At 45.1% G+C, this 288,358-nt stretch overlaps 6 protein-coding genes and 1 non-coding gene across 21 annotated transcripts; 3 read left to right on the forward strand and 4 right to left on the reverse strand.

Moving 5' to 3' along the window:
* Positions 1-6,659: 6,659 nt before the first annotated feature.
* Positions 6,660-135,447, reverse strand: SCN11A (sodium voltage-gated channel alpha subunit 11). Its single transcript, XM_068556870.1, has 29 exons — positions 134,380-135,447; positions 131,499-131,614; positions 84,177-84,311; positions 76,357-76,667; positions 72,746-72,864; positions 71,628-71,729; positions 68,397-68,525; positions 66,859-66,962; positions 62,968-63,135; positions 62,116-62,179; positions 54,794-54,935; positions 53,949-54,146; positions 52,843-53,016; positions 50,070-50,199; positions 48,805-49,043; positions 44,879-45,064; positions 42,240-42,608; positions 40,159-40,590; positions 37,508-37,627; positions 36,629-36,743; positions 34,301-34,455; positions 30,841-31,014; positions 26,243-26,344; positions 25,494-25,763; positions 24,744-24,797; positions 22,035-22,176; positions 16,075-16,175; positions 11,449-11,719; positions 6,660-8,487 (listed from the first exon to the last, which is right to left on the reverse strand). Exons 4-29 carry the CDS (start codon positions 76,621-76,623, stop codon positions 7,460-7,462), a joined length of 5,355 nt encoding a protein of 1,784 aa, XP_068412971.1. The 5' UTR covers positions 76,624-76,667; positions 84,177-84,311; positions 131,499-131,614; positions 134,380-135,447; the 3' UTR covers positions 6,660-7,459.
* Positions 87,455-87,574, forward strand: LOC137774340 (U5 spliceosomal RNA). Its single transcript, XR_011075862.1, has one exon. It is a non-coding gene; the product is annotated as a U5 spliceosomal RNA (small nuclear RNA).
* A 169-nt stretch (positions 135,448-135,616) lies between the features above and the next one.
* WDR48 (WD repeat domain 48) lies at positions 135,617-180,112 on the forward strand. Its single transcript, XM_068556857.1, has 19 exons — positions 135,617-135,680; positions 148,150-148,290; positions 150,233-150,311; positions 151,045-151,127; positions 151,247-151,376; positions 153,295-153,383; positions 153,765-153,866; positions 158,162-158,386; positions 160,059-160,133; positions 161,065-161,167; positions 161,983-162,080; positions 166,709-166,816; positions 167,127-167,223; positions 169,329-169,424; positions 171,973-172,078; positions 172,976-173,063; positions 175,815-175,891; positions 177,292-177,484; positions 178,077-180,112. Exons 1-19 carry the CDS (start codon positions 135,633-135,635, stop codon positions 178,170-178,172), a joined length of 2,034 nt encoding a protein of 677 aa, XP_068412958.1. The 5' UTR covers positions 135,617-135,632; the 3' UTR covers positions 178,173-180,112.
* On the reverse strand, positions 180,106-191,268 carry GORASP1 (golgi reassembly stacking protein 1). 7 transcript variants are annotated; one of them, XM_068556865.1, is made up of 10 exons: positions 191,118-191,254; positions 190,359-190,417; positions 186,965-187,045; positions 186,255-186,529; positions 184,693-184,779; positions 184,429-184,559; positions 183,969-184,191; positions 183,081-183,231; positions 182,472-182,624; positions 180,106-182,218 (listed from the first exon to the last, which is right to left on the reverse strand). In XM_068556865.1, the coding sequence occupies exons 4-10, from the start codon at positions 186,381-186,383 to the stop codon at positions 181,971-181,973; spliced, it is 1,122 nt and encodes a 373-aa protein (XP_068412966.1). In that variant the 5' UTR covers positions 186,384-186,529; positions 186,965-187,045; positions 190,359-190,417; positions 191,118-191,254; the 3' UTR covers positions 180,106-181,970. The 7 variants fall into 7 exon arrangements, with proteins under 7 accessions (XP_068412966.1, XP_068412967.1, XP_068412962.1 ...); XM_068556866.1 differs by having other exon boundaries at positions 186,255-186,458; positions 186,965-187,050; XM_068556861.1 differs by lacking the exon at positions 191,118-191,254 and adding an exon at positions 190,770-191,077.
* Positions 190,926-226,434, forward strand: TTC21A (tetratricopeptide repeat domain 21A). Of its 8 annotated transcripts, none has more exons than XR_011075592.1 (30): positions 190,926-191,482; positions 192,793-192,922; positions 193,710-193,820; positions 194,488-194,654; positions 196,364-196,486; positions 198,338-198,495; positions 201,332-201,416; positions 203,312-203,410; positions 204,371-204,563; positions 208,086-208,183; positions 208,342-208,542; positions 209,215-209,344; positions 211,249-211,406; positions 211,615-211,830; positions 212,646-212,884; positions 213,688-213,973; positions 214,308-214,446; positions 214,631-214,734; positions 215,939-216,127; positions 217,293-217,403; positions 218,056-218,137; positions 218,913-219,063; positions 219,291-219,452; positions 219,610-219,790; positions 219,875-220,099; positions 220,587-220,707; positions 220,876-220,943; positions 221,029-221,127; positions 221,898-221,991; positions 225,723-226,434. XR_011075592.1 is itself a non-coding variant. In XM_068556854.1 (30 exons), the coding sequence occupies exons 1-29, from the start codon at positions 191,303-191,305 to the stop codon at positions 221,104-221,106; spliced, it is 4,083 nt and encodes a 1,360-aa protein (XP_068412955.1). In that variant the 5' UTR covers positions 190,926-191,302; the 3' UTR covers positions 221,107-221,127; positions 221,898-222,205. The 8 variants fall into 8 exon arrangements, 6 of the variants coding, with proteins under 6 accessions (XP_068412955.1, XP_068412954.1, XP_068412952.1 ...); XR_011075593.1 differs by lacking the exon at positions 225,723-226,434 and adding an exon at positions 222,429-222,538; XM_068556854.1 differs by lacking the exon at positions 225,723-226,434 and having other exon boundaries at positions 213,688-213,760; positions 213,863-213,973; positions 221,898-222,205.
* CSRNP1 (cysteine and serine rich nuclear protein 1) lies at positions 223,972-236,118 on the reverse strand. 2 transcript variants are annotated; one of them, XM_068556859.1, is made up of 5 exons: positions 235,963-236,118; positions 229,306-229,557; positions 227,048-227,307; positions 226,229-226,543; positions 223,972-226,133 (listed from the first exon to the last, which is right to left on the reverse strand). In XM_068556859.1, the coding sequence occupies exons 2-5, from the start codon at positions 229,517-229,519 to the stop codon at positions 225,153-225,155; spliced, it is 1,770 nt and encodes a 589-aa protein (XP_068412960.1). In that variant the 5' UTR covers positions 229,520-229,557; positions 235,963-236,118; the 3' UTR covers positions 223,972-225,152. The 2 variants fall into 2 exon arrangements, with proteins under 2 accessions (XP_068412960.1, XP_068412961.1); XM_068556860.1 differs by lacking the exon at positions 235,963-236,118 and adding an exon at positions 230,415-232,484.
* Positions 236,119-254,120: 18,002 nt separating this feature from the next.
* On the reverse strand, positions 254,121-262,593 carry XIRP1 (xin actin binding repeat containing 1). The gene is made up of 2 exons (XM_068558093.1): positions 262,536-262,593; positions 254,121-259,666 (listed from the first exon to the last, which is right to left on the reverse strand). Exon 2 carries the CDS (start codon positions 259,660-259,662, stop codon positions 254,131-254,133), a length of 5,532 nt encoding a protein of 1,843 aa, XP_068414194.1. The 5' UTR covers positions 259,663-259,666; positions 262,536-262,593; the 3' UTR covers positions 254,121-254,130.
* Positions 262,594-288,358: the final 25,765 nt, after the last annotated feature.

Here is a 288,358-nt window from a genome sequence, read left to right on the forward strand (position 1 = left end):
AGCTACAGGCCCCAGTGGCTCTGAGAAAAGAGCCACTGAGCTGTGGGGCTCAGCAGAGCATTCTTAAGTGTAATTGACTTTAGGCATTAAACTTTTACCGGAATGAGCTCACAAGGTCTGTAGGGAGAAGGAAAGTGCCTGGCATTTCCTGCCTCTTGGGGCAGCGTCTGGGGTGCAAAAAAGCCCATCTTCCAGGCTGCAGGATGGAGCCCTCCCCGGGGAGGCAGAAGAAGGGTGAGGCCCTGGGAGAGACTGCAGGTCAGGATACTGAGTGTTCAGTGGCCACCTGGCTCTCACTAATTCTGGGGGGTGGGGAACGGGGGCTAAGACCACCCACTCAAAGGCGTGACGGCCCTCGAGCAGTCACGCCTATGCAATGAGTGACTACTGCAGGGGTGGGGAGAAGGGACAGAGGACTCAGTCCCTGCTCATAGGGAGCACCCCCCAACCCCTGGCCATGTCCACTCATCTTTTTGTCCTTAAACCTGCCCTACTATCAATCATGGACCTGGTATAAATCACAACCAATCTCTGGGCATCAGTTTTCTTATCTGTATAATGAGGAGCTATACAAGATGATGTCTTGAAATGTTTTGAGCTTTGTCTTTCCCTAATGAAGGAGTTATCCCAATTCTTATCCCAAGGTTTCTTTCCAAATATTGAGGCAGCCACTCTACACATCCAGGCAAGGTATCACCTTTGTTTGATGTGTCTCCCCAGCAGCCTCTCCCTTCAGATTTAGTGCTAAAATAAGAGCTCCAGAGGCATACTGAGACTTCCATTTAGATTCAAAAAACTCAAGGGCTTTTTTTTTAAACAGGCTTATTGAAGTATAATTGACATACCACAAACTGCAAATATTTGAAGAGTACAATTTGGTAAATTTTGGCATATATATATATATATATATTTGGCCATACCACATGGCATGCAGGATCTTAGTTCCCCAACCAGGGATCGAACCCGTGCCCCCTGCATTGGAAGCATGGAGTCTTAACCACTGGACCACCAGGGTAGTCCCTAGACATATATTATTCACTTGTAAAACTTGATGGTTTTACAAGTGAAAACCACCACGATCAAGATATTAAACAAATCCACCATCCCCCAATGTTTCTTCATGCCCCTTTATCTTTCCTTTTTACCAACGCTTCCCCTATCCCCAGGTTACCATTGATTTACTTTCTGTCACTATAGTTTAGTTTACATTTTCTTCTTTCAAAAGGAAAAGGCAACCTACAGAATGGAAGAAAATATTTGCAAAGCATGTATCAGATAAGGTGATAATATCCAAAATATGTAAAGAACTCATACAACTTAATAGGAAAAACACAAACAACCCAATTAAGAAATGGACAAAGGACCTGAGTAGACAGTTTTCCAAAGAAGGCATACGTATGACCAACAGGTACCTGAAAAGGTGCTCAACATCACTAATCATCAGGGGAATGCAAATCAAAACCAAAATGAGATATCATCTCACACCTATTTGAATGACTATTGTAAAAAAGACAAGACATAACAAGTGTTGCTGAGGGTATGGAGCAAAGAGAACCCTTGTACACTGTTGGTGGGAAGGTAAAATGGTACAGCTAATATGGAAAACTATATGGAGGTTCCTCAAAAAATTCAAAACAGACAACCATGTGATCCAGCAAACCCTCTACTGAATATATATCCAAAGGAAGTGAAATCACAATCTCGAAGAGATGTCTTCACTCCAGTGTTCACTGCAGCATTATTCACAATTGCCAAAGCAAGGAAACAACCTAAATGTCCATAAATGGATGAATAAAGAAAATGTCCTGTATATATGTACAATGGAATATCATTTAGCCATGAAAAAGGAAATCCTGCCATTTGCAATAACATGAATGAACCTGGAGGACATTATGCTAAGTGAAATAAGCCAGACACAGAAAGATAAATGCTGCATGATCTCACTTATATGTGGAATCTAAAAAAGTCAAACTCCTAGAACCAGAGAGTATAACAGTGGTTACCAGGAGCTGGGGGTAGGCGGTGGGGAGGGAAAATTAGGGAAATGTTTGTCAAGGGGTACAACCTTTCAGTTATAAGATGAATAAGTTCTGTGGAGTCTAACACACACTAGAGTGACTGTAGTTAATGATATTGTATTGCATACTAGAAATTTGCTAAGAGAGTAGATCTTAAGTTTTCTCAGTACACCAAAAGGAAAAAAAGGGTAACTATGTGAGGTGATCGATGTGAGAATTAACTTGACCGTGGGAAACATTTCACAGTGTATATGTATTTCAAACCATCATGCTGTACACCTTAAATATATACAATTTTCATTTGTCAATTACACCTCAATAAAGCTGGGAAAAAAAAAAAACGAGTATAAGCCATCATTGTGTTTTGGGTCCAAAAGTGATATTAAAATATAGAAAGAGCTTAGAGTATGGGATGGAGGTAAGGGGACTTGAAGCTGTAATGGCACAGAGGATACAATGCTTTTAGTTAGACTGTATGCTCGTTCAGGGTGGCTTGGGTTGGGGGACTGATGGAGATTAAGGAAAACTAAATCAGCACCCTCACCGTCACCTCTTGATACCACCACTGTCTGACTAGCACACTTGGAAGTCTACGTTAATAGAGATATATTGTCCAAAGGGAGGGGATAGTCCCTCTCTTGCCCCCTGGGTGCCAGGTGCTAGAGGAGATAGATTAACCAGAGTTTGCCTAGAGAAGGAGGGAGAAAATGATAAAAGGATTGAAACTACATCAAAGTATTAGAGAACGGAGTACATAGACAGAATTGAGGCTGTTAAATTTAGAGAGGAAGCATAGCACCTCCCACGCAGAGGATGTTTCCACAATGTAAGAACTTTGAAGACATGCACTGTCTCCAGAGGAGAAGAAATGGATGGTAAAAGATCCATGGACATAACCAGAAAAACTCTGTACCCTCCCTTCAACTTCAATCACACCATTTCTGTGTGGTACAGTGGTGATATAGCTTAAGCACTGGAGCCAGACTGCTTGGGTTTGAATCCTGTCAGGGCCACTTATTGGTTACGTAGCCTTGAACAAGCTTCTTATTTACTCTACATGCCTCAGTTTTCTCATCAGAATAATGAAGATTAAAAATAGTTTATCCTTACTAGAGCTGTTGTGAAGATTAAACAAGGTAATACTAGAAAGTGGCTACTAAGTCCAGAATAAGTGCTCAACAAATGTTTTTTTATAGCACTTGTCTTCTCACCGCCTCTTTGATGACTCCTGGGCAGTGAGGGACAGGATTGCCCACTGAATGACCCTGGAGGTTCCATCTGTGTTGTCAGGCAGCAACCATCTGGGACCAGTGGCTCCCTCTCCTTGAGCAGGAGGAGCTGTACAGGATTACAGCCTCTCTAAGGGCACTGGGCGCTAGTAGCTGACATTCCAAGAGAGCTCTCCTGAACAGCTGGCTCCTGAGTCTGGATTATTTATAAGGCAAGCTCTCATGCTTGCTCCATGAAAGGGTAGGGATCCCTTCCTGGAACACCACCGCGCTGTGCCCTGGCTTCTTGAACGCTTCTTGGTGGAAGGGATGAAAAGGTGGGATCACGTATCTCATCTTGTTGGCTATGACTTTCTTGTGAAGCCTGCTCTGTGCCCACGATGTGTGTCATGGTGTTACCTTCACCTGCCTCCCCACACCCTTCTCTGAACTGTCTCACTCCTCACCTTTATTCTCTGAGAGCATGGCCCCCAGGGCGAGTCCTCTGGTATGCTCACCCCTCCACGATTTAGTCTGCTCCCGGGGTTTCAAATGTCACCCTTGTGCCGAGGACTCTTGTCCAGGCCATGTCCTCAAGTTCCAGGCCTGGCTGAACATTGTCACTTGGACCTGGCATCTTAAACCTTCAAAATGTTCAAAACTGAACTGATTTTTAGATTTTCTTCTTCCTTCATGAAAACAAACAAAAATAAATGAAAAAAACCTTAACCCTCCTAGGCTCATTAATTTGGTAACTTGTGCTGCCATTTATCTTGTCACCCTGGCCCAAAATCTTAAGGTTCCTCCCTAGACACCTCCCCCATGGACAGGCATTAGGCACAGGTATCCGAGTCACACCGCATTGCCCCCTGCCTTCGTCCTCACTCGGTGCCTCTTCCACACCAGGATCGGCATTCTGATCTCCTTCTCCTCCATTCCACCTGAATACTCTGTCCAGTTAATTTCCTCCCCGGCTCAAACACCGTCAATGCCTCCTTATTACCTAAATATGTTAGAACCCTTCGCTCTGGCATCCGAGGCTCTCCACAGAACTGTCCATTTCTAGATTCAGTTGCTGCTGCTCCACTGTCCACACTCTGAGCCCAGTCAATTGAGGAGCTCGTGCTTCCTTCCACTTTTTACACTCCTTCCACTCCACGGTGCTGCCTATACTGTCTCCTCCCCTTCAAACACCCTCCCGAACCACCTCCACCCGTCACAATCCCACACACTACCCAGCTCATCTCAGATGCCCCCCTCTCTCTTTCGAAGCCTTCCTGTGAGCCTGTCTCCACTCACACTCTGAGAGCAGAGCTGTGTCCTGGTTCGTGCACTTGTTATTTTGCGTTGTATTATCATCACACAAACACCTGTCTAATTCTCCTCCCAATTAGCATATAGACTCTTGAGGTCAAGAGCCATTGGTTAGAAGCAGTTTGCACAAAGTGGTATTGCATTGGCCCTCCGGACTTGTCTATTGACTGAAATGAGCAGGGGTTGATTTGCCTGGAGAAAAGAAGGCTCAGAAGACAGGGGACTGGCTTCATGGGCCTGTAGGGCTGTCTACCGTGGACATTCAGCACGGCCCCAGGAGGACAGAGCTCAGACCAACATCTCTGCCTCTTGGGGGTATCCTGGCTCCTTGCACAGTGAGAGCTATCTCTGGGGAGTGTGAGCTCTCTAGCACCCATCCAAGGTAATTCAACACTTCCTTGCTTTGGCTCTCTTCTCCCCCTTTAGCACTCTGGCTATTTGAGCTCTAGGCTCATACAGAGAGATGCTGTGCAGCTTTCAGAAAAGAACACGTTGGGCATTTGCTGCCATCTAGTGAAGGAAGCATGGCTCAGCCTCTTGCAGAAGCCAGAGGGAGGGATCCTGTGCTCTCCCCAGGAGCTGGCTCCAGGAATCCAGCACTGGCGAAAGGGGACCATGTTGGGGTGAACAGGTGTGTGTGAGAAGAGCAGAAGCTATTGCACAGAACAGATTATATTCAAGCCCGTAAACTGTAATCTGGAATAGACAAGACCATGTCCTTCCAGATCCTCCCTTACCTCCAGCCAGGGGATATCCCTAGTGGAATCAGGGCCAGCCATCTTTTCCAGAAAACTTGGTAGGGATCCGTAAAACACCCAGAGTTCATAATCGGAGGCATCTTTTAGGGAAGACACAGGTAATCCCCAGGGCCTCAAGCAGAACTGGCCATGGCTTTGGAACTGGTGATTTCCACAAGGCTCCTGCAGCCCTATATGGGAGCCCTGTGGCCCTGTCTCAAAAGTGCCCTTGTTCTGGCCACTCCCCTGTCTCAGCATGGCACAGAGGCTCAGGCTCCACCTGCTGAGTGACAGCACACTCACCGGGCTATTGTGAGGTACGGATGAGATTATGCGTGGCAAACACTTAGCCAGTGCCTGACACACAGCAAATGCTAAGTAAAAATTAGATATTGATAATAATTAGATAATGATATTACTACTTTTTGCCAATGCTCCAGAGCACAAGGCTGCCTACAAAACTCAGGCCCTGGACACGAATACATTGAGTCATGGTTAGATCTTGTGCACATTGTAAATAAGCACCCCCTCCGTGCACCACAGCATCTGGCATTGGCCTTACCTCCACTGGACAGTGAGGGGCAGAGCAGAGGCTCAGGCCTCAGACTCCAGGCTGCTGACAGACACATCAGCTCCTCCAGTCTGTCTGAGATACAGGATTCCAGTACTATTTCTGCAGGGTTCTCCTCCAAGCCTAGATTATCACAGTGTAGTTCTTTGCCCCCAGTCCAGCTAACGTCTTGTTTGGCCTCTGGGCATCTCCAGTTTTTAGGAAGGTCCTGGGCTACTCCCGGGGCCAGGCCCTTCTGATCGACCTGGTTGTTCTCTGGGCTGTGTTTGATGCAGACATTCAGCCAGAACTGAATGTAGGGCTCATCAAATGCCTGAGGTCACCGGCTAACCAGTATGTCTTATGGCTCCCCTGCCCTGGGGTCCAGGTGTTGTTAAGGGGTTGCTCTCTCCATCCAAGTTGCGCATTGCAGATATTTTAACCAGAGGCAAGTGAGACTGTCTTACTGGTTCCAGCCAGTGGTGTGCTGAGCCAGCTTTGGGCAGCTCACGAGAACTGATTGTGGATGTCTCTTCCCAACTCTATGTTCAGAAACATGTTGGTAGCTTGAAATCAGTCATGATGGGAGTATTCACCACAGAAATCAGTAAATGCTACAAATCATGGCTTTTTTTTCCTGAAGAGCAATTGTTATACACTTTTCAGCATACCACTGGCTCCGGCCTTTAATTCCAAGCAAAGTACCACATTTAAACCACTACTCACACAACCACCAAACAAGAGGATTTTTAGTGTACTGTCTGAATGAAATGCAAACTGAAAGTCTCATTTATTTATTTTTTCCCCGAAAATATATAACAGATTGCAGCTGGTGAAAGATACGGTGGTAACTGACAAGTCATGATCATGCTTTTAGGTTTGAAATAAACCCCAAAAGTTTAATGCTGGTTAAAAAAAAATCTGCAACAAATGTTTATTGGCAGGTTTTGAATTTTCACTTAGCATGCAGAAGAGTTACGTGTGATAAGCCATATATTTTATTGGGGAAAACATCAAACAAAGGTATTGGATACTGTACTTAAGAACATTTGGAAAAACACAATTTAAAATTTTAATGTTTTCTGTTTCTTATTCTTTTCTTTTGATATAATTTGAACTGTGCTTCAATCCTCACATTAGTGTCCCCTACAGCAGTGGTCCCCAACCTTTCTGGCATCAGGGACCAATTTTGCGGAAGACAGTTTTTCCACAGACTGGGTTGCGGAGGGGTGGCTCGGGCGGAACGCGAGTGACGTGGAGCGGCAGATGAAATCTTGGTGGCTCGCCCTCCGCTCACCTCCTGCTGTGCGGACCAGTTTCTGACAGGCCACGGACGGGTAGCGCGGTCCGCAGCCCGGGGGTTGGGGACCCCTGCTCTACAGCCCATTCTAGTGTCTTTTTCTGTGTTAAAACAGTACCGATGGTTACAGTTGGGCAGCCTTATCTTATATCTCTATAAGAACCATTTGAAGTGAACTCAGAAACACCATTTCTTTTAGCCCGAAAAAGAAAAATGGAATGGCTAGTTCAGTGAGTCCACTGCTTGTTCGCACACTGAGCTGTGGACCCCTTGGAGCTCAGAGGCTGGAGGCAAGGCTCTGAGGCTGTGAGGTAGGGGTGGAGGTGAGGGGCTCAGTCATAGTGGACCTTGCCCTCGGCCACCCCAGAGCTGGACAAGTCTCCATTGCAGAGTGTCTGGAGGGGTGAATGAGGCCTGTCTTCCAAGGTACACTTGGTCTTCATCATGTACTTTCGAAAGGCCTTTTGAATAACAGCAGCACATCTTTCCTCTTCCTTCCTCTTGGTGGTGGTGACTATGGGTTCATATAACTTCTTGAAAGGGTTGGCTTCCATGAACTTCTCCTCCATCACTGCTTTCATGCTATCCAGACCACTGGACTCACCAAGTACCCTAGCGGTGAAAGCGAACAGAATATCCAGGCAATGAAGGCGATCTCCGCTCACCATGGGCAAGTCCATGACTAAAAATTGGTATTTATTTGGCTTTGCCACACGCAGAGGCTCAGGAAGGGCATCGGCAAAGTCAGAAAGAGCAGAATATCTGATAAACTGTGTTGCTTCCGGGTCAAACTTTTCCCAGACTTCGTAGAATATTTCAAAGTCGTCTTCACTCAAAGGGTCCTCGCTTTCTTCAGTGGCTATATTGAAGTTTTCTAAAATCACAGCAATATACATGTTGACCACGATGAGAAAGGAGATGATGATATAACTGACGAAGTAGGTTATGGCTATGGCAGAGAGGTGACAGTTCTCTAACTTGGGGTTACATGAGTCTTTTGATTGCAACATGGGGCTGAGGAGGGCATCCCAGCCTGCTGACGTGGTTATCTGGAAGAGGCAGAGCATGCTGCCTTTGAAAGTTTTGAAGTTGAATATGTCATCAATTCCAGACTCTTCCTTCACTTTGCAAAAACAATTCATACCAAAAATGGCATAAATAAACATAACCAGAAAGAGTAGAAGACCAATATTGAATAGAGAGGGAAGAGACATCATCAGCGCGAAAAGGAGAGTTCTGATTCCTCGTGCTGCCCGAACAAGTCTCAGGATTCGGCCAATCCGAGCCAAGCGGACAATTCTGAAGAGTGTTGGAGGGAAAGGAATGTGTGCCTGGGTTTTCAAGGCAGAAACCATTGTACCTTAAGAGAAGGAGAAGGGTCAATCAATTTCCAGCAGGCAGAGTGACATAGCCTCTCTCTCCTGCCTTGAATCTGAGTGGGACCACCTTTTTATCATTACTTCTTAATTTATGTACAAAATTAAGATTTTTTTACCTATATCAGGGAAAATATATATCTGTGCCTTAAGCTGGAGAATAATTTCCAAGGTTCGTACAGTTTTAGATGGGACTTTAGATGGGATAGGACATCTAAAATACTGAAGACCCCCAAGGAAAAGAAATAAAATGCTGTTTATGACAGGTTATTTTGTTAGCTATCGTATGAACTTGAAGTACATTATCTATGTTGGGCATTTAAAGTTATTCATGGGGTAACAAATATAAGTTTTCCATATTTATTGTATATATAGAATGGAAAACAAACTACGGATGGAGTTATTTAGATTAGAATGCAAGGAGAAATTTCTGCTACTGAAGGTCAGCTTGAGCCTAAGCTATCGGTGGAAGTTGTACGACCCCAGCCCCAAAACTTCTTAAACAAACAGGTTCTTATTATAGAGGAATTTGAACACAGCCTGCTACAGGTGAGGACAGGGCTAGAGAAAGAGGGTGGTGTTGGGATGTTCATTTTTGGGCTAAAGCTGCCATGGATCTTTCATCTTTGTCAGTATGCTCATTCCAAGTTCTTCTGGAAGATCTAATTCAAAAAGCTGAAGGGACTAAATTGGAGACAGTTTCTCTGATGTTGTAGATACACCAGAAATGGCATCTCAAGCAAAGGTTTCTGCAGACTGCTAAATATTTGGCCTAAAATGTCGCCCTGTTTTCTCATTGCCTGCTCTGTAATCAAGTGATACGAGAATTTAAAACAACTCACATTTTGGCCCAAATATTATAGAATGGCTGGAACATGCTTGCCTTGTATAGACATGGCCTTGTTCTTGCTCTGGGGCTCCTCTAAGGTCATTAGGGGTGATGGGTGGCCAACACTACCTGCCATCACCTAATGACTAAAGAGAACTAGTTGGTGATATACTTCACTGACTGCCTAATTGTATCAAGGAAGTTTAATTCATATGCTAATTAGGCAGGCAACTCTGGTGAGATGTGAAATTGACTACAAACCAATTCAGCAGCAATTGGAGGAGGTCCCTCCTTTAAGGCCCACCTCCTCCGTGAATATTTCTTTGAGTAATCAAGCCCACAGTAATCTGTCTTTTCTCTGAGCTCAGTTCTTTTGTGTACCATGTGATTTGGGGTTCAATCAATTACTCTTTTTCTGATCCCTTAAGGTGGTAGGTCTTAATACCTCAATTGGATTGTAACCCCCATAGAGAGAATCACTTTGACTCACACTCATTTTGTATTTCTCTAAAAGCTCAGGAGAGAGCGTGAGAAAATGCAGAGGCTAAGGATTGGATGGCAGATCAACTGGCAAAAGCACAGAATATGCTGCCCACATTGGTGAGTAGGACTTGGCTCAATGTGTGGATCTTCTCATCCATTGGAACAAGTTGCTATACAGTGCTATGCAGTGTAGCTGCAATCGCTTAGCAGTTGTTCATAGGACAGAAGTCAGAGATATTTCCATGAACTCTACAGTGCCTGGCACTGCCTGGAAGAAGGTCAGTAAAGAGTGAAATGAATGAGCTGCTCTCTGCATATTGGAGGAAAAGTGCTCACAGGGCTGCCCCAGACTCATCCTATCATCATTTTCTAACTTTACTGCTGCTGTCGATTTCATCAGGAAATGACTAATAATGCTTGGAATTGACTAATAATGTTAACAGTCTGTGTAACCGTAACCATGTGGAAAGATCTATTACTAAACCTTATCTACATGAACTTTATGGCTTAGAAACCAGAACAGACTATGAACTGTACCATTCATTTTCTTGGTCTCTGAAACATCTGCATTGCTGCTGTGGTGATAGGAACCAAAATATTTTGATCCAGCATATCTGCTTAATGCATCCTTTCTGAGATAGCACAAAAACTTCCACTTGTGAAATCAGTTTTCAGTGTCTTCATTGCTCTTTGAACTATGAGAAGAGCCCCTGGGCAGTTTCACACAATTATAAAAAGTCAAATTATCAGTTTAGTTAAATGCAGACTTCAAAAACCCAGAGTAAAATCTTATAGCTTAGTCATGAAGAATTTAATTTCAAAGTTGATGTATGTGTGTGTGTGAGTGTGTGTGTGTGTGTGTGTGTGTGTGTATGTTTTATAAAAAGGTATATGGCAATAACCCTCTTTTTTCCCTATTCTTCTTCCATAAATCTTATAGTTAATTTCTGCCTGCGGTTAAGAAAAATATGCTGATTACAGAGTGAGGCTGGTTGGTGAATGGGATCCGAGCATTGAGACAAGTGTAGTTTCCACTGTGGTTTAAGTTAACATGAGATACAGAATAAAGATAAAGCATTACTTGTCCTTATGACACACTCTTGCAAGCACCATCTAGGCTGGGCCATGGAGGCCCTGTATAAGGAGGAGGTAAGGGAAGGCCTGGCAATGTCACGGGGGCACAGTAATTGTGATCTGACATCAACATGGATTTTGAACTAGGGAAAAACATGGAAGCTAAATGCCAAATCCTTAAAACAAGAAATGCTCTTTAGTTGCACAAAAAAGGTAGAACTTTGACTCAACTCCCTGGATAAAGCAGGTAGCCCCACAAAAACTTTTAAGTCATCTTAATTTTGTCTATCTCCGTTGAATAAATTATCCACATAATTATTTAACTCTATTTCAATTGTGTAGATAGTCAAGGGAATGGAAATTACTCTGTATCTCCTAGCAACTCCCCAAAGAGAATGGCATTAGTTCATCTGTCTATTTTTTCAGAAATCACATTAAGCTTAATTTTCTGCTTTGTGGATACTCTGGACATAATTCCAAATTCTTCCAAACTTATAAGATTTATAAGTTTACTTCTGGCTCTTAGATTAAAGTCCCTCTGGCGGCCAATTTTACTTACTGACAATAGAAATGACCACGATCACACAATCAAATAAATTCCAGCCACTGATGAAGTAGTATTGCCTCAAAGCAAAGATTTTGATGAGACACTCAATTGTAAAGACGACCACAAAGGCCAGGTTGAGACGCTCAAGGAAGAGTTCCATGGCTTTGGACTGGCCATATGATTCAGCCATCATGCTAACCATGTTGAGGAAAATGAGGATGATGATGATGATGTCAAAGACCTGGTGTGTAACTAGGTCAAAAACAAGACCCTGGCATTTGTTCTGAGGAAAACAAACAAACAAAAGGAATCATAGATCATTTTGAGTTGTAGGAATGAAATCACATACATTAAGAGGCACATACAGCAGCATTTGTCCTCTCTTACAATTAAAGCAGTTTCTTGGAAAATGCACAGACCTTTTTTAAAGGGCAAGAAATTCTTCTATAGATATTTTTTCATTTAATTTCATTCAATTTAATTAGATAACTGATTTTAAGTTGTAGGCTTATAGCTTTAATTCCATTTTGAAACCAAATAAGTAAATTAATTAAATTTTTAGTAACAACATAACTTTGATGTGGTGGATGATTTGTTTTTGCTGAAATAAAATAGCTCATGTTGGATTTAATCATTTAAAAAATGAAGTTCGGTCTCTATATTTCACCTGCTTCTGTATTTTGACTTCAATAATACTAATGCAGAGAATACTTGCTCACATAATTATGTTGGACAAAAGAGAGTTAACATCTCCAAGGCTCCATTTGTCAGTTCAGAATAATCAGACCTTATACTTAACCAAAACTCTGTATTCAAGCAATTCTTGAATGCCAATTTTCTAATTCTTGTTCACTTAAAGATAAGGCTAGATAAATGGGATTCTGATCCAATGATTACTAAAAATGGAAACAGAAAAACTGATTATTTCACATTATTACTGATGGTGAACTTGCATATTGGTTTGTACATGGATGGCCTGCTCCTAAGTAAGAATGTGCTGATTGCTCTGGTACAGGTTCGAACTCAAGTTTGCACGTCTAATCTACCATGTGCAGTGAAATGACTCAATTATTCCACTATTTTCTTTAATTTAACATCTATAACGCACCACTTTGTTCTTAAGTGGAAACTGTTCTTAAACACAAACTCAGACACTGATATTGTATGGCATACTTGGCTATACACTGGTTGTTTTACATTATATGTATATATTAGATTATTTCATATTACATATCATCTAATCAAAGTATACATATAGTATTCTATTTGGAAACCTCATAGACCCCCTAAGAATTCATCTTTATAACCCCAGGCATCTGTTAAGGTAATCCAGGCAAGAGATGATGTTGGTCTGTGGTGGTAACAGTGGAGAAAGACATGAGCATTTAGGTTTAAGAACTAATATGGAAGTAGAAGTAGCAGGAGTCAGAGAATGTTTGAATGGAGTAGGTTATGGGAAAGTTAAGGCTGAGGCTATAATTTCTGCTTGGTGGAGCATTCAATCAACCAGAGGACAGGGGATGAGGAGTTCTGGGGGGAGATGATGAATGTGTCCTGAGCACATGGAGTTTGAGGTGCCAGTGGGGCATCCAAGGGACATGGGCAGGTAGAGGTATGGGTCTGGAGCTCAGGCAGAGAGCTGGAATGCAGATGTGGAGTACAACAGCACCAGTACTGATACGAACTAAAACCAAGAGAATGAATGATATCACTCATGGAGAGCAAGGGCAATGAGAAGAAAGAGGGTCGGGACAGCAGTGGTAGGATACTACCCGTAAGTTGGTGTCTTTCAAACTCTGCTCCACGAGCCCTAAAGCTTTTATCAAGGAGTCTGGAGAAGAAACTTGAAAGTCAAGTGCATTTCCTATGTGAGAACGCATCCGGGAAGTCAGAAAGGACCTGGAGAAAAGATACTTTTAAGGGTGCTCTCCAGGGAAGCAGAACGAGGGCTGAGAATAAATGTAAGGAATGGTAAGCATTGGCCTTACAGTTCAACTCTAATATTTAGAAAATGGAGATTAAAAGTATAAGCTACCAAGCGTGGTAGATATTCAAAACACATTCTATGTCATTTTAAGATGTACAGGGACTCCTATACCTCAGGATAATTTTTAACCCCAGTAATGAAGCTACCTTGTGGGGGTGCCTCAGGTAGAATCAGAAATGATTCCAGATTTCTTGCTCTTACTGATAGAAAGAATATCCATCAATTCTCAGGTTAAAACAGCTGTATTTTCCCCTCTATGCAATTGCTACTCCTTTGTTCCAAAGGCCGAAAGATAATATGTAGACTTTAGAGATTAAAAAAAAAATCTGTGGGGCTTCCCTGGTGGCGCAGTGGTTAAGAATCCGCCTGCCAATGCAGGAGACACGGGTTCGAGCCCTGGTCCGGAAGATCCCAGATGCTACGGGGCAACTAATCCCGTGTGCCACAACTACTGAGCCGGCGCTCTAGAGCCCGCGAGCCACAACTACTGAAGCCCGTGTGCCACAACTACTGAAGCCTGCGCACCTAGAGCCCGTGCTCCACAACAAGAGAAGCCACCGCAATGAGAAGCTTGCACACTACAACGAAGAGTAGCCCCTGCTCGTCGCAACCAGAGAAAAGCCCGCGTGCAGCAAGGAAGACCCAAAAGCAGCCATAAATAAATAAATAAATAAATAAATAAATAAATAAAATTAAATTAAATTAAATTAAATTAAAAAAAAAATCTGTGGGGAGGTAAAGTTGTGAGTTAAGGGCTAACAGCTGATTTGAAGTCTTAGCTCAAACTCAGGGACACCAGGGGATATGCTTTTGGGTTTATCTCATGCAAAACTGCTCTCCGGAATACAGAGGTTAAGATAAATGTTCGGCATTAACTGGTGAGTTGTACTTGGTTGTCGGAATCACTCATTGTGAAATCTTGATTGGTGAGCCATGCAGGAAGGGCTTTGGGATAGCACCTACTCCCCGATAAGCCATGCAACAAACAAGTTATAAAAGATAGTTAAGGAATGGAGGTGGCAGCTTCCCTTTGTTAAAGCAGTCCGTGCCCACTTCAAGCTCATCTCTTGCATCCTAGCATGTCCAGTGCAGTGGAGAGGCTTAGAAGCTGCATCCATGCCACTGCAACTTCTGTTCGGCTGTGTGCTGCACTGCTGGCTTCATATCCTTCATGAAATAAACTGGTAAGTATGTGTCTCATGAGTCTTTTAGTTAATTCCAAATCTGGGACCAACTGGTACTGAGTCAGTTGTTGCATAGCGTGCACATGTAAATAAAAATTGTCTGTCTTTTTTGTTGGCTCAAGTTCAAATAAGAACTTCAAAGTGAAATTAGTACTAGAAAGTGAGTTTGGTACTTAAAAGCTAGATCTGACTTAGGTAAAATGAAGTTCCACATACTGTCGTCAGATGATAATTTCCCAAATATATTGATAGTTTTATCATTAACCCTTTTGTAAAAATTCTTCATTGTATAAATTCTAAATACTTGGTCCTGACATTTGTAGACATTTTTAGTGCAACACAAATGTTTAATCCTAGTGGGATGGATTTTGTGTGTGCCCGAAAACATGTTCCTTTATTCAACAAATAATTACTGAGAACACACTTTACTCTGTTCTGATTGCTGGGAATAGCAGGAAATTAAACATACCTTTGATAATTTGTGGTCTCACGTTTGAATGAAAATCTCCAAATCCTCTACATGTATCAGATATCAAGCCCCTCTTCCATACTGCTTTCCCAGACTTTTCGGCCCCACTGATCCTCCCTGTCTTGAAAGCCTTCAAACTCACTTGTCAGAGCTACCAACTGTGCCTGTTGTATTACTTTAAAATCTAATGTTCTCAAATTCCAGCTCCTCAATTAGACTGTAAGCACAGAGCAGTCCTGTTAGCATCTCGTAAAGCAGGATTCAGCAAAATATGGCCCACAGGCCAAATATGGCCCATCACTTGTTTTAGTGTAGCCTGTGAGCTCAGAATAGGTTTTACTCAGGATGACTTTTGGGATAAAAACGCAAAAGAATAAAATTTTGACACACGAAAATTATATGAAATTCAAATGTTGGTGTTTATAAATCAAGTTAGACTGGAACACAGCCAAGCACATTTGTTCTATATCGCCGATGGCTGCTTTTGTGCTACAATATCAAAGCTGAGTAGTAGCAGCAGAGACCACATGGCCTGCAAAGCTTAAAATATTTACTGTCTGACCTTTCACAGAAAAAGTGTGCATGCTCCTGATATAGAAAGTTTATCATAAATACTTGTGAAGTGGAAGTGAGTATGCATGACCTCAACTTCACACCAGAAAAAGTTGGTAAAAGATATTATAAATACATTTTCAATTGGCCAAGAGTAAATTAAAACTAACTGCTAAATTCACATCATTGCAATGAGTATATACTAAGCAGCTATTGTGTGCTCACTAAAAGGTAAATTAAAGTTGTTGCCCAAGCCCTTACTATTGAATTTGAATGTCTAATCTTCCGAAGGACTTGAGCCATACATCAGTGTACCTGGGTTCATACTGACTTCTTAGGTAAAGTCTATAAACGTAAAAATTAAAGGAGAATGGCACTGCAGATATCTGAGTTCCTCATAACCACTTAATGCATCTATGTGTTTAGAATCAATCAAGTGCTCTCACCAGAGGCCTTGGGATGGGCCTTTGAGGTTTTTTGGATCCTAATTTTTTCATTGCATTATAGTATTTCTTCTGTTCTTCTGTCAGAAAGATGTCTTGGCCACCTAAGTATATGGAGAAGATGAGAGCTGATTATCATTAATGGATTTTTGGAAACAAGTTCTGAATTTTCAGAAATAGTTTTAAAGTATATTACATTTCTATCAACAATTCCTAAAATTCCAATGGGAAGCAGAAAGAGACTCTGAGGGAGGGCTGAAAGGAAATAGGGTTTAAATTAAGGAAGAAGGGAAAAATGTTACTTTTATCAGTTACATTTCTTTTTTTATAATATAAACAAAGATTACAAATTCTTTGCAAACATCCACAGAATCTTTACAAAAACTGAATATATTTCAAGTTGTGTAAATCAAACCACAATGAAACAAAAATAGAAATTAGTAACAAAAATTTAAACAAAAAATCCTACAAAGTGACAATTAAAATTCTCCTAAATATGTGAATGCATATATCACTACTAATAAAATTTCAAAAAAATCTGTCCAGAGCCATTCTCAGAAAAAAAAAAAAAAATTAGAGAGCTTTAAATGTTTTTACTACTGAGGAAGAAAGAACAGAAAAATGAAGTAGGATTTTCATTTCTGGAAATTGGAGTTTGGGGAGTGGTAAAACATCCAGAAATGTGGGATAAAATGGAACAGAATTCCTTTAAAAGACACAGCTGACATAAAAAGAAACAAAATTCAGTTATCTGTAGTGAGGTGGATGGACCTAGAGTCTGTCATACAGAGTGAAGTAAGTCAGAAAGAGAAAAACAAATATTGTATGCTAACACATATATATATGGAATCTAAAAAAACACAAAAAACCGGTTCTGAAGAACCGAGGGGCAGGACAGAAATAAAGACACAGACAAAGAGAATGGACTTGAGGACACGGGGAGGGGGAAGGGTAAGCTGGGACGAAGTGAGAGAGTAGCACTGACATATATACACTACCAAATGTAAAACAGATAGCTAGTGGGAAGCAGCCACATAGCACTGGGAGATCAGCTCCGCTTTGTGACCACCTAGAGGGGTGGGATAGGGAGGGTGCGAGGGAGACGCAAGAGGGAGGGGATATGGGTATAGATGTATACGTACAGCTGATTCACTTTGTTATACAGCAGAAACTAACACAAAATGTAAAGCAATTATACTCCAATAAAGATGTTAAAAAAAAAAAAGACATAGCTGAACCTGCACAAAAGTAAGGAACATCTCTATCATCTGAAAATCAAGAGAGATCAAAAAGAAAGAGTAGTAAATTAGTCCTGAAGCCATGGCTGGCCTAACAGCATTTGCTAATCTCTGTAGGAACAAGAATCTTGGGATTTAATAACTACAAGGGGGTCATGGGGAGAAGGCAGTGGGATTAAGCCAAGGACCCTGTGTGAATCTGGAACTCTCCAAGTGCTGCCATTAAAGGGTGAAGAAGAAAACCAAACCTGTCTGTTGGCAATGGAAGACAACCAGAACACTGTCTCAGTCTGTACTATGGGTAAAAACCCAGTCTTCTCTGATAATTTGTGACTCCAAGCCTGCCTTGATGAGGGTGTGGGGTTTGAATTTACACCACCAGTATGGACCAAAAATATACAGCCCTAGGACAGTCTTTTCAACAAATGGTGCTAGGAAAACTGGATATCAACATGCAAAAGAATGAAGCTGAATCAGTGCCTAACATCATATAAAAAAATTAACTCAAAATGGATCAAAGACATAAATGTAAGATCTAGAACAATAAAACTCTCAGAAGAAAACATAGAACAAAAGCTTCATAACACTGGATTTGACAGTGATCTCTTGGATATGACACAGAAGGCAAAAGGAAAAATAGACAAATTGGACTTCATAATAACTTAAAAATTTTGTGCATCCAAGACACTATCAATGAAGTAAAAAGGCAACCCACACAATGGGGAAAATATTTGCAAATCATGTATCTGATAAGAAATTAATATCCAGAATATATAGAGGACACCGAAAATGTAACAACAGAAGGACAAACAACCTGATTCAAAAACAAGTAAAGGGCTTGAACAGACATTTCTTTAAAGAAGATATATGAATGGCCAATAAGCACATGAAAAAAATGTTCAGTGTCACTAATCATTAGGGAAACGCAAATCAAAACCAAAACGAGATACCACCTCACATCCATTAGAATGGCTACTATCGAAAAAACAGAAACAAGTACTGGTGAGGATGTAGAGAAATTAGAACCTTTGTATACTGTACATATTACCATATGATCCAGCAATTCCACTTCTAGGTATAGACCTAAAAGAATCAAAAGCAGGGTCTCAAAGAGATATTTGCACACCTATGTTCATAAGAGCTTTATTCACAATAGCTAAAATGTGGAAGCAACCCAACTGTCCATCAACAGATGGATGAAAGAGCAAAACATGGTATATACATAGCCTTAAATAGGAAGGAAATTCTGCAATATGCTACAACATGCATGAACCTTAAGGACATTATGCTTAATGAAGTAAGCCAGTCACAAAAAGACAAACACTATACGATTCCACTTACATGAGATACTGAGAATAGTCAAAATCACGGAGACAGAAAGTAGAATGGTAGCCACCAGGGGCTGGGGGCGAGCATGGGGAGTTATTGTTTAATGCATGTAGAGTTTCAGTTTTACAAGATGAAGAGTTACAGAGATGGATGGTGATGACGGTTGCACAACATTATGAATGTAATTAATACCACTGAATGTACACTAAAAATGGATAAGATGATAAATTTTATGTTATGAGTGTTTTGCACAGTAAAAAAAAAAAAAAAAATTGAAAAAAAGAAACAGCCCTAGAAGTTAACCAGGTTTTTTCAGGATGACTGGCAGACACAAGTGTCTTCAATAATCTTATGCATCATGATAGTATTAATACTATTATTATGAGTCTGTCCTATGTGTGTGTTGTGAGATAAATAAAATGAGTAGTTATGGAAAATTTTAAGGTATCATATTTTGTATCCATGAGAACCAGTTTTCTCAGTGTGGAAAAGAGGAGATATAGATGTACTGGTTAAGTGAAAACCTTGTAGTCCTGAATTTGAATGATGAGTATTCATACTTCCACATATATATTTCCTTGTAGTCCTAAATTTGAAGTAGCTCTGTCCACTGAAAAAGTCTCAAAATAATCACAATAAGCATTCCAGACTGTCTTGAAACACCACCTCCCAGCACTCCTTCGAGAAATGGCTGATTCCAGATCTGGGCCAGGAAGGGTACAAACAAGGCCTAGAACATATTGTCATTCCAGAGAGCAAGGAACTCATCCAATGGGAGGACCTTATTTGAATCTTAATTTGAAAAGAAACAAACTTTAATATCAATCAGTCAATCAATGAAAGAATGGATACATATTTTAAGAAAATAAAAGACTGGAGGAAATTTGAACACTGACTGGGTTTTTGACGAGTTTAAAGAACTCATATTAAACTTTTTAGATTTGATAATGGAATTGTAGTTATGTTTAAAAAGAGATATGTTCTGAAATATCGGTGAATGAAATAATATGATATCTGTGATTTGCTCTATAAAAAATCTGGTGGAAGGATTGGGTAAGGGCATAGATGGCATAAGGATGTTCTTAAATCAATAAATGTTGTGCCGGGTGATGGATATTTTAGGTTCACTCTACTATACTCTTGTGCATGTTTGAAATTTTCTGAAATAAAAAGTAAAACAAAACAGAATAAAAATGCTTTGGACTGATCAAAACAGTGATTTCAAATGTAAGCTTAAATCTAAAATCACAAGGCCTGACATTCAAATTGTAGGTATTGATTGCAATCAAGCTGCATATTACAGAGGTGACACCACATAGTACACTCCTGAATAACAGCAGCCATATAGTTGCCTGGGACTGTGAATGATTCTCCCAGCAGACACTAAGAAAGCTCAACAGTATCAGGATACATTTTGGATGAATTAAAAAAGTTCAACAGAAAAATAAAAGAGAGCCACAGAACAATTAGGAAAACCAAAGGTGAATATTTAGTTACCTGATTTTAGGATTGAGAAATGCCTTCAGTATATAAATGCAAGAAAAGAAGCCAAAAAGGACAAGATTGAGAGTTTGACTTCATAAATATGCTAAATGTCTACAAGTTAAAACTGTCATTACAAAAATGTAAGAAGCACGTCACAAATTGGAGTTACTATATAAAAACATAAGAAAAAGATGATAATGTCAATTTTAAGAAGAGACAAAGACAGTAAACAGATAACTCAAGGAAGAAATACTTATGGCCATCAACCTGTGAAAAAGTATATAACTTCATAAATGGTCAAATGAATGAATGTAAAACTATGAGATAACACTTTTACCCATCGTGCTGGAAAAGATAATTAAAAATTACAAATGTCAGAATGATTAGAACAGAGTAAACAGGCATCTTCATATCTTGCAAAAGGATGGGACCCAGCACAGCATTTCTGAAAGGTAATTTGACAATATATCTTTAATGCCTTAAATTCTAGGAACTTATCCTGAGGAAATAATCAGAGATACACAGAGAGAATTTTAAGAATGTTCATGATTATTTTAGAGGAGCAAGAAATTTGGAAATGACCCCTAAATGTCCTTAAAAAGGGGAGTGATTAGAACAAATTATGATCTATCCATAATATGGGATGAAATTCAGCCCTGAAAATTCTTATAACAAAGATGATCTCATGACATGAACTCATAACTAATGGAGAGGATAGTTAAAAATATTATGCAATCTCAACGGTGTAAAAGAAATACTTATTTAGTTAAAAAGTAACAGGAAAAGATGGTACCAAAATGATGAGGCTTAATCTAAAATGGTTATTATTTGGCGGTCATCTTATGGGTGATTTAAATATTCTTTTTCTCTTCCTTTTTTTCCACATTTACTACAATGCTCCTATAGATTGTAGAATCAGAAAAATAAATATCTGTTGTTACAATGCATGGGGAAAAAAACTCCCTAAAAAAGTCTGCCTCTTCCCCAACCATCTTCTTTCCAAGTAAGTTCAGTAAATCTGCTGAGATTTGGGTGTTGAGAGGCAAGACACAAGTTTACTGAAAAAGGAGCGTTTACAGATTTTCCTGTACTTACAATGGTGTTACATCCTGATAAACCCGTTGTAAGCTGAAAATATTGTAAGTTGAAATGCATTTAATACACTTAACCTACTGAACATCATAGCTTAGCCTTGCCTACCTTAAACATGTTCAGAACACTTACTTTAGCTTATAGTTGGGCAAAATCATGTAACACAAACCCTATTTTATAATAAAGTGTTGAATACCTCATGTAATTTATTGAATACTGTACTGAAAGTGAAAAACAGAATGGTTGTATAGGTACAGAATGTTGTAAGTATATATCGATTGTTTACCCTCAATGAGTGCGTGGCTGACTGGGAGCTGTGGCTGCTGTTACCCAGTGTCACAAGAGAGTATTGTACTGCATATCTCTAGCCCAGGAAAAGATCACAATTCAAAATCTGAAGTAAAGTTTCTACTCAATGCGTATCACTTTTGCATCATCATAAAGCTAAAGACGTGTAAATTGAACCATCCTAAGTCGGGAATCGTTTGTACTCTTTTTATCCTGGATAACGAGGTACGCTTGAAAGGTTACTAAAATATGACATAAATACTAATCCTGGCAATTATTTTTCTATTAGAGTTCAACAATGTCCTTTGTTTAAGAGGGTAGAGTGGAGAATAAAAACAATGATTTAATAAAAGCCAGCTGTTTTAGTTCCTTTTCAGCCATATCCTCAAGACTCTTCTCCAGGAGGCTCCCTCTTTGTTCTCATGCAGATGATAAAGGCTACTTTGCACAACAATTTAGAACAGATTTATGCTCCACTCAAGCTCTTTGGAGAAGAGAGGTAAAAATACCAAATCAGGACAACCCCCATACTTATCTTTTTCTGCTGTTGGTTGAAGTTGTCAATAATAACACCAATAAAGAGATTCAGAGTGAAGAATGAGCCAAAGATGATAAAAACTACGAAGTAAACATACATTAATGAGTTCTCCTCAAACCTTGGCTGTTGTCCTTCCTGTTAGGGATTTTTTAAACGAGAGAAGAAAACAATTACTGGAGAAAAACACGAGCCATCTTAACTGCCTGGTAGCAGCAGCATTAACCACTCAGCCTCCTCCAGTCAGCCGTGGCCCTGCAGGGAGCCCCTCTCTCCTCTTTCAGCTTCCCCCAGCGCAGCTTGAGTGGTACCATACAGTGGGGAGGGGGTGTGGTGGAGGATTAGGCTTTTTATTCTAAGCAATGGAGAATCAATAAAGGGTTGTGAGGGAGGAAGGTGGCATGATCATATGTGCCCTTTGAAAATGTCTCTAGGATGTCCATATGGACACATAATTGGAGGGAGCCAGATTGGAGATATCCACCAGAGAAGGGACATGTTCACTTCAGGAGACTGACTACCAACCCTTGTTGAAAGGCTATATCCTTCAAACAGAGCTCACTACTGTATTTAGTCTGTGCTTGCATCCTGTCACTCTTGATTTCCTAGTGCCTGGCATAGCTTGTGACATGTAAGCTCTCCACACACACTGAACGAGTGGATGAATGATCAAGCTCTAGAATGGACAAGAATGGACTATAATCAAGCTCCCCTAGCTTAAGGCATGACCAAAAGTGTCCAAGATCTTCACATGGTCATTGGTTTTATTCATTTTGGGGATAGGCGGCAGGAGCATCTCTGTTTTCTTTTCCCTGATCACATTCAAAGATAGAGATGAATGTTGATAGCTCTGTTATGTGTTGAATGTACTCATGACACTTGTTTTTCAAAACCCACCATACAGACTAGTGTATTAGAGGTAAATATTTGAAACAATTATTTTTCTCTTTTGCCTTGAAGAGTACCTGACCTTAGTGCCAGTTGGCTGGAAGCATCTACTTGTTTGAATTAAGGATAGGCATTAGTCTAGAAACAATGTAATGGAAAGAAGAATTAATATTCAGTATCTGACATTGAAAACAAGATTATGCAGCAGGCTAATCATCTTGCAAAGGGAGGTTCAGACAGAAAGAGGAACAGAGAAAGGATCACCTCACTTGTACCCAGGGAATTGTCAGAAAGAGAAACAGAGAAAGAGAGAACATCAGAGCTGTGAGATGTGTGTCCTGATTTTCCCTTCTTTGGGTTTGGAGAGGGGGCTTGGGGCCCAGTAAATCGAGGGGAACATGGAGAGCAAAGAATGTGTGTTCTGGTTCAACTTTGGTATTTTTCAAAGAGAAAACTACAGCTGGGAAGGCCTGGGATACGTTGGGCAGGCAGGATGACTTAAGAGACTGGAGTAGCATAATTGGGCAGACAGCAGTCTCTTGAACCTTCTTTAGTTCTTGTGGCTTGGACGTGGGGTTGACAGCCATATGCCTGCCATTGTGGGCTTCATAGTAAGGGATGGGAGTAGACTGCTGAGCCAGGAGACCATATGAAGGATATGGCAGAGAGTCAGTGTTTGAGGCTAGGAGGAGTTGAAGGAGGAGAAAGGCCCATGGTTTCACCAGTTGCAGCTTCAATATTTGAGAACAGTAGCATGCTCTGTGACTACACAGACAAAGGCCATTATACTAGCACACACCAGTTAGGATATCCCAGGACCACATCAGGACAGGCACACCTCCACACACCTCCACCCACCCATCATTCACTCAAGGAACATATATAAGAAACATACTTCTTCTATCATACATAAGATCTCCTCCCTATCCCCTAGCTCCACCTCAAGGCAGATGGATGTCTAAGGTAAACTGAGGTGAAGTTCATATCTTCATACAGACAAAAAAATAAGCACATTAATATTTTTAAATATTTCCTTTGTTATAAATTGCCTCTACTACTACTATAACACTATTCATATCACCTCTACTGCTACTACCAGCTGTACTGAACATCTACTATGTGCCAGGCATCAACTCTGTATACTCTCAAACAATAACACATATGTGTGTGATGGTAGGAAAAAATAAACAATGCTGATTCCATTCTTGATTCAACCATTTGCTCTCGCTATGACTTTAGGCAACACTCTTCCTTTCTATTCCTCAATTTTCCCAACTGGGACGTAGAAATGGACTAGATTGCTGAGTACTCTTCTAACCTTAGGAATCCATGATCACTTTTTATTTAACTATAATTTGACAGTTGGCAATTACTAGAAATCCCCTTATTCTCTGGGGAACCTGGAGCCATTGGAGGGTCTCTTGCTCAGACCTAGTCCAATCTTAAGGTTCTCTCTCCCACAGTCAAGAGAAGGTACCCTTTGAAATTTGGCTTCTGCCTTTCCACTCACTTGAAGAAGAGGTGAGAGAGGAAAATCAAGGCATCCTGTGATTCTGTTGCTTCTGGCTCCACCTCCTACATGAGTGGTCAGTATGGAGAAAGAGGACTTGACTTTGTAGCATGCTAGGATGTAATACTCATAGGAGGATGAATAAGAATCCTTTTAATCCCTGTTTCATAGTGTTTGTCCTAATGAAAACAAGGCAAAGAATCCTGGCCACTGGAATTATGATGCAGGAAGTTCTGGGCTGTCCATGTAGTCATGATATTCCTGATTTGATCCTAGCACTCTAGAACATGGTAGAACACAAGCTCACCCCTCTGGAATCAACAGCTGCATACATAATATCCATCCAGCCCTTAAATGTTGCCTGCAATGAAAGCAGAGAAACATGAACGTAATTATAGACTTGCCATCAACAGACAAGTGCCATACAAAAGCCAGCAAGTCCAGTGGGCACATGTACATAAGACGATGTCCCACCCTTCCAGGACAGAATGTCCACATAAAAGAACAGCAGAAGGAAATTCAAGGATAGATGTCTTGGATTTTTTTTTTTCTTCATTTTCACAAGACAAAAAGTTTAAAAACAAGAGAAAATTTCTGCCTTAAAAATTGCTAAAGAAGCTATGAACCAATTGCTGCAAAGAGCCTGATTAAGGCTCTTTCCTGATTCCACATCTGTTTGCACTATCTGTCCAAAACCTTGCAACCACGATTTGACCTGGGACTGACTTCCCACAGGGAACTGTTACTAATGGAGTGGCTTAGCATCTGAGGCTCTACGTCTCTCTGGCTGGAGCTCAGGAGAGCAAGGCACCATTTAGGACAGACTGAGAGGTCCAGACCCTTATGGGACATCGCCTGGAGGTTGAGGCTCAGTAGAAAATAAGGTTGGAGATGCTCGGTGGGGAACAATTCCAGAAGGCATTAGCTCCCATGTGAGAAATTGGGATTTGATTCTCTTATCTCAATATAGTCACTGTATTTTTATTAGCTGAGAAATGGTTTATGATTATTTTAAGGTTTCTTTCCCCAGAGTGAAAAATAAACCCACAGTGCTTACCACTTGCAGCAGCGCGAGGTAAGCCATTCCCACATTGTCAAAGTTGACTTTCAGGGTGAACCAGGAGAAATTTCCACTTTCACATTGACTCCGGTTTGCAACAATGTTGTAATTTATAACTGAGTTTCCATCTGTCACATTAACACATCTTCCAAATTTTCCAGAAAACAAACTTACGCCCAGGATACAAAATATGAGCCAGAAAATGAGGCAGACAAGCAAAACGTTCAGAATGGCAGGTATGGCACCTATGAGAGCATTAACTACCACCTTAAGGAAGCAAAACAGAAGAAAAATATAATAGACGTGTGAGACTCAACAAGCTCTTGATCTTCCCAGGATGAGTCTAACGTGTGGGGCTGGATTTCTTGGAGCTCCGTCTTTACATTCCAGCCCCGAACCCCCACCCCACGGCAAGCCCTGCTCTCAGCTCCATACATAATGGGTCCTTTCTGTTGCCACAGGATCACTTGAGAAGTGTCCTTTGATGATGGTGTTACAGACTTATGGGACACCTACCCTAGGATTGAAGAGAAGCCAGAGCCCATCTCGGCTGTCACAGAAGCACTTTTAGGTGAAGACTATATCTTAGACTTTTCTCCATCTCTGAAATTCTAAGCAGTGGGCTGGATGGGAAGGAGCCCAGGAAAAGCTTGGCAATTTAAGGGAAGCCCAGCCCAAGAAGAGCAGTTGGCTTCTCTGCCTTTCCCTGCTGGCTGACTTTCCTCCCATCCATCTGAAGAACATACCTTCATTCCTTCAAACTGGGACAGCGCTCGCAGAGGCCTCAGCGCTCGCAGAATCCGGAAGGACTTCAAGACCTTTAAGTCGATGAGACTGGTCACAGAGACCTGGTGGGAAAAGAAGCCACAGGTAGTACACCTGACTTGGTGCCCAGAGAACCCAGTGGGGATTAAGAGCTGTCTTTCTGAGAGGCAAACTCATTGTGCCCACAGTGGATTATCCAGACACAGAAACCAGCCAGACCCTGCTGGAAGGGGAGGGCAGGTGAGAGGCTATTTTCCTCCTTGCCTGGCAAAGCTACAGCCCATATGGGTGAGAACAATGCATTTACATGATTTGTTTGATGAAAGACAAAGAAAAGCTGAGACATTGTTGTGAATTAAAGGAAACCAAAGAGACATGACAATGATAAGTCATGTGAGATCCTGAGTTTGATCCTGGATTGCGGTGGGGGTAAAGGTGATGGTGTGTGGGTAGGGTGAATTAGCCATAAAGAACCTTGTGACAACTGAGAAAATTTGAAAATGGATGTGGGTTTTAGTATTGGATCATGTTAAATTCCTAACCTTGATAACTGTATTGTGACTGTGTGAGATAATATCCTTGTTCTTAGGAAATACACACTGAAATGTTGAGGGCTAATGGAGTGTGATGCCTGCAACTTAATCTCAAGCAGTTTAGGGGGAAAAAAATAGAAAAAATGATAAGGCAGATGGGCTGCAATGTTAATAATTGGTGAATCTGGGGGAAGAGTATAAGGGATTCTTTACACTACTTCTTGCAATTTTTCCATATGTTTGAAATGATATCAAAATCAAGTTATGAAGAAATAATTCTTTGTTTGCTAATATTTCCCTTCATTCAAATAGCTCCCTTTTGGAGAATTAAATTCAATTTTCTCTCCTAACATACTTCTTCCCAATGGGACAGGACTGAGGATTGGAAAACTCCGTAAATACACTAACTTAAAACTCAACAAACATGCTGAGCTTAAGTTGAAGGCCACTATTTGCAGATCTTCAGCCATTCTTATTGATTATGCAGACCCTTCAGAGGCTCAGCTTAGAAGGGGAGTGGCTCAGCATGACAGGAAGTGAATCTCATTGTAAAAGTAAAATATTTGCAAATTGAGAGAAATTGAGTGAATATGACAGAATAACCAGATTTTAAAATTTGTAATCAACTTTAAAAAATCACCACCAATTCAAAATGTGTTTATTTATAATGGTTTTTTCAAGTAGGTTTTTTTGTTCTTTTGTTTGTGACAGCATTGCCTGTTGGGAGACCTATTTAATCAGCTCTTCCACAAATACACCTACTTTGTTCCTAACCAGAGGGAAAAGGATGGCAAAGCTTAGCAGTTCTGGTTTTACTAAATGACTGTTACCATGGGTGGGGAAGATGTTCCTAGAGGGGCATTGTACACCCTTTCGCCTGGAACCTCACCCCCAGTCTCTGTTCCACCAATTGGGAGACATTGATGAGACACACAATCGTAAGAACATCCACATTCTTTCCCACTCTATGGCATTCTTCCAGGGGGGAAGTCTTCACTAGTTTTATTTTATTTCTACCTAATTTGCATTTATCACTCTGCACTATGTTTTTGAGATTCCTATCATGTTGATATATATTCTCATGGTTTGCTCCTTTTAACTGTTATGAAATATTACAGCATATAAATATTCATATTTTATTAACTCATTCCCTCTTGGTGAATATCTAAATTATTTCCATTTCTTTGCTACTATGAACAATAGCAAACTGGACAGACATGTGCATTTTTCCTGGGTACATACACAAGAGTTTTCCTTAAATGTATAACTAGAAGTGGTATTTCTGGGTTTGTAAATTGGGCTCATTTGTAATTTTACTTAATAGTGCAAAACTTTCCACAAACTGACTGTACGATAGTTAGCAGTGACTAGAAATTCCATTTTCCTAAATCTTTCTCATATTAGATATTATCCAACTTAAAAACTTTTGTCTATCTGATGAGTAAAAAGAAGTGTCTCATTTTAATATGCACTTCTGTGCTAACTGGTGATATGACTAGTGTGTATTTCTTTATACATTTATTAGCAACTTGAGCTCCTTCTGTGAACTGCCTATTTTCATCCTTCTCCCATTCTTACACGGGGTTGTCGTTTTCTTGTTGATCTGTAGGGAGTATTTACATACTGTAGACAATAACTATCTGTTATGTATAAGGCAAATACTGTCTCCAGGGTCTAGCCTGTCTTTAACTATAATTACAGCATTGTTGAACAAAAAAAAAAAAAAGAAAGTTTTACGTTTTGAAATAGTAAAACTTATGTCTATATGTATGTATGATTTGTGGTTGTGTTTACATTTTCCTACTCCAAAATTATAAAGATCATTTTATATAATCTTGAGTAACAAGCAACATAAAAGGATTATTCACACACACTCTCTCTCATTTAATCCGCACGACAATGCCCTGAATTAGGCAGTGTTGTACATCACTACCATGTTACAGATAAGGAAGCCTGAAGCTCAGAGGATCAGCAACTTGTTTCAGGTGGAATTGGGTCTGTATGACGCTAAGGCTGATAATAGTAATAGTGGACCATACTTATTGAGTGCTTTCTCTGGGATTTATAGAGATATATATTTACAGGATTATTTCTTTTCTTGCTCTACTCATTTTTGTTCCATTCATTTCGTTGTCAACTTTATGTTTGTCTCATTAAATAAGTTTGTGAGCCTCCCCGCTTTTTCTGTTCTTTGTAACAATTTGAACAAGGTTGGGGTTAACTGCTCGCCTTAGTCAGTTCAGGCTGCTATAACAGAATACCATACAATAGCCTGGATGTATAAACAACAGAAATTTCTCACAGTCTGGAGGCTGGGAAGTACAAGATTAAGATGCTGGCAGTCAGTGTCTGGTTGAGGGCCTATTTCCTGGTTCATAGACAGCCATCTTCTCCCTGTCTTCACATGGCAGAAGGAGTGAGAAAACCCTGTGGGGTCTCTTTTATAACATCACTAATCCCATTCATGAGGGTTCAGGAATAAATGTCCTTATGTCCTAGTCACCTCCCAAACACCAAAACACTGGAGATTAGGTTTCAACATACAAATTTGGGGCAGGGGTGGGACACAAACATTCAGTCTATAGCCACTGCTCCTTGGAAGTTTGCTAAACTTGTTTTCAAAACCACCTGGGCCTAATATCCTTTTTGAAAGTGTGGTATTCAACTACTGTTTTGATATTTTAAATGGCTATTGTTAGATTTATGTTTTCAATTTTGTATCTGGTCAAATTAGGGCAATTTAGCATCTACACTCTCATTTTTATCCATATGAAAATTTATGTCAACACTTCAAGCACTTTGCTTGAGGTTACACAGAAAGAGAGTAAACAAAGAAGATTTAGAATCAGTCTCCTAAGTTTAGGCCAGTAAACCACAGGTCCTAGATCAGAAATACCAATAATCTGTCCATTGTCTTATGCATTTTTCACTATAATCTAATAAGATAATGGGTGTACAGTGGTTAGCACTCTGGAAACTGATAGGGATCCACATGATGATCATGGGGTTGCTTGTGTTGGAGCTCCAATGGCACTGATGCTTTTCTGAAATTCCTGAACCACACGGCTTATTTGTGCCCACCAACAAAATTATGGCTCTCCAGTGTGGTGTGCTGACCACACGGCTTATGCTATGTATTTGTCGTACCTACTTCCTTAAATAGCAGGGACAAAGTCTAACTAATTAGGTCATGGTAGCAAGGATATAGATAGATGTTAAAATCAAGGGCTTTGGAGTGAGGCTTACTAGGTTTGAGTCTCACCTCCATCACTTCTAGCTGGGCAACCTTGAACATGTTTCTTAGCCTCTCTACGACTTAGTTTACTCCTTTGTATCTGGGAAAAATAACAGTAACTACCACATGGAAAGGCTGCGATAACTAAAAGATAGAATGCATATGAGGTATATGGCAAAGTACTGCTTTCTCTGGTACAGAGAAAGCAGTCGAAAAATGTGATCTACTATTACTACTACTGGCCTTAGCATCATACAGACCAAGGTGTGAATTCCAATTTCACCTGAAACAAATTGCTAACCCTCTGAGCTTCAGGTTTCCTTGTCTCTAACATGGTAGGTGATATATAGGTCTGCTTAACTCGGAACACTGTTGTTCAGATTAAATGAAAAAATGTATGTGAATAATCCTCTTTGTTGCTTGACAATCAAGACGGAGACCAGTCTAATCTGCTCGCTGCTGACCTGCTTTGAGAAGTCTTGAAAAGAAATGAAAAGTTGGAAGGAGAAGTAAAAGTAGAGAATATGCAAAGTTATTCTAGATTTACATCAGACATAAGCAGTGCTTATGGAGAGAAGTGAATGAGTACTATCATGGAAAGGGTTGAGGTGGTGAGCGTATGAGATGCAGCATATGAGGAATGGGAACGAGGAAAGGCTGGACTGCTGATGGATGAATGTGAAGAAAATATTTTGGAGAGGCACTCATATAAGGCACACAGGAAAAGCAGCTCCCATGTGATCCCCTCCTCCACTCCTACCCACCCCGCCTCAATCCCCACCTGCATGAGACACAGAGATGGTAAACTTACAATCACAATGATGAAATCGAGCCAGCACCAGGCACTGGTGAAGTACTTCCTAAATCCAAAGGCCACCCATTTCAGACCCATCTCCAAGATAAAAATGTATGTGAAAATACTGTCAGTACAATTAAGTATTGCTTGGATTTTGGGTTGTGTACCAAGGTAAATATCTTCAAATACCTGAAATGATAAAGCACATCCAAAGGCCAAGTTGAACTCTCTGCTGACTGTACTTTTTATTTTTCTTCCTTATTTGAATAAACTAGTACCTCTCTTGGTGACAAGGTTTTGCTCAAAAGGTATTAAGGCTGAACTTTTCCAATAGAAACAATTCCTTGAGTAAGTAAAACCAGAAGAAGGAAAATCCTATTTCTAGATTTCTGTTGCCACTATAGTTCCCCAGGCTCTCATCACTGGCTCCTGGAATATTTACCAAAAAAATCTTCACCACACTATTTCCTGGTCTTCCTAATCCTTTCAACTCTTGCCAACAATATCTTGCCAACTTTTCCAGAAACTCCCAATGGCATACACCATCTCTCTCATCCCCCTAGTTACCTGGGTGGCTCTATTCAGTGGCTCTTTGTTGCTTACAGCATCAAGTCCAAACACCTTAGCCCACACTCTGGATCCTGCCAACCCTGAGGCTCGTCATCTTCCACCACAAACAGCATTATCCGTTTACCCCAGTGTTCCCTACATATGTGATCATTTTGTATGTGAACCATGATTTGCAAAAGTTTGGGAAGCACTGGGCTAGAGCTCCCAATGTAAGTTACTTTGAATATTAAACTTCATTAAGTGTAATTTATGAAAATTAGATATCCAAGCTTTTGGAGAGACCTTTTTCCATGCTACATCCAAACATTTCCTTCACCTGAAGTATGTGTGCGTGTGACTCTTCAGGGTCTATATTACTAGGGTATAAGCTGTCCTTTTGGTCTTTACAGTGTTACTGAGGATGAAAGAAAAGAGAGAAGAGGCACTAAACCTGCCAACTCATTTGGCAGGCAATGCCAAATGAAGGCAAGAAAGAAATCAGCCCTGCTGTCAGGGACGAAGGTAATCTCACAGTCCCACAACCCTAGGGAAAAAGAATAAAGAATAAAACAGTCTCATTTCCAACCCCCAAGTGGGCTTTTGACAGAAGAAGGCCCTTCATCTCCTCCTCTGCCCCACTGGCTCCTGGTCAGCCTTTAAGATCTCAGCTTAGCTTATATCTTCTATAGGAAACTGTCCTTCTTCCACAGGAATAGGTTAGGTGCCATCCTACATGGCTCTATGTCACCCACTGCTTCTCTGAGTGTATCACTATGGCCCTGGTCTATAATTGCCTGGACTCCATCTGTCTTCCCTACTAGCCTCCAAGCTCCTGAAGGTCAGGGATTGTCTGTTTGCCTCTTGAGGAGAGACAAATCTGAATGGTGTTGGAAGCTCATTTCCTCTCTCATTTTGGAAACTTAGCAACAAGCTGGCTCAGCAGGTCTGAGTTTGCCCAATGGAAGAGCAGGCTGATATCAGCAACTGAGCTTTGGAAGCTCCCATAATATAACTAGGCCATTTCCTAATCCAGGAAGCTCCCATTATTAAGTAGTTGCCCAAATCAGAGCTTCTCAAACTCTAATGAGCCCCAAATCACCTAGGTTCTGATTCAGCAGGTCTGGGGTGGGCCCAAGACTCTGCATTTTTAATAAGCTGCCAGGTGATAAGAGGCTGCTGGTTCATATACTACATACGGTGGTGAGGGACTAGATGTTTCTTGTCTCCATTTCTCTATAAATATGTGTAGTGAAACAGGGCCTGGGTCCCTCTCCTGGAACCCTCTGCATTGTGTGCTCAGTATCACTCTGCCTAGGCTATGCTTGCCTCATCTGAAGGCAGATGAGAACTAAGAGGATTGTGTGCCCTCTGCTACTTTTCTGATTATAAGTTTTCTCACACAGTGCATGGGGTATGTGTCTGTGACCTTGTGACAACACCACTGCTTTGCTACTGACTAACACAGGGCATGGCAAACAACAATGACCATTTGTGGAATAAATGCAAGAACCCTATCTTTTGGAAGTGTAGACAGCTGGTGAGATGTAATCACCAGAAGATTACAGGGAACCCTACAGGGTGAGCGATAAAAATTAATCAAGGGAGTTCTCTGGGATGGTCTTAGGGAAATTTTCTTTTTTGTTTCAGGGATAATTTATATTACAGTAAGCAGGTAAATGGGGATGTCTGTTGATCACAGGCTCTGGTGGGCCCCCATGTGTGCTCTTCTCCTTTCACCTAGAGATTACACAGGTGTAAAAGCACTAACCAGGAAGGCAGGGGTGTAGGAACAAGACATGTCCTTGTCCCTCCTAGCAACTTGTGAAATGTTCTGTGACTCTAAATCCATAAGGGATAGCTCAGTACTCCATTCCACTTGACATGACAAATAATAAGAGAATTTAGTTTTATATTATGGCCATTTTAAGAGGAGACACAGAACATAATGGGAGGGAGAGAGAGAAACATGTAGGTGATAAGAGAGAACATACTGTTGCCCAAGGTGGGTATATACGTGCAGAGGAGGAAAGATGGACTACAAGGTGAGAAGAGAGAGCAGAAAGGAGTTTATGACTATATGGCTAGGGAGGCTGATGGATTCAGTTATTTCCAAACCTCACTGGAAATCACACCATACCTCAATTTAGAAGGATCTGTCATACACATAAAGTGGTATCTCTTTGTCTCTCCTCTCAAGGGATCATGAGTGGTGAAAAATACCAAGGCAACTTATATCCTAATCTGGTCCCTGTTGACTTCTCCTCCTAATGTTTTACCTTTTAGAAAGCAGCACTATGGTCTTCAGGAAAAAAGAGAATAGGAGCATTGCCGTCTAGAGGAGGAAACGTGTAGGATACAGTGAAAATGTCTAGAAATCCTCCAGGAATGATGGACAGACTTGGAGTCAAGGGCAAGACTCCAATAGCCACTTTAAAGTGCCTATTTGGGGACTTCCCTGACAGTCCAGTGGTTAAGACTACACACTTCCATTGCAGGGGGCATGGGTTCAATCCGTGGTAGGGGAACTAAGTTCCTGCATGCTGTGTGGTGCAGCCAATATAGAAGGAAGGAAGGAAGGAAAGAAAGAAAGGAAGGAAGAAAGGAAGGAAGAAGGAAGGAAGGAAGGAAGGAAGGAAGGAAGGAAGGAAGGAAGGAAGGAAGGAAGGAAGGAAGGAAGAAAGAAAGAGAAAGTGCCAATTTGGGTCATCCTTCCCACAGGTAAAGCATCTTTGGCTTGGGGATTTCCCGGTTGTAGCATTCCTCCAGAACTTGTTGTGCAAAACCCTGTCCCCTAAGGGGATACAACAGCAGAGATCCCACTTCTTCTTGGTCTCCCCACATTCACAACCCCGTGAGGGGCCAAGTCAGAATGAAGCCACCCAGCTGCCTTGATCCCCAATGTCCCCACAAGACCATGATAATTTACCAGTGCCCCACTGCTCAGCAGAATCACAAAGATAATAAAGCTCTCAAACCAGCTGTGTTTCACTATTTGGTAGCAGGTTTTCCGCAGTTTCCACCAAATGATCCAGGGGGACTTTCTCTTGTCCACAGTACAGCATGGAGAGCAGCAATCCAGGCCTGCAAGGAATTAGCATCACTATCATTAGTGTCTATAATACATGTGCATTAATAGCCCAACTCTTCACCCCTCCTTGTACACACCATGTGACTCTGCAAATCCTCCAACTAAAGAGGTGGAGTCTTTTTCCAACCCCTTGAATCTGGGTTTAGCCATGTGACAACATTTGGCCAACAAAGCAGAATAGGAGTCATAATGTGCCAGTTCTGACTCAGTGAGAAATTCAACAAAGATACAGAACTATAGGAAATATAAAAAAGAACCAATCAGAACTGAAGAATACAATAACTAAAATGAAAAATGCACTGGAGGGAATTAACAGATTAGAGGATGCAGAAGAATGAAATCAGTGATCCGGAAGACAGGGTAGTGGAAATCACCCAATCAGAACAGCAAAAAGAAGAATTTTTTTAAATGTGAAGAGTTTAAGGGATCCTTGAGACAACATCAAGCATACTAACATTAGCATTATAGGGGCCTCAGAAGGAGAAAAGGGACAAAAGACTTATTTGAAGAAATAATAGCTGAAAACTTCCCTAACCTGGGGAAGGAAACAGGCATCCAAGTTTGGAGATTGGGAGCACAGAGATTCCCAAACAAGATGAACCCAAAGAGATCCATGCCAAGATACATTATAATTAAAATGTCAAAAATTAAAGATAAAGAGAGACTCTTAAAAGCAGCAAGAGAAAAAGAACTAGCTTTATACAAGAGAACCTCCATAATACTATCAGATGATTTTTCAGCAGAAACTTTACAGAGCAAAGGGACTGGCACAATATATTCAAATTTTTGACATTTTAATTATAATGTGTCTTGGTGTGGATTGTATTATTATTGTATTATTCAATTCTTTCCTACATTTTCTAAGTCTTCGTTGAAGTTCTTACTGGGATGAAGTTCATTTTCCTCCCTAGTTTGGTCAGAATTCTTATGATCATCTCTTTGAATTCTTTATCAGGTAAATTACTTACCTCTGTTTCTTTAGGGTTTTTCCTGGGGTTTTATTTTGTTCTTTCATTTGGAATACATTCCTCTATCTCCTCATTATGACTTTCAGTTTTTGTTTCTATGAACTAGGTGAAACAGCTACCTATCTTGGTCTCAAAGGAGTGGACTCGTGTGTGAGTATCCCCTGTGTAGATGGCTTGCACCTGGCAGCTTTAGCAGGGCAACTGGGGCTGGAGCTTGCCAGGGGCAATCTCTGGGGAGCACTCCTCCTAAGGCCACCCAGGCGGGGCAGCTGGGGGGCAGCTGGGGTTAGAGCAGGCTTGGGCTGGAGTCAGTCCCTGCGGAGTGCTGAGGCAAAGGCTGCCTTGGTGGGGTAGCTAGAGCTGGAGTGAGTGAGGGCCAGGGGGAGTTCTAGGGGTGACTCAAACAAAGGCGCTCTCTGGTGCCTCTGACCCCACAGAGGGCTCCAGTACTTCCCTGCTCATTTGGCAGAAGCTCTAGGGTTAGTACATGGATTTCCTTCCAGTATAGTCTAGATGCCCTTTAAACTGCTGTTTTCTTGCTGCGTCCCAAGGTGGGTGAGTCTGTGCTCTGGCCCAGCAGCAATATTACTTCCTACTGTAGGTCACTAAGTTGGGGGTGGGATTCCCATGGATACCATGTCTCCGTCTTTCCTACCCGTTTCTATGTGGTCTTTCTATGTGCAGTAGCTGTTCAATCAACCCTCAGGTCTTTTTCAGGAGGAACTGCTCTATAAGTAGGTGTAGAGTTGGTGTGTCCATGGAAGGAGGTGAGCTCAGGGTCTTCCTACGCCACCATCTTGGACCCCTGCTCCCAGAGAAAAATCTTGAGAGATGAGTTGAGGGCCTGGCAAGGGCTCTAGTCAACCCCAGACTTATGGTCAAGTTCTCTTGGTCTATGACCTCTAGTACATCCTGACAATTGATGTACTGGGAACTCTACCAAGTGGCAAAAATACTGGCCCAGTGGGCTTTCTAGGAAAGTTTTCTAGATTTTCTACCCTGGTAGTTGGGCTGTACAAGTTGACCCCACCTAAATCAAGAATTTCCTGAAATGGTCCCAAGAATCCAGGGAAGACTCTTCACTTTTGTCTCCAGTAGAAGTAGAAAGAAGGCATCTATCAAAACCATAGATCTTCAAAGAATTACAGAATCCCATCGAAATATTCCATGAACTGAATGTAGGAATACTGCCACTTACCTTTGGGCAAACATCTCTCTGGTTCCTTTTTGGGAACCATTTCAAGTACCCGCCTAAAGGGATCCTGTGGACCAGTGGTGCTACATTCTGAGAGCACACTCGTAGCATCAGACTTCTGTACATCAGAACAAAGGAAAGGGGGAATCACTTTCCAACACCCTCTGTCACCATGGTTAATACCTAATACCTTATTTTATGACTTTTTATGCATGAAACTAGCTAGGCAAAGGTATGAGGGGTGTCTAGAAAGTATACCTCTTGTTGCGTTCTTTCCTAAATGTTCTGACCAGCCCTGACTTCAGGAAAGAATTCTCTAACTGCTCTCCATTGGCTGATGAAAGATAAGGCACATGAAGACACAGTACCTCAACCTTTTCCTCCCTCCAAATCTTACCTCTGATCTGCTGACTAACTCCAAATATGGAAGCCAGGTGATGAGAAGGATGCTACTTTACTGAGACTGAAATTGTCAGCTACCTCAACTCCCAGAATAATAGGCCTAGAACAGTGGTTCTCGTTGATTTTACCCTCCAGGAGACATTTTGGCAATGTCATTGATTTTACCCTTTAGGAGACATTTTGGCAATGTCTAAAGACATTTTTTATTTTTACAATGGGGGGATGCTATGGGCATCTAGTGGGTAGAGGCCAGAGTACTGCTGAACACCCTACAATACACAGAATAGTCCACATAACACAGAATTATCCTGTCCCAAATGTCATAGTGGAGAGGTTGAGAAACCCTGGCCTAGACATTTGCTTAAGATCTAATTCTGGCGGTTTGCTTTGTACTAATCTTGATATTTTTCCACAGTGGCTATCTTGGAGGAGGTGTATGGATGAGCCATGTTTCTTCTGGGAACACCCTGGGAAAATTACCTTTCGGGGATTCTGTATCGACAGATAAGGATCATCTTCAGAGAATATGTCCATTTCCACACTCTGAGCTCCTGGACTGGTGGGCTCCTTGGTCTTCTGATGGAGTTCACTGGCCTGACACTGAGAAACCCCAAGTAGAATTAATATTCCTCCTGGACATCTCACTTGAGATGAAACAAGTTTGAATTCTATTTGGTTTTCTGTTTGTCATGAAAATTATTACATTATTAACCTTTTCCGTTTTACTTTTGAAAACTGATCCTGGAAAAACTCAACATAAAATAATTCTGGAACACTACTATAGGAAACAGATAACAAAACTTACTCATAAGTAATATAATCAAAACAATACGGTTTGGATACAAAATTCACCAAATAATTAAGAGGTGAAACTTACTGTAGCCTTTCAATTCAATGGCAAAATAATAAATTGTTTAATAAATGGTACTGGCATAATTAGTTATCCCTGAAAAAATATTACAATGTCAGAATATAGTAAAAATTAAAATCCATAATCATTTGATGTTCTGATGTAAAAATAGATGAATAAAAATATTAGAAGAATAACTTGGAAAATAATTTTTTACTCTGTTTGGTACAGAGGGTTGGCTTAGCAAAATAGGTAACTGAAAGGCATAAAGAAAATATGAAAATATATCACAACATAAAAATAAAAAATAAATTTTGTCCTATGACCTGCAGCTAAATCCAAGAAGGATATGCAAAGTCACACCTTAAGTGAAGGTTTCATCCTAAAATCTATGTGAGGGTTCCTGTGAATCTGACACTGTAAGGTCATGATTTAAGAACACTTCTCCCCTTTGAACATATACACACAATAAACAGGTACACATTATCTATGGACCAGACACAGAACAAAAATATAAAGTAATAACAATTTAAAGCATGTAGCAGGTAATGGTGAATAAAAGGGCCCCGTGTGAGGAAGGAAACCACAGTTATGTCCAAAGCTTGAAACTGTGGGCTGGGTTGAAGTTCTTGCACTTAAGAGAGAAAGTCAAAAGAAGCTGTGGTTTTGTGACCACCTAGAGGGGTGGGATAGGGAGGGTGGGAGAGAGGGAGACACAAGAGGGAAGAGATATGGGGATATATGTATATATATAGCTGATTCACTTTGTTATAAAGCAGAAACTAACACACCATTGTAAAGTAATTATACTCCAATAAAGATGTTAAAAATAAATAAATAAATAAATAAAAGAAGCTGTGGCCAATGTTTGGGATTACAATTATACAAAGCTGCATACCTAGAGAGGAAGGAGGAAGCACAGCCTCAGAAACAAGACCTGGGCAAAGGGAGCCACTGGTTCAGTGACTGGATCTGCAAAATGCCCAGTATCACTATTAGACAAGAATCCCAAGTTGGCAATACAAGACTTAGTTCTGAAATGGATCCCCTAGGAGGGTCAATTAAAGATACCACAGAACTTAGACTGCAAAGAGAGGGACAGATCCTCCCACAAAGATGAGCTTTCAAATTCACACTCCAAAATGTATGAGGAGACAAACATAAAACCAGTAGCCCTCAAAAATTAGCTACAGGGAGGTGAATTTACTTGAGAAAAAAAAAGAAATTAGTATAGTAATCTGAAAGCATCATTAAAATTAACAAGTTTAGAATTTAATTAAAAAAAGATATACAGAATTTCGCTTCCTGGATGGTAAAGTAAGAAGCTCTGCAGACATGCTCCACAGAAAAATTAACATAAGTGGTGGAAAATATTCATAAAAAAATCATTTCAGTTTCTGGAAATTGTCCTAAGGGCATACAGCAAATGAAGAAATATTTACTAAAAAAATCTACACATTTCAGTAATAACAGCAGGAGTCTATGTCACTTGAGCCATGCATGACCTGCTCTCTTCCTTCCCACCCCCAGCTCAGTTTGACAGAAGCTCCACTCTAGGCAGATGTGACCAAGAAGATGGGGCTCCCTTTACCCTCAGCTCCCAATCAAGAGATATGTATCTCACCAGAAGGTGCAGGTCACCAACTTTTCTCATCTCCTCCAACTCTGAGTTGAAGAGGCTAAATTTCTGGTGAATGTGGCCAAGACATTGGATTTCCTTTTTCAATTCAGTTTCTACTCATAGGACAGAGACTCTATTCCAGGTTCAAAAGCTTGAGAATACTGGGGCCCTGATCACCCTTACTCCAGCTAGTTTGCAGGGCAGAGGTTCCATGCAGGAAGAGGGAGGCTGAGAGATGAGAGACTACTGTCCCTCCGAGTACTAGGGGTAGCAGCTATGGCTAAGTGATCCTTCCCAGGGTGGCAGGCAATTCATAAGAAACAAAATCTCTTTTTGTGCTATTCACTTCACCTTCCACACTCCCTTTCTCACCTTTCAGCCAATTCAAACTCTATACTTCTTCTTTTAGGGCTCAACCAAAGGCACTTGATTCCCCTGTTGCCCCAGCCCACTCTGATCGTGCTCCCGTCTGAACTCCTCTGACACCTCCCACCTGTGCCACATGTGCAGGACCATGATTAGAACCAGCCCCGGATGTGCAGCCGCCACATTTTATACCCTTATCATCTCTGCATAGTGCTCAGAACAGGGCAGGCAACCAGTGCCCCATGGCAACTCTAGCTTTGTACAACCTCTAAGTTAATGTGTGAACCTTCATACCTGTTTTCCAGCCTCAGGTTGTGTGACAGGCTGTGCCTTATCTTCACCAGGGGATTCAGCATCATCTTCTTCCTCTGCTAGTGGGGCCAACCAAGTCCGATCATGCCCGACACTCAAGGTCTTTGGTGCGGAAGTCAGTACACCAAACTCCTCCCAGGTCTCTGGGCCCTTTCTCATCTCTGTGACCAGGGGAATGACACCTTTGCTCTCTGCCTCAGGGCCTTCTGTCACCTCTTTTTGCTTTGGTAAATGTTGTCTCCTGCACCACTTGGTACAAAAATGCTCAAGAGTATATATCACAAAACAAAAAGCCCGGCAGAACCGGTCCAGGGCTAACTGGACTTTGGTTTTCCTGACTTCTCCTTCCAAGTGTCCATCTCTCTCCTCATTGCTGAAGGAATTGAGCAGCAAGGCAATAAAGAGGTTGAGTACCTGGGAAGGGGCAAAGGGAGGGGGGACATAAGGAGAATGAAAAATTTAGCAAAGGAAAGAATACAGTAGGTTTCCACAACAACTTTTCCCCAAGACCCAAAACAAAATCAAATGAGAGTTCTATGTCCTTCTGCCTCCCAAGAAAGTTCATCTATAAAATAAATAAAAGGAGAGAAGACTGAGGAAGTAATAGGGACATCAAGATAAGACAAAAGAAAAATTGAAGTTAAAGGGTGCAGACAGCCATATCCAGTCTGTCTGTGTGTAAGCAGCACGTATTGTAGACCCTGGCCAGTGTAAGGCTGAATGGTGAAACCATGTGGCAAAATCAAAAGTGGATATTCCTTGGGGATCAGCCAGAATCATGAAGTTGGACTTTTTCTAGAATTGCCCCCAGGGATATGGGTCTGATGTCTAAGACTGCTGTGCTATGAGGTCCTCTCCTGTCTGCACAATTTGAGAGATGGTATACTTGTGCAGGCTTTTTTAAATCTCTTTTGTTGTGGCTCTCGCCAGCTCAAACATATACAGCTCTCTGGGAGAAGTGTCTTGTGGGTGTTAACGGGTCTAGTCACTCTTCCTCAGCTTCACCAGGAGAATTCCCAAGTCTGGATCTTTGCTCAAGCTCTCCTCTGTTTGCTAAGTCCTCTTTACCTCTTAAGTGCCCTTCTCAAGTACTGTGTCTCCCACAAAGCCTTTCTTAGTGCTCCCTTCCCACTCCCTTGGGTGATACCCTGCCCTTCTGATCTTTCATATGTCTTACTGTCTATCAACATCACTTATTAGGTATTTAGGATAGTTAATTTTATTTCTATGTGGATTATTAATTATATTTGCATGAAAGCCCCAACTCAATTCTGAAGATCTTATGCTCAGGTATCCCTGTCTGTCTCCTGTCTCTTCATACCCTCACTGGTGTACACCTAATTAGCCTCTCCATAAACAGCCATGTTTCCAGCTGCAAGTAACAGACTCAGGGCAGCTTACACAATAAGAAAATGTCACATGACAAGATATTTGAAACGTTTTAAACAGGGGACCAATCATGACCCGACAATAGGTTGGTTCCACCTTCCCTCTATCTTCCTCAGTGCTTACTTTGTCTTAGTTTAGTTCTTCTCATGGTTGCATCATGTTTGCAGTTCTACCAAGAGTCACGGTCATAAAAGGTCCAGAGGAAGTAAAAGGACCACTTTTTTTCCTCATCCCTCCTTCCTCCCCTCCTCCTTCTCCTCTCCCCTCCTCCTTCTCTCCCCCTTCCTCCTCCTCCTCCTCTTCCTCCTCCTCCTTCTTCTTCTTTTAAACAACAAGAAACCTTCCTCAGTGGACATCTCTTTACATCTATTGAACAAATTAAGTCAAAAACCCCTACCTCGGCCAATCAATGGCGATTTGAATAACCACCTGGAGTAGGATAGACATTGGGACATCTTTATGAGCACTATGTGACAAGGTTTTCTTTCATGCTTACCGTACTGTCTTCAAACAAAATTCAAATGCACATTTTAAAATATTATATAACATTACATTTATAATACTATACTTAGAGTAACAATTTTCACTAGTGAAGTGTTACAAAAGAAACCAATGCATTTGTTTAGTCCATGTATTTAATACAATGACAACAACAACAAAACTAAGACACTCACCACGAGTTTTCCTATCACCATGATCAACAGAAACACAATAATGCACAGTGCTTGGTTAGCTTCTTGCATACATTCCCACATGTTTTCGATCCATTCCCCACAGAGGATGCGGAATACCACCAGAAAGGAGTGGTAGAAATCCCCCATGTGCCAGCGTCGTAAACATGGGACTGCAGGATCATGGGACTTTGAATTACTCTTTATGCAATTGAATTTAGAGCCAAAAAGCTGCATGCCAACTACTGAGAAAATAAAGACCACAATGGCCAAGACCACAGTCAGGTTTCCAAGGGCTCCAACGGAATGGCCAATTATCTTAAGCAGTGTGTTTAAAGTTGGCCAGGATTTGGCTAACTTGAAGACCCTCAGCTGTAAAAACAGACAATAAACAAAAATGGAAGAAAAGCCAGTTAAGAACAAATTCCATCTGCTCAGCTATAATTTAAATGACATGTTCCCAAACCACAGCATTTACAACTTTCAAAAATCTTTTCAAAGCCAGATCCATCCTAAACATGGTCACCAACTCCATGTCCCAATCTAATATTCACCTGTATCTACTTTTTGTTTTAAAAATGGAATATTTTGGTCTAATATTTTAAATGATAAAGACTTTGGGATCATGATGGTGGAATTGAGCATACATGTTTATTAAATATAATGAATGTATTGGAACCCTATATAATATACCAAGGGTCAAAAACTCTGGCCCCAGGGCCCATCCATCCCATTGCCTGCTTTTATATGGCCTGAGAGGTAAGAATGTTTTTTACATCTTTAAATGGTTGGAAATAATTTTTTAAAATATTTCATTACACATGAAAATTGCATGAAGTTCAAATTTCCATGTCCATAAATAACGTTTTATTGGAACACAGCCACGCACATGCGTTCTCTACTGTCTACAGCTACTTTCGTGCTACGATAGCAAAAGCTGAGTGGTTTCGACAGAGACCATATGGCCTGTAAGGCTGAAAATATTTACCATCTGGCCTTTTACAGATAAAGTTTGCTAACTCCTGTATTATATATTTGAGGTCACAAGTTTGAATCTAAACTTCATAACGATGACAAGAGTAACATGATGTTTTGTACCTAGGAGAGAAAAGGCAATCAGCCAGTCAAGACACACTCTCTTTTTCCACGAGAAATTTTCTCCATGGAAACTTACAGACCTTATAGGAGACAACAACCTTAGAAACAACACAGCAACTAGTTTCATAGATTATTTCTTATACTAACTTTCAATGTAAACCAGTGGTTTCACTCCAAAGTACAATCCTGTTAAGTATCAACTGTTTGCGGGGTGGGGAGATACTGCAGGTCAGTAAGACTTATATCACAAGAGAAGGACCACCACTGTCTACTTAGAGGGGAGCTGAGGGCATCTCAGGGAGAAACTGTGGTTCTGTTCTTATCCACAGGCAATGCCACAGAGCTCCTTGCCTCACAGCATGGCTGTAATAAGCCTAAACAATAGTAAAGCAAATGTAATTTTGCTCACCCAAGCACCAATAAAACTTTAGGGAGCAGCCTAATAACGTCTGACTTTAAGCAGTGTGATTTTCTAACATATGCCAAGTATAAAATGTATGCTTAAGTAACTGAATCAAATGTCTTATTCTACAGGCTTAGAAATCCTATCCATGCCAAAAAAAAAGTAAATCTCTGAAAAGGGACAAGAGGTCACCTTTTGTGGTTTCCCTATTCCCCTCCCACATGTGATTTCTCTGTGATTTCTGTCCATACCTCTTGTGGGGTCTCTCACACTCCACTTTGCCTCATGGTCATTTCTGGGCCTGTCTTGTATCTTCCCTAGACTGCAAACTCCTTGAAGGCAGTGCTTTCCTCACCTTTGAGCCTTCCCTCATGTACCTATCAGGTGCTCGGCAAAGGTTGCCAGGATGCCTCCAATGGTTCGTGGATGGAGGGCAAAGACTACAGAAAAGGAATGTGGTACTGGCAGCAATGAGGAGGGACCCTGTGAGATAACACCTGCAGGCAGCACCCGACCCCCGTCATGGGCTCTGTAGTCTACACCCCCTTGGTGAGCCCAGCTGTGAGGATGCCTGGCTCAGAGCTCTGTGGGGGAAGAGATCATTGGAGGGGTTGTACACGAAGCAAGGAGCAGAGTCCTGATACCAGAAGACACAATTTTGAATCTGGCTGCCTGAAGGATCATCTTGTGGAGAGAGAGGGAGGAAAGTAGGGGTTCACCTGAGAGAAGACCCCTTGGGACTCACAAAGGTATTAAAGACCTGGGTGGGAGGGGGAGTGCAGTTTTGGTTCTCAGGTTAAGGTAAGATGGTAAAGTTTAATCCAAACTAGATACTGAACTCACTCAAGACTCTTCAATCCTGTCAGATAAGTTATTCAGTATGGGACTTCCCTGGTGGAGCAGTGGATAAGACTCCATGCTCCCAATGCAGGGGGCCCAGGTTCAATCCCTGGTCAAGGAACTAGATCCCACACATACATGCCACAACTAAGGAGCCCGCCTGCTGCAACTAAGGAGCCCGCCTGCCACAACTAAGACCTGGTGCAACCAAATAAATAAATAAATAAACAGCGAGCTGGTTAAACTGGATTATCATCCTGACAGCCTCTTAAAAAAAAAAGAAGGAAAGAAAGTGCCTTACCACTCTTAAGGAACGAAGTGACATACAACTTTGTTTTCCTGGACACATACTATTTATTATCACCTCTGCAAAGCTCAGAAGAGCAACAATGCTGTCAAAAATGTTCCAGCCTCGACGAAAGTAGTGGTAGGGATCCAGCGCAATGATTTTTAGGCACATTTCAGCCATGAAAATGCCAGTGAAAACCTACAGCGAGACAAAGAAAAATGAGAAAAGGAAGCTACCTCTTCTTGGAGATACACTTTTAAGAACGGTCCAAGGGAATTACAGAGGTTACAAAGAAATAAAATGTATTCTCATGCTTGATACAATATGCCCTGCAATCCACAAAAAAGAAACGTTTACCACTGTAGTATGAACCTCACTCTACCTTTGCCCCTCTCTCTGCCCTCCTCCACGGCCTCCACTCCAGTGTCACCAAGCTAAGAGACATCAGGATGGAGAATAAATGTTATTTTCCATTCTGTTAAAAATTAAAGCAAAGTTGGCTTCTTGGTAGATGGCAGAGTAATACGAAGTGTCAAGCAATTCCTCCTCTGAATTCTCTTTAAGATACTAATAACTCCGAAGTGGGGGGAGTACACAACAGCTCTGAAAACTAAAGATAAATATCATTCATAAACCAGAATGCAGGAGGAGTTCACCTAACCATTCAATCTCAACACCTTGATCAGAAAAAAAAAAAAAAAATTAAATTAAAAGGGTCCAGAGCAGAGAACTGAAAAACACTACCAGGCACAGAAAAATGTCTTTGAGCAACCTGATATAGAGGATAAACCCTAGATTGGTTATGGTTGAAAGGAAGATTAGCAAGTCAGAATATAATCCTAAAGACTCACTAGAATGCAGGGCGCATCATTCCACAACAAAATATCAAAGAATTAAAAGGAGGGGCAAGAGCTTAAAAAGCACTAAACTATGTCTTTTCCAAGGGAAAAATAATTCTCTGTCTTTAACAATTAGATAAATACAGGCTTAAGAAATTTGCAAAATGTAGCATAGTAGCCAAATTCAAAACTAAATCTATCTTCTATTCTTTGCAGAAGATAAAGCAAAGCATTCCTTCATAGCCAATAGCACTTTCTCTATCACACACATACACACATTAAATAGAAATGAGAAAAACAATAGTATGAAAATAATACAGTAATATGAAAAGGGTTAAAGTCTTTTAAAATGTCCATTTTAAAACGGACAGGGGTCCCCAACCTCCGGGCCGCAGACCAGTACCGGTCTGTGGCCTGTTAGGAACCAGGCAGGAGGTGAGCGGCAGGCGAGCCAGCGAAGCTTCATCTGCCGCTCCCCATCGCTCGCACTACCACCTGAACCATCTCCCCCCTCCACAGTCCGTGGAAAAACTGTCTTCCACGAAACCGGTCCCTGGTGCCAAAAAGGTTGGGGACCGTTGTGTTATAAGACTCTCCTCTTTAGTTCTGGAAACAACAAAAACAACCCCTAAATGATCAAATTTCCTTCTTAAAAAGTAACAGGTGATCTATTTTTATAAATAAGTCATTGACTTACTATTTATAAAATACATCCCTAAAATAAAATGACACGAGTTAAAATAAAAGGATAGGCATAAATAAACACAGAATAGGCAAATAAAAAGAAATCAAGGGTGGCAAAGAAAAATCAAAGCTTATACCTATCTTTTCCCTTTAAACATTGCTGCCTATCCCTGCCCAGTGCCATAACCAGCGCCTAAAAGCAGGCAGTGTTGCGCGTTCCAGTTAATTGTGCTGGACTGATCTCCATCCCCTTTTGACCCACTCTTCCTCCTCCCGTCTCCTTCAAGTTTTAGGTGTCTGAGCCCAACAGCATCCCTAGATGCTTTGAGACCATTGGTTTTGCAATCCAATTCAATTGCTATTTATGACTTCTTGGGAGCTCAATGTACTAGCTTGATTCAAGCAATTCTGAAGACTAGAGAGTCCATTTCTAAGTCTAGTCCACAGAACTCCACAGGCCAGCTTAATCCTGGTCCACCCATCAGACGGGAGAGGTCTGAATGTGCTCTTTCAAGCTCAGGGCTCCAAGGTCTCCCCGCACCGCCATCATGGGCGCACAAGAGATGAGGTGGCTGCCCCTTTTTTTGCATGTCTAGGGAATGGGGCACATGGAATAGATGCACAGGCTACATAACCAGCTCTGCATGTTTCCCTTCAATTTTCAGGACCCAGGGTCCAGCTGCTGCCTGTGTTCTCAGACACCAGCAATGTCCCTCTGCTCCTTCTGCCTCTGGGAGAGAGTGAAGAAAAATGTCACTTAATTTGCCAGCTTCCAACTGTAAAATGCAACTTCACCTCAGCACGCCGGATGCCTGGTCAGTGGCAAATGTGAGAGGCGGGCTTTGGCTATTTCCCACAGTTGGACCAGCAGATGAAGTGATGGACAGACCACCTTTGCAATTGGGAAGCCCTGTCCAGGCGGATGACTCTGGGTTCTTTGAGTATTCTCTGGAATTTATCCAATAACTCCATCTACCAGGAGATGCTGAAAGATGGGTTCTGCTAACTCTGTGAAGGTAGGGACTGTGGCCCTGAGGGCACAGCATTCTGCCTCCAAGTGAAACTAAACCATCAGGCCATTCGGGGACACCTCAACAGGAGAGAGCTAAACACCCTGGCCTGGAGCCCAGAAGATGCCAGCCTGTTAGAAGGTATTCTGTGTGTTAGCTTTATTGTGCAACATGGAATCTAATCTGACCTATGCACACCCACAGGGCACTTCTTCCCAAAGGCAGTATGGGAAAAGGAACTTAAATGCAGACTGTCTGTAAGGAGATCCACCCTGCTCTTATACTGCAGTTCCCTGCTCTTCCTGCACATGGGATGTGGAACCAAGGGTGACAGGCACCTGTCTACAGTTCTACACCATCCTAAACCTGATGCATGGAAGCAGCTCTGTGGACCAACTCCTGATTCAATACGTACTGTGGGTTCTTGTCAAAGTGGAAAAAAAAGGAAAATTTAAAAATACCTACATACATACATACTGCCTGGAAATACTCTGCAATGCTAAAAATGATCATCTTTGCTAGTAAGACCATAGGAAATGAGTTTCTTCTTTGTATTTCCCTTCTTTGTATTTTTATTTATTTTTAAAATTAAAAAAATATGCATTGCTTTTGAAATTAGAAAAATAACATAAAACTGTAAGAAGAAAAGGCTAGACATTCTGGTAAGATTTTTAGCTAATTAACTCATTAGCAAATTAGGGTAGAACATTCACTAGGTACTTACTTATTATTTCTGATATTTGGGAAACTAATTTTCCCTTGGGCCTTCTGCAGGAGCTATGAATTAAAGTGAACAGTTCTTGAAAAATCTGCTCCCCTATCTTAATGTTCCCAATTTAACTGAGAATAGCTTCATCCAATAACAAACACACTGAAGCAGGCTCAAGTCTGGAACCCCACGCCCACCCCACCCCACAAGCCTCTCACACCTACTCCTGGGAAAGAACCTCCTACAGCTTCCAGGCTCTGACTCACCTTTCCAGGGAAAATAACACTTAGTAACGGCAGTCACACTGTTTTGTGACAAATGATGTCATCAATATCACTGGGGACCATGGTACTCATTACCATGGGTCTCTGGATATGGTTAATGTTTTCTTGATTATCCAAAATAGTTGACCTTTTAAGATGTCTACTTGCTTCTGCCTTACCACTGAATGACTCTTTAGTCATCCATTAGATGACTAAAGAAACACCTCAACGTACTAGAGGGCGAACAGGGGCCCATGGAAAATTACTGAAATGGGTAAAAATAAAATCCTAACGGTCATCTTTTCCCTCTTACTCCACCTAAGAGGACCAAAGACCTATGTTAGGTTAGGCCACTCACAAAATGTTTAGACTTTGAAAGAGTTATAATTCAAAGTTTGAAATATGTTTTATATTTTTAAAAGCCTAGAGTTACCAAATTCCCTGTGTACAACATATTCTCAAAACTCTGGTCCATTTTGTAATGCTCCATGGCCAAGAAGAGAGTGTTGATTATGATGCAGATGGTGATGGCCAGCTCAGTAAAGGGGTCAGTCATCATGGTTCTCAGGGCCTTCTTAATGCACAGCCACCGGGGGCTACAGTCCCACACGAGGTATTTGGATGCCAGGTTTTCCCCACATGGGAGGCAAGGTTCCTGTGATTTTTCTTGTTCTGGAGAAGGAGAATTGAAAGAGCACTTGAGGAGTTAGATCTGAGCCAGTCTGGCTGTTCTTTGCCTGTGTGCATTCCTTCCTCCCTCTTCCCTAGCATCTCCTGTGCTACAACATGATCAGTCAAGAAGGGTACTGACGCATAGTTAGGAAGGTTTCCCACACTCAACTTCCATGTGATATAGTCAAGTACTTGAAGTCTTTATACTTACATTGAGCATCTGGGAGCAGGGCTGCACTGTGAGAGATACAGATGGGGAAGTCAACACTGACTGGCTATGAAACCATGAGAGAGACAGACACAAGCCCAAGTTATGTTCACTCAAGGAAGACCATGGTGACGGCTGTACCAGAGCACAGGAAGCTACCAGGGCTCAGGGGAAGGGGAGATATTCAGGCAGGGGCATCTATAAGCACTGAAACAAAAGGCATGCTATCAGTTGGTTGAATTCAGGCCAGAAAGCAGCTGCATCCTGATTTCCACACAATTTCAAGGCCTCATGAGATGACGCAATAGGCTCAAAAGTGCTAAGAACCCATTTAATCCCATTCTTGCTGGGACTTGAGTCCTGCCCTTGAACACGAACCCCTCAGTTTGGTCCCTGTTGCCTCCTGTTAATCAGGTCCATCAGATGGTTCCAGCCTGCATACGCAAGTCTTCTTCTATTATTCATGCCAGATTCCTATTCTAACTTCAATGACAACTGTAACCTCCTGGAAACTTCTATGTCTTCTCTTCTTTGGCTGGCTATCATTGTCACTGAAACTTCCTGTGACTGCCTGGCCTGAACGAGAAGTCCTGTTGATGCACTTGGTCCCACCACTACCCAAGTGGCAGCTCAGGGTGGGCCCACAAGGAAGGCCTGCTTCTTCCAAGCCATTTTGCTCACATGCTCCAAAGAAGCATGGGGAGTCACTCTGCAGGAAGTACAGTGGGTTGCAGAGGGCTTCTGGGGGGCTAGAGAGAGGGAGAAGGGAAGGACATCATTGAAGTTAGGCTCCCCCTTGGTCTTGGAACAGAACTTACCGTGCATGGTGATGGTAAGGATGCTCACAGCGCTCAGTGCTCTCTGCCTTTGGAAGGGGTCTCCGTGCTCATCACAGTGGTCCACTGACAGATTCTGGGACAGTCGTTTGGTTTGTTCAAGTAGGTGTGGCTGTAAGAGAAGGCATGGTGGACCATCTAAGGGAAGGGGCGACCTCTCCTCAAAACCTGACAAACTTTGTTTCAATGCTACGTGCAGCGAAGATGCTCAACTCACTTCAACTTCATGGCATGCCAAAGGTGCAGTTTTCTTAATTCACATTTAATAGATAAGAGAAATATGGTTTGAACATTCATATTTCTTATGTATGCCCATTTCTAGAGTCTAGAGTCGTACCTACAGAAACATTTCTTTCTCCGTGTTTTATTCATTGTCGACAAAGAGCAAAAAATATTTTACAAAAACTAATGCACAATGGTTCAGGGTATGAAAGCAGTAAAAAGTGCGATTTAGAAACAATGTTTGTGAGCGGCAGAAGTGGTGTATAAATTTAGAAAGGTGGATTGAGGCCACATAGTGAAGTGCCTTGAGTGGCTGCCTAAATAGATTTTGAAATAGTCAGTAACTAAAAAGAACAGTCGAAATAAATATCACAAAATCCATATACTAAACTTCAAGCACTCAGGCTATGTCTAAGAGCTTACTGATTCTCACCTTATCTACAACTCTAAAGTATCTAGAGATTAAAGGACATAAACCTTCAGCTATCCAGAAAACTCAGGTATCCGTAATTACTTATTCCCCCAAAGTTCTGACCAACCATGGCCCCAGAGGGAACTATCCCTTTCTGAAAAGCTATTCTAAAGGGAGCCTGTAGTCTTTCTATAGCTATTTCCTATTCTAGCTAAAGGGAAAAGACACTTTATGTTAGGTGTCTGGGTCCTTGTCTATTGCTTTGTGAAATGAGGAAAAACTTGCAAAATATTAAAAAATATATGCAGTCTCTTGAATATGCTGTGATCTGACAGCAAAGAAGCCTCTAAATCATGAGATCTTGCCCTGTCACTCCATCAGAGAACTGCTCAGAGCAGTGGGTGAGGTCCGTGCATCTACTTCTACAAAGGCCCTTGAACTCCCTTTCCCCACCCCAGGCTCAGGCACACACACCCACCTCCTGCCTGCTTCATCCTCCCCCTACCTCAGTAAAGAGGCTCTAGCTATTATTCCCTGGCCTGTATCACCAACATCTTCCTCTCTTCTGACTTCTCTTCTCCAGAATTAAAACATGTTCAAACATCCCCCACCTTAAATGATAAGAATAAGCTTTCTTTTTCTACAGTACATTCTCTCATAGCTTCTTTTCTGCATATCTTACTGCCTACTCAGTAGCCTGACTGGAATGCCCCATAGGCACCTCAAAATTGGCACATGCAAAACTTGCTATCTTCCTCGCCCCCAGAACATGCTCTTTGCCCATCTCAGTAGATTACCCACCAACAAGTCGGCTACCCAAGCCATAAACCCCACCCTCTACATCTAGTCAATTGCCAAATCTTTTCCTCTGCAGATCACTGTAACCTGTTCATCTCTCTTCATCCTCACTGCCCTAACCATAGTTTAAGCCATTGTCACCTCTTACTTAGATCACTGCAACAACTTCTTAATTGGCTGCCTCCAGTCTCGCACTCCTCCAGTCCCCTCTCTTCAATGCATCCAGGATTTCCACAATGTAAATCTAGTCATATCACTCTTCTGCTTAAAACCTTTCCATACTGCTTACCACTTGCTCTCAGTGTAAAGAATGAACTCCTTAGCTTGGCTTCAAGGCCTTTTATGATGGTCCATATCTTACCACTAGAGCCTCTTGCCACCGCCCCCCCCAACCTCATCTCACACACACATACGCGTGCACCCACACACACTTGCACATTTTCTACTGGGTCATATTCTGCTCTCCTTTGCTTCCAGGCCTATGCATGTGCTGTCCTCTCTATGTGTAGTGCTTCCTTCTTCCTTTTACCCGGTTAATTCATCCTTTCAGCTTACACACTGCTTCCTCTGGGAACTCTTTTCTGATCCACTGCTCTTTTCCCAGCCCCCACCAAGTCTGGGGTTGGTTGTCTGAAGCAGACGCTATTGTTGGCCCCATCCATATGTCCTCAGGCTTCCTTTGGCAACCCAAACACTTTTGCCCTAACACACAGCAAGTCAGAAATACAGAAAAATTATTGTTTCCTGACCCCAGAAGTCTTGAACCAATGATGGACCAAAGCTGGTGTATAAATACTCTAGTGCCCTCACTCCAGGGAGATTAAACTGGCTTAATAATGCACATTAATTGGCCACCTTCTCTTCCATGTATCACTTCTCCCCTCCCCTCTTAGTGCTTCCTAAGATCACTTCCCAAATAATCTACTTGCACTCTAACGTCTCAGGGTTGGCCTTGCAGGGAACAAACATTGCCCCTAAGACAATGCTCCTGCTCTGCTCTCCCTCAGTGATCATCATGTCGGTCATCACACTGAACAGTAACTGCCTCCTTGTCAGTGTGCCTTCATCATTACTTGCCTGTGTTATATATCCCATGTATCCCCAGTGCCTACCCCAGTGCCAAATAAACACTGTCAACATTTTAAATAGACATCAGTAAATAAATGGATAATTGAATAGACACATGGATGCAGGGAAGTATGTGCAAATGGATGAATGGATAAATGACTGAGTGAATGAATGAGTCCTTTCAATTAGATTGACAACTTGACCTGTCCCCCTGAACAGTGCTAAAGTATCATCAATCCCTTGGCCAAAACTTGCCTTTTTTGAAGAATCTTCATCAGAATCTAATCCTGGAACCTGGTCTTTCCCAGACTTTCTCAAAAAGAAGGATTTTCTTTTCTTATTACCAAATAGCTTTCTCTTCTTTGGGGAAAAAGACGATGTTTCAAGGGAATTAAGTGAGCTTCTGTCAATACCCATGGCAACCAGAGCCTTAGAAAGTGAAAAAAAGCAATTAATGAACAGATCACACTCCCCACAGAACACTGTAAATGACTTCGACCTCAGTAAGCATTCTCTCCTTTCTTCTGGTAGCACTGGACCATTTTGATTGCTCATTGCCCAACTGTAATATGCTAGCTTTGTCATTGTTTATGTGGGATGCTAGCTTTGTCATTGTTTATGTGGGGAACATGTCCTGTTTGTCCACGAGACTGCAGCCCTCGAAGGCAGGGTTGACTCTTAGATATCTCTGTGTAACTAACCCTTAGCACAGTGCCCTGTATGTGCTAAGCATTCAGTAAATGTTTGTGCTTAAAGTTGCAGATATCAAGCACTTAAGATGGGCTTCCTCCTGATAAATCTCTGTGGAGGATGAGAAAAAGCATAAAACATGGCCCTGCTCTGAAATCTTAGAATCGAATCTTAGAATCTTAGAGCTGAAAAAATGTAAAGATGCCAGGGAAACAATAAGAATGGCCTGTAAATATAACAAGAATTATAAGAAAGGATCATGACTGTCATCTCTACAGCCACCATGATTGATTTCCCAGACTCTCGCAAGCAAAGTCCCTGGACAAGAACATCTCCAGCTTCCCACAGGAAAGCCTGGAGCAGAGCCTTAATTTACATATACACACATTTTATCCCCTAGACAGCAATTTGGGATCTATCTTTGAAGGCTCAGGTTTCAGAAGGTCAAAGATCATCAAAACCAAGGGTTCCCTTCCTCAAGAGCCCTGCGCCTGGACATCTTAGTGGGAGACTGTAGCAGAGCCAGCTGCAAGGGGCTTAAAAATTCTCAGAAAAGCACCAGTTGGGAAAGCACTGAGACTAGGCCTTATACAGAAACCTTAAGTGTCAGACCCCACAGCCTCTGGGGTCCTCCCAAGCAGACCCCACTGTCTGACACCACGTGCCCCTACCTCCTTCTCCTCCTTTAACAGCTGCTGGGCTTCCTGGAACATCTTCTCCTTGGCTTCTGTCTCAGCAGCTACATTCTTGTTCTGTTCCTCATAAGCCATGGTGACAACAGCCAGGGTTAAGTTAATCAAGTAGAAAGAGCCCAGGAAGATGACCACCACAAAGAAGAAGACTGAGTAGAGCCCTGAGGTGCGCAAAGTCTGCAAGGGACACAGCACATGCTGGCGACTGAATCCTTCCTCCACAGAGGGGTGACTTGACCTCGAGTGGAGATTACACAGTAGCAATTGGTCTCTCCCCAGCCCTGGCTGGCTCAGCTACCTGCAGCATCATCTTCTGCCTCCCGCATCACCTAGAGCTCCTGATGCCCTATCTCTCAGCAAGGAAATGCCATCTGTACATTCACACAGAAGTCATAGTGACTTTACTGTGACTTTCTCAAGGGTATTTGCATTTTTTAAATTAAAAAGGCAAGAGAGAGAGCAATGCTGCATGAAAGCTGAAGCACTAGTGGTGGAACTTCAGTCAGTGGGGAATCTGGAGAGGGGTGATATTTCTAGGAAGAGGAGTTTTTTGTACTCTTCTTCCAAATATCACATTTATAGTCTTTTTTTTTTTGATGTTTCTAATGGAATTTCTAAAACACAATTTAACAGTACAACTGTTAAGGATAAGAAATAGATGACAAGGGTGAAGGAGAGATGGTAGGTTATAAATAAATGATGAAGAGATAGATAAGTGATGGAAAGGGAGAGAGGAGGCAGGGAGGCAGAGGGGCAGGGAAGAGAGGGGGAGAGAGAGAGAGAGAGAGAGGTAAATAGAGAGAGAGAATGAATAAATAGATAACCTGTTGATAAAGCTTCTCCCAGGAATCTTGGGTCATAAGCCGGAACACGGCAAGAAAAGACCAGCCAAAGTTGTCAAAATTCGTGTAATTATAGTCAGGATTTTTATTGGTATGTTTGCATTCAAATTGTTCAGAACAAGCCCTAGATATTGGAAACAAAGGAACAGAGAAAGAATTACATACCCTGCAGCCCACCTCCCCTCGACACCCTGCCCAGGGCACTGATTATTCCAAGAACCATGGGCTCACACTCAAAAGTCCTAGGTGAAGAGAATATTTATAGAGTTGACCATCCTCCATCTTCCAAGCCTCCCAGTCTATATCTAAACATGGGCACTCATAGACTCTCTTCAAATGGATTGATTAGGAAGTTCGTATCGGCAGTTTTTCATTGAAAAATTAAGTGCAGTGACATAGTGAACACTTTAGAGTAGAAAAAGGACATACAATGAATATGATGTCTCCCTCTCTCCCAACTCAGTCCCACTTCCTAGAGGCACTGTTAAAGTTACTTTAGTAAGTTTTCAGAAGTCCTCTATGAATATAAAAGCACATATGTATCAATATACATTTTCTATAATATATGAATGGGAGCATTCTTTGAACACTCTCTCGTACTTTGCTTTTTTCATGGAATGGTATTGATTGGAGGTCTTTTCCACCAGCATACAAGGAAATATCTCATTTCTTTTCATGTCCTACAGTTCTGGGATTTATATAAGTGCTAAATATTTAGCTAATGCTAAATATTTAGATATCAATTGTTATCAGTCCTCTATTCTTACAAACATTTGGGTTTTACTTTAAAAACAGTAGATATCTTGCATATAGGTCTTTGTCCACATCACCAAAAACACATCGTTGAGTGCATCTGTCGAATATACTATGAGTATGTACTTTCTTAATTTGTAATAAATATAGTATTTTTATCAAAGTAACACATGCATGTGGTTTAAAAAAAGTCACATGGCACCAAAAGGCTTGTAATGAAAACCATTCCATCATTCTTCATCTGTCATTTATACACCCCAAATTCAACAACTTTTAGCTCTTTTAGGTCCGTATCTCTAAATATAGTGCTTTTACTGGGAGGAGATCAAGGTGGCGGAGTAGGAGGATGCTGCGCTCACCTCCCCCAATGAATACATCAAAAATACATCTACATGGGACTTCCCTGGTGGCGCAGTGGTTAAGAGTCCGCTTGCCAATGCAGGGGACATGGGTTCGAACCCTGGTCCAGGAAGATCACACATGCCGTGGAGCAACTAAGCCCATGTGTCACAACTACTGAGCCTGCACTCTAGAGCCCGTGAGCCACAACTACTGAGCCTGAGTGCCACAACTACTGAAGCCTGCACGCCTAGAGCCCATGCTCCACAACAAGAGAAGCCACCAAAATGAGAAGCCCATGCACCACAACAAAGAGTAGCTCCCGCTCGCCACAACTAGAGAAAGCCCGCGCATAGCAACGAAGACCCAATGCAGCCAGAAATAAATAAATAAATAAATAAATAAATAAATTTATATTAAAAAAAATACATCTACATGTGGAGCAATTCTCCGTGAAAACAAACTGGACACTGGCGGTAAACTGGACACAAGACTGTAAAGAAAGATCCACACAGAGTCAGGCAGGAAGGGAGGAGAAGCAATCAGGTTGGGACTCCCTAGTCAGGGGCACAGAAGAGAGGGATATCATGGGCTTGGAGATCCTCCCTGGGGAGTGAGGGGTTCGAATCACATATTGGGCACCCCAGCCCTGGGGTCCAACACCAGGAAGACAAGTTCCCTTAGCTGGTTTGAAAACCAGTGGGACTTACAGGAGGGCTGTAACAAACTGAGACTCTGCTCACGAAGAACATATGCCCACACTTGCTTAATCTCAGGAATAAGGTGGATGCCAGCTCTCACCACTTCTATTTAACATAACATTGGAAGTCCTAGCCACAGCAATCAGCCAAGAAAAAAAAACCAAAAGGCATCCAAATTGGAAGGGAAGAAGTAAAACTATCACTACTTGCAAATGACATGATACTATAGATAGAAAACTAAAGTCTCCATCAAAAAAACTATTTGAGCTAATAAATGCATTCAGTAAAATTTCAGGATACAAGATTAATATTCAGAAATCTGTTGCTTTTTATATACTAATAATAAACTATCAGAAAGAGAAAGCAAGAAAACAATCCCATTTAAAATAACGTTAAAAAGAATAAGATACCTAGGAATAAACTTAACCAAGGAGGTAAAAGACCTATACTCTGAAAACTATAAAACACTGATGAAGGAAACTGAAAATGATATAAAGAAATGGAAAGATATACCGTGTTCATGGACTGGAAGAATTAATGTTGTTAAAATGTCCATCCTACCGCAAAGCAATCTGCAGATTTAATGCAATCCCTATCAAAATAACCATGACATTTTTCATAGAACTAGAACAAATAATCCTAAAATTTATATGGAACCACAAAAGACCCTGAAGAGCAAAAGCAATCTTGAGAAAAAAGAACAAAGCTGGGAATATCATGTTCCCTGACTTCAGACTACACTACAAAGCTACAGTAACCAAAACAGCATGGTATTGGCACCAAAATAAACACAGATCAATGGAATAGAATATAGAGACCAGAAATAAATTTGCATACTTATGGTCAATTAATCTACAATAAAGGAGGCAAGAATATACAATGGGAAAAGGACAGTCTCTTCAATAAATGTGGTGGGAAAACTGGACAGCTACATGGAAAAGAATGAAATTAAAACATTTCCTCAAACCATATACAAAAATAAACTCAAAACAGATTAAAGACCTAAATGTAAGACCGGAAACCATAAAACTCCTAGAAGAAAACATAGGCAGAACACTCTTTGACATAAATCATAGTGATATTTTTTTGATCTTTCTTCTAAGGCATAGGAAGCAAAAGCAAAAATAAACAAATGGACCTAATTAATCTTAAAAAGTTTTGCACAGCAAAGGAAATCACTGACAAAATGAAAAGACAACCTACTAGATGAGTGAAAATATTTGCAAATGATATGACTGATAAGGGGTTAATATCCAAAATATATAAACTGCTCACACAGCTCTATCAAAAAAACAAACAACCTGATTAAAAAATGGCAGAAGACCTGAATAGACATTTTTCAAAGAAGACATACAGATGGCTAACAGGCACATGGAAAGATGCAGAACATTTTTGTAACTGTTAGAGAAATGCAAATCAAAACCACAATGAGATACTACCTCAAACCTGTCAGAATGGCTATGATCAAAAAGTCTACAAATATCAAATGTTGGCAGGAAGATGGAGAAACAGGAAGACTTGTACACTGTTGGTGGGAATGTAAATTAGTGCAGCCACTGTGGGAAACAATATGGGGTTCCTCAAAAAATTAAAAATAGAATTACCATATGATCCAGCAATTCCACTGCTGGGTATATAGCTGAAGAAAATGAAAACACTAATTCAAAAAGACACATGCACCCTAATGTTCATAGGAGCATTATTTACAATAGCCAAGATATGGATGCAACCTAAGTGTTCACCAACAGATGAATGGATAAAAAAGATGTGGTATAAAAAAGAATGAAATAATGTCATTTGCAGCAACATGGATGGACCTAGAGATTATCATACTAAGTGAAATAAGTCAGACAGAGAAAGACAAATATCGTATGACATCATTTATGTGGAATCTAAAAAAATGATACAAATGAACTTATTTACAAAACAGCAACAGACTCACAGACTTAGAAAACAAACTTATGACTACCAAAGGGGAAAAGGTTGGGGGGGAGGGATAAGTTAGGAGGTTGGGATTAACATATACACACTACTGTACACAAAATAGATATTCAACAAGGACCTACTGTAGAGCACAGGGAACTATACTCAATACTCTTTAATAACCTATATGGGAAAAGAATCTGAAAAAGATTAGATGTATGAATATGTATAACTAAATCATTTTGCTTTACACCTGAAACTAACACAACATTGTGAATCAACTATACTCCTATATAAAAAATTAAAAAGATGTGGTGTATATATATACAATGGAATATTACTCAGCCATAAAAAAAGAATGAAATTTTGCCATTTGCAACAATGTGGATGGACCTGGAGGGTGTTACACTTAGCGAAATAAGTCAAACAGAGAAAGGCGTATACTGAATGTTATCACTTATGCATGGACTCTAAAAAATGAAACGAATGAATATAACCAAACAGAAACAGAATTAAATATATAGAGAATAAACTAGTGGTTTCCAGTAGGGAAGGGGGGATGGGAAAAATAGAGGTAGGGGATTAAGAGATACAAACTACTATGTATAAAATAAATAGGCTATAAGGATATATTACACAGCACAGGAATACAGCCAATATTTTACAGTAACTTTAAATAGAGTACAATTTATGAAAATACTGAATCACCATATTGTATACCTGAAACTAATATGATATTGAAATTCAACTATACTATAATTTTTTAAAATGCTTATACTGATATTTGATTTATCAGCTTTAGTCTTTGTTGACTAGCTTTCTGCTGTGGTAGATAAGGCTTTTCCAACATCCCACCCCACTTCACCACTACTTATATCACTCTTCGTGGAAAATATCATGGCCTGTGTCATTGGGTCTCCTGGGTCAGATACATTTTTTCTTGGCTCTTTGTGTTGCTCTTTCTAAGTTTTACTCCCTCATTTTTCTGGACCAAACCTCAAGTAGCTTTTTAGGAAGACTGGGTGATCTTTGCACATATGGGTATATCTTTACTCTGCCTTCACAGTGGAGTTACAGTTTGACCAGAAATAGAATTTGGGGTTGAAAATAGTTTTTCTTCAGAAACATAAAATCACTGCTCAGCTATTATCTCTATGTTGTTGTTGAGGATTCTGATACTGTTCCTTTGTGGGTAACCTTTTTCTCTTTGGTTTTCAGATCTTTTTCCCCAAAGGTTCTGAAATGCCATGATAATGCACCTGACATGGTCCTTTTTCATTCATTGTGTTGGCTACTTTATGGGCCACTGAGGGATTTGCATCTTTAATCCCAGGGAAATTCTCTGTATTATCTTTGCTAATTTCCTCCCTTTTGCTTTTTCTGTGCTCTATTTCTGGAATTCCTACTTAGTCAAAAGCTGAAACTTCTGGATTGATATTTATTCTCATATTTTCTGTCTCTTTTGTTGCTTTATCTTTTAATTCTATATTGATTTTTTCTATTCTCCCCTTTGTACTTCTCACCACTATCCTACACGTGCACTTGCACACACATATACATGCCACACCCCTCTTCAATCCACAAGTCTTGTTCTTTCTGTCTCCTAAATGTCTTTGGGATTCATCCATCCATTTCTCTTCATCTCCACTGAACAGCTTCGTGACTCTCATCTGTATTAACACAGCCTCCTAAGTGGCTGCCTCATCTACTCTATCCACCCATTCTCCATGTAGCAGACATAAGTGAGTTTTAATAGTATCTAATCTGATCAGGTCTTGTTTCCTTTGTGATTGAGGTCAAAATCCTCAGCAGTGATGGCCTACCAGGTCCTGCATGGTTGGCTCCTGTCTCCTGCCCCTCTGCCTAACAAGCTGCTGGGCTTCTTACTATCCCCGCATGTCCTCATGTCCTGAGGCTTTCATTCTTGCTATTTGTACCGTCAGGAATCGTTTGCTCTATCTCCTCATCCACCAGAACTTGCCACTCATGCTTCAGATCCATGTTGTAGTCGCCACTCAGTCAGTCCTCAGAGGAGGCAGTGAGTAAAGGCTGAAAACCAGGCCTGGGCCCTGAACAGAGGCCTGTCTGGGAAGGTGACCTCAGATCTGCCATCTCCTTGGAAACTACCACGTTATGATCAGTGTCGAAGGTCATGTACTAGGAGTTCGCTTACTGTAAAACTCCTGAGCTTTGAGACTATACCTTGACTGAGAGAGTTGTGACTGGCACACAGTTGGAAACCAAGGCTTCTGCATCTGTATGTTTAGATGGCCCACCCCACCTTGGATTTTGCTTATAGTAACCATACCTGCCCTGCATGGGTGATGGATCAAAGAAGCACTGTTGTGACAGCTGTTGGGCTCCTCATTGAATGAAAACACTGTGGGTGCAGTATGTCCTGCCGAGGATCATTCTAGAGAGCTCAATAAACCTTGTGTTAAAACCTAGTAAGTCTGTGAGTTTGACCTAATCAGAACCTGTGACCACCACGAGAAGACTTCCTTAATTTTACAGGCAGGGTTACATCTCTGTTATCTCTCTCAGTATCTACAGGTCTCTCTTATAACATTCATCACACTTTCAAGAATTTACTGTACATCTCTCTTGCCTGAAAGATGTCAATTTCAAGAGGGCAGCACTCCTTTGTTTGTACTTGGATTCCTAGGGCCTAACACAGAGCTTGGCACACTGTTGGCCCTTGATACCTATTTGTTATTGAGAGATGAATGTAGTCTATTTCATCAAAGTGCCTAGCATATTATCTTAATTTGAAATACACTCAATAAACCTTCACTGAATGAATCTCTCACCACAGAGAGTACTAATATCCTGGAAGAAGGAACAGTATCCCCAAAGGGTCAGAGGGCTACTAGCTGTTGAAGTGAATGTGTATGAACACACATACAACAGTGTGTGCAACTAGAGGCAGTGGGGGTCACAGATCAACAAACAGAAGACATGTGCTGAGATGTCTTCCATCAGGGCCATGTCATTGAACAGGAAATAGGTCTAGATGGGGCTTTCAGTCACAACATCCTTTCTTACCTTTGATAGTCTTGAATATCCGCTCCATAATGTCAAAATATCCCTGTGTTTTCAGTAGGTTTCTCATCAGATACAAATTCAATATAATTTGGGAGAAAGAACTGCTCTAAACACTTGGAAATAATTTTTAATTTAGTAATGCACATCTAAACTTGCTTAGAGGGACTTCCCTGGTGGCGCAGTGGATAAGACTCTGCGCCCCCAGTGCAGGGGTCTCGGGTTCATTCTCTGGTCGGGGAACCAGATCCCACATGCATGACACAACTAAGATTTCACATGCCACAACTAAGGAGCCCACGTGCTGCAACTAACGAGCTGGAGAGCCGCAACTAAGGAGCCCGCCTGCTGCAACTAAGACCCAGCACAACCAAACAAATAAATTAATAAATATTTTAAAAAACCAAAATAAAATAAAATAAACTTGCTTAGACACATGAAATAGTAGTGTTAGAGAACTACCACCACTGCTTCTACAAGTCATTAGATAAAGACTGTCTGCCACATCACTTCAAAAAGATAGAATGAAGAGTATAAACATCTTACCCGCTCTCCATCCATGTGCCACATATTCTGAATTCAGTGGAATCTTTCTTTTCAAAGCAATAGTCTGAGAAGGAAATAATTATAAATTCAGGTTTGAAAAAACAACATTGAAAGGAAAACGAATAGCAAATATGCCAGATTATGCTTGAAACAGATGGTTCAGAATCCTCCAAAATGATCAAAGTGATCAAAGTGATCTCGATGAAATGATCCAGAGAGGAACTAGAGCCTAAGCTCTCAGGAAGATGCAAGAGAAAAAGAGGGAAAAGGAGAAGGAAGGAGAAATAAGAGGAGGAAGCAGTAACACCACCACCACTTTGCCTCTCAGTACATAGAACTGAACAAGAGACCACCCCTAGGAGAAGCTGGACACAGGGTCAGCCCATGAGAAGCTCATAAACCAAGACAGTCATGGAGAAAGTGTGGCCACATAAAATTCAGGACACATGAAATTGATATAGGGTTGACCTCAGAGTGGAGAGGGTGCAACATAAAAGGAGCAATATCATTGAAGAAAATACTTGGGTGGGGGGAGGCATTGTGGGAAGTTGCTGGTCTCCTTTGGCCAAAGCCAGGCACTCTGAAGACTTCTGCAAAACGTGACAAGGAAGTGGGCAGAGATGGAAGATGACACCACTCCTATAGATGTGGCTTCAGGATTTTCCTTCTTCATGGAAACCCAAAGAATGAGGCAGTTCTCTAAGAAATGCATCTGCCCACTTGAGAACCCTAGAGGGACAAGTCATCCCTTGATCCTAAGACACTCTGTAATGCAGATCAGTAGACAGTATGAGTGGGGATAAATAAAAGTTAACCATGCACAAACCAAGGAGTGAAAGGTGGGGTGTTTACCTTTATAGTCAGAGTCACAGTCTTTCCTCACACATTTCTGGTTCAGATTTCCCATGAAGAGCTGCTGACCTACCAGGGCGAAGATGCTGAGGCAAAAGAGAGTCAGGATCATCACATCGACAAGCCTCTTCACAGAGCGCAGCAAGGCCCCAACAATGACCTTCAGACCTGAGGAAGAGGACAGATGTGGGGAGAAGCCCCCCACTCACACACACACACCAGACACAGGCAAGGAACAGAGAGGGAGCAACAAGGCCTCGAAAGTTGTCTGATTGCAGGCTGGTATCAGAAACTGGCCTGACCTAGGATTCTGAGGCCATAACTCTGTGCCTTAGAAGCTATGGGTCATCAGAGTGGTCCACTGGTCTAGGACTCGGCCTCTTTATCCTACTCTACAGATGCCACAGGGTTGCTCTGAAGGGCAAGTGAGAAGACTTTGAGCAGAAACATGCCACAGAGACACAAGACTGACAGTTGTGCAGGCACCTCCACGGCTGGGGGTCACAGGCAGCATTAAGGCCAAAGTGAGGCCTCCTGAGAGAAGGAGCAGAGCTGTATTTAACATTTGGTAGCTACTACCTACTATAAGGTACACGAGGTGCCATGAGATATAGCTAAATTGGGGGGTCAGGGAGCTGGAAGAAGGAGCTTTGTCTGGACCCAAATAATAAGGATGTCTTAGGAAAAGAAACTCAGATTACTACTTATAATAAGGGTTTTTAAAAATTCATTCAAGAAATATATTTACCAAGCACCCACTATGTCCATGGTACACTGTCAGGCTGCCAAAGTTACAAAATAAAAAGGACATAGTCCTGTAGTCTGTCGGCAAATGTTTAAAATCAGCTCTTTGCGGGGAGGGGAGGAGACAGAGAAAGTCTTCATTTGCAGCATTTACAGATGTCCTTGTTTGCTGAATTCTGGAGTGTAGATCCCTCTTCTCCCTCCATACACCCCTCTCCCACAGCTGCTTTCAAGCTACCAACATGACGTTCCTGGATGCAGAGTTGGAAAAGGATGTGCACAGTCTGCTGGGGAGTCGGAACAAGTCAGTCCCAGCACAACACTGAGTCACAGGCTCTGCTCTCAACACAGCTGGAGCGATAAACCAGCAGATGGCATCTGTAATGTGTGGGATGACACTAAGTGACAAAGTTTCAGTTGATCAGCATAAACCATGAATGGTAGACTTGAGAACACAAAGCAGCATCTGACGGGAGGCCAAGCCCACAGCAGATGACCTTCCACCAAGGGTGAGGCCACATGAGGAGGAGACTTCAGGCCAAGCTGGGACATCCGCTGGATTCACCAGTGCACTCATGTTCATGCCAAGATCACGCTTCCCCTGCATGGTCGGGGCCACCAAACACGAAAATACTCTAACCTCATCTACGCCTGATTTTTCATCTGTAACAAGAGGCTCGAGTCTTCTCCAAAGCAAGATGATTTGGATGAAAGATAGCTGTGATTCCTGAATTATTTCTACATAGTCCCATAAAAGATTGTATCTCATACTCTTCCTTCCAAAAAGCATCCAGGGATCTCATGTGTTTCATGAGTCAAAATGGAGAGTATGTTCACCTGCTTAGAGACGAGGAAGGGAACATGAAAGCTGCTAAGTGTCTCCCTGAATGTATATTTTACCCACGCGAAATACGAGGGACTCAGCTCAGGCAGAAAGCCCCCAAATCCACCTGGGAAACGAAGGTCCACCTTGCAAAAGAGGAAGAGAAAGAGTGACATGTTCTACATAAAGTGTCCTCTGACTGCCAGCTGCTTTATCACTATGCAGTTGTTCTTCTGGAGTTTCCAAAAATAACCCACTGCCTCTGTATGAAAAAGATCCAAATTGCCTGGAGTTTTGATAGAAGAGACTAGAAGAAGAAGGGAAGAAGAAGGGGGGAAGGAAGGAGTCCAGAGGGAGAATATTTTTTAATAAAGTTTTTTTTGTAAAGGAAAGAGAGGAAAGGGGAAGGAGAAGAGAAGACTGTGCCATAATAAACTCATTTTTGATAAACTGGAATTCATATTTACAACCCCGTCCTTGGCTTCATCCTGATCCACAGGGCTCCTTCCTTGCCTGGCTTCCAAGAGACCACTTTTGCTCTCTTTCCTCCTTTACTGGTGGCTCTTGCTCATCTCCTTTGCTGGTTTCTCTTCTCTCCCTTCCCCTTTAAGGTCTCAGTGCCTGGGACTCAGTCCTTTGTCCTCTTCTACTTTCCATCTATGCTCATTTTCTTGGTAATCTCATCAGATTCCATGGCTCTAAATAACATCTATAGGCTCATAATCTCCAAAATGATATCTGCAGCCCTGGAACTCCAGCCTCATATATCTAATTGCCTACTTGGTACTTTGATTTGGATGTCTCACAGCCATCTCAAACAGAACACATGCAAAGCTGATTCCTAACCTGACCCCCAAGGCCTGCTTCCCTCACAGCCTTCCTTTTCTCATTCAGTGATGATTCCATCTTTCCAGTCACTCAGACAAAAAACCTTGACTCATCCTTTACTCTTCTTTTGCTCATATCATGTATACAATCAACCTGTCAGGAAGTCCTCTTGTTTCTACCTTCAAATTTATACAGAATCTGACCACCATTCACCAACTCCTCTTCCACCGCCTGATCTGAGAGCACCACCACCTCTCGCTTGGATTATGGCAGTGGCCCCCTGTGTCAGTCTGGGCCCTCTGAGAAGCAGACACTTTGAGACCGGATTGCAAGAGATTTCTTGGGGAAATGCTTGTGAGGAGTAATCTGGAGGGAGGGAGTGGAGGGACAGAGAGAGCCTCAGACTGTGGCACAGGGCTGACACCTGGGAAAGGAGAGCAGGAAGGAAGCAGGATAGACAGGAAGTGCCTCAGACTGCAGTGCTGCTGTGAGACAGTCTCACCCTGGTTGCTGAGGAGCCCCTGAGCCAAAGTCCCCCATAGAGGAGTCCCAAACCCTTCAGGGGTGGGCCTGCACTAGCGGCCCCCACATGCAGGGAAAGCGTGATCTTGGCATGAACATGAATGCAGTGGTGAATCCAGAGAGGGGCCAGCTGGGACCATTAGTCAACTGCACTCCCTGCAGCAGGAGATCTGAGCAGCACATTTCCATGGTGACCAACATGCCTCCTATCTGGTCTTCCTGCTTCTACCTTTGCTCCCGCACATTCTGTTCCCCACACAACAGCCAGAGTAATCCTTTTAAAGCCTGGGTCAGGTCATGACTCCTCTGCTCAAAGCCCCTGCATGGCTCCCATTTCTCTCAGAGCAAAGCCCAAGTCTTCCCGGTACTTAGGTGCCTCCCCTTCACCTCTGTGGTCCCTCCTCCACCACCTGGCCCCTCATTCTGTCTGCTCCAGCCCCACCCACGTCTTTTATAGTCCTCGGTCTGTGGACTGGCTGCTTCCTATGCTCAGAATACTCTTTCCCATATATCTGCTTGTGAAACTCCCTCACCATCTTCAAATCTGCCCACATCTCACCTTCTCAATGACACCTATCCTGACCACCCCACTAAAAATTGCAACCTGCTTCCCTGACCCCCCGTGACTTCCAAGAGCCACCACATTGCCTACTTTTCCATTTTATTTCTCCATGGCATATGTCACTTTCCAGCACACTATATAGTTTACTTATTTATTATAGTTACTGCTTAAGTCTGTCTCCCAACCCCCCACCTAGAATGTAAACTCCATGAGGGCAGGGACCTTTGTCTGTTTGCTCATTGGTACATCGCAAGCAGCTAGCACAGTGGACATTAGGTGCTCAATATATATTTGTTGAATGATCAAATAAATGAATAAAGCAGAGTTTGTTAGTTTGTGGTTTACATGACACAGAGAAATTTTAACTATTCTCTTCTGCTAAGAGCCAGTGTTGAAAGTTAGAGTGACTTACCTGAAATTACTGAAATTGCTTTCAAAGCTCTGAACACTCGGAAGGTACGCAGGGATGACAGACTGATGCTGCTGCCCTTGATATATGGTGAATATGATACAAACCTACAAGACAAAGCACAAGGAAAGTCCAGGCTTGTTCAGGCATGCGTCTGCCCTGCACATCTCCACAAAGGTCACAAGTAAGCACAGCCTGAGGTGTGTGTCCACCAGAATGAAATCTGCAACCTCCCCTTCCAATCCCACCTTCATGTCAGGACCTGGCAATACCACTGTCTATTGCTATGGACCCTATGGACCACAGATTGCACAGGAGGCTGCTCTCAGCTAATCTTTACACTTGGACATAGATGAGGATTCCTTGAAATAGTCACTGCAGTTGTGGCTACATCCATGGATAACAGAAATCAACTTAAACATTTATTGACTTGCTACCAAGTTCCAGGCCCCAGTACACTTCCCTAAGGTCTCACCATGTGGCCAAGCCCAGAAGGAACCTAGGCAGTCTGGTTCCAGAGCCCACATACTACACCATCTCTCAATAACCAGGAGCACCTGACCATTTACCTTCAAATGTAAAACTCTGAAATTAATAGTAACTACCTCAAAGGGCTTTCGTGAATATTAGATAGAAAAATATATGCAAAGTGCTTAAGACAATGGCTGGCACAAATTAAATAAGGTTGGGTTTATCATTATTGTGCTGGCAATAGGCCATTGCTCCTCTTGCTTTTTATTTTGCTGACTCATGAATTTGGAATCTCATCATTCGATGCCAAATTGATGTCCTCTCCTTCAGGAAGAACTTCAGCTCTCACCTCATGCCATATACAATAACTAACTCAAACTTAATGGACCACAAACTTAATTAAACATAAGAGCCAAAACAATAACACTTCTAGGAGAAAACATGAGAGAAACTCTTTGTGACCTTTCAGTAGACAAAGATGTTCTAGACCCCTTTATTCCTCCTCCATGCTCTAACAGCTGGAATCATGCACAGCTCCTATGCTAGCACTCACTGTAGCAGGTTATAATGGTCATTAAATGCCTCACTTCCCCTCTGACCTGTGAGCTCCAACAGGGTGAGAACCATGCATGATATATTTTTTTTCATTATCACAAGCCCTATATCTGGCACAGAGACTGGCCCCATAACAGGTCAGTGTTTGGTGAATAAATGGCTGAAAAAGTAAGACCATGAGTGTTGGCCTAGAAATGGATTTGTGGGGAATTCCCTGGAGGTCCAATGGTTAGCACTTGGTGCTTTCATGGCCATGAGCCTGGGTTCAATCCCTGGTTGGGGAACTAAGATCCCACAAGCCTCGAGGTGCGGCCAGAAATGGATTTTTGTGTGTGAAGGCCTCTGGTCAGCTGGCTACATGGTGCAGTTCAGTGTCAACCAACACTGCACTCAGAGTACTAGGCTTTACTTGGCTGCACTCAGCCAGTCATGTGGATCTACACAGGGCCCTGCTGGAAGCCAAGGGGCTTCTTTCCCACCCCTAGTCTCTTTGGTAAAAATCTCAACATTCTTACGCTGTTGCAATGACAATGGAGTCCAGCCAGTTCCACGGATCTCGAAGGAAAGAAAACTCATCCAGAATAAAACCTCTTGCCAATATTTTAACTAATGCTTCAAATATATAAATCCCAGTGAAGACATACCTACAAAGCAAATCATTCAGAACAAGAAGAAGTATGATAAGCTATGTGAAAAACAGAGAGTCCATCTGTCTGATCTGAACTTCATGAGGTCTGATTCCATTTTAATGTGACATTTAACATTCTTGTCTTAGCAAATCAAAGTTCAGAAAGGTAAGGTCCTCAAGCAAGTTCTGGTATTTGGGATTTGTGAGAAAGAGGCCCATGGATAAAGTTGTAAAGCTGCTTTTAAACACCTAGCTTCACAGCCATATTCTTGAGAGAAGCTTCAGCCAACATGGACAGTCTTTTCAACAAATGGTGTTGGGAAAGCACAATATCCACATGCAAAAGAATGAAGCTGGACCCTTACCTTATACCATGTACAAAAATTAATTCAAAATGGATTAGAGCTAAATGTAAGACCTGAAACTAGGGACTTCCCTGGTGGTGCAGTGGTTAAGAATCAGCCTGCCAATGCAGGGGACACCAGTTCGAGCCCTGGTCCGGGAAGATCCCACATGCCACAGAGCAACTAAGCCCATGCGCCACAACCAATGAGCCTGCACTCTAGAGCCAGCGAGCCACAACTACTGACCCCACATGCCACAACTACTGAAGCCCACGTGCCTAGAGCCCCTGCTCAACAACAAGAGAAGCCACTGCAATGAGAGGCCGTGCATCGCAACGAAGAGTAGCCCCCGTTTGCTGCAACTAGAGAAAGCCCGCGCGCAGCAACGAAGACCCAACGCAGCCATAAGTAAATTAATTAATTAATTAATTAATTAATTAAAATGTTGTGAATATTAAAAAAAGACCTGAAACTATAAGACTCCTAGAAGAAAATATCTGCAAATCATATATCTGATGAGGTTAATATTTGGAATATATGAAGAACTCCTACAAACTCAACAATAAAAAATTAAATAATCCACTTAAAAATGGCCAAATGACTTGAATAGACATTTTTCCAAAGATTACATACAAATTGCCAACAAGCATATGAAAAGACATATGAAAAGATGTTCAGTATCACTAATCATCAGAGAAATGCAAATCAAAACCACAATGAGCTATCACCTCGTACTCATTAGGCTGGCTACTTTTTAAGAAAAGCAGAAAATAACAAGTGTTGGTGAGGATGTGGCAAGATTAAAACCCTTGTGCACTAGTGGTGGGATTGTAAAATGGTGCAACCACCATGGAAAAAAATATGGAGATTCTTCAAAAGATTAAAAATAGAATTACCATATGATCCAGCAATCCCACTTCTGGGTACATATACAAAAGAACTGAAAGCAGAGTCTTGAAGAGATATTTGCACAGCCATGTTCATAGCAGCACTATTCACAATAGCCAAGATGTAGAAGCAACCCAAATGTCCATCGACAGATGAATAGATTAATAAAATGTGGTATATACATGCAATGGAATATTATTGAGCCTAGGAAAGGAAAGAAATCCTGTCACATGTGACAACATGGATAAACCTTGAGGTCATATACTAAGGGAAATAAACTAGTTTAAAAAGACAAATATGGTATGATTCCACTTACAGGAAGCACCTAGAGTAATCAAATACACAGAGACATAAAGTATAATGGTGGTTTCCAGGGGAGTGGAGGGGAGGGCAGAATGGGGAGTTACTGTTTAATGAGTACAGAGTTTCAGTTTTGCAAGATTAAAAGAGTTGTGGAGATGGAGAGTGGTAATGGTTGCACGTCTGTGCGAATGTACTTAATACCACTGATCTGTACACCTAAAAGTGATTAAGATGGCAAATGTGATGTAATGTGTATTTTATCACAATTTTTTAAAAAACTATTTCCATTTTATTCCTTTCGTCCTTCATCATGTTCTGTCTTCTAATTTATTTCCCTTCTTCCCCTTCCTCCTCCTCCAAAAGACAATACTCTAACTCTCGTTATAATCCCAATAAAAATATGCTTGGTTGGCGCACGCACGCACACGCACGCACGCACGCACACACACACACACACACGCTGGTCCCACATCTGGGACAGAAACAATCATTTCGAACAATCTGCTGGTTCAGAGTAAAAGAAGTGGACCTTTTCTGGTAGAATGTCCAACCATTGTTAGCCCTCAAAGCTAAAGAACTAAGGTCTTGGGAACTCGAAGAATCCCAAAGCAGCTAAGTCCAAGAGCAGAAATGGTCATGAGGCTGCCTTGGGCAAGAGCTACTTCTGCTTCAGCTTTTTTCTAAACTGCTCACCTTTTAGGTGACAAATAAACACAGAAGATTAATTAATGTCTGCCCTGAAATGCCATCTTTTAAACTCAGGTATAATTTATAAAATTATAGGTATTTTGAAAAAAGGCTGTAATTACAGATGTGTGGGGTTCTGCAAGTCTTCATCTAGATCTCAAGCAAATGAGACAGCCACCTCTGACTGTTATTTCTGCCTAGCCATTTAGCCTTCCACCTCCCACCCTGCCATTCTCTCTTTTCCAGCAGAAGCCTGCCAGTGGTGGGACATGTGGACCAAAATGACATCTGCTGTGGAGTACAGCCATGCCCACCAGCTGGAAGCAGGGCTTGAGATCTCCACGATAGGGAGACCTCAACCCACCACGCAAATCAGGCCCTCTGGGGTGTGTCACTATCAGTTCAACCATAGTTAGGGTGTCCAGTCAGGGCCATGGTTGTCTAGCTAGTAAACCCATTTCTAAGACTCTATTCTAAGAAAATAATGATTTTTTAAAGTAGCTTTATACCAAAAGATGCTTGTTGCAATGCTATTTATAGTAGTAAAATACGAGAGTAGTTAAGTAAATTATGGTATAGTCACCTGATGAAATATTGTATAGGCATCAAAATGGGCTCCTGTTAAGCCTACATAAGGACAAAGAAGACCACTTAAAACTAGACATAAAATTTGTATGTGTGCTGTTTATTACAAATGTAAGTTTAAAAGACCTTTAAAGACAATTGTAAGTGGACATATACAAAAATGAAACTGACTCTGCCAGCATTTGTGTTGGGGATCTGGGATTATGGGTGACTTTTTCTTCTCTCCATAGCTAAAATCTGAGGTAATCATAATTCTTTTAGGTTTATTTGCTTAAAAAAATAGGACAAATGCGTGCAGGACAAACACTTACTCAGCACTCTCAGTATCTATGTTAATGCTGTCCTTCCCACGAGTCATGGCCATGAACACGCAGTTGATGATGACGGTGCAGATGATGAACATGCTGAACAATGTGACCAGGGCCGTTAAGGCAGCTACACTGCAGGATGGCATGTGTCATTAGTTATTGTAGTTGAGGCTGCGGGGGTCCCTGCAGGGCCCCTTTTCTGCAGGAGCATCTGTCCTCTAACTGTGAGCGTTGGCTGAGAACAACCCACAGCTGTCCCCTCCCTTGAAGAACTGTCCTCAGCCTGAATGGCAGCCTCCTCACCTTAGAGGGCTACACTCCCTTTCCACATGTCTGACCGACAGATTTACAAAAACCCGGCCTCTGGCTTTCAGGCGGGGCAGCTCTGCGATAGATTCATGCTCTGGAGATCCCCGTGGCTCCGGCTGATGCCTGATGTGGGCTCAGCTGAGACCCTGTCCTTGCTTGGCTCCTCCTTTTGCTCCATGCTGTTTCCCTTTTTCCTTTTCCAGAGAGCACTCCCCCACTAAATCACTTAAATAAGAATCCCATCTCAGGCTCTGCTTCTAGGGAACCCAACAAATAGATATTCCTTCCCGTTTTCCTGAGTACTTCCGTCTACCAACCCACGTCTTTTTCACACCCCCCTTCCCCCCATCTAAAACTGCCTGGTGTCTCCTCACCCCCTGAAAATCTGGACTTTTAACACTAGAAAGTGTTTCTAAAAAAGCTTTAAACACTGTAGTTCTAGCACAACTCACTTATCAGCTAAACACAGTGCACAGGTTGCCAGTTTACCCTTTATTTGGGTCTCAACTTAGATGTTCCTTTCTTCAGGAGGCCATTCTTGATGCCTCCAAAGTACAACAGAGCCTCTCCACACTCCCACTTCCAGACTGCCCATCTCACTAAGAAATTGCCTGCCTTTTGACCTGTCTCCTCTGAGGCCACAGGATCCCAGACAGGTGCCAGTCCCAGCACAGCCCTGCCATACAGCAGGGCCACTCACCCAGTATTTGTTAAAAGAATGAGCTATTTCCACTCAACAAACATGTGAACCCCTAGGGCTTGTGCACACTTCACATGACCTGGACTTGGTAAAAGAAGCAACAAAAGGATATGAATGGACTGAAATTCTAATGGCTAAACTTCTGATTGAATTGAAAGGCCCAAAAATGAACAAGGCACGTTTGGCACTGAAGCGGTAGATTGTTCTCTTTTTGTTCAACACCATAAATGTCTGCAAAAAAAAACAAACACAATAGAATTACATGCAGTGACCAAACAATATTTATCATGAGTTCATTCAGAGAAAATTCGGTGGAACCACAGGTTGAGGCATGGCTTGTCTTATTATGGTGACTGTAGCTTCTGATTGGAGACCTGTCTTCTGAAGCCAGAGGTACTTTCTGACCAGCCTACACTGTCACTCTGGGAGCCAAGAGATCTCCCCATGTGGCTTGGGTCTCACTCAGAGTCCCAAGACTCTGATCTATTGAAAGTCAGCCCTCACTCCCAAAATAACTGTTGAGCTGTGGACTGTTCACCCAGTGAAATACTCTGGAAGCCCCAGAAATGGAGCGCATGGGCCCTGCAAATAAAGAAAAAAGGGGTGAAGAGTAATAACTGGCTCAAACAAAACCCTCTGTATTGTACTCCATGGTATATATTTATGGAGACAAGAACTAGAAGAGAACTTGAAGAGACAGAAATAGAATTGAGCATTCACACTCGGCAGATTATTTTAAATTATTTTGATTACTAATGAAAACTTTGTTGGCACAACATTGTAAATCCACTATACTTCAATAAAAGATAATATTAAATTAAAAAAAAACTTTGTAATGAATCTTAGAATAGTCAGGTACCTAGAGAGTTTATATTGTTATGCCTGAGCTGTCTTACATGAAATAGTCTGCCACTCACTTCTAACCTTGAGGATTTTCAATAAAAAAATCATCACGGTTCCCAGACTTGCTCTCCCATTCCCCCCCACTCCCTGGACATAGGCAAATCTGCCTGAGGTTCTCGACTGGCAGGGGAGGCCCTACAGAAGGCAATGGAAATGTGTGTGGGTGTTTTTGGTTATCTGTCACAATCACTGGAGGCTCTACTGGCCTGTAGTGGGTACGTCCTGGGATGCCAAATCCAGGACAGACACACCAAATGGTGCACTGTTCAGTTGGGCCCCACTGAAAAACACCAAACCTGCACCCGTTTCCTCCTTGCATGTCTTCCTGGGCTCTGGGCCTGAAGCTGTACCTGGACAACAACCAATGACTCACAGGCTTCTAACATCAACCCTCAGACCTCCCCCTTTCCATTTAACTGTCATCTGGCTGTCCCTTTATGTGTCCTGAAGGCTGTTATAAAAGCCTTCATAGAACTAGGGTCATTCCTGTCTCCTGTGTCATTGCTCCTTTCAGATTTGCAGAAAAGTACTACTTGACATGTAATCCAGCTTATTCTCAAACAGGAAAGACAGGTCTTGTCACCCAGGCCCAGAAACAGTGGGGTAGCTGCCGCCTTGGTTGAGATACCAGAATTTCAGCCACTGCCAAACATCAACTTCCTTCACTGAGTTGCTGGAACTTACTTGTCTGCTGGCCATCTGGCTGCAGGGAAAATGTGGACTAGGATATTTTCTGTTTCCTCCATAACAAAATGAAATGGGCCACAGGGTTCTTTAAAAGCTATGAGCCCAGGGGTCTAAGACTCACTTTGGGGATTCTGTGCCCTTTCTTTGGACAGAAAGACGATTTTAGGGCAGAGAGCAAACCTCTTCCTAAGGTGGGTCACCCAGATTAATAGGTGGCATGATATGGCTCTACTTCTATGCCCTTTGATTTTTTTTTTGAATTTTATTTAATTTATTATTTTATATAGCAGGTTCTTATTAGTTATCCATTTTATGCCCTTTGATTTTGATATTTTATTAATGCCTCCTCTGACTGCTTTAAATATTTCAACTAATGGTGTATTTAACTACACTCGCCAGGGTTTTAATGATTTAAAGCTGTCTACTTGCTGACACATCTCCACCCTTTTCCCTGTAGCTCTTCAAAAATGGAAGCTTTGAAAGAGAGGAACTGACCTGCGACTACAGAAAGAGCCCTTGGGTTTGAGTCCCAGCTCCACCACTAACTGGCTGTTTGACCTGGTGTAAGCCACTTCCCCATCAAGGTTTTGTCTCCTTATCTGTAAGGTGAAGTGCTAATGACACCACACATAGCTCACATGACTGCTGAGAGCACTGACGTGTTAGGTCATGGGTGTGCAGAGCTCTGAACAAGTATCATGTCTCTTGATTTAAAGGGAGGACCCAGGCTGAGAAGAGATGGTCCGAGAACATCCACCCCAGCTGGATCAGAGCCTGTCCTCCCAGGACTGTCCGCAAAACACCAAGCTGCTGCCTACCTCCTGGATCTCCTACCCAGCCTAGAGGCAGAAGGAGGCCTCCAGGAGTTATCTCACCTCCAACTACTCTGCCTCCAAGAAGCCCCTGGAATTCTGGGGCATTAGGAGAAGGAGAAATATTGGAGTGTTTTTGCTCCTTCACCTCTTTTCCCCTTTTTTGTCCTTCCCACTCATACCCAGCTTTCTTCCATCACACAGTCCCCATTCGGCCTGGTAACCCCAAGTCTGTCCAATTCAAGGACATACAAACCAGGCAATCTTTCTTTGGAGAGGTCAGTTTCTCATGGGTGCCAGAAAAGGATGCTCTCAGCATCCCATATTTTCCAGGACTTTCCCCAAACTCCCCAGCCTCCTTCCTCCCTGTCTTCAGTCTGGCAAAGTGGGTTTTCCATTCTCTGCTGGATCACACAGTGAGATGATGATGGCCAGGTCTTCTGAGTCTTTCCTGAAAGGGGATGGTCTGTAGAGGACTTTCCTCACTGCCCCAGGCTTTCAAACAGCCATCAGAAGAGCCTGAGCTCACGTTTCCTCATCTAGGAACCCCTTTGAGGAACTTTTACTAGAATTTCCCTACATCTAGGTAGATAAAACAGCAAGCCTATCACATATTGGCATGGAGTTTACATGTAATCTGCATGTGCCTACTTGATTACAATATTCTTAAACTTCATTTATTGAGCTCCTCTTATGTGCCAAGTATCGGCCTAGGGCTTTGACCTTCATAAATCTCATTTAATAGCCTAAAAAGCCTATTGCCTAAGAGTTTTTCAAGGTAAACTCTAGTTTCTGAAACGGACATTCATGGACAGTGATATTAATTCTTCATACCAGTATAATGCCTTACAGTTTATAATGTTTTACAGTTTATAAAGGCTCCATAGCATGCCTATGTTGTAATGTAGGAAGAGCAGGCATTATTCCCGTTTTACTGATTAGAAAAGTGAGAATTAGTGAAGTGATTTACCCAAAGTTATAAATCCAATTACTTGAAATGGCCTATACCCAACTTTTCTGACTGCTAGTCCAGTCCTCTTTCCTGACACCATTTTATGTTTTCTCTGCTCTCCTTTTATCCTTCTGCTGCTCCTCATCTTCATTCATCTTCTTTTCCAAGACATGCATTATTACAGAGAGAAAATTAGTACTGAAAGCCATTCTCAGGACTGTGAAAGCAATGACAGGGAGTGACAGCAAAGGAGAAGTGGGGTCTGGCCTCTTTATACCCCAAGATCAATATTTGGAGATCCATGCAATGCCAATTACACCTGGTGGTTAGAACATGGTTAGAACACCCCAGCCTCCCCACAGAGGGTACCTTATGATTTCTGTAGAATGGGTCCAAGTCTTCCAGGGGCTTCCCTATCAGCTCATGGGGAATGTCACCATAGAGCATGGGCAACTTTCTGGACACCTTTAGGTCAAGCTGAGGTCGAGGCTGGGGTTCTGCTGCTGTCTGGTCTTTGGACTTTTTTTTCTCCTTTTGGATGGCGATCCGCTTCTTGATTGCAGCCAAAGAGTCAGGAGTGAAGGCGCGGAAATTCCTCGCATCTGGGAAGATCACCGGGTAGCACCTGTCATCCATCTTCACCCTCGGGGCACAGACAAGCAGCAGATCCTCAGAGAGCTCTGGGAGGTAGAAAATTACACTGTCTGCCCTGAGATTCCACTCTCCAAGGACCATATCATGGGGTCTACAAGAGTTGAGACTGAGGTGAGGGGGTTTGGGAACTCATTAGCTGTGAAGAAGGTCAGAAGAGGTGACCACTATTGTGGATATAAAAAGAATTTTGGGGCTTCCCTGGTGGCGCAGTGGTTGAGAATCTGCCTGCCAATGCAGGGGACACGGGTTCGAGCCCTGGTCTGGGAAGATCCCACATGCCACGGAGCAGCTAAGCCTGTGAGCCACAATTACTGAGCTTGCGCGTCTGGAGCCTGTGCTCCGCAACAAGAGAGGCCGCGATAGTGAGAGGCCCGCGCACCGTGATGAAGAGTGGCCCCCGCTTGCCACAACTAGAGAAAGCGCTCACACAGAAATGAAGACCCAACACAGCCATAAATAAATAAAAATAAATAAATTAAAAAAAAAAAAAAAGAATTTTGGGCATAGGCGAGACCAAAGCAGGTCATCATTCCTGGAGGACCTGGAAATAGGTGGGAAGCTGAGTTCAAGATCAATAAGCAGAAGAAGCTCAGTCTCTAAAAATGAGACCCAAGCATCAAGGAAGACAGTAAGACTGAACCAGCTGAACTACTGAAATGGGACCTGCAGATGGTAGACAAGTGGCCACAGTGTGAACAGGAGAGGAAGGAATAGGGAATCAAATGGGCCATAGTTGGGGGTTGTAAAATCAAAACTATGAGTGCATGAGTCTTTCTTCACCTTTGGTTGGCAAAGTTCTTGAAATGTGACGGGATGGAAACAAAAGAGCCATAAACACAGGCATGAACATTTACACTAACATCTATGATCCTTTGCCAGCTCCCTAACTTCTGAGACCCAGACCTGGCAGAAGTGAGACCCCAAGAAAGCAAAAAGGATTTGCCAAAGCTAATAGGTCACTCTATCATGGGATAATAGCTCTCCCAGCCCCTATCCCTGACAGCCCTTTCTACAAGGACTTTCTCTACAGCCTCAGGCTTAAAACTAGACTCTGAGAAAAAGCAGTAGTGGTTAAGTTGAATGCATTTATTCCCCATGCCAGGCATCTTCTTCCTTTCTAATTTACTGAATGCCAATCTAGGATTGACTCCCACACCACTCCAAGGAATTACAATGGGGAACTCAACATAGGACTGGTTTATTCATTCAACAACCATGTGCTCAGAGCCTGTTCCGGGCACAGTGCTAGGCACTAATGGTGAAAAAACCTCAGTCTCTCCTCCAGGCCCTACAGTTACACTGCCTGCTGTAGTGGAGAAGACAGATAAAAGACATGAAACTACAGGAGAGTAAGACAAATGCTACTATAGGAAAGAAATAGAGGGTGCTATGTCTGTTCATAGGATAAGCATCTAAGCAGTTTTGCAGAATCAGGGATGGCTTACCGAAGCTTTAATGTCTCAGCTGAGACCTGAAGGAGATGTAAGTCTCAGAGAAGAAAAAAAGGGACATTAGAGTGTTGCAGGGGGAGGAAAGAGCATGTACGAGGACACTTGGTTGAAAAAGAACATGGTGTCTATCAACAGGTTTTGTTTGCCCAGAATGGAGATTGTGTGGAGTGGAATGGTCAGTCAGCACTGGAGAGCATGTGGGGGCCTGTAATCCTTAGTAAAGATCATGGACTTCACCCTGAGGGTAGCGGAGTGTTACTAAAGGGTGGGTTATTACTATTATTATTATTTCAGAGGAGTAACACTATCATTTTTTTAATATCCCTCTTACTGGTGAGAATGGATAGGCTTGGGATAGGGGAATGAAGGAGTTGGGAAGGCCAGAATAGGAGAAATGAGCTTGGAAACTGTTGCAACAGGTCATAACCACTGAGGATGACCTAATGGAGTGGATGGATTTGAGAGTCACTTAAAAAATAGCCTTGACAAGTGATTCATGGGAAGAGAGGGATTTAAGGGCAAGGAAGGAGTCAAGGCTCCTGGCTTCGGCAAGTGAGTCAACAGTGCCAGTCGCTCAGATAGAGAGCACTAGGGAAGGAGAAAGCTTTGGGGGAACAGATTCAGATTAAAACACATGGAGTTGAAGCCACTGATGGGACCTGCAAGTGGAGAGAACCAGGAAGCACTTGAATACAGAGAAATCACAGCTTACACGTGTTAGCCTCTGAAAAAAAGCACATAAGAAAAAAACAAAAACAAAAAACATAGTCAAAACTTCCTTTGCAAATCCCTTAGGGAGGTACCATATTGAAGAGGCATCCCAACTCACTGGTCAACAAATTCAATAGAACCTCTTTCTTCAGTGAAGAAAGTAGTTGGATTCTGTTTAAAGGCCATGATAAGGGCAACATATGTGTCTTTAAACACACTAAGGGTAATGCAGTACTCACAAAGTGTGAGCCATATGTCAACAGAAACCAAATATGGGACCGTAGATTCAGTGCATTCTGTCCTGCATTCATTCAGGGTCAAGCTCTTTATGGACACTCCTGGATAATGGAATTGGCCGTACTATTTAAATTACTCTCTCTCCTCTCCTCTCCCCTCCGTTCCTCTTCCCTTCTATTTCTTCCCTCACCTCTCTCTCATAAACATATGTAACTGAATTTGTATAAATGAAGTGAGCATATAATGAGACTCTGCTGAATTTGGCTCTAGAGCTCATAAAAGACATTTAAGACAAGCATGAAGTCTTTTGCAGTAAACAGCATATGAATGCTAGTTGATCCTACAAAATGGATGAGCCAGGAAAGACCCTGGATGGCCAAAACTGGACCTTATGCTAAGTTGCAGCAAGAAATCCAGTGGAGGGCTGCTGCCGTAATAATGAGACTATTAAAGAAGAAACTGGACATTCTGGCCCTGCTGTTCTGAACCTGGGTTATTTTGACTGGGTCCTTGAGGAAAAGAGACTTAATAAAAATAAATAACACAAAATAAAACTGACAACCCCTGAAACTGCACACGTCAAAATCTGTTATAGATGGGGACTTCCCTGGTGGTCCAGTGGTTAAGACTCTGCCTTCCAATGCAGGGGACACGGGTTTGATCCCTGGTTGGGGAACTAAGCCGCGGGGCACCTAAGCCTGCACACTGCAACTACTGAGCCCATGAGCTCTGGAGCCCGAGTGCCACAACTAGAGAGAAGCCCATGTGGCCGCAACGAAGAGCCCGCATGCTGCAAAGAAAGATCCCGCATGCTACAACTAAGACCCGACACAGCCAAAAAAATTAAAATAAAATAAAAACTGGTTTATTAATAGGTAAAAAAGAAAGGTAATTAGAAATTCCATGGAAACAAAATGTTCTTCAGAAAGTCACATTTTACATATGAAGCCAACTAAATGATCTGAGCAGCCGACAGAATATAAGAACAGGAAAAAAAGAGAGTCCACTTGACCTTGACACTTAGAACGTTCTCCTTCATGCAGCAGAAGGTCAGTGACATCAGAGTCCATCCCCTTCTTTATGGGTCCAAATATAGTACTTGGTTTTAGAGACTAGTAGCTACAAAACCTTTATATCATAAAGGTTATATATTAGTTTTTGATTTTTAACAATCTGATACATAAAGCAAAATTAATTATAATTACAGAAAAGACTTCAAATGTTATCAATGTTATAAAATTTTGTTGCAAGCTGGAGTTGGAGAGAAAAGGTGAGGGGAAGCTCAGAGGCACCAATTTCCTCATCCTAAACACGTGGAGAATTAAGACGTTCTATGGAAGGTCAACGGATCAAGCAATACAAGTATAAATATATCCCTTAAAATTACACAAGTAATCAAGTGCAAAACCAAATTAGAAACATAAGGAACAAAAACTGGAAGAAATCATGAGAAAGGCAGAAGGATTACTGTCAATAAGCTAAATCCCTCATCGCACATAGGGGCAATTCAATAATTTTTACTTGGGCTTCCCTGGTGGCGCAGTGGTTAAGAATCTGCCTGCTAATGCAGGGGACGCGGGTTCGAGCCCTGGTCTGGGAAGATCCCACTTGCCGCGGAGCAGCTGGGCCCGTGAGCCACAATTACTGAGCCTGTGTGTCTGGAGCCTGTGCTCTGCAAAAAGAGAGACCGCGATAGTGAGAGGCCCCCGCACAGCGATGAGGAGTGGCCCCCACTTGCCACAACTAGAGAAAGCCCTCGCACAGAAACGAAGACCCAACATAGCCATAACTTAAAAATAAATAAATAAATAAAAATTTTTAAAAAAAACAACAAAAAAAAACCCCAACCTCAATTAAATTAAAAATAATAATAATAATAATAATAATTTTTACTTAAACTTGATAAATCAAGAAATAGGAGAATAAGAGAATTATTTAGAGTTAAGTGAGATAATGACCGGAAGACTGAAAAACTGAAATGGTTAACAGTGCGATTGGATATATAGGTGAAGGTGGAGACATTTTATTTTTCATGTTATATCCTTCCCAACATTTTTTCTTCCTGAGATATTTGAATTATATGCATGTATGTTACTCCCATAGGATTGTGAAAGGATTGTAAAAATCCTTCAAGGGCTCAAAACATCCTCTAATTCAAAATAGAGAGTCAAAATAGAGAATCAAAATAGAGAGTCAATATCAGGTATGAAGACAGGCTCTAAATCTCCTTGAGTCAGAAAGGAAGCAAGCTTAATCTCAATTTGCAGTCCTAAACCAGGAGGCCAGCAACATGTGAATTATGACTTGACGCAAGGCAATCATGAGAGACAGGGAGGCCTGTGAGGAGGCTCTGCCAGACCTCCATCAGGTGATGGGCTAGACTGGCAAGGAAGGTGGGAAGCCATCTGTCAGGGCCTCTGAGGACCAGCCTGTGTTCAGCAGGCTCACGGGCCCACTCCCACTAAATAGAAAGTAAACAAACTCTCATCTAGGAAAGAGAGCCAAAGCCTCACTTCCTTAAGCAGAGGCCCTAAATTCTTTGGGAATTCACTTTCTGTTAAGATTAGGTAGCTCTGGACCTTAATTCAAATCTATAGCTTTATAGAGGTATTTAGATCTGAACTCCAATCATTCATTCACTCATGTGCTGGGTGCTAGAAATGCAAAGTGATATAAAACACCATCCCAGCCTCAAGGGTCTTACAATGGTGTGGGGAATCAGGTAAGTTAAGGACAAAGGATGAAACCACACACTGAGTGCGGCTACACTAGAGGAAGCACCGGGTGCTGTGGGAGCCCAGAGGAGGGCATGGTTACAAAGACTGGAAGTCATGGAGCTGAAAGGAAAGAGGGAAGAGTATGCACATGTGAAAGCACTGAGGGTGGCAAAGGGCTTTTGTTTCTTATTTATGACTTTACCTATAATTACAAAAGCTACATAACCTTACTGTGCTGGCCATCTTCAGTTTGCCCTACAGGTCTCTCCCCATCCTTCCCCACCCTGCTCAGTGCCCATGAAGCTGATCCACATGGACCCCTCACTGGGGTCCCTTGAACTCTGGCTTCTGGTTGAGTTTGGCCAATGGGAGGCACCAGCAAGAGACCCAGAAAATAGGGGAGAATGAGGTTGGAGACTTCTTTCCCAACTCTCTCCCTGATGGCAGCACGCACCACAGCTCCTATCAGATGGCCCATCCACACAGCTTCTCCTCCAGTTCTACAGCACCTCCCCCTGCCCCTTCAGATGCAGGGTGTAATGGCTCCCCACTCTCAGCACACCTGAGAACGGCACTGTCACTTGTTTCTGTTACTGTAACTCTGCCTGAACTTTTGTAAAATGTCCCTTCAATAAAACATCCTCAAAATGCCCAGTTTGAATGTGCCATCTGTTTCCTGCCAGGGCTTGGGCTGATAGAATCATCCATTAAATAAAATTTAGAAAACAAGACAAGGAAATGATCACTCACCAAAGCCACCTAACACATGCAAATTTTAACATTTTGGTGTATTTCTTTTCCGCAGTCTTTCTGTGAATATATTTACATAGCTGTCATTATGATGTGTATGCAATTTTACCCTATGAACTTTTCAATTAACATGATATCACAAACATTTTCACAATGATAGATGGCATTTAAGGATGTCTACCTTGTTCCAGGCAAAATTATTATCTCATTTTATCCTCAGAGCAACCTCATGAGATAAATATTATCCTTGGGGGATTTCTAAAAGTAAATATTCATCTGCAATTAAGGTGAATTCTTCTCCTAAGAGGCAGAGATTTTAACCTTACATCTTCCTTTGACTAGTGTTTCTCTCTAATTTTCTCTCCAGGTAAGGAGTCAAACTGGACAACCTGACCCTCACACTTTACCCTAACCAGTAAGGGGAAGTCACAAAAGGATTGCAGCTGCACAACCAGAACCTTTTGGCATGGATCTGGTCCACACAGCCTAAAATGCCAAAGGTCCACACTGAGGTTAATAAGAGTTCTGAGCCATAGGCTAAGCACTGTCAAACACTTTAAATGGATTACCTCTCATAATTTCCCAAGAGAGCTACAGGGTAGATATTATTATATCGTCCACATTTTACAGAAGAAAACATTAGGGCTTAGAGAAATGGAGACACTTGCCTATGATCCCGTAAGTGCTGGAGAATCTCAGTCCCAAACAGTCACCACCATGCAATTCCACCTACGTGCCTAGTTCTTCATACTCAAACTAAGACACCCCTTCCTGAGAGAAGGGAGTCAGGAGGAGAAAGCCACACAGCTTCCAGCTGGGCTGCACTGGGTCGACGGCACCCTCACTGTGTGTGACATTCTTCCCTGGACATCAGCCTCACCACCACCGCCCCATTCACGTCACTCCCACAGGCATTCCACTGGCCCCACCATGACACCCTCCCACTCATCCAAGCCAGACAACCCAATGGTGGATATATCCTACAGGATGCCCCTTCATCCATTTTGGGTAGTGGTCTGCATAACAAGTTCCTAACTTTGGTGATTCATAAGCTATGTACGTTAATGTGGATTACAAGAATATATATATATACTCTTCCTCCTTCATAGATCCCATAAGAAAATCAGAAAGAAAGGGAACTTGAACAGACTTTAACACAATTTGATCTCAGTCCAAAGCCAATCCCAAGATTAAGTTGCTAGCTCTTCAGCAAAAAACAAAAACAAAACAAAAAAACAAACAAACAAAACCCCTCATGTACATCAATTTCTGATTAAGTTAATTGGCCACAGGGAATTCAGAAAATATTTGGAGGATTTGCACCATAGCCTCAGATGGAGACAAGACTTGAGCACATCATTTCTAGAAAAGTCCAATTCCTGACACAAAGTCCAGGGTTGCAAGCACCTACCAGGCCAGCCAGCCAGCCATCTCCTGTCCCCATGCCCTCATGCCCTCTCAGAGCATTTGAAAGGAGAAGAACCACCTGATGGACCCCATCACCTGAGCCATGTATCCTATACCTGGTCTCTGCCTCTGATTTGAGCAGGAAAAGGTTACAAAAGGTCTGTACTCTGTCCTGATGAAAAAAACAGAGCAAGTTCCATAGTGGCAGGTCCAGCCCTGAAAGGACAGAAGAACAGGGCTGCCCCCAGCCCAGAGGACTTACCTGCCTCCTGGTAAGGTGGCTCCAGGCAGCAGCCCCTGTGGTAACTCTTGAAGCTTTCTGCAGAGCAAGTCTCTCGCAGAGTCCGAGCTTCTGCTCCTGGCAATTGAAGCCCTTCTGGGAGGGGCAGCTCCAAAGCTGGGTGGAGAGCATAGAGGAAGGGAAATGGGAAGAGAGCCAAAGTGATTTTAAAGAATCGTGTAGGAAACCCTGTAACCGGAGAGTGACTGAGATGGTACTTACATTTATACTTTGGAAGCATCTGCCTTTAATCAGTGCTTAATCTAACTCTGAAGAAAGCATCATTAATAAAGAAACAGGTTGTTTTTTTCTTTGGCCTCATCCAAGTGGGTGAGAAAATACAGACAAGTCTATCTGAAAAGCCATGCTGTTTCTGCATTCAGCTTAGCCTGCAGGCCAACTAACTTGGGGGCTCTAAGGTCTCATCCCCGAGGACCTACCAAGGTCCACAACGTGAAACTGTTCACAAGACACCCATTCAGCTCCTCCTTCTTTCTCTTCTCTTGTGCCATCAACACTGGGGTTCAGACCTATGAAAATACATGCTTGCTTATATGTTTGTCATAAGGGACACCAAGAAGACCCCTTGGCCACCAAAGCAACCCCACAATGGACCTGTCACCAAACCCAAACTCTCCCATGTAGGCTTCTGTTTTGTTAATTCTTGGGGAAAAATGAAATCTTGCTGGGCAGTGTCATACCATAAGCTATTTTCAGCCATTGTCACCTTACAGAGGCCGGCTGACAGCCAACTGAGGTAAAGGATACAAGATGTGTGTTTATAAGGAAGCATGAAGTAGGAAGTAGGTGTTGAAAGGAGTGCTGGATTGGAATCACAGGCAGATTTGGGTCCTGCCAGAAGGGGCATTGAATACTGGTCAAAAGAACTGGGCTCTACCACTCTAAGCTGTGTGATATTGGATGGATCACTCCATTTCTCTGAGCCCTAATTTTCTCCCTATAAAATGGGATAATCTTCCAAATCTCCTTAGCCTTAGGAAGCAAATGTGATAATAGCTGTGAAAACACTTTGCAAACACTAGATTAAGTATCTTAATTTAAGAGAGAAAAGGCCTGGTTGCTTTTCTACCTCTACTGACTCAACACCTAGACCCCATGGAGAGGATGAAATCACAGACATGGGATGGGATTAGTACCAGGCCTGGCACAGTGTATATGATCCAACTTTTTAAGGCAGTGATCAGAAATTCTAAACCCTTGTCTGATTTTAGGGTGACTCTCAGAATAAGAGAAGATCAAAGAATAAGAGAAGTGCTTAGAGTTAATTAGCATTTTTTTACGTGGATAAAAACGTGTGCATTTGAAGAGGTAAAGGAGGCCTCAAAATCCATTATTTTAAGAGGCTCTGGCCTTTTTTAATATAAACTCTTTGCAAATATTATTTTCCTAAGCTATTAAGTCAGATTCAGACTTCCCACTCTGAAGTTTCAAAGAATCTTTCTAGCTCCATCTTCAAGGAAGTAAAAATGATTCCAAATGTAAAGACTTAAGTGACTAAGAGTAACACAAACACAGGCCGCCTGAGCACTATGGGGCTTGCATTCAGGACTTCCCCCAGATTCACGTCTCCTGTGGAGAACTTAGGGAAGGCAAACATGCGTTTGAAAAATGGAGCAGAGCACCTGTGCTGGGACTTCATAATATAAGATGCCAATGCCAGAGCACCCGCATTTGCATCCCTCGAGCCATATAGCATCATCACCTCCCTCAAGTGCTAGCAGGCAGCAAGACGTTGCCAGTCTCAGTCCCACCATCTGATAAGCTGATCAGTTTCAGCATCAGTGGTCAAGGTGGTGCAGCAGCCATGCCTTCCATCTGTTGATTTAGCAAAGATGACACTGAATCTCCACTATTGCAGAGCACCTGGAAATACTAAAATAAGACCTGGGCCCTTGAGCAGCCTACAGTTTCTTATGAGAAAGAAACCTGTCCAAAGAACTATAAAACAAGAAAGGCAGCATCAAGGGGCTGCAAGCAAGATGCAAACAGAGGCCTTCACAGCATAGAGCAGAGAGCAACTCATTCCAGGAAGGCTTCCAAGAAGAGATGGGATTTGAGCTGAGGCTCAGAAAATGAGTAAGAACTCAATATGTGAGAAAGTAGGGATGGGCTTTCCAGGAAAAGCATGAGCCAGGACACACAGGCCTGGAAGGATAGGACGTGTAGAGAATCTCAAGTGATTCCATGGGGACAGAAGAGGAGGAGGCTAAGATGAAGGGATGTTTTGCATGGCCTTGCATACCACTTGGATACTGCTGAGTTTGAACTTGAACTTGTATTGAGTCACAGGCATGGCACTGGCACTGTCTTAGGCTTCTGATTATTTTATGAATAACCACCAAGTCCTGTTTCCCTAATATGCACCACTGCTGTAATCACACTGACAATAAGACATCCATGCAAATGAACAGATGTTAATGAATGATGCTGAGGGTGTGATGTACACCACAGCAGAAGGTGAGAGCAGCCAAAGGGAACAGGACATTTTGTGGGGAACCTTGGAATGAGCAAACCAAGGAGAACTAGCTGTGACTGATTCTGAGGACAGAGCTCTGAGGAAGTCCAGAATCCATTTCCTAGCATGCACTTGCCTTTAGGATCCTAAGGGAGGTTCCTAGATAGTTCCTTACAGAAAACATGCTTGTTGAGGACACAGTTTCATGACCTTGTTCACTGCTATGGCCCCATGCTTATAAGAGTACATATTTAATAAGTGTTTAATAATTATTTATGAATGAATAAAAGAACTGCTAACCTCACAGTCCTTTCTGAAACCCAATGCAGGCTCCTCAATCCTATCTGTCTGGTTCTGGGAAGGAAGCCCTGGCGTGTCCTGCTCTGTAAGATCTTGCTCTTCACTTCCATCCTTCATTTCCAGACGTACAAGCCCTTCTAACCTCTAACTGGACTGTCACAATGGCCTTCCCAACGGACAGTCTGCCCCAGCCCCTTCCTGGTAGACTGTCCCACGCACTGACCACTCCTCCCCCAGCCACATCCCTCTTCTCTGTTCCCTGCCTCGCTCAGGGTATTGCTAAAGCTGCCTTCCTCTTGCCTTTCTTCTTGCTCCTTCCCCCAATCCCTCCATCCCTCAATTCCTGCTGCTTCCACGAAGGTTTCAAGACCACGCTATCCCTCTGTGAGTTTCCTCTACATGGTTAACCATCAATATTCCAACAGCGCAGTACATCACATACCTTTGTGATCAGCTCCACACCATTGCAAAACTATTTTAATCTATACTCGTACTTCTCTTCATAATCAAATGAATATTTTGCCTTTTACTAAAGATTCATGTGGAGAGGGACAAGCATGACTGTTGCTTCCATTTTTTGAGGGCTTGTGGGAATAAGCAAGCCTGATATTTCTGTGTATAAAAATAGACCTAGCGAGGGACTTTCCTGCTGGCCCAGTTTGTAAGGCTTGGTGCTCCCAATGCAGGAGGCCGGGGTTCATTCCCTGGTCAGGGAACTAGATCCCACGTGCATGCCGCAACTGGGAGTTCACATGCCACAACTAAGGAGCCCTCCTGCCACAACTAAGGAGCCCATGTGCCACAACTAAGACCCAGTGCAACCAAATAAATAAATATTAAAACAAACGAACAAATGAAATTATTCTACATACTACCTTTGTGTTTTGGTTTAGGTTCCTCCAAAAGCATTAGACAAGTACTTCAGTGAAAGAGTTTGTTTGGGAGGTAAATCACAGAAAACAGGAGTGAGGGAGAGAAGAATGGAAGGCTAAGAAGGAGGAGAAGCCAACAAAGGGTGTGCACTTCAGATGATTACAGATATGGCAGACTGGGGCTCAACCTCTCTGGGGAGCTTCTGAGGAGCTATTCAGAATTTATTTGAGAATTAGGAGGCTGGGCATTTGTCCTCTGGCTTACATCCCCTATTGGCTGAGGGTTGTCCACAGGGGCATTGTGGTAATCAGCCTCTAAAATAGCCCCAGTGACCCTTACCTCTGATAACAGTATTCATGTTCTTGTGTGGTCCTACCCCAAATTGAACAGGTATAACCAACATGATATTGCAGAAGTGACAGTGTGTAATTTCTGAGGCTTGGTCACAAAAGGCAACGTGGCTTCTCCCTGCTCTCTTGGATTGCCCCTCTGGAGGGAGCTAGCCACCATGCTGTGAGGACACTCAATCAGCCCTGTGGAGATTCCACGTGGGGAGGAACGGAGGCCTCTTGCCAAGAGCTGGCACCAACTTATCAGCCATGAGAGTAAGCCATCTTGGAAGCAGATCCTCCAATCTCAGTTGGGGTTAACTTCTCTCCAACCTCCAAATCTCTGGGCTATGCTTGCTCATGGGCTGAGAGAGCTCCCATGGCTTTGGAGACAGCACTGAGACAGAAAAGCCAAGAGAAGCAAGACAGACCCTTGAGGTGGGATGCTGTTAGTACACAAGAGCTGTCCACCACAGCTTTAGCTGAAATCAGAGGTAGTCTGACGGAATGTGGCAGGAGTACCGAAAGCACCTGCTATGCTCGGAAATTTCCTAAAAGATGGTTCCTGTGTATTTTTCTTTCCCCTCCACAGGGTTTGCCAAATGGTTACATACATGTAGGTTGTGAGCAAGGCTTCAAAGCCCAGCTCATGAGATCTCCTGTAACACAACAGCAAAAACTGCTCCATCCTCTAACTCCTACCATTCACTTCTTGTACCTATATTTAGCGCTTAGTTCACTGCTTCCATTTTCTGATATGTATTTTTCAGGATTCTTTTGGTTGCAAGTAAGAAAATCCTAACCCTAGTATACAGTATAAGCAAAAAAGATTTTATTGGCAGAGAACAGGAGTGTCATACAGAATCCAAGGGAAGAGAAGCTGCTGACTCTCATGGAACAGAACCAAAGATTGAAGACCTGTAGGACATTCAGGAAGTTCTGCCTCTCCTCATCTCTTGGTTCTGTTGCTGTTCCCCAGCCTCTTTGTTCTCCTGTCTTACTGTACACTGGCTTTCTCTGGTCCTAGCTGACCTGACAGAAAATGGCCACTCTCAACCACTGCGTTTACATGCTGACCTTTTTCATTCTCAAAATTCCCGGGGAAGGGGCTGAGTGACCTCACCTGGCTCGGGGGCTGACTCTAAACCAATAAACAGAGGGTCAGGAAGCTAGAGGTCAGGCAGCTCCCAATGCCAACCTGGGGGTGGATCTGGGAGGAGAACTCCTAAAGAACCCCCAAATGGGGACAGCACCAACATCATAATGTTTTAATGATTAAATAAGGCAATATGAATGAACTTCCTTTTGTACTCTTAAATGTTATACAAAGGTACAACTCTATTGTTATTTGAGAACCAGTGTAGTGTAGAGAGGAAACACATACACACACACACACAACTTTGAATTGAACACCTGGTCTTGAATCCCATCTTGTTCTGCCACCTAATAGCTGTGCGATCAATCTCTTTGTAAAATTTCTCTGAGCCTCAGTTTCTTCATCCATAAACACCTGGATGTACAGTGATAACACCTACTTGTACAAAGGATTCATGAGATTTAAATGACCAGGGGGTAACACTTTGTAAGGTACAAGCTAAAATAAATGTTTGTGGCTGAGGTAAGAGAAAGCGTTTATATACGTGATCTTCCACTATCTACCATGTCCCTGCCCCTCACAGGGATACAAATACACACACACTTCAAATTCTTTATACCCACTACAGCCCTGACCACATTTAAGCTCCAGGAGGTAGTAGCTATAGAGGATTGCTGACTTAATTGTGCAGGAGGGAGGGGGGAAGAGGTGGTGGGAAGGAGGGAGGGAAGGAACAAGGCAGACAGATAGGCATGCTGCCAGCCTGGGGCTGGGATAGGTGGCCAAGTCTATATGGAAGCCCAGTGAGGGACTGGCTGGAAGTCAAAAAGGATATAATTAACTTAAGAATTGCAATAAACTTGTAGCCACACTTAATAGGTTTCAAATATTTTCTCAATTTACCCTGGCTTCATTCTTCTCGGTTTGGTCTTGGGCTTCTTAGGGAGGAAGGGAAGAGGTAAAGCCAAGGAAAGTCTTAAAGGGGCAGCACCACCAAGCTTGTAAAAGGGAAGAACGGGTCTAGGCTTTCAGCAAAAGCTCAGTGGCCTGTGTGACATCAGATATCTGCACACTCAGTCCTTGGGGAATACAGAGGAAGGGAGTTGAGCTGCAGCAACAGGAAGAAACACATCTGACCTGACTGTGAAGCTGCCTTCCTGACCACCCCCCCTTCCTATCCTTCCTTCCCGCCCCCCGCCCCCCGCCCCCTTCCCACCATCCCTAGGAGGCTGAAGGTGGTCCAGGGGCTGCAGTCAGTGTTCGAGATGACATTTCAGCTTTCTTTTTCTGCTCTTTCCTGACTAGGCAGAAAGAGGATGTTGGTATTTCTAGAGCAAATTTAAAGGCATCTGGAAATGAATGTACATAGAAGAGAGACAATATCTGCTAACTGAGGTTTAAGTTCAGAAATAGAATGACTGAGTGTCACAGGAGAAATCGGAAGACCTTCCTCCTCAGTTCACCACGTGGCCTCGGGTTAATTGTTTCATGTCAAAACCTAAACTGGATGAGACTCGGTTCTCTCTCTAAAATCCTGAGCACAGAACCTCCCCGGCTACTTCTGTATAAGGTGGCCCAACCAAAACCCCCAGGCATGCTTGACCCTGTGGCCATCTGTTGCCATTAAAAGAATGTGTCCCTTTATTGTCACACAGATGTTAGCTGCCTGTCCCTCTGCTGTCACCTGTATCCAATCATGCTGCCCCTCACTTCTGGCCCTGGAGGATCTCTCTTGGCTTTCCCCAACCCCACTGGACCCTCAGTTCTTTCTATTCACCTAAATTTCCTAACAACTTTCCTCTCAGGAATGAGGCAAATTTCTTTTGATGCCTTGAGCATAACAGTTTCAAAGATGCCCCCTCTATTTTTTTACATGCATGCCCCTGGGGTCTTACCCTCCATCTCAAGCAATTTCTCTGAGTATTTCTTTCAAATAAATAATATGCTCTTCCCAAAAGACATCTGAGTAAAGAAGTAGGTCTCCACATCATTGGATTGCCATAATTTGGAATTAAAGGTAATGTTGTCTTATTTTACTTGCTCTCAACTTATATTTAATTTCAGAAATTAAAATGAAATCTTAGTTAATGGTTTTTTTTTTCCCCTGAGGCCTCATTTTTAAGACATTTTAGCCAAGAGACACCCTGAAGTGAGCACATGAATACAGGCTCCTAGATGCCTGGAGAGTCAGACCATGGGGTCCCTGCACATTGTCTCCCTCCTCAGCTCACTCTCCGGGATGATCTGTGCCCTGGGCAGCCCAGTCTGTTAGCGCCTTGGCTCCTTGGAAGGCCAGTGAGACCCCCTCCCCCAGCATGGTGTTTCCTTCTGAGAAGGGAACAGTGCACTGGGCTGTGGGCACACCCTGACTATGGGCCCCTCAATGTGCCGCCAGAGCCCCGGGACCTTGCTTAAGAGGACGGACCTGTGTGGGCGCTCCTTCAGCTCCTCGGAAGGTCCAGGCTTCCCTGTCTCCCCATGCTTAGGCCCATCCTCCACCATCAGGGAGCCCAACAGGCCTGAGGTAGGGACAGATCTGCTATCAGGGCCTCTTCAGGGGCCCAGGGTCTCATAGCCTCAGTGACTCAAAGCTATGGCCCCTGCTGCCCCAGTTCAGTTATTACCACCCCAGCACCAAATCCAGAAACATAACTGTCTGATGAGAGTCCCTGAGAGCCAAGGTGTGCATTCACACATACCTGATCACACACACACACACACACACACACACACACACACACACACACAGAGCCCACCAGAATACAGCTGTGAAAGTAAATAAACTAAGAAAACCTAAAACTGCACTGGGGCCACTGCCTGACTTCCTCTGTAAGGTCGGGCTCTCCACACCCCAGAAACCATGGGGTTAAGAAAAGGAGGCTCATAGGCCAGCTGATCCCATAGATGAGACAAACTAGCAAGCAGGCAGACAAAAGGCTCCCTTAATCAGCAATAGCCTGGTTAAGGTTCACTTCCCTGACTTTACCTCACCTGCCCTCACGCCAGATTTGCCCAAATCCACACTTGTGCTCCCACTAGGCCCCTGCGTGGGCTGCCCTCTCCTCTACTTCCTCCCCAAATCCACACCAACATTCAGAACTGGTTTCAGTCCTTTCCTCCAGGGAGCTTTCCTCACAGCAAGGCCGAACTTTTCTGACACTGACAAATACTGTCCCCTCCTTCCTCCTCTGACCGCTTCATGTTGGATGAGCCTCATCCCTCCAGTTAGGTTGAAAGCTGGTCCAGAGCAAAGACTGTATCCTTTTCCCTTGCATTTCTCAGCACGCAGCCGGGAGTTCATGCTCATAAACTAACACTCAAGTTCCCTATTAAATGGGACAAGGATGCTAGATGAGAGGTGGCTCAGCTGCTTCTAGAAAGACACTAGTGCTTCAAAGCTCAAGGAGGGCAGGAGGAGGGAGGGAGGGAGGGAGGGAAGGCATGCATTAAAAGCTTATGGAATACACAAAAGAGCTGAGCATCAGAACAAAGACTCATTTAAAAGGGCAAAGGAAACACTAGATGGCTGTTAATGGTGAACTGAATATGATAAATTATTACTTAAATCACTTGGTTTCACTCCTTGTTGTTATGCACAGTTAATTGGAGGGAACAAAATGCTGGGCCTCCCTGAATGGGGAGGGGAGGTGGGAGCAGTCTCAGGCTTGTAGCTTCCCCAGGACCACAGAGCCATCATGCAGAGATGACAAATACTGGGCCAACCTCCCTCCCCAGCCGACCGTGGTGGCTGGGTCCCATTACCCACAATCTGGTGCTCCTTTAGCTGGAGCTGGTGGCAGCCAGGTAGCCTAAGAGAGACAGAATCAGAGGGCTGGGTTGAGTGGCAGGTTCTGAACACTAACCCTGCCCCTGCTGGGCCCCACTCAGACGTCTCGCACCCTGAATAAAGCCAGGTGGCCTCAATAGCAGATTAACTGCTATTTAAAAACTTGGATTTTGACGCTTTTTTTTCTTCTTATGTTTCTATTCTATTCATTATATTCCTGAGTTCCTACAAATTATAAACCACTTAGACACAGAAATGACCTTCACTCAGTTGGGAGTGCAGATACAAGCATACTGAACTCATTGTGGGCTGCATAGAAAAAAAATCTTTCTAACACTTAAGACAAAGAATGTGTTAGAGTCTGGGAATAAATTAATAATTCCATGGCGAAAGGGAGAAGAGGCAGGCAAAGTGAGCCTGATAACACCATCATCAAAAAGAGAAATTTAGAAACATATAGATCTGTCATAGACCAGGATTTCACAAGTAATGCTTGTATGACAATTATTAGCAAGGCCTAGAGAGTTATAGTTACAGGATAATGGCAGACAACATTCAAATGTGGAAATCCACATGTCTACAGGACAATTTAACAAACATTAGCAAAAGATATTCTTATTATACAGACATAGAAAAACAGAGTTATAAGATATAGCACAGGGCTTCCTCGTGGCGCAGCGGTTGAGAATCTGCCTGCCAATGCAAGGAACACGGGTTCGAGCCCTGGTCTGGGAAGATCCCACATGCTGCGGAGCAACTAAGCCCGTGAGCCACAACTACTGAGCCTGCGCCTCTGGAGCCTGTGCTCTGCAACAAGAGAGGCACGCGCACCGCGATGAAGAGTGGCCCCCGCTTGCCACAACTAGAGAAAGCCCTCGCACAGAAACGAACACCCAACACAGCCAAAAAAATTAATTAATTAATTAATTAATTAATTAATTTTTTAAAAAAAGCACTAAGTCAGGAGTGGTGCATAATCTAACACAGTCCTCGATCTTAAAGATGCCTTCTTAAAAAAAAAAAAAAAAAAAAAGATATAGCACAATAAGTTTGAAGGCCATGTTCCTTTTCCTAATTTAAATTTATATTTAATTTTATTTTTAAACACTATTCTCAACCTTCAGTTTTATCACAAGAAAAAATTAATTGCTATACTCCTCTCCATGAAACTTTTGTATAAATAAATATAATCTCAAGAGAAAAAAATGTTTTCACAAGCCTATTAATTAGAGGCTCACAGGTTCTACTTGAAGTCAGGAGTCAGAACTGAAGCCATGTATATATATATATATATATATATATATATATATATATATATTTATTTATTTACACACACACACACACACACACACACACATATACACATATCGCAAAATCAAAACAGTAACAAAGAAAGGAATATAGATAATGGTTTTTATATAAAGAAAATGTGAAGCTTAAAGAGGACCCTGGACTGACATGGAGAGCTAAATACCCTAGATAATTTTACAATTGAAACAATTAAAATACTGGATAAAATATTAAAAGATGAAAAATTAAAATATTTAAAAAGCTCTGAGGACTCTAGAGATAAAGAGAAAACAGAAACCCTTGGATGAAAGAGAGTGTTGGAACTATCTTTTACCTAAAGGACCTCTGCCATGCCCTCAAGACCTTATGCTGCTGTTTAGATGGCTACACAGAGTATGGAGCAGGAGAGAAAATCTGGGGGCCCCTAAAGTGGAATATGTAAGAGGAGTCCACTGTGTAAAACTGGAGCATCTAAGGGCTACACCCACAAAGTAAAGTGAACAAGAAATAACACTGCCTCTAGAAGGAGGATAGCAGAAACAAATACAAATCTTTCTGGAGAAATTCCACTCTGATTCAGGCTTCAAGCAATTCCCACAAGTAAGGTTTTAACAAAAATTAGCAGTTCACAATCAAAATCACAAAACATAGAAAGAAATAAGTCACCATCAGTGAGAGCCAGTCAAAGCAATGGACAACACAAAGATTTTAGGTACTAGAATTATCAGAGAGAAAATTTAAGAACTAACAGAAAAAATGTGAGGAAACAAGAAACTATAAAGAATGATCTTGGCAAATTTTAAAATGAAACAAATAGAATGTCCACAAATTAAAATATTTAGCAACTGCAAGTAGAAATGTAGTATGCAAGTTATACAGCAGAGCAGACACACAGGCAGAGAAAATTTTAAAACTGGAAGATAAATATAAAGAAATTAAACCAAAGTGTAGGAAAAGAACACAAAATGAGGCAAAACAAGTAAGCGGGGTTAAGAGACATGGAGGATAGATTAAGAAAACCTATTGTAAGTCCAATTAAATGGGCATTTAGGTTATTTCCATACCTTGGTTATTGTAAATAAAAATGTACCATCTTTTAAGCATACAGTTCAATACTGTTAAGTGTTCACATTGTTGTGAGACCAATCTCCAGAACTCTTTTCATCGTGCAAAACTGAAATTCTGCACCCATTAACTCGCTATTCTACCCTTCCCCCGGCCCCTGGCAACCACCATTCCACTTTCTCTCTCTGAATTCACTACTCATAGGTATCTCATATAAATGGAATCATAAAGTATTTGTCTTTTTGTGACTGGCTTATTTCACTTTGCATAGTGTCCAACAATCTCCATTCTTTACTTGTTTTCTTTTATATATATATATATATACACACACACACACAATGGCATATTTCTCAGCCATAAAAAAAGAATGAGATCCTGCCATTTGCGACAACATGAAAGGACCTTGAAGGTATGATGCTAAGTGAAATAAGTCAGATGGAGAAAGACAAATACCATATGATTTCATTCACATGTGGAATCTAAAAAAAAAACCCAAAAAAACAAAAACAAAACAAAACAAACAAACAAAATAAAACAAAACCAAACTCATAGATATAGAGAACAGATTAATGGTTACCTGAGAGGAAGGGGTATAATAAGTGAAAGGGGTCAATTGTATGGTGATGGATGGTAACTAGACTTGTGATCAGCACCCACACTCCTTCCATGAGAGTTGACTCCACATCATGTTTGCAATTCTTGACAGTTCTGCTTACCACCTGTATGACTATTACTATTTTTATTTAAATCAAGTCAATTTTTAATCTTAAATATATTTTTATAAAAAAATCTATAAGTCACTATGACACATTAAAAATTAATAATACTTGCTGTAAATAGAAAGTAATCCTAAAAAAGCAATATAGCGAAGACAACATGATGTGATTAGACTTTAAACATGATAAGCAATGATAAAGACAAGCCCCTTACCATGGCTCACAGACCCAGCATGGTCTGGCCTTGCCCCCTCCAGCCTCCTGTCCCTTCTTTCTTCCCCTGGCCACAACAGCTTTCTTTCCTGTCCTTAGTGCTCTCCATGCCTTCTGAAGCCACAGGGTATTTGCACATGCTGTCCCCCCCGCACCCCAGAACCCTCTTCCCCACCACCCTCTTAGCGCACTTAAACTCCTTCCAGCCTTTCAAATATCAGTGTAAGATATTTCCTTGGGAATACTTCACAGACGTCCCTGATTGTGCCAAATCCTCCCACTCTCAGGCCTCAGAGCACCATAAGTCTCTCCTTAGCGCTTATCCCAGGGGCAGTTTTCCATTTGTTTATGAGATCGATTAACATCTGTCTTTTCCTCTGGATTCTGTAAATTCCACCAGGGCTATGACCACTCCTGGTTTTGCTCACCATTAAATTTCCAGTATGGTGCCTGATACATTATAGGCACTCAATGGTATCTGCTGAGTGAATGAGTGGATGAATGAATGAGTGGATGAATGGATGAGTGAATGAATGATTCTTCGATTGTTGAGACATAAAGTACTAAAGTCCGGCAATTCCTTGTGGGTGTAACTTTTCTCTTCCTTACTCAACTTCTGTGTTTCCAGTTTGATAATGAGGCATGGGAGACACTACAAGCTTTCTCCAGTGGGGTCAGAACTTCTTCCTGGGACCATGAAGGCATAGCAGGGCATATTGCTCACAGATTTTGAGAAGCAGAGCTTTCTGAACCTTATGAATCCTCCAGACACTGCCATTTCCATGCCCATTTTCTGCAGACCTCTGCCATGTCATTCACATGAGACCATGGCAGGCAGGGACTTCAACATGTAAAAATAAACATATAACTAATAAAGTTTTTTTTTTTAAATTTATTTGTTTATTTATTTATTTTATTTTGTTTGTTTATTTTTGGCTGCGTTGGGTCTTCGTTGCTGTGTGTGGGCTTTCTCTAGTTGCAGCGAGCGGGGGCCACTCTTCATTGTGGTGCGCAGGCTTCTCACTGTGGTGGCTTCTCCTGTTGCGGAGCACGGGCTCTAGGGTGGATGGGCTTCAGTGATTGTGGCTCACGGGCTTAGTTGCTCCACGGCATGTGGGATCCTCCCAGACCAGGGCTCGAACCCGTGTCCCCTGCATTGGCAGGCGGATTCTTAACCACTGCGCCACCAGGGAAGCCCCTACTAATAAAGTTTTAAATGGCCTTCCATGAACCTTTTAAACTTCACCCTTCATAAAACACTTCTTTGCCAATTCTGCATAGCGTTCCTCCAAAATCTGTTCTAACTTTGTTTCTCCATCTCCACTGCTAATCCCACTCTTATCCTCTGGCATCTGGACCTGGTCTATTATAATAGACCCCTCCAGTCCTGGTCTTCTCTAATCAATTCTCTACACAGTCAAAAATTCATATATGGGCAGGTTGCCTCTTAGCTGAAAAAGCTGAAGTCTCCCAATTCCCTACAAAATTCTTCGAGAATTTCCCAGCAAACATTTAAGATCCTCCTCAGCGTGGTCTAACCTCACCACTCAGCCTCTTTCCTTAACGAGAAGGCTGTACTGAGATTTAACCCAGGCCTGCAGCATGCCAACAGCCCAATTCCAGAAGCAAAGTGGTTTTTAAAACATCTTTCCAGGAAGGGAAGTTAATGGGTGAGCAGTGCAGCAAAATACCCAGAACCAGTGCAGGCAACTGTGTACTGTGGTCTCAGTCATTAACGGGAGTTAGGAGTCGCAGCTGCTACATGCACCCACTGCAGGAGCCCAGGCAGGTCACTTCCCTCTCCAAGTCTGCAGTATGGAGACTACAAACTGAACACCATGTGAAAGGCAGGAGGACAAGGAGAGACATGTGAGAGGCTTCAGGTGTCTCTGAACCCAGGAGAGATTTGGGAGCTTTTCAAGTTTCCAGTAGGTGGTTGTGTCTAGCAGGGAGGAGCTCATGGATGGGTCTAGTCAGACCCAGAATCTTGTCCTCAGCTTTGATCGCTCAGAAATATCTCATCTATTTAACAAAATAGTCATGACTACTATCCCAGGCAGCCTCTTCCCAACATCAGAATTTCAGGGAAGCCAGGGACTTCCCTGGTGGTCCAGTGGTAAAGAATCCGACTTCCAATGCAGCGGATGCGGGTTTGATCCCTGGTCAGGGAACTAAGATCTCACATGCCGCGGGGCAACTAAGCCCGCATGCCACAACTACTGAGCTTGCGCGCCTCAACTAGAGGGCCCACGCGCTGCAACTACAGAGCCCACGCACTCTGGAGGCCGTGCACCACAACTAGAGAAGAGAAAACCTGCTGCCACAACTAGAGAGATGCCTGCGCGCCGCAACGAAAGATACCACATGTCTCGACGAAGATCCCGGTGCCATAACTAAGACCCAAGGCAGCCAAAAAAAATAAATTAAGAAAAGAATTTCAGGGAAGCCAAATTATTAACCAGAAGTTTACTCACTAGGGGTGGAAGTAAGCCAAAGGGAATCAGGTAATTGCAGACACATTTTTTCTTTTAATAACCAAAACCTATATAGAGCCTGAAATTTCTGATGCAGTGGAGAACTGGTTTGCCTAAAACCCAGGATGAGATACACCAGAACTCCAGACACAGTGCCTTACTCCCTTGGCTGCAGCTGAACAAACCTTGACATTGGCTTATCGCTGGTCTTCCTTTGTCTATCCTCTCTGTAGACTTCCATCCATCTGCTTACATCTGTCTGTACACTTCACAGTTTCCAAGGTCACAGTTTATTTTACGTGGCTCCTTATCGTCCTCATTTGGAAAAACCTTAATTTCATCAACCACAAGCCTTCTCTGGGGTTGGACTTTCCATCTATTATGGAAATTCTTACTATCCAGGAATGTCACTTCCTGACCTGATGGCAAATGCAAAGAGTGCAGCTGTCTCCCCTTGCACCTTAATTACATTTCCAAGAAGGAGTTCAGAAAAACAGACCTGGAAAATGGCTTAAAGTTGGCTCCAACAGGAAGTAGAGCTCTGTCAGCTGAGAAGGACTGAAAAAGTAGTAACATTGAAAACCAGGGGGAGCCAGTGCCTCCTGTGTGCAGCCCGGTGGCTGTGTCCTTAGAGATCGGTCTTCAGTTTCTCATTTTGCCCTCTTCATCTGTGGCCTCTGGAAAGGGCAGCAGGCCATCTGACTTTGACAGATTTTTGAGGTCAAGTGTCATGGTGGCCATCCCAAGACAAAGAAGGAGGCAACATGGCAATCCACAGGGAGAATTCCAGTTCAAAAACCAGGAGGGACAGAGAGTGGCCCCATTCAACCTCAGACTTTCTAGTGAGGGGGATTAATCTGACAGGGAAAGTGAGTTGGCATTAACTCAGAACCACGGGAACAAGCATAAGTCAAAAGTAGAGACTGAGGCCAACACCAAGCCCTGTTTGGAGCTGTTAGGGCTCAAAAGCCAAGTGCTCAGGAGGAAATGGTAGTCCTGTTGCCTGCTCTTTGGGGACCCCACCTGGATCAGCTCAGGGTGCAGAATTCCTGGAACTTTTAATGAGAGTAAACAACATTTTCCACAAAGCAAGAGGAAATTAGCTTCACTCTCAACAAAGTGCACAAATTGTCCTGGCCCACGAAACATCATTTTTCTTAATGGTTTAATGGCCCTGGGTAAATAGTAGGTGAGCCCCTGACTTAAAGGGAAAAGTCTGAGTTTGTATAATACAGGCCCTTGGAGTTAATAAAAGAGGGCGGGGAGCTGCTTCAAAGCTGCTACTCCTATGTGAACCTAAAGGCAGATGAAAGAACCTTGCAGATTGTTTTGCTGGAACAAACTTAAAGAAAGGCTTCGTTTATCAAGGGGAGGAGATTTCTTTAAAAGTAGGGAATCAGCAGAAATACTGTGGCAAGGCATTATGCGGTTACCTAAAATGTGTCATGCTACACAGTGAAGATGGTGGATGGCCCAGGAAAGGGTTGGGGCAGGAGAGGGAAACCGGGTCAGGAGCGTGGGATAGGCTGTAACATGGCTGTGATCTTGGGGAGCCCCTTCTGGGCCGTGGTTTCCACATCTGTGAAATGCTATAATGACAGCGACCAGCACTTACTGAGAGCTTCCTCCAGTGCCACATGCATGTTCTAAGCACCTTAGGTGAGTTACTTCTTTTAACTGTTACAATAATCTCATGAGGTAGGAGAAAAGAAATGCCTAGCTTCTCTTAAAAAATCAGAAAATCTGACAATGTTGGGCACCAGTCCAACGTAGCAGAATAAGCCAGAGCTGAGTAGAAGCCAGGCTGTTCTAAGATGGAGCCATCAGCCGCAGCCCTCACACTCTTCTTGTCCCACTTATTTTGTTCGTGGTGCCTGAGTGGCTCTTGCAGCCTGTGGGTCTGTGGCCCCTGGATTAGATTGTCTCAGTGATTTCTCCTCTACCCTGAGAGTTGATGTTCTTTGCTCCATGTCACCCTGCCCAGAGTGGTCAGGTCACTCATCAATATTCAGGCCTCAGACAAAGGGTATAGGACATTGGGCTCCCCCAGTTGAGGACTCCTAAGAAGCAGGAATATTGGGGACTGAGGAAGGACACTTCTGTGCCCTATGACATAGAGTTTCAGTGGACACCGGGCCCTCTGCAGCCTGCCCTCCCCTGTGCCAGGAGCTTGAGTCTCACTTGAATGGAGAAAGGAAGTAATGGAGGAATGAACAAGGACATTCTGAAACCCCCAAGGACTGTATCAGGACGAATGAGGACCCGCCCATCCTAGGAGCAAGACAAGGTAATTACTTAACCTCTCTGTGCCTCAGTTTCCACACCTATGAGTTAATAATAGCGCCTACCTCACAGGGAGGTTGTGAGAAACAGAGTAAGAACCCCTTTGAGTTGCTAAGGACTCTAAAGTTTCTGATTCTAGTCCTTTGGCCATCATGACTCACCAGTGGTTTCTTGAAAGAGGGAAGAGATGTGGGAACATATGTATATGTATAACTGATCCACTTTGTTATAAAGCAGAAACTAACACACCATTGTAAGTAATTATACTCCAATAAAGATGTCAAAAAAAAAAAAAAAAGAAAGAAATGCAGGAAAAAAACCCAAAAAATACAAAACCACTTTCGGCTTAAGCTAAGCTTGTCTTGTGTTTTACCCATCAGGAAGTTAGAGACAGAAATTACTTAGAGATAAACTTACAGATTACAAGTCCTTCAGTTCTATGTGCTTTTTTAATGTTCTCTTTCTAAATGGGCCTCTGGTGAAGATAATGACCAGTTCACTGATTTGTTCCCAGGAGAATGGGGTAAAATGAAGTCCTGTTCATCACATTTTTAATTCTTTTTTGTCCAATTACTTTGGAAAGGTTTCTACACCAGTTATCCTTCTCCAAGCTCTCCCTCTCTCCCCCGACCTGCGACGCCTCCTCAACTGCCAGGCCATAGGAGGAATCACAGAGCAGTCTTGCTCTATGACCAGCAGGTCCTTTTCAATAAGAGCTCTCTCAGACCATATTCTCCAAGTTGGGTTTACTCATTCTTCAACTGAGGTCCCTCCAGAGGGGCAGATGCTATGTCCAGCTGGAGACCAGTATGTTCACAGCTGCCTGTTACCTGCCTCTTCTTGGCTCTTCAACATTGTCTTCAATCAAATGAACCCACCCCCACCTCTGTCTTCCATAATTGCTATTTTATTTTATTTTATTTTTTAACAATTCATACATTTGTTTTTACAAAAATATTTAATGAATACCTACTATGTTCCAGAAACTGTTCTAGGCCTTGAGGATGGTACAATAGCAAGACAGACCAATTTTCTTTCCTAATGGAGCCTGCAATTTTGCAGTAAGAATATGGTAAATAGGAAAATGAATAGCTAATTAAGAAAACTACAGATTATGATTTGTATGTCATCAACTATTGGTTTATATATTGACATTTACATGTATGTATATGTAGATATTGATATATACATGTATATACCTATATATCTATATTGATGTATATATGTGTATCTCTGTCTATCTATCTATCTATCCATCTATCTAAAATCACACTGAATTATCACACTAGCTTGTTAAGCACTGTTCACTCCTTTTACAGATGAGGCTCAGAGAGGTTAAAGATCTTTGTCAAGGTCATACAGATAATAAAGATCAAAGCCAAGATTTGAACCCAGACACTATGACCCCAGGGCAGTGCTCGTTCTATGATTTCACCAAGCTGTACTACTGAGCTCTCTGGCAGGATGGAGAAGTGGGAAATAAGAGGGAAAGGGATTGGTTGGTAATGATGAGAGTGACCCAGAAATGACTGACAAGAGGAGCAAAAGGCTATGAAGTCCAAAAGGGGAAGGAGGTCCTAACTTGGAAAATAGCAGGAGGGTTTTCAGTTTTCCTGGAGGATTTCCAGAATATCAAGACAGGGAAGGCAATGTGGGCAGACAGTAGGCTCTGGTCGAGTTCTTACCAGTATTCTACTGGGAAAGTATAGTTTAGCTTTCCCTTGTGAGCTTCTATTTTAAGATGGTGTTGGTCTTGATGATAACTATTCTCTTATTCCTAATTAAGTTTCTGGGTCCCTCACAGAGGGACATAGTAAGTTTTCCATTAATTGTTACCATAATTGCTATTTTAAATAGGAAAAAGTTGGTTTCTGTTGCTTGCAACCCAAGAACCCTAGTTCCAATACGGTACCTCAGTGGTGAGAACAAGGGAATAGATGGTAAAAGAGAAGTGTTTATATCTGAATTTCAAAATGGTGACAGCAGAGCATTAAACCAAGCTTGATCCCTCCTAGGTGCAGGGCCCTGTGTGACTTCATGGGATGCACACACGTGAAGCCAGCACTGCCTACCTGTTACTTCCCCTGACTGCACAGCCCCAATGCCTGCCATTGACATTCATGCAGCCAGTCTCCCTACATGTCCCCTCCAGCCCTGGGCAGAGCCACACAGGACTCTGAAGGAACAATACTCTTTCTTGTCTTACTGTCTCTCACTCTCTGAGCTTAGGAAATTTCATCTTCCCACCACCACCACCACCCTCCTCACCACCATCCAGGAACATGTCCTGTGGTCTCCATCATCAACGTTTCTGGCCTAACCCATCCCTCCTTCTTAGAGTTCTCTTCCTGTCTTGGGCAGCAGTGGTATCCCCGCAGCTCATACCTGACCTCTTGGATCACCTTCCAGTACCTTCCTGTCTCGGGTGGTCCTCACACACTCCTCTCACCTCAGCCGAGCCCTTCTCCATCTCCCACCATCATTCTCAAGGCCCTTTCCCATTTCTCCCTCCATGGTCACCAAGCTTCCGTCCCACAAAAGAGTTCTGCCTGCAGCTTGGTAATATTCCAATCCCTTATCATAATCCTGCTCAGAGTTGTATAGGACAGCTACATTTTAAAGATATTTTGTACAGAAAGATACATGCACCCCTATGTTCATAGCAGCACTATTCACAATAGCCAAGACATGGAAACAACCTAAATGTCCAGTGACAGATGAATGGATAAAGAAGATGTGGTACATATATTCAATGGAATATTACTCAGCCATAAAAAATAATGAAATAATGCCATTTGCAGCAAGATGGATGGACCTAGAGATTATCATACTGAGTGAAGTAAGTCAGAAAGAGAAAAACAAATACCATATGATATCATTTATATATGGAATCTAAAATATTTGCACAAACAAACCTATCTACTAAACAGAAACAGACACACAAACATAGAGAACAGACTTGTGGTTGCCAAGGGAGGGGGTAGGGGAGGGATGGACTGGGAATTTGGGATTAGTAGATGCAAACTATTACATATATTGATAGAATGGATAAACAACAAGGTCCTACTGCATAGCACAGGGAACTATATTTAATATCCTGGGATAAACAATAATGGAAAAGAAGATAAAAAAGAATTATATATGTGTATAACTGAGTCACTTTGCTGTACAGCAGAAATTAACACAACATTGTAAATCAACTATACTTCAATAAAAAAATTTTTTTAAATATTTTACACGTGACAAAAGACATCTAAAAGTTTATTTATTTGGTAATAAATACTTTTATCAATGAGAAAACAGAAATTTGGATGGGTGAGGTAACTTTTCTAAGGTCACACAGCTAGTTAGTGGCAAAGCCAAGGCAGGATTCCAGCACCTGCTGACTTCAACTACAACTCCTATGTAATTAGGGATTAATGGGGTCATAAAGGAATGAGGACATAAAGAAATAAGACAGCACTGTGGTTTTTAAAAACAATGGCTATATATTCTTCAGCATTAGTGGAAGGTGGGGTCTGTGTTCCTTCCCTTGAGTCTGGGCAGGCTTGTGACTACTTTGACCAATAGACTGGAGTGGAAGAGATACTAGGTCATAAAGGGTCTGCCTGGTTCTCTTGGGAGGCTCACTCTGAGGAAAGCCAGCCTCCACAGAAGAGTACCAAATACCCTGAGACTGTCATGCTAGAGAAGACACATGCGGTGCTCTGGTCAACAGCCCCAGCTTAGCTCCCAGATGACAGCCAACATCAGCTGCCAGCCATGTGATGAGCAATCCTGGATGTCCAGCCAACTGGACCCTTAGAAGATTCCAGCCTCCAGCTGTCAAGTGACTCCCTGTTACATGTCTTCCCAGCTGAGGCCCCAGACATGATGGAGTAGACAAGCCATCCTCATTGTTGCCCTGCCTGAATTCCTGACCCACAAGATCTGTGAATATAATAAAATGGTTTTTGGAAGACAGTCAGTTTTGGGATGATTTGTTATGCAGCAGTAAATGGAACAGACACATACAACCCGTGCATCTGTCCACTAATATTTAAGTCATAAATTACACATGACTTCTTCTAACAGCTTTTCAGAATTCTCTTAGCAGGCACTGAGAAGGTGCCACTTTCGGAGAATGTGCTTAGAGAGAGCAGGGCTCCCCCACCTCCTCATCCACACTCCTCACTTCAGCGAGGTCTACTTTCTGAAAGTAGAGAGGCTGTGGTGTTAACTCCAGTGCCATGTTAACCCCTCTGAAGTTCCATTTCTCCTCTCTAAAATGATGGAGAGTAATTCTTCTCACTTCATGGATCTGATGGATGACCCAGGAAAGCGAAGCTGTAAATCTGCTCTGGGAATGCTTCAGCACACTCTAAAGATAATCATGAAGGCCACCTATAGCCTGTTTCCCCCTCTGCCCACTCCACAGCCCCTTTCCTTGCCTTCATGCCTGGTAGATATGGTCTGACTCTGTCAAAATAACTTTCCCAGCCTAAGCCATTAGCTCTACAGAGCCTCACACAGCTGCCATCCTTCCCCTCTTGTTTGTACCTTTCCAATAAAAGCACTGCCTCTTTTGATTACAGGAGATTCTCCACTCTAATTGACTTCCAGGCATTAAAGTTTTACTGAGATGATCTCAGAGGCTCTCTGGGGAGAGGAGAAGTGCCGAGCATCGCCGCCCTTAAGGCCCTGGTGCTAGCTAACAGTTTCTAAAACTGTTTGCTCTAAATTTTGGCAAGGCACCTTCTGGGTAATATAAAGAGCACCTCAAAGCAAGAGAAGCAGCTCAAAGCAAGGGCAGCTGGGTCCCAAGCTCCCTGACCTCTCACTGACCTCTGAGACAGCCAGCAGAGCAGGACACAGACCTGTAGGTCCTTGCACCTGCATCCCTGCCCATCTCTGTTCATGTGATGCCTCTGCAAAGACAAAAAGAAGTGAGAGGCATGGCACCTGCCCTAGACAGGTCAGCAATGCACAGGCACACATGACCCCTGTTGAGACAATGTGAGGCCATATAATTAGGTGCCAAATTCGGTGGCATAATTGGCACTAAAACAGGTAAGGCGGAGGAGGAGAGAGAGAAGCAGGAATTAGGGATGATTGAGGAAGGTTTCCTAGTATTGACAGAAAGGAAACAAATGCTAGACCTTTGAGGACAATGATAATAGTAAACACCTCTATAGCACTTGCTTGGTGACAAATCCTGCCCCACGTCCTTCATATACTTAAACACGTTTATTTCTCATAACAACTTTTTGAGACAGATTCTACTTTTAATGCCCTTTTTATAGATGAGAAAATCGTGGCAAGAAAAGGCTGAGTAACTCAGCTAGAGTCAGAGCTAGTAAACAGGAGAGCCAGGCTGGGAGCTAGAAAGTCTGACTGGGGGTCTGCACTCTTCTGCACTGTGCTGCCTTTCAAGGCATTCACACCAGGAGAGGAGGAGGAAAAGAAAGGTCTCCCAAGTGAGAAACACTATAGACACAAAGGCACAGACCTGGAACTGTGCTCCCTGTTCAATGGCCAATCATCCTTCCTCTGTCTCTTGGAGAAAAAAAAAAGAAATCACATATATGGTTTTATATGCTTAGAAAATTTCTGGAATAACAGACATGTTATCAGTGATTATCTCTTGGAAATAGAAATAGAGAGGAGGGGAGAAATGGAAAGAGAGCTCTTACTTTTTATTTTATAATTCTCCAAATGTTAGAAAATTTTACCTCCAATCACTTTGACAATTCCATATTGCTCCGTAAAAAAATGAACATCTCCTCTATGTCCCCACCATTCTCCTAGGGAAATAGCTGATAAGAGGGCAAGTGGACCAAGTCAGAGCCAGTCCTTGGGCTACGGGAGTGTGCTGGGAAGATGAGCCTCTGCATCCTGACCTCCACCCAGAGGGAGCTGGGGACCTGCCCTCCTCCCAGTGAAAGGGTCCATCCCTCAGGCCACAGACGCCAGGCTCACCCTCACCCTCTTCTCTCTTCTCTGAGCGTCCCCAGCTTTCCACTCATCACCACGTGTTTGCAGAGATCACAAAGAAAGCTGCAGACCCGTGTTTTGACATTTTATTAATATTGAGAACTTTTAAAAATTGAGAAATTCCATATAAACATCCAGATTTCTTTTTTCTTTTGACCAAACCAGAAGATCTGGCAATTCTAGGCCCGATTCTCACTGGGCAACTGGGAAGCTGAGTTGAGGCTGCTGCCCCTTTTGACATGACACAAGCTCTGTTTGCCTCTGTCTTTACCACTGCCTATATTCTCACATTAAGGTCCAATGTCATTTATATACATCCATGCAATTGCTTTCTTATAACTGGCATACTTCCTCAGGTACATCGCCTGCTGGGTCCTGGTAAGAGGCTGGATTTGCAGTCTGTGGCTTAGATTACAAAATAATCTCCAGTTGTTTAACAGTTCTGTTCTCCCCAAGATCCTTGAGTGTAGGAACCAAGTCCAACACAGCCTTTCCATTCACACATCCTCTCACAGTGAAGCTTTTTATTGACGGCCTGATGAACTGATTCATCATAGTTAAGATACAGAGTAAAGACCTGGATTTCAATCCATCCAGAACTGGCTGTGGCCGAATCATTCATGTAGCTCAACTCTCAATCCTCCTCAAGAATGCACTGTGGGGCTTCCCTGGTGGCGCAGTGGTTGAGAATCTGCCTGCTAATGCAGGGGACACGGGTTCGAGCCCTGGTCTGGGAAGATCCCACATGCCGCGGAGCAACTAGGCCCGTGAGCCACAACTACTGAGCCTGCACGTCTGGAGCCTGTGCTCCGCAACAAGAGAGGCCACGATAGTGAGAGGCCCGCGCACTGCGATGAAGAGTGGCCCCCGCTTGCCGCAACTAGAGTAAGCCCTCGCACAGAAACGAAGACCCAACACAGCCAAAAATAAATAAATAAATAAATTGATTAATTAAAAAAAAATTAAAAAAAAAAAAAAAAAAAGAATGCACTGTGCTTTTATGCCTGGAAAAATGGATAGAAACACACTGCTCTCCCTTCAGCCTATGGTTTTACTAAATATAACTGCTGGCTTCTGTTATCTGTTTTTACAGACAATCTACATTCCTCTGGCTGATCTTCCCACCTTGACAATCAACTTCCCATCACATCGCTCTCCTGCTCATACAGAGCACATGAATGATTCAACCAAAAAAGGAATCCCTTTACCTTCTACCTGATACATTTTAAATAGTAAAAAAATACCTTTCCAGTCATTGTGTCATACTAAAATTCTTTCATAGCTTTAATCTCACTTAATCCTTACAAAAACCATAAAAGGGGGATTCTCTGCTTTTAAAAATGGGCTTCCCCACTCTATGACATAAATCACAGCAAGATCCTTTTTGACCCACCTCCTAGAGAAATGGAAATAAAAACAAAAATAAACAAATGGGACCTAATGAAACTTCAAAGCTTTTGCACAGCAAAGGAAACCATAAAAAAGACAAAAAGACAACCCTCAGAATGGGAGAAAATATTTGCAACTGACAAAGGATTAATCTCCAAAATATACAAGCAGCTCATGCAGCTCAATATCAAAAAAACAAACAACCCAATCCAAAAATGGGCAGAAGACCTAAATAGACATTTCTGCAAGAAGACATACAGATGGCCAAGAAGCACATGAAAAGCTGCTCAACATCACTAATCCTTAGAGAAATGCAAATCAAAACACTGTAAAGCAATTATACTCCAATAAAGATGTTAAAAAAAGGGCTTCCCTTAGCATTGATTCACTTTATAAATTGTTTATTTACATGAATTGCTTTTTTTTTCTTGCATTTGTCCAGTTATTTTTTTTAACATCTTTATTGGAGTATAATTGCTTTACAATGGTGTGTCAGTTTCTGCTGTATAACAAAGTGAATCAGCTCTACATATACATATATCCTCATATCTCCTCCCTCTTGCATCTCCCTCCCACCCTCCCTATCCCACCCCTCTAGGTGGTCACAAAGCACTGAGCTGATCTCCTTGTGCTATGCGGCTGCTTCCCACTAGCTATCTATTTTACATTTGGTAGTGTATATATGTCCATGCCACTCTCTCACTTTGTCCCAGCTTACCCTTCCCCCCTCCCCGTGTCCTCAAGTCCATTCTCTACGTCTATTTCTTTATTCCTGTCCTGCCCTTAGGTTCATCAGAACCATTTTTTTTTAGATTCCACATATATGTGTTAGCATATGGTATTTGTTTAATGTGGCTGCTGCGTTATAAAGGAAGGACGAACAGTCAGTTATATCAGCAGCTGAATTTCTCATGAACCCCAGAGAGCAGCTTTTATAAGCCAATCCACCACTTCCATGACTCAAGCCTGGAACAAGCAGATGCAGCTATCATGGAGGAAACCTCACTCCTCTTGCGGGAAGGAACTGGGCCAGCGATCTGCAGCCAGGTTTGCAGTCTTCGCTAACCAAACACACAACACATCTAAAATGTCTTCATGCCTAGTGCGCCCTATAAGCTCTTACAGGGTAGAATTAAGGAGTCCTCAGAAAAAAAGTTTCTGAGAATAATTAGTCCTGGGGAAAGGTCACTTCAAGTGAATTCACTTAAATGGGAAGCAACATTTTACAGCAAATAGTGTGTGTGGGTGGGTGGGGGTGTGTGTGGATTGGAGCTTTATCTTAAAAAGAACTAAAAATTATGATAGTAAATTTATTTTATTTTATATTTAATCACATTTTGATTATAACTGCAAAAAATGGACTAATTCTTAGAACAGAAAAATGAATCAAGACTTCTTTGGGGCATCTTTATTCTGAAAAAAAAATTTCTAAGACAGCAAAATATGAAGTCAATCACTTCTTATTTGACCTTCACAGAAAGGTTTTAAGAAAGGTAAATTTTGCAAAATAGTCAAGGGCTTCATCACTTTTCCCCAGAACCTCTCCAAATCCTTTGCATTTCCAATCATTCCCTTCTGAAGCCTTTATTATATCATCATCTTTGTTGATTTTCTCTTTTTCAGTTGTAACCAGACAAACTCTGCCAGACTCATTTCTTGGAGGTTTTCTAACAATTACTGAATCAGTCCTCAATCATCACTTTCATTACCTTAGTGAAACCCTGCATCTTTTGCAAGATTGGCAATTTCACTCTGTAACTGGTAGGTAGGCACAGTAATCACAGTGACAACATCTGACACTAATGTTGTGGGGGGAGGGGGTAGATGCCATGTTAAGCCAGAAGGAGGTGTGAACAGGGACTAGCTTTGTAAGGATCGATTTGTTAGTGAACATTTCATGTTGGGATGACCCTACGTCACAACTTGTAATTATTGGTACTCCAATAGTAAGTACTCTGATAATGAAGTTCCCTTGCTCTTAAAAATAGGAAGTAGCATTGCGGGTTCAGGTGAAAGGACTCCACTGGGAGAACTGTGATGAGTCCACCACCGGTGAAGGTGGCCAACTGTAAACCGTGTGATGCTGGCTGAGGGACTGACTAAGGTCCCTCCAGGCTCTAGCTTCCAAACCCAGTGTGTTTAAGCCCCAAAGCTGGTCAACACCTAAAGCTAAAATAACTGAAAAGAAACAAAAATATCTGCTTTGTGACTACTGCCACCTACTGAAATTAAGCTTCATTTCCAATTTTACTGTTAACAACACTATAACTGACTCTAGGGGGCAATGCATTGCAGTCTATCACTTGGATAGGTTAGCTTAGCTCTAAACAGGTCAGAGGAGCTTTGCAAGGTCTGGCAAGGCTTAAAACCCCTCCTTCCTTTTGGGAGTCTGTTGGGAGATTCTGGATTTGTGTCTGGTTTGGTCTGGACTGGGAGAAGTTTGGCTCTACAAGTCTTCAAGGCTTGCACAGTAATTGGGAAATTCATTCTTGGGATAGGGTGCGTTCTTTCATGTCTGACTTTGCACATGTTCTTTATACTGCTGGCCCACCTCTCCTCCACTGGGCAAACTGTTCTCCTTCAAAATCAAGTTCAAATGTCCCCTCTATAAAGGCTGTCTCCACCTCCCCAAAGTTGTTCTCCCTTTCCTCTGTGTAACATAAGTTTTACTCGGTTCTGTTACAACACTTACCACATGTAACTTAATCCTTTAGTAGTCCATTTCTTCCTCTAGACTAAAGTTTTTGGGTACAACTGTCATGATTTAATCTTGTTAGTACATGTTTCACTACCTAGTACATTGACGATACTCAATAAACCTTTATTAGGCAGAAGCAAGAAGAACTACAATCCTGCAGCATGTGGAAAAAAACAACATTCACAGAAAGACAGACAAGATGAAAAGGCAGAGGGCCATGTACCAGATGAAGGAACGAGATAAAACCCCAGAAAAACAACTAAATGAAGTGGAGATGGGCAACCTTCCAGAAAAAGAATTCAGAATAATGATAGTGAAGATGATCCAGGACCTTGGAAAAAGAATGGAGGCAAAGATGGAGAAGATGCAAGAAATGTTTAACAAAGACCTAGAAGAATTAAAGAACAAACAAACAGAGATGAACAATACAATAGCTGAAATGAAAACTACACTACAAGGAATCAATAGCAGAATAACTGAGGCAGAAGAACGGATAAGTGACCTGGAAGACACAATGGTGGAATTCACTGCTGTGGAACAGAATAAAGAAAAAAGAATGAAAAGAAATGAAGACAGGACTTCCCTGGTGGCGCACTGCTTGAGAGTCTGCCTGCCGATGCAGGGGACACGGGTTCGAGCCCTGGTCTGGGAAGATCCCACATGCCGCGAAGCAACTAGGCCCGTGAGCCACAAACTACTGAGCCTGCGCGTCTGGAGCCTGTGAGAAGCCGCGATAGTGAGAGGCCCGCGCACCGCGATGAAGAGTGGTCCCTGCTCTCTGCAACTAGAGAAAAGCCCTCGCACAGAAACGAACACCCAACACAGCCAAAAATAAATAAATAAATTAATTAATAAATTTAAAAAAAAAAAAAAAAAAAAGAAATGAAGACAGCCTAAGAGACCACTGGGACATATTAAATGCAACAACATTCGCATTATAGGGGTCCCAGAAGGAGAAGAGAGAGAGAAAGGACCCGAGAAAATATCTGAAGAGATTATAGTCGAAAACCTCCCTAACATGGGAAAGGAAATAGCCACCCAAGTCCAGGAAGCGCAGAGAGTCCCATACAGGATAAGCCCAAGGAGAAACACGCCGAGACACATAGTAATCAAACTGGCAAAAATTAAAGACAAAGAAATATTATTGAAAGCAGCAAGGGAAAAGCGACAAATAACATACAAGGGAACTCCCATAAGGTTAACAGCTGATTTCTCAGCAGAAACTCTACAAGCCAGAAGGGAGTGTCATGATATACTTAAAGTGATGAAAGGGAAGAACCTACAACCAAGATTACTCTAGCCGGCAAGGATCTCATTCAGATTCGACGGAGAAATCAAAAGCTTTACAGACAAGCAAAAGCTAAGAGAATTCAGCACCACCAAAACAGCTCTACAACAAATGCTAAAGGAACTTCTCTAAGTGGGAAACACAAGAGAAGAAAAGGACCTACAGAAACAAACCCAAAACAATTAAGAAAATGGTCATAGGAACATACATATCCATAATTACCTTAAACGTGACTGGATTAAATGCTCAAACCAAAAGACACAGGCTTGCCGAATGGATACAAAAACAAGACCCATATATATGCTGTCTACAAGAGACCCACTTCAGACCTAGGGACACATACAGACTGAAAGTGAGGGGATGGAAAAAGGTATTCCATGCCAATGGAAATCAAAAGAAAGCGGGAGTAGCAATACTCATATCAGATAAAATAGACTTTAAAATAAAGAATGTTACAAGAGACAAGGAAGGACACTACATAATGATCAAGGAATCAATCCAAGAAGAAGATATAACAATTATAAATATATATGCACCCAACATAGGAGCACCTCAATACATAAGGCAACTGCTAATAGCTATAAAACAGGAAATCGACAGTAACACAATAATAGTGGGGGACTTTAACTCACTTACACCAATGGACAGATCATCCAAAGTGAAAATAAATAAGGAAACAGAAGCTTTAAATGACACAATAGACCAGAGAGATTTAATTGATATTTATAGGACATTCCACCCAGAAACAGCAGATTACACTTTCTTCTCAAGTGCGCACAGAACATTCTCCAGGATAGATCACATCTTGGGTCACAAATCAAGCCTCAGTAAATTTAAGAAAACTGAAATCATACCATGCATCTTTTCTGACCACAATGCTATGAAATTAGAAATCAATTACAGGGAAAAAAACGTAAAAAACACAAACACATGGAGGCTAAACAATACGTTACTAAATAACCAAGAGATCACTGAAGAAATCAAAGAGGAAATCAAAAAATACCTAGAGACAAATGACAATGAAAACACAATGATCCAAAACCTATGGGATGCAGCAAAAGCAGTTCTAAGAGGGAAGATTATAGCTATACAAGCCTACCTCAAGAAACAAGAAAAATCTCAAATAAACAATCTAACCTTACACCTAAAGGAACTAGAGAAAAAAGAACAAACAAAACCCAAAGTTAGCAGAAGGAAAGAAATCATAAAGATCAGAGTAGAAATACATGAAATAGAAACAAAGAAAACAATAGCAAGGATCAATAAAACTAAAAGCTGGTTCTTTGAGAAGATAAACAAAATTGATAAACCATTAGCCAGACTCATCAAAAAAAAAAGAGGGAGAGGACTCAAATCAATAAAACTAGAAATGAAAAAGGAGAAGTTACAACAGACACCGCAGAAATACAAAGCATCCTAAGAGACTACTACAAGTAACTCTATGCCAATAAAATGGACAACCTGGAAGAAATGGACGAATTCTTAGAAAGGTATAACCTTCCAAGACTGAACCAGGAAGAAACAGAAAATATGAACCGACCAATCACAAGTAATGAAATTGAAACTGTAATTAAAAATCTTCCAACAAACAAAAGTCCAGGACCAGATGGCTTCACAGGCGAATTCTATCAAATATTTAGAGAAGAGCTAACACCCATCCTTCTCAAAGTCTTCCAAAAAATTGCAGAGGAAGGAACACTCCCAAACTCATTCTATGAGGCCACTATCACCCTGATACCAAAACCAGACAAAGATACTACAAAAAAAGAAAATTACAGACCAATATCACTGATGAATACAGATGTAAAAATCCTCAACAAAATACTAGCAAACAAAATCCAACAGCACATTAAAAGGATCACACACCATGATCAAGTGGGGTTTATTCCAGGAATGCAAGGATTCTTCAATATATGCAAATCAATCAACGTGATACATCATATTAACAAATTGAAGGAGAAAAACCATATGATCATCTCAATAGATGCAGAGAAACCTTTTGACAAAATTCAATACCTATTTATGATAAAAGCCCTGCAGAAAGTAGTCATAGAGGGAACTTTCCTCAACATAATAAAGGCCATATATGACAAACCCACAGCCAACATTGTCCTCAATGGTGAAAAACTGAAACCATTTCCACTAAGATCAGGAACAAGACAAGGTTGCCCACTCTCACCACTATTATTCAACATAGTTTTGGAAGTGTTAGCCACAGCAATCAGAGAAGACAAAGAAAAGGAATCCAAATCAGAAAAGAAGAAGTAAAGCTGTCACTGTTTGCAGATGACATGATACTATACATACAGAATCCTAAAGATGCTACCAGAAAACTCCTAGAGCTAATCAATGAATTTGGTAAAGTAGCAGGATACAAAATTAATGCACAGAAATCTCTTGCATTCCTATACACTAATGATGAAAAATCTGAAAGTGAAATTGAAAAAACACTCCCGTTTACCATTGCAACAAAAAGAATAAAATATCTAGGAATAAACCTACCTAAGGAGACAAAAGACCTGTATGCAGAAAATTATAAGACACTGATGAAAGAAATTAAAGATGATACAAGTAGATGGAGAGATATACCATGTTCTTGGATTGGAAGAATCAACATTGTGAAAATGACTGTACTACCCAAAGCAATCTACAGATTCAATGCAATCCCTATCAAACTACCACTGGCATTTTTCACAGAACTAGAACAAAAAATTTCACAATTTGTATGGAAACACAAAAGACCCCGAATAGCCAAAGCAATCTTGAGAACGAAAAATGGAGCTGGAGGAATCAGGCTCCCTGACTTCAGACTATATTACAAAGCTACAGTAATCAAGACAGTTTGGTACTGGCACAAAAACAGAAACATAGATAAATGGAACAGGATAGAAAGCCCAAAGATAAACCCATGCACATATGGTCACCTTATCTTTGATAAAGGAGGCAAGCATATACAGTGGAGAAAAGACAGCCTCTTCAATAAGTGGTGCTGGGAAAACAGGACAGGTACATGTAAAAGTATGAAATTAGAACACTCCCTGACACCATACACAAAAATAAACTCAAAATGGATTAAAGACCTAATTGTAAGGCCAGACACTATCAAACTCTTTGAGCAAAACATAGGCAGAACACTCTATGACATAAATCACAGCAAGATCCTTTTTGACCCAGCTCCTAGAGAAATGGAAATAAAAACACAAATAAACAAATGGGACCTAATGAAACTTAAAAGCTTTTGCACAGCAAAGGAAACCATAAACAAGACCAAAAGACAACACTCAGAATGGGAGAAAATATTTGCAAATGAAGCAACTGACAAAGGATTAATCTCCAAGATTTACAAGCAGCTCATGCAGCTCAATAACAGAAAAACAAACAACCCAATCCAAAAATGGGCAGAAGACCAAAATATAGACATTTCTCCAAAGAAGATATACAGATTGCCAACAGACACATGAAAGAATGCTCAACATCATTAATCATTAGAGAAATGCAAATCAAAACTACAATGAGATATCATCTCACACCGGTCAGAATGGCCATCATCAAAAAATCTAGAAACAATAAACGCTGGAGAGGGTGTGGAGAAAAGGGAACACTCTTGCACTGTAGGTGGGAATGTAAATTGATACAGCCACTATGGAGAACAGTATGGAGGTTCCTTAAAAAACTAAAAATAGAACTACCATACGACCCAGCAATCCCACTACTGGGCATATACCCTGAGAAAACCATAATTCAAAAAGAGTCATGTACCAAAATGTTCACTGCAGCTCTATTTACAATAGCCAGGACATGGAAGCAACCTAAGTGTCCATCATCAGATGAATGGAAAAGAAGATGTGGCACATATATACAATGGAATATTACTCAGCCATAAAAGGAAATGAAATGGAGGTATTTGTAGTGAGGTGGATGGAGTTAGAGTCTGTCATACAGAGTGAAGTAAGTCAGAAAGAGAAAAACGAATACTGTATGCTAACACATATATATGGAATGTAAGGAAAAAAAAAAAAGGTCATGAAGAACCTAGTGGCAAGATGGTAATAAAGACACAGACCTACTAGAGAATGGACTTGAGGATATGGGGAGGGGGAGGGGTAAGATGTGACAGGGTGAGAGAGTGGCATGGACATAGATACACTACCAAATGTAAAATAGATAGCTAGTGGGAAGCAGCCGCATAGCACAGGGAGATCAGCTTGGTGCTTTGTGACCACCTAGAGGGGTGGGATAGGGAGGGTGGGAGGGAGGGAGACGCAAGAGGGAAGAAATATGGGAACATATGTATATGTATAACTGATTCACTTTGTTATAAAGCAGAAACTAACACACCATTGTAAAGCAGTTATACTCCAATAAAGATGTTTTTTAAAAAAAAACCATATGATCATCTCAATAGATGCAGAAAAAGCTTTTGACAAAATTCAACACCCATTTATGATAAAAACTCTCCAGAAAGTGGGCATAGAGGGAAACTACCTCAACATAATAAAGGCCATATATTACAAGCCCACAGCAAACATCATTCTCAATGGTGAAAAACTGAAAGCATTTCCTCTAAGATCAGGAACAAGAAAAGGATGTCCACTCTCACCACTATTATTCAACATAGTTTTGGAAGTGTTAGCCACAGCAATCAGAGAAGAAAAAGAAATAAAAGGAATACAAATTGGAAAAGAAGAAGTAAAACTGTCACTGTTTGCAGATGACATGATACTATACATACAGAATCCTAAAGATGCCACAAGAAAACTACTAGAGCTAATCAATGAATATGGTAAAGTTGCAGGATACAAAATTAATGCACAGAAATCTCTTGCATTCCTATACACTAATGATGAAAAACCTGAACGAGAAATTAAGGAAACACTCCCATTTACCACTGCAACAAAAAGAATAAAATACCTAGGAATAAACCTACCTAGGGAGACAAAAGACCTGTATGCAGAAAACTATAAGACACTGATGAAAGAAATTAAAGATGATACCAACAGATGGAGAGATATACCATGTTCTTGGATTGGAAGAATCAATATTGTGAAAATGACTATACTACCCAAAGCAATCTACAGATTCAATGCAATCCCTATCAAATTACCAACGGCATTTTTTACGGAACTAGAACAAAAAATCTTAAAATTTGTTTGGAGACACAAAAGACCCCGAATAGCCAAAGCAGTCTTGAGGGAAAAAAACAGAGCTGGAGGAATCGGACTCCCTGACTTCAGACTAGACTACAAAGCGACAGTAATCAAGACAATATGGTACCGGCACAAAAACAGAAACACAGATCAACGGAACAAGATAGAAAGCCCAGAGATAAACCCATGCACCTATGGTCAACTAATCTATGACAAAGGAGGCAAGGATATACAATGGAGAAAAGACAGTCTCTTCAATAAGTGGTGCTGGGAAAACTGGACAGCTACATGTAAAAGAATGAAATTAGAACACTCCCTAACACCATACCCAAAAATAAACTCAAAATGGATTCGAGACCGAAATGTAAGACTGGACACTATAAAACTCTTAGAGGAAAACATAGGAAGAACACTCTTTGACATAAATCACAGCAAGATCTTTTTTGATCCACCTCCTAGAGTAATGGAAATAAAAACAAAAATAAACAAATGGGACCTAATGAAACTTAAAAGCTTTTGCACAGCAAGGAAACCATAAACAAGACGAAAAGACAACCCTCAGAATGGGAGAAAATATTTGCAAATGAATCAACAGACAGAGGATTAATCTCCAAAATATATAAACAGCTCATGCAGCTCAATATTAAAAAAACAAACAACCCAATCCAAAACTGGGCAGAAGACCTAAATAGACATTTCGCCAAAGAAGACATACAGATGGCCAGGGAGCACATGAAAAGCTGCTCAGCATCACTAATTATTAGAGAAATGCAAATCAAAACTACAATGAGGTATCACCTCACACCAGTTAGAATGGGCATCATCAGAAAATCTACAAACAACAAATGCTGGAGAGGGTGCGGAGAAAAGGGAACCCTCTTGCACTGTTGGTGGGAATGTAAATTGATACAGCCACTATGGAGAACAGTATGGAGGTTCCTTAAAGAACTAAAAATAGAATTACCATATGACCCAGCAATCCCACTACTGGACATATACCCAGAGAAAACCATAATTCAATAAGACACATGCACCCCAATGTTCATTGCAGCACTATTTACAATAGCCAGGTCATGGAAGCAACCTAAATGCCCGTCGACAGACGAATGGATAAAGAAGATGTGGTACATATATCCAATGCAATATTACTCAGCCATAAAAAGGAATGAAATTGGGTCATTTCTAGAGACGTGGATGGATCTAGAGACTGTCATACAGAGTGAAGTCAGAAAGAGAAAACAAATATCATATGTTAGCACATATATGTGGAACCTAGAAAAAAGGTACAGATGAACCAGTTTGCAGGGCAGAAATTAAGACACAGATGTAGAGAATAAATGTATGGACACCAAGGGGGGAAAGCGGTGGTGGGGTGGGGGTGGTGGTGTGATGAATTGGGCGATTGGGATTGACATGTGTACACTGATGTGTATAAAACTGATGACTAATAAGGACCTGCTGTATAAAAAAATAAATTAAGTTTAAAAATTAAAAAAAAACCTTTATTAAATGAATGAATAAATACCATGATCATGCTAAATGGCCCAAATTATATCAGCCTCCTGAATTTAGGGTTTTTTTGTTTGTTCTCATTGAAGTTTAGTTGATTTACAATGTTGTGTTAATTTCTGCTGTACAGCAAAGTGATTCAGTTATACATACATATATTCTTTTTCATATTATTTTCCATTGTGGTTTATTACAGGATACTGAATATAGTTCCCTGTGCTATACACTAGGACCCTGTTGTTTTGGTAGAGCTATTTGACTCTTTGAACTCTAATCATGTATAGTTTTGTTAAAGGTAAAAACTGAAAATAGAAAAAAGATAATACAAGTAGAAATTTTAGTATTTTTTTCTTGACCTCCACTTTGAAAACCCTAACAATAAGCTCCAGCATTAACAGCAGGAGCTGTGCCCCTGGAGCCTATCACAGAGTCTGGGGTGTGAACATAAAACTTTAGGAAGCAAATGAATGAAGAGGAACAGACAAAAACAAATTTTCTTAAGATCTTTCAAGTCATCTTATTATTTAGCCCCTATCATACAGATATGATCTAATTTGTTTAAGATTGACATGGAGATAGACAAGTTATTTCCATACCTTGCATATCTATTTTTCCGTGGAAAAACAAGTAGACTCTGGAAAATGGGATTGATTTGCTCATAAGAGATAGCAGCTTAATCTTACACATCAGAGACCACCATCATAGTTAATTTGGGATTCTACATTTTGATTTGAGAAGTGGAATATTATAAAATGCTGGCTTTCAACTGGGAAAGGGAACATAAGAGAATCACAAGGGCGGGAATGCTGAGGAAGGGTACCTGTAGTTTGAAGAAAAAGCACTGTTCATTTAAGAACCACTGGTATTTATGTGAAGCAGTGAAAGTAGAGTCAAGAGGGTGGTTTGTGGTTCTGGCTTTGCCAATTACCTAACCAAGTAACTTGGTCTCAATTTCATGTTAAATGCAGAGGGCTGCACTTGATGGTCACTAAGATTATAATTAAGTCTAAAAATTGTTGTATGTTCCACCAATATTCTGAATGGCAAAGGCAGGTCAGACTGATCTAGACAAGGAAACTCTTTCATCTTTAAAATAGAAATAAAAACATTTTGGAAAAGAAAATAATATTTGATTTGGGCTTTGAGATTTACCAATTAAATAATATATAATTCAATTTGTTGAGTAAAATCAGTGTACTGGATACAGTTTCTTTACATGAAAATGCCATGGTGTTTTTATTTAGGCTCCTTGCCAACAGCCTCCCTGATTCATAAATTCTATTTTAGATGCTATTTTCTCTTCCTGATCTCTATGTGGCTAGAAAAAAAAGGATGTATGCTTAGGTAATAAATGATGATACTCATCTCTTACTTTTTCTCATGTTCATTTCTATGGTCTACTGCAATTATGTTTCTTTACTGAGGATGGCTAAAAATGTACCTGCAGCAACAGCTTGTAAATGCAAGGTAAATGCTTGATTAGCTGTAATTAGGGGCTCATGAAAATAAATACCAGGTGATAGTTTGCACTATTCATCAAAGAGCATTAATGGAGGTGAGGGAGAGCATAATTTTTTTTCCTTTTAAAAAAATAACCAAATGAGGAAAAGTCATCAATAATGCTACCACTTACAGAAAGCCACCTTTAATAGACTGCATCATTAATAGTGTCTTCCTAATCCTTTTCCTGGAGCTATAGCAAACATAGTGGTCCAGAGACACATTTCAAAGGCTTAGCACACACACAATCTTTCACATACATAAAAGTCTGTATGTGCCACAGCTGATCTAGGGAGGAGACACAGCCCCTGCCAGAGATGATGCCCAGAGCAGAGAGGAAGAAATTCTTTGGCTTCTTCCTTTCTTTTTTCTTCGGATTCCTAGTAGTGCTGACCCCAGCCAGAAGCCAGCTGACATGAGAGTCTGGAAAATGCGGGTTGCAGAAGGGAATCCCAGTCAACCAGAGCGAGGCATAAACAAGCACAGGATCAGCACAGTACCCCTATGCTACTCAGCATTCATTCCCATCCTTCTACTCATCCTTAACTCTCTGAAACGACTTCCTGCTTGTACCTAACACAGAATGGTAGTGTAAGTGCCTGACATTAGGCTTTTGATTGTTGAGGCATCCATTTCAAAAGATATATATCTTGAATAGCATATTACCAGTTGTCTGACACAGCTATTGGCAAAACAACCAGATAAGGAATTAGGCTATCACCACCAATGAAGTTCCCTCTTTCAGAAAGACCTGGGTAATCTAGATAACTGACCACTTGAGTGACCCCACTTCTCCCTTCCTGCATCCCAATTCTCATTCTTATGCTTGAAATTAGCCAATGAAAAGTGAACCCATGAAACCCTAGACACCCCACTCTGGGATCCTAATAAATGAATAATACAAGCAGAAGTTTTAGTATTTTTTTCTTGACCTCCACTTTGAAAACCTTAGCAATAAGCTCCAGCATTAATAGCCCAGAGTACTGGGCACTGTAATCTCTTATCCTTTTGCATACTTGTTTCCCTGGCCTCAGCTATTTCCTCACACCTGATCAGTATTCTCCCAAATACTTGAGGAGAACCCACAGGTCTCTGGGTTTCTCTCTGAGTGCAATTCTCTCCTCTTTGGAAGCCTGTCCTGAGAACTCTTGCCTGAACTGGAAGTCCTCTCTGTTATCATTTGTATTAATTTCTTACTTCCATTGCCCAAGGTTAATTTGTTCTTTTTCTAACCTTTTGAATAGAACGTTTAATTCATGTAACATCACTCTTTCTTATTTATAATATTCTTTTTATCACAGCTTTAACCATAACTCGTAAATTTTGCCATATAGGATTTTTCTTATCATTGCTTTCATTTTCTCTGTAGAAAAATGTTTTAAATCCCCAAAGGGTTGGGGTATTATTGTTGGATCATTTACACCATTGTTATTATTAACATGTGGTTTCCCACATTATGACTAAAGGCTGTGGGAAAGCATATCCCACAGTAGTTAACAGCTTTCATTCTTGAGTCAGAAGGCTGGAGTTTAAATTCCTGCTCTTTTTCTGGCTATATGACATTGGGCAGAGTATTTAATCTAAGGCTCAATTTCTTCACTTGTAAAATTGAGATAATAATAATACCTATCTCAGATGGTTGTCCTGAGAATTAAATTACGATAATTCATGTAAGACCTTTAGCACATAGTAAGTATTCAACAAATCTTAGTTAATTTATATTTGGGGGAATTTATAGAAGGTCCTTTGTGGTCACCTTTTGCTGTTCAAGTGGCACTTGCAAGAATTAAATAAAGATGTTCTCTGTGGGCATAAAATTCAATATGGCAGCACATGCTCTTGATCCTAGCTCCATACCCCCTTGGCCCGCTCTGAATTTGCCTGCAGCTGTAGGGGACAGTGTGCTGACAGTCTCTTCAAGGACCTATACATCCCTGCTTCTCTACGTGAAGGTACCCAGCAGGGTTTGGGACTTAAAACCCTCAGAGGTAATTCTTAACCAGTTAGGGATGGGAGAAATTGGATAAACACCCTGTCTTTTCTGTCCCTGGAGAGAACAAATCTAAGGTGCATTTCACATGTTCCTCAGAGAATCCTCAGAGGAACTGAGCTTCAGTTACCCACGGGGAAACCTGCTCTCTTATGAATCCTGATGGGGTTTTCCTCCTTCTGTCTCACCATCCCTGCTCTTTTTCTTGTGCTTCCTGAGACGACCTCCTAAATAAACCAGCTGCACCAAGACCTTGCACAGAATCTGCCTTTTGGAGGAACACAGACTAACACAGATACATATGTATTAAATTATCCTAGTAATTTTATTGTTCACATCTTCTAAGGAGTGCTTCTTAAATCTCATTTCATATTATATTCAACTGGAGAAAAATATATTTCTGGAGATTGTCAGGTAAAAAAACAAATCCAGATTTAGTAAGGAGAGATTTTATTCAAAAGGATTACTGCAAAGAGGGGCAGCATGGACCTTTGCACTAAGGGGAGGAGAGCTATTGCAATAGGGAGAGGCTCTGACCATAAGACCTCAAAGATTAGGCAAAAAGTTTTTCTTTCATACAGAGGAGTAAATAAGACTAGAAAGAACCAGGTGTGGAGGAGTGGGGTAAAAGAGTGATGTTGGGGAGAGGGAATTTCCCCCTCTACCCTTCTTGAGTTCCTGTGTCTGGACTAATAATAAAGTTGACACAAAGATTAACAGGAAAAAAAGAAACCAATTTTAATTTGTGCACACCAAGGTTTCATAGAAATGGGACCTAAGAAGTGGCCAAAGCAGGCAGTTTTTAAATTTTTTAAACAAAGAAACAATAAATTTGTGAGGAATTGACAGAACAAAGAAACTTAGGCTTTGGGTGCTTAATGAGTAGGGAATTTAAGCATAGTTTGGGTTTGGGTAATAAATTAGTAAAGAAGTAACAAAGTTTTCTTATATAGGCTTCTCAGTCCTGAATTCCCTATCTCTGGTGATAAGAATTACCTTTCTACAGGGAGGGGAAACTTTCATAGGGATATTTATTTCCTGTTTTCAGGGGACAGAGAGAAAGGTCAAAGTGTCCCTTTTGCATGGGTCATTTCTTAAGTAACTTTAATTCAAAAATAATCAACATGCCATTGTGGTGTATTTTGGGGTGGTCTGCCCTGGGCCCCAACAGTGACCTGATGGGAGTAGATCAGAAAATGTTTTACCCTGAGGCCAGCCTTTTCTCAGGAGAGGTTGTTAAGGATGTTGACTTAAAGAAAAATGCACAACATGAGAGTTGTGAGTTTAAGTTTTTTTCAGGGTCTTACTGAGGACTATAGCCTGGGAGCCAGCCATTCAGTAGCTCTGAGTAAACTGCTCCAAAGAGGTAGGAAAGGAGCCAGTATTTTTATGAATTTTTTGGCTAAGACATATACACAACTCAAGCATACATCTTGGCAAAAGATTAACACAAAAAAATTTTAAAAAGATTAACGTTAATCGCAAACAAAATCAAGTTAATGATTTTAATGCTTTTCCATGTACGGGAAGATGCAAGAAGCTGGGGTCATTGGAATTCTTCCTGAGATATGCATCTTAGCTATCTAGGGGCCCATTGATTCAAAGAACAGAGTGCCTCATTTTGGTTTTTCATCCTGAATTCCCCTCAAGGCCCATTGTGCACTGTCAGTGGGTGACTGCAGTGGGTTGTGACCTCACCCTTGTAGAACCGGATGGTGAGTTACACTCTTCATTCTTTTTTTGCTCACAAGGAGGACTGTGTGCTGGCTCAGATTGAGTGTGGGCTAAAGCTTAGGGACCTTGGAGAAAAGAATCTTAACCGAAGTTTAACAAGCATTTTGTTCTGATTGGTCAATGGGGACAAGCAGTTCTGTTAATCATTTATGAGGCCAAGAATGGGAACTTAGAGGGTCTGTGTCTAGTCTTGTCATAGGTAAACAAGGGGGCACACGTGAGTCTTACCTAAGTCATATGGAAGAGGATGGTTCTTTGTAGTCTTTTCCAGAACACAAAAGAGGCTCTGTGTGTATGCGCACGTGTGTGTGTGTGTGTGTGTGTGTGTGTGTGTGTGTCTTTCTTTAACTGTCCCTGTTTTCCAGGAGCACATGGCTCAGGTAAAATTCAACATTGTCAGGATGAAGCCTGGACTACAATATTTTCTAGAAGCTCCCCAGGTAATGTATAGATTACAATAGAAGAATTGAGAGACACATCAACTAATCAAAACGTGTGGACCTTATTCAAATCCTAATTCAAACAAAACTATTTGTAAAAATGACCTTTATAAAACAGTTGGGAATTTTAATACTGAATCTTTGATGAAGTTAAGGAATTACTGCTATTTTTTAGGTGGGATAATGATATTGTACCTATGAATTTTTAATTTTTTAAAAAAGTGATAATGGTATTGTCAATGCAATCCCTATCAAACTACCAATGGCATTTTCCACAGAACTAGAACAAAAAATTTCACAATTTGTGTGGAAACACAAAAGACCCCAAATAGCCAAAGTAATCTTGAGAAAGAAAAATGGAGCTGGAAGAATCAGGCTCCTGGACTTCAGACTATACTGCAAAGCTACAGTAATCAAGACAGTATGGTACTGGCACAAAAACAGAAATATAGACCAATGGAACAGGATAGAAACCCAGAGATAATCCCACGGACATATGGTCACCTTTTCTTTGATAAAGGAGGCAAGAGTATACAGTGGAGCAAAGACAGCCTCTTCAATAAGTGGTGCTGGGAAAACTGGACAGCTACATGTAGAAGAATGAAATTAAAACACTCCCTAACACCATACACAAAAATAAACTCAAAGTGGATTAAAGACCTAAATGTAAGGCCAGACACTATAAAACTCTTAGAGCAAAACATAGGAAGAACACTCCATGACATAAATCACAGCAAGATCCTTTTTGACCCACCTCCTAAAGAAATGGAAATAAAAACAAAAATAAACAAATGAGACCTAATGAAACTTAAAAGCTTTTGCACAGCAAAGGGAACCATAAACAAGACATAAGATAACCCTCAGAATGGGAGAAAATATTTGCAAATGAAACAACTGACAAAGGATTAATCTCCAAAATATACAGGCAGCTCATGCAGCTCAATATCAAAAAAACAAACAACCCAATCCAAAACTGGACAGGAGATCTAAATAGACATTTCTCCAAAGAAGATATACAGATTGCCAACAGACACATGAAAGAATGCTCAACATCATTAATCATTAGAGAAATGCAAATCAAAACTACAATGAGATATCATCTCACACCAGTCAGAATGGCCATCATCAAAAAATCTACAAACGATAAATGCTGGAGAGGGTGTGGAGAAAAGGGAACCCTCTTGCACTGTTGGTGGGAATGTAAATTGATACAGCCACTATGGAGAACACTATGGAAGTTCCTTAAAAAACTAAAAACAGAACTACCATATGACCTAGCAATCCTGCTACTGGGCATATACCCTGAGAAAACCATAACTCAAAAGGAGCCATGCACCACAATGTTCATTGCAGCACTATTTACAGTAGCCAGGACATGGAAGCAACCTAAGTGTCCATCGACAGATGAATGGATACAGAAGATGTGGCACATATATACAATGGAATATTACTCAGCCGTAAAAAGAAAAGAAATTGAGTTATCTGTAGTGAGGTGGATGGACCTAGAGTCTGTCATACAGAGTGAAGTAAGTCAGAAAGAGAAAAACAAATACCATATGCTAGCACATATATATGGAATCTAAAAAAAAAAAAAGGTTCTGATGAACTTAGGGGCAGGACAGGAATAAAGATGCAGATGTAGAGAATGGACTTGAGGACACGGGGATGGGGTAGGATAAGCTAGGATGAAGTGAGAGAGTAGCATTGACATATATACACTACCAAATGTAAAATAGATAGCTAGTAGGAAGCAGCTACATAACACAGGGAGATCAGCTTGGTGCTTTGTGACCACCTAGAGGGGTGAGATAGCGAGGGTGGGAAGGAGACACAAGAGGGAGGAGATATGGTGATATATGTATGCATATAGCAGATTCACTTTGTTATACAGCAGAAACTAACCCAACATTGTAAAGCAATTATACTCCAATAAAGATGTAAAAAAAATAAAACTTACTGAGACTTGTTCGTAGCGTATTAAAAATAAAAAAAGTGATAATGGTATTGTCATTATATTTTTTAAAAAGAATCCTTATATTTTAGAGATACTCATTGGAGGAAATGTGTGTAGGTTAAATGATATGATTTCTGGGATTTGCTTCAGTATCATATAGAAGGGGAAAAAGTGGGTGGGGAAAGTTGGCCGTGAAATGGTAACTGTCGAAGTTGGGTGGTGTGGGTCATGTGGGTTCATTAGATTAGTCTGTCTACTCTTGCATATGTTTGAAATAAAAAAGCTTTTCTAAGGAAGCTGCCTAATTGTTCTTAATAGGCAGCCCATGTTGAAAACTGCTTTTTATATCCTTATTTTTAGTCTGCTCAATTGCCAAGACCTGAAAGAGGTCTGTTAAGGGTTCCCCTTCCATGGCTATTGCATTTCTATCCATTTCCCCTTGTATTTTCTGCAATGCTTCATTTCTATAATTCATTGCTTTATTGTTTGTCACATTAAGGTTTATGAAAGATTTCCTTTTCCTTGCCATGAAAAAAATGTTCATGGCAAAAATAAAGAAAAAAAATCAAGTAGTATAAAAAGGTATACAGTGAAAAATAGATTTCCCTTTCAACTCAGATTCCCAACTTTCAGTCCCTCTGCCGAGTGTCAGACACAATTATCAATTTCCTCTGTCTCCATCAAGAAATAGTCAATGTGTATGTGAACACATATATGTACATATGTACACATACTTGGAAGGCAGCTATGCTCACCACTATACCACCAATGCCATATTCAGGTACATATACTTGAATGTCATACACACACACACATACACACAATTGGGACCAAAGGATTTTACATTCTGTTAGACTTCTTGCATTTATCACTTAAATCTTGTACAGAAAATGGAAAACTATACACTGTGGTCAACCCTGCAGCATTACTGATTCTGTTTCTATGAGAGCTATTTTACAACTCTGTAAATTATAGATAACTGATAACAAGGCAGAATAACTCCTATCTACAGACATACCAATTCTGTCAGGTACAGGGACAACCTCCCCCACTGGTAGTAAACCAGTGTGGCCCTCATTTGCACATCCATTTCAACCTTCCTTTATTGCACATGAATCTGTGTTTCTTGACTTCTCCTTTGAGCCAGTTATGACATCTGACTAGCCCTCCTCAGTATAAAAGTCCTTCCATGTCCCTGTTTCTTGATTGTGGGGAAAAGGCTTCAGTCTCACAGGCCTTCCCCACGTTCCAGAAAGCTGGCTCAAGCAGTTAATGATTAGGAAAAGAGAGTCACAGGACTCCTGGTTCCTCCTGAAGGAATATAGATAACAATCTGATCCATATCTTTGAGTTGTTCTGCAGAAACTGAGACCCTCACCCAGGTGGAGGATGGTGACTACATGCTGACCACAAGCACTAGACCCCAGACTGGTTGGAACCAGAAGGCTGAGATTCCTAACACATCACCCTGTTACCTCACCACCAACCAATCAGAAGAAGGTTCAGGAGCTGATCAGGCATCCCACGACCCTATCCCCTAACAATATCTTTTAAAACCCTTGCCTGGAAGCCACTGGGGAGTTCGGGTCTTTTGAGCACAAGCAGCCCATTCTCCTTGCTTGGCCCTTGCAATAAACCTTTCTCTGTTCCAAAAGCCGACGTTTTGGTTTGTTTGGCCTCACTGTGCGTTGGGCACACAAACTTAGGTTTGACAACAGTCCTTCATTGTGAGCAAAATGAAATATTTAACACTTGTTCATTTTATATCTGCATGAGAGTCATGATTTTACTTTTTTTAAGAATTATCCTTTAACAGCATTTCACATATAGGCTGAACATACAACTCTGGGATTTAAGGAAAACCCAACTTTACTTCTGTCCCTCATTGTCCAGTGTGAATAACTGTCTGGATGTATCAACTCATTTAATCGGTCCCAGTCATTTGCTTCAACAATGCATCAATAAATATTCTTTTACTTGTATTTTTAAGTTAAATGTAATTGCACTTGTAGGATGAATTTCTAGAAGAGAAACTGCTAAATCACCCTCCAAGGAGATTATACCAATTTACCCTCCCATGAAGAGTCTCTAAAATGATGGGTTTTCCACATTCTCTGAACACAGTATATTATCAAACTTTTAGATCTTTTCCAATCTGGTAGGTGAAAAATGGAATCTTATTTAAATATGTATTTCCTTCATTATGAATGAGATTAAACACATTTTCATACAATGTAAGCCATTAATTTTCTTTTTCTGTAAGCTGCCTATTTATGTCCTTTGCTCATTTTTTTCCATAGTGTTTTGGTATTGTTCATATTAACTTGTATGCTCTCTTGGTATATTAAGGAAATTGGCCCTTTGTCATGTGTGTTGCAAATATATTTTCCCATTGTGGTGCTTGGGTACCATGAAGAGATGGGGCAAGACAAGCGTAGTACAACTCAGTGGACTGAGAATATAGCTGCATCTAGAAAGGCTGCAACTCTCCAGCCCTCTAGATGTGACTGAGCTGTTACCTTCTCATTCACAACCGCTCAGCAATGAAGATCTAATTGAAGTGCAAGAAAAAGAGTGCACTGAAAAGTTACCATGGAAACTACCCCTCCCACAGCATTTAGCATTCAAAGGCTTCTGCAGGCATTCATGTACAACAAATTAGCAAAGAAAGATTTCCAGGCTCACAACCCTAATTTTGAATGCAGTTTAAAGGTGTTTGGAGGCATAAAGAATACCTGTGGTTTCTATAGGGAGATTACCAGGAAAATAATTGTCTTGGGTTCTAGCTTCTGTGGAGGATAATTTGTTGAGACATTAGAGGGTACTTTATTTTTGCAGCAGTCTTCCCTCCTTCCCCCATCTTCTGCTGATGGTTGCCAGTCCATAGTGCTTGCTGATCTCAGGAGTGGTTTGTAATAGCGGTCCTGAAGCTTAAAGACTACCTCTTGTCTTGCCTTTAATGAAAGCCCAAGCTCACTGAAGAGCTTAAGCTGCAAATCTAGGTGGGAAAGGGTGTACAGGGGGAAAAATCCATACTCTTTGTAGGGCAGAGAGGTCAGTGAAAGCAGGAAGAGAGGTTCTACAAAGAGTAAAGACCTGTGACCACTGTTGAAAGCATCCCGGTTGGTGACAGACCCTGGTCAATGATGGCTGCATATCTTAGAAGGGTGGGGCCCTAGGCACTAGGATTTCCAGCTATAACAAAAAACCCCAGTCCCAGTGGAGGAAAAGAACAGAGGCCTGGCCACTTTCAAAGGACACTGGGCACCTCAGAACTAACCATTGTGGCCTGAGGATTGTTGGTGCCTCCCCGTATGACTCCTGGTCATTCGTCAGTGACCTAACGGTGGATCAAGGTAGTCAGGGGAGTCTTAACAGTAACTGAGGTTGACTTTTCCATCATTTTGGCTGTCTGGGAGCTCAGAATTATAAATAATTTCAATAAGCTAATATGATATACTTATATGTCAAAGTTTTGGAGTAAGATTCACATACACTGTACTTTTTTGGACTAGTATTTTAGGAAGCCTCAGGCAGTTCAGCTCCTGTACAAAAATTCCACCACAAAAAAGTACATTTGTGGGACTTCCCTGGTGGTCCAGTGGCAAAGAATCCGCTTTCCAATGCAGGGGACGCAGGTTCGATCCCTGGTCTCGGAACTAAGATTCCACATGCCGCTGAGGAACTAAGCCCGCACACTACAATGAAGAGCCCCCGCAGCGCAACAAAAGATCCCGCATGCCGCAACAAAGACCCGACGCAGCCAAAAATAATAAATAAATTAATAAATAAATAAAAATTTTTAAAAAGTACATTTGTGATGTAGGTTTAATATTTTTGTCCACTTAGTAAATACTTATAAATGCATTCATTTTGCTTTATTTTCTTTTATTCCCACAATCAATTATGGTTTTTTCTGGGAGTGAATAGGCTTTCTAAAAACGTACTTTGATTATGACATTTTCTCAGTAGGAAATAAGTACCAAGGATTTTAAGGTCTGACTTGTCACACATTAGAGCCAGTGAGGTGCAAAATCAGGGATGGCTTGGATAGTTCTCTACTGCCCTCCAGTGGGAAAGCTAGACAAGGTCAAAACATTTTTGGAACGGAAGAAACTGATTTCTATTTCTAATATTGGCGTGCAAAAATATAGACAGAAAGAAGTAAAAAGAACTAAAGGATACTTTTTTCCCAGTGTGTTCAGAAATAAGTTAACGTTGAATAAGGAGTCACTCAGTAAAGCCTTCTAAGACTGTATTTAAACCCGAGGATTTGCTGACAAGACATAAACTAGCATACAACTTTTGACATAAACATCTTAAGCATTCTGAGTCTCTATGTTTACTTATATAATATTGTTTCACTTACGCATGTTTATTTAATTATGATCTTATAGTCTATTATATATGATAACACCCTATTTCTTTAAGGAAGCATTGTTTTAGAGAATCATTAAAGAATTATAAGGACATAACGCAGCCTCTCAATTTCTCCATGAAGCTGGTTGATATCATGACAGGCTTGCATTACAAAGTTTATTTAGCACTTCCACATTACCTGCATGAGGCTTAAAATTTTATTCTTTTTAAAATTCATCTTTAAAATATCCAAATTAATGCATTAAGCACTAGCAGACAGTAGTAGCTGCGAACCAAGGCGCTACGACTGTGTGCTTTTAAACAAATTTTCAAAACATATTAATTCCTCTTAAACAAATAAAACAAAAAACATGAAAACATTCATGTCTCCCCCCAATGGGGGTTTGGTTCAAAGACATACCTGGTCACCTTCACTTCCTTCAGTAAATGGATTGATCATGGAGCCAGAGAACATGTATTTAAACATGTGGACAAATCTGTTAAAAGGCCTTATCATTTCATGAATCTTTTTCCAGGCTGTTGAAAACAAGAAAGTAGGCAAGAACAAAAGATGAAATTTCAAGCTGGTTTGAAAACTTTAAAAAGTGATAGAGCCTACATTATATAAAACAGGAGAAAATCTATCCTGGGAAATTACAACATTTTGGTAATGTTATTATAACATTCTGGCAATGTTTCCTGAGCAAGGTGATGATTAAAAATAATACCTAAAGTATACTGAATATTTCCTACCTACCAGGTACTGTGGTAAGGTTATTTCATAAGAACCATATGAAATAGGTACTGTTGTGATTCCATTTTATAGATTTAAAAACCTGAAGATGTAAGAAGTTAATTGAAAGGTAACTGACAGAGGGAAGGGTCAACCTCCAGAGTAAGATTTAACAAGAACCAGTCTGAATTATTTGGAAGTAGAAGCCTTCTAGAACTCTTATTTACTTTTAAAATCGATTGTATTTTTATTTAATACGTATGTGGATTTTTTTTCAGGATGTTAAAGTTTTCATGTTGCCTAGGACTTTAAACAGAGGTCTCAAAAACTGAGAAAAATACAGTAGGTGTCGAGGCTTCTTACATTTTGAATAAAGGTACCAATCTTCCTATGGAGAAAATTCTAAGAGACTGATGAAGGAATTCTGCCAGGATAACTGCCTCCTGACAGTTACACAAGAAAAGACAAAGAATTAAATGGAGATTGAAGAAGCTGATGATGAGACTATCTTTGTAAAGTTGTGAAAGTGCTGTGACATTTCCCCTCCTCGTGGAGAAGGGAGGGTGCATTAGTTATTTATTGCTGCATAATAAATTATCCCACAACAACAAACATTTATTATCTCTCACAGTTTCTGCAGTGGCATGAATTTGGGAGCAGTTTAGCTGAATAGTGCTGCCTCAGAGTTTCTCACCAAGTTGCAGTCAAGATGTCATCGGATTAATCAAGCTGAGGTCACATGCATACACTCTTGCTATAAGAAGGCTAGAAAAACTGAGTAACTGTCTTTCTCACTTTCTGTAAGCAGTGCTCACCACCACCAAGACACATAGTGGGGAATTCCCCAAACACAGAAAGAGAACTCAAATGATGGACAGCAGAAAATAAAGCCACAAAAATATCAAATGTAAAGTCATCCCTTTGGCTGCCCAACACCAATATAACCATTGCTTTCAATGCTTATACTTCAAAAAAAGTTGTCACTTAAAATACTGCAACTATCCTTTACACAGTCAAAGATGCACTCACTCTGTCACCCTCCAAAAGAGTCAACCCAATGTTTCATCAATTACCACATCCATCATCCATTTCTAAGTCTACAACCTCTAGTTGCTATCTTTTCCTCTGCAACTTACTAAATAATGAAGTTTACCAACAATAGCACACCCCACATATAATAGTGAAGTAAAGGGTAAAGAAAGAAAATAAGTTAAAACACTTAAAAGTATACATGATACATCAAGAAAGGAAAGGAAACATGACTGCTCTCATTTCTTCCCCTGATCATGAGAATTTCACTTCCTTTTATGACTTCCTTTTTCCACCAGCTATTCTGTTGTCCCTTTACCTTCAACCAATACCTTCATTTCTAAGGGATCTGAGTGTTTGATGGACCTATCTGTTTAAAGCTATATCAGCAAACCTATTTCTGCTTCATGATCAGGGTTAATTACTTCCACCAAAACCATAACCTTGCTCTTCTCCTTCTCTTGCCTATTCAGTGACACAAGACATGTAAAATGGTTAGGTGGCAGTCCCAGCTCCAAATCAGTAGAACCATTGTTCAGCCTTGTTGGAGGAATTCCTTTCTTTGGTAACAAACCTCTAAACCAGCAAAGTCCAGAATCTCAGAGAATGGCAGTTTAAAAAATTGTAATTGGGGGACATTAGGTATAATATCTCTTTGTTCCTAAATCCACTAATTTTACCTTTGGAAATGCAGTGGTTTTAAAACATATCCACAAATTCTTTGACATTTCTCTCATTTTAAAAAAAGGAGTCTCCTTAGATATCAGCAGCCTTAGTGACTAAGTTCTATGAACTGAATGTGGTTTGAAGTGACACTGCAGGACTTCCACTGTTAGTTTAGAAAAGGCATTACAGTTCCCACCTGGATTTCTCTCTCCTGGCATGCTTGCCCTTGGAACCCAGCTACTATGTTGTGAGGAGCCAAACAGCACTGTGAAAAGGCCATGAGTAGGTGTTCTGCCCACAGATTCAGCATCAGTCACCAGACATGTAAAGAAGTGGGCCTTTAGATGATTCCAGCTGCCAACTTTTTAGCTGCCCCAACTGGCATCAAGTGGAAAGTGGAACAGAGATAAGCTGTCCCCACTGAGCCCTGCATAAATTACAGATTTGTAGGCAAAGTAAATGTTGAAGTTGCTTTAAACGACCAAGTTTTGGGGTGGTTATACAGCAATAGATAACAGGAACAGGAAGAAAGAGTGCCAAATATTGGACACTAGTTCAAAGCATATACTGCATCCTATAAAACAGCAACAAAAAGGGTTATTTTCCAGAAAGCACCATAAGTAAGACTTCAATAAGACCAGGTGCTTCTTGGTGATAGACTATACAATTAGACCAATGAATTCTATGGGCAACAGCCCATTGCATTGCTTCTTTCATTACAGAGTGAATTTCTTGATCAGAAGCAATATGGTGTCAGACACAATGACAGTGCATAAAGCATTCAGGAAGTTCCCAGATGGTGGTGCTGACAGAGCACAGCAATCAAGGAAAGCAAATTTAAACTTAGTGTATTTCAGAGAGGACAAATAACTACCACTTCCTCGATGACGGGGAGGGCCAATGGAATCCGCTTGCCTCCAAGTGGTTGGCTGGTCTTCCTGGAGCATGAGGCATATCACCAGCTCAGGACTGCTCACTGCTGCTAGCAGCCTGAACGCTCAGCAGTGGCTTGGTGATCCCATGCACAGCTCCAACCTTGTTATCATCACCATTTCATTCATGAGTCCACTGAGCCTGGAAAAGGAGGCTGAGTTTAATCCACAAAGCTGTTCATTTCATCCATATGACTCTTAAGATTCATTCTGCAAAGTCCATCACCATATCCCTTCCCAAGGCTTCCTTGTCACCAGTTCTCCAATCGTGCTCTTTCCATGTCCTTGACCAACTGGCCAAATAATTAGCCTTGGACCATCAAGACTTATAATTAGTGTCAGGAAAATTTCCTCAGGTCAAACCTTCATCCAGAAAGGTCTAACTGTCCCAGTATAAAAGATGATTTAAACCAGATACTAGAGTGAGCCCCAACTCCTTCAGGATTTGGAATTTAGTTGTCTCTGTCAACATTTTTTTTTTTTTTTTGCCGTGGGTCATGCGGGATCTTATCTCCCCCCGACAGGGGATCAAAACCATGCCCCCTGCAGTGGAAGCTCAAAGTCTTAACCACTGGATCACCAGGTAAGTCCGGCTGTAAACTATTTTAACTAGTGTGTATTTTTTGCCTTCTTATAACATCAATTTTTTTTTGGCCGCTGAGTCCTAACCAGGACCGCCAGGGAATTCCCCATCTCTTATTTAAACGAATACTGTGCGCCTCCTTAAGATGGGGCCACCTCCTTTGCAAACCTTTCTATTTCTCCTCCCCAGGCCAGTTTATAATTCTCCGCCTTTTTTAGGTACTTCATGGCAAATATGCCGGTTCCCTTGGCTGCTCACGAATGTTTGAGGGAGTGGAGGTGGAGTCCAAGGCGCCCATCTCCAGCAGTAATTCTTTCAGGGCTTTTCTTATGCCTACTTGGGCCTCTGAGGAGAAGAGCGCAAGCCAGGGTCCAGGCCCACACAGAGCTGGATACAGATTGCTCCCTTGCGTCACAAAGTGGCTCTCTCTCCGCCAGCATTATACGCACGCAACGGTTTTTAAGTGCTTCTGCCGCACCACAGGGTCACCGGCCACAGCGAGAAAGATTCCCTGAGGAAAACTCCACCAGGCCTCGGCCAAAAGGGAAGAGGCGGTACATCCGCCCGGTCCAAGCCACTGCCGGAAATGACGTACGAGTGTCAACATGCAAGATGGCGGCCCATCACCGGCAGAACACGGCAGGGCGGAGGAAAGTGCAGGTAGGGGACCCCGGCTCCTCGACCTCCCGGGCGTGGCTGGCATCCCCGGGCCCACCTCCAGCGAGCAGATACCTCGGGCCGCGGTCGGCCGAGGTAGCGGCTTGGGGCGAGCGGGACGGGGCGCGGCCGGCGGCTAGGGGTGGGGCTGCGGCTCTAACGGCTTGAGGAAGGGGCGGGGGGCGGCAGACTGGACCCGCCGGGGCCCCGTCCCGGGACCCTTGGGCGCGCGGTTGGGAGCCTGGGGTTGCCGGTCGTCCACTGTTTCGTAGGCTGGGGCTTGCGTGGTCGGGCTGGGCTCGTTCCCCGCCCATCTGCCTCCCTTCCCTTGCCTGTCTCCCAAGCGCTGTGCCCAGCGGCGTCGGAGCGGAGGCCTGCGGGAGCTTCCCCGCGGGGCGGGCAGCGGAGTGAGTGGGCCCGTGCGGGGGCGTGGCGGGGCTGCGGCGGGGCTGCGGAGCCCTGCCGGGTTTTTGAGCAGGGGTCTTGCATGTGGGAGGCCCCTGCCTCCTTTTATGCGGGAGCTTCCCCTCACCCCCAAGGTGGAAATGACGTGGGTGTATGCTGGTGTTAGTGGGGGAATTATAATTTTAAATGTTTTGGAATTTAATTTCGTCTTCACCATTTCTTCTTCAGAGTGCATCCTTGAATCTTTCTTTCTGTTTCTCTAATGTATTATTCAAGGGTAAAGAGTTACCTAACCCGCCCGTGTGTGCTTTATGCCTTCGTGAATCCAGTTTTGTTTTGGGTACGTTTAAGCGTTATTGCTATTATTTTCAACGATCTAAGGAGTAAAAGCCCTATTACAGGTGTTTACCTGCAGGTATGTTGTATGTAGTGGTGACAGTACGGTGCACTTATTAAACATTTACTGAGCACTTAGTTTAGGCCCCAAAATGTGCAAAGAATTGAGAGAGTACAGGAATAAGTAACACCCAAGCTTTCTTTATAAAACACAGCATTATATGTAGTTCTACAGGTTGAAATCAGTGAGTGTTTAATAGGTAGTCCGGACAAGGTTCCTTCATTGAGGAAATGGCTGTAGGCCATAAAGTCTTCTGGCCAGTTCACTTCTTTGTTTTATTGATCTCATTGATCAGTACAGTGTCCTAGGCACTCACTAGATGTTTGTTGAATTGAGTGACATTAATAAGAATCTAAAATAGCATATACCTTGTTGGTGATTTTTAAGTGCATCAGTGATGGGATTTAAGTAACCCCAGCATCCAAGTCAGGTGGTGAGAATGTCTGTTCCTGACCAAAATGTAACTCAAAATTGTAACTTGATTGTATTCTAGACACTAGAGTGGTAGGTACATTCCTTAGGGTAGTAAGGAGAGTTAATCAAGTGTCTTAGCTTCTTGCATTTAGACTTAAAAGGCAATATAAAAGTACTGGATGGGGAAAATGTAAATTAGCTGCAGCATGTGTGGAAAAACTGAGTGTTTTAATAAGCTGAATATGAGCCATTGTATGCAGAATGAAAAAGATGATCATTTCACTCTTCACTGATCAGAGTACAAAACTAGAGTTTGGGGATCAGCACTTAGTACCTTGTTCTTAATAGGTATAGCAATCAGATTGGTGAAGTGACTTGAAGCTATTTCCTAGGAATAGCATTCAGAAGAACCATCTAAGATCAGTCTGCTGAAGAGAAGATTCAATGAGTCTTGTTAGCTGCTTTCAGAATTTGTCTTTAAGGTGTAGAACCAATATGAGAAGCCACAGAGATTGATTTTATTTCAACACAAGGGAGAACTTTTGTTTATGGAAGTGTTTTTTAAACTAGTGCATGTTCATTGCAAAAAAAAAAAAAAACCCACAAACAAAAGTGTAAATGATAATTGTCTTCCACTCTTCAAAGAAAACTGCTTTGAAGACTGTGAGATAAAATCCTAGCTAAAGGTTTTTCACTGAGAGCCCTATTGACATCTTGGGCTGGATAATTCTTAATTGTGGGAGGACTGTTGTTTTCCATCATCCTGCCTCCCCACTAGACACTGGCACCTTCCCAGTTGTGACAACGAAAATTGACTCTAGACATTTTCAGATGTCCCCTGGAGGTCACAGTTGTTGCTGGTTGAAAACTAATGTTCTATACTGTTTCGTGTGTGTGTGTACCCGACTTAGGTGATTTTTTTTACTCGAAGTGGAGTCATGGTATTCATGTTTCGTGTCTTCCTGTTTGTCAGATTTTTAAATACACATTTCCTTTGACCCAGCAATTCCTTGTCTAAAAAATTGTTTTACAGAAGTACATATGCATATATCTTTCTCTCGTTATGCAAGGGTGTTTATTATAGGAATGCTGTCATTGTGAAAAACAAAAATCTAAATGTTTATCAGTAGTCAATTGGCAGATAAGTTAGGTACATTCATATAGTAGATTAGTTTGCAATTAAAAGATAAGCTAGATTTATATTATTAAAAAGGAAACGTGTCCAGAAGTCAAAATAGGAAATCAACATAGCATGGTCCCATTTCCATAAAGGAAATAAGGCATTTTCAAAGTCTGGAAGGATATCAACAGTGATTATCTCTGGAGTATTACATTATGTGATTATTGGTAAGGTGGGAAACAGAATATCTTTTACTTTAAAATATATGAATCTTTATATTTTTTAACTTTTTACAACATTCTTTGCTCTTATAAATTTAAAAAAAAATCTTTCCATTTTGGAAAAAATATAAATGGCTACAGAAATTTATTTTGCCTCTTGGCTGTCTGTTTCTTGTACCAAGAGGCAGTAGCCCTGAGCTCCGTTATCAAATAGTAGGCCAGAAAGAACCGTTGAGACTTACAATATTGATAAATAACCAGTGGAGAAGGGTCCAAGCATACTACTTATTAATTATAGACATAGTGAAGAATGAGCACATGTCCTACCATCTTCAACTTCTAAGGAGACTGGAGGTGAGTATGAGGAGGAGGGGTGGATTTGTGATTGTCCGAAACATGATCAGACAAATGTGTGAATTTAGATATATGATGCAGCTCTCTCCTGGTAATCAGGATATCAAAGCAAGTCTTTTCAGTCCCTGGCAATCCCTTTAATGTTATGATTTTCGAACAATGTGGGTCTGTTGGTTGGCTGTCTGTCTCCATCTTTCCTTCAGCTGTGGCCTCTTTTCCTTACTTGCTTCAGAACTCTTGGAATGAGGTTGGACAAAAGTCACTAGTGTTCCTGGTTTAGGAGCAATAACCATGCCCTAGTACTCAGTGTTGTTTCAAGAGTGTAAATACTTGGTCTTTCACAACAAGATGATTCTTTTGGTTGGAAATGACCCCAAATCCAACATAACCAGGTTCACACAATAAACATATGTATTGGCTCATATAAATGATAACTCAAGAGGTGGTGCTAGCTTCATGCAAATCTTGAACCAGCAGATTCACTGTGACTCTGTACCCTGAGGAGTGATGTAAAGTCACCTTTACTATTGGGCTGCCTCCAGGTTGTCCTCTCCTATTCCCAAACTCCTAGATCTAGGTCTTCCCTCTTGGTGGCATGGTGGCTGCACCTGTTCTAGATCTCAAATCCTTTCCCCATACTATCCATGGTAACAGTCTCTTAAATAGTCCCTACACAATTTCTTCTGGCATTTGCTTGCCTTGAGGAAGATATTGGGGAGCAGTGGGGAGTATAGAGGCAACCAACAAATGTCTATTCTACCAGTACTAATCCCCTTTCCCTGCCAAATATTTAGTTATTCTAGACCTAGTCAGAGCTCAGCGTGGTCTTTACTCCTCATTCTGAGCCCCAATTCTGGGTTGTTTAATCTTCAGGACTTTCTTAAGGTAGCAGTAGGATGATGCCAAATCCTGGTTTCTCAAGGAAAGACCCTTATAAATTAGCCATATGTCCAAGGTGAGTTACTTTTTATATAGGATGGGTAATAAAAAATTCGGTGCCAATATGATATCCAGTAGAACAGGGGTCAGTAAACTTTTTCTCTAAAGGGCCAGGTGTTAATATTTTAGGCTTTGCAGGCCATTCTCCTGTTTCGTAACCACTCAACTCTGCCGTTATAACGTGGAACCAGCAATAGGACAGTACCCAAATGAATAGGTGTGGCTGTGTTCCATTAAAACTTTGTTTACAAAACAGACTTTGGCCTGGATTTGGCCCTTGGGTGGTTTTTTACTAACCTCTGTAGAAGTTTTTTACTAACCCCTGACTAAGAGAAGTCAGGCTAGAAAGTGTCCTATTTTTATTTGCAAGACTGCTTTTTAGAATACTTTTTAAAATCAGCACTCTCGAAACATAGGTACAAGCAGAAAGTCATGGTCCACGAGATTGAACAGGAAAAACACATGTAAGAATTATTCATATTTGGCCAATTTTTCTTGGCCAAATTTAGCCTGATGTAACCTGAGAGCTAGAAGTAGCCTTACAGAAAAGAGCTGTGTGGTTCCCTTTATAAGGTGTTACAGAACAGGCAAAAGTAATCTATGGTGAAAAGGGTCAGTTCTAGATTGTCTGGGGGTGGGGTGTAGAGGTTGGGAAGAGGATGAGGGAACTTTCTAGGGTGGTGATGTATATATCTTGGTAGAATTTTGTATTACACAGGTGTATTAATTTGTCAGACGTATCTATGTATACTTAAGACGTGTACATTTCACTGAATGTAAATCTTACCTTTGAAAAAGGAGCCATAAATAAATAATGAACTCTGGTCAATGATATACATGCTGAAGTACTTAGGAGGAAATATTATTAATGATGCGCAACTTAATTTGAAAGCCATTGAAAAATGATATGGATCAAATGGATGGGTATGTTCAAATGGATAGAAAATGTTCACTGTAGAATATATCCATATGGATATATGGATGTTGCTGTGTAATTCTTCCAACGTTTATATGTTCTCTGAATTTTTCATGATACGATGTTGGGGGAAAAATAACCTTTAAATGTCAAAAAATGATTAATGATAAGCAGCAGAGGAGGGAAAGTGAAATTTTTTTTGTGGTGGCCAGAGAAAGCCTTGCTCAGAAGCTGACTTTTGAGTAAGAATCTAAGAGAAATGAGATTGCTACTTGGGGGAAGAGCATTCCAGTGAGAATATCAAACACAAAGGTCCTGACGTGGGAATGTACCTGGCCTATTTGTGGAATAATAAAGTTGCCATTGTGGTTGCCATGGAGTGAGTGAGGGGAAGGGAGTAGGAGCTGAAATCAGAGAGGTAACTGCAGGCCAAATCATGTAGAGCAGTACAGGCCATAGTAGGGCTTTGGCTTTTACTCCTGAGTGAGGTAGGAAGCATTTGGTGGATTTTGTGCAGAAGAAATGTGTTTTCTCAGGATCACCTGACTGCAGGTGAGCAAGGGCAGAGCAGAGAGACCAGTAGCTATTTAAGAAATCCAGGTGCTATGTGGTAGTGGCTCCACCCAAGGTGGTGAAAATTGGTTGAATTCTGGATGACAGAACTTGCTGACAGGATGTGAGATGAGAGAAGTTGAAGTAAGGCTGGCACTAAGGTTTTGGGCCTGATCAACTGGAAGAACGGAGTTGCCATTAACATCATCAATGAGGAAGACAGGAAAAGCTCATTTGGAGAGGACTGTCAGGAGCTCAGTTTGGGACATGCCGTGATTAAGATGTCTATTAGACATCCAAGTGGAAATGAGTTAATGCACACCTCAGGGAAGCCTGGGGGAATAGCCCAGAGTGTCCTCTTTGTGAGCCTGAAATGCTTTTAAGTCTCCTTTCTTTTTTTTTTTTTTAAAAGGAATTCCTTTATTTTTTATTATTTATTTATTTATTTTTGGCTGAGTTGGGTCTTCGTTTCTGTGCAAGGGCTTTCTCTAGTTGCGGCAAGCGGGGGCCACTCTTCATCGCGGTGCGCGGGCCTCTCACTAGCGCGGCCTCTCTTGTTGCGGAGCACAGGCTCCAGACGCGCAGGCTCAGTAATTGTGGCTCACGGGCCCAGTTGCTCCGCGGCATGTGGGATCCCCCCAGACCAAGGCTCGAACCCGTGTCCCCTGCATTGGCAGGCAGACTCTCAACCACTGTGCCACCAGGGAAGCCCTAAGTCTCCTTTCTTTTCTTAAAAATATTGTGATTTTGTACTCATTCTGTAATATATCCATATTTGTTTTCATACAAAAAATTGTTACTGTGGTAGGCAGAATGCCCGCCCCCCCCCCACTGCCAAATGTCCATGCCCTAATCCCTGGAATTTATGCATATTTTGTGGTTATATGATAAAAAGGATTTTGCAGATATAATTAACGTTACAGACCTTAAAATAGGAGGATTATCCTGGATTATCCCAGTGGGCCCAATCTAATCATGTGAGCCCTTAAAAAGCAGAGAACTTTCTCCGCTGGAGGACAAAGTCAGAAAAATGTGAGACATGAGGGGGGCCCTCCTGTTGCAGGAGAAGGCACATAGAAAGCATGAGGATTTCAGGCAGCCTCCAGGAGCAAGGATGAAGCCCTGGCTGAAAGCCAGCAAGGAAACAGGGCCCTCGGGCCTACAACTACAGGGAGCTGAATTCAGCCACCAACCTGAATGAGCTTGGGAGCAGGCTTTCCTAGCATAACCTAACTGGATATTGCTGCTGGGGGAATATCCTGTCATTTTTCTCCCTGTCAGAGTCCCTTTAATTGTCTCTTCCAAATGCATACTTCCTACTGAAGGTCTGGCTTCTGGCTTCCCATCCCTTGCAGAGTCCTTATAGTACCTTCTCTTCCTCCCCCCACCCCTTTTTTTTTTAAGCAAATCAAGGCAGAGATGAGTCCTCATCTTCTCTGCCTTTGCCTGTACTCTTGACTTTGCCTAAATGAAGTTTTTCCAGGACTTTGTTCACTCATTTATTGCTTCTGTGTCCAGCACCTCCTACTCTTCTTTTTACTTCTATCTCTTCTGCCTGCAAAGCTTGCCTATATCTTGAGAAAAAAAACTTCACTTACTGTCTTTCCCCCACTAGAATGAAAGCTCCAGGAGGGCTTCTGTGCTCACTACTGTATCCTCAGCATTTAGAATAGAGCCTGGCAACTGGTGGATGCTTAATCAGTGTTTGTTGAAAGACTTGAATCCTATTTTTCTTCTGTCTACAGCCAATTTTTGTTTCTTTAACAAGTTTTTAATGTGATATGTCTTAGAATATATCATTGCATGTAATTTATTCTTTAATGACTACATAGAATGGATGGACCATAATTGACGTAGCCATTTTCTTATTGAAGTTATTGTTCCTATTTTGTCCATCATACTAAAATTTACAAAAAAAATTAATAGAGTTATGAAATAATAAAGGAAGTCTTACAAAAGTTAGCAAAAAGAGATAGATAGTATAGAATGCATAAAAGATGAAGGATCAGTTTGAAAGTTCCAACATCTGACTGATGAGAGTTTAAGAAGGAGCAAAGAAAACAGAGATAGTTATTAATGAATTGATGTAAGATTTCCCAGAGCTGAAAGTTTCTAGATTGAAAGGGCTTTCAAAGTGCACAGCAAAATTAATGATAAAATGACCAAAAATTGGGCTTCCCTGGTGGCGCAGTGGTTGAGAATCTGCCTGCTAATGCAGGGGACACGGGTTCGAGCCCTGGTCTGGAAAGATCCCACATGCCACGGAGCAACTGGGCCCGTGAGCCACAACTGCTGAGCCTGCGCGTCTGGAGCCTGTGCCCTGCAACGGGAGGGGCCGCGATAGTGAGAGGCCCGCGCACCGCGATGAAGAGTGGCCCCCGCTTGCCGCAACTAGAGAAAGCCCTCGCACGAAACGAAGACCCAACACAGCTATAAATAAATAAATAAATAAATAAATAAATAAATAAATAAAGTAAGTAAGTAAGTAAGTAAGTAAGTAAGTAAGTAAGTAAGTAGCTATTAATTTTAAAAAAAAATGACCAAAAATTATCATGATAAAGAACCCCCCCCAAAAAATACCCCACCAAGTAAAAAGAGAAGATCCTAAAATCTTGGGCTGTATAGGTTGTGGTGCAGGAGAGAATGAAAATGGGATCACCTTAAAGTTGAGTGAAACAGAATTGGCATTGAATTCAGTGGCAACACTGGATACTAGAGAAAGTTAGAGTAGTGCTTTCAAAAGCTGAGTTTTTTTCTACATGGACTTCTTTATCCTGCCAAATCAAGTGTAAAGGTAATGACCTTTTCAGACATGCAACAGCTAAGTCACTTCCCGTGTACCTTTTTCTATGTTAGTTTCTTAAGGTCCTGGGGATGTACTTCTGCCAAACTGGGAAGTGAACAAGGAAAAGAGACATTGGAATTCAGGAAACAGTGGCTCTAACCCAGAAAAGCAGTAAAGGGAAGCACCGAAGGTGACAACTGTGCCAGCAGACTGAGAGGGCAGCCAGCCCAGATTAGAGTGAGAATGTGGGGGATTCTGAGGGGGAAGCCTTGTGGGAAAGTGGGGGTTGGAGGTGGGTTCTTGCTGGACTATCTAATATGCTGCAGTAATTCAAGAAAATCGGAGTTAAAGTAGAGGGAGCCATTGAAGGAAAGAAGGAACTCTAGGGAAAATGAAGAGCTCTCTGAGGAAGGAAATGTATTCATAATATAGTACTTGGCTAGTCAGTAGATAGCAATTACAGTCCAACAGTGTAGCACTGATTATTTAATCAACCAAAAACAGTGATAGATCTATCGATATCAGAAGAGTAGAGGGAAGAATTACTGAGGGAAGTTTCAGAGCTACATCCTAACCTACCATAGCTTGAGTAAATAGGCGATGTCTAAAATGGATAAGGATAAGCACAATATTTCGAGAAATGCAGTAGCTGTCTAATAGAAACAACCGAGAGTTGAAATTAATTACCTCTAAGGATTAAGACTGGGTATGGGGAGTCTTAACCAGACAGTAGGGAGATGGTTTTTCATTATTGTCTTTCAGTACTATTTGATTTTCTGAATACAGGCAAGAATTAGTTGGATAAGAATTAAATTATAAATTCAAAAAGTAAGTAATATATGCCTATTGTAAAACATTCATACTGTATTAAAAAGGCATGAGTGAGTGACAGTCACCATAATTCCATCACTCAGGAATAACTACTGGTAGTTTTATACATGTATATCCTTCTAAATTTGTGTGTTTATTTTTAAATATATGTATATTTAATATTATGCAGCATTTTTACAGTAATGATTATTATACACTACTGTGTTAGACCATGCATACTTCACTTAAATATACCCTGGGTTTCTTCCCATATTAATCAGTCTAGAGTTACACCAACATTTTTAATGATTAAATAGTATTCTCTTTTACAGATGTGTGTGCCAAAATTTACCCAACTAGGTAGGATACTTCTAGTTATTTGCTGTTTTTAATCACACATCTGTAATAGATGCCCTTAAAGAGATTGGTCCAAACTTGTTTTGCTAAGAATTCCTTGCCACCTGGAATGAGGACTGACAATCATGTTGTTATTCTCTGACCCTTTCCTACTGGGCCAATCAGATCATCTCCCAGAATTTGAAAATCAAGATTCATATATGCTACCTCATCTTCGTTAAATAAGAAATGTACTGAGAAAAGCTGATAAGGAGACTTGAAGCCCCAGAGGAAGAGGCATTAAGAGAGACTGAAACTAACATTGAAGCCAGCTTGTTTCCTGATGGTTTTTCAGTATCTGATTCATGCAAAAAATATTTATGAGATGTCTTTTATATGCCAGATACTATAATAAGGATACTGTGGTGGGAGGAACAAGGCAGACAAGTTCCTTGCCCTCTTGCAGCTTTTATTCTAATGGAGAAGATATAGCAAAAAAGATAAATATGCAGTGTGGTAAGAACTGTAGAAGAAATGGAGTAGGGGAGGTGATAGGGGAAGGAGATTAGGGAAGGCCTTTTAGAGGAGATTACTTTTCTGCTAAGACCTGGAGGGTGAGGGTGAGGGTTAGTCAGCCAAAATGAAAGCTGGGAGAATAGTATTCTTGTGGGGATTGGAGAGGTGAGGAATCTTCTTGGCACAGGGAAAAGTAAATCTGAAGGTCCTAGGATGGGAAAGAACTTGATGTGTTTGAGGAACAGGAAGGAGTTTAGTGCGACTGTCATCAAAGAGCATAGGGGAAGTTAGTTTGAGGTGAGTGTGAGTTTGCAGGGTAGAACCAAAGCATGTGAGGAATTTGGACTTGACTTTAAGTGCAGTGAAAAGCTTCAGTAGAGAAGTGCCATGATTTTATTTTTAAAATGTCTCTTATGAGTCATGATTGAATTTCCTGCCCTTGAGCTCTGTTAGATATCCTTGTTAAATTCTCATCTTAAATTCTGCATTTTTAAAAAAATTTAAGCTTGTTTGAGTAGATTTCAGTTACAGTTACTTGCACCGAAAGGCCGGGTTAAAACAACATCCTTGTCTTTGTGTATACAACCTTGGCCCTTTTCACATCTTTTATTATTTATGTGTTTGTTGGCCATTTTCTTTTCTTTTAAAAAAATTTCCTCTTCGTGATCTCTGTTCCTCTTTCTGTTGGAGAGGTTGACTTTTTCTTATTGTTATCTAAGGAATCTTTGTATGTTGTCAAGAGTAAACTTTTGTCTTTTGTATTCATTTTTTCCCCAGTTAGGTGTTTGCCTTGTAACCTTGCTCATGTTATTTTTTTGACATTCAGAAGTTTGCTTTGTTTTAAATAACAGCTTTAATGAGATAAAATTCACATAAATTTACCTTTTTAAAGTATACAACTCAGTGATTCTTAATATATTCGCAAAGTGCATTGACCACCTAATTCCAGAACATCTTCATCACCCCCAAAAAGAAATCCTGTACACCATAGTAGTCATTCCCCATTCTCCTCTTCCCCAAGTCCCTGGAAACCATTAATCTACTGTGTGCGGATTTTTCAGTTGATGGACATTTGAGTTGTTTCCATTTTTTGGCTATTGTGCATAATGCTGCTGTGAACATTTGTGTATGTGTAGAAAGTTTTGGCTTGTGTTTGGTCAGATCAGCATTGCCCTTTTCTTTTGCAAAGATTGTGGTCTTTCTTGTCACGTTACCAGAGCCTTCTCTATGTAGAGACTATGTAAATACTTGCAAGTATTTTCATGATTAGGTTATTAAATTTCAATCTTTAGTCCATATGAAAATTCACTTTGGTTTAAGATTTGGAGAGAGGATATTATTTTTTGCAATAGAGTCACTAGGTGTTCCTAGATAATTTATTAAATAATTTATCATGCCCTCATTGTTTCAAAATCTGTTTATATCAAAATAAAAAATGTATAATGGGAAAATATGTTTCTGAATTTTGTTTTGTTTCATTGATCCTTTTATATATTCCTATTGTGGTCCTCCTTTGTAATTCTGGTAGCTTTATAATACCTTTTAAGATCTTTAAAGAATATCCTTTCATTTAAAAAAGTGACTGGGTAGTCCCCTCAAAACATTGTACTATTGGTATATATTTTGTCAACTTCTAGAAAGAAATCCAGTGAGACTCTGACCACAGTTGGGTTAAAACCACAAAGTTAGGAAAAAATTGTTTATTTTGAATCTTCCTGTACTACCTTCCTGTACTACTTCCTGTACTAATATGGTATGTCTCCTTTATTCAAGTTTTCTTTTATGTACCTTGTCCTATTGATTATGTATCTCCTTTGCAAAATAAATTTCTAGATATTTATTTTTGTTGCTATTGTAAATAGGGTCCCCCTCCCCCCATTATATCTTAACTGGTTATTTCATTAGAACAGAAAAGTTTTGCTTTTGGCTGCCAGCCAGCTTGTTGAGTTTTTCTTAATTGTAATTGCTTTTGGTTGATTCTCTTGAGTTTTCTCATGGAGCAGACAGAAGTTACCAACCATAACAGAGTAGGGAAAAGTTCTCTGAAAGAAAAGTTTAGTGTGTTATTGGAGGGCAAAACCTCATTTTACTTAGCAGGTCAGAGAAGGTCTTTTTGAGGAAACATCATTTCAACAGAAATCTAAAGACTGCAGTAGGAGTTAGCCAGACAGAGTGGGAGGAAGAGCTTCTAGAGAGGGGACCAGCACATGTGCCCGTCTGGAGGCACAGTGTGTGCAAGGAGTGGGAGCAGTGAGCAAGGATGAGGGGCAGGAGAGGCGCTTGAGGAGTCCAGATCCAATCCTGAGTCTAGTGGAGTAAGCAGCCAGAGGGGTTTTTGAACAGGGAGTGATATTCCTATTTACGTTTTTAAAAGATATTTCTATTTATGTTTTAAAGATTCATCCAGCTGCTTTGTGAATAATGGATTAAAGACAAACAAGGGTAGGAGAGAAAGTCCAGTTAGGAGATATTTGCAGTGGTTTAGCCTCAAACTTGCTTATCTTGGTCTACACTATTGTTAATGTCACTCTTCTCTCCTCAGCCCTTCAGTCTCTATAGAGTAAAATAAAGTTTTTATTGGATTGGGAAATAAGTTTTATATTAGAAAACATGGGATTTTGAATTTCAGATTGGCCACTAGAAGGCTACATTTTATTATCACATGTTTTGTAACTTCATAAACAGCCAATCTTGACATATTTGTCAGGTTTCCTATGTTATTCGAGATGAAGTGGAGAAGTACAACCGAAATGGGGTCAATGCCCTGCAGCTGGACCCAGCACTAAACAGACTTTTCACGGCAGGTCGAGACTCCATCATAAGAATATGGAGTGTCAATCAGCACAAGGTAAGTCAGGGATTGAGTTTATATTTTAAATCTATACTCAATAAGTTTTGGTCTGTCTAATATGGTGCCTTTCACAGTTTCAGATTTAATCTCTTTGAGCACTGAGTTATTTGGTACACTCTATAAATAAAGACACTGCAACCAGAATTCAGTCAGCTTCTGAGAAAAACACCCCAGGGGAGTTTCAGAAGTGTTTTAGCTAAGGCAGGGACTCTATAAACTAGGTTTGTGATAAGAGCCCTTTACTGCAAAGGAACAAAGAGATTTGTCTGGTAGGGAGCTTCTTTTCAACAATTTATTTTTCTGTTTTAAATATGTTCCCAAAAAGCTTTCTTGCATCCCTTTTCAGTGTTACTAAAAAAAGATTGAATATGCTTTTACATTTATAATTAACCTTGAACAAGTATTTGATCTCTTCATTTAAAAGTGATTAGGGCGCCCGCAAAACCCATAGGGCCTTATTATATAGTATAAAGTTGGTGTAAAAATATGAAAACAGGAGCAGGACTTAATGATATGTGAAGATAAATCCCCAGTCAAATGGAAAGGAGCTCTTTTTGTATTTTGTTTGAATGCCTGTATTATGAATGACATAGAAAGGAAGATTCAGGGAAGAAGAAGGAGCATTTCTTGAACTCCTAGCTATGTACCAGACACTTAGCACTTTCGTATCCAATATGGTTTTAATAATCCTTCAAGGCAGATATTAAGATCCATTTTCATAGATGGGAAAACGGACTCAGAGAAACCCATGGTTAAGTAGCTAGTTCATGACAGAGAGAACACAATCTAACCCTGAAACCCTGATGTTAGACCTTGTCATTTTAAAAGTCTGTGTCTTTTACCAAGCTCTACAAGTCTGATGTTCCATCCGAAAAGGAACCACTACTTTGCATGGTTCCTGGATAGTTTCTTTAAATGGACTTTGGTCCAGTGGGCTTTGAATTCTTTAACCAGTGGAAACAGTGGTGGCCCAATGTTAAAAACATGGAAAGTAAGAAAACTATGGCTCTGAAATGCTTTTTGGAACTTATATTTGAATTGGAATGTCACTTTCCTGGAAATTTACAGTATTTCAAAAAATTAAGGAGAAAACAAGAACTAGCCTGGAAGAATTAGAAAGCTGCCTATCCTGCCCTCAGACATCACTTTCTGGTCCTCATTTTTATGACAAGATTGAATAGCATCATTTCTCAACTAGACTTGTAGAGAGCTATTCTTTTTGCCCATGAATCATCTTGAACTTGCCTGTCTTAGGTGTAGGATATAGCCAAATAGTCTTCTTTAAAAGGCCTCTCCTGGTGATTAAACCAAGTGAGAGGAATAGAAAAATCTTGAGTTACTGAATTGAAATGATGATCCTTTAGCCCTTGGCTTCCATTTCTTCTCTGAAGGACTGTAGATACTTTGACAAAATGTTTAGTCCACAGGTAAAAACAGCAGTAGGAAGCTAAGAGCAGAAGCGTGCAATCCCCCTCTGCAGTCCGGCTACGCTTCTCACCACTCTCATCAGCTTCCTTTCTGTCCCTGCTGTCTGCTTTGAGCCTTCACCACTACTGAGTCAGATCCCCCCAGCCTGCAGATTTGTTCATGTCCTGTCCTTTCTAGTGAACCCCTTCCTATTGCACTCGTGTCACACACAGTGCCTAGCCCAGATCTTGTTGCCTTCACTAACTCAGGGCATAAAAATTAAGCATTTTTCCTGGAAACCTAGACTTTCATCAGTAATAAAACTGTCCTGAAACAAAACTTCTGTTTATATCTGTCATATGGAAGCATCAATTGTTTGATGAAATTCTACTCTGAATTCAGTTGTCAATTTTAAGACCTTAGAGCAGTGTGTCACTTTAATTGAAGGATATAAACATATCTATAATTTGTGATATATTTTATCCTCTAATATAGACTAAAGACATTTTTATGATTTTTCTTTTAATTTCAGCAAGATCCATATATAGCATCTATGGAACACCATACCGATTGGGTAAATGACATTGTACTCTGTTGTAATGGGAAAACATGTAAGTATTTCTTTGAATTATTGGGCTGCTGGAAGATTTTAATTCAATTTGATATATTTTTCTTTTTTTTTATGTAAGCCTTTTTATTGAAGTATAACATACATACAGAAAAGCACACACACCTTGAGAGTACAGCTCATTAAGATTTTACAAGGTGAACATCCATATCAAGAAACAGATTACCAGAAGCCCCCTTATGCCACCCTTTCAGTCACTACCCCTTGTCCCAAGGTAACTGCTCTCATGTCTTATAAGCACTATTGATTAGTTTGCCTGCATTGTCATTGTATATAAATAGACTCATACAACATGTATTCTTCTTTTAACCTTATTAATATCTCTTTTTGTTTTCATTATGGTAAGATCCATTTCTTGGTTTTGCAATCTGTGTTAGAGAAACTTTTCATAATCAAATTAGTTGTGCCTTCAACTGAAACATTAAAAAAAGTTTGTCTTTCCTATCTAAAAAAATATTTGAGACAAAATACAATAGGTTCTAGAAAGAACTTTCAGATATATATGTATATGTGTATGTGTGTATGAATATTAAGATGTTTGAATTAATGTTAGGAATATTATAAATATTCAATATACATAAATATTCAGATATTTATGTATGAACATTTTGTATGTATGTGTGAAAGTTTGAGACAATGTTACATTGTTTTACGTTAATTCTTTAAAATGGTGTTAAGTCACATTACTAAGGGGTTTAATTCTTTGCTTCTTCTAGTAATATCTGCTTCTTCTGATACAACAGTAAAAGTATGGAATGCACATAAGGGATTTTGCATGTCAACATTAAGGACACATAAGGTAAAACAACTAACACAATTTTCAATGTCTTTAGTGTAATACTGAGATCTCAGTACTTCATGTGGCTCATTTGCTTATTGATCTACAGAGTAGATCAGAGTATGTGTATTTTGTTGCAGGATTATGTAAAAGCCTTAGCATATGCCAAGGATAAAGAACTGGTAGCATCGGCTGGGTTGGACCGACAAATATTCCTTTGGGATGTGAATACTCTAACAGCATTGACTGCCTCAAATAACACTGTCACAAGTAAGGTGTTTGAAAAAAATTTCTTTGAAAGTGATCCAAATTGACATAAATAAAGAATGGTGTATAAAACAAGTTTGATAAGTTTGCATCAAGACAGTGGTTCTACCTACAGCATTCTAGCCCCCAAGAGTATGATTAAACAACAAGGAACTAGTTCCTCACTGCAATATAAAAATGGTAACTTCTCCAGGTGTAACCTGGTTATTTTTGTACATGTGCGTGTGTTAGCTCCCTAGCTGAATTGTAAGCTTCCACAGGGCAGAAGTGCCTGTCTTATTACTTTGTATATCCCAGCTGCACCTGGCCCAAAGCCACACTCTAGGCAGATATTATTGATGGAGGTGGTGATTACCTGGCAAAAAGTAGGCAGTTTTTGACTTTTAAAAGTGTTACTATATACTAAGAGCCTTTGAGTTAATGGCCAACTTGGAAAATACCCAAAGGAAAGAAAGGTTCTTAGTGCCAATATTGTGGGACCCTTTCAGAGCAGCCCTAAAGAATCCAGCCAACTCTTCCTGAACAGAAGCATCTAAAGGCAATTCAGAGACATTCACAGCAGGTTAGTAGCATGGATGCCTCATCAACTAAGAAATCTCAATTACCCAGTCAGATCCAGACAGGTCTAGACTTGAAACTCAGCTCACACTTGGCCCAACCAATAAGAGTTCTCTAGGCCAGGTGTCAGTAGGGATTCCTGAGAGCACATTTACGGCTAAGCCTGGCCTAGAAGGTCTGTGTTCAGGATATGGGCCTGAACTATCTAGATTCCTACATAACAGGTCCAATTTGTCATGACTGTAGAATACTCATGTTGATATAACTAACAGTTCTAATATAATCTAGTGTGTGCCAAGAAGGGTAGGTTGGGAGACTGGTGTTTATAATTTCTTAAATATTATTTTGCCCTTTTTCTCAGAAAATATGTGAAGGTCTAAACACTATTCTTCCCTTGTTTTCCGTGATTTTTCACCTGTACACAATCTCAGGGATTCAGCAGCTGGTCCCTGCTGGGGGCTGTCATAATACATCATTTAGCTCTCTCTAGATGTAAGGCCTGCCTGAAAGAGACACTAACAAGAAGGAATGAAGCAAAAAAAGCAGGATTGTCCCAAGGTCAGAGACGAGGCTTAGTGGTTATAGATTCTGCAACAGATATGTCTTGCTTAGAATTGTTTAGAGAGGATATCAAATAAGTTTTTTATAATTATGGAGATAATAAAAATAGCTAACATTTATTGAGCATTTAATACAAGCAGTTACTTTTCTAAATACTTTACATGTATTTACTCCTTTACTCACAGCATCTCAGTGTGTGTTTAAATTTATTCTTTGTTGTACAGTTGGAATCATACTGTATAGACAGTTTTATATACATACTTCAGTGGTATTGAGTTCTGAATCAAAGGGCATGAATATGATTCTTGCTACACATTGTCTAATTTCCTTCTAGAAGAGTTGTACCAAATTATCATTCCACAAGTAATGTATGAGGGTGCCATTTTAACTGTATTTTTTGAGAATTAAGTATTGCCTTGTTTTTTATCTGTTTGGTAGGTGAAAATTGTATTTTTGTTTTGATTTGTGTTTTCTTATAAATAATGAATTTAGCCATAGTTTTCATTTTTATTGGCACATGTGCATCTTTGAAAATACATTACTTATGCAGATAGTTTCTTAAATGGTGCAATTCAATTTAGCAGATATTTATTGAGCACTTGTGTATGCTCAAATCCAGAAGAGATGTAAATTTTGTTAACAATATTATGATTTAGAATTATTTCCATTATAGGGATTTCTTTTCCTTAGAGTACTCATAAAGATAAGATTTTCTAAATCGAATAATTAAACTTGCAGTTTGTGCTAACTAGTTATTAAACAGCTGATGATTTTAACATATAGCTCCATTTATCCTTAATAGCTTCTTCTTTAAGTGGGAACAAAGATTCCATTTATAGCCTGGCAATGAATCAACTGGGAACAATCATTGTATCAGGGTCCACTGAGAAGGTAAGGGGAAACTTAAAGGGTATATTTTAACACTAGAAAGTAAAGAAACCAAAATAACTTGATCTGTGTAATTATAAAATATATAGACAGCGGTTTTGCCTTGTGGATACTAAAATAAGGTTTTATTTGAACAAATAAGAGTATAACTGTATAATTACTGTCGTGTGTGGTAACAGAGGCAGAGGGTGGAGTGGGGGAAGCCTGTGCTTTTTTTGACATTAAAAAGACTTCCTCCTGCTTAAAAAAGTTGGGAGCCTTGGACACTGTCTGTTGGCGGAAGTAGTACTTCCTTCTCAGAATTTAATAGTTGTCATTTGATTTATAGAAGTCATCTATTATTTAAATTTGATCATTTGTATGATACTTTGTTAAAATTCACAGGTTTTAAGAGTATGGGATCCAAGAACATGTGCAAAACTAATGAAGCTTAAAGGGCACACGGATAATGTCAAAGCATTGCTGTTGAACAGAGATGGCACACAGGTATGCAGTTCACATGAACATTTACCTACTGACCTTGTCAAAATTTCATACAGCAGAAGCTCCCCCACTCTGTATATTGTTGCATAGTTGGTTTGAACCAAAAGCCACACATATTAGAAACTGTGGTCTAATTTTTAAATCCTTAAAATACTCAGTTGCACATATAATAATCCACATTTCAAAATTTCTCTGTTTGCCTAACTTTTAAATAAAGGCCAAACGAAGGATTTCCTAAGAATAATTTTAATGCAGGTGAGTATATGCAGTTATGGTATGTATAGCTGAAATAATTTAAAATGTTCCCTTGTGTAAAGCAGAAGGAAGCTTTGGTATTGAATGCTTTCTGGCAGTGTAGTAAGTGGAAAATTTCCTCACAGTGGGTCTGTTTTCCAAGCAAATCTTGTCAGTTGACTATGTAGATACGGTCTATAGATTTAGTTATCTAACATAGTACTTAGAGTCAGCATTTCAAAGAAAAACATTTTGGTAATATTTGAACATGTATTAATACTCTGTTGGCCACAGAATTTGTGAATTATATATCACAATTCTGTCCTGTAGCAGTAGAAAAATGATCTTTCATCAGTGTAGATAATAAAAAACAAAAACTGAGCACCATTTTATGTTATGACATACCTCTACCATGTACTGCTGCCATTTTTTGCATAGGGCAGGGATCATTGGAATTGATTGTGATTGGTTTAGAAGAGGGAGAGTATGAATGTGATGAGATGAGAAACACCATTGGTCTGTTACTCCTCTGGAATTACGTCATGGAAGTTGCCTCACACATGAATTAGAGAAGCCTTTGCCTCCAGAGGTGAAAGGAAGGTTTGAAAAACTAGCCAAAGGAAAGAAATCATTTTTTCAGAACCAGGCAGAGAAGCTTGAATATTACCATGGAGGTCTTTGGAGATATGGAAGGATCTTGATATTAAAGTATTGTGTGGCCTTGAGGAGAGGAATGTACTCGTCCCTAGTTTGCTTATCTGCAAAGTGGGAGTCATAATATTTAGTTAGTGTAATTGGTGAGAAGAGTAGAAATAATAAGTATATTCTTGTCTGTAAGCCATGGCATTTTCTAGAGCTCTTGAGTTTCTTCATAGCAGCATTTTCATGTGTCTAAAAAGCCCAGTACAGGGGAATTCTGTGGCAGCCCAGTGGTTAGGACTCCATGCTTTTACTGCCGGGGCCCAGGTTCAATCCCTGGTCAGGGAACTAAGATCCCACAAGCCGTGAGGCGTGGCCAAAAAAAGCCCAGTACAGTTAGCTCCTCACTGTTGCAGTAGCTGCTAGGCTACACTTGAGATGGTTGTCCATGCCTAGTTCTGTTAGCTTTGTCCAGGATTGAACTAGATCATATGGTCTCCATGGGACTGCGCTTAACTAGAGGCTATAGACAAGATGGTTTCCAGAAATGGGCTGTGGGCCTGGCAGACTTTCGGAAATCTCCTCCTATCTACTACACTCCATGCCTTGTTTCCTATGTAGACAATTATGAATGTGCTTTTACCTAAGACGATTTAAGTAGCACATTTACTTACAAATGCACTTCACCTGTAGTCAGTTCCACTTACTGAAAGCAGAGAAGGTGATGTGGTACTACTTTAAAAGCTGCCTGTCAGCCTTAGAGTAAATAATTAAGCAGATACCATTCCTCCTCTAGTTCCTCTTTCATCCATTTTCCTTATTGGCAACGAGAGACTAAATGTAGATTTAGCCACCAACAACACGGCATCCTTACATTAGGGAATTGATCAAGAAAACATCTGTAATAACTACTCAACTGAGAAAAGAGAGGAGGAAAAAAGAAACCTTTACATACTGATTCACAAACTCTTGCAACATGGAAGAAGTAACCATTGGGTACTGGACCAGAGTATATACTGCATCTTGCAGAGCTGCCCTGCAAGCTTCTAATGTAGGGTCTCTGCTGGCGTTGTAAGTCAGGGACTTATGATAAGATATGTATAATAGGCCAAAGAATCCCATCGATGTCAGCCTGTTGCCTCACTTCCTTCATTGTATTGATAGTAAGATACTTAGCAAATCTTACTACCTGAGGTTTGGCACCATGGCAGTTGTTCTGATTGTGCCAACATTCGTGGGCCAAGCCAGCTGACTTTTCAGTCCTTGTACTCACTCAGGCAATTGCTTGAGGATCTGGGACAACCTGCCATCTTGCTCTGAGTCAGTCACCTCCTTGTGTGTCACTCACAGGGTTTTCCTTGGTAATACAAGTCCTGCTGAACCTAGCTCATGGGTCGGGGGTATCTCTGAGCATTAGGTCACTCCCTGCCCCTGACTTGCTCACTGGGCTGCTCTCTATTGGCAATTACAATTGTGTGTAAGCAACCATCCCAGAAACGCTTTGTGTTGGTCAACAGCAGCCTGGCCCCAATACACTGGTACCTCTCATGTCCATTGGCAGAAGCACAGAGCACCTGATCAGGCTGTAGAATCTGTTCCCCTAAGTCTGGCTTAGCAGAACCATTTGGGGCATTCTGTCCTAATCCCAGAGGCCACCTCATAATGAAGGGGTCTTCATTTTTATCCCGTGGAAGGGTGGAGGCAGTGGGAAATGTTTTGATGACTCCTCTAGCTCCTATAGGATATCAGGCACTAGAATTCCTATAAAATGGCCACCTCCTTCAACCATACTACCAAATACTGCAAAGATGTTCGCCTGCATAGTACTTTAAAAGTGATTGCTGTCTATTTGGGAGCCTGCTTTTTAGCAGTCTTAGAATACTGACTACCATCAAAGATTATTTTGTATTCTATGTCAGGGTTGATATAGAACTCTAATATACTCTTTGTTTCCTCATCTACTTTCACCTGTGCATTCTGGGTTTGGAACGTATCTCTTTACTGCTGTAAGTCACCCAGCCTGTGAGGACTTTCAACATATCATCTTTGCTTTCCTTTTCCTAAAGTTGTCAGACCTTATTCCTTGCAGATATATGGTCTAGAATCTGAGTGATCAAAGCTTTACTAACAGCTTTGCCACCACAGAGTAGCATCTCTTCCTGGAATGGAGAACTCCTCCCTGCCTTCTCCCCATCAGACTGCCACAGTGCTCCTACACACGTGATGAAGGTCTGCTTGCCACCTTACTCCTGACAGTTTCTTTATTGGTTAGTCTCTTGGTTCTCTTGTGAACTAGTTGGAATTGGAGACTAAAGCACTGATGCTCCTGACAGCTTATGGGGGAGTCTGTTAGTGTGATGTTTGTTTAATGAAACATGTCTGAAGGCCCCTTCAAGTCAGAGCAGGCCAGTAAATCCTTAATATTCCTGAAGGCCTCATCTGTTCAAACACTATCCAGGTCTCCAAGCCCACAACTATCTTCTCTTCTTTGAAGCTCTATGCCTGCTTAATTTCATACAGTTCCTTTCCCAGCACCAGCAGTTCCTTTCCCCTCAGGGTGATTTTTTTCCCCAAAGAAATAAGTTTTTATCCCTTTCCTCAGGTCACCACAGTAACTAGTAGAGAACACCAGGCATGCTGAATGTGAATGTGGGGTGGCTGATTCTGCCTGTTTCTGTCACACTGTCTGTGTGCTCAGCCCTGATTTGTGTACCTGCAACTTCTATGTAGTTGACACTCCTGAGCCTTTAGAGATTGTAGTTGACACTCCTGAGCCTTTAGAAATTGTCAGAATTGCCAGTGTTAACTCTGAATGCTGAGGGTCTACATTTTGTATTAATGGATGTTGAACTTGAAGCTCATATGGGAAGTATCCAAGCTCACAGAGTGAGTGGCAAGCCTGGATTTTGCTTTTGGCTCCTGTCAGTAGAATCCAGGAGACCTGGCAGGGCATCAGGAATCCAGAGCCGTGAGGTGGGGGACAAAACAGAGGTGTGACCCAGGGCTCCAGAAGGCTTCCTTGCCTAGTGCAATGCTTGTCAAACTTGGCATACCAGAATGACCTGGAGAGCCTGTCAAAACAGGTTGCGGAGCCCCACCAGAGTTTCTGCCTCATTAGGTCTGGAATGGGAACGGGGAATTTACATGTTTAACATGTTCCCAAGGGATGGTGATGCAGCAAGCGGCAAGGTACACAGGACAGAGGAAGTTTTGCTCAGAGGGTTCCCCTGCTTGAGCCCATACTGTTGCCTTTGGTCGTTTCAGCCTGTGGTGTATGCTTGTCAGAAGTCTTTATCAGAGGCAGGAATACAGGTTGTTAGAGGTGTGTGTTTGACATTGTGGAGTCATTAGCGAAGACAAGTGTAAAGCACAAGAAAGCAGGAACTTTTTGGCAGGTTTCTAACCTTAGCTTTCTTTGTTCTCAGTGCCTTTCCGGCAGTTCTGATGGGACAATTCGCCTTTGGTCCCTTGGCCAGCAGAGATGTATAGCAACGTACCGAGTGCATGATGAAGGTGTTTGGGCTCTACAGGTCAATGACACCTTCACACATGTGTACTCTGGAGGAAGGGACAGGAAGATTTATTGTACAGACCTAAGAAACCCTGACATTCGGGTGCTAATTTGTGAAGAAAAAGCACCAGTTCTCAAGGTATGTCATATGTTTTAGTTTTATGATTAAGATTGTTACATGTGCTAGCCAAATACAGCAAAATCAATATTAAAACACAAGTCAACTGTGAGGTTGTAAAAAGATACTTGTTCGTCACCCACAGAAGAAATGGCGACTTCATGGGTACATCAGGGATGGATGGCTCTCGCACTGGCGAATCCTAGTGAGCTGGCCCCAAAGTGCTCCTGAGCTCTCCTGGCTTTCCTAACCTGTCCTTAGAGGAGGAATATGAGGAGTTCAGGTATCTGAAAGTGGACAGCAAAGCAGAAATTTGTCCACTGCCTCAGGAGGAGGATGTGGAAGAGTGCTCCTGAAGAAGAGGGGAAGCTGGTTCATATTCCAAACCATCACTGCCTCAAGATAGTCCTGGGTGGTGGGTAAAAGGGTACTTGAGAAGCCATCCATATTGACACCTGCTAAAAGTGAAGCCTAGAAAATGGCCAGTCATCATTGACAAGATGTTCAGTCTCACCGATGTTCACAGAATTGCACATTAAGACAACGGTGAGGAGATTTCCAGGTTTAAAATGGAGGCATAAAGACAGCACTCCCCCCAACCCCTTCTCAGAAATCATCTGAAAACAACAAGGAAAGCAGGAAACAGAATTGTAAATACCCATCATCTACGAAACTAAGTGACATCTGAAACCACAGTATAGGAGGAAGGACTGAAAAAGGGAATAGAGGTCAAATGAGACACTTGAGAGGATGCCTATGGTGTAAGAGCTCACATAATACTGGCCAATTACAGTTCTTTAAAACAGATGGCACAGCCTAATGGACAAAAGCAATAATCCTTTAGAGAAGCAAGAGAGTGGAGGCTAAAATACAGACACAGCATGTGTGCAGGAAGCACACTGATGGGGAGAGTCATGTGTGGAGGAGAAACTGCACTGCGAGTCCCGCAGCTGCCAGGATCTCTTGGCTGTGGAGAGAAAGACTAGAAGTGTTTAGCACAGGCATAACCATGTTGTAAGGAGCGTCACTTTGAACTGAAGAGGATTCCTACTTGCTAGTGGCTCAGCCCTGTCCCCATGTCTAAAAACCTGCAATTTCCTGGTGCAGGAAGAATAGTGCAAATGTAGAGTCATTCCATTTGCATAATGTATACATGGGTATATGTGTATTTTTATATGTATGGTATTTTAAAAATATAGGAGGACACAGTAAACTGTTCACAAAGTACAGCTGTATTCCTTAAGCAAGTTGGGGGGGTACATTATGTGGGTACTTTTCCTTTTGCTGTGTTGTTAGAATGGTTTTGGTTTTTGCTACAAACATTTTCCAAGAAAAACACGTATTTCCTTGTTACTAAGAACATGAAGACAAAACACAGGAGTGACAAAACCAAAAAGTTATGGTAAGCCATCCTTTTGACTGTACCCATTTAGAACCCTTAAATTAACCACACTTAAAACTTTAAGCCACTGTTTTTGGTAAATAGTCACCCCTATTACACTTTTATAGGGCTACGAATTCCTTTAGCAAAGAGACTCATTCTTCTCTGCATCCCTAGCTTTTAACACACGCTGTGGTATCGTCAGCACACAGATGTTGAATGAAGGAGTTGATATTTAATAGTGTATAGCTGGTCCTGGCAGTTCAGAAGAGTCAACATTCCACAAAGCAATATTTTTGTGCTTTGTTTCAGATGGAGCTTGACAGATCAGCTGATCCCCCTCCTGCAATCTGGGTTGCAACAACGAAGTCTACAGTAAATAAATGGGTAAGTGAGCCACTGTATATCTGGCAAAGGTTTATAAACATGTGGTTTGTTATCACGGACCTCCCAGGTACCAGTAGCAAATGCTCAGTATGAGCCTGACTCTCAGCATGCTTTTGGACAGTGACAAAAATCTGAAAGCCCCTATGAATGCAGGTGTGATCCTAAGGATTGTACAAAAATTAAGGTCGTAGTCAAAATGCAGCTTCTGACTTCTTTGTCAGGAGCCAAGATACACATTTGATGTGCTTAGAATAAGCGCTGTTCCCTGATAAAACCAGTAAAGTACAGCTTTAAAGTAGTACAGTTTCTGACCTCTTGAAGCTGTATTTGAAAAGAGGCAGCCCAAGTACCAGCACAGCAGGGAAACGCTAGGATTCTATTTTTCTAAACGTAAGAGAAAGCAGAAAGTTGTTTTTTTCAAATTCATTTCCTTTTTCTTTATAGCACGAAGAACAGGTATAGAAATAAAGGATAAGCAGAGGGAAGTCACAAAAGTACTATTAATTCTTAAGTCGTAATTAAAGAAGATTTAAGTTTTCTTGCTTACCAGACTGTGGATAACAAAAGAGAAAGTGTTTGCGTTTATTCCTGTTTATATGTAGATCAAGTGGTCTTTCTCTGTACTTGTAAAAAAAAAATGTTATATAACTTGTTTAAATTTCATTGTGCCAATTTGAGATCAACATAGCTTTACCTGGAAGAGTGCGTAGTCTTCTCTCCAAAAAGACAGCATTCCCTTCTTAATTTTTGTTTTGTATTTTTTTAATCATGGTAGGTAATTGTATTTTGTGACTAAGTATTTTTTGGTTGATGTTGTTATTGTCGGTTTTTCTCGTTTGTTCTTTGTTTTTCTTTTTTTTTTTCTTTGTTTTTCTTGCCACTTTAAACTAATTGGCATAAAATGATTAAATAATGAATTTTGTTCCTTTAGACATTGAAAGGAATTCATAATTTTAGAGCCTCTGGAGATTATGACAATGACTGTACAAATCCTATAACACCCCTTTGTACACAACCTGACCAGGTTATTAAGGGTAAGTAAGGATATTGGAAGGTATTGTCCGTTTTATTGAAGTTAATTATACTTACTAAGAAATTGACAAAAATAAAGGAGGTGACCTTCCTTTAAATGTAATCCTGATGTCAACAAAAGACTAATAGTATATTGCTTTATTTTTAATAGAAGAAAAATATTTTTTAAATGCTTTTTAGTGACTTTAAAAATTGAGCTTTCTTGAGTTAATCTTTTTGCCCAGCATTAGAATAATCATGGTCTTGGTAAAGCCAGCAACCACTTTGTAAAAGATACAAGATTTAATGTTGTCTTTTGGCACAAGCCAGAATGGTCAGATCTGGCCCCTGAATTCTGCATGCTACAACTGCGAGTGACAGCTCTGACTTCAAGGGGATTAGAGTATTGAATGGTGTGTTTATCTATAGTTAGATGTCCATGCTGTGACCTTTAGGATAGAATGTCCATTCAGGAGAAGGAAGATAGGAAACAAAAGTTAATGAGAGATAGGACTAATTCAGAGATTTCCTGTCATCATGTGGACTTTTCCTAGTGGGTAAAAAAATTATTAAAGGGTTTGCTCTTAATAATTTTCCACTAGTAGACCCTTGAAGTGAATGGAGAGTCTTTTAATCTGTTATTAAAATCAGACAGTTTTTCTTTGGTTAGCCTCAAATTGCCTTAGAAATAATTATATGGTCTTCTGATTTACCTTCTCCTTTCTGGGGGCTAGTATGATTTACATTCTGTTACAATACATGCCAGTTAACATTATTGCTGTACTGTGAATTTAAATGTAGGATTGTTTTCCTAATTGTGTGGATTTTTTTCCTTTAGGGGGTGCTAGTATTATTCAGTGTCACATTCTTAATGATAAGAGACATATATTAACCAAAGATACCAATAATAATGTGGCATATTGGGATGTATTAAAGGTAAGTATCTTTTTGTAATTAAATATAGGTTATTGGATTATGTATCCCTTTATTTTTTATTGTAGTCTGTGTGTGTATATGTGTTATATGTGTGTGTGTATAAAATAACCAAGATAATAGTCATATAAATAAAGACTTAATTGCAGCCTTATTTTGGGGTGGATATATATATTCTTATGTGAATATTAGATAAGGCCATAGTTTATCTTTTTAAGTACCCAGAATTTGAATGGAACCGTTTTCTCTGTTTAGTGTATTACAAACTGTGTTGCGCTGCCTTCCCTTAAAATGAAAACATCAGAGTTCCTCGTCCTTGAAACTGTTGACATTTTGGCAGTGGGGCGGGGTAGGATCTGTCCTGTGCATTGTAGGATGTTTAGGAGCATCCCTTAGCCTCTACCCAGTAGATGCCAGTAACCACCTTCATCCCTATCCCCCACTTCAGTTATAACAACCAAAAATGTCTCTAGATATTGCCATATGTTTAGGGGGAGGAAGGAAGAAGAAGGATGCAAAATCACCCTGGGTTGAGAACCACTGGAGTACACAAAATAAGTTTGGCCATTTCTTAGGATTTATAGCCATCACTGTGAGCAGCAGTTACTACTTTGGGTCATGTTACAGTGACTCCTTGGATAATTGAGATGTATTAAGCTGTTCAACCACATTATAAATAGCACTGAAGAATTTATAGACAGATTGAAAAGTTTGCTTTTAGAATCCTGACAAATGTCCCTTCTTAGTGTTGTTGTTATATTTGTTCAAAAAATATTTCTGGAATGAACGAATACTGTGTGCAAAGAACTGTGTTGAGGGTCACAAATGATGAAAAAGTCCATTTCATGATCCCTTCTGGTAGAAGGGACAACAGAGCACAAGATAGCTTATGGACAAGGGTGATTACTTACAGCTGGAGAAATCAGGAGAACCTCACAGTGGAGAAATCATTTGAACAGGGCCTTAAAGGATTCTAGCAGATGGATTATGGGAGGGCATTTTAGGAAGAGGAAGTGAATGACAAAGGCACAGAAGAGGAAGGTAATCAAAACATACTTATTCAGGGCCAGGTGAACAGTTTTGTATAGCTGGAGACCAGAGTAAGTATAAGAGAGTAGTAGGGGTGTGTAAGGATGAAAGATGAGATTCACGTCATTTACCAAAAAGTCATGAATTTCAGGCTCCAGGCTTGGCCTTTCTTTGGTACTTCCTAAAGATTCTTAATCATAGATGATTTTAGAGCAGGAAAACCCTATGTTCAGAGCAGTAGCAGTATGTATAATGGGAAAGAAGCCGGAAGTCAGGAAGTCAGTTGTCTTAAGCATAATGACTTGGGGATCTACAGAAAGAGATGGATGACTTTTGGCCACCGTGAAGCCTTGGAGAGATCCTGGCCAGGCCGAAGACATCAGATCTCATTGTCCTCCAGGCCTTCCACCCTCCCCTGGAGTCCCTCAGTAAGACGGTTTGATCCAAAAATAAAAGAAGAGACAGATGTTGGGTATATTTTAAAGGAAGAATTGAAAAGATCTGGTATTTTGGTTAGGTTCCTGGTTATAAGGAACAGAGATTCACTTAAGTTAACTTCTGGATCCAAAGAATAAACACATTTCTTTCTCGGAAAAGGGGACTGTCTCTGAATGGAAACCTTGGCCTGACTAACACATTCCCTCCCTGTGGCGCAGCTGTGTGGGAAATCACATTACAGAACAGTTGCTTGGTGAGCATGGCTTCAGAACAAGAGACTTTAGTTGAGTGGAAAATTTAATTGCAGTAGGCTCCAAAAATTCCAATTGGTTTTTTTCCTACAGTAGAGATGTGCTTGTCAGGGGACCAGAAACTCACGTTTGTTTCAGAGAGGGGTTCTGTGAAGACAGAGAGGATCCAGAGTAGCCCTAAGGACCTCATCAGTAGGAATTTGGCTGCTTCACCACTAATGTGGCCCTAGCTCTGCCCTGTGGCTAGGCTTTACCTCATGCTGCGCAGCATCTGATGTTCTCCAGAATATCTAACAAAGTCAAATCGAGCCAGTTCCTCTTTGATTTTCTGCCTATGAGTCTGATGTCCTCTCTTGGTCTAATTAGCTGAAGTCTGAGTAGAGTCCTGCTGTCTGAATGGGAGGTAGTTCTACTTAGATGGGGCGCTCAGCTGGCATGCACCATCATTGGCATTTTTGTGGCCCTGGCAGCTTCCCATATCCAGACACTAGACCTTGAGGTTTTAAGATCAAGTGACCAGGCAAAATAGACATGGCATTATACAGAAATACGGAAGTCAGGAGTATTTAAGACCATAGGCTCAGAGTTAGAGCTGCATTCTGACCTTGGCTCTGCCAGCTACTAGCCAAGTGATCTCCAGAATATGCTTACCTTTGTCATTATTCCTAAAATCTGGATGGTCCATATTTCTTGGTAATGTTAAGGGGGTGTTTGAGAAGTATTTACTGTAGTGACTGACACATAGTAGTTAGGAGGCTGTTGTACTAATACAGGCGAAATATCAGATATTCCTCTGGAGTGGGGTGGGAACAAGGGGAAAAAACAGAATGATTAGAAAGATATTTAGGCCTGTAGATAAGTGATGCTTGAATAAAAGGGAGTATGAAGAAAAGGAAGGAGCAGAGATTAGTCCTAGGTTTCTGGATTAGTTTGGTGAGTGGAAGTGATACAGGGAACGTAAGAGGAGAAAGCATTGTTGGGCGAAAGGGACATGCTGAGAAAGACAGCAGATTTGAATTTATGTGAGATATCTGGGTAGAGGTGTTTGCTGGGCAGAGAGCTATACAACCTAATGCACGCATGAAAGAACTGGGCTGGAGAAATCGGTCCAGCCGTCTTCAGCTGTGGATTATAGTTGGAGCCATGAGAAAGGTCAGAGTTTCTAAGGGATACATCTATACTGAAAATAGAAGAAACCAAGTCATCTCCCTTTCAAGAATTTTTAGAAAAAGAGGAAGCCACGAAGGTGTGTAATAAAAAGGGGTAAGAAAACAAAGAGCTCAAGGACTAATTAAGCGTTTCAGGAAGGAGCTTGTGGTAAGCTGCATTGGCCTGCTGAGAGTTTGTGTGAGACAGTGGAATGGAATGTGCACATTGATCTAGCCAATAAAGAGGATGGTGTCTGGGGAGAGCAGTTTCTAGGGAGACCTTAGGGCAAAAGCCAGATAGAGTGGGTTGAATAGTGTTTGCGAGGTGAAGAAACAGAATTTGAGGGGAGACAATCTTAGATGAAATTTGACTTTGGTGAGATGGGCAGGAAAGGCAGTAGCTGGAGAAGATTTAGGCATGAGAAGGTCAAGGGAAGGTTTTGTTTTGGTGTTTAGGCATTTTTAAGATGGGAGAAATTTGATCGTGGTTCACTGTTCATGGGGAGAAGCCCGTAGAGACATGAGAAGGTAAATGATGATACAAGGTCCCCAAGAAGCAAGAGGTGAGGGGATCCAGAGCACAGCAAGAAGGGACACCTTTTTCGTTGCACCAGGAAGAACAGTAGCAGAAAGTTAAGGGGATTCTGTCAAGGCTCCTCTTTTTTTGAGAAGTAGAGGTCAGACTCATGTGCTGGGGGTAGTGAGGGAGGTGGTGGCAGCAAGGGCAGGGGTATGAGGAGAGTAGAGATTTGACAAAGATGCTGTGGAGAACTGACTTTGGAAACAAGTTCCAGGTAGCATTAATGACTGTATATTTATAGTGGGAATACTGTCAAGGATTTGAGAGGCCATCTTTTCCTGTGTGTTGTCCATGTGGATGTTCATATTGTCCGGGATGCAAGCGAGATCTCAAGATGGGTTTTAAGACATTAAGCCAGGCTCAAGTTGCCATTGAATGAGGGAGATGAGGGAGAGTGAGCACAGAGGTTGCTAGATGGCTGTGAGGAAAAGGGGTACGGTTTACTGCAGCTAAATGATATGGGCTCAAAGAAATAGGAGTTTTTACATAGCGATGGTGGAATGATGGTCTCTGTATGCCATTAGAGAGTTATGGGATGTAGGAGAAGATGCAGAGTCACCCTTTGAGAAGACAGCTGATGAGATGGGACCCTCAGGAAAGAGCCAGTTTGCTGTTAGGAAGAATAGGTAGAGGGAACATTCTGTGATATTGTTCAGGATAGAGATGAACTGTGATTGGAAATGCTCCATGGCACGAGGGGAAGTTCAGGACATACTTTTGGGGAGCATAGGTATTTAGGGAATGAATAAGAAAGATTGTGATGGCCAAGAAAGAGAAACTTAAAATTGCTGCCTATATTATAGCTGTTGTCTGAAGGTATTGATAGCTTCACAGTTCTCTTAAAGTGCTTAGAAACTGTTATTTGTTCCTTGAAGATTTTTTTTGCTTCATTTGACATTGCTTCCAGATAAGTGTGGTGGTATATTATATCAATATGAGCAAAATTAGGTTACAGTTTCCCAAAAAAGAACAGTTTGTGTTTTTTTTAATTTAAAATTTTAATAGGACGTAGTTACTTAAAGGTAAATGCTTTAAGATAAAAATATTTGACCATGTTCTTTTTGGAATGTATTTAAGACTCCATTATATTTAGGCAAATGTGTAAAATTTTGAGTAGCTAAGTCAGAATCAAATCAGTTGACCACTTAACATTGATAATTATCATACTTTATTTTTGCTGTATAGGCATGTAAAGTTGAAGATCTGGGCAAAGTGGATTTTGAAGATGAAATTAAGAAAAGATTTAAGATGGTATATGTACCAAATTGGTTCTCAGTAGACTTAAAAACAGGGGTAAGTTAGCAATTGATATTTGTGCGATTTGGGTTAGTTGAAAATTTCTAATATAGTTCAAAATTAAGTATTATTAATTATAGAGTCCTGTGTTTTATGTATGAAAGGAAAAAATTTTATGCAGTTTAAATGCCTTTTCATATCCCAGTATATTAAATTGTAGTTGCATCGAATCACGCAGAAACACATTTTGGTTCTGAATCTGTGGCTTAGCACTTTAGTTAAATAGTACAAATAAATAATGGTTTAGAGACTTATTTGGAGAATGTATTCACATGGAATATCACTAACAATTTTTTTCTTTTGACAGATGTTGACAATTACTTTGGATGAGAGTGACTGTTTTGCTGCTTGGGTTTCTGCAAAAGATGCTGGCTTTAGCAGCCCTGACGGGTCAGATCCAAAACGTGAGTTTAAGTGTCCTTCTTTCCCTTTCTCCTTCCAAAAGAGAAGGTGGATCTGTGCTGTTTTTTTATGTGCTCATCTTTTTTTTTTAAACAATATTTGGGTTTTTTAAAAATCATTTTTCAAGAAATCTGTATATTCTCTCATATGGAAATGGAAAATACTATTCATTTTAAATGTTTTGGGGATCTTGATTTTTGTCACAATCTATGGCTTAGCTTTAACAATTAAACATGCAGCACACTCTCTACCCTTAAACCGTTCGGGAAGTCTGTTAGGTTAGGAAAGTGAAGCTAGGAAACAGTTTTTCCCCCCCAATTAAAAAAAAAATGTATTGAAGTATAGTTGACATATAATGTATTAGTTTCAGATGTACAATATAATGATTCAATATTTGTATATACTGTAAAATAGTCACTACAATAAGTCTAGTTAACATCCATCACCATACATAGAAAATTTTTTTTTCTTAATGAGAATTTTTAAGATCTACTCTCTTAGCAACTTTCAAATATGCAATACAGTAATAGTAACTACAGTTGCCATGCTGTATATTACATCCCCATGACTTATTTATTTTATAACTGGAAGATTGTACCTTTTGACCCCCTTCACCCATTTTGCCCATCCCATTACTCCCCACATCTGGCAACCACCAATCTGTTCTCTATATCTGTGAGCTTTGCTTTTTGGCTTTTTTGTTTTTAGATTCCACATATAAGTGAGATCATATGGTATTTGTCTTTCTGTGTCAGACATATTTCATTTAACCATAATTCCTTCACGGTTCATCCTTGTCGCAAATGGCAAGACTTCATTCTTTTTTATGACTGAATAATATTTCTGTGTGTGTGTGTGTGTGTTTGTGTATCACATTTTCTTTACCCATTCATCCATCAGTGGACAATGACGTTGTTTCTAATATCTTGGCTATTGTAAATAGTGCTGCAGTGAACATGGGGATGCATATATCTTTTTGAATTAGTGGTTTCCTTTTCTTTGGATAAATAGTCAGAAGTGGAATTACTAGATATGATAGTTTTATTTTTGAGGAACTGCCGTACTGTTGTGCACAGTGGCTTCACCAATTTACATTCCCATCAGTAGTGCACAAGGATTCCTGTTTCTCCACGTACTCTCAAACATTTGTTATTTGTGGTCTTTTTGATAATAGCCATTCTGACAGGTGTGAGGTGATATCTCATTGTGGTTTTGATTTGCATTTCCCAGGTGATTAATGATGTTGAACATCTTTTCATGTACCTGTTGACTGTGTGTCTTCTTTGGAAAAATGTCTATTCATATCTTCTGCCCATTTTTTAATCAGATTGTTCAGTTTTTTTGCTATTGAGTTGTATGAATTTTTTATATATTTTGGATATTAACCCCTTTCAGATACATGATTTGCAAATATTTTCTCCCATTCACTAGGTCACCTTTTCATTTTGTTGATGATTTCCTTTGCTCTGCAGAAGCTTTTTAGTTTGATGTAGTCCCACTTGTTTATTTTTGCCTTTATTGCCCTTGCTTTTGGTGTAAGATCCAAAAAAATCATTGCCAAGACCATTGTCAGCGAGCTTACTGCCTGTGTTTTCTTCTCGGAGTTTTATGGTTTCAGGTCTTACATCAAGTCTTTAATCCATATTGAGTTAATTCTTGTGTATGGTGAGAAGAGACTCATCTTCATAAGAGTCTATTACATTTTGTTGATTATATTTTTGATCAGTATTCTCCTAAGAATGTAGCATGTAGAAATACCTGATATATATAAATATAGTGTACTGGCTTTGTATGGAAATAGCCCTTTAAAGACTACAGTTGCTGTTTTTGTTTGTTCATTTTTAAAGAGTGGCTGTATCTGAACAACCAAATAGAATATGTGTTTGCTCCATATCGTCACAGCTTTAAACATTCTAAGATAAAATTTTAATAGACTTCGTGAAATCTCTAAATCTTGCTTTTAAACATCCTTGGCATTGGGTTAAGAATGTAACATCAGAGTTTGTGGAAACTTTTAATTTTTACTTCTTTCCCTCTATTTTTAGGTTAAAGCTAATAATGATTCTCTTTTCCATTTCTTTTCTTTTTTATATCAACTCTTTTGCAGTGAACTTAGGAGGACTTTTACTCCAGGCCCTCCTAGAATATTGGCCTAGGACACATGTGAATCCAATAGATGAAGAAGAAAATGAAGTAAACCATGGTTCGTGTTTTTATATCAGGATAATTGATTTAAAAATTACTCAGAAGTTAAGGATACTTAGATTGTGTGTTATCCTGAGAATGTTTTTTTAAAAAAATTATTTTAAGCATTTGCTAAAGTGTGACATAATAAATATATGTGATGTGCCCAATTTACTGCCCTCCCTTCCACATCCTAGAGAACATCCATCCAGTCTTAACTGAGATTCCAAGAGAGCTTCTAATCAGTGAGATTCTATACACAAGATATATAGAATAAACCCTGTGTATTCAAATGACCTTTGACCTTAAACGTAGGCAGCTTAGCAGGGTTATTCCAAAGATATTTCTTAGGATATCCATGGACCTGCTGGATTTACCTCCAGTGCTCGCTAATTAACATCAGAAAGCCAGGTTTGTCCTTGTGTAGTCAAACTTCACGTTGGCTTGAAATGTAGATATTACCTAGTCTGATGATCTACCTGATCGTGGCTCAAAAAATCAAATCCCAACTCAGAAGTGTCAGGGTAAGTGAATGAGTATGTGTAAAGAATTAATGTCACTGAGGGCATTGAAAAGCTTTGTGTGCCACAGGCAGTGGCAGTAACTTTCTCTGGGAAGCAGAGGAGAATTTGGCTCAGTTTCATTATAGAAAGGGGAAAAAAAACCTTAAAATTTCACAACTCATATGTAACCTTGAGTCCCACCTACTGAGGACTTATCTGCTGAAGATTCTCTGAAGATTGCCCACTTACGGTGGTCAGCAGTGACAAGGACCTCCTGCCAGAGACTTTGTTCTGGCCGACTGATTCATCCAGAATGATTTTTGGAGTTTAAATCTGTTTTGCAAGGATGACATACCTCTCTCTCTGAAAGCCAGTCTCCTGATGTCCCTGTCATAGAGAGGGCACTGACCCCACCCGTGGTGTCATTTCTTTTGTCACCTGACCCACTTCATTCCCCTTTAGAATTGTACAGTGGGCTGTGAGCCAGAGAAATTCAGTGGAAATATCTCTTCACGGAGGATTGAGCAAGCTAGGTTCTGGTATGGGCTCTGCCATTTATCAGCCATGTAGCTATGGGCATGTCATTTCCTGTTCTTGGCTTGCCTTTCTCCATCTGTAACAGGACAGGGTGCCCTCAGAGGCCCAAGTAGCCAATAATAAATATTAAGTAATGAAAAAACAGTGGTACAGGGACTTCCCTGGTGGTCCAGTGGTTAAGACTTTGCCTTCCAATGCAGGGGGTGCGGGTTCGATCCCTGGTCTGGGACCTAAGATCCCACATGCCTCGCAGCCAAAAAACCAAAACATAAAACAGAAGCAATATTGTAACAAATTCAATAAAGACTTTAAAAAAATCAAAAAAAATCTTTAAAAACAAAACAAAAAACAGTGGCACAGAGTAGGGGTGGTGTGATGAATTGGGGGATTGGGATTGACATATATTCGCTAATATGTATAAAATAGATGACTAATAAGAACCTGCTCTATAAAAATAAAATAAAATAAAATTCAAAAAAAAAAGATTAAAAAAAAAACCCAAAACAAAACAGTGGCATAATCAGCACCTCTTGGATCCAAGCTTTGGTTGGGGGAATAAAGAAAAAGTCACGGGAAACCCCAAATCATCCTTAAAATCAAACTGGCATAGTAAAGGCAGGGCAGGAACCAGCCAGAGCTCAGGACACTGCACACTCTACGTGTCTGGTAATCTTCTGCTACACCTGCACCATGCTCAGTGGATACTCGAGAGCTGCTTAGATTATACTTGGGGAGCAGCTCAAGTATTCTGAGGCCTGTATTGTGTTGCAGGTGAGGGTAATAAAGATAAATGGGCGTGGACCCTGCCCTTCAGGGACTGGCATTCTCGTTGGGCAAAGGGCCGCTTACATCAGCATCATGAGATCAGAGAGTAGGTGCTGTGAGAGAGGTTCTGAGAGTGCTGTAAGGTTGCAGAGGGCAAGACTGCTTCCAGATTCGTCAGGGAAGTGTTTATGCACAAGCTGGCACTTGCGTGGGGGTCAACAGCACTCTGTTCAAAAGATTACAAAGAAAGCGAGTGAAATGAAGTCTGCAGAGAGCAGTAAAAATGAAATTATGACCTCTTTGAGGTTTTGTTTTTCACTAATACCTCTGCCATTAGTTGTGGCTACCATTAACCATAAAGTTTTTTCTGACAGAAATTTTTCTGAGCTCGGCATTTTACCGGCCCCATCCCATCCCCGCAACAAAAAAAGAGCAGATCATCGTTTATAAAGAGGCTGTCCTGTACTTACCTGTGGCTGAAATAGACGGTTATGTTTTTTGTTTCAAATCTCAAACATTAATCTCTTCTGTTAAAATCCTCTAAAATGTAGTCATTTCTCATGAGGTACATCCCAAGTTGCCATATTTCTTATTTTCAAGAATTTAACTTTGTTTTTTTACCTTTATTTTTGTCTCTGACTGACGTACAGGATTTTGACTTAAAAAATCTTGCAATGGTTGGGCTCTGTGGAAACGAAATGTTTAGAGTCTGTGTTTTTAGCACTAACTCTGGATCCTGACACCATCTGTACCTTTTCCTAGTAAATGGGGAGCAGGAGAACCGAGTACAGAAGGGAAATGGCTATTTCCAGGTGCCCCCACACACTCCTGTGATCTTTGGTGAAGCTGGAGGTCGCACCTTGTTCAGGTATGGGTAAGAAGGGCTAAGAAGGCATCCTGTTTGCCAAGAAGTATTCATTCAAGCACATGTTTATTTTTAACTTCTAGGGGTGTCAGGGGTTTGGAAGCTTCTTCATCTCCATGACATAGTTAAGTGTCTGGTGCTATTAGACCCCATTCTAATTGCGAGCTGAGCCTCTAGTGTTAAAATGAGGTTGATACCTTGCCTTGAGGCAGCTTCTTAGTGGTTTCTGCAGGAAACCATCACCAGAAGTCCCTGCCCACAGGACAGAATCAGAACTTCCCTCAGGCTGGGCCAGGGGAGATGGACTGGGCTGCTCTTGGGAACTGTTGTGCCCAACAGTGGCCCAACCTGAGGCGTGAGGCAGTCCTTCATGAGGCCCTGCACGCAAGAGCTAGACTGGCTTCATCTCCAAGTTGCCAGCCAAGGCCCAGGGAGAGTCATGGGGGAAAGCCTACTAGAGTCTTCTGTAGGGCCAGAAGTAAGAAAAATGTTTGTCTTGCCCTTGAGGGCAGAATTTTCTTCCTTTATGATGGTTTCCTGAAGAGTGGGGTTACCAAAAATAAACCTGACCCCCATTGTGTGTGGAGTGCCACACTCTATAGCACTGGCAGACGACCTTTCTCAAGTGCTTTGCCTACACCCAGGTTCCTATCCTCACCCAGGGAGTCAGGCAGCTGTAGTGTATGTCTGGCCTCAAAATCTGGGGGCCTGAGTTTTAGGGCTTGCTCTCCCTCTTAGCAGAGTGAGTCATTCTGCCTGCCTTCACTTTATTCCCTCAGCTGTCAAGTGAGGGTTATCCTAAATGACCTCTATAACGGTCCCTCCCCCTAACGTTTATTGACAATGATTTTGGGATCTGTGCTTGTTTTGTCACTTAACTACCTGATGGATTATGTGTAGGCTGCTCTGCCGAGACTCGGGGGGTGAGACTGAGTCCATGCTTCTGAATGAGACAGTGCCACAATGGGTAATTGACATCACTGTGGATGTAAGTATCCTTCATTCCCACTTTGCCCTTGTATTTTTTTCCAAATCATGAAGACAATTAAGAACTACTTTAGACTGTGTAATCTTTAATTAAAACTAGACTACCAAGTGGAATCCTCTTCTGCTTCCCTGCAGTTCCGAAGTTGCAGAAGAAGTATTGATAATTATTTATATATCTCTTTATGTCTTTAAATTACATAAATAATATATGCTTATCAAAGAAAACAATAAATGAGTAAGGTGAAGTTCCCTTCCCTTTCCCAATCACTGTTTTTCTTTTATTCACTCCCTATTCTTCTTCCCAGAGGTAGTAAATATTAATAGTTTAATGCATAGCCTTCAGTACTTTTTTCTGTGTGTACACAAGCATATATTATTTGTGTATATATGTGTGTATGTATAGATCATTTTATTTTGCACAAAATCTCCTACTATATCTACTGTTCTGCAACTTGATTTTTTTTTTTTTGGTTTTTTTTTCTCACTTAAAAATATATCTTGGACATTTTTTCATGTCTGTATATGGATCATTCCTTTTTAATGAGTGCAGCGTATTCCATTGTATAAATGTACCAAGATCTATTTAGCCAGTCCCTATAAATGGACATTTAGGTTGTACCCAGTGTTTTCTATTACAAACAATGCTTCAGTGAACATCCTTGTACATACATCTTTGTGTACTTTTTAGGATAAATTCCTAGAAGTGGAATTGCTGGATCAAAGGGTATGCACATTTTAAATTTCGATAGATATTGCCAAATTGCCCTCCACAAAGGCTGTACCGGTAGTTTACACTCTTACCAGCAGTGTATGAGTGCCCAGTACCGCACACCCTCACCAATGCTGGATACTTCTAATCTTTGCTGAAAGATAGGCAGATTTTTTTTTTATAGGCAGATATTATCTCATTGTTTTAATGTGTTTTTTTGTTTTGTTTTAATTTGTGGTGAGGTTAAGCATCTTTTCACATTGGCCGTTTTTATTTCTTCTTTTGCGAATTGCCTGTTTGTATTCTTTACTCAGTTTTCTATTGGGTTATTTGTCTTTCTTACTGACTTGTAGGAGTTGTTCATATTCAATATTAACCCTTTGACTATTATCTTGACTATTATCTTGCCTCTCAATAGAATTTTACTTTGTTCACGATGTCTTTTGGCAGGCAAAAAGTTTTAATTTTTATATGACCAGGTTGATCCTTTATGGCTCTGAGTTTCATGTCTTGCTTAGGTATCTCCCACTTCAAAGTAGCAAAAATGTTCTCTTGTATTCTCTTCTAGTACGTTTATGATAATGGTTTGTGTCTAGATCTTCAGTCTATTAGAATTTATTGTTTGGTGTGAAGTAGAATGCTAACTTTCTCCAAATGGATAGCCAGTGTGCCAACACGATTTATTGAATAATCTAAACTTTTCCTACTAATTTGAAATGCTACCTTTATCATATACTAAATTTCTATACACACATGGGTCTGTTTCTAGACTCTTTTATGTGCTGTTGACCTATATTTCTAAAGCCATATGAAAAGAGATTTAATCTCTAGAACCTGCAGAAAATTCATCTTCTGTCCCAGATATACCTCCAAGAACTTAAAACCGGTCTGACACCTGATAGATACTCTGTGGTCTTCTCTAAATCCGAGCTCCCCATAAACCACAACTTCCTTTGAGTGTTAAACTCACCTAGATGCATTGCTGACCTTAGGCCTGTGGCTTATTCCTCAGAGGAGACGTCCAGACAGGATATGACATGGAGGCTCGGAGAGGATTAACCCCCAGAGAAAAGATGACCAATTAATTTTACCTTCATCTAAGTATGTGGTTTACCTCATGGTGGACATCTAGGTGGTTGGCTTAAGTTTCCACTCATTTAAAACCTCAGACCTCACTCTGATGTCAGAGGAAAAGAAAGTGGGAGGACTTTGATTGGCCTTTTCAGTTGGATAATGGGCCTCACCAGCGTAGAGTGTATGGTTTTGCTCAAAGGTGAATGTTGTGGGTTTCTCTCAAAAGACACTTAATTTTTTGTTTGGGCATTTTAATGTAGAATTCAGATTTTGGTTTGTATGCTTAAAGAATTAAAATTTGTTTCCTTTTCATTCCTTGGATTGTTAATTGAGAAGATCCATGCTGCAATTTCATATTGCCACTGACATTGCATATAATTTGTCTTTATGTATCTTTTATTACAAAATGAAACATTATACTTTTCTGATACCTTTTCACTAAGGCTGACGTAGATAATTTGATAGCTTATTAGAAATTTCAGGGGCTTCCCTGGTGGCGCGGTGGTTGAGAGTCCGCCTGTCAATGCAGGGCACATGGGTTCGATCCCTGGTCCGGGAGGATCCCACATGCCGCGGAGCAGCTGAGCCCGTGCGCCACAACTGCTGAGCCTGTGCTGTGGAACCTGTGAGCCACAACTACTGGGCCCGCGTGCCACAACTGCTGAAGCCCACGCACCTGGAGCCCGTGATCCGCAATGAGGGAGGCCACTGCAGTGGGAGGCCCGCGCACTGCGGTGGGGAGTGGCCCCCACTCGCAGCAACTAGAGAGGGCCCACGCATGGCAGCGAAGACCCAACGCAGCCAAAAATAAATAAATTAAATAAATAAATGTAAAAAAAAAAAATTTCATAGACAGTCACTTTTAATTGTAAAATAACTGTTAACTTGTGGATAGTTTTCCTGTTGACATCATTTTAGTTTATCAGCTAATAGAAACTATTTTACCTTTTTTCACTTTTAATGTTTCAGAAAAATATGCCCAAATTCAACAAAATTCCTTTCTACCTCCAACCTCATGCATCTTCAGGAGCAAAAACCTTAAAAAAGTAAGTAAATGGAGTGTCGTGTGATACTTTGATCTAATTTATTGCCAGAGATTTTTAAAAACTCCTTATAATTGCTTTTATAGCACAGGAGGCAAGTACTAGATCTAAGGCTAATTTCATAATATTGAAAGTTTATATAATTTAACCATATACCAAGTACCTACTGTGGCCAGCTGCAGTTATTCAAAATAAGTAAAACATGGATTTTGTCTCTCACAGTTTAGGACACAATCTGTGTATAGTAACTGCTTTTATGGATACTTAGGGAATGATGAGTGTAGGGGAAAGAAATGAATTTTTGGCTGTAGCTTTCCAGAAAGCTTTCTTGAAGGACATGGAATTTGAGCTGGACATGTAAGGATGGAAAGAACTTCAAAAGAGAGATATTCCAGGTCCAGAAAATGGTTCGATCGGGGATGTGGAAGTAGGAGCCTGCATAAGATATTGAAATTGGCAAGAACCTATGTAGCTGCAGCATAGGCTGGAGGGGTGGCCAGGAGATGCTAGGAGGGAAGTCAGAAAGGACATTCAAGGTTTCACTGATGTGTATCCCAGCAAGTAGAATCAGCAGGACTTTAAAACCTTTTGTTAGATTTCCAAACATATGCAAAAAAAGAGAATAGGAGAATGAACCCCATTATCCCATCACACAGCTTAAATAATTCTCAACATATGGCTAAACATTTTGTTTCATCTATACCTCTACCTGCCCTCCCTCCCACTGAACCCACCTGCCTACACACACACACACACACACACGATTATTTTAAAGCAAGTTCTAGATATCACTTCAGCTAGGTTTAATGACTGAAGTTCAGGATGGCTTTCAGAGTATGAGCCTTAGCTACTTGGTTTGACCATTATTAACTGTTGTCAGAGATACAGAAGTAGGTTTGGGGGTAAGGAAATTGCTGAATCTAGTTTTGGACATGTAGAGTTTGAGGTGCCTTTGGGACATCCATCTGGAGCTGCCTAGCCAGCTGTTGTGTTGGTAGGTCTGGAGATCAGACAGACAGTTGAACTCAAGGGCTTGGCTATAGGAGGAGGAAGCCTTGGGAGAAATGAGCACATATATCATTGGAGCCTGGTGCACCAGGGGCTGCCTTCCCTTCCAGGAGCATTTAGTTTGCCCATGCTCTGGGAAAGTCTTTAAGGGAATAAAACCCAGAAGGCTATTCCTTATGTATATAGAAGGTTTAAGAGTATGTACTTAATCTCATTTATTTGCACATAATCTGTCTTGGCGATTCTAAAAATGGATTACGGCAGTGACTAAGAACATTTATTGGTTTATGTTTCTGTGGTGTGTTTTATCTTTGTCAAATGTTAACACCAAAAAATATGGAAGAGATAATATCCAGTGATTTCCTGATGTCACAATCTGCCCTTGCTTTTTACAGAGATAGACTCTCTGCTAGTGACATGCTTCAAGTCCGGAAAGTAATGGAACACGTCTATGAGAAAATCATCAACTTGGATAATGAGTCTCAAACCACTAGCTCTTCTAATAATGAAAAACCAGGAGAACAGGAGAAAGAAGAGGATATTGCTGTGTTGGCAGAGGAGAAAATTGAACTCTTGTGCCAGGACCAGGTAAGTGGACTTGAGGACACAGCCCCATTTTTTCCAGTGCTGGTGCTCAGAATTGCATCATGTGGTAGGATCGTAGTTTCCAAGTCTGTTGCCTTTGGGGGGCTTTTGCTTTTAGGAGCACCTATTTGTGAGGCCCCTTCTGAAGGGCTCTATAGCCCACCCTAAAGCTTCCATTTATCCCTTGGGCAGTTTTCAGGAAAGGGACATGGAGACTTAAATGCACACACAGACAAATGTGGATGTGCTGGTGGCTTTTTTTTTCCTGACAAGAAAGACACATGCTCGTCTTTACTTGCAGGGCAGCATCTGCCACGTTAGTTTAAGATTTGAAGTGGAGGTGGGTGGAGCATCGGTGGAGATGTTGTAAATGAAGATGCACTCAAGGTATTTCTTCAGAGGAATGGCTGAACATGGCCTGTCTGGCCTAGCCACACAAGCTGCACATCTTACCATGCCCAGATCCGTGCCTGCTTGCAAGGCAGCTGTGTCAGCAAGAACAGGCCACCAGGCATGGGCGAGGAGAGTCCCAGAGTTAACGATAAAAGCCTTAGATATTAGATACCTTTTTTATTATTCATTTTTTGCTATTCAGGTTTTGGATCCAAATATGGACCTTCGAACAGTGAAACACTTCATATGGAAGAGTGGTGGTGACCTCACCCTCCATTACCGTCAGAAGTCCACGTGAAGGGTGGGCGAATGCTCCTGGGTATTCATTTACTGACCTTCCTCTATGGCCCCAAGAGTAGTCCTTCTAGGAAGCCCACTGAGCCCCAACGGGAACAAGACTTCTAACGGCCGATTTGGTATGGACTGAGATTCTCTTTCAATTGAAGTGACTAATCGAGATGTAATATAGAAACCAGTCTCAATGTGTAGATTAAGCTGTCCCCAGGAAGGCAGAGTGCCAGAGCAGAAGAGCCCCGAGCAGACTGTGTCTTGCGAGGTGTACAGAGAACTAACGACAGGCCAGCGCAGACTTTGCTTCCTCCTTTTGTTTCAAAGGACCCTATCTTGATCTGTTAGCACTTGTTAGAAACACATTGGTAGGGCCACATCTGTCACTGTGTTTCAACTCCAAACCCACACTCTTGAGCTTTGCTAAGAGTACATTCCATTCATGCAGTACCTATGAAGGCTTTTTCCAAGTTCGTCATTAAAAAAAAACAAGTTGTTTTCACCATTTAAGACAGTTACTTTTAATAGGAATTTGCTGCTGCACAATTCGAGAGCCAGCCCATTTCATAATAAATGATTATTGTTGGGCTTGTTTTTAATATTGCATCTCAGATGTGTTCTTGTAGGAAAATCTGTTGAAATTCCAGGTGCTGGATCACAGCACTGGGACTGCCAGCCTAGAGTACGCCCAGCCTGTGCCCAGCGGTGATACCCCCATGGTGCCCGGACTGGGTGGCGGCCACAGGGAGGTGCAGCTCTCTTACTCCTTCCTCCACTGTGTCATTTTATTTATGGGCAAAGCCAGGTGACACCACAGGTTCTTGCTCTGGGTGAGCAGCGTGACACCATCAAAACTTAAGACTGTGATGAGATTTTAACTTCATTTAAATGCTACCTAATATTTATGGTGTCAGAGTAAAAGGGTATCATAGTGAGTTAATTTGATATTCACGTCCTGGAAGTATACATGTTTGTTTTTTCCAGTTTTATATGCAGGTTTTTGTTGTTGTTGTACCTGTATCCAGATTTCTTTTCACTGTTCTTTCTAACAATCTAAAGCTTTCATAGAATCATTTGGATCTTGTACAGAATATAACTTATTGGGGATAAATACTTCAACTTTTGGCAGAAAAAAATACTTTGGATTCTCCCCAAGGTCATTTGTATTTGGAATAGAACAATGGTCCACCCCCATAAAACTACGTAAGACAAGCCTCCTGGATGAAGCCAGAAGCACAAGTGCCTTCAGAGGGCAGTTTATTCCAGTCCAGTTGCCTCCCCAGCGTGGCCCGTCCCCACAACAGCAGGGACTAGGGAGGGGGTGGGGAAGGTTTTTCCTTTTCTACGCCTTCACAGGTTCAGCTGGAGGCAGCTGGTGGCCTGAGTCCAGACCTCACTATCTGAGATATTCCGACCGGCACAACCGTAGAGACAGGGTTTCCTCACTGCTGGTCAGCCTCCTTTGGAAAGTGGGCTGGTCACTGCCGCCACACTTTGAAGAAGTGCGCAAAGACACGCCGCATCTCCAGTGAGCCTGTCTCCCTTATGCAGAGAGCAACCGGCTGTTTTTAAAAATCCTTTCTACCTGTTGAATACAATAGTGCACTTTTGGTGCACATTTTTTAGCAATAGTTGTGAATTAATGGCAAAAAAAAAAAAAAAAAAAAAAAAACCTCATTTACCAGCCCTCAGTTGTGTTTGCACGAGGGGCCCTTGGGCAGAAGGAATGGGCCTTGCTGGGCCATGCTGCCCTGTGTGCCGAGCCTCGAGGGGCGGCTGTGCTCCCTTCCCGTCATAGATCTCACCCCCAGCATGGTTGTGGTTTTTTTTGTTGTTCCAGTCAAACCAGTAATAGTTTCCAGAAAATCTTGACAGTCTGCAATGCCAAAAGGGTAAAAATCTGTATTTCACAGTTGTATAGAATAAAGGCTTTAGTTACAATATTTCAAAGTGTAGTACACATTTATTTTCACTTGTCATTTTCCTTCATAGCAGATTACAGAGAAAGGAAGAAACTTCTGGTTTTGTTTACCCCGGAAATAATTAGCATTGATATCCATTTTATCCCCCAATATAAGGAGGGGAGTGTGTGAAAGTGAGGGAGGGAAGAACCAGGTCCCTTGGGTGAGGGTGACTCTGGGTCGGACTGCCAGGCTACAGTGAAGGGAAGCTGGCCTCAGAACAGGCCCTTGGTGATTCTTTTCTACTTCCTGGATTGCTGCAGGCAGACACTGGGCTCCCAGACAATCCAGGAACCAGGCTCCAGCACTGGCTTTGGACACAATGCCTCCCTGTTCTGCGGGCTTATCAGCTGCTCTGGAAGACTTGACAAAGACTTGCTTTTTAAATGTAGTCACAGTGCTAGAAGCGAAGTGTTTGCTGGTTTGGGGCCCTCCCTCCATATACTTGGTCTGTGCCCCCCAGAGCAGACAGTCCTTGTCCTATGAGCCTAAGAAAGCTCTGAATTCCCTGTAAGTGCACACATTCCAAATCAAATGGTAAAGGTGGGACTTTCGACTGGGCCGAGGCTAGAAGGCCAGGCCAGAGGCAGCTTTCATGGTACTCAGCAAGGGCTGTGGGAAGGTGAGGGACTCTAGCCGAAGAGGAGAGGACTTCAAGTGATGAGGGGCCATCCCTGGATGGAGCCCTCCTCTTCCTGCAGGAACAAGGCAGAGCAAAAGACCCAACCTAGTCTTAGCCTCCCAAGGCACTGGAGGTGAGGGGAACAGCCCTCTCCCGTACTATAGGGAAGAACAGAAGGGCCCTTACTCAATCTTGTCCAGGCCTCTCATTTCCCCTTGGAGTGGGAGCTGTGTGTAAAGAACTCCAGTCGGGAGGACTGGCTGAGAGTCTGCTTAGGATGGTGAACTTAAATTTGTAACTCTTACTCACCACTGGGGCTGGCTGGATGACTTGTATATTTAGAAGAGATGGTTGTAAAAGTTTGGGAGCTGACAGGAGTCACAACTGGGGACACTAGGTCTGTAGGGTGTAGACGGTGGGGAAGAAGAAGCATCGTGGTCCAAGCACAGGTGAGTGTGCTGAAGGGCCTAGAATTTCCAACCATCCTCCCTCAGAAGAGGTGGGCAAGTTCACTGCCTCTCCTCCAAACATGGCTGGAATATGCGGTCAGCATGAGCCAACTGTGCAGTGTAGCACAGAGTGAGACAGTAATTGGAGTGGCAGGGGTCCCCAGGGCTTGGGGGTGCCTTCCATTACAGACAGAGCTGGCTGAGCTCTGTGGAAAGAATCACTGCAAGCCCTACAGAGCGATTAGGCAAACACTCCACACCAACCCCTTTGTCCCTCACCCCATCTTCACACCTGGTGGCGCCTGGACTCTGCTACCTTCTGTGCAGCCACAGTGACCAGAGCAGGAGCAAGCAGTGGGTACATGGCCAAAAGATGCCCTTCCCCAAGGCCCGCGGCCTCCTCTTACTCTACCCACTGAAGTTCCACGCCCTACCCAAGCGGCAAAGAATCCTTTGCTCTCCTACCCTAGCTCCTGGAAAACTTATTTAACCTGGGTGCTACTCCCAGCCCCCTACTACCCAAAAAGTACTTGAGATTCTCAAACAAGTGGCCAGTTCCCCAAAGGCAGGACCATCAGGCAGAATGAATGCTGGGAGGTCACCTCTTGGAGACCAGTAGGGTCTGAGTGGACACAAGCCACACCACCCCCCACCCCCGTCAGCAGCAGCCTAGGAAGCGTAATGCAGGGGGCTTGGCCACGCAGTGTGGCCTGAGCTGCCTCCCACTTCTGGGCCTCATGAAATGCCATCAGAGGCCCTTCTTAGAGCCTGGGGTGTTATTTTGGGGTGGACAGCTGTGCCTGGCTGGCTGCCCGCTCAGCCTCTGCCCCGAAATCTAGGCTCTCTGTGCTTGCTGGCTCCTCCTCAGCCTGGGCTTCGAGCAGCTCAGCGGACAGCCCATCTTCTGGTGAGGCTGCAGAGGTGAGGCTGTCGGGAAGTGTCAGCTGAGGCAGGTGGTCCGCCTGGGCGCCTGGGCTGTCTGGGAAGGAGACCTCAAACTCTGACCCAGACCAGGTGGCCTCACCTGAAACACACGGGGTGGGGCTGAGGAGGCCCACAGACCAGGACCAGTGTGGCCTGGGGCAGTAACCCCGCTGACCCTCGACTCCCACCCCCAGCGTTGATGGGGGATGGGCGCTTTACCGTACAAATGCCTTGATGCGGCTGCATTCCACCTGCAGGCCAGCCTCTAACCCAGCTGAGAGACTCAGGGCCGCCTTCCCCACAACCCGGGGCCCTTCCCAGAAGGCCTCCGAAGGTGCCGGCCGGCCACTCACCGCCACGCTCACGAGAACCCCTGCTGGAGCAGATGTCCTCCAGCCCTGAGGCTGAGACCGCAGTGGAGGTCAGCTCTGTGGAGGAGGGCAGGCCAGACCAGGCGCTGGCATTGCTGCTGTCCAAGAGGGAGATGCCGGACACGTCCAGGAAGCCTAGGGGAAGGTGCGCAGTTCTCTGCCAGAACAAAACCCTGACCGCTGGAAGGCCAGCGCCCTGGGCTCACGGCACCCTATTCCTGGGGCATCTGGCCCGGCCAGAGACTGTAACCTCCTCAGCCCATGGCAATGCCCCCAGCCAACCCCAGAGGTTCCCCACTGCCAGTTTCTGAGGACAGAAAGGGGCCTGGGGTTGGGTCTCATGGGAATAGCCCAGTGGCAGAGGGCCCAGACCCTGCTCTGTGCCCAGTGTGCTGTGTGACCTTGAGCAGGCCCCCTCTCTCCTCTGGACAGCAGTCTTGCCATCCGTATACTGATTGGATCACCTGCAGTTATCTTGGCGGATATCAGATAGAAGGGCTCAGTGGGTCTGCCGAAGTCCAGCCCAGAGCTTGGGACCCGCTCCAGCACAGGGCTTGCAGGCCCTCAGCTTCCTCTCAGCCTGCTCAGTACCTGGGTCCATGACTCGCTGCAGTGGAGGCGGAGGCTGAAGAGGAATCTCCATGGAACGGGGAAGGTCGCCAAGGTCTGGAGTGCCATGGCCAGGACTCTCAGGCCCAGGGAGCTGTTCCTCCTTGGAGGAGCCAGGTGCCTGCAGCAGGGCCTACGGGGAGCCAGGGAAAAAAAGGAACAGGAGAGGCCTATTGGACAGGGTAGTCCAACCTAAGCGCCAGCTCACACCCACCGGGCGCACCGCTCAGCCCGAGGGAGCAAACAGCCCTGGGCATCTGCCGCTTCCTCTGCAGCAGATGTGAAGTCAGGCAAGAGGGGCCTGGCTGGCCTCCCGTGCAGTGTGGACATGGACTCGGGGCATGCTTCCCACTCTGCTGAGCAGCCCCAAGGGCCCACCTGATGGAGCCCCATCCATGACCCACAGGAAGAGTCCATGCCTGGAGAGCAGTCCCCAAGGGCCCCCGTGCAGACCCCAGGCACCAGCCCGATGCCCAGAGGCACTTGGGGGACCTCTCAACAGCCACGGTCTGGCTGCAGACCCAGACAGACACCCAGCCCCTGGCCTAACTTTACCACAGACTCACAGAGGCACAGACCAAGGCTCTGCCCACCTCTGAGCCTCAGTTTCCCAGTCATGAAATGAAAATGACAACCAGTGCCTCACTACCCTCACCTCCAGACCCAAGTGGCAGAATCAAAGTAGGTTCCACTGTCCCAGGATGGGCCCATCTGCTCCCACTGGGTCCCACAAGCAGATGGGCCTCCCAAGGGCTGTGCAGGCAGGCCCCCAGTGAGGACAGCCCCCAGTGTCCTCTCTTCCCAGCTGCAGGCCCTTCTGTCCACATGAAGCTCCCCTCTCGCCACAGCTGGCAGGTGCTCCCCACATACCTCCACATAGTCACCCTGCCTGGAGCCTGTCTCCAGGCCAGAAGGGGCAGGAGAGTCCTGGGGGGTGGGTCCAGGTGGTGGGGTACCAGATGGTGGGGCACCAGGCGGCGGGACACCAGGTGGCGGGACACCAGGTGGCGGAACACCAGGTGGCTTCTTGTGGTGGCTGGGAGGCTGGGTTGGGATCCGGTGCAGATACCCGTAGCCGATACCACAGCCCAGGCTGCCGAAGACCAGAAACATTCACTCCAGGGCTTGTCCCACAGCCCTTCCTATCACTGCCACCCCCATCCACCAGCAATGAGGGGGCCTCATGGACCAACTGTCAGCCTCAGGATCCCTGGGCCCAGGGCCCAGCCCTCCATCCCCACCATGGGACTCCAGGTCCATGCCCAATGGCCAGGGTCCCCCACGGCCCCACCAGGGCCCCACCCTGCAGCCCTGCAACCCCAGGAAATACCTGCCCTCTCCACCCCAGGCTGCATTGGGAGTGACAGTCACATCCCGGCAGGAGTCGGACTCGGAGTTATAAACCATCAGCTTCAAGGGCTTCCCCTCATGGGACTCGATGAGCGAGAAGAAGTCCTCGGACTACGACAGACACATGGCACCTGAGCCCTGCTCCCACCCTGGGATGGGAAGCCTCACAAGACGCTTGTCATGGACAGCACCCATCTCTCCACACCCCATCCAGGGGGCCGGGGGGAAGGCCGTGGTTCCTTACCTCCTGGAGGATCTGGTCTGAGCCAACCACGTAGTCGGTGTAGGGGCGCAGGCCAGCGAGGAAGGCAGGGGAACAGGGTTCCACATCCTGAGAAAAGAATCACGAACTATCCAACTATCGGCCTTGCTACTGGGGGGTGGCGGGTGGGAAGCTGCCTCTCCAGGAGCTGCCTCTCCACCTGTCCTCTGTCCCCAGGCCAGGACCTCAAGCCCAGACTCTCCCAGCCCAGCCCCTGGTTCCCCTGCCTCCCCCAGTCCACAGCCTGTCCAGCAGAGGGCAGCACCGTGCCACAGGCAGGAGCTCCCGCATCTGACCACCTAGGTCCAACTCCCGGCTCCACCAGCGGCTAGCTGGGGCGCTGTGGATAAACACTTAACCCCTCGGCCTCAGTTTCCCCACAATTAAAAGTGGGATATGTAGGACTTACTCAACGGTTGCTGAGAAGATTAAAAAAAATAATATATGCACAGAATGAAAACCACACCTTGGCCCACAGTAAGTGCCCAACTGCATTGTTGTTACGGCTGCAGGCACAGAACTGAAGACCCCTGGGGTGGCGGGTAGGGGGAGGTTGAAGGAGAGGGTGGTGAGAAGTGGGTACGAGGATTGCCTTCTCCCTTGGAAAGCTCCACTACCCAACCCCCAGTCTCCCGGGAAATATAGAGGGATTTGCATCACCACCCCCATTGCACTTATGGACAAACTGAGGCTGGCTGAAAAGGTTGAGAAGGCTCCCGCGAGGAGTCAGTGAGCAATAGAGGGGGCTAGAAACCAAATCAACCAATTTCCAGCTCAGGGCACCCTCTGTCCATCAAGCCATAGGACCGAGCATTCGAGAACTCGGGCCCCATCAGTGACTGTGCATGTCACGTGTGCATGTGTGTCTGTGAACGAACACTAACAGCAACATCTGTGACAACTCAGTCACTGAGATTCATTAAGGTTCAGACCCTAGGCACCAGCCCAGTGCCCAAAGGTGCTCTCAGGGGACCTGCCAAAAAAAACCATAATATACTGGTATATCCTAGAGCAGCGGTCCCCGACCTTTCTGGCACCAAGGGCCAGTTTTGTGGAAGACAATTTTTCCACGGACGGCGTGGGTGTTAACGGTTCAGGTGGTAATGCGAGTGATGGGGAATGGCAGATGAAGCTTTGCTCGCTCGCCTGCCACTCACCTCCTGCTGTGTAGCCCGGTTGCTAACAGGCTGGGGACCGGCACCGGTCCGCGGCCCTGGGGTTGGGGACCCCTCCCCTAGAGTATACCAAAAAAACCACTCTTTTAGATAAAGACTAAAGCAGCAGCAGCAGCAGCCTTCTGGCAGTACAACCAAGCTTCCAGCAGATGGCGTCCCCACCTTTCCAAAGAAGAAGCCAACGTCTAGAGGGTAAGAAAATGCCCGAAGTCACAGGGCACTGCTGGGCTGAGAAGAGTTGCCCTCTTTGGGACACTGGAGAGAGAAGACCACACCCTGCCCTTGGGACCCTCTAACAGACCCACTGCCTGCTGGCCTCTCCCGGGAGGCCCCCACCCCACACCCATCCCATACGCCCCGCCCACTCACCAGCACATGCCACACGTGCTCGCTGGCCCTTCGGAAGCTGCAGAAGCGCACGCTGGCGCCCAGCAGGCCCTGGCCGCCCCACATGTTGCTGGGCACCACCTCCACCTCGCGCACCTTCATGGTCTTCATGTTGAACACCTCCAGCTTCACCGGCTTCTCCACGTTGGCCTTCAGCAGGGCCTTGAGCGTGTCATTCTCCTTGTTCTGCAGGGGCAGCGGGGCTGACTCCCGGACCCCCACACACACCCGGCCGGGCCCCCCAGACAAGTCTGGGTCTGAGATGGGGCAAGGGCCTTGGTGGCTGGGCTGGGCCTGCAGCCACTGTGACCCCCAGCACCCCCAAGCCCTGCTAAACCTTCCTCCTTAGGTCCCCCCAGAAAACACAACAAAGTAAGCAAAGAGCCCCCGGGGTCCAGAGCACTGCAGCACTGCCCACTCTGAACTGCCCCTTCCAGAGCTCCCACACCTCTCAGGTCCCTCTGGGCAGGCCCCGTAGGCCTTGCAGCCAGGGCCAGGACTCCACCTGCTCCAGACCACCCCTGAGAGCCCAGGAGCTGAGCTCCAGGCAGGGCCCCCATCAGGCTCAGGAAGAAGGGGAGATGGGGCTCAGCCTCCCTTCAGCAGAAAAGGGAGGCAGGAGCAGGGCTGGGGCCCCTGTGGGACAGCAGGAGACACACACAAGCAAAGCAGAGGCAGGAGGGGGGCCTCACCAGCCTTGAGTGCCCAATGGTGATGATGAAGTCGAAGTAGGGCTCCAGGCCTGCCTGCTGGGCGGGGGAGTTCTCCTGCACCTGTGCTGCACAGAGGCCACGGTCACTGCGCCGACCCCGGGACTCTCCCAGAAGCCCCCAGCCGTCAATTCTAGAAACCATCACCACTCCCCGTGTCCCGGCGAGGACACAGACACCAGCATGAACCGTTCCAGGCAGGCCACACGTGGGCATGCTCAAGGTTCACTCCATCCTCTCTCACTACCTTCCTGGGCACAGGTTTTCCTCTTTCGGAAGACAACTCTTTCCTGATCATGATCCACAGATGCTTCCAGAGACGCCTCATAGGAGAACCCAGAGCAGTAGGCCACACGGAGACAGGGTGACACAGATGGCTGCCCCAGAAGCCTGGGCTGGGGATGCTGGAAAGCCAGAAGGGTTTACCAGAAAGGTTTAGATGTGGACAGGAAGGGAGTGCCCCAGGATGGATGGAGCCAGGGCCGTGCCCAGAAAGTGAGAGTGCAGAAGGCAGCCTGTGGCCAGATCCCAGAGGGCCCCTGACCCTGTGGTGACAGATCCAAGCCCAGTCCCGCAGGTGGGGCGATAGGAGCTGTTGAGGAGGGGTGGCTGAGGAGAGCAGACCCCAGGGTCTGGAATGAGCCTGAGCCAGGGAGCCTCGTGGGCAGCGCAGAGTCCCCTCACCATCCAACCTCCCCCCACAGGACAGCTCCTCCAGGAGCCATTCCCAGCCCAAGGGGCTCCTGCCCTGCCCTCAGCTCCCGAACTCCCTGCTGTCTCCAAAAACACCACAACCAGGCTTGCAGCTATGGTGGAAATCCATCTCAAAGGCCCCATTCACAGAGCTTTGCTCAAACAATGCAGCCTTTATCCCCAGGTCTGGACCGAAGATGGGCCCCACACCCTCAGGCCTTTGGCTGTGAGCACTTGATGCCCTGCCGGTCAGGCACCAGCCAGGCCCCCAGCCCACAGGGCACAGGGCTCATGTGGCCTCAGGTTCTGGATGCTTCCTTGAGGGAAAGGCCCCCATGGCTTCTGCCACCCACTAGCCCCTCCAGTCTTGGAGTCCCCAAACTGAAGGAGAGCTTACCGCTGAGGCTATGGATCAAGGCCAGTTCGCCCCTGGAATCAGGGCTCCCTCCAGGCAGTGGAACCAACGGAGCCCCGCCTTGCCACCTCCAGAAGCTGCCATGGCTTCCAGTGAGAATGAGCCCAGAAACCAACTCCAGCCCTAGTTGGCCTGGCCCAGAGGGCAGCTGCTTGGAGCCTGCCCCTCCGTCCCTTCAGGGGGAAGCTGGGAAGAGGGGTCTTTTGAGAATCAGAGGACAGGTCACCAGGGAGAGCTGGCGGTGAGCTGCCCCTCCCTGCTCTGGGCCACTCCACCTTCCTCGGGTAAGGCCCCCACTCCAGAGGCTGGTTGCCCTCTACCCTCCTCAACACTGTGTCTGCCAACCTCCATCATTAATGAGGCTCAGAGGCTCGGGCCCCCAGTGCGCAGGCCCGGCCCTCTCCCAGCCCACCCAGCGCCTCCACCTCCCCTCTCCTGTGGCCTTGTCCTCAGTCTGGCCTTGTCAAGGTCCCTTGCTCTGGGCCTTGTCATCACCCACTATGGCTCCACAGCGGAAATCACCTGCGGTGCTGCCCACCGCACCCCTGGCCCCGCAACAAGCGACCCCTCTGTCTGGCTCTCCCTTAGGGGTTCCCATCACCCCAGATCCCGCAGCCCCACAATGAGTGCTTTCATAACACGCCCCCCGCCCCCTGTATCTCCCATCAGGGCACCTAGAGTGATTAACAAAGATGGCAGTTTACGCCTTCTGAGGCTTGGCTGGGTGCCAGAAGACTGCACCACCTGCTTCCCCTGTCATTTAACCGTCTCACTAACCCCAACTGACAGGGGAGGAAAAGCACTCAGTTATTCAGCAACAGCCTGACCCCAGGAAATCCGACCCAGAGTCTGCTCCTGTCCACTGCCGAGGACAGTGACTTCTCCACCACGCCCAGCACACCGTGGGAACGCCAGTATTTAGAGAAGGCAGCACACTTGCTCTTCGGTTTTTTTGAATGTTCAGGAGGCAATGTCACACCTCCACTTAAAACCTCCCAATGGCTCCACAGCTCAGCATAAAATCCTAAATCCTCAGGACAAAACGCAAGGCCCCAAGCAACCTGGCCTCATCCTTTAGCACTCTCCTCGCATGGGCCACGCCATCCAAGCACACCAATCCCACCTCCTTGCTTCTCCTCAAGCCCAGCAAGCACAATCCCACCTCAGGGCCTCCCTCTGCCCAGAACGCTCTTCCCCCAAATATCTGTATTGTCCACTCCTTACTTCCTTCCAAGGTGTCTGTTCAAACGTGACTTGATCAGAGGCCTTTCCTGACCCCTGTATACAAAAGAGCACCCACTCATCACTCTGGATCCCCTCACCCTGCTTTATTTTTCTCACTAGCAATGATCACCACCTACCATATATTTCTATTTCCTATCCATCTCCCTTCCTTCTCTGCTGGCATCCAAATGTAAACTCCATGAGAAAAGGGACAATATCTTTTCTGCTCACTGCTTTATCTCCGGTGCCTGTAACTCTACCTGCCACAGTGTATGTGCTCAAAATCACTGTTTTGGCTATAAGGATATATTGTACAATGCAGGGAATATAGCCAATTTTTTACAATAACTATAAATGGAGTATAACCTTTAAAAATTGTGAATCACTATATTGTACCCATATATAATATTGTACATCAACTAAATAAAGCTACACGTATGAAACAGGGAAAAAAAAAAAACTTTTGTGAATGAAGACCTCCAATTCCCCAGTCTCTCCATTCTGTCCCTCTCCAACAGGCCTTTCCCATCTTCACTCTTACCATCACCACTATCACCACCGTCACCACCACCACCCCACCCCCCCCTTGTTGATATCCTCAATTTGCCTTCCATCAGACCTGTTGGAAGACTCTTCTGGCTGCATGCATTTCACTGTCCACCTTTTCTGTCCGGTGCCTCACCATGACGTCCACTAGGGAAAGCCCACCACCAAGCACAGATTCTGTTACCTCTGGGTCCTGAAGCCATCCTGGCTTTCCTTTTAGGAAACCTCTTCTTTAGCTGCCCCCCTCCCCCATAGTTGTTAACAGAGCCTCCCATCACAATACAGAGACCGCTCAACAGCCAGGCACCAAACTGACAAGCCCGTCTGCCTACCCCCATCTCTGCTGCCATCCACCGTGCACAAGGGAGAAGGGAGTCCTGCCCCGCGGCGCGCTGGGGACAGACACTCTCGTGCCCCTCTCATCTCTGTTACAGCCCCTCCTTCTCCGTAGTACAAATCACCCCAAATCTCCATCTTGCTGCGGGCCCCTCTCCTCACCTTCAGGCTCTAGGAACCCACTCCATCTCCACTTTCCCCGGGACTGCTCATCCAGACCTCTGTGGCAACACCGAAGGCACATTCTCAGCCGCGGCCTTACCGCGCTTCTCCGCAATGTTCCACCGGGGAGCCCTCCCCCTCCCCCCATCCCCCGCAAACTCTCTCCCAGAGCCCTCTGCCGCGTTCTCTTGGCTCTCCCGCTCCCACTTTCCCGGGCTGGTTCTCATCGGTCTTCGACCCCACCACAGGCAGGATGCGCGCTGGCAGGCTCCCCCGCAGCTGGCGTCCACTCGGTTACCCTGACCCCTGGATCCAAGGGCGGGGACAGCCGGGCCCTGGGTTTAGCTGGCTCTCTCCCCAGGCCCAGTAACGAGCGCAGTGCACAACAGGCGATCATAAATGTGATCATACAAGTGCACAAATGCGTCCCGACTGGACCTGGTGCTTTCACTCTTCACCCGGGAGAAGTGCCATTCCGGGGCGGCCCGACCCGACCAGGAAACGCTCCAGCTTCCTGCAGAGCTGGCACTTGGGGCTGGCGCCGGGCCGACCCGCGGCCGCAGACGGGCCGGGGCCCAGGAGTGCCGTGGCGCCATCTCTCGCCGGCGGCTCCTACCGGGAAGGGGCATCGCTCTCCCCCGGGCGGCCGCACTAAGGCCGGGACCCCGCCTCTACCGCCCCCGGGCCGGTGATCGGACGTCCCCCGCACGTTGGTGCGGACGCCATGCCAAGGCCACCGGTGCCGCAGGGGCCACTCACCCCGTGCAGGTGGAAGCCCTCGGCGCCTCCTGCGGGCTGCTCGGCGCTGGCGCCCAGGCCCATGGCCACGGTCGGCTCGGGCGCCGGTGCCTGGGACCGCGGCAACACCAGCGCGTACTCGCCCTCTCGGCGCTCGACTACCCGCGCCTTGTCACGTGGGTGCCTGGTCACACCCACCCTTAACTATGACGCCCTTAGAGAGCGGCCTGCTGCTCCGTTTCCAAGGACGCGCGCTCCTCCAACTGCAGGCCGTGAGAGGCGCGACCGGGACCCTGACTCGGGAATCCCGCTCCGCGAGGCACCACCAGACCCGGACTCGGAGCCGCGGGTGCCCGGAGATGAGCAGCAATGACTCCTCCCTTATGGTGCGTGGCCCGGGCACTGCCCAGTCGCTCCCTCCGGGACTCTCCGCCCCTGGCCCGGTGACCCCCGCGTCTTGCAGCTCTCCTGTTACCTCTCTGACCGCTCGTGCTGCCTCCGCCACCCGCCTTTCGCTGTCCCCGGCCGCTTCAGGCTGTCTTCGTCCCTTCTCGCCTCACTCTCCGTGGCAAGCGCATCCTCTCTGGTGTTCTCTGAGCCCGCAGTCATCATCCCCACCCAGTCCTATCCCCGAGCTCCCCCAAACCAAAGCATAAAAACCCATCTCCATCACCTAGCCATTATCTCCCCTTCCCCTGTCTGTGCCTCTTCACCTCAGTGGATCGCACCACCATTTGATCCCCCAGCCTTTACTCTTTCCCATACTCATCTCCAGATCCTGTCTATCGGCAGGAAGTATCAGCTCCTAAATGTCTCCTGAGATCACCCACTTTTTATCTCCTAGTCCAGGATCACCACCATCTCCCCTCTGGGCACCTGCAACAGTCCCCCTCCCAACTGGTTTCTCTGCATCGGCTCTCTTCACCAGCAGTCCCCCACCGCCACCGCCACCACCACCAACATCCACGACCACCCCAACACACACACACACACACACACACACACAAGCCAGAGTGTTTTCAAAAACACACACCTGAATACATTCCCCCCCCCCCCCACTCACAACGCTTAAAACCATTCCAGCTGCTTCCTATTACTCTCAGGATGGTGTCTGGGCTCTTTCGTATGGCCCACAAGGCTGTTCACAATCCAACCACATCTATCCCCAACCCCGGCACCCACAAACCTTAGGGGAAGTGAGACTTCGCTTTGAAATCTCAGCGCCTCTTATTGCGTGACCTTTGTCAAGCCACAGCCTCCATGGGCTTTGGCTTCCTTAACTGTGAAGGATATGGAGAGGATAATGCATAGATGATGGGCGTAAAGCCCTTGGTACACTTCCCCACAGGTGGTTAGCCCACAATAACTTGTACCTCTAAGTACTGGCGTCATGATTCTTATTATTGGTCCTCTTTCTTCCCTCTTATTCCCTTCCTAAGGCAAAACCTGAGTTGAACTCCCCATCACATTAGAACCAGAATCTGTGGTTAATTCCAAAACAAACATCTCCAAACTCCTTCCCAAGAAAACTGTATGGAGCTGTTCCTGGGGCTGGGGAGGAATGGGATGAGGCCTGAATATTCTTTCTCTTCTCTTTACAGAGCTGGAAGAGGAGCAGGGACTAGGGGAGGGAGCAGGTCAGAACAGAGACGGAAAAGGGGCTGGGACTATTGCAACTGTGTCTTCCTCCTCGCAGGCTGGGATCATTTATTACAGCCAAGAAAAGTACTTCCGCCATGTGCAGCAGGCCGCGGCCGTGGGCCTGGAAAAATTCAGCAATGACCCAGTGCTGCAGTTCTTTAAAGCCTATGGAGTCCTCAGGGAAGGTAGGGACTCGTCAGTGTTGCCTTCTGACCTTAGGCACTAGCCCAGCACTAACGTGCCTGCTCCACCTGGATGCCTACTTCTACCCCAATCATGTTCCCATGGAAAAAGTCTTACACTCAGTAGCTAGATTCCCAGGTTAATCCACAGAATGTAATCCATATCTAGTTGACTTTTGAGACCTCAGAGACCTCACTACCCCTGCTCTGCACCTCAGTTTCCCTATCTGTAAAATGAGTGGGGGAAAAGATGACTGCAAGATTATTGAACCAATCCCAGGCTTGGAAACTGAGAGCCAGTAGTGCAGAAAAGGAGGAAGTGGTAGGTGTGGCCACAGGCAGGTGTGGGACAGGAGCAGGGAGAGGAGTGGGGCCCATGGAGGTGCGACTCACTGACATTTAGAAGGTCGTCCTGGGCGGGGGGGGCCAGCTGAGCTGCCCATGGCCAATGTCAGTGGACATGGAAGGATAAATATAGCTGAGCAGCTAGCTGGGAATGCACAGAGGTCCTTCTTCAGAACCGACCTACAGGAATCCTTGTGAATACTCACAGGTACATCTCTCAGCTCCAAGTCCTCCATCCCCTGGCAGCCTGGACCATGGTGCCAGCAGCCCTTTCAGGAAGCTTCAGTCTTCAGGGAACTTGGGCCACTAGTGACCTTTTGGACCAGTTAGTCCAAGTCTTGGGTCAGGTGGTACCAAGCCTTGGGTCAGCCCTGTGTCTGCCATGGAGCCTCCTGCCCTCTGAGCATGGAGCCCCAGAGCATAACCACTTGGGCTGTCTTCACAGAGCGCATCCAGGATGCCATCAGCAGCCTAGAGAGCATCCAGAATCACCCAGACGTGTCCCTGTGCTCCGTCATGGCTCTCATTTATGCTCACAAGTGCTGTGAAACCATCGGTGAGTGCAGCCATGCTCAGCCAGGCCTGGCCCAGCGGGGAAAAGAGAGCCCCGCTCCAGAGATATAGCCCCTCTCGGGCTGCAGGAGGTGTGTGCACCCGAGACTGCAGATGCTGTGAAGAGTGGTTCCCCTCCCCTCCCCATGGAGACCTCAAAGAAGACCCCAGGCCCAGGCCCAATTGAGTGAGAGCCACAGGCAGAAAGCATGACAGTGGGAGGGGTCCTCCTTCCACATCCCAAGAGCTGGGGAGACACCCTGCTTTCCTTTGCCAAGATCTTGTCGAGAAAAACCAAGCCAAAATAAAAAATTCTACCCCTCATCTCCACCTCTCTAGAGTCAGGAAGAGATTCCAAGAGACTATGTACAAACTACAAGTTCCCCACCTGGAATGGATTGTGGGCCTGAGGTGGGGGGTTCAGGTTTGATCTGTCTGCCCAGCAAACTGCTGGGCACAGAGGAGAAAAGGTAAATCTCAGCCAGCAAACCCAATTCCAGGGCTGGGCAGCTCCTGTGGCATCACACGGGCCAGTGTTCCTGGTTCCCAGACCCTGGGCTGTCGTGTAGCTGGCTCCGTGTGTTGAGGGAGGCCCAGAGCGTGGAGAGGCAGGGCCAGACAGACCTCCCCATCCTAACTTGTCCCCTTCCTCCTCTGTCTCGGATTCCCAGACCGAGAAGCAATTCAGGAACTTGAGAGCAGCCTGAAGGAAATCCGCAAGACAGCCAGCGGGACTGCCCTGTACTATGCCGGCCTCTTCCTCTGGCTCATGGGCCGCCATGACAAGGCCAAGGAGTACATTGACCGCACGTTGAAGGTCTCCAGCAGCTCCAGAGAGGTACCGGCCCTGGGCATCGTGGGGGCAACAGCCGGAGAAAGCAGCGTCCAAACACATCCTAAAGGGTGGCCCTTACTCCCATGGAGGGCCCTGGGGCTGGGGGAGGGCCACACCCAGACACTGACAAGACCCATGTTGGCTCAGGGTTTAGACAACCACACACTGGCCTTTGTCCATAGAGTCCGATTGCAGATAGGTTTTATGGCCTGCACTATATATTTTTAAAATCTTGAATTAGTTTGCTGACATTTAGGAATCAGAAGATTTTTACCAGAAGTCCAGATTTCTTGGTTCTTTTTTTTTTAAATTATTTTATTTATGTATTTTTGGCTGCATTGGTTCTTTGTTGCTGCGCGCAGGCTTTCTCTAGCTGTGGCGAGCAGGGGCTGCTCTTCGTTGCGGTGCGCAGGCTTCTTATTGCAGTGGCTTCTCTTGTTGTGGAGCACAGGCTCTAGGCACGCGGGCTTCAGTAGTTGCAGCACGTGGGCTCAGTAGTTGTGGCTCACGGGCTCTAGAGCGCAGTCTCAGTAGTTGTGGCACACGAGCTTAGATGCTCCGTGGCATGTGGGATCTTCCCTGACCAGGGCTCGAACCCGTGTCCCCTGCATTGGCAGGCGGATTCTTAACCACTGTGCCACCAGGGAAGTCCTCTTGGTTCTTTTGAAAAACTAGATGAGCTGACTACACTGGGCCTGTATTCCTTCCTTGCAGTGATCTGCTAGGTGTCAGTGGTGGCTCACACAGAAGATCTCATATGCAGTGGATGTGATGTGCTGTAGAATTGTACTCATGGTAGAATTAGAAGCCTCAGTCTAAGCCATGCATCTCAGTAGGGCATATATCACCCCCAGCCCCCCAAGGGGGTGAAAATTGGTTCTTGGAGGAGGGGGTGAAGAAAACCTCACTGTTTGTATATAAAACACAGATATACACACAGTACATAAATGGTATATCTGTGATATTAAAATTTCTTGGAGGCGGAGGGAGTGATTAGGGGAGAAATGACTAAAAAGTCTCCTTAGGAGGCCAATAATTGAAAAGAATTGAGAAACCTGCTCTAGGCCGTGAGAGATGCTTCAGGGCAGGGTCTTCCAAGCACCCCTCTAACCTTGCCTCCTGGGCCTGGCCTGTGGCACCTGCCAGGCGAGATGGGGTGAAGGCTGGAGGGGAGCCACCAAGGCCCATGAGCTCAGCATGGCCGCTTGCCCGCTCAGAGGGCATTCCCGGCTTCCCACGCGGGCCGGGCCCTGTGCTGATCTAAGAAGTGGAGAGAGCTGGAGTGGCCCTACCCTGGCGCCCTGACCCCAGTGTAAGATAAACACACAATGACAAGACAGGTGGTAGTGCCTCCATAAGGGGCAAGAGAACCATGAGGGTCACAGGGAGGGCCCCAACCCAGCCTGGAAGGTCAAGGAAAGCCTCCTACAGGAGGGGCCTCCTCGGCTGAGTTTTAAAGACTGGTGGTGGTTAATCAGATGAAGGGACTTGGTTTGGGGGGCGCGTACTGGGAAGGGCATTCCAGACGAAGGAACAAGAGGTACGAAGGCCTGCAGGGAGAGAGCAGGGCTCGCCTGGGATCTGGGAGCAGTGGTGCCCGGCAGGGCCTCAGGGAGTGGAATGACAAAGGGCGGGATGTGGGCAGGAGAGGCAGGCTGGATGGAGGCGATACAGGACCAAGCACTTCATCTTTCCCTTTGTTCTTATGCCAGGGCTACGTGCTCAGAGGCTGGGTGGACCTCAGCTCAGACAAACCCCACACGGTGAAGAAGTCCATCAAGTACCTGGAGCATGGCATTCAGGACACCAAAGATGTTCTGGGGCTGATGGGAAAGGTAGGAGGGGCAAGAGTGTCCCCACCCAGAGACCTCAGTCTCTAGACCCCCCAGCTGGTGGATGAGGAACAAAGGTCCGGAGAGCGTCAGGGTCTCAGAGCAGCCCCGGGCCTGCTCCAGTCCTCCCTGCTTCCTGCCCAGTCGTGAGTTTCCGTTGCCTGTGTGGGGTCTTCTTGGGGGCTAGGCTCCCTGGGCTCTGGCAGGCTTTGTCTCTTTGCCTTTTGTTTTCACCCACTGCCCCTTTTCTATGCATCTTTCTTTCACACTTTCTCATCTCACCTGTTACATTCACTTAGTTGGCCATAAGAGAAGGGAGGTATGTGTTTTGTATTTTCTGACCTTAATTTAAATTGTTTCCTTTTTCTGATGTGGCCCTCACTGAATCCATCTATGAGGGAAAAACCATCCTCTTATCCTTTTCTGTTTGTATATCCTTTCTTATAAAATGAATACTTACTCATTAAAAAACCAGAAGTCTAAGAAAGTCAAAAGGTGATTTAAAATGGCATCCTTAGCCCTACCACCCCCGAACAACCCATGTTAACGTTTTAGGGCCATGTCTCCGCGTCTTTCTTATACGCATTGGTTCGGGGTGTGCCTTCGGTGTTTTTCTGGGGAGCAGAGGCCATGAGGTTATCACACAGGAGGTTCAGCAGGTTGTGCCCTTGGGACCAACACTTGTGGAGAAAGTGAAAGAAGCAGGAGGGAGAGCTGGGGCTGTGAAGCAGCCCTAGTGAAGGCCTCAGCCAGCTCTGCTTGGAATTATGGAGCTGGGATGGCCCTTCACTGACCCCCTCACTGACAAGATGCTGACTGTGTGACCTGCCCTCGCGGAGGTGTGTGACCTACCCCTCGGGGAGGTGTGTGACCTGGTACCAGGCAGCTCCCCGAAGCCACGGGTGATCCCAGGAGGGAGACTCCCCCGAGAGCTGTCAGCGGCCAACTCCCCTTTTCCTGAAGGAGGTCACACACAGCACCCACCATGGGGCGGGAGATAGTGTGGGTAGTTCATATAGTTGTAATCATGGGGCATCTTACCGTTTGGTCTCTTTCTCTTCATGTAAGGTTATATCATAAGCACGTGTCATTTTGAATGTCTGCATAAAGCCAGGCCCCTGTTGTGTGGGCCTAATGTAATTTGCCAACCCCGCCTCCTATTGTTTGGATATTGAGATTGTTTCTAGTTATACACTTAGAAAGAGTGCTACAGTGAACACGTTTATGCATATATCTTTATTTAGAATAATCCTCCTCTTGTTTTTAACAAGTCTCTTAATGGAGGGTTACTGTAAACTGAAGCCGTCCTTTCGGAGTCCAATTTCAAGCCTTTTGGGAGCATTGCCCTCTGCCCCTCAGGCATCTGTGTCATGACTCACCCAGGAGAGCCTGGTGGCGGGCTGCCTGCAGAGGCCATGACCCCAGCCCGGTGTGCCTCGAGAGAGAAAAACACCGCAGGCTTGCCGTGGGGAGGGGAGGGTTACCTGCAAACCCTAACCGACTCTGAGTTGCTGCACTGGCCCAGTGAGCAGTTTTCAGTGGTGAATTTTAGGAAAGTGAATGGGAAATGATGGGCCATGTGTGGAATTGGAAGGCGCCCAGCAATCCCAGCTTCTCCGCTGGGGGGGCCCTCCCATGACCTTGCTCTGTTCCAGGCCTGCTCAGGGCTCAGCCATCTCCTGGAGCCCCTGCCTTGCCTGTCAAGGAACCCAAGACCGCTGTGGACCCTGATTTGTCACTCTGAGTGATGGCTCCTGCCCACATATCAGGCTCTGCTCCTGTCCTGGTGGGGACCCTGACACCCCTTCATCCTTCGTGGGCACCAGTGGGGCTCTTTTCTTTGGCTTTTGACAGGCAGCGTACTTCATGATGCTGCAGAACTACTCGGGGGCCCTGGAGGTGGTGAACCAGATCACCGTAGCCTGGGGCAGTTTCCTGCCGGCCTTGGTCCTAAAGATGCGGCTGTTCTTGGCTCGGCAGGACTGGGAGCGGACGGTAGAAACGGGACACAGGTGAGGGGCGGGGCTGACCTGCTATTTCCTTCCTTTGCTAGCCAAGGGGGCTAATCGTTCCCATCTTACGTGGAGGCGAGATGGGAGATGCTGTGTACTTGATGGAATAAGACATAAAAGTCAGTATTGTCAACAGGAGTTATGAATAGTGACATTATGACATTGGGGGTGCGGGAGGAGAGGGAGGATGGATGTGCACTAGACACTTACCTGTCATAGCAGGAAGCCAGCAGCGGAGACCTGCAGTGGAAGAATCAAGAAATAGGCCTATCAAGAGGTCTAAGCATAGTGTTTAGGAGAGAGATGGAGGGAACTACCAAAGGAACCCAAAGCAACGAGAGTTACAGGGTAAACAGCAGTTGTCTCTGAGGAGTGGTGGGGAGGGGAGAGTAAAGGGAGAAAGGGACTATTGTATTATTTACTTTTAAAAACTGTGGGTGTGATATGCGTTAATAAAAACTTAAAGGGACAAAGGTCATTGTTGCCTGAGAGAAGACTTTAGTAGCAAGCTGAGTGCATCCGGAAGACAGCCTAGGGTCCAGGAGTTAGGCGGACTTGTGGAAGCCAGACGCCAAGTATAGCGTGATCCTGAAGCACTTTCACTGTGAATAGAGATAAAGATGGCTTCATGGGAGGGATGTTTGATGGAGGGTTTTGTAGAATGGAATTTTTTAGATAACTGAAGCTTATCTCTTTAACCTCTAACACTTTAACTATTTTTATCACAGTAATCCTAAAACGTACAGTGCCAATTTTCTTCCTAAAAAGAGTTAGTGGACTATGTTTTTTTCTGAGTGGCCATTAGTCACCACTACAAGTTTTTACTAAATTGTGAGTGGGAAAAAAAACAACAACACAAACATACCTCTTCCTTCCCTGTGGAGGGATGGTAACTCCTCTGATGATAGCTGGAATTTGAGTCTCAGAAAGAGGCGCTGGTAGGAAACTGAAAGTGATTCCAGCCTGTGCCAGGCCTGGGCAGGTCCTCAGCAGCCCTCTCTCACAGTTGACCCCTGGCCGGTGTCCTTGGCAGGAGCTGGGTCAAGAGATTGCTTTGGAGGCTCTGCCTTGGGCCCACAGGATACCTGGAAACACCTGGCTGGAGGCCTCAACCTTGAGTGTGTGTGGCCTCCCTGCCCAGGCCCTGCCGCATCCACCTGCAGGGAGATGGTGTTTGGTGCCAATGGGTTGAGTCCAACACCCGACGCCTTCCCTCACGGAGGGTTTCCCAGCTCATAGAGTTCCCCCATTGCTCTTTAATTTTTTTTTTTTTTTTTCGGCCACACCGCATGGCATAAGGGATCTTAGTTCCCTAACCAGGGATCAAAACCATGCCCCCTGCAATGGAAGCACGGAGTCCTAACCACTGGACTGCCAGGGAAGCCCCTCCCCCATTGCTCTTTAAATCTCTGCTCTCTGTAGGTGTGTTTCTCTTTTCAGCCCTAAAAATTGTTTATTTTTTCCTTCTCTCTTATTTTTCTCCACTGATACTAAAATAATTTGTCTCTTTCATTTAAAGAACCAGCTTTGAGTTTTGTTGATGCTATTATATCTTTGTTTCCTAATTTATTAATTTCTGCTCTTTATTATTTTCTGCCAGCTACCTCCTGTGGAGTTACTCTGTTGTTATTGTCTGACTCTTGAGTTGGATGCCTGGCCATTCTCAATCTTCTTTTAGAAGATAAGCATTTAAGTCTATGAATGTCCCTTGAGGTACCATTTAACAGTATCTACACATTTGGATACTTCAGTAGTATCTTCAGTATCTTTTGGTTCTAAGAATTTTCTAACATTCGTTCTGATTATTTTTTAGTCCATACATCTTTTAAAAGTTTTTTTTTTTTAATTTCCAAATTATGAGGTTCACAGTACCTTCAGAATCATCATAAATGCTTAGAAGTCTTTGAATGTTGACTGTGCCTAATCGTGTTGGAATTTTATATGTCATTAGAGTAACCGTCAATTAAGCAGAAGGGCCATTCCCTGATCAAGCTGAAAAATATGAAATTTCCTGTAAAGAAACAGAATATTGGGACTTCCCTGGCGGTCCAGTGTTTAAGACTCCATGCTCCCAATGCAGGGGGCATGGGTTCGATCCCTGACTGGGGAACTAAGATCCTGCATGCCACTCGGTGTGGCCAAAAAATAAAAATAAATCAAAAAAAAAGAAACAGAATATAGAAAACTCCACAATATGATCAGGAGCTGCATCTTCCCAAGGACATATGATGGAAACCAAGGTTCCTTTCCATCTTACAGCTGCAGACTGCCCCCCAAGCACCTCTCTGGCCCCCCCGGACCTTGGTACCACAGTCATACCTGTGTTATTTGGGACATAATGGGCTTCTGTCACAAAGACACCCCCAAATATGTGACTTAAATAACATAAGATGTTATTGCTCTCTCAGGGAAAAGTTTGGGTGGTGGGCCAGGGCTAGGATGACAGCTTAACTCTGTAGGGTCCCAGTCCCCTTCTCTCTCACTGCTGTCCTGTTCCTAGGATGTTGCTCACATGGTCCACATTCCAACCAGCAGGAAGGAGGAAAGAGAAGAAATGGAAGGCATGCTGTAGGGGCACCACTGGATATACCCTGGGCACTTCCGCTTGCATCCTATTGGGCAGAACTTAATCACATGGTCACACCTGAGCTGCAAAGGGGGGCTGGGAAATGTAGTCTTTTTTTCCGGTAGCCCCGTGCCCCAACAGTTTGGGGGTTTTATTATTAAAAGGAGAAGGGGAGAATGGATGTTAGGAGACAATCAGAAGTTGCCACCACACCTTCCTAGCCTTGTCTCTGAACACTCTCAATTCACGTGGCTCCTCTTCCTATTTCAGAATCCTAGAAAAAGATGAAAGCAATATTGATGCCTGCCAAATTCTAGCTGTGCATGAGCTTGCAAGAGAAGGAAACATAACCACAGTAAGTTCTTTCAACACTCAGAAGTTATGCCTTGAAACCAACACAGCCAAGGAGGGACCCCTCACAGCACCTCCACCCCCAAGGCATTGGAGGGGGCTCCCTGGGTCTCAGCTCCCTCCCCCCTCCTCCACACTCCCTGCCAGGGAGGTCTGCTCTGGTTTGGTCTTTGAGCCACACAGTTCCAAAGGCCAGCAGTGAGGCTTACTCTGGTTCTGCCACATGTTCCCTGTGTGACCCTGGGCAGGTGTCTCCACCTGGATGAGCCCCAGGATGCTCATCTGTAAAATGGAGATAATTCCACCCACTCCATGAGCTTGTTATAAGGACTAAATGAGATGACAGGTGGGACAACTGCGAACAGTGCCCGGTGTACTACAATAATTTGCTCCATGTTAACTGGAAGTCATGGTTGTGGTGGGGTTTTTTTTGTTTTTTGTTTGTTTGGGGTTTTCTTGTTTGTTTTTTTGCCACACCACACAACTTGCAGGATCTTAGTTCCATGACCAGGGATTGAACCCAGGCCCAGGGCAGTGAAAGTGCTGAGTCCTAACCACTGAACCACCAGGGAATTCCCTACAGTTGTGTTTCATATTTCAGGAAATGCCTTTTTTTAGGGAATGGTTGGAATTGCTCAGGTATTGACCAGGCAGTACCTGGCCCCAGACTTGCTCCTAAGCCTTGTAGTTTTCCAAAGACACCCCAAAGAGCCCTCAAATCCAATCAGAAGCACCTCGAATTCTTAATGAAAACCTCCATGCCCAGACAGCTTCTTATTTTCAAAAAGAGTTTGTGTATTCAGCTAAAACCCTTCTGAATAAAGACATTGCCTCTGCGGGGAGTGTGACAAATCAAGAGGCTCTAATGGGTCATGGTGGGAAGAGGAAGTTTCTGGTTCCTTCTGGCCAGCTCTGAAATTACGATTTTGTGGGGTGAGGTGAGGTGGAGGGCACCGTTTGTATTTGGGAGGAAGAACCCTCGAAAAGGGCTCTACCACTGTCTCTGGGTCAGAACAAGATAACAGGCATGTCCTCCGCTCCCTGAGACCCCAGAGCCCTGGGCAGGCCTTCCTAAGGCCTGGCCTGAAGGTTAGGCCCAAGGGCAATTAGCATTTAATTCTTCTCCTTCATTCCCACCTCAAACTCTGGGATCTGCCTCTCGCCCCAGCTCAGGCTACCCAGTTCTAGTCTTGCAGAAAAGATCCACCCTACCCCAGGCTTCTCTTCTGGCACTCTTTGCAGCTGGGGACTAAAAACTCCCTACTCCCACATAGAGAGTGAGCAGAAGAGTCCATTGGAAAGAACACAGGCTTTGGAGTCAGTCAGCCACCTCGTTGGCTGGGTAACCTTGAGCAAATGACCTAACCTTTCTGACCCTTCATCTGCTGGACTGGAAAATTCGGGCATCTATAGTTACACTAACTTACAGGGTCGTTGGGAGCATTCACTGGAATGACAGAGAGGCACTAATGTGGTGACCCACGTCAAAATGGAGCAAGGGTTTGGGGCCAGGGACCTGCCCTGACCGTTTGCTCCTGGGCCAGCCCAAGTGGTTTGCCGCCAGCCTGGTGGGCAGCAGTGTGGGCTCCGTGACAGGTGGCTCCTGGCCCTTCCTGGGGGTGTCCCAAAGGGCAGCTGCTCTCCACAGATTCATGAACAAAGCGGCAGTGCCAGCTCTGGGATGAATAATGTTCCTGAAAGCTCCGCCAATGAGGCTCCGAAGTAATACTGAAGTCTGGGCCTGCCCAAGGCCAATTAACTCTGAATCTCTGGGGCTGGCTTGGGGGCCTGGGTGTTTTTAAGATCTCCCAGCTGGTGTTCATGGGCAGCCACAGTTGAGAACCTCTGCCCCACTCCCCTTTTATATACTGCCTTTGACATTGTGTTTTGTTCTTTCAGGCTGCCAAGCATGTTAGAAATCTGATTAAGGCGCTGGAAACAAGAGAGCCCCAAAATCCAAGCCTCCATCTTAAAAAAATTCTTGTGGTGGGCAGACTGGTAAGAAGGTGCTCCCTGGTTTCTGAACGAGTGCTTCTTGTTATGTTCCCCAGGGGAGACCTGTGCTCCCTGCAAGCTCCCTGAGGACCCTGCCCCTCCCCTCTCTGGCTTAAACTTGGCTTCTCAGGCTGGTGGCCCAGACCCCGGGGCCACTGCCTGCCTCCAGCCAATCACTGAATTGTGGGCTCTGTAGCCTGCACCTACATGCCCTTCAAAGATGCTATGCAGATCATGGAGGTGAGGTCTAGAAGCGCTTTCAGAGAGGGAGGCGCCCTGTCTGGGGAAAGAGGGCAGTGGCACAGCTGTGGTACAGCAGAGCAACGCCCAGCTCTAGCCTCAGGGTGCTGGAGCACCAGACTCCCATATTCTTTCTGTGGAAGAGACCTGGTGAGGCTGGCCTGCCTAGGCCTCTCTGACGCCAGGCAAGGTGCAAACAGACCAGGCTGCCAAACAATCTGTCTCTGTCAGACCCTTGAGCCCCAGAGCCAGATTTACTAGAAGGAATTGCCATAAGAACAGGGGCAGCTCTGGGGAGTCGAATGCCACTGGGATACCCTCTTGTCCTCCACATCTATGTCTGATTCTGTCTGCCTCATTCTCCACACGTGGCAGGGAAAGTGGCTGCTCGCAGCCTTCAGAGCCACTTTCCATCAGTGGGACACAAAGAGTTTCTCTCACGCAACTTCAATTTGTGAAAAACCTCCTGGTGACTTGTTGGACCAATGACTGTGGCCAGACAGGGGCTGGGTCCCTCAGAGGGCCCGCGGCTGGAGGCGGGTTCCACAGCTGTGGCCAGCGGGGGATTCTTTGGGAGGTGGACAGCTACCCGGACCCAGCTGCCTGGACACAGGGTACCTCTTGGGCTCTCCTGAGCACCCCCTAGTCCCACCAAAGTGACACAGCTGTGCTCAGACAGGCTGGCCTGACTGATTTCCCCATTCCCGTGTCTGTGCCTTGCAGTCTGGGAGGCACCAGGCGATTCTGCGGCTGGTGTGTAGCTTCCTCGAGCGAACCTTCATGGCCACATCCTCCTACGCCCACGTGGCCACAGAGCTGGGCTACCTCTTCATCCTGCAGGACCAAGTGAAGGAGGCATCTCTGTGGTACTCGGAGGCCATGAAACTGGACGAGAGCAGCATGGCTGCCTTGACTGGTCTGTGCAGGCGGGGCAGGGCGAGGGGTGGTAGGGCGGGGGCTGGGAGCCAAGCGGGGTGGCCGCCGTGGGTCCAGAAGAGAGTGGGCTGGGAAGCATTCTCCCCAGGGTGTGTGTGAGTTTGGGGCTGCATTGTATGATGGGGTGCCTGTCCATGAATCTACAAGTATAGATGTAAGAGGAACAGGAATTCTCGAAAGTGCTCAAAGCCATTCTGATCTACAGCCGACCTCCAATAGCCATACCCAGCCCATTACGCTCAGTCAGCCCTGCCTCCTCTCAGGCCTCACCAGGCCAGTGTGGGAGAAGGTTCTACTGCCAGAGCACCCCTCCCCAAAGGCTCTAGCCTCACCTCTGTAGACCCTCCCTCTTCAGGCCACTGAGCTGAAAGGCCACCAGAGTGAGGAGTTTTGAGAGTTTTACTTCCCTGTCTGTCCCAGTGCTTCCCTCCCACTTTATCTAAATGTCAAAAGAATTTTCCAGAGCCCGATTTTCATTTTTACACAAAGCCCTCAAATCTGTGGTCTCTGGTGAATCCTGAAGCAGCAGTGTTTGATTTTAGTGGGGGCAGCCTCATGACCAGTGCTCCAGGCAGGCTGGCTTCTTGCCCTGGCTCTGAGGAGTTGCGGGCAAGTCACTTCTGTCTACACTCCAAGCTCCTCATCTGTGCGGCACAATCAAAAAAGCAATCCAAGTGATTGGTCTTGATTTCTGGTTCAATACGTCAGGCTGACTCATCCGTCATCGCCTCTTCCTCCCTCCCCAAATCCCACAAAAGTCATGGGCGACCTTTTAAAAAGATAATAAGTCCCTGTAGCAGCCTCAGAAACAGGGAAAGGTGCCTTAGGTGGACCAGGAACTTTGAAGGACTTCTCATTTCTAGAAGATATAAAGCAGATTGCATCCAACAAATGGAAACTCCAAGCAGGTCTAGAAACCCATAAGCCAACATGGGTTGGGGCAGCTAAAGAAATGAGTAGATCAGCTTTCCCCAAAGGGCTCCAGGAAAAAGAAAATTTGAAAAACATAAGCTCAGGGTCCCCAGAGGCTGGGAGCAAAACGTGCCATAGGGTAGTCATTGAGATAACAGGAGGGTTATTGAGGGCCAGAGAATGGGATCAGGGAGGCTCTTACCAGGTGGTGGGGTAGGAGGGAGCAAAACAGAGCCCCCCCCCCGCCATGACGTCCCACCACCATCAGGGACATGAAGGACCAAAAGACTTGGATGCCCGGCACATAGGCAAATCCCCCGAAATGTTCCTCCACCAAGCTGAGTTCTTCCCCACTTCCTCATTCAAGGGAGATCCCCAGCCGATCAGCCAAAAGGGAAGTCCACACACTCCAGCCCAGGCCGAGCCCACTCTTGTGTGTCCTGGATTCATCCATCTTATCTGGCCTGTCTGGGAAAATCAGTGACCTTAACAATTTGGGAAATCTGCCCCAGATGCTAATACTCATCACTCTTGTCCATGTATAAGTCTACTAGCAGTTTGAAAAAGGGACCAAGTGGAACATGCAAAGCAGTGCCCCTCTGAGGAGCAAAGTTAAGGCCAGATACAGAAAAGACTTTTTCCCCCAAACACCTCCCATGTTGGCTGGCTCTAGAGGGTATTATGTCAGTAAGTAAAGAACATGCTACTAGGAAAAAAATACAGAGAACAAAAAAGAGTTGCTGAAAATTTAAAATATGATTACTGCAGAGTAAAAAATTCCATAGATGAGCCAAATAGTGGGATGGATATAATTGAAAACCAAGTTGGTGATTAGGAAGACAGAAATAACTGCACCAAAATGGCCAAGGACTATCTTGTAAAAGAAGAATAGTAGGAAGAGAAGGGATTTGTCCTCCCAATATCAAAACATATCTCAAAACAAGGGTAGTTAAGTCTGGACTTCCTTGGTGGCACAGTGGTTAAGAATCTGCCTGCCAATGCAGGGGACACGGGTTTGAGGCCTGGTCCGGGTAGATCCCTCACACCGCAGAGCAACAAAGCCCGAGCGCCACAACTACTGAGCCTGCTCTCTAGAGCCTGCAAGCCATAACTACTAAGCCCATGCGCCACAGCTACTGAAACCCACGCGCTCTAGGGCCCGAGTGCTGCAACTGCTGAGCCCGCGTGCTGTAACTACTGAAGCCTGTGCACCTAGAGCCCGTGCTCCACAAGAGAAACCACCACAATGAGAAGCCCGTGCACTGCAACAAAGAGTAGCCCCTGCTCACCACAATTAGAGAAAGCCCACACGCAGCAACGAAGGCCCAACTTAGCAATAAATAAATATTAAATGCTTTAAAAAAAAAAAGTCTGTCAGTTTGAGGCCAACACTGGAATAAACAAATAGATAAATGGGATAGAAACGGGTCTTATGATATAAATGACATTTCAAACCCATAGAGTTTCAATAACTTGTGATTGGACACCTGACTCTCCATTATGAAAAAAATAAAGGTAAATGCCCATCTCACACTATCCTCAAAAATAAATTCTAGATGAGTTAGGTATTTAAACATAAAAATTAAATTGGACTTGGGTCCCCTGGAGGGTGCTAAGCCTAACCACAAACTCAGAAGCTGTAACGGAAAATATTTGACCAATTTGACTATGTAAAAATTTAAAACTAATGGATGGCAAAAGGCACAATAAAATAGTTAAAAGGTCAAAGGCAAACTAATGGAAAATGTAACAAAGACTATATATAAAGAGAATATAACTATATAAAGAGAAAAATATATATAGAGAGAGAGAGAGAAATCCATCCAAAGAAAAACAGGCAAAAGCTATCAGGAGGAAATTCACAGTAGAAAAGACCATTAAATATATAAAAAGATGTTCATTCTCCCTAAAAATTTTTTTAAAATTTGAATTAAAATGAGTTACTATTCACTCTTTAACCTGGTAAAGAGTGAAGCATGTTTGTGAGGTTGTGAGGAAAGAGAACACTTTCAAATTCTTGGCAGGAATATTAATTCAGATATCCTTGGAGGACAAGTTGGCCTTACCTATCAACGTTTTAGATATGCGTGCCCTTTGACCCATCAGCTCTACTTCAGGAATTAGAACACACACAAATGTAGACCATGGCACTGTAATATTTAAACACTGAAAAGAAACTAAATGTGAAATGAGGAGTCCTTCAGTAGGGCAGTAGTTAAATAAACGGTTACATCCACGGTGGAATATTATGTCATGATTAAAGAGAACGGGGTAGATTTGTATGAACTGATGGGAAAACGTGGTATACACTAATAACATATAAATGCTTCAAAAGATGTTTGGAGGCGTATACCCCAAAGTGTTCATGTTGGTTCTTTCTAGAGAGAGACACGGTTAGCCAGAACATGAGCTAGGGATGTTTTCCTTGCCTTATGATTTGAATTCTTTACCACGAGTATGTGCCACTCTAAGTTTGTGAAGATGTCGGAAAGGCCCCCTGCCATCCACTCTCCCGTCCCTGCCTCTGGCCTGCTGGACTGCTGGCTCTGCTGCAGAGCTGGCTGCTCATCCTAGTTTTGCCCCATCCCAGGGGTCATCTGGTGCCAGATCTTAGACGGCCACCTGGAAGAGGCTGAGCACCAGCTGGAATTCCTGAAGGAGGTGCAGCAGTCCCTTGGGAAGTCCGAGGTCAGAGCTCTCTGGGCGCTGGGGTTGCTCCAGGATCGTGCCCCCCGCCCCGCCTTCCTCCCACCCCCAGTTTCCAGTAAAGCACCCAAGACAGCCCGGGCTTCCGGCAACTCTGCCCAGAGGGTGTTGCTCCCAAGACCTGGGCCTGCCTCCCACAGGTGCTGGTTTTCCTCCAAGCCCTCCTGGCTTCCAAGAAGCACAAGGGGGAGCAGGAGGCCGCAGCACTGCTGAAGGAAGCGGCCGAGCTGCACTTCTCCAGCATGCAGGCCCTCCCCCTGAGCTCCGAGTACTTCGAAAGGCTTGACCCCCTCTTCCTGGTCTGCATCGCCAAGGAGTACTTGGTCTTCTGCCCCAAGCAGGTTAGAGGAGAGTGCGTCTTCATGGCGGCGGAGTGGGAGCGGGGTTGGTCCTGAGGACAGGTCTGGACGGAGGCAGGACGTACCTGGCAAGTCACCAGGGTGCGTGAGCCTCTGGCGGTTGGGGAGCCCAGTGCTTTTCACACTTGCATGTGCAGCACACCAATCAGCCAGGGAGTGGGGCACAAGCCCTGCATCTCCCAGGTGATGCCGATGCTGCTGGTCCAGGTACCGCACTTGGAGGGGCAGGGCACTGGCCCCTGTGTCTGCATTTATCCTAGAGAAGAACTGGGCTCCCTTTTTGCCAGACGTCTTCTAAGAAGTATGCTGGTCTTTTCTTGTTTGTCTGGCTTTCCCAGACAATCAAGATTCCTTGTGGGCAAGGATCATATCTCATACGCCTTAATATCCCCCCAGTGCCTTGTAATGTCATTCCACAAATATTTATTGAAGGCACTACCATGTGCCAGATGCCGTGCTGGGTAGGGGGGATGCAACAGTGAACAAAAGAAAGTCCCCATTCTCGGGAGCTTATGCTCTTGCCCTAGGTGGTACAGAGTGGATGGTATATACACGTGGAAAAAAGTAAAACACTGTGAGAGTGTTTTCTGAGCACTCCAGGAGTCTCCCTTGGAATAGGGCAAACCGCACAGCCAGACCCCTGTGTTCCTACAGCCCCGGTCGCCAGGCCAGATCGTGTCTCCACTTCTTAAACAAGTCTCTGTGATCCTGAATCCTGTAGTCAAGGCAGCACCAGCCCTGATCGACCCGCTGTATGTGATGGCCCAGGTCAAGTATCTCTCAGGTGAGCCTGTGGGTCCTCATGGCCGGCGGGGCCCCTGGGTGAGTGTCCACAGGCTCCCTGCCTGGGGTAGTCCACACACACATACCCTCAGCAGGCGGGCCCACTCCTTCCAGCCTCTAACCCCCGAGACACCTTCCTGACTCCTCACCAGCAGGGGTCTCTCCAACCGCCCTTTTGCTGATAGCTTACTTCAGCGGTCCCCAACCTTTTTGGCACCAGGGACCAGTTTCGTGGAAGACAATTTTTCTTCCACGAAGAAGCGGGGCGGGGGGAGGGGGGTTGATGGTTCAGGCGGTAACGCGAGCGATGGGGAGCGGCAGATGATGCTTTGCTTGCTGGCCCGCCGCTCACCTCCTGCTGTGCGGCCTGGCTCCTAACAGGCCGCCTCCGTGGCCCAGGGGTTGGGGACCCCTGGCTTACTTGATCTGTGCCAGGTAATAGTCACTGAACTTGATTACGTGCTGGTACTGCTCTGATCCTGGGGGACAGCAGTACTCAAAACAGGCAAAAATTCCACCGTGGAGTTTGTGTTCTAGTAAGGGGACTTGGACAGTAAATGTAGTATTGTTGTTAGGGCACGATTGTGCAATGGGGAAAATGAAAGGTGGGGAGGGCGTGCGGGGGTGCCAGGGTTGCAGTTTTTAAAAGGTGGTCAGGAAGGCCTTGTGAGGAGGAGAGACCCTGTACCATTAGACTTTCAGAGCCTCCAGCAGCCAGAACAGTCCCCGTCGTCCATCCTGTCCCATCTCAGGGCCGAGATTCTGGAGGGAGAGGGAAAGAGGGGGAGAACACTCCGTGGGGGCCTGTTGTCCTCTCCGAAGTCCTTGCTCCCTGCAGCCTTTCACCCCCGTCTGCCCAAGGCTCCAGAATGCCGTGGCATGCCTGTGTCCTCTGGCTCTGCGTTGTGTGGGTTACACTCTGTCCAGAGCTCCCCGGTCTTCATTCTCGGTCCTCCTAGTGTTCATCCGGCTGCCAGGTTTACCCACTTCTTGAAGGTCTCCTGGGTACAAGGGGAGGGCAGAAACTGCCCCACCCCCGACATACACACAGGGGTGCTGGCAGCTGCCAGCACCTTTAGGGACAAAGCAAGGTCTCCAGCTGCTTAGGTTGTCATGGTGACATCTTCACGTTTCTGCAGCACAAGGGAAGGATCAGAGAGTTTGGGACCCAGAAGCAGGTGTTCCCCGCCAGCTGGTGATGGACCCCGAGCAGGAGCTGTTGAGGGACCTGGCTGCAGAGGGAGGAGGGCTCTCCCACCAGCTCACTGTACCCTGGGCTGCAACTGCCACCTGCTTAGGGCCAGCCTGGCTGCAAGGAGGCCTCTTAGCCCCAACGCGCCAAGGCATTCAGAGCTCAGCCTCAGGAGCCGATAGGCCTGGATTTAAATACTGACTTTGTCCCTTCCAAGCTGAGTGACTTATATCACTGAAGTTTCAGTCCTGCATCATAATACCAACCTTGCAGGGCTGGGAAGACATTAAACCAGCCTTTCTAAAGTGCTCTGCCTGTGTTGGCACAGAGCAGGTGCTTCTTAAGTTGTGGCTATTATGGTTGCTGTTATTATAAGATTTTGTTCTGCTCTTAGGTGTGGGAATCGAGACTTCAGTGTTCCCCTGAGCTTCCAGATGGAGCAGTGAAGTAATTTAGCCATCTCCCTGAGGGTACAGAGAGAAGGGAGGTGTCACACCAAGGTTTGAATTTCCTGGCTTTTGTCTGGGTCAAGGCAAAAACTGTAGTTCTAATTTTAGGAAGAAACCTCTGAGTCAAGCAGAACAGAACTGGGTAAAATGCCCAACTTGGGTATTTCTGGGTAACAGGACATGAAAAATTCCTTCTGCCTTTACATAGTGGGTCCTGAGAGTCCCAAGGATCCCTGGATGTAGAGATTTGTTTATTATTTCTAGGAGAGTTAGAGAATGCCCAGAGCACCCTGCAGCGTTGCCTGGAGCTGGACCCCACCTCCGTGGACGCCTACCTCCTCATGTCTCAGATCTACCTGGCTCAGGGCAACTTTGCCATGTGCTCCCACTGCCTGGAGCTGGGCGTCAGCTACAACTTCCAGGTGGGGGTCCCCTATGCCCTGTCACCTGCTCAGCATCCCACAGCCCAGCTAGCATCAGCCCCCACTTGGTTCAGGAGAGTAGCCCCAGGAGCTGCCTGCATCCCTCAGCCCCTTCTGCTGGCCCAAAGGCAGGAGCAGGCTCAGTGGGCTCCTGTGGCTTTCTCCCCTCTGGGAGCTGGAGCCCCACACTTTGCTTATGCTCCTCTAGGTCCGAGACCACCCCCTCTACCACTTCATCAAGGCCAGGGCCCTCAACAAGTCTGGAGACTACCCAGAAGCCATAAAGGCACTGAAGATGATCATAAAATTACCAATTCTGAAGATGGAAGAAAGCAAGAAGTTCCATGGGCCCTCTGTGCGGCCCAGCGAGCGGGTATCCATCTTACTGGAATTGGCAGATGCCCTCCGGATGAATGGGGAGCTGGTAAGAAATGCGCTGCTCTCTCCCCTTGGTGCTGGGGCATGCTGGAGGCCCAGGGTAGGCCTGGGAACCAGGCTCTTTGATTCTGGCTGATGTCTCCTTGTGCTTTATTTGAGCCTTTATTCATTTGGGAGCATCCCTCTCCCTTACCTAAAAGGCTTCAGTGACTCCCATTGCCCTCAAGATAAACTACAAACCCTACTGAGTCCTGCATGATCTGTCCCCTGCCTACGTCACTGTCCCTATAAGGGTCTCAGGGAGGTGGAGCACACAGGCCCACCAGGGCCACCACAGGTGGTTGTGCAGGTTGGGCAATGCACAGCTCCAGTAGATGCCAGTTACATCCCCTGGAAGTTTTGCAGTGTACAACCTGCTCAACTGTATGAGGCAGCCCTGGGACCTTGGAAGGTCTGGCTGGGCAAAGGCAGGAAGCACCAAATGGACAAAGAGAGTAACTCTGTTAGAATAATCAAGGGTACATATACAATGAAGATATAATTCGAATAGACCTTTATGTGCCCAATACCATAACGTTAAAATATCTTTGACTGAAAGCAGGAAGGTACAAGGAGAGGTGTCCATAGGTCTCCCATAGGAAGGAATCACCAACAGACTTTGAGGTGCTCGGGAACAAGTTCTTACAGTCAGGGGTTTCGTGCCCCCCTGCTGGCCCTGCCCTCCAGGAACAGTGGCCCTGGATACCGAGGGGCTCTCTCTCCTTCCTGTTGCTCTGAGGTGGAGGTGGGCCATCCTCTCCTTGGCTTCCAGTAGTGGTGGGTGACGGCAAATGGAGGGTCTGTTGGGTTCCCATGTCTTAGCACGAGGCCACTAAGGTCATGCAGGACACCATCAACGAGTTCAGCGGCACGCCGGAGGAGATCCGCATCACCATCGCCAACGTGGATTTGGCCCTGAGCAAGGGGAACGTGGACCTGGCACTGAGCGTTCTGAGGAACATCACGCCCAAGCAGCCCTGCTACACGGAGGCCAAGGAGAAGATGGCCAGCATCTACCTGCAGACCCGCAAGGATGTCCACCTCTACATCGGGTGCTACCGGTGAGCCCTGGGCAGTGCACTGACAGCCCCAGCCCCAGTGGCATCTCAGCGAGTGTTTTCTCCAGATTGTCTTCTTCACCCTGGGTCTTCAGAATGTGTGCTCAGAGTGTGTTTGATGAAAGTAGGGAATTTCCCATGGGTTAGAATTTGAGTATGATAGGTTGGTCAGACCAGCTTGCGGCTGACCTGTGAGGATACAGGGGTGAATCTGCCCTGAGCCCTGCTTGCCCCCCGTTATGGGTCACATCCTGGTGGGAACCATGGTTCTGCCCCGGCCCCTGGCTCTGCCTGTCCTTGAGGAAATGTTCAGTGACTTAGATGTACCAATGTGAGTGAAGGAGGATGGAGAGCAGGGATTGGAAGCCCCAAGTTACTGTCTCTACGATTTGACATTGGGACTTCAAGGGTACCGCCCTGGTCCCCTTCCTCAGGCAAAACTCTATCTAGGCAATTCAGGAGGAAGGGGAGGTGATGCCAAGAGCAGTGGGAAACCAAATAGTGGGGTGACATGGTCACACTGGAGGTTTAGAAAGAGCAGGCTGCCTCATGAAGAGGGGTCTGGGGGTTTGGGAGTGGAGGCCAGAGGAGTGGGTGGAAGTGCCGGCTGTGGTCCAGATGACAGATGAGGAGAGCCTGAACTAAGGGAGCTAGCACCATGCCTCATCTGAGCCAGTAAGTATTGAGTGATGAATGAATGAGTAAATCAAAGAATGTCAGCCAGAATGAGTGGGAAAGAAGAGGAGATGGATTCAGGAATAGGAAGGATGCACAGGGCTGAGCGAAGGTTTTGGTTACTTTTGCAGGGAGCTCTGTGAACATCTGCCTGGCCCTCACACCAGCCTGCTACTGGGTGATGCTTTCATGAACATTCAGGAGGTGAGTGAAGGTCTCATGACCTCACCAAGTGGCCCCCTTCCCCCCAAAACTTACTTCTCCAGTGAGAGGGAAGAGAGAGACTGCGGACCCTTTCCCCACCAGCCTGAGAAGGCCCTCGAGGTCTACGACGAGGCCTACAGAAAGAACCCACACGACGCATCCCTGATCAGCAGGATTGGGCAAGCTTATGTGAAGACCCACCAGTACACCAAGGTCAGGCTGGGCTGGGATGGAAAGGGGTGGGGAGGGCCAGCCCAGCAGGGACGATGGAGGAGGGAGCATGGGTGGGAGGCTGGATGGGAGGGGAGACCCCGCTGAACAGGGTGCCAAGGGGAGGACTCAGCAACTCCCCACCACCCCCCACCACCTGCCGAGGCTAAGGCTCGGGCCCTGAGCCAGGAGGGAGGCCTTTGCCTCTGAGGCTTCTGTGATCTGGAGGGTCACACAGGCGCGGTGGCTGCGGCGGGGAGTGGGGCGGTGTGCACACGGTGTGAGGCGCTCGCGAGTAAAACCAGACCTGATGCCAATATTTCCTGTGTGCACTAAGGCGATTAATTATTATGAGGCCGCCCAGAAGATTAGCGGACAGGACTTTTTGTGCTGCGATCTGGCTGAACTGCTCCTGAAGTTAAAGAAGTTCAACAAAGCAGAAAAAGTTTTGAAGCAGGCACTGGATCATGACTTTGGTGAGTCAGCATCCTCACTCCCCTAGCCTTCGAGCAGACAGACTGCCCCCGGCCCGCACCCTCTTCTCCTGCAGAATGGGGCGGGGGACGGGCACTGGTTGGGGCTCTGAACCCAGCCTCCATCCTCCCCCATCCCCCACTTCCCAGGGGCCAGAAAATGCTACTTTGAGTTTCCATTTTGCAGTCAAAGACATCCCATCCATGATGAATGATGTCAAGTGCTTGCTTTTGCTGGCAAAGGTTTACAAGAGCCATAAAAAAGAAGATGTGATGGACACTTTGAACAAGGTAATTGACAAGTAGACTCAAGCTCTTTATCTGCCATTTCCTGATGGGAGCTGAAGACAGGATAGGACTGCAGGTCTGGAAGGCTCCAGGCCTGGTCCTCAAAAGAGGATCTAGGTTACACCTCCGACCTCCACCTTGCATTTATCCCCCCAGCCTTGCTCTTTTATTGATTGTGCATGGAAGTGCTCTAAGCCCGCCTGGGCTGGGCTGGAGAATGCAGGGCATAAGACAGTGCCTTGTCCTCAAGGATGCTTGTGGTGATAATAATAGATAATGCCAGCAGGCTCCCATGCATTGAATGCTCTGTGCTGAGTTCTGTACTAGGCTTTTTGCTTTCTTATTTAATTCTCACAGTAGCCCTTTGAGCTAAGCACTGTGACATTCCTATTTAACAGATAAGGCTCAAAGAGGTTAAGAAATCTACCCAAAGTCATACTGCTAGTAAGTGGTAGAGCTGAGATTTGAACCAGGTTTGGCTTGTCCCAGCCCAAAGTCTCCTGCTGTGAGACTCCTGGCCATTCTTTCCAGTCCTTCACTCATTCTACCCGAGGGTGTGGCCTGGCACTTGCCCCTGGGGTGTATTCTGTGGTTGTAGAACATCTTGGACTGCTTGAGGTGACTTATCCCCTTGTTTCCCTCTGGATTTCCATTCCTCAGTCTGGCCCTTAGGGAACCCGGGGCTGATCTGTGCCCACTTCCCGAAACTTAACCCTGGCATCCTCATTTCCTCTTGCCCCAATGCTCTCTGGTTACTCACTTGATCACTGTATGTCATGGACATTTGTGGGGGCCGCCTCAAGTTCCCAGCAAGGCAGTATTCAGAACAAATGCACCCATCAAAACACAGCCTGCGTTGAATACCTACTGTGTGCTTGTCCTAGCCTGTAGGACAGCTGAAGCAAATTAGATACAGTGAGTACCAAGGTGTGATGGAAACAGGTAAACGAGTCAAGTACAATAGAGTGTTTTGTTTGAGTGCCTTTGCTTCTGCTCCTGCCCCAGAGGCTGTGCCAGTTCACCTCCTGGGTACTCAGCCAGTGGCCCTGCCTGTCCAGAGCGACCCAGATTTGCTCAAGGGCATTTGAGATTCCCTTGCTAAGACAGCTGGCCCTGAGTTGAGAGCTTGGGGACTTGCTGTGAATTGGCCTGAGATCTGGCACATCAGGCTCTGGGTTTCTGATGCAGAGTTTACTGCTTTCCCAAGGCCATGGACCTCCAGTCTCGGATCCTGAAGCGTGTTCCCCTGGAGCAACCAGAAATGATCCCCTCCCAGAAGCAACTGGCAGCCTCCATCTGCATCCACTTTGGGGAGTACTACCTGGCAGAGAAGGAGTATGCCAAGGCAGTGCAGTCTTACAAAGATGCCCTCTCCTACTCACCCATTGACAATAAGGTGGGGGTTGAAATAAGGTGGGTCCTCAAGAGCGAGACCCTCTTCCTTTTCTTGGGCCACGAAGCCTCTCAGAGCTCCCTGACTAGGGACGGAGGCCAGTTCCTTCTCTGTGCCTCCCTGCAAGGGGCACAGGCCCCTGGTGCCGAGGGGGCCTGCTCCAGCTGACCCCAGGACCCTCACCCACCACAGCCCTCGGAGCAAGGCTGGAAGCCTTGCTTTGTTTTGTTGGTTTGTTAATATTTATTTATTTTATTTGGCTGCACCAGGTCTTAGTTGCCACATGCGGGTTCTTAGTTGCGGCATGCATGCGGGATCTAGTTCCTTGAGCAGGGATCGAACCTGGGCTCCCTGCTTTGGGAGCACGGAGCCTTAACCACTGGACCACCAGGGAAGTCCCCTGGAAGCCTCGCTTTGGACAGCCACTTGTGGAGGGTGGAGCGCAGAAGGTGTTGCTGAAAGGTGCTGCAAGTCTGCCCTTTTCAGGTCCCCCTTGCAGATGGAGAGACAATGAGAGTGTGGCTGCTGGGGGCTCTTTGGGCATGAAGCCCAGGCTAAGCTTCCAAGGAGGTTTGAAGTCTTGTGGGAGGTGTGGCTTCAGATAGGGAACGGTGGCTGGAGTTCACAGGCGGAGGGTAGATGAAGAGCCTAGTGACAGACCCATTCATTTATTTAATATGCTCTCATTTAACAGATTCCCAATATGTGCAAGCCAGGTACTGAGCTATGCCCTGGAGATGCAGTGGGGCAAGACACGGTCTCTGCCCATAGACTGCCCTCAGGCATGGGGTACAGACAAGTACACATGCAGTTCTCATACCATGTGATACCCGCATGGGGCTCAGTACACTGTGGGAGCTCAGAAGAGGGGTACCTGTCCCGGTGTCTGGGGCACAGAGGGCTTCCCAGAGGAGATGAGGTCGGAGCTGAAGCTGAAGGATGAGTATGAGTAAACCAGGCCCCGACTCTCAGCGGTTAGTTAGTAAAAGGCACGGTGTGACTAGAGTATTGGGTGGGAGAAGGGGAAAGCCAGAGACACCATCCCAGCGGATCAGAGACATATTTTGAAGGCAGAGCTGATAGAACTTGGGTGTGAGAGAACGAGGCATCGGTCCCTGAGCTTTCCCATGATGTGCATTGGTTAGTTATTGTATCTGGTCTTGTCCAGGTGGTGCTGGAGCTGGCACGGCTCTACCTGCTGCAGGGCCACCTGGACTTGTGCGAGCAGCACTGCGCCATCCTCCTGCAGACGGAGAAGAACCATGAGACAGCCGCCGTGGTAAGAGGCTCCGGGCCCTCTTTCCTGCCTTCCCCAGGGTCCCTGCGACCGCATGTGGGCTGCTTCCTAACCCCGTAACCCCAGGTGCCCGGCTGACCCGGCCCTGAGGGGCTGTCAGGCAGCAGGACTCAGCACTGGACCCGCTGCCCTTCGGATGGGAGGGGCGGGCTGGCAGCAGGGGGCAGCAGCGACCTCCCGGGCCAATCTGAGGGGAGGTGGTGAGGCTGATTCACTCCGGGGGAAACCACACCCAACTGTTGAAGGCAGGGGTGGGACAGGTTCCTGGGGCTTCGGGAAGTGTGTGGGAAGAGCCATCCCCAGTCCTGCCCCTCTCCACCCTGTCACCCAGACCACCTTCAGGGCCGCCCCAGCGGAGGTGGGGAGCCCCCATTCCACCTCGCTGCCTGGAGCTGGTAGTTCTCAGACAGGGGTGGAGGGCCTAGCTCCTCGCGTGTCTACCCCCAGCCTTTCCTTCCTACTTCCATCCTTGCCCCCTCTTCTGGGCTTCTCCGGTGGCAGCTTCTCCCAGCGCCCAGAGAGGCTACCTCGGAAATCCTCTCCTACCTTCCCTCCTTACCCACCCACTTCCCACGACAGCCTCCCCGCCATGCCCATGCAAGCTGCTGTCCCAGCATCGCGTGTTTTCTGATAGATGATGGCTGACCTGATGTTTAGAAAACAGAAATACGAAGCTGCCATCAACCACTACCACCAAGTCCTAGAGAAAGCGCCAGGTAACTGCCTGCATCGAGCCTACCCACTGAGACTGCCTGTGTCGGTTCCCAACAAGCGAGGGCTGCTCTCCCCCCAGAAGGGTGGGCCCTCTCCCCTCCTTCCTGACTGAGCAGAGGAAGCCCCCTCCTCTCTGATTGTTCCCAGAGAGGCAGGAAACTGATAAAGGCCCAGTGGAACGTGCTGGCCCTTCCCGAGTCCAAGGGGCCAGTTCCTGGTCTCAGGCAGGGCAGTGCTTGGCACTGGACCCGAGACAGCCTGTCTATCCCCAAATCACAGACACTGGGGCTCAACATAAGTCCCCTTTTGAGGTCACAGCCACCTAGAGGTAGCTAGAAATTCTCCCCTGACATGTAGCTCCATGCCCACTCACTGCAACATAAAACCACTGCTTCTTGCTGGGGAAGGGGCCAGACACGAGGCTCAGGGTGGAGCCCCGGCCAGGCCCACAGCAGAGTCACCCAGCAATCACAGCTATTAGGAGTTCGGGTCCTGGAACCAGACTGTCTAGGTCTGAATCCTGGTCTTCTATTTACCAGCTTTGTAACCTTTGGCAGATTACTTAACTTCTTTGTGTCTCAGTCTCCTCATCTGTAAATGGGAACAATAAGAGTACCTACTTTATTGTGTCTCAGTGGAGACCAGTGGAGACACTGGAGCCACTGGCTTGCCCCTGCTCAGCCCAGACAGGTAGTGTTTCCTGGTCCTCCCTGCCTCTCCCTACCTGATTCAGCTATTGGTTATCAGAGCCTGAAGGTTTCTGCTCTCTTGTTTTAGACAATTTTCCTGTGTTGAACAAACTAATCGATCTGCTACGAAGAAGTGGCAAACTTGAGGACGCCCCTGCCTTCTTTGAATTGGCCAAGAAGGTGTCCAGCCGGGTGCCTTTGGAGCCAGGGTTCAACTACTGCAGAGGCATCTACTGCTGGTGGGTTGGGGTGGGTGTGTCGGCAGTTACGCGCAGGAGGCTGTCCCTAATGGACATGCTGGCATTTGCTAGGGAAGCAGAAATTCAGCTTCCAGATCAGGAAGCAGGGAGACCAGCGATCCTGCCCCTGCATTGTGCAGATTCACAGAGTGACCCCTGTGTGTCCCTGTACTCCCCGGGCCTCAGTTTCCCTGTCTGATTCTTGGTGTTTCTCTCCTCCACTATAGGCACGTAGGGCAACCCAACGAAGCCCTGAAGTTCCTAAACAAAGCGCGCAAGGACAGCACTTGGGGCCAGAGCGCCACCTACTACATGGTGCAAATCTGTCTGAACCCAGACAATGAGATCGTGGGTGGAGAGGCTTTCGAGAACCTGGTGACTGAGAGCAAGTGAGGGCCCAGCTGGCCAGCGAGGGCGGGGGCGGGACCTGGGGGAAGGCGGAGAGAGCCCGTGGCCTCTGGGTCAAGGCCAGGCGAGGGCCAGGCTGGCAGGCCAGCGCCCTCTGCCCTCCGGCTTGGCATCCAATGCCCGCGGCTCCACCGACAGGAAGGAGTTGGAGCAGCACGGCGTGCGCACTGCTGAGAAGCTGCTGCGGGAGTTCTACCCGCACTCGGCCTGGGGCCAGACCCAGCTGCGGCTGCTGCAGAGCCTGTGCCTGCTGGCCACCAGGGAGAAGGCTAACATGGAGGCGGCACTGGGCACCTTCATTGAGATGGCCCAGGCCGAGGTGCACCAGCTGCCCACTGGGTAGGCAGGCGGTGGGGGGCGGCCGAGGGCCGGGCGAGGCAACACCTGCTTCCCACCCGCACAGAAGGACAGCATTCCTGCCCTGCTGGCCGTGGCACAGGCCTACTCACTGCTGAAGCAGGTCCCCAAAGCACGCACGCAGCTGAAGCGTCTGGCCAAGGCCCCATGGACGCTGGCCGAGGCCGAGGACCTGGAGAAGAGCTGGCTCCTGCTGGCCGACATCTACTGCCAGGGAGGCAAGTTCGACCTGGCCTCGGAGCTGCTGCGGCGCTGCATGCAGTACAACAAGGCAAGGGGCGCACGGCTGTCAGGGCAGGGTCGGGGGAGGGGCACATGGGCTTCGGGGGCAGAGATGCGGGGGTAGGAGGGAGATGAGAAGAGGCGGGACAAGAGGGTTCCCGTGGACCACAGAGCAGGATGGGAACGCGGAGCAAGGCAAGAGGAGGCGCACAGTGTCCGGCAGCCCGGAGAGGGGAACGTGGAATGGGGAGGAGAGATGGGAAGGGTTAATGGGGTCGAGGGGCAGCGTGCAGGGAGGGTTTGGTGGGGCCGGGAGGGGCGTTTGCAGGTCAGGGCAGGAGGGCTGCGGAGGAAGGGGTCCTGCCAGAGTGGGCACAGCTGAGAAGAGGGTACACAGTTCACCCCTCGCCAAGGTGGGCAGTGCTGCTGGAGTCCCTGAGTGGTTTGGGTGAATGCACCCACCGCCCATCCCTTGCCCCCACCGGGACGGGATGTGGCTTCCCCTCTGCAGAGGCTCTGACCGGCTTTCCCTGCAGTCCTGCTGCAAGGCCTACGAGTACATGGGCTTCATCATGGAGAGAGAACAGTCGTACAAGGACGCAGCCACCAACTATGAGCTGGCCTGGAAGTACAGCCATCATGCCAACCCTGCCAGCGGTAAGGCAGCCAGGCAGGCGCGCGTGGGTGCGGGAGGGAGCTGGGCCGGAGGACCAACAAACTCACCCCACAACACAAGGCCTACGTTCTGGCTGTTGTGGGAACCAGAGGGGTTCTCAGGTCGCCGGAGTGCCACCCATTGTCTGCATTCTTCCTGCCTCTGGACAGGCTTCAAACTCGCTTTCAACTACTTGAAGGACAAGAGATTCGTGGAGGCCATCGAAGTCTGCCACGATGTAAGCCCCCGACAGTGGTGGGGGGCTTGCTGCAGCGGCAGGGAGCCCTGCCTGGTGCTTCACACCCTTTCTCTCTCGGTCCCAGGTCCTCAAGGAGCACCCCAACTACCCCAGAATCAGAGAAGAAATTTTGGAAAAGGCCCAAGGGTCTCTGAGGCCCTAGCTGTGGTCAGTGGGAGCCAGGGTGGGTGGAAACTATCAACCTACAGAAGTTTCATGGAGGGGGTGGGAAGTGGGTCAGTGGAGAAGAGAGTCAGAAAATGACATATTCTTCCCATTTCTATATTGTGTGTGGTTTATGTGAATCATGCCTAATCTGGTCTAAGGGACATCCCAAAGCTTTATGGTTTTAAGGCACAAGAAGCAATTTTGCTCTGGGGAAGAAAGCTATCAACCAGCTTAGCTTCCACTGAGCTCACTGGGCAACTTCTAATGGGCCCCACTTTTATCCCAGACTCTCAGAGGCCAAAGGGGAGCAAAGAGGTGGTTTAAAAAATACCCTACAGCTATTTTAATATTTTTATGTTGGCCCGTACAAGCCTCCCTTCTCCTGTCTGGTCCCCAGAATCCTGGATTAAAGAAGCAACTGCTCCTCTCTGCCAAGCTGCCCCCTGTGTCCTCCCTGGCAGAGGCCCAAACAGGCCCACTCTGTCCATGCATTCTGCCTCCCCCTCCCCAAGTCTTCAGCCGGCATCTGCTGGTCCTTACCAGTTTGGGACAAACCCTGATTACTCTTGCCTCTGGCAGGAAAATACATCCCAAGAAAAACTAGCTCCTACTTCATCTTTAGTAAAAGACAGTGACCAACTAATTCATCCTCGAGGAACCCTTTTAACACCTCAGGGGACAAAAGCAGGGGTCCCTGTGTAGATGAATAGTGTTAATTGTAACTGGCAAGAGGGTGACAGAGGTCACCTTTGGTGTGCTCCCAATACCTCTCTTCCTGTTTTGCAGGATGGCACTAATGGGCCAGTCTGACCTCAGGGGAAGGAACTCTGAACTGGGAGTCAGGAGGCCTAGAATCTCCCTGTGTGACCTTCCCCTCTGGGTATGTGTCCCCATCTGTGGCAGGAAATTAGACTAGATCTCTGTGTTCCCAGATCATGGTACAAATCCCTGCTAATGATATACAGCAAACATTTGAAAGTTTAATAACTATGTGTTTAAGTATCATCCTTATAGAGAAAAACAGTACAACAAACTCATGAATTTGCGGGTGCTGTTATGTAGAATGGTTCTAACTTTTAAGCATATTGATATAATTGATATAAAGTAAAATACTTAGTATGAGTAGAATGCAGATATGGCAGAGTTTTCAAGAGAAGTTGTCCAGTGACTAAGGTTTGGGAACAGTGAACGGGTAAGGGTCCCTTCTAGAACAGCCTAAGTCATCCCTGATGGCTGCGAGCCTTGTCTTTATAACATACTGCTGATCACGTGCATGGCCTTTTGGTATGAGTCAGTGATCTGGAACGTTTTCCCCAGGTTACCACCATCCTTCCTATGGGAAGCCAGCTGCCTTTATTATGATCTGCTTTACAACCTAGTTTCTTGGGGTGGATCATGTTGAGAAAAAAACCCAAGTGACCCTGGGACCCTAGATGGGGAGTGGGTAGGCTCAGTCCAGCCATGGGCTGTGGCCACGGGATGGGAGCCTGCAGGGGCTCCCAGCCAGAGTTTTGGAGCTGTCGGGGGCTGCCACCCAGACCCCCAGGCTGGCCAGAGCAGAGCCTCAGGACCCTTGGAGAGACCCAGGTTTTGGATCATGCGTGCTGGAGCAATCTCTACAATAGGGCTCCCAGGGATCAGTGAGAGGGGACACAAGACAACTTGATGTACCAGAATACTCCACCCTGAGACGCCTAAGACCTGGCTGTCCCTGCCTAAGCTGGTACCAGGGACAGGCAGCCCCACCATAGCCCAGACTCCAAGCCATGAGTTCTCTAACGGCCACTCCACTGATGACATGACCACATGACCATGTCTACACATGTCCTGAGACAAGCGATAGATACCTAAAGGGTGACAGAACTGGCAGAAAAAGAGGATAAAACATACAGAAATAGAGCAGACACATGAAAACAGAATGGGAAGTCAGACACGCACCCGAGGCTTACATGTTCCAGGCACTCCTCTGAGCACTGGGTGCGTATGAACTGAGCAAGCTTGTGAGGTGAGCAGTGTTATTATTTGGACAATACGGGGGACACCCAGGCACAGAGAGGGGAAATAATTTGCGTAAGTCACCTCACTAGTTAGTATAAGAGCTGGGATTCGAACCCTGGGGCTCTGGGTCTGTGCTCTTAACCAGTAAGCCATAGAGAGGAAATAAGGGGTGCCCAGCACAGGCAGGGAGACCCAAGTCGGGTCTTTTCAGTGACCCCTCCTAGCACTTGTATAAATCATTATTATTCCTAGAGGGGAGGTCAACCTTGCTCCTCAGGCCCCCAGACTGGGGCCCCCTGGGGCAGAGTGCAGCCTGCTCTTCTGGCCTTTGGCCCAAGCTGCCAGGGACAGGTCAGACAGGTCTGGCTGGTGCAGATGGATGAGGTTCTGCAGCTTCTGGTGCTCAAGTCCCCAAGGACCTCAGCCACTCAGTCCCACATAAGGCCTGCACCAGCCATATCCCACTGCCCGCTTCACCCTCAAGGCCAGGCCCCAGCTCAGTGCAGGTGAGTGGGAAGAAGCCCACACCCATCCCAAGCGGACAGCCCTGTCCCAGAAGACTGCCCTGCTGCTGCTCCCCACCACCAACCAGGTGACCACTGGAGATGGCTTCATCCACGGGGAAAACTGCTCCATCTGCCTGGCCAGCCTCTTCTCGCTGGCTTCCTGTCTCTGAGTTGACTGGCTGGCATGGAAAGAGGCCCAGTGTGTCCCCCACTTCTATCCCCAACACAGCCTCAATGTCCATACTGCCCAGCAGGGCCTGTCTCCCCCTCCCCCTCCCTCCTCACTGCCACCTGAGGGTGTACCTGTGCTCCTGGTCCCACAAATGTGCTCCCAGATCCACAAACGCAGACCACACTGAAAAATAGAGCCTCTTTATTGGTACCTGTAAGCTCAGGTACAAGGTGTTCCCACAAGCTCGCAGGCTGGCAAGGCCTCCTAGGCAAGACGGCAGGCCCAGAGCCTGGGCTTCTTGGCACAGACACAGAAAAATGAATAAATTACAGTTCTAATACTCAGGGACAATATAGAAACTATGATGCGAAACTCAACATCTGCAAACAAACGGCATGAGCCGTAAGGAGCCACCCCTCGCCCTTGGCCAACTGGCCTTAGGGTACGGGCAGGGGGACCAGGCTGGAGTGCGTGCCTGGAAAGCCCTGAGTGGTCAGGGGCGTGCTACAGGCCCTGGGGCAGCCCCTTGCCCTCTCTGGGCCTCCTGCTTCCCCCTCCTACATTGATGGGCTTGGAATAAAAGCTGCGGCCTTTGGGGAGGGGGAAGATGGGGCAGAGGACAGGAAGGAGAGGGGGCTGCGTGGGGCAGAAGAGGGTTTTGGTCACGGTTGGTCAGCCCAGCCCGTGCCCCTTGCCCAGATGCTGTCCCAGGCCAGCCCCGGCTTGCTCAGCCAGCCGGAGCAGGGCAGCTGCCACATTAGACAGAGGGCTCAAATCCATGCCTGGTCCACACCAAAGTCCCGGCAAGGGCAGGGCTGCAGGACTAAAAGGCAAAGGGACTCGCAGGGGTCTGTGTCCCACCCCGACCCTAGCATTGCCTGCCAGCCACCTAGTCTCCAAATAAATTATTATGGAAATAAATTATAGTCTTCACAGTCCAGAGGATTCAGCCACCCATGAGTCTAGGGCTCAGGGTGGCAGAAGAAGCCTTAAGAAGTGGCTGATTTCAGCCCTGTGTGGCTGTCTTTGGGCTTAGGAACATCATACAAGACCGAAAAGGAGTCTGCAAAGCTCCAGGGGAGCCACATTTCTTCCTGCTCCTGGCACGGCCATGGAAGTGGAAGAGAGGGTGTGGGCATATGGGGGACCAGGCGGCTGAAAGGGGAAGTGCCCCCCCCGGTCCCCCTTCAGCACAGAAGGTTACAAAAATAAATAAATCAATCCAGAGTGTTGCATGAAAATTAGGAGTGCCCACATGGGAGCCAGCCAATGGGAGACCGTTACATACAGACAGACCTCAGGGAGCCCCCAATTACAACGAAGCAGCAACAGGGCTCTTGGGGCCGGGAAAAGGCACCCTAACCCTCACACAGACACAGGCTCCACCAGCGACGCTGGGGCAGTGTCCTCAAACAACTGGCCGTCCATGAAGGGAGCCAGGGCCTCAGCGGCTGGCTCAGGCAAGCCCATGATGGACTCCAGGAAGCACGTGCTGGCGTCCCCAGGGGGAGAAAAGGCAGGCAGGGCGAAGTGGGGCGCCTCGAGGTTGTCCAGGCTATCAGACACCTTTTGGGAGGTGTAGTGGGGCCCCAGACTGTAGTCTGGCAGGGCCTGGAGCAGCTTGAAGGAGTCACAGGAGGACAAGCTCAGGTCCACTGAGCTGCTCTGGCTGGCATCCGTGATGGCTGGCACCGGGGGGCCGGGGAGGCTGCCTTCCCCCAAGCTTTCAAGGCCACTATTGAGGAAGCAGCTGGCATCCAGGTTGGCGTTTTCATCCAGGATGCCTGACGCGAGGCTGGAGCTGGAATAGCTGTGGGTCCAGCTGGCCAGGCCAGCGGGGTCACCGGTACCAAAGATGTCAGCTGGGTGGAAGCAGCTGAGGTTGTCCAGGCTGCCCACACCCCCTTCCTCCTCCTCCTCCCCGTCTCCACCCAGGTCAGAGTCACTGAAGCTCAGGATCCGAGCCAGGCTGTCATCGTCCACTCCGGGCTGGAAGCTGGGGCCAGGCAGGGCCGGGTGGGCAGAGCCACTGGGGGCCTCGCTGCTGCTCGATGCTGTGGACGAATCGGTCATGTCGCTGCTGCAGCTGTTGTCTCCCAGCTCGCTGCTCACGGGGGGCTTGGCCAGAGGGAACGTGGGGGCCAGGACCTGCTCGTTGGGGCTGAATGTGGCACCCTGGGCCGGGGCCTCCAGCTCCCCAAGGCTCTCGGCCCCCTGCTCCAGCTGCAGGCGGGTGAGTGTGTGGATGAAATGGGTCTGAACTCGCGCCTGATTAAATTCCACACGGCCCTTAGGGTTCTCACAGCCCTCTCTGCAGCAGCCACAGGGGAACGCTGTGTGGTCCATCTGCAAAGAAAGCAGAGGTGCAGGTGAGGATCCGGCCGAGCCCGGAGAAGCCCCTGACTCAGGCTCGCCTTCCCAGCCCCGCCTGGCTCCCGTACCTGGCACTTGATGCCCGCCAGGCTACAGCTGCAGGTCTCAGGATCACAGACCCTGTCACAGCGACAGCCACAGTCCTCCCGGGACTGGCGCAGGGCCTGCAGCTCTCGCTTCTCCTCGCGATCGATTCTCCGCACGCCCGAGGCCCGCAGCAGAGCCCGCCGCTTCCGGGCTGGGTAGGGCTGGAGGAAGGTCATTTCCTCCAACTGGCCACCTGCCATGGCCACTGCCAAATCCTCCTCCACAAAGGCATCATCTATGGTGTCCACTGTAAGCGGCAGGCCGGCCTCTGTCTTGGGTATCCCGGTCTCCGAAAGCTGTGTCCAGAGAAGAGAGGAGGGACGTGAGAGGCAGACACGGATGCGGTTTCTGGCAGCATCGGTCACTTGATAAATACCTCCCTGCCACGTGCTTACTCTCTCTGGGCTGGGCACTGTGGATGCCATAGTGAATGGGACAGCCAAGAAAACACCCTCAGGGCATTTGCAAACAGGTTTCCTATTCACGTCATTCCCCAGTTCGTGGACAAACCCCCTCCCCCAGACAGACACACCGACCCCCGGTGTCCCATCCACTCCCCCTCCCCAGTGAGGTCAGGCATATTCAGGCACCACGCCCCCAGCCCTGCAGCAAACAGGAGACCTTCTATACCCATCTGCCTGCAGATAATTTGGCAGCAAACCCTGATCAGGCCAATCACAGCCCCACAGGCCTCCCAAAAACACAACAAGCAAATCGGCATCCACCCTGACACCTGTCCCCCCAAGGCTAGGACTTCCGAGCAACTCCTGGGGCGAGGGCCATGCAGAGGGTCTCCCCACCTTCCATCTCAGCGCCTCCAGCTTCTCCTCCTTCAAGCGTAGGCGCAGCTTCTCTTGCCGTGCCCGGGCTTGCTCCTGTGTAAACTCGGCCAGGGAGAAGCGGCGGTAGGCACTGTGGCGGGAGGCCATACCCAGGGTGCAGCCGCCGCGGCTAGGCACACTGGTGAAGCCCTGGCACCGAGGGAAGTAGAAGACAGTGATGCCATCGAAGCCTACCCGGCCTGGGCGCTTCCGGGGGGCCCGCTTCAGGATGGACAGGGCTGGAAGGCAGGCAGGGAAGGGGCGGGCATTAGTTCTCCGTGAGGCAGGGCCTAACCCCCAGGAGGTGATGCTGAACCATCTCTCCTCACACCCCTCCCACCCCAAAAAAGAAATGAATCTGAGCCTAGGAGCCGGCCTGGCCGAGACTGGAACTGGTAAAATGCAACATCACCCTACGTCAACACTGGCTCATTGTTATTTACCAGTCCAAATGAGAGCATTAAACATCTTTCCCATCTTTAGTAGCCATTTGGTAACTGTTCCCCTGCACAGTTTTCTGTAGTTCTTTTTTTTTTTGTTTTCGTAGCCGGGGGGAGGGGGGGGGGGGGCGGTGAGTGCCATGCGGCATGCGGGATCTTAGTTTCCTGACCAGGGATGGAACCCGTGCCCCCTGCAGTGGAAGCACGGAGTCTTAACCACTGGGCCACCAGGGAAGTCCCTCTATAGTTCTTAAAAAATTTATTTGTAGGAGCTTTTTATATATATTCCATATTAGACATTAATCATCTAACCTATCTGTGCAAATATTTTAGTCCTTTTTTTTTTTTTTAACATCTTTATTGGAGTATAGTTGCTTTACAATGTTGTGTTAGTTTCTGCTAGTCCTTTATTTTTGCTTGTGGGCTTTTACGAAATGATTTCTAAGGTTTATGTAATCAAAAGTATATTGAGCTCTTCCTTTATAGCTTCTGCATTTTGCAACAAGCTTAGAAAGGTCTACCCTTTATAAGTTATTAAGTATGTTGATTAGTAAGCTATGTATTGGCATATTCGATATATATATTGGTATATTACTGATTTTTATTGGGTTGAACCATAAGAAGTTACCATGAAATAATCAAATCTTAGCAATTCCATATATTTAAACTTAATATATTAATTGTGTACCCAGCTACCTGAGGGAATTCCCTTCTAATAGGTTTTCTGTATACATATTCTTGAATTTATCATGTAGTCGAACACCTGCAAATCATGGCAATTTTGCCTGTCCCAATCCAGTATATTTCTCATTCTCTTTGCTAACTGAATTGTCTAGCACTTCCTGAACAATGTCAGCTAACAGTGGTGACAGACAGTGTCCTCATCTTGTTCCTGACTATTCTTATCATACAGAGGGTCTTATCTGGAAGGAATATTACATGTTATCAAATATTCTTTCAGTATCTACAGCGGCTCTTATATTTTTCCTCCTCTGACATAGTCATTTGGTAAACTATATGATTAGATTTTATAGTATTAAACCATCCTTGTATTTCCAGAGTAAACCCATAGTAGTTTAGTCAGTTAATGTACTGTTAGATTCTATCTGGTAAAAATTATACTTTTTCATGTATAATGTACAGATATGCATATAGTACATAAATAGACATATCTGTGGTATTAAGACATCACGGTGGGGAGGATCAGGGAAAAAATGTCTCAATGGGCTCCTTGGGGTTCGGGGTGCAATAATGAAAAATAAGGTTGAGAAACACTGCTCTAGGGCCACCTTTGTCAGTTTGGAATCAGAATTACGCAAGCTTGAAAAAATAACTGGGAAAAAACCTTTTCACTGCGTTCAGGCAAAGCCAAACAGCATTTTGCTAGGCGAGGGACCGGCCTGACAGGCCCCGCAGCACAGAAGCGTGGGGTGTGGGACTCAGGCAGTTCAGTTGGTAGAGGATAGGGAGCCAGCTGGAGAAACAAAACAGGAACTGAGGGACAGAGCTGGGCGGGAAGGCCCCAGGGCCACTGAGGAGCCCTGCCCTGAACATGATGACTTCTAAGCTGGAGAGTCCCAAGGTTAAAGGTGAATGTAGCTGGACCCAAGTACCTCTGGACAGGGGGCATTCCCGAGTGACCCCTGTAGGCCAGGAAGTGGATGAGGTGGGGAGTCAAGTAGGGAAAGCCATGGGGACACGACCTCCAGAGGCCAGAACGACTTCATCAGGGCCCCCCAGTTTCATCTTCAGGAAGGAAAGAGGGGTGTAATGCGTTCCCAGGGTGAAGGGACTCACGGGTGAAACTTCGGGAGCCACAGAAGTCACGGTCAGGCAAGGGCATCTGATCCCAGGGGCCCTCCTCATCCAAGTCCCACGATGGGGAGGCCGAAGAGCTCGGGGAGCAGGAGGGAGAGTGGCGGCCCGAGGAGGACAAAGAGGAGGAGGACGAGCAGAGCGAGGAGGAGTCCTCGTCCAGCTGGTCAAACTTCCTCTTCAGCAGCCCAGTCATGGTGGTGAGGGGTACGCTGGGGTCTGGGCACAGACAGCCTGGAACAGGAAGGGGAAAGCTCTAGGTGGCAGGCCTGAGGGCAGGAGGTGGGCACCCAGCCCTGGCCATCACCTCTCCCACCCACCCTCCGAGGCAGCCCAGGCCCTCCCCGAGGAGCCCTACGTGCCAAGGCCAAGTCTCTAGTAGGCTTCTTTGCACCAGACGGAGCACTGAGATCCAAACCCTCGTCCTGGCCCTTACAGACTCCCGCCACCTCTGCCCCAAAGGCTTCCTGGGACAGCGCCGGGCACCTTCCCCTCTACCTCCTGTAACCCACCTACACGCAAGCACACGCCAGACCGACAGATGGACCGACAGACCTCAGCCTGGCCACGCTCATTCCCCGGCAGGAATCCTGGGGCTGACTCACTGGCTGGGTGATTCACACAGCTGCATCTGTGTGCCTTTGTGTGTGTGAGGCTGGGCGCACGCCGGCAGCCTGCACGGCCCTTGTACAGTGGCTCTTCCTCCTCCTCCTCCTGCCCCTAGCACACCCACAGACACGCCGCCCCGCACACCCCGGCAACGGGCCCTCGTTCAGGGCCAGGCTGACCAGGACTCAAGGAACAGGGTGGCTTTGACACCAGCCCCAATTTCCAGCGTCCAACTTTCCTGTGATGGAGCTGCTCGGACTCTCCCTTAGAAACCCCCGCCCACAAGAGAAGTCCCCGGCCTCCAGGCCTGACTGGGGCCAGAGCCACCTGGGCTTTGTGTCTCTTTAGCATCTCCTGTTTGATCTTCAAAATTCACCTTCATCTTGCCTTCCACTCCAATACTAACCCTGTTTGTTTGAAATAACTTCCTAGGGAAATTATTTTCTCCCCTTGAGAAAAAACCCTCTTCTAGTAAAACTGACCGGCCAAGACGACGCTCTCCCGTCCGTAGCTGGGTGACTTGGAGCACCCCAGGATACACTGCTCGCTGTGTCTCCCCTTTAAGGGTCTCAGCCCTCCACAGGAGTGCAACCAGAGATTCCCACAGCTTGGCTGGCCTCAATCGAGTGGAGGGCACTTGGGGTTCCTTCCCTGAAATGCTGCAGCAAATAACAACCCCCTCCACTGCTTGGGAATCCCCAAAGGACTCGGTCCTTAGGGCTGAGCCCAGCTACCTTGTCTCTCTGTGCCTCCTGAGCACTCAGGGCTGGGCCCCAGGAGGTCACCAGGAGGAAGGGGAAACGATGCAGAGGCCCCAGTGCTGGGGAGCCCCTCCCCCACTGCCATCACAGGAAATGAGAGTGAACAGGAAAAACCAACCAGAAGGCTGGCGATCTCCCCTACTCAGGTGTCCTTTCTAAACACCTCTATCCCCGTTTGCCTAGCCTTCCACAAAATCTGTGGATCCCAGACCCAGGCGGTGTGCCGTCAACCAACTTGCTAGATGAAATTCATCCCAGGGACAGCCTCTCCCCACAGGCACATGAGCAGCAAGAGAAGCTCCCCGACTTGCCAATCCTCCAACAACAACGGGCCCAGGGAAGGAGGACGCACAGGTGTTTCCGGGGGCTTCTCAGCAAATAGTTTCTCAGGCTTGGCACCCCCACACCCCCCAGGGTCAAACCACAAACAAACACAACCCAGCTCTCAGCTGACCTGAAGGCTCTCACAGGAGATGCAGGAACTCATGGCCCAGAGGTAGGCATACACTCACATACACACAAGCAGACAGAGCACAGAGGCACCCAGACACAGAAACACACAAGGACAAACCACAACCCACGCATCTTGTCCCCACCACAATCCCGCTGGGAGACCCCATCCTTTCCCAAACTCCAGATGCTGTCTACAGGGTGCTGAATGCCTTCCTAATCACACACCTAAGCCTGAGATTCCCCCAAACCAAAGGCTCACTTGGTCTCTCTGCCTGGCCATCCCTTAGAAACAAAATACTGCAGGCCCCAAATCGAACCCCTTGTCTCTGTTCCCCACCCCCCATGCCATCTGTTCCTCTTCCTGTGTTCCCTATCTTAGTAACAGCACTGCCACCCACCCACTTACTCAAGCCAGAAACCTGCAGTCATCCTCAACTCCTTCCTGTCTCCCTCCATCCACATCCAGTCACCCAGTCCTGGAAGTACACATTAGCTCATTTAAGCCACACAAGGCCAGGCACAGACTTGGTAGGTATCACGGAGGCCACCCAGCATAGTGTTAAGAAAACCTTGGCTCCAGAACCAGACTGCTTACATTAGAACCCTGGCTTGGCTATCAGTTGGCTGGGTGACCCTGGGCAAGTTCCTTAACTTCTCTGTGTCTTCAATTCTTTGTCTTACAACCTCACAGGGATGGGAAGTTTACGTGAATCATTACATGTCAGGTTCTTAGAACAGTGGTAAATGCTTGGTGAATGTGTCATTCTACACTGAGAAAAAAAGAAAGAGCTCCTGGATACACACAATACAGATGGATCTCACTGATATCATGTTGAGTGACAGAAGCCAGACACAAGATTACATGTGAACGAAGTTCAAGAAAAGGCAAACCCAATCAGTGATGATACAATTCAGAATCGTGGTTATCCAGCAAGTGGGAAGGGCATGCACTGGGGACAGTCATAAGGGAATTTTCCCGGGGCAGGGGTGGGGGTCGGGGGTGAGGGGTGTCTAGAAATATTCTATGTTGATCTGGGTGGTGGTTCCATGAGTGTCTAAAACATCTCACTGTACACATAAGATTCATATACTTTGTGCATTTTACGTATGTCACCTTCAATTCTGAAAGTCTGTTACCCCTATGTCTCTGTTCCACTGCTACTACCCATGTCCCCTGCCTCTGTTCCTGCCCCCTGCCCGCAGCCACTCTTTACCCTGCAGCTAGAGTGATCTTATTAAACCACGTGTCTATCTACTGCCACCCCCATGCAGAAAATCATTCCCTAAGGGGACCCCTTAGGATCAAGTCCACAATTCCAAAAGAGGCTGAAAAAGGCCTGGCTGCTGCCTCCCCTCCAGATTCATCATGCAAGACTCTCCCCACCCCCCTCACTTTATACTCCAGCTGAACTTGCAGTTGCCCAAATGGCCACGACCTGCTCATCTCCTGGCCTTTGCACAAGCTGGAACCCAGCCTCACTCCCCTTTAGAAGTCACCTCCAAGAAGGCCTCCCTGAAACCCTCACTCCTCCCCACTACATGCCTCTCTGGGCTCCCGCGGGCTCTGGGATTCCCCCACCACAGCCCTTACGGCCCCGTCCTGCAATGGCCTCACTGCTCATCTCCCTCATGCCAGGATGAAGGCCTCTCAGCCTGATCGGCACTGTGCCTGTGCCTGGAATAGAGTCTGGCACAGAGAAGGCTCCTGAGGACCATCAGAGGTAGGCAGCTGATGCTGCAGATCAGGTATACACAGAGAAACGATTTAGGCACATGAGGTCTCTGGGGCCCACTGGTCAGTGTGCCCTCCTCCTGCTCCTGTCACAGTCAGTTGGAGGGGAGGACGTGCCCATCCCCCAACCTGTGCCTGAGGGTTTGAGCAAGAATAGCACCCAGAAGGGGGTAACTCTGAGAGCAGGAAAAGGAAGCTCAGGCTGCAGGCAGGTGCCAACACAGGCATCTCAGGAGGTTCCCCAAGAGTAAACAAATAGAAGGAGTGTTAAGGAAGCAGGTTCAAGCCAGACACCCTGGCTCTGCCTCAGGGATGTCTACAGAATGGGAGCTTAAGGTGAGGGGGTTATAAACTCCAAGGCTGCAGACAGGGAAACAGGGACACAGGAAAGCTACAGCCTGTGGTGCAGGTTCTAATGAGGAGCACCCAGCAAACTCTGCAGACCTGGAAATGGGAAATCATCTCCTCCCTGACACTGGGGGAGGAGGAAGAGCCCCTGGCTCTTGTGCTTGGCCGCCCGACCTAGGGATCCAGAGGCTGAGAGAGGCAGAGGCAGATGAGACAAAAAGACTCAGCCAGAGACAGGAGAGGCCAAGTCAGAAAAGGAATGAGAGATAGTGAAAGAGTCCAAGAAAAGTGTCAGACAGTGAGTCAGAGGGTGGGGGAGGGGCCCTCAGCAGCTACTCAGGAATCAAGATCCTGACCGTGGCACCGTTCCCAGGGTGAGCACAGCCCCCTCCGAGGGTCCTGGAGGAAGGAAAAGCAATTCCCAGGAGCTGGCTCAGACAGAAATACCACACCCCCAAGGAGCCCCAGAGACAGGCCCTGAATCGAAGAGAACCAGGCTTCTTCCGGGATCTGCCTGGGCCCTGAGAATCAGGCCGCCCTGCCGTCACCACTCACAGAAGCTGACAGCCCAGGAGGAGGAGGGGCGCCTCCCCACCCTACTAGCCACAACTATCTACACACTCAGGCCACACCATGTGAGCCGAGGGAAGGCCACCTCACCCTGGGTACCAGGCAAACAAAGGCTGTTTGGGGGCAGGAATCCCCAGGCCTCTGAAAAGTCACACCAACTCCTCTTCGACCACAGCAGTCCCAATGCCCTGGCCCCCAGTTAGAGCTGGTATTGGGAAGGGGGCACCTTCAGCTGCCTCCACCCTCCTTCAGGAATTTGAAGAATGTCCTTTAACCTCAGAGTCCCAGGCCTTGGCCAGGCCAGGCCAGCTCCCCGCCGTACCTGGGGTCAGATGACCTCGGATCTTCAGGAACTACTTACTGGCAGAAGGAGAGAGCACCTCTGAGCACCTCAGGCCCCCACGGGGATTGGCTAGAAAGGCAGCCAGGGCAGCCCAGAGAGGGCAGGCAGGAAGCCTTGGCACACCCCTCCCCCACCCATCCCTCCAAAAGTGATCCCCAGGGGAGGGGACAGTTCCTCAGCCTTGGCCTCCAGGGCCTGGCACTGGGGGGGGGGGGGGGGTGCCAAATGTTTGCAGGCTACATGAGGCAATTGCTCCTGCAGAAAGGAAACTGCACCTGACAGAGACTGCTTCCTCCACCTAAGCGAGGCCCCCTTCACTCTCATTCATTCATTCCTTCAACAAATATTTATGGAGCGCCTATGACATGCCAAGCACTGTGTCACACACCTGGGCATACAGGGAGCAAGACACAGACCAGTGCTGCCCCCCTGAAGCTTTGAGTTTAGTGGGGAGGAGTATAATGAGTTACAAACCGTGTTGAGTGTTGGGATGGAGGGTGGGAGGGGTACAGCTTGGGGTGAAGACAGGTCTCTTGGAGTAAAGGATGGGATGTAGGAAAAGCTCCAGAGAGAGAGGGGGGCACAGGAAGCATGAGGGACTTGAAGAGGAAGAGGCAGAGAGATGAGGGGGAAGGGGCGGCCTGGGACGGGGCTTCAGGAGCCAGGGAGCCAGGGCGGACAGGGCAGGCTTTAGCCTGAGGGCACAGGAAGCCACAGAAGGGTTGAAGTAGGGAGTGACAATACCAGATTTGCATTTTAAAAAGATGGCTCAGCAAGGGACAGAAGGGGGTGTGACCGGTTGGACCAAGCTGCCAGAGCTAGGTGAGAGATGACAGGCCAAAGGCTTAGGAGAAAGGGGAAGGGAACCTGGTGACCTCTGGAGGTGGGGACCAAAGAAGGCAGTGATGATGAGGATTTGGGGGTAAGCTATGAGTTCCGCTCCAGAGGACTGTGAGACATCTGAGTGGAGGTGTCGAGTGGGCAGTGGAGCCGGGGAGGGACCCCCTTGTGTCAGGAGTGTGGGCGGTGTGTGACTGTGCCAGGGAGCAGGAGTGACTAAGTGTGTGACGGCTGCTGTAGTGTGGGCATCTCAACAGTGCCGTGACGGTGTAAGGGCCCCCGGGGAGGGGAAACTGAGGACCTGTAGGAAGTACGTGCTGGGGAGGGAGCCGTACGTGGGAGAAGCCTACATGTGCCCGCGGGTGGCCGATGGAGCTGCGCCCGTGACTCACAGCGGTGGCCTCTGCGTGTGACGGTGACTGACAAACAGGTGAGCGTACGACACAATCCCTCCTCCTCCCTCCCTCCCGGGGTCCGTGACTCACGGAGCCTCACTCCACGCTCACCCCTCCACTCCCTCCCTGACTGACGCCGGGCACTCGCCGCAGCCCCGGCACCCGCCCCCGGGGGGAGCCCGAGGAGGAAGGCGACAAATGTCACCTGCTCCGGCCATGCGAGGAACTTCTGAAAAGTTCTCAGGCAACTGGGTCAAAAGGGAACTCACCCGCGGACGCGCGCCCGTCGCCAGCCCGCCGCCAGCGCGCAACCCCGGCTCGGCAGCCACCCGCCCCGCGCTCGGGGCGCCGGGACCTGTTGGGGTCCCGGCGGCGGGGGAGGGGAGCGGAAAACCTGAGACTGTCGCCTCCCGGTCTCCCGACCCGGACTCCGGCCGTGGCGCGCCGTCCGGGGCCGGGCTGTCCCCGCCCCGGCACCCGCTCAAAGTGGCGGGGGGGCAAACGGCAGGGTCCGGGAAGCAGCGCGTCCCGTGCGAGACACCCCCTCCTCAAGGTCCCGTCCCCTGGCCCGGAGCCCACGGTGCTGACCTGCGATCCGGACGCTCGCCACGGGCAACGCCGCGACCCGCGTCCTGGCCGGGAACGCCCCCTGCGCTGCGACCCCGCGCTCGCTCGCTCGCTCGCTCGCTCGCTCGCTAGCTCGGCGGGCAGCCGTCGGCCCAGCAGCCCTTCGCTCTGCGCGTCCGGCAGCGGCGGCGGCGGCGGGAGACTGGCTGCGCCCGGCCCCGCCCGCAGCTCCGCCCTCCTCGTCAGTGGAAAACTCCGGGGCTCACGGCGCTGACGCACGCCGGGCCTCCCGCCTGCCGCCCCGCCCCGCCCCGCCCCGCCCCGGTGGCACCGCCCCCCCGCCCCGGAGGCACCGCACCCCCAGGACCGAGCCAACTAAGCGGCCGCGGGCCTCCCTGTGGACTCTGACCCCGCGCCAGCGCCGCGGGCGCTCTCGGCCCCCAGCCTCTCCCGCGCCCCTCCGCCGCCCTCCCCCCGGCCCTCTCCCGCACGCGTTCCGAGAGCCTCCGACACTCCCGGCAGGCCGAGCAGGTCGGGAAGATCCCCACCTCTGCTCGCGGCCCCCGTTTACAGATCGGTACACTGAGGCCCGGAGCAGCGTGGAGCGTCCGTTAGGCCACCCGGCGGTGGCAGAGCCCAGGCCTCCTACACGCCCTAACCGCCACCGAGCCCGAGGCAGTTTACTATAATCCCATCAAACGTTCCCTCCTCTGCCCCCTTCCTACCCCCCACCCCCAGATCGCCTGGAAAGTATACTCTGGGGATGAAACGGGTGGGGGATGGGAGTAGAGATAGGGGGTTGGGGGAGAAGGTAATCCTTGGTCCCGACCTTCACCTCTGCCCATGGGCCAGAGACTCTGCAGAAGCCCTGAGCTAGGGGTTCCTATAAGAGCTTATCCCCATCCCCACCGCCACCCGATCCCTCTCTTAAAAAAGAAGAAAAAAAAAAAGGCTGGTTTCTTCTCAGCCAAACCCTGGCCACTTAAAATGGCCCACTGCCCGCTCTGCTCCCGCCAAGGCCTTTCCTGGGTAGGGGCCAACTCTCCCAGTATTACTGCGCCGGGGAAAGTGTGTGCATGCCCCGGCAGCGTGTTCTGGCCCAGGAACCCACCCTCCGCCCCTCTTCCCAAGCGCTGATCAGATCCTACCCACCACGCGTGCCCTGAGCGTTTCTAACCTCACACCTTTGCTGCAGGTGTTCCTCTCGCCTGGAACGCCTTCTTGCCCTCTCGCTGCTTACCAGAAACCCACCGCCTTTAAGGTCTCAGCTTGCACTGCCTCCTCCAGGGAGCCTTCGTGGGAGCCTGACCCTCCCCCCTCCCAGTCTGGCTCCCGCTGCATTCTGGGTTCTTCTCTGACTGTCCTAGAAGAACGCTGTCTGTGACTAGCCCAGCCCTCAGGATTCCTTTCTACCTCACTCCAGGTGGCGGGTGGGGGTGACCTGTCCTGCCTGGATGGCATCTGGGGTAGAGATGATGGTAAGGGCCCCTCTAGCCACAGATGTGTATGTGGAGGGGGCCAGGAGGGGTCTGCCTGCCCTTTACCCTTCTAAGGAAGAACCCTAGGAGGAATGCAGGTTGAGGGAAGCTACAGCCCCTGTTCTTGCCGGATGCTTTGAATGTGCAGGGGGGCCTGCAGCGGGGAGGTGTCTGGACAGCTGGAGCCAACCTTTCAGTGACTTCCCAGTGCCCTCAGGATGAAGTCTCAACTCTGTGGGGCCTACAAAGCCAGAATAATCAGGTCCTTGCCCACCTTTGCAACCTCACCTCTTTCTTCAAACTCCCATGCCCCACTCACTTCCCTGCTCCTCCATTTTGTCTTTAATGTGTGCACGTCTTTTTACTTGCACATTGTGCTTGTAACATTGCTACAACCTGGTTTTAATTTACACACGAGGTATTCTGTTCTGTACCTCCATAAGTTTCTTCCACCCTTACCTCTGCACTTCCACCTCACGCCCTTGATAACTGCACTCCAGCCCTGATTGCCAGCAGTCAGTTCTTGGGGTGTGTCCTGCTCATCCTGGTTTAAACTTCCAAAGATGCTACTCCCCAGCCTGCACCTGCCTTGCACCCACTTAGTTGTATTGTTTCCTTGTGCATTTCCACGTGAGTTGTCTGTGAGCCCGGGGAGGGCAGGGACCATGTCTGACTATCCTTCATGCTTGTGCTCGTTAAGAACATATTGAATAAATTGTCTCTGCAGTAAATGTGTACCGGGAGCTGGGGCTCAAGGAGAGGGCAGGGCTGGAAGTGGGGATGGAAGGGTCATCAGCAGACCCTTGAAGCCCTGGGTGTGGCTGAGACAGCTCTGGAGGGAGTTGAAAGGCTACAAAGCTGTGTCCTTTGCTAGAGGTGACTCAGCCCTTAGGGCTATGAGGCGGGTGGCTACCTATCCACTCCCACCCCCCTCAAATACTCAGCTGCACTGTCTCCTGTGGCTGCTGGGTGATAGACCTTGCTGGTTCCAAGGAATCACTTCTTCCACTGCCTCCTCCTTCCTGCCTCTAATCCTCTAGGTAGGTCCTCAGGAGACAGGGAGGTCTCTGTGACCTACAGTGGAGTTCTAGTTGTGTGTGTGTGTGTGTGTGTGTGTGTGTCTGTCTCTCTCTCTCTCTCTCTCAAGTCTTCCAATTTGTAAGATGGGGGCATTAGCCCAGAGAACCCCACTACCTTCAACATTCCTTGAGCTAGTTTCTAGAAGATGCTGCCTGCTGATCAGGGAACTGGGTAGTGTTGAGCGCTAGTTAATGGGGGTCTCTCAGGCTGTCTCAGTTTGCATCCTGCTGGGCTGTGTATGAGGGAAACCAGACAGGACAGAGACCAGAGCAGGGAGGTGGCAAGGGCTGGAGTGGGGGCTTAGAGCGGGGAGCCCAGTGGTTGACAGGGTTTGGGAGGCAGGAAAAGAAGGAGAGAGTAAGGGAAACCATAGGAGAATAAAAAGAATCAAATAAGTGATGTGTTTTCTCTGGAAAAGCATCTCCCTGTCCTGGGGTGGGCTCACCAGATGTTCCCCAGATGTTGCTGGTGATGAGAAACATCTTCCTCTGGGATCACAAGTAAGCTCTTCCTGTTGGTAGGGAAGTGAAGGGTCTGTTCCAAGGCAAGGAGGGTGGGTCTGCAGCAGCATCCATCTGTGACTGTGGCACATGCACAGGCAGAAACACACCCACACACCCTCAGGGAATGTTTGAATACTTTGGAGAGTCCCACAAGTTTCTCAAACGTCCAGCATACATGGACCACCCAATTTTAGGTAAACAAAAAATGACTACTAGTTTTAAGTAGATGTTTTTTAGATTAAAAATTAGTGATGCATTTCCATCCAAAAGATTAAAATTAAAAGGACTTTTTTTTTTTTAAGTACTAAATGCGGCAGGATTGAGAATTCATCAGATTTATCATACACGGTTGTTGGGAGGGTAAACTGATACAATCAGTTTGGAAAATAATTTGGCAGTACCTACTAAGGCCAGACTCTATGATCTTATAATTCTGCTGCTCTGTATATTCCTAAGAGAAAAAAAGGTGCTTAGGTCCACGAAAGACACAAGAATGTTATGGCAGCTTTATTCATAATAGCCTGAAACTAGAAACAACACAAATGTCCAATAGGTGACTGAAAACAACTACGATTTATCATACGATGAAATATTACATAGCAATGAAAAAGAACAAGCAATTGCCTCATATAATGACAGGGATGAATCTTAAAAACATTATGTTGAGCAAAAGAAACCAAGCATGAAAGAGGAATAACTATGATTCCATTTATTTATATGAAGTTTAAAAATAGGCAGAACTAAAGCACAGTGACAGATATCATTACCTTTGCGAGTATTGACTAGGAAGGGTGACGAGCCTTCTGGGGTACTGGAGATGTTCTATATCTTATTCTGGACAATGCTTGGACAAGTATATACATATGTAAAAATTCAAGGTCTACTCTTAAGATTTGTTTACGTCACTGTATGTAAGTCTAACCTTGATAAAAGGAGGGGAGGAGGGGATGACAATCATAGTGCCATAACTGTGAAAGGGATGCTGTTGTTCTCAGCTGTCCACCAGTAAGTCTACCTCCTGACCAGTGAGGGATACCTGGGGCTCACAGGTCAGGTTCAGCTGTTTAGGTTTCTCTCCATCTAAATTACTGTTAAGAGTTTTATTCCACCATGATTCTTAGGTGCAAGGAGGTTCATGGTTTTTGCATCTAAGGGTTTTAAAGTTTTAGCTCTTACATTTATGTCTTTGATCGATTTTGAGTTAATTTTTGTACATGGTATAAGGTCAGAGTCCAGCTTCATTCTTTTGCATGTGAATAGCCAGTTTTCCCAGCACCCTGGCTGAAAAAATATTATTTTTCAAAATCAAATCAAAGCAGCTAAGTCCCAAGGAGAACTTCAACCTCAGTGAGCAGGGACCCTCTCCCATATGCTGCCTCCAAAGTTTGTCTGAGGAGTGGGGATGCCTTCTCTGTCCCAGATGGCCTGGCTCTCTGATTTTCAGTCCATGTTTTCTGCTCATGGGTAGCATGCCCCTATCCACGCCTATGGATTCACAGAGAGTAGGTAGGCTCTGCTGTTTCTGAGCCAACCTTGGTTGTGGGAAGGGAAGGGAGGAGTCTTTAGTGAGACTGGGAATGGGGACTAAGTCCTGTCTCCTTAGGAGGCTCAAACATCCCTCTGGGGATAACCTCACCCTACCACCTCCTCCTCTGCCCAGTCCTGGGGAGCATCCTGTTCCTCTCCACCTTGCCTCTTCCTCCTTTCCCTCAAAGGAACTCATCTCTCCAAGCCCCCATCCCTCCAAGTACCCTAGTCCCTGAAACAGGCTAAAGGTGTGGCTCCCAGGCCAGCAGCGTCAACATCACCTGAGAACTTGTTAGAAATGAAGATTATTGGGTCCTCCCCAGACCCACTAATCAGAAACTCTGGCAGCGTGGCCCCAGCAACCTGCATTCTAACCAGCCCTCCATTGATTCTGATGCACATCAAAGATTGGGACCCACTGAGCTAAGGCTGTGGAAAGCGAAACCCAGGAGAGGGGAATGTCTTCAAGCACATTTCCTGAACAGTCTTGTTCATCTAAACTGGAAGACTTTTTAGTGTAGATCTGTGGATTGAAAATCTGAGCAGTTGAGCTCTGGGTCAAAGGATTTTGACTGATATTGCCAAATCGCCCTCCCCAGAGTTGCACCAATTTTACTCTCAACCAATAGTATTTGAGCATGCCTGTTTCCCAACACCCTCCCTGGCACTGAGTGTTATCAAACTTATTGATCTCTGCCAATCTGATAGGAGAAACCAAGAAGAGATCTTACTGTTTTAAATGCATTGCTCTAATTATGAGTGAAGTTGAGGCTCTTATAAGCCATTTGTGTTTCCCTCTAAACCACGGGTTTATATTCTTTACTTATCTTGTGTTGTTTTAGGTCTTTGAGGATTAGGGAGATGAGCCCTTCTGTCTGTCACACATGTGGCACTTAATCCTGGTTTGCTTTTTACCCAGGTTGATAGTATGTTCTATCATACAGAAGTTTTAAATTTTTATGTAGCCAAATTTCTTAAATATTTACCTTAGGGATCCTGGTGTTTGTGTGTTGCATTCCCTATCAGAATATTACAAATAAATTCATCTATTCTTTTCTCTAAAGTTTTACGGTCTTTTTGTTTTTTTTTGGATGTGTTGGGTCTTTGTTGCTGCGTACGGGCTTTCTCTAGTTTCAAAGAGCGGGGGCTACTCTTCGTTGTGGTGCGCGGGCTTCTCATTGCGGTGCCTTCTCTTGCTGCGGAGCATGAGCTCTAGGCCCACGGGCTTCAGTAGTTGTGGCGCATGGGCTTGGTTGCTCCGCGGCATGTGGGATCTTCCTGGACCAGGGCTCGAAGCTGTGTCCTCTGCATTGGCAGGCGGACTCCCAACCACTGCGCCACCAGGGAAGCCCTTTACGGTCTTATTTTTAGATATATAAATCCTTTATCCATTTGGAATTTATTTTGACTTAAAGTATGGTATAGGGTTTCCATTTTATTTTTTCCCCCAAATGATTTATTTTCCTACCACCTTTTTCTTTTAATTCAAATGTCACTTTAAACAGAAATTGAATTCTCATGTGTTCTGGAGTCTGTTTCTGGTTCTCTACTCTGGTCCACTGGGTTGTCTATTTCATCTTTGGGTACCAAATTGCTTTACAAATTACAATTTCATAATGTGTTTTATCATCTGATAGGTGTAGCCCCATCGTGTTACTTTTCTTTTTCAGGGCTTTCCCAGCCCCTTATTTAATTCCGCATTTGAGTTTCATATCATTTTTTGGCAAGCTCCCCACCTAAAAATCCTGTGAGTATTTTAGTTAGAATCACATTGAATTGATACATTAATTGAGCATTGACGTTTTTATAACATTGGGTCTTTCTATTCTAAAGCTCAGTATAGAATGTTCCCTGTATAATTTTAATATTCTAAAAGGCCCTTATATGTCTTTTAAGTATTGTTCTGAATATTTTATCTTTTTGATTGCTATTATAAGGGCAATTCCTATTATATTTTCTGGTAAATTGTATTTTTATATGTAGAGGAAGGCTACTGAGTTTTGTATATTAAGCTTTGTAAACTGCCATCATTTTGAATTCTCTTATTGTCTATAATGGTTGTGCATTTTTCAGTCATATCATCTATGCATAATTTAGCTATTCTGTTATGGTTTTGTTTGTCTTAAGCAGGAATTGATTGGGATATTTTTCAAATGTCTTTTTGGCATGTATTGAGATGTTATATAGTTCTCCTCTGATCTATTAATATGGTCAGTTTTATTACAAATTCCCTAATGTTGGACCACCTGCATTACTAGAATGAACTTACCTGGATATGATGAATGATTCTTTGAAGGTATTGCTGATTTATATTTGCTAGTATTTTATTTGAGATTTTTGCACCTCACGTTCTATCGTATTTAATTACTAATTACTATTTGGATTCCCCACATTCCTCCTTATCTTTTGTTTCTCACTAGGTCATGAGCCGATGAGGTCAGTTAAAATATACTCATGTCTCATCCAATTTCTATTTGCATTTTCTGTATGTATACTGTTATTCTCAACTCCCATATCTTATTCTTGGTATTGAAGCTATGCTATCTGGTGCCTAGAGATTTCAAAAAACTAGATTCTTAATGTGGATACTGCTGTCTTTCCTGTTTAACTTCCTCTTCTCTCATTTAGCATTTTTATTTTGAATTTGACCTTGACTGATAGTAACATTGCAGCCTCAGCTCAGTATTTTCTTGTATACCTTGGTTTATATTTTATTTTTAACTTTTCTGAGTGATTCTGGTAAAGATGCATCTCTTCTATACAACATACAATAGAACATTGTTTTATGATCTCATAATCTTTTTTTTCTGTTATAATATGAGTTTATTCTATTTACATTCCTTGATATAACATGTATTATGCTTACTTCTGTCATCTTCTGCTGTGTTTTCTATTTTAATGCTTCCTCTGTTTTCTATGTTTTACATGTGTATTTTTTTGTTTTCTTTGATATGTATGTGTGTGTGCTCACATGTGTTTGTATTTTTGTCTGATGATTTGAAGTTTTATAGTCTGTTTTTAATTTTTCTAGTGGTTGCCTTTATATTGATTTATTTCTCTGCCAAGAGAAGAAAACCTTCAAATGTAGGGAAAGAGTCATATTCTCAAAGGCTGAGCCTTGGCACCACAGTTCTGTCTTCAAATTCTTGATATCCTCAGAATCAAACAAACAAAAACCAAGAAACAAAACAAAATTCTTGATATCCTCAACATGAAAAATAGTGATAGTCTCGCCCTGAAGCCAAAGGTTCAGGGTAACCAAGATACTGAACGTGCCACTGAGATGCTTCTTGAGTGAGCGAGCCACCTGTGGCAAAGAGCTATCGGTACCACAAAGGGACGCTGTATCTCATCTCTAATTTCAAAACCTCATGTGAATATCTTTCCCTCAACAGCCAGCATACTTTGTTCAACAGTGTCTTTTACTTGCTGTCCATTTCTCCACACAGTATTCTGAAAAGGCATAGTCGGAGAGGCATGAATAGAGGGCATTGACTCTTCTTGCTATTTGTTTCTACACATATCGCGATCAGGAGCCAGATTGTTGCCTGACAGCTGGTCTTTGTGAATACAGTGGTGTGTGGTTGGTGTTCAGATGCAAGTTGTGTGTGTGTGTGTGTGTTTTCTTTTAAATCTGACAGTCAGTGTACCATCAGATAATGGCACACTCAAAACAGGATCAGTTTAGGAAAGCTTATTTACAATGGTACTACTTACAAACATGTAGGTGTAGGAGCACCCCAAGGGATGGTGCGATAACCTGGACGAGCAGCAGCAGAGCTGTTACCACCAACAGACCTGAAGGGAAAATGTGGGGGGAAGGGAGAGGTCACTAGAAGGGAGAGAACTGAGTGGGCTGGCTGCCTAGGAAGGACCAGTGGCTCCCCACTGGAGGATACCTCCAACCCATGGAGACTCACAGGCAGGAAACCAAAGGACTAAATACCTGATCTCATTCGCTTCCCTCTACTGTCCCTGCTGGGTCTCCCCATGGCTGAACCCAACTGGAAGCCAGAAGCTCATTCATCTAATCTTGCAAAGGAATTCAGTGATACATAGAACAAAAAGTCAGCAGGTACATTTCCTTCCTGTGTTTTTGGAAAATATGTGGCAAGCTGACACATCAGTGGTACACCCATTAGGAATGCTTTCAATTACCAATAATAGAGAATTCACTATAGTTTACTTCTGTACTGTAATGGGAAGGCTGGAAGGTGGCAACCACTGACATTCAATAATGTCAGTGCTGGTGTCTCTAGAATTCTCTCAGCCTTTACCTTGTGCTGGTTGCTTCATAGGTGCAAGATGGCTGCCCAGGTCCAGGCATCATGACCATAGTTAAGTCAGGAAGAAGGGGGAAGGGGGGATACCAGCACGTATACACATTTTCTGAAAAAAAACAAAACCAAACCAAAAATTTTCATAGGAGTACCCTCAGCAGACTTTTCATCATATTTAATTGGCCAGAACTGGGTCTCATGTAGCAGCAAGGGAGACTGGGAAAGTGGGAAATGGGCTGGTCATGATTGATTTAGACCACTAGTAATTAATTGCCTGAGATTGGAGACCTTGGTGTATGGATCAAAATCAGGAATCTTTTATCAGGAAAGAAGGGACGGAATAAATTTCTGGATCAACAATGAACAAGGTTTGCCACAAGTGGTTTGTATTCAACAGCAAAGCCAACTGTCTGCTAGTACTCACTTAGGACAGCCATTGCTCTTTCACACTATGTGCCATTTATTTTATGTGACATCAAAAGTATTGTTTGGGGACTTCCCTGGTGGCGCAGTGGTTAAGAATCCGCCTGCCAATGCAGGGGACATGGGTTTGATCCCTGGTCCAGGAAGATCCCACATGCTGCGGAGCAGCTAAGCCCATGTGCCACAACTACTGAGCCTGCGCTCTAGAGCCCGCAAGCCACAACTACTGAGCCCACGTGCCACAACCACTGAAGCCTGTGCATCTATAGCCCATGCTCCACAACAAGAGAAGCCACCGCAATGAGAAGCCCACGCACCGCAACGAAGAGTAGCCCCCACTGGCCACAACTAGAGAAAGCCTGTGCGCAGCAATAAAGACCCAACACAGCCAAAAATAAATAAATAAATTTATAAAAAAGAAAAGGAATCACTATTTTATAAAAAAAGAATGAAAATATTAAAAAGTCAAGTAAATAAAAAGACTCATTTAATTAAAAAAAAAGAGTGTTGTTTGATCAAGTAATCTTGCCAGGAGCTTGCTCTGCTTTTCCTCAGTAGCCTATGACTCAATTTACATGTCATAGTTTGAAGTGTGTAGGTTTTCACTGTAAGTTGGACACCTTTAATGATGCCTCTCTGGTTTTGATCTTTTCTCTGTCTTTAGTGACAAAATGTATCTTGACCACACTGGACATTATTATTTTACCCATATTATGGAAAGACCTGATTGGTTTTCTAACTAGATTACGGGATCTGATGTGAAGAGGACGCAAAAGTCTCACTGGGCTTCCTGCCACTGTTTGACAAAGTTTCATAAGAGATGATGCCTCCAGGGCTAGAGAAAATGATTACCAGCTAACAAAATCCCAGTTTCAGATATTCATTCCCATATCTGTCTTTCTGAGTCACACTTTTTTTCTCCTTGTGTAAAATTATCTCATTCTACACACTCATTTACTCTGGTATATATGATCATATTTTATATTGCAGTATTTTTTTTTGCTATTTTCAATATTATTTTTATGCTTTAATGAACCTCTTTTGAACTACTGATCCATCTTTATGATTTGGGGCCACACTACCATATAATAGTAACAATAAAATGAAAATATAACACATGTAAACAATCACACGTAAATGGTGTGAAAAATCTCTTAGCAAGCTGAACTAGACTCCATGGCATTCTCTTTAGTATGAACTTAGCTGAACTGGCCAACTCACTTCTGGTGGTAGAGGTGTGCCTACAAGACCATGATGATGATTACAAAGGTAATGGGATTTCTGTGGAAATGATCACTGATCTCACATTTATGAAATGTATGTGAACAAAATTGCTTGTCTGTGTAGCAGACCCTGCCATGCCCCACTCATATCCCCTTACACTCACAATTCTCACATGTGCTGATGATGGTTTCTATGGGGCCAACAGGGATGTCATCCAATGGAAGTGGAGCACGATGTCCAAGGCCAGCTCCTGCAAGAGGAAATTCATTTCTATACCATCTATCGACCTCTGCAGTGAACAGGGCCCTTGGTTCACTGGGGAGCGATGAGGGGCTGAGATCTTAACGAATCAAATGAATCCTTGCCCTCCCACGTGGAGCTGATAGGTAAGAAGTGAGATAATTCACTTACTAGAAGCTAGAGTATACTAAGGGCCACAATAATAACAGCTGTGATAGTTTAAAAACATGGCTGCAAATTCTTTCACACTTATCAGAAGAGGGAATCTAATTCCTCTCCCCTTGAATATGGGCCAGCCTTAGTGACCTATCATGAACAAAATGTGCAAGAAATGATACTGTATGATTTCCAAGGTTATTAGTAGGTGATAGAGCTACTGTACGCACAACTGTTAGGTCAAAGGGTATGTTCATTTAAAATTCTGATCCTAATGCCAGGTTGTTCTCCACTTCTCTCCCACCCCTCCGCCTCCCAACAGTGGATAAACACTCCTTTTGGATCAGTATACTGGTTTCAACTGGCATTTCTATACTATGGGAGAAGTGAAGCATCTTTTTCCTTGGAACCTCTCTCGGGGTCAGAAGACCCAGCTGGAGACAAGCGTGGGACTCTGGGGAGCCAGGGGGCCCCCGCCAACAACAGCCACGGCTCCACTTGCTCCCCCCTGCTCCCCTGTTTTCGGCGCTTTCCTTCCTCCCCCACAAGCTTCAGATTCCTGGAACCAGGCTCGGTGACCTCACGCTGGTGACTTCACATCCGGGACCTTCTGGGAATTCTCAGCAGCACTTTTTCGTAAGAAAACTAACGGGGGAGGCGGGAGGGGAGGAGGAACGGGGTGCGTCAGGGGAGGGGGCCGGAGCTCCCCGCCCAGAGGCAGCTTCCTCTTTCCGGTCGGGGGTGGGTGGAGCTGGCAGCGGCGTGCGGCCGAGCGGCCGCCAGCTAAACCCAAGGCCCCGCCCCCCCACGCCCCCCCCACGCCCCCCACGCCCCCCACGCCCCCCACGCCCCCAACACCCACCGCTGCCGGGTGCGCGCGCCAACCCGGGACTAGTGTCCCGGGACGGGACCAGGGGGCAATTGCCGGGGGCCCCCAGGCTGAGCCTCTGCCAGAATTTTCTTCCGAAGTTAGATAGTCGTCTAACTTGGCAGCTCTGCCACAGGTGGGAAGTGGGTACCTTCCTGAGGGAGAAAAAGTGTGTGTGTGTCGCTGACTCGCATGTACCAACAGTAGCGGGGGAGGGGGGACACGTACAAAACCGAAGGTTTACAACGGCGTTTTCCAAGCTACAAAACTGCATAAAGTTGGGAGGTCAGAGAAGGACACACTCCATGGCTTCTGCTTCCTTGAAGAGGTTGCCTCAGAGCTGTGTCTTCAACACCAAGCTGTACAGAAATGAACCGGAGGGGGAAATGAGGGGGGCTGCATTATGACTTTCGTAAGCCCTAGGCACTTGGGCTTTCATGGGCTCTTTCCTCCATAAAAAAAATATTTAAGAATATATTTTACAACTGTGGTGGTTAAAGATGAAGATACTAATGTTATATACTAAACCATTTTCTTCTACCCAAAAGTTCTTTTTTTCCTGTTGATTTTAAAAGAAGAATATTTTCATGGGCCCATCAAGTATTGTGGGCCTGAGGCTCCATCCATGCCTGCTGTGCCCAGTGGGTAAGCTGACCCTGGACAAAGCCAGGGTGGTGTGACAAAGCCTGGATAGAACATTAAAGGACCTGGAAGGTCTGATTCTCTTGGGGGAATGGAGCGAGAGAGGCTATAAACACAGGTGGCAGCTGCACAAGAAGGGCCTTGAATGACGTGAGGAGTGTGGATTTTATGGTGGAGGTGGTGAGGAGCCATTGTAGGGCTGGACTGGAGGATTGACAGTTTGGGGGTGGCACTGGGGGTGGGAAGGGCATTGGGAACGCTGTTGCTGTAATGACATCCAAACTTCCTGAGCCACAGTGGAGATGGAAGGGAGGGGGAAGGGTAAGCCACAGATTGATGTGAGGAGATGGGGCCTGGAGAAGCCTGGGTTGACTTCTCTGGCTCATCCCTCCTGGACAAGAGAAAACAAGAGGAGAAACTGTACTGGCTTCAGGACTTTGGGAAGATCAAATGGAGGGTCCTTCACCAGTCACAAAGCAGGGAGAGTTTGCATACCTTAATAGGTGTGTGGGCGGCTTCAGGGCCACCTCTTGCCCAGATCTCTGCAGGGGCTCCTACTAGCTATTCCAACCCCCTCTCTGCTGCCCCAGGCACCCCTCCAAAGCTCCATTCCCATTGGGCCGCTTTCCTGCTTCCCATGGCCCAGAAGACAAAACCACAGTCCTCACCTGGACATTTCCAGAGTTCAGAATGAGAAGAAACAGACTGGGTTTTCAACACCCCTTACAGTAGAACACTCTTCCAGAATCTCATTTGGTTACATGTTGCTCAATCCCCAATAACTGCCCTTTCTCCCCCACCCTGCAGTCCCTGCCAGAAAACAACAAACAAACAAAAAACTATACGTGATTCCCACCTTCCAACGCAAACACTGGGCTTCCTCCAGAGCAGACCAGGCCAAAATCAAGGGCTGGGACAGGAACTATACTTACAGGGAGAAGAACTGGGCTCAAACGACTCCTTGAAAGACAAACCTTCACTTATTCACTCTAAAACATGAATTGAGCGCCTACTATGTGCTTTTGTACCATTCTAGGCACTGGAGATGCAACAATAAACAAATGAGAAGTGTTTGGCATGGAGATGATACTCCAGTGGAGGGAGATTTGCCTGTGGAGATGGCACTTTCCAAAGTTGGCCACATATTCTTCTAGAACGTTGCCTCTTCCTCATCAAAAGGTAGTGTCTAATACCCCTTCCATTCAATATACACAGACTTGTGACTTACTTGTAACCAACATAATGCAGCAGAAGTGATTATGTGTGACTTCTGAGGCTAGATCATAAAAGGCAATGCAGCTTCTGTCTTGTTAGTTGGGACACACACCTTTGGAAACGAGATGCAACGCAGGAAGTCCAACTACCCTGAGGCTGCCATAATGTGAGGAGGCCCAGGCAACACGGGGAGGCCACACATAATGTGTTCTGGCTGACATTCCAGCTGAGGTCCCAGCCAGTAGCCAGCATCAACTGCCAGACATTTGAGTGAGTGAGTGAGTTTTCAGATGTTTGCAGACCCTAGCTGTCATATTACCCCCACCCTTTGAGACTTTCCAGCTGAGGCCCCACACATCATGACACAGAGGGAAGCCATGCCCACTGTGTTCTGTCCAAATTCCTGACCCACAGAATTCATGAGCATCATAAAATGGTTTTTTAAACCACTAAATTTGGGGTGGTTTGCCATGCAGGAATAGTATCCAGAACACTGACAATAAACAAGCAAATATGTGAGCAAGATAATTTTCTGCTGTGATAGGTTCTCAGGAAAACAAACAAAAATAGCACAGCATGATAACTTGGAGGAAGGCCGCTATAGATGGGGAGTGGGTGGGTGTCAGGATAGGTGGGGGAGGCAGAGGAGGTATGGATCAGGAAAGGTCTTTCTGGAGAGACATTTGAACTGGAATGTGAGTGAGAAAGAGCCCAGCCACTAAAGATCTTGCAAAAAAAAAAAAAAAGATCTTGCAGAAGAGACTTCCTAGCATAGGTTACAGCAGGTGCAAAGGCCCTGAGGCAGGAATCAGCTTGGTGTGTTCTGTGAAGATCAGGAATGCCAGTGTAACTAGGGGGATGTGGGTGAGGAGGAGAGTGGGGCAATGAAGCTGGAGAGGATGGTTGAGAGGCAAGGCATTCTGGCCTTACAGTCCCCTGAGAAGAGTTAGATTTCAGGCTGAGTGAGCTGAAAGCCTGTGGAGGGTATTATAAAGGAGTGACTTGGTCTGGTAAACTCTTTTTTTAAAAAAACTTTATTTATTTATTTTTGGCTGTGTTGGGTCTTCGTTTCTGTGCGAGGGCTTTCTCCAGTTGCGGAGAGCGGGGGCCACTCTTCATCGCAGTGCGCGGGCCTCTCACTGTCGCGGCCTCTCCCGTTGTGGAGCACAGGCTCCAGACGCGCAGGCTCAGTGGTTGTGGCTCACGGGCTTAGTTGCTCCGCGGCATGTGGGATCTTCCCACACCAGGGCTCGAACCCGGTTCCCCTGCATTGGCAGGCAGATTCTTAACCACTGCGCCACCAGGGAAGCCCCAAGGTAAACTCTTGATAAGAGCTTTGGGTGCCAGGTGGATGACAGACTGTAAAGACAGGGCAAAGGGAAGACCACTTGGGAGGCTATGACAGTGGTCCAGGAAAGGGGGGATGGATGGTGGCCTGGGACAGGGTGACGGCGGTGAAGATGGGGACTGTTGGATAAGTTCGGAACAGGGGCAGTGACAAGAGTAATGAGAAGGGAGGAGGCGCCCGGCCGGCAGGACGGTCCTGGATGGGGCCGCGGCAGGGGTGAGGACCGGAACTGGCATCCTTCTGGAATCCGGGAGGGAGGCTCCGAGCAGGGGCCGGCCAGGACGGCGTGTACTGGCGTCCGGCGTCTGCCGCGCGGAGCCTGCCCCTGGCTGCGCGCCTGCCGGGTGTTTCCCAGCAACGGCTACCGCCGCCCGAAAAGTTCCGAACCCAGCCGCCGAGGTGATGTCATTGTTACCTTGGCGACGGCGGGTGGGAACACACCCCCTCCAGGCTAGGGGCGGGGTCTGGGCGCCGCATGCTCCGCCCCCAGTCGGCCCGCGTGGAAATGCAGCCCACTCCCCCGGCAGGAGGAAAGGCGGTGCCTGGGGTTCTGCAGCAGGTGTGACGGCAGGTGTGATAGCTTGTGAGGGCACTGGGCGAGGCCTTACCGAGCGGCCGCTGCTCTCCTTGCGCGCTGCCTCCGGTGCGCTCACTACCCATCCACCAACCTCTTCCCCACTCTTCCCCCTAGGCCGCCACCTCCAGCTATTAGGACTGGCTCCTCTGTCATTCAGAGATGCCTTCCCCAACCACGCAAGCTAAAGTAACTGCCACTTCTCCTCTCGTGGGCTGACCTTGTTTTTATTTCCTTCACAGTATCGCTCCCTTCTAAAATTACCTTCTCTGCTTATAATATATTGTCTTCCCTCTCTAAGTTCCATGAGGTCAGGGATAAATTCTGCCATGTTCATCTCTATTCTCAGCACCCTGGATGGAACCTGGCATGAAGTAGGTGCTCAATAAATGTTAGTTGGAGGAATCAGTGAATTCACTCAATCATTTCATTCACCCAGGGGTTCATTTATTTGACATTTGTGCAGTGCCTTCTAGGCACTTGTGATAAGCAGTAAGGATACTGAGATGAACGAGACAGGGACTCCACCTGGAGGTGAGAACAAGAGATAGATTAAAACTAATAATTACAGTAGGAGAAGTGAACAGCCTTGAGTTCCAGACGCTGGGCATAGTTCCAAGCACTTTACATATATTAATTCACTTAATCTGCACAATAGTAGGCACTTATAATCGTGCCCACTTTACAAATGAGAACACTGAGAACAGTCATGCCATAAGTTGCTGGGCCCTGTAATCAAGTGAGATCCCACAGAGGGCGGGGGAGGGGGACCCGTGGCGAGGGAGTAATAGCGAGATGTGTAGCCGGCCCAGGTAGGCAGATTTCCTATCTTAATTGCTTATACACACCAGTCTTCCAGGGGACAGGCTGCTTCCAGCTCAGAGCTCTGCTGCCCCAGGGGAACCCCTGTCAGTGGAGCAGGCAGTGATGGGGCTGGGAGGGGTGTGGAGGGCTGATCCCTGGGCTGGTGGTATGATGGGAGCCTACCTGTTCAACAAAAGCAAAGCATGGACAAGTTTCCACCTAACCTTATCGGGGGCAGGATGTGTGTGTGGGTCGGGGGAGGCAGGGGTGGGCAATCATAGTTGTCCACCTATACGAAAGTGTGTTTAGGCAATCCAGGAACTACACTCACTCCCACCTCTGGGTTTTTGCATGTGCTCGTCCCCCTGCCTAGCTGGCACTTCCTCCTGATTGTCCCATAACTGGCTTTTTGTTATTCAGATCTCAGTTGAAAAGTTTTTTCCCCTTGGAGGGGTATGCCTTGGCCACACTCTCTAAGGCAATCACCTATCACTGTCACATCATCATGTTTTAAGATTCCTACCCCAGAGTGGGAGAATGGCTTAGTCAGGTGCATCACCCTTATTCCTGAACTGATTGTTTCTGTTTATTCGTAGTCTCTCTGCCTCCTCATTCTAGAAAGTCAGTTCCCTGAGTATATGACCCCATTAGACCTCACCTCTGTGTCCCAGCTGCCTAGAACGGGCCTGGCATGCAGCAGGCGCTCAGTGCTTTTTGAAAGTATGGAAAAGGGCCCTTCACCAGATCATTCTGACTTTCCAGGCCAGGATCTGTGCCCTCCCCTTCCCAGGAACCTCTGCTCTGCACATTGCATCCTGGCCTGACCAGGAGGAAGGTGGCCCAGCCATCTTGGCCACTGGAGTTCTCCTGGCTGTGGCCCTCCCTCCTTCCCGGGCCTGACTGAGCCATTCTTCCACTCTGGGGCAGGATTCTGTTCAGATTCCACTCCAGGGTGGTGTCCAAGGTAGGGGGCAGCAGTGTATGTATGTGTTGGGGCATGGGGAGCAAGGAGAATGGGGGATGGGCCTTTCTGATTCCCAACCAAGATGGTAGAAGAAGGGGTGGCTTTTCAGAGCTTTCCAACACTGCTGTTGCCAGGAACACAGGGCACCTGGAGGTGTGGCTGTTTTTCCCCTACAGTGAGAACTCAGACTCTGGGACAGATGCACAGTTAGACACGGAGAGGAGGGAATAAAACTTGGGTTTATTCAGACTGTATCCCTCCCATTTGGGGTACAGAGTCAGGGGCACTGGGGGTGGAGAGAACCTTTGGCTTCTAGGGACATTGGTGATCGCCGACCTTTTCTGTATGACCTTTGTGCTGCCAGGATGACTCGCTGAATGAGGGAGATGGTAATGAAGGGGCCCTTCTGGGGCCCTAGTCAATCTGAAACAGAGACCAATGCAGCTGGCCCTGTCCTCCCCAGGAATTAAAGAGCAGAAGACTGAGAACATTTGACTTGTATTAAAAGAAATGAAGGCTGAAGGTCACTCACGGGGTTCTGTCTCAGGCAGTGGCGTGTATACTCACTCGTGTTGGCACACGGGCCAGGCCTGTGAGAGGAGTGTGTGTGCCTGTACAGATTACATCCTCCACGAGCAGCTGTGAGCCCCCATCCAGCTCCTGGGCTTGGGCTACTCAGAGGGGCTTCTTCGCAACTTTTCTTTCCCCCCTTCTGCAAGAACTGACAAAAGGGAAACTGCCCACAAGTCTCAGAAGATGCCCTTTCTTTTTGGTCCTTGCCTCATCTGTGCAGGAGGTAGGCACCCACCTCTGTCCCAGGGCCCTGGGGATGGGTGGGAGGCTGTGGTGGGAGGTGGAGGGACTCACTGGGCATCTGGCTGGGAGTGGCCGCAGGGCACACACACCTTCCCAGCTTCTGCCAGGCCTGTGCTGAGCCCGGCTGGACTGTGCAGGAACTGCCTCAGCAAGGGGGAGGCGTGGAGCCCGAGGTGGGGGCCTGGGCCCCTGGGCGGCCCTGCGGGCTCGGTGACCGTGGTGGGGGAGGTGAGCACTGAGGTCCTGCACTGGTCCACCCTCTCATATTGCTCAGTCACTGTTCTTGTGGCTCCATAGTGCTGGGAGCCACCGGGCCCAGTCTGCAGCTCCAGAACACTTTTCTGCCGCCTGGTGGGCAGGGGGCTGGCTGAGGCAGGGGCATGCTGGGGCTGTCCGGAGCACTGGGTGGCTTCTTTCTTCCCGGCCTTGTTCCAGACATCTTTCTGGTGGGGCTGAGCCTGGCCCACATCCTGGGGGAGGTGTGTGCTTTTCACTGAGACCTCGGGGCTGCACCTGGGGCTGGGAGCCTCCAGAAGCTTCCTAGTGGCCGACTCGATGGAGATAAAGGTTGGGGAGGAGGGTGAATCTCTGCTGGGAGGTAACACTCGAGGGAGGCTTGACTCTTCTCTCAAGGTCTCCAGCCTCCGAGTAGAAGGGGTGGTTGGGGCTGCTTGACTTCTGACCTCAGTGTGATTTCTGACCTTGGCCTGACCCTGGACCTCAGTGTGGCATGTAACCTCAGTTTGGCTCTTGACTGCAGTTTGGCTCCTGACCTCCTGGCCTGGGCAGTTGGGCCTGACTCTACTGCTGTCTGTGACACTGACCTTGTGGGCACTGTGGTCCTTTAGAGGTCCCTGGGCACGGCCTCTGGTGTCATTCCCAGGCTGGAGGCTAGACATGGAGCTGAGAGCCTTGTGCACGGCCTCTTCGATGTCCAGCAGCCTGGCCAGGGTCTGTTCCTTCAGCCGGGCCACTTCCGTACTGACCCTTGTCAGCTCCCCAAAGGCCTGCTCCACTGAGGCCTCGGGCTTGTGGGGGGCAGCGGGAGCTGGAGGGGCCCCTCTCAGCTGGGGCACAGCCTCGAAGAGCCTCCTCAGTGCCCGCACGTCCACGGCGCTTTTGGCCTCCTTCTCCAGTGCTTGCACCTGGCTCAGGAGGCCCTGGAGCTCTTGCTGGCTTCCCTGCAGAATCTTGGGGCTCTCAGGGACCCCTTGCTGGGAACTGTCTGTGCACTTCTCTCCTGAGGGGCTGGGGCCCTGCTGCGGTGAGGTGGGGTCACTGCTGAGAGCTGAGAGCTCGAGGGGCTCAGGGCTCTGGTCGTTGCTGCCCGCAGCCTGACTTTTGGTGGGCCTGGGGGCCACGGTGCTGGAGTCATGCTGGGGGCTGTGCTGGCTCTGTCCAGTGGAGCATCCAGCCTGCGATACTCGGCCCTGGCCTGCAGTGGTGGGGACCTTGGTTGGCCGAGGGTCATGGTCAGTTGTACCAGTCTCACCTTGTCTGTATTTTCCTTGCCCCACTTCCTTAGAGGAGCTGGGAGAGAGGGCTGAGGGCTTGGGCAGCCAGTGAGGGGGCGGGATCTGGCTTAGGTGTGCAGGTTTGGGGGGCAGCTGGGGCTTCTTCCTTGGGTGCGTGGTGGGCTCCAGTTTCGGGGTTTTTGTCTGTGAATCCCCAGGGCTTCTCTGGCCAGCAGGGCTGCTGTGGGACTGGAGAAGGGGGTCCTGCGTGGGCTCAGAGGCCTGCTGGATGGAATTCTCATCATGGCCGGCTTGGGCTGGGAAGTCAGGTCCCGTCACAGCAGCTGGGAGAGGAGGAGGAGGCGGAACAGAGGCATTATGGGAGTGTAGGCTGGCACCTGCAGCCTGAGGCCCAGAGGCCAGAGTGTGGGGGGCTAAAGGGGCAGCCTTCAGGGTGGTCTCTGCAGCTTGGAGGACCCCTGGGCCGAGTCCTGCCATCACCTTCTCTGGAGGTCCCCAGGCCTTCTGTGTGTGGCTCCCAGGCTCCTCTTGCCCAGGCCCGAGACTCTGACCTGGGCCTTCCAGGAGTGGGCTGGGAGCCTGGGACGGGAGCGCAGTCTCCCTGCCCCTTGGCAAGGCTTCTCTCTCAGAAGGCCAGACACCCCCCGGTAGGTCAAAGGTCCTGATGGGGTGAGCAGTGTAAATGCCATCCTGAATAGTCACCCACCCCCTAGGCAGTCCTCCAGGCAGTGCTTTCTGTTCCCCACTGACCTTTCTGGGGGCTGCTGGGATCCTGGGGTCACCTCCAGCCAGAGGCCTGGTGTTGCTCTGGGCAGTCCCAGTGGCTGTGGCCGGTACTTGCAGAAGACTATCCTGGGAGGGCATAGAGGCGGCTCCAGGGGTGGGGCCCTGCTTGTGCTTGCTCAGAACTTGCTGGTGCAGGCTTTGGGCTTCAGCTGTTGCCATTCGCAGACTCTGCATGGCAGCCTGGAGGTTTGGGGAGTTGGGCCCCAGGGGCATAGTCGTGGCTCCATCTGACTTTCCCAAAGCTTCCATCCCTTTCTGCCCAGTGCACCTGCTTTCCTGCTTTTCTTCCCTAGCCAGAGGGACTGCCTTTCTAATGGCCTGTGGGGGGCAGGGGGTGGCCCCCGGCCCTCTCAGATGCCCCATCCCCATGCTGGGGTCCAGTGGGGGAATACGGATGATGCTCTCAGTCAGGGGCAGCCTCTGGGCCCCCTCGCTGGCTGGCACTGGACTTGAGTCAGCCGGTGGCTCCCACCGCAGACTGTGCAGGCCACTCAGGTCTCCTTTGTCTATGCAGCTGGCCAGCATCTGCACACTGCTCCTCTCGGGGGCCCTGCTGGTTAGCCGGGGCTGCAGAGAGTAGGCGGTCAGTGCCACTAGGCCCTGCTCTGTCTCCTGCATCACTAGCCCAGTCCTCGCCACCGAGGTCCCGAGGCCACAAGCCAGCAACTGCTGGAACTCAGGGTCCATGTCTTTGACCTTCCAGCTGCTGCCTGGTGCTGGCAGCTTCAGTGGCTTGAGGCGAAGCTGGCCCACTGGGTCCTCCTGCACCAGCAGCCCCTGCTGGTCCACGTCTGGCCGGTGCAGCACTTGGCGGACAATCCTGGGAAGCTCGCCAGACACCAGCTCCTCCTTCCGAACGTGGGGGCCGCCCTGCCCTGGGCCTGGGAGCACGTACTTGGCAAGGCAGAGCTCCCCTGGCCCTCGGGCCTCCATGACGATGCCTCCGTGGTGCAGGATGCCAGGCGTGGCGTGCAGAGTCCGCAGGGTGCCCTCAACTGCAGTCTGTTGCCTCTCCCACACCCTATTGCCTGAGGGGCCCACGGGCTGCTCTTCCTGGAGGTTGCCCGCTTGGATGCTCTCAGCTGCCAGGGAGCCCATGGGGCAATTCTCAAAGAGCCAGGTGAACTTGTGCACAGAGCCTGTTGGGATGGGCTCAGGGATTACCCTGGATCCCTGGTTTTCCCTCTTGCCTGCCTCCAGGGCCTGGAAAACCTCCTTCTGACGAGACACCTGCCCTGAGGGGATGTCCACTCTGCTGCAGTATCGCACAGGCCCCCTTCTGCAGGGATGGCCTGAGATCTGCAGAGCCTCAGTCTCAAAGACGTGTCTGTCTGTCTGTCTTTCCCCAGCCTGGACCTGGCTGACCTCAAGGTGCTGCTCCCTGGAGCTTTCTGGTCTGTCTGGGGGTTGGGGCGTGAACATCCAGGTGCAGGACCGTGCCTTGGCCTTGGGTGTGGAATCTGTGATCCCTGACCCCTGCTTCTTGCCCAACTCACTCATTGGGCATGTCTCGAACAACCAGCGAATGGTCTGCACATCACCCTTGGGGGATGCTTCAAGCTGAGGGCCTCCCTGAGGCTTTCCTTCTTCTTCCCGTCGTTCCTGCTGCTCCCGTTGGTGGATTACCTCCAGGGGCTGGGTCTCAAAGAGCCACCGGGCAGTGCCCACGTCTCCAGCCACCACTTCCTGCCGGGTGATGCCCCGCACCACGTCGACGGTACTGGGGTTTTGGCCTAGTTGGTCTAGGGGCTGTGTCTCAAACATCCACCTGTAACCCTGTACATCACCTCCAACTACATGCTCTCTGCTGACAGAGGTCAGGGCATGGAGGTGGCCTTTGCCATCCTGCATGGCATACACCGGGGACCCTATGTCCTGGGACTGCCCAGCAGAATCAGTTCCTTCTGCTCTGCTTATGCTCCCGTGGGCCGAAGCTTCACCCTGCCTGATGCTGTCCAGGGGTAGGGTCTCAAAAAGGTTCTTGAAGGTCTTCACGTCTCCCTTCACCCCATCCCTCTGGGGGGCACTCTGAGAGAGGGACAGTGCTGAGGAACCATCACTGGATAGACGCTCGTACATGAACCTCTCACCCTCCTGGGGTCCCACCCGCTGCAGGTGACCCACTTGGACCTTGTCTCTGAGTGTATCCAAGGGCTGCATCTCAAATAGCCACAGGGTGGAGCGGACATCACCGGGGACCACTTCCTCTTTGGGTGGCACCTCTGCTCCAGCCTCCTCTTCCCCCTTTAGAGTGTCTAGTGCTCGGGTCTCAAACAAATGCCGCTGCTGCTGAATGTCTGGACCAGGAGGGATAAGATCTGGGGATGGCTGGAAGTCCTTCTCGTCCACCAAGATCTCCCGGATGGCATCCAGGGGCTGTGTCTCAAAGATCCAGCGAGTTGCGCTGACGTCGGGCCTGGCCACCTCCTCCAGAGAGATCCCCCGGATCACCCGCACCTGGCTGGGGTCCCGGTTGATGGCGTCCAGAGGCTGTGTTTCGAAGAGCCAACGGGCAGACCTCACCGCGTTGCTTTGGATCTCCTCCCGGCAGGCGGCCTTGACCTCGTGGATGGCTCCCTCTGCATCCTGGATGGCACACAGCGGCTCTGTTTGGAACAGCTTCACCGTCTTCTTCACATCGCCCTTCAGCTCCTGGATCTCTGAGCGCAGCTCCAAGGGGCTCTGCTCCTGGATGGAGGGGCGGGAGCCCAGGCAGTCCAGTGGCCGCGTCTCAAAGAGCATCCTGGTACCCTGGACATCTCCACTGGCTGCAGGCTCCCTCACTGTAGCTTCCGGTGCCTCAGCATGGCCCGTCAGCTCATCCAGCGGCTTTGTCTCAAACAGCCAGCGGGCTGCACGGACGTCCCCTCCAGATGGCCGAGGTCCAGCTGGCTCCTGGTCTGTGCTGTTGGCAAAGGAGCCTTCCTCAAACTTGCGGGACGTGGCCTGGACATTGCCGCCGGGCACGGGCTCCTTGGCAGGTGGCCTCTCATGGTCCCCAATGGCGTCCAGCCGCCAGTTCTCAAAGATCCAGCGCATGCACTGGACGTCACCCTCAGTGGGCTCTTCGGAACCCAGGATCTCAGCCAAGTCTTCAGCCACAGCCTCAGCCAGATTCTTGCGGAGCTCGGGGTGGATGTGCTTGTAGAGGCGGCGGAGCTCGCTGGCTTGCCGCTGCTGGTGGAACTTGGAGAAGGACTCCTTGGGTGGCGGCAGCGGCAGATCCTCCAGAGCAGGTGGTGGAGGGAGGGGCAGGTCCTCTGTAGCTGCCACGGGGATGCTTGGGGTGGGGGCCACCTGCGTCTGAGCGTCGGCCATCCTTCTGAGGAGAGGGGGAAGAGATGAGGATGGGGCGGGGGGCTTTAGGTGGGATGGGGCTGGTTGCTGGGAGAAATGGCAGGGAGCAGGGCCCAGGGGCAGAGTAGCCCTGCTGTGGCATGTGCTTAGAGACCCCCTCCCTTTCCAGACCTCACCTGGGTCTCACCCTGCCACCTGCGTGGTTGATACATGACAAGTCTTGAGTTTAAGGCACATGGAGCCATCCATCAAGGTGCTTCCCCAGAATCACCTGGGTTGCTAGGGAGCAAACAGGGCACTGCAGGCTTTGAAGCTCTGTCCTTCAGCCAAGGGATGCCCAAACCTCCAGTGGGAAAACTGGACGTGCCCATCCTTGCCTGCCTTTGCCAAAATCAGTTTTTCCCTGGCAGACTCCCAGGTGAGTGGCCTGGGGGAATTCTGATTTAAGGGGTCCCAGTCAGGGAGAGGCAGGTCCCTAAACTGGTAACTATTTTCCATGGAGAGAAATAGTCATCAGTTATGTTTCCTTTCGTAACACCAGAGGGCGCGCTTGTCACTTTCACGGGGGAGGGGGGCGGGGTGGTGGTGGCCTGCCCAGTCTTTAGCTCTTGGGTCTCCACTCACCCTTCCCAGGCCAGGGAGGCAAAGCAGGGGCCAGCAGCCCGAGCTACAGTGGAAGCAGCAAGGCTGAGTGAGGGTTCACCAGGTATCTCATGGTTAGGCAGAGCCTGATTCTGAATCCTAGTTAGGGTTTTCTGTGCCAAGACTCAGAAGATCTGAGCTAGGGCGACCTCAAGGATCTTCTGGCCCAACCACTCTTACTTAAAGAAGAGGCCCAGAGTCGGATCTTGGCAAATGAGAGGCAGGCAGTGCTGGCTCGGAGTTCCTAGACCCTATAGGTAGGGAGTGTGAAGCTTTCTTAGTGGCCGTGGTGTCCCTCTGTTCCCCGGAAGGCACCCCAGGAGAGTGTGAGGGTGACACCCACAGGGAGGGGAGGCAGTGCAACCAAGGGCCTTCCTGCAGAGATAGCCCCGCCCCTCACTCGTGGACCCTCATCCCCAGTTGTGTGCGACTGGAATCTCCTGTGCTCCTCTTCTTTCTCCCTCTTCATGCCCATCAGCTTCCACCAAGGCCCCTCCCATCCCTGCCCCCCATGGCCTCCCACCGCTCAAGCCCTTCTCTGGTCTCTGCCCTCGGTGTCTTATCTGTCTTGTGACAGGTGTACTAACAGTCCCCAGAGGCCAGTAGGAAAAGTGTGAGAAGCACGTTCCCCCTCTCGCTGCCCCTGACCCACTGCTCTGCTCCACACTCGGTGCTAAATATAGCCGAGGTCCTGGCCTCAGCACAGCAGCCCTGCGCTGGGGAGAGGTCAGGCTCAGCCAGTGGGACCCTGGGAGCCTGGGCCCACCTCATCTCCTTCTCTGCCCTGGGCTCCCTGATCCTGCCTCCTGAGCTGGTGTCAGGCCCCTGGCCTACAGCATGACCAGTGCTAGAACCCTGTCCTGGCCGAAGCGACCTGGGGCAGGGGGAAGGACTTTCTTCTCACGGCTACCTCAGAAGGGGGGAAACTGAGCCTTGCGTGCCCCACCCAACCCCGACATGTCCACCAAAGGCATCCGAGCCCCAAGGAGTGTGACGTCTAAAACCGGCAGCCCGAGTCTCATTACCTGCTCCGGGTGCTTCCTTTAGTCTCTGAGTTCTCATGAGGACCCTCTGCCACAGGCAGACCTCAACTGTCCCCACCTCCTCCGTGTCCTGTCACCAGGGTGGCCGGAGCAGATGACACGTACAGGCCACCAGCTCCACCCCGTCCCCACCCCCAGGAATCTCCAGAATCCCTACTATGGTCACAAGTTGTCAGCATCACAGAGTCCAGAGATGGCAGACCTGAGGACCCGCAGAGGTCACTGAGCCCAACCCCCTCACTGTTCAGACGGGGAAACAGGCCCCAAGAGGGGAAGGAGGTGACCCAGGAGGCTCCGCCAGGTGGTAGCAAGGCCTTCCCACCGCGTTTCTTGAGGGCAGGGACGGGCAGGGTGAGGGCAGAGTTCAGAACTGGGACCAGACTTAGTGCAGGGCCTGAGCCTCAATGGGTGTCCCTGAGCTCGGCCTCCCAGGCCTGGGCCGGCCTCTCAGGGAGACCCCTACTTTTGCTTCCAGGTCTGCTGTTTCTTGGCCCAGCACCTCCACACAGATGCACCTCTACATCTGGACAGACTCAGAGCTGGTCGCCCCACCTTGTGCCCCCCCGCCCCAGATCTTCCCCAAGGGCTTTCCAACTGGGCAAGTCGATGGCCTGCATCCCACCCCAGGCCCTAGGCCATGATATGTGGGGAGCTGGGCTCAGGCCAGCCCTGGGGAGACATTCCCGGTCCAGATATGCCAAGACTTTCACCCACAGCAGCTGGGCACCGGGCTTGTCCTGGCAGTGCAGAGTCGGGCCCACTTACCAACTCCAGCCTCCATGTCCTCCCCCGCCTCCTCTGTCCTTTCTTCCAGACACTGGGCCTAGCTGGGGCTTCCCTGGGAAGAAGCCCTGAAGCCTGAGGAACTCCATACCTGTATTTTAAAAATTGCAACCCCAGGCCATTTCCTCCCGCAAGCCTTTCTGGATTATGCCAGGCTGGCTGGAACCCGCCCCTCTGCAGGCCTCAGGCCTGTGGCAGACACTCTGGGAACTCCCGTGGGGCTCACGATAACTCTCTCTTAACTTCTTCTTGGAATCTTTCTATTAGACCCCTCCACTCACCTGCCTCCAGATACGCACCCCTCACCCTCCTTCCGCCACCCAGAGCTTCCCCTCATACATACATGCTACCCTGCGAGGGTCCAGAGGGGGTCCCAGCCTGGAAAGCCAGCCCCACCATGGAGAGACAAAGAGGCGGGTTACTCACCCGAGGGTCCTGCTTGGCTGATGGGGGTTTGGGGTCTGTGGCAGGTGCGGCCTAAGGGGCTGTTGTTCCTCTTGTTGTTTGGGGCTGGTCTAGCTCTGCCGGCTCCGTCAGATGCCTTCTTGCCGCCCTGGCTCCAGGTCTCTGTCCCCTGCCAGCCCCAGCAGCTGCCTTTATCTGGCTGGTTAGTGGGTGGGCCAAGGTGGGGGCGGGTGGGGGAAAGCTCAGTTCAGAGTATGAAGTGGTTCCGTTATTTTTAGGGCTTGTGGAAGTTAACTGGTCTGTCCCGGGAATCAGTTACATGTGCCTTCTGCTGGGGAGGGGAAGAGGAGTGGGGAGGGGAGAGCTTCATTCATCCCGGTCTGATCAGAGGATTGGGGTCAGTGACTCAGCCATGGTGTGGGGTGCGGCTATCCCAGACTGTTTTGAGGGCATGAGTAAGGAGGGGCATCTGACACCTGAGTGGCCCAGCTCCCACCTCCCTACTCCAGACCAGCCTCTGATTATTCCTGACGTGTGCTGTGTGTCCATCTTGCCAGGAGACTGGAGACCCCCTGAGGGCAGGCCTGGGGCCCTCCTCCTCAGTTCCTGGCCTGGAAACCCCTGAGAGTAAGGCCCAACCCTCCTTCTCCCCGACTCCCTCTGCAGTAAAGATTTCCCCTCTCTCTTCCATCCCTCCACAGCACAAGTATATTCAGCCCTGAGCGCACGCAGCTGGGTCTGGGGGAAAGACATCTGTGTTTCCAGGCCTCAGTTCTTCACTGGGTCCCTGATTTATCAGGGAATTCCACAGCATGGTTCTGTGGTGTTCACAGCAGATTATCTGGGTCCTTGTTTACTTTCAGGCTCTTGCCTCTGACTCAGGGCCCAGGCTTTCTGGGAATGGAGGGGAGGGGAGGGGAGGGGCGGCACACGGGGAGCTGACTCTGGGGTTATTTCTGACCCTGGAGTCATCATCAGCTTCCCAGTCACAGAAGGATTGGGAGGTGGGGGTGGGTCACGCCTGCCCCTCCTTTTCTGCCCAGAGTCCAAGGGGCTTAGTAGGCTCGAGAGATCCTGGCATTTTGGCCGGGAAGGGCGGTGTGGTAAGGGGCGTCAGGGGACCACGCAGAGCACACGCAAAGGAGGCATTTTGCCCAGGCTCCGTGTTGCAGGCCCTGCAGGTGCGTTCTGTTACCTGGCAGAACAGGATCTTCCTTCTGGCATCCGGCATGCCCTCTGGTGCCAGGGAGTGACACCAGGCACTGCTCACTGTTTCCATTGAGTCAATGTCAGGCAGGCAGTGTTGGCCTGGGGGCGGGGAGAGGGGCATCTGGAAGCCCCCATCCCTGGCCTCTTCCCTCTTGCTGCTTTCCCTGCCCCTCCGCCTGCTCCGTGGACTCCTGGCTCTCCCTGGGAAGAGCAGGGAGACGTGCATCCTCTCAGGCCAAGGAAAGAGGAGCCTCAGTGCCTGCCTTCTAGAGTGGTTTTGAGACTTGAATGAATTCACGTATGAGAAGGTTTTGTGAGAGTGCTTAGCACATGGCATGTGCTATAGAAGGGCCTGCTGTTACTACATATGTAAGAAAAGCACCTAGAAGGAACCCACTTTTGTACTCACCACAAGTGTGATAACTCATGGTAGAAATTTCTCAGGCCTCAATATTAAGAAAGAGGCTTTTTATGACCGCCTGATTTTTTTTTTGTTTTCTGTATTTTTAAATTTATTTTTAGTTTTGGCTGCATTGGGTCTTTGTTGCTGCACGCAGGCTTTCTCTAGTTGTGTCGAGCGGGGGCTACTCTGTTGTGCTGCGCGGCTTCTCATTGCAGTGGCTTCTCTTGTTGCGGAACACGGGCTCTAGGCACACGGGCTTCAGTAGTTGTAGCACGTGGGCTCTAGAGCGCAGGCTCAGTAGTTGTAGCACATGGGCTTAGTTGCTCCACGGCATGTGGGATCTTCCCGGACCAGGGCTCGAACCCATGTCCCCTGCATTGGCAGGCGGATTCTTAACCACTGCGCCACCAGGGAAGTCCCGGTGTTTCCCTCTTTGCCTTGGCTCTGAGGAAGCTCAGAGCTAAATTTTTAGTCTTCTAGCAAGTAGACTTTGTGGGCTCTCTCCTGTGTAATGAGGGTAAACAACTGTCCCTGTTGCCTGTCTGAGGGGTTTCCCAGAACAAGGAACTTTCAGTTTGAAAACTGGGAAAGTTCGAAGAAAACCAGGATGAGCTGGTCACCCTATGTGTAATGATCTAACAGTATCACATCATCAGGGTGTCAGTGACGAGGCCATTAAGGCAATGAACCAGGCATTATTTATCAGAATGTCTTTGGTGGAGATGCTGTGAATTTATCTTTTTAAGCCCCCTCAAACTATTTGGGGAACGAGGCTGGGAATAAATAATTACACTGAGGTTGAATGGCTGTGCTTATTAATTGATCTCTGTCAAAAGGCAGAGGGGCCCTGGGGGAGGGGGTAGGAGGGAAGGGTGTCATTTTCCAGTGATTACAGCCCCCCTTCTGGAGCTTACTGCTTTCCAGTCTTGAGGGCACATTCCTCTGTCAGTCCATCCCTCTAAGTGAGTGGGGCTCTGCTAAAGTTGGGGATTAGTCAGAAGTTCATGCCTGTCTCCCAGGAGAACTGGTACTCAGGCAGAGCTCAAAGTGAGCAGCTGGCAGTAGACTCACCAGAAGTTTCAGGAGTGTCAGAATGCAGGAATGGTTAAGAGCCAGACTGCCTAAATTTGAGTCCTATCTGTGACACTTATTAGCTGTGTGACCTTGGCAAGTTACTTACCCTCTCTGTTCCTCAGTTTCCTCACCTATAAAATGGGCATAATAATAGTGTATACCTCAGAAGGTTGCTATGAGGAATACACATTTATTACACACACACACACACACACACACACACACACACACACACAGAGCACATTTGCAACAGTGCCCAGTATATATAAGCTCAATTAATGAGTAAGCTCCATATATCTTCCCCTGGATCCTTGCCACCCCCAGCTTTCCCAGGTCCCAGATCCCAGTGTGTCCTTTTGGTCCAAAGATGAGTGCCCTTCAAAGCACTGGCTGGCAGTCCTGGCTTCCCTCCAGCTGGGAAGCAGACACGGTGTCAAGGGACAGCTCTGGGCAGGCCAGGCTGGGTCCTTTCCAGGGCTGCGGGAGACAGGTCGGCTCAGCCTCTTGACAAAATCATCTGAACCTAGAGAAGGCACTTCCTGCTCTGCTTGGGGGTCAGCTCAAAGCTGGACAGATTTGAGGGCACAGTCTCTACCCTCCTCCCATAGGAACGTCATGACTGTGGCATGAGGGGCAGCGAGGTATGGTTTCTGAGTGTGGGATCTGGTGTCAGACTGCTGGTATCAAATCACCAGCCTGTCTCTTCCTATTTATACAACCTCTGAGAGTCTTCCAGCTCTCTGTATTCTAGTGTCTTAGTTTGGGATCTTCCAATAGCAGAGCCTGAGAGGAGCATTTGGGTGCAAGTGATTTCACTGGGAGGGGAGGAAGGTGGTGAGGGAGTAAAGAAGTGAGGAGGGGAAGGAAAGCAGATTACTTCTGTGGACAGCTGGGGCTGGATACCACTGGGGACCCTGTGGGAGCTGGTGTAGAACACGCCTCACCCAGGGTGAGGAAGCTGGGGTATTTATCCACCCTTCCTCACCGCACTGGTTGAGGGCTGTCCCAGAAGCACTAGCTACCCTGAACTTCCGGTCTGCCCCTCAGGCAGAGAGATGCGCGTGTTTGAGGTTAGGACTCTGTGAGCCTGTACAGGGACTGCCCACTGAAGCTGCCAGTGACCCCTGGGAGATGTGAGGGATCCGGGGGCACTAGCAGCATCTGTTACGTTAACTTCTCCCACCTGTGAGATAATAATGTGCCTATGTCATGCGGTTGCTTTGAAGATTTAGACCAGTGCTGCCCGGTAGAAAAACAATGCAAGCCACATAAGGCATTTAAAATTTTCTAGTAGCCACATTGTAAAAAGAAAAAAGAAAAAAGTAACATTAATTTTGATATTATATTTTATCTGACTCAAATTTCCAAAATATTATATGTACATGTATCAATAAAAATTGAGATATTTTTACATTCTTTATTTTGAATTGAGCCTTCTAAATCCAGTGTATATTTTTTTCCTTTGAAATAGACTTTGTTTTTTTGGAGCAGTTTTTAGGTTTGCAGCAAAATTGAGCGCAAAGTACAGAGTTCTCATAGATCCCCCTGCCCCCACACAGTGCACAGCCTCCTCCACTATCATCATTCCCACCAGATGGTATATTTGTTACCATCGGTGAACCTACACTGACACATCATTGTCACTCAAAGTGCATAGTTTACATTAGAGTTCATTTTTGGTGGTGTACATTCCGTGGATTTGGACAAATGTATAATGACATGTATCCATTATTATGGAATCATTCAGCGTGGTTTCACTGCCCTAAAAGTCCTCTGTGCTCTGCCTATTCATCCCTCCCTCCCCTCTAACCCCTGGCAACCACTGATCTTTTTACTGTTTCCATAGTTTTGTCTTTCAAAAAATGTCATATAGTTAGAATCGTATAGTACATAGCCTTTTTGGATTGCCTTCTTTCACTTAGTAATATGCATTTAAGGTTCTTTCATGACTTTTCAGGGCTTAATAATATTCCATTGTCTGGATGTACCACAGTTTATTGATTTACCTACTGAAGGATGTCTTGGTTGCTTCCAAGTTTTGGCAATTATGAATAAATTTGCAATAGACATCTGTGTGTAGGTTTTTGTGTAGACGTCTGTTTTCAACTCCTTTGGGTAACTACCAAGGAGTATGCTTGATGGATGGAATGGTAGAGTATGTTTAGTTTTGTAAGACACAGCCAAACTGTCTTCCAAAGTGGCTGTACCAGTTTTACCTTCCCACCAGCAATGAATGAGAGTTCCTGTTGCTCCACTCCTTGCCAACATTTGGTGTTGTCAGTGTTCTGGACTTTGGCCATTTCTATAGGCATGTAGGGATATCTCGTTGTTTTAATTTGCATTTTCCTGATGATATATGATGTGGAGCATCTTTTCATATGCTTATTTGCCATCTGTGTATCTTCTTTGATGAGATGTCTGTCAAGGTCTTTGACTCATTTTTAAAATTGGGTTGTTTGTTTTCTTATTGTTGAGTTTTAAGAGTTCTTTGTATATTTTGGATAACAGTCCTTTATCTGATATGCCTTTTGCAAATATATTCTCCCAGTCTGTGCCTCATCTTCTGATTCTCCTGACATTGTCTTTCACACAGCAGAACTTTTTAATTTGAATTCTGTCACCAACCTGAATGAGCTTGGAACAGAAGTTTGATTTCCAGATGAGGACTAGTTTCAGCCTTAGGATTCCCTGAGCAGAGAAGCCAGCCCTGCTGTGCCAGACTTCTGACCTACAAAACTAGGCTAGCAAATGGGTATTGTTTAAGCCACTAAGTTTGTGGTATTTTGCTACACAGCTACAGAAAACTAATAGAGAACGGAAACTGGAGCAGTTGAGGGAGGGAGGGCAGGAGACCATGTCTGTCCACTTGTAACATCGCCCAGCCAGCTCAGAGCTTGGCCCAAGCACTCTCTACTGAGTGGCTGGCTAGGGGATCCTAGGCAGCTGTGCTTAGTACCCCCAGGTCACCACCATAGAGCTTCAGAGCATCCCCGAATCAAGAAATCCTGGTTAGGGAAGAAGTCAGAGCAGGAAGAGCCCAGAGTCTTTCCTTCCTCGCATTTTACACTTGGGGAAACTGAGGCTTGCAGCAGAGCCTGGATGCTTTGGAGTGAAAGGAGCAGGTTTCAGACCGTCCTCCTTTGGTTCCTCAGCTCCACCACATCCCAGCTCTACAACCTTGGACAAGTTGTGTTAGTGCTCTGAGCCTCAATTTCCCTGTCTGTACAGTGGGTATGGGATGCTTTAGATATAGGCAGATGAAAGAAAGGTATTCCAGGCAGAGGGAAGAGAATGGGCAGACGCACAGAGGTGTGCATGGTGTGACTTGAGGGCAGGGTGGATGGGCAGAGGATGGAGGTTGGTCTTGGGTGGCAGGCAGGGCTAATCTGTGGATGCCAGGCAAGGAGTTTAGGCCTCATCCTGAAGGGTTTTAACCAGAGGCAATTTGGGTCACAGGAGGCTGGTGATGAGGGCCGGTCATAGTGGCCCACGTTCTGAATGATGAAGATGTTAGTGGTGGCAGAGAGGAGGGGAGGAGGGGCTGGTCGGAGGGATGCCGAGGGGGTAGACTAGACAAGACCTAAAAGAGCTAAAAGATGCCTGAGTGCCTGGTGCATGGTTTGAGGGAGCAGACTGACAACTATTCAGTGGACTCTGCTGTGAGGAGAAGGAGCACTCAGGGCTGGTCCCCAGCCTTCTGTCTTGGGGACGTGAGTGGGTGGGGATGCCATTCCCTAGGAGAGCCCGTCTTCAGGGGCTGGATGAACGGATCTGGAGCTGGGAGAGAAGACTGGGCTGGTGATAGAGACCTGGTGGCCCACTTGTGTGCAGGCGGGAATCGAGGCTTTGAGGGAGGTGCTCTCCCAGGAGTCTGTGAGGAGAAGTGGGCTCAGGACAGCCCTGGGGAAGGTGGACTGTAGAGAGGTAGCAGAGGAGAAGCAGCAGCCAGGGAGGCAGGGGAAAATCTGAGGAGAAGTTAGGTATGGAAGATGCTGAGGGAAGGACGTACTTAGAGGAGGGAAGAGATTGACAGTGTACAGTGCTGTACAGAGTGAGATATGGAGGGGAAGGGGTTGCTGGATTCCATGAGGGTGCCCTTGAAGACTTTGGCCAGAACAGCCACAGTGCAGTGGAGGAAGCCACACCAGGCCGTGGAGGGTTGAGTGGGGCTCAGGGTGAGCATGTGGAGATCAGGGAGAGAGAATTCTGGTAAATAACTCCTCTGGTCTTCACGGTTCTTACTGGTCAAATGGGAATCAATATAGGAGTCAGGGTTGTTGTTAAAACCCAAACCAATCAGCCATCAGGAAAGCGCCCTGTAGACTTAGAAAGGTGATGGCAAGAGACAGGTGCATCCTTCCAAAGGCAGATGGGGAAATGGAACGTTGGAAATGGCTGGCAAGGTCCCCAGTGACCAGAAGGTGGCAGCACCTCATCAAGTGACACTTCATCTCCGAAGTCCAGGCACTGCATTTCGTCATTTCATTTATTTATTCTACAAGAATTTTTTGCACAGGTACTATGTACTGGGCTCTGGGTTAAGCACTGGAGAATTTATCTACCTGTGTATCTACCTATCTATCTAGATCTCCTCACAGAGCCCGAATTTTTGTTAAAGAGGCAGATTACACAGATAAGTGAATTATCCTCATAACTGTCAATCAACCCTCTTTATCAACAAAGCTTTTATCTTCTCCAAGTTGCAGGAGAAACTTTCTAGAATGTTGACATATATTCCTTCCTCTTTGAACAAAAGGTACTAACAAAACTTGAGTTCATTTACTGGGTCCACCACTCTGTGATGTGTTTGCTTATTCATGGGACAGATTGGATGTATTTTCCAAAGATGGCTAGTCCAGTATCTCCCGTCCTATATGAATTCCTTATACTGTGAATGTGACATTCCTCCAGTTTGAGAGAAAGCAGTCTCTGTGCCATCTCCTAGAATCCAGGTGACTAGAAAGGATACTTTATGACTTCTGAGGCTGGGTCATTAGAGACAATCCAGCTTCCACCTTTATCTCTTCTCCTGCCCTACTTCTGAACTTAAGAGTCTGGAAGGGTCAGAACACTTGAAGGGCAAACTGGGCAGCAGGGGAGGTGAGCTGGTGGGGTCCCAGCAGGCTGCCCTGGCTCAGCTTGGAAACTCGGTGAGGAAGGGAGGTGTGGCTGGCTTCCTCACTATTCCCTCTCCCTATTCTCAGCCCTCTTTACCCTTCACTGGTTCACGATGTCACTCCAGCCTCATTTAGGGTGAGGGGAGGAGAGGGAGGAGAGATTCCGGGGCAGAAAAAGTGTTGGTGGTGCCTTCTGGGGGGCAGTCAGATGCCCAGATGCTGGCTCTTCCTCTTGTGGGCTGCTCAGCATTGGAGACACCACCTGAGGGTGCACCACATCCCCTGATCAAGGTGGCACAACCTCAGGTCAACTCTGTGACCTCTCTCTATCTGCCCTGCCAGTGGGGCTCACAGCAGACCTTAGTGGCCCGCTTCACACTTACACCCCAGTCAGCTCCAGGGAATTCAAGCCATGCTCTCTTGAAGCCCCCCTATCAGACTTGAGGCGGGAGGAAGAACAGCCCTTTCCTTCAAGAAACCCTCTTGGGAGTTCCCTGGCGGTCCAATGGTTAGGACTCCGTACTTCCACTGCAGGGGGCATGGGTTCAAACCCTGGTTGGGGAACTAAGATCCCGCATGGTTTTGCACCTGTAGGGATTCAAAATTCACCTCAGCGGCATGAAGATTCTTTTAAAATAATCTTTTATTTTATTTTTATTATTTATTTATTTTATTTATATATTTTAATATTTATTTATATTATCTATAATTTTTTTTATTGGGGTATAATTGCTTTACAATGGTGTGTTAGTTTCTGCTTTATAACAAAGTGAATCAGCTATACATATACATATATCCCCATATCTCTTCCCTCTTATGTCTCCCTCCCTCCGAGCCTCCCTATCCCACCCCTTTAGGTGGTCACAAAGCACCGAGCTGATCTCCCTGTGCTATGCGGCTGCTTCCCACTAGCTATCTATTTTACATTTGGTAGTGTGTATATATCCATGCCACTCTCTCACTTCGTCCCAGCTTACCCTTCCACCTCCCCATGTCCTGAAGTCCATTCTCTACTAGGTCTGAGTCTTTATTCCCATCCTGCCCCTAGGTTCTTCATAACCATTTTCTTTCAAAATTTCCATATATCTGTGTTAGCATACGGTATTTGTTTTTCTCTTTCTGACTTACTTCACTCTGTATGACAGACTCTAGTTCCATCCACCTCACTACAAATAACTCAGTTTTGTTCCTTTTTATGGCTGAGTAATATTCCATTGTATATGTGAGCCACATCTTTATCCACTCCTCTGTCGATGGACACTTAGGTTGCTTCTACGTCCTGGCAATTGTAAATAGTGTTGCAATGTACATTGTGGTACATGTCTCTTTTTGACTTATGGTTTTCTCAGGGTATATGCCCAATAGTGGGATTGCTGGGTCGTATGGTAGTTCTATTTTTAGTTTTTTGAGGAACTTCCATACTGTTCTCCATAGTGGCTGTATCAATTTACATTCCCACCAACAGTGCAAGAGGGTTCCCTTTTCTCCACACCCTCTCCAGCGTTTATTGTCTGTAGATTTTTTGATGATGGCCATTCTGACTGGTGGGAGGTGATACCACATTGTAGTTTTGATTTGCATTTCTCTAATGATTAGTGATGTTGAGCATCCTTTCATGTGTTTGTTGGCAATCTGTATATCTTCTTTGGAGAAATGTCTATTTAGGTCTTCTGCCCATTTTTGGATTGGGTTGTTTGTTTTTTTGATATTGAGCTGCATGAGCTGCTTGTATGTTTTGGAGATTAATCCTTTGTCAGTTGCTGAGCTAAAAACATCTGAACAAACAGCAGTCACAGAAAAAAACCTGATCTCAACTTCTTTTGTAGATTTAAGCAGGACCTCCTGGAAAATACAGTTGGTATAAATCCTCCCTGGCAGGTTTACAGCCAGAAAGGAGACTAACCACCATCACAGGGATGAGTAATTGCTTAAACAAACTTTATCTGAAACTGTCCTACCTTCCATTTATTCTTCCACAGAAGCCCTTTCTCCCTCCTTTCTTCTCGTTAAGTGGGTTTATAAACCTTTATCTTTGGATGTCCAGGGAGCCAATTCATCTGAAGCCTCCCTGGTAAATAAACTTTGTCTTCTCTCCTGTTAATCTGTCTGTTGTTAGTTAATTCACAGGCCCCCAACCACTGAACTTAAGCTGGTAGAGGGAAATTTTTTCCTCCCAACACATTCTTCTTTTGACAAGAGTATGGGTGACTGTCTAAGATTTTCTATCTGGTCCCAGAGTGTGTCCTCTTGCTCTGCCAATGTCACTGTATAGCAAAGTGTTCACTTCTTCTCTCCCTCCCTGTCTCTCATGCATGTTAATTGGACTAGAAGAAGGGATGGGGAAAAAAAGAACATATAAGAGAGGATACCACTAAATTTATTACTTATTTATAGAAATAATTGTACCTCCAGTTTAGTCACCGACAGCAAAGAAGGGCTCATGTGCGCTCAGGAGCAGCTGCACAAAAGGAATACTTTCTTGGTTCCAAAGCAATAATGACTAGGAAAGTGGGTGAATGACACTTGTTTTCATTCAGTCTGGTCTAATTGCATTTGAGTGGAATGTAAAATGTTACCGGGTGGCTGATTACACAGTGACTGGACCAAAAAAAAATCAACATCTTCTGTATTAGTCAGCTGGGCTGCCATAATGGAATACCATGGACTAGGTGGCTGAAACCACAGGAATTGATTTCTCACGGTTCTGGAGGCTGAAAGTCCAAGATCAAGGCATCTGCTGATTTGGTTCTTTGGTGAAAGCCACCTCCTAGGTTGCAAATGTCCACCTTCTCCCTGTGTCCTCACATAGTGTGGGGGAGAGAGAGAAGGAGAGCTCTGGTCTCCCTACCTGTTCTTATAGGGACACTAATCCTATCAATGGGGTTCCATCCTCATGACCTCATCTAAACTGAATCACCTCCAAATACCATCACATTGGGGTTAGATCTTCAACATACGAATTTGGGGAGACACAAGCATTAGTCTATAACAACTTCTCTACAAAGAAAGACTAACCAGTCAAAAAGTATTATAATGAATCCAATGCAAAATGTTTGTGTTGACATGTGTCATTTTTGTTTTTCTTCCTGTTGTCTTTTGTTGGATCTTGCTAGCAGATGTCAAACCCACCTTCTCATTCTGTTCATTCTGCTCCTGCCCCTGCCTGAGACTTACATGTTGAGTACTCTGACAGGAGAATCAGGTGTAGAAAAAATTCCATGTTTCGGTAGATAACTATGCACCATCTGCAACATACCTTTCTGGGTCTTCAGGTTCTAGCCCTGTTCATTTTTGTCCGCATTTGCAATTCATCTCAACATTCCTTTACCATATAAATTTGTGCTGTTTTGAGCTTTCCTTGGAATCGGTTATAACATCTGCCTGGTTTTCTCAGATCATATGAGTAAAATAAATTCCTCCACATGCGTTCGTTTTTACTTCTGTAATGAGAGTCATGGTTTTACCTTCTGAAAAGTATCTTTTAACACAGGGAAGCCTCTGGGGGGAGAGGTGGAAGGACTTAGCTCCCAAAGAAGAACTGCCTGAATCTCTGAGCCTGCGTCTTCCTGATCTCAGGTCATGGCCACCCATCCTTCTAGATGCTCCAGCCTCCAAACATTGAGGTCATTCTTTTTTTATTTTTTATTTTTATTTCTTTTATTGAAGTATAGTTGATTTACAATGTTGTGCCAATCTCTGCTGTACAGCAGAGTGACTCAGTTATGCACATACAGACATTCTTTTTTTTATATTCTTTTCCATTATGGTTTATCGCAGGATATTGAATATAGTTCTCTGTGCTATACAGTAGGACCTTGTTGTTTATCCATCCTATATATAATAGTTTACATCTGCTAATCCCACACTCCCAGTCCTTCCCTCCCCCTTGGCAACCACGAGTCTGTTCTCTGTCTGTGAGTCTGTTTCTGTTTTGTAGATAGGTTCATTTGTGCCATATTTTAGATTCTGCATATAAGTGATATGTGGTATTTGTCTTTCTCTTTCTGACTTACTTCACTTAGTATGGTAATCTCTAGTTGCATCCATGTTGCTGCAAATGGCATTATTTCATTCTTTTTTATGGCTGAGTAGTATTCTATTGTATATAGGTACCACATCTTCTTCTTGTTTTTTTTTTTTTTTTTTTGGTTGCATTGGGTTTTTGTTGCTGTGCACAGACTTTCTCTAGTTGCAGCGAGTGGGGACTACTCTTCTTTGCAGTGCGGGGGCTTCTCATTGTGGTGGCTTCTCTTGTTGCAGAGCACAGGCTCTAGGTGCACGGGCTTCAGTAGTTACAGCACGTGGGCTCAGTAGTTGTGGCTCGCAGGCTCTAGAGCACAGGTTCAGTAGTTGTGGCGCACGGGCTTAGTTGCTCCGTGGCATGTGGGATCTTCCTGGACCAGGGATCAAACCTGTGTCCCCGGCATTGGCAGGCAGATTCTTAACTACTGCGCCACCACGGAAGTCCATGTACCACATCTTCTTTATTCATTCATCTGTCGATGGACATTTAGGTTGCTTCCATAACTTGGCTATTGTGAATAGTGCTGCTATGAACATAGGGGTGCATGTATCTTTTTGAATTAGAGTTTTGCCTGGGTATATGCCCAGGACTGGGACTGCTAGATCATATGGTAATTCTATTTTTAGTTTTCTGAGGAACCTCTACACTGTTTTCTATAGTGGCTGCACCAACTTACATTCCCACCAGCAGTGTAGGAGGGTTCCCTTTTCTCTACACCCTCTCCAGCATTTATTATTTGTAGACTATTTAATGATGGCCATTCTTACTGGTGTGAGGTGGTACCTCATTGTAGTCTTGATTTGTATTTCTCTAATAATTAGTGATGTTGAGCATCTTTTCATGTGCCTACTGGCCATCTGTATGTCTTCTTTGGAAGACATATTTAGGTCTGCCCATTTTTCAATGGGGTTTTTGTTTTTTTGTTGTTGAGTTGTATGACCTATTTGTATATTTTGGAGATTAAGCCCTTGTCTGTCGTATCATCTGCAAATATTTTCTCCCATTCCATAAGTTGTCTTTTTGTTTTTTTTTTATGGTTTCGTTTGCCGTGCAAACACTTGTAAGTTTGATTAGGTCCCATTGTTTATTTTTGTTTTTATTTCTATCACCTTGGGAGACTGTTAAGGTCATTCTTGACTCTTCTCTTTCTAGCACCCCTGCATCCTACCCTGTGGTAGGCTTAACAATGGCCCTCTGAAGACATCCACATCCTAATCCCTGGAACTTGTGAACATGTTACCTTACACGGCAAAAGAGACTTTGCCGATGTGATTACAGTAAGGATTCTGAGATGGGGAGATTATCCTGGATTATTGAAGTGGTCACAATATAATCAGAAGGAAGATAGGAGGGTCAAAGTCAGAGAAAGGAGATGTGAGGATGGAAGCAGAAGTTGGAGTGATGTGCTTTGAAGATGGAGGGAAGGGCCACAAGCCAGGGAATCCAGGCAGCCTCTAGGAGATGGAAAAGGCAAGGGAACAGAATCTCCCCCCAGCGCCTCCAGAAAGAAGCAGCCCTGACAGCATCTTGATTTTAGCCCCCAAAGACTCTTTTCAGACTTCCAACCTTCAGGACTGTGAGAGAACAAATCTGTGTTGTTTTAAGCCATTACGTTTGTGGTGATTTGTTACACTAGCAATAGGAAATGAATGCAAACACCATAGCAAATTATGTTGCTTTTATCTTCAAAATGCAGCCAAGATCTGACCACTTCCCAGTCGTGCCACTGGTATCCTGGGCCAAGCCAGCTCCATCCCTTGCCTAGGTTGAAGCAAAGTCCTGCTTACTGTTTTCCCTGTCTACACTGGCCCTCCAGCCTTTTCTGCCCTCTGGATACAGGATATGAGATTTCTATATGCTGACCTCTGGCGTTCACCCTTGGCATTGTCTTTCTCTGATGCTTCAATGGCTCCAGCAGCAGCATTCATTTCCACTGCCCCTGTAATAACTATATGCACCCTCTAAAGTCCTGATACATTGCACCCATCAGCGCATCCTCTTCCTCCACATATCATCCCAGTTCACCACCACTGACAGTTTTGACGTTTGCACTGCCACAGCTTGCCAGAGGCTATGGATACTTAACTTACAACCCCCAATGGGGTTCTCGCTGCCAGTCAGCTGACAGATAATCAGCTCCAAAATCCCATGTCCAGAGTCTGCTTTCTCAGACAGCTCCTGGTATCAGCTGTTGCAGGTCAGGTTCCCTAGGACTCAGGCTCTAAGAAGCAGATTTGCATGCCAGAAGTTTTTGGGGGAGTGCTTAGGGGATCAGTACCGGTGGGAGAGGGACGGGAGGAGATGTACTCCTGTGAGGAGTGGAGCTGACACTTGAATTGCAGTGCAGTTGCAACAAAGGTTGCAGCCACAACAAGGATCACGGCGGCCAATCCTATGAGGAGCTCTGGAGCTGGGGTAGCTTTTCTGAGTTGTCTACATTTTCTGGCCACTGATTACCTTCGGCATTAACCATGCTCCCAGGCTCACTGTGCTGTCACTTTAGCCTTCTTTCTATTCATTCGCCCAACAAATATCTACTGAATATTTACTATGGACTAAACAATGTTCTAGATCAGGGGTGCATAAACTGTGGCCCACAGGCCAAGTTATGCAGCTGCTTGTTTTTATAAATGCAGTTTTATTGGAACACAGTCACATGTATTTGTTTAAATATTGTCTATGGCTACCTTTTTGCTATCATGGCAGAGCTGAACAGAGACCATATAGCCCACAAAGCCTAAAATATTTACTTTTTGATGCTCTACAGAAAACGTTTGCTGACATCTCTTCTAGCTCTGTGATGATGTATAAACATACATATGTGTATATATATATATAAATAGTAAATTTTACTTACTTATATATGTATATAAAGTGAGATTCAGATTGGAGCCACATATGTAATTTAAAATTTTCTAGTATCCATATTAAATAAGCTTACAAAATAGAAACAGCTGAAATAAATTTCAATAATATATTTTATGTAACCCAGTATGTCCCCAATATATTTCAACTTATAACCAATATAATAAAGCATCAGGGGAATTCTTTACATCCTTTTTTTTATACGATGCCTTTAAAATTCAGTGTGTAGTTTACACTTAATTTGGGCTAGCTACTAGTCAGGTGCTCACTCACCATAAGTGGTTAGTTGGTTCAGTATTGGATGGTGCAGTTCTAGAAGCAGGTGATACGGTGAACACGCAGTGAATAAAGCAGACAAAATTCCCACCCCCGTGGAGCTTACATTCCTAATGGAGAGGAGAGATGATAACCAATCAAGTAAAATGAATTTTATGCCTGATGGTGATAAGTGGTGATGTGGATTCTTGGGGCAGAAGTTGCATGTTTAAATTGGGAGGGTCACACTGAGAAGGTATGTGGTGAAGAATTAACCTCTTAATTAACCTCTTAATTAACCTCTTAATTAATTAATTAACCACTTAATTAACCGCTTTGTTAAATGCTTAACAAAGGGGGAGTCTGGCCTTTTCCTCGTCTCCTGGTTGGTGTCTCTAGGCCCCTGTAGGAGTGTCTTTGTTTGCCTGGGGGCGGGGGGGGGGTTTGGCCACTGGACAGTCTGACAGTGTGATTTATGATGGGGACTTTGGGTCACACTTTGTCAGTTCTGAGCTCCAGATCAGCTGGAGACTAAAGCTATTAGCCGCCCTCTGGGAGGGGCTGGCGACTGCAGGTCAGCTACATGAGCAGCACGTGACGAAAACCCACTAAATACCCTGGATACCCAAGGCTTGGGTGACCTTCCCTGGTTGACAGTGCTCTGTGTATTGTCACATTTTGTGGCTGGGAGGATGTCACGCATCATCCATGGCTCTACAGAGAGACAACGGGGAGCGTCTGTTTGGACCCCTCGTGGGCTCTGCCCTGTGCCGTCCCCTTGGCTGATTTCATTTGTATCCCTTTCCTGTAATAAACCTTAACCATGACTATGGCAGCTTTCACTGAGTTCCATTAGTCCTTTTAGCAAATTATCAAACCTGACGATGGTTAGGGGGAGACCCCTGAACTTGCAGTTGTTGTCAGAAGTGAGGGTGGTCTCTTTGGGGACTGTTCTCCGTAACTGTGCAGTTGGTCCTAAACGCTTTGTGGACGGTGACATCTGAGTAAAGACCTGAAGGAAGTGAGGGGACAGTGGGAGGCCAGGGACTGGAACAGGGTGGGCAACGGGGAGAGTGGAAGGAGATTCTTTCTCTACTCACTATTTTGATAAACCACTTTACATAGGTACCAAAATCTCCTGTTTTAAAAGTACAGCATTGGGATTAAGGTTGAGGTTGAGATTTAGGTTAGGGTAGGGTATTGGGATTAGGGTGAGTTGTAGTGCTCTGTTTTATTTAGTCTAGGATTAGAGTTGGGATACGATTAGGGTTTAGCCTTCAGTGTTAAGTATTCCATGCTAGGACATTTATGGTTATAGTTAAGATTAGTGCTCCCATGGAGTGTAGCTCATGGAATTCGATATTGCCGGTTACATTTAGTTCCTGGGGTGTGCATTTCTATGAATTCTACTAAACAGCCAGGATATACACCCTCTTTTAAATTAATAATAGAAATCAGCTAAGTGTTTTAGAGATAGGATGAAGAAAATATGTAACTTTAGAAATTATACCATATAATTCAGCCCAAAGAAAAATAAATTAAAATGAGGCAAGCTTCTGTAATAAAGAGACATTTATGTATGGAGCAATGATGAACAATGAAACTGGTTATTTATAGTTAAATCTAAATACTTCTGATAATATGAAAAAGGAAGAGGTTTGGTGTGAAAAATGAATAAGGAAGTAAGCATACCTATTTTTCCAATACTTCAAGCCATGTGGGAAAAGAAAGGGGAGAAGCGGTAGTGTTTAGAAGTTTGATGATCTGAGAGGTAAACAGTAAGCCCTTGTTTATACAAAAAGGGTTATAAAACTAATAAATGCACAAAGTAAAGATATTCAAACCTAAGGAAAGGTGTGCAACTAGGAGTAATTAAAAGTAAGCCTTATGGGAGTTCCCTGGTGGCCTAGTGGTTAGGATTCCAGGCTTTCACTGCTGTGGCCTGGGTTCAGTTCCTGGTCAGGGAACTGAGACCCCACAAGCCTCATGGCAGGGCCAAGGAAAAAAAAAAAAAAGGTAAACCTCTGTCCAAGAACCTTCTCCATTTATTCCCTTATTTTGTGGGAATACATTATAAGTATTGATACAATGAAGGGTGTGTTTATTCCACCCTCTTGCATTGGTAATTGGCAGGGTCTGGAATTCTAGAACTTTGAAAGCTTGGTTTTTGTCTTCTAGCCCCGGGGGTTGCTGATGACCTTCCGATACTCTCTCCTTTGCAGGTGACAACTTTGACTGCTGTTACCATTTATTTTTTCATACCAAAACCTCTTCATTCCTGGTTCTGAAACTTGACCAAGAGAAGTGTCTGCTTCTGGACCTTCTTCCATTTAGTCAAGTCAGCGCTGCAGGGTGCTTACTGTTGGAAGAGTGTGTCTTCAGTCACCTATATTAATTAACCCAGCCCCTCATTTCAAGTATGAATGGGCAACAACTAGCCACCAGACGTTCCTGCAAAAGCAACAGCAAAATTAAGAAGGACCAAGATGAACAAACAGGAAAAAAAAAACAACACACCAGATATAATTCAGGGAACTGAAAGTGCTGACTGCCTCCTCTAAATCCATGTGAATATTGAAACCCCAAGTGAGTGCTGGTCAGTAATCATCCTTCTTTTCTCTCTTCCACTCACGCCCTTCCTCCCCTAGATAATGATTTTATATCTTTACCTCTCTTTTTGGACCTCCAGTGTGGCCTCCCCCAACCTCACCCTCAGCTGATTACCTTGACTTCCCTGAGTATTAGAAGATTTAGATGAGAATTCTCATAAGTTCCCACCACTCGATCTACTCAATTACCTGATCCGTTGCCCATGTACTCTATCTTCCTTCATATTATATATGGAGTAATTGTCCCTACTCTTAGCTAAACCCAGCTTCTTCCCCTAAACCCTAGATCCCATCCCCTCTCTCCACCTTAAGAAGTAGCTTCACCACTCTCTCCCCTCTCTTCTGCATCAGCCCCCCTAGCACTGTATCACTCCCAGCAGCATGCAAACACGCTCTTATTTTTCATATCTTAAAAAACAACAAACAGGGACTTCCCTGGTGGTCCAGTGGTTAAGACACCATGCTTCCAATGCCGGGGGTGCAGGTTCAATCCCTGATGGGGGAACTAAGATCCCACATGCGTGTGGCGTGGCCAAAAAAAAAGTATTTGTCAAAACAACAACAACAACAACAAACAATCCTCTGCTTCTGCCTCTGGCTACTGCCTTTCTTCCTCGCTTTGCAGGTAAACTTGTTGAAAATCTTGTCTATACTTGTCATCTCCCATTCTCTCTTTATCAAGATTTTGCCCCCATCATTCTACCGAAACAAATCTTGTCTCCAGGACTCAGTCCTTGAACCTCTTCTCTTTAATCTACACTCTTCATGAACTTCTTTTATCTTTTTAGAGGCCATCTACATACAATATACAATATCTACATCCCTAACTTCTCTCCTCTGATCTTCTATTTAAATGCTTATCTAGGGGCTTCCCTGGCAGTCCAGTAGTTACGACTTCGCCTTCCAGTGCAGGGGGTGCAGGTTCCATCCCTGGTTGGGGAACTAAGATCCCACATGCCTCGGGGCCAAAAAATTGAAAACATAAAACAGAAGCAATATTGTAACAAATTCAATAAAGACTTTAAAAATGGTCCACATAAAAAAAAAAATCTTAGAAAAAAAAATGCCTATCTAACATCTTCTTTTGGATGTCAAATAGACACCTCATGTTTAGCAAGTCCAAAATCGAGCTCCTGATTCCCATCCCCCCTCTAAATGTCTCCTCTGGCAGTCCCCCTCCTCCCCCAGTAAATAATAATTCAGGTCCCCCCCCCACCCCAGTACTCCAAGGACATGAGAATCCTCTTTTCCTCACGTGACACATCTCATACATTCTATTGCTATATTATATACCCATTACATATCCAGAATATGACATCTGATAATCACCTCCTCCTGGCTCATGCTAAAATTATTTCACACCTGCACCTTCTGGAATAATCTCCTAACTAGAATATCCAGTTTGCTTGGTACTTTTCCAGTTTTTGGTTTTCTGTTTTTGCGCTGAAAGTCCTGTCTCAGGAAATCCCCCAACCCTGGGGCAAACCAAGGTAGTTTTTCACTGTACTTCTACCTGGGCTGTTTCTTCCATGGCCTCCCTACAGTCTATTCTCAATGGATCTAGGGTGATCCTTTTGAAAGGCAAATTTTATCATGTCACTTCTATGGTCAGAACCCTTCAGTGGCTCCCCATACCACTCAGAAAAGCTATTGCTTTCAGTGGCCTACAAGACTGCAGGGTCCATAAGCTTGTGGACAAAGATAGAGAGTTGATTTTGAGCAGGCTGATGTTGAGGCACCCAGGGAATGCTCAACTGGCAATGTCCAGCACTGAAGGAAGGATTGAGAGCATATTTTGTTGGTAAAACAAGAACAGATGGTTATGGAAAAAGTTGCAAGAAAGAATTCTAGGAAATTATAAATATTAGTTAAATTGAAAAAAAATCAATAGTAGGACTGAGAGATAAAATTGCAGAATCTCTCTCTGGGGATACCAATGATAATCAATAAATAAGTAAAATACATAAAATTTGCTTATGTATTGTTTAAAATACAAAATATAAAAAATATATAAATCATATATTTACAACATGATGCCCCAAACTCCCAAAATCTTCACTGTGTATCTTCCCAAACCAAGGACACTCTTCGACATAACTGGCATACAACCCTCCAAATCAGGAAATCAGAAATCAGCATTGGTATAACACTGACATCCAATGCAAAGATTCTGTTCAGATTTCACCAATTATCCCAACAAGGTCTCTTTCCTGTTTGGTCCAGGATCACACTTTGCACTTAATAATCACATCTCTTTAGCCTCTTTCAATCTGGAACAGATCCTTAGTCTCTCCCTGTCTTCACAACCTTAATAGTTTGAAGGAGTACAGGATTTTCATTCTGTAGGCTAAAGCTCAGCCTGGTTTCATCAATGTTTCCTCAGGATGGGACTCAGACATGCATTCTTGGAAGGAATATACAGAAGTGATGCTGTCTTCTCCTCACTGCATCGCATCAGGAGGCTCGTGACGTTGACCAGTTCTACTGCTGGTAATGTTAATCTCGATCACTTGGTCAGTTCAGTGTCTGCCTGGTTTCTCCACGTTAAGTCATTATTTCCCTTTTTGTAATTGATAAGTATTTTATGGGAAGATACTCTCAAACTATGCCAATATCCTACATTTCATTAAATCTCTATTCATTTGATTTATTAGACATTGATGATTCTTGCCTAAATTAACTACCATTATAGTGGTTACCAAATGGCCATTTTCTGTTACCATCACTCCTGCTACGTTTATTAGTTGGCATTCTACTATAAGGAAGAGATGTCTTTTTTCCATCATTTATTTATATCAGTGTAGGCCCATGGAATACTATTTTATTCAATGGATTTAACCCATTATTATCATTATTTATTTTTATATCAAATCATTCCAGATTTGGCTAGCAGGAGAGCCTCATCAAAATTGGCTCCTGTGGGGGAGGAAGGGATAAATTGGGAATTTGGGATTAATAGATACACACTACTATATATAAAATAGATAAGCAACAAGAACCTACTGTATAGCACAGGGAACTATATTCAATATCTTATAAAAATCTATAATGAAGAAGAACCTGAATATATATATATATATATATAACTGAATCACTTTGCTGTTCACCTGAATCATTGTAAATCAACCATACTTCAAAAAAAAATTTTTAAAAACCAAAATTGGCCCCTTTGAACTTTAGCTATGTCCCCATAATTTTTTGAGCAATTCTTTACTTTCTGGCACAAGAAAATGTTCCAGGCTTATCTTGTAATTTCCCTGCCTCAGCCTTGCAATTCGCTGTTTCTCCAAGGAGTTCTGGAGTGGAGAATGATATTTGGAAACTAAAATCTGGGTATTTGGTTGCTTACTGCTTCTGGGGTTCATCAATTGTAGTCCTTCTCAGGTACAGAGGTGGAACATATATGCATGTAAACGTGTGCATGTGTGTGTGTACCCTACATACTACTATAACTATTTCTATATCTATCTATTTATGTTTTAAAGGCCCATGAATTTGCACTGGTACCTCCAATTCCATCAATATGTCAGGGTTATTTTTAGCCTTTCCCCTTTCCTTCTATGTAACTTCCTTCTCTGTGAACAAGAAAACCTTCTTTCATTGTCTTCAATATGGTTATTTATGTACTCAATCTCTCTGTCTGTAAGTAATTTCTCTACCACGTTGGTCACCTCCTTGGATCCCAGACCCCTCTGCTGCTACCTTTGTGGCCACTACCATCCCCAAGAGAAGTAGAGGAAAGGGATGGGGAGGAAAGAAGAGGGAAGGGAAAGGAAGAGAAAACTAACTTATTTAGGAAGGAAGGAATATACATTTTTTAAAGTTCTCTTTTTAAACATCATTTTAAAAATTCCTTCTGGAAATTTTTCTTTACAGTATGAGGCAGAATCTCTCTGTTTTCTCCCAAGCATAGCAATTAATTATATTTGTTGAAGAATCTGTCCTTTCCTCTGCTATATTCACAGTTCCTTTGGCTGTGGTTTGTGTAAGGACACACTCAAGAATGCAAGGATAGTTCATGCTTCACATTGGCAGCAATACAGGAAAGTAAGAAACAAGGGCACTCTCCATCTCTCAAAAGCCGAGTAGTTTCTCATCTCTCATGAGCCACAGGACTTATTCATTCTGCTGCTTCTCTCTGCCTTCTTCTTTTCAGCAGCTTCCTTTTCTTGCATGTGGGCCCCATGACCACCAGCCTGTTTGTCTGACTTGACCACAGGGCTGCACACCATTATTAGCTATAGAGTCTCTATGATGCCCAAGTTTTGAGAGGGATAATCTGCTTGTCTCCATCCAGACTATAGATTGGTTCATCTTGGGTCTGGGGTCTGCCTCTGGTCCAATTACCTTTGGTTAGGGTGGGGAACAAAGTTACAATAGTTCCTGGGGAGGCCCCTACAGGGCTGGAGGAAAGATGAAGCAGTTTCTCTAATTGGGTCATATGGAGAACATATCTGTTACATTCTATAGTCATACATTAAGTTCTCCTAGGGCAGTTTTTTAAATTGGTTTACAGATTTTAAGAAATGAGGACTTTGGAAAAGGTTTTGTGAATCTGAAAATTAAGGATCAGTTTGGGTTCAGGGGTCATTATGGGGAAACACTGATCTAAATCCAGAACTTTGATTTCTCAGATGAATAAACTGAGGCCCAGAGAAGACAAGGGATTGTCCTTGTCTACATGGCCTGTCAGTGGCAGAGCTGGGATTAGAACCAGAGCTAGCACTAGGGAGAGGTAAGCGAAGGGCCTTGGATGTACAGTTTAAGGAGGCCCTCACTCCCAGAGTCATACGAGTGCCCTAGGTACCTCCCTTATCTCACCCAAGGCTCAGCTCAGGTTATTCAATAGAACACTAGGGTCCTGCTCACCAGGAGGGAGAGATCGTATCTCGCTTGGAGGGACTGGGTAAGGGGGACTTCTGGGGAGTTTTCCTGTATTTCTACCTACAGGGAGAAGTAAGTTTCTGGGGAAGGCTGTTTAAGCTAATTTCCCCAAGGCAAAGGATCTGATAGCGTGGGATGCGCATTCACCGGAGAAGCCTGAATTATCCTGTGTACCCAAAGCACTGAGGGCCCCCAAGTCTGGGCACAGATTTCCTTGCCTGGGTTATCTTTAGCTGGTTGCTGAGGATTGCAGCATTTCTGAGACCTGGTGACAGATACTTCTCTTTTCTCTTCTCATAAAAATAGGCCTTCAGTCCAGTCAGTCTTGTACGGTCTGTTCTTGCAGAAATGGGACCTGTAGGATATGGGTTTCTTTAGTCTCCCGTCTGGTGCCTGCTTCCTTCATGTAGAAATTTTTTTTTTTTTCTTTACCACACGAGGATTTTTTAAAAGTTGGTACTGGCTTTGCAGTTGGTTGAGGCAAAAAAAATCACCAAATGGCCAGTAAGACAAAGAAGAAATAAAGGAGAGAAGAACAAAAGAGAAACACCCTGGAGTACTTTGTGACTTTTCTTCTGCTCCCACCTGGTCCAAGGCACAGTCTTTTCTTACCTGGACTCTTGCTCCACTCTTGATCCTGGTATGGTGTATTCTCAGCAAGGCAGCCAGAAGGATTTGTTAAAATGTAAATCAGGCAAGAAAGTGAAATAAAAGGCATTGAGATTGTAAACGAAGAAGTAAAACTATCTCTATTTCTGAATGCCATGATCTTGTATATAGAAAATGCTAAGAAACCTTAGAAAACTATTAGAACTAATTAATGAGTTCAGTGAGGTTGCAGGATATGAAATCAATATATAAAAATCAATTGCATTTCTATACACTTGCAACGAACAATCCAAAAATGAAATTAAGAAAATGATTTCATTTATAATAGCATCACCACGAATAAACTCTTAGGAATAGATTTAACAAAGCAAGTGCAAAACTTATATCCTGAAATCTACAAAATGTTGTTGAAAGAAATTACAGAAGATCTACAAAAATGGAAAAACATCCCATGTTCATAGATCAGAAGACTGAATATTGTTAAGCTAACAATACTCCCCAAATTGATCTATAGAGTTACTGCAGTTCCTATTAGAATCCCAACTGGCTTCTTTGTAGAAATTGAAAAGCTGATCCTAAAATTCATATGGAAACTCAAGAAACCCAGAATAGCCAGACAATCTTGAAAACGAAGAAAAAGTTGGAAGACTCACACTTTTCTATTTCAAAACTCACTACAAAGGAACAATAACCAAGTCAGTGTGGTACTGACGTAAGGTTATACATACAGATCAATAGAATAGAATTGAGAGTTCATAAATAAATCTGTGTTTCTATAGTTAATTGATTTTTGACAAGGGTGCCAAGACCATTCAATGAGGAAAGAATAGTCTTTTCAACAGATGATATTGAGACAACCAAATAGCCTCATATAAAAGGATGAAGCTGGATCTCCTACCTCACACCATGTACAAAAATTAAATCAAAATAGATCAAAGACCTAAATATAAAAGCCAAAATTGTAAACTCTTGAAAGAAAACATAGGTGTACATCTTCATGACCTTGCATTAGGCAATGGATTCTTTGTTATGACACCAAAAGCACAAACAATGAAAGAAAAGATCAATTGGAATTCATCAAAAAAAAAAAAAACACAACTTTTTTCTTGTAAGGGTAAAAGCCCTTTATTAAGGATGATAAAGATATATTTTAAAGTTAACTTTGCCTTTTAATTTTATTTATTTATTTATTTTAACATCTTTATTGGAGTAAAATTGCTTTACAATTGTGTGTTAATTTCTGCTATATAACAAAGTGAATCAGCTATACGTATACATATATCCCCATATCTCCTCCCTCTTGCATCTCCCTCCCACCCTCCCTATCTCACCCCTCTAGGTGGTCACAAAGCACTGAGCTGATCTCCCTGTGCTATGCGGCTGCTTCCCACTAGCTATTTTACATTTGGTAGTGTATATATGTCCATGCCACTCTCTCACTTCGTCCCAGCTTACCCTTCCCCCTCCCTGTGTCCTCAAGTCCATTCTCATCATCTGCGTCTTTATTCTTGTCCTGCCCCTATGTTCTTCAGAACCATTTTTTTTTTTAGATTACATATATATGTGTTAGCATAAAAAACACACAACTTTTGTGCTTCAAAAGACACTATCGAAAAAGCAAAAAAACAACCCACAGAATGGGAGAAAATATTTGCAAACGAAGCAACTGACAAAGGATTAATCTCCAAAATATACAAGCAGCTCATGCAGCTCAATATCAAAAAAACAAACAACCCAATCCAAAAATGGGCAGAAGACCTAAATAGACATTTCTCCAAATACAGATTCCCAACAAACACATAAAAGGATGCTCAACATCACTAATCATTAGAGAAATGCAAATCAAAACTACAATGAGATATCATCTCACACTGGTCAGAATGGCCATCATCAAGAAATCTACAAACAATAAATGCTGGAGAGGGTGTGGAGAAAAGGGAACCCTCTTGCTCTGTTGGTGGGAATATAAATTGATACAGCCACTATGGAGAACAGTATGGAGGTTCCTCAAAAAACTAAAAATAGAACTACCATATGACCCAGCAATCCCACTACTGGGTATATACCCTGAGAAAACCATAATTCAAAAAGAGACATGTACCACAATGTTCATTGCAACACTATTTACAATCGCCAGGACATGGAAGCAACCTAAGTGTCCATCGACAGATGAATGGATAAAGAAGATGTGGCACATATATACAATGGAATATTACTCAGCCATAGAAAGAAACGAAATTGAGTTATTTGTAGTGAGGTGGATGGACCTAGAGACTGTCATACAGAGTGAAGTAAGTCAGAAAGAGAAAAACAAATACCGTATGCTAACACATATATATGGAATCTAAAAAAAGAAAAAAATGGTTCTGAAGAACCTAGGGGCAGGACAGGAATAAAGACGCATACGTAGAGAATGGACTTGAGGACACGGGGAGAGGGAAGGGTAAGCTGGGACGAAGTGAGAGAGTGGCATGGACGTATATACACTACCAAATGTAAAATAGATAGCTATTGGGAAGCAGCCGCATAGCACAGGGAGATCAGTTCGGTGCTTTGTGACCACCTAGAGGGGTGGGATAGGGAGGGTGGGAGGGAGGGAGACGCAAGAGGGAGGAGATATGGGGATGTATGTATACGTACGGCTGATTCACTTTGTTATACAGCAGAAGCTAACACACCATTGTAAAGCAATTATACTCCAATAAAGATGTTAAAAAAACCAACAAAAAAAAAAAAGTAAAAAGACAATCCACAGAATGGGAGAAAATATTTGCAAATCTACCCTATATAAAGAA

Source organism: Eschrichtius robustus, chromosome 12 (genome assembly GCF_028021215.1).
Source record: "Eschrichtius robustus isolate mEscRob2 chromosome 12, mEscRob2.pri, whole genome shotgun sequence".
Classification (NCBI taxonomy): Eukaryota; Metazoa; Chordata; class Mammalia; order Artiodactyla; family Eschrichtiidae; genus Eschrichtius; species Eschrichtius robustus.

Excerpts from the sequence above, each read along its gene's own strand:
- TTC21A (XM_068556851.1), top strand. The coding sequence starts at position 191,303 with ATGACGCCCTTAGAGAGCGGCCTGCTGCTCCGTTTCCAAGGACGCGCG. Across the intron at positions 194,655-196,363 it reads TCTCCAGCAGCTCCAGAGAG|GGCTACGTGCTCAGAGGCTG; the intron begins GTACCGGCCCTG and ends TTCTTATGCCAG. Across the intron at positions 204,564-208,085 it reads CAGCATGGCTGCCTTGACTG|GGGTCATCTGGTGCCAGATC; the intron begins GTCTGTGCAGGC and ends GCCCCATCCCAG.
- SCN11A (XM_068556870.1), bottom strand. The coding sequence starts at position 76,623 with ATGGATGACAGGTGCTACCCGGTGATCTTCCCAGATGCGAGGAATTTC. Across the intron at positions 36,744-37,507 it reads CGATACAGAATCCCCGAAAG|AAGTCTGATGCTACGAGTGT; the intron begins GTAATTTTCCCA and ends TCTGATGTACAG. Across the intron at positions 24,798-25,493 it reads ACCTCGCGCTGCTGCAAGTG|GCAACATTTAAGGGCTGGAT; the intron begins GTAAGCACTGTG and ends CTTTCATTGCAG.
- WDR48 (XM_068556857.1), top strand. The coding sequence starts at position 135,633 with ATGGCGGCCCATCACCGGCAGAACACGGCAGGGCGGAGGAAAGTGCAG. Across the intron at positions 173,064-175,814 it reads TAATTGACATCACTGTGGAT|AAAAATATGCCCAAATTCAA; the intron begins GTAAGTATCCTT and ends TTAATGTTTCAG. Across the intron at positions 177,485-178,076 it reads AACTCTTGTGCCAGGACCAG|GTTTTGGATCCAAATATGGA; the intron begins GTAAGTGGACTT and ends TTTGCTATTCAG.
- XIRP1 (XM_068558093.1), bottom strand. The coding sequence starts at position 259,662 with ATGGCCGACGCTCAGACGCAGGTGGCCCCCACCCCAAGCATCCCCGTG.
- GORASP1 (XM_068556861.1), bottom strand. The coding sequence starts at position 190,987 with ATGCCCCTTCCCGGTAGGAGCCGCCGGCGAGAGATGGCGCCACGGCAC. Across the intron at positions 190,418-190,769 it reads CGGGACGCATTTGTGCACTT|AGGTCTGGATGAGCAGTCCC; the intron begins GTATGATCACAT and ends GTGTTGCCACAG. Across the intron at positions 187,046-190,358 it reads TGGGTTCCTAGAGCCTGAAG|GTGCAGGAGAACTCCCCCGC; the intron begins GTGAGGAGAGGG and ends TGTGCAGCACAG.
- CSRNP1 (XM_068556859.1), bottom strand. The coding sequence starts at position 229,519 with ATGACTGGGCTGCTGAAGAGGAAGTTTGACCAGCTGGACGAGGACTCC. Across the intron at positions 226,544-227,047 it reads TGGAGGCGCTGAGATGGAAG|CTTTCGGAGACCGGGATACC; the intron begins GTGGGGAGACCC and ends CTCTGGACACAG. Across the intron at positions 226,134-226,228 it reads TGGCGGGCATCAAGTGCCAG|ATGGACCACACAGCGTTCCC; the intron begins GTACGGGAGCCA and ends CTTTCTTTGCAG.